The 251,069-nt window shown below is 37.3% G+C and overlaps 3 protein-coding genes and 1 pseudogene across 7 annotated transcripts in view; 3 read left to right on the forward strand and 1 right to left on the reverse strand.

Moving 5' to 3' along the window:
• The window catches only part of ADAM22 (ADAM metallopeptidase domain 22), a 232,614-nt gene extending 125,788 nt beyond the window's left edge, over window positions 1-106,826 (reverse strand). For 2 of the 3 annotated variants that reach the window (XM_024755073.1, XM_024755072.1), the window contains exons 1-3: window positions 106,606-106,826; window positions 105,991-106,148; window positions 72,552-72,628 (exon numbers count right to left, since the gene is read on the reverse strand). In XM_024755073.1, coding sequence (XP_024610841.1) covers window positions 72,552-72,628; window positions 105,991-106,148; window positions 106,606-106,690 — 320 coding nt within the window. In that variant the 5' untranslated portion in view covers window positions 106,691-106,826. Of the gene's footprint in view, window positions 85-72,551; window positions 72,629-105,990; window positions 106,149-106,605 lie in introns of all 3 variants that reach the window. The other variant, XM_024755071.1, reaches the window with a different exon arrangement.
• A 17,431-nt stretch (window positions 106,827-124,257) lies between these two features.
• On the forward strand, window positions 124,258-148,067 carry FAM221A (family with sequence similarity 221 member A). 3 transcript variants are annotated; one of them, XM_024755060.1, is made up of 7 exons: window positions 124,258-124,330; window positions 127,175-127,348; window positions 130,405-130,595; window positions 132,639-132,845; window positions 137,279-137,386; window positions 140,500-140,582; window positions 147,742-148,067. In XM_024755060.1, exons 1-7 carry the CDS (start codon window positions 124,266-124,268, stop codon window positions 147,808-147,810), a joined length of 897 nt encoding a protein of 298 aa, XP_024610828.1. In that variant the 5' UTR covers window positions 124,258-124,265; the 3' UTR covers window positions 147,811-148,067. The 3 variants fall into 3 exon arrangements, with proteins under 3 accessions (XP_024610828.1, XP_024610829.1, XP_024610830.1); XM_024755061.1 differs by lacking the exon at window positions 147,742-148,067 and adding an exon at window positions 147,459-147,733; XM_024755062.1 differs by lacking the exon at window positions 137,279-137,386.
• A 448-nt stretch (window positions 148,068-148,515) lies between these two features.
• STK31 (serine/threonine kinase 31) lies at window positions 148,516-236,016 on the forward strand. The gene is made up of 24 exons (XM_024755047.1): window positions 148,516-148,537; window positions 154,878-154,916; window positions 155,005-155,057; window positions 160,722-160,820; window positions 164,259-164,333; window positions 165,806-165,964; window positions 170,513-170,871; window positions 171,847-172,021; window positions 177,862-177,977; window positions 179,344-179,503; window positions 182,382-182,504; window positions 189,154-189,333; window positions 190,966-191,082; window positions 192,072-192,191; window positions 193,623-193,754; window positions 194,983-195,084; window positions 196,430-196,510; window positions 198,643-198,768; window positions 199,387-199,512; window positions 201,036-201,122; window positions 201,860-202,009; window positions 205,125-205,247; window positions 218,645-218,713; window positions 235,685-236,016. The coding sequence occupies exons 1-24, from the start codon at window positions 148,525-148,527 to the stop codon at window positions 235,844-235,846; spliced, it is 2,946 nt and encodes a 981-aa protein (XP_024610815.1). The 5' UTR covers window positions 148,516-148,524; the 3' UTR covers window positions 235,847-236,016.
• A 138-nt stretch (window positions 236,017-236,154) lies between these two features.
• Window positions 236,155-242,004, forward strand: LOC112406268 (tubulin alpha chain-like 3; annotated as a pseudogene).
• The last annotated feature ends 9,065 nt before the right edge of the window (window positions 242,005-251,069 follow it).

Genomic DNA, 251,069 nt, shown 5'->3' on the forward strand with positions numbered 1-251,069 from the left:
TGATTGCTGGTTTGGACTTGTAAGTACAGAGATCCCTCAGAATTGACACAGCATTGCTCCACTGTCTCCCAGCATCTAGTATTACTAATGAGAAATCGGGTGTTATTCTGATTCTGTTCCTTCCAATGTGACCTAGTTCTTGTTTAAAGAAGCTTTTTTGACCTTCTCTTTTATCTCCACTATCCTAAAACTTCAAAATTATATGACTTTATGTGGGTCTTCATTCATTCATTATTCTGGACACTTGAGACCTTTCAATCTGGAAATTCATGTCCTTCAGTTATGAAGAATAATCTTTGATAATTTCCTTTCTCTATTTTCTCTCTACTCTCTTTATGGGATTCTTACTAGTCAGATGTTTAATCTCCTGGATTAATCCTCTCACAATTTTTATCTTTTCTCTCCTATGTTCTATTTCTTCACCTTTAGTCCTGTTTTCTGAGAGACTTCTTTTCCCCTAACTTTATTATTCAACCCTTCTATTGATTTTTATTGTTTCTAATATTTTTTCTAATTGTTTTCTTTGTATTTTTAAATAGCACTTTCTTGTTTCATAGATGCAGTACTTATACCTCTGAATATGTTATTATTGAGTTAGTTTTTAAAGATTTTCTTCTGTTCCCTTCATTTGCTTTGTTTCAACTGAATTCTTTTCATCTGTTTGTTTTGATCGCCTCCTTTTTTGTTAGATATTCTCCTTAATTATCTGGTAATCCATATTATAAGCTTCGTGCATTTCAAACCTGCTTTTTTCTAACTACTGGAATTCCAACACTCAGCTTTAACAAGATAGGCTCTTCCAACTATTGGTGAAAGAAAGTTTGTCAAGATGAAAAGAAAACATTCCTTCTTCTAGAGCAGTAGGAAAGCAAATACTAATCTAAGTCATAAATAGTCTTAGAAAACATGATTTCCAACAATAGATTCTTATCCAGAATCCAGACGTGAAAACGTGTTGCTATGTCTTATAAAAGTAAGTATAGCCTTTAAAAAGTCTGTAATTAGGGCTTCCCTGGTGGCACAGTGGTTGAGAGTCTGCCTGCCGATGCAGGGGACACGGGTTCGTGCCCCGGTCTGGGGAGATCTCACATGTCGCGGAGCAGCTAGGCCCGTGAGCCATGGCCACTGAGCCTGCGCATCCGGAGCCTGTTCTCTGCAACGGGAGAGGCTACAACAGTGAGAGCCCCCAGTACTGCAAAAAAAAAAAAAAAAAAAAAAAAAAGTCTGTAATTCTTTTTTTTTTTTGAACATGAGACAGACTTTTATTTTAGAATCCCGGCCAGGAGCCCTGCTTCTGAGGGAATAACATCAGGCAGGAATTCCTTACTAGCCACACAAACTTCTTAGGGCAGGAGAGAGTTGTATTTCTTGTAAGCAGTGGGAAAAGCACTGCCATCTCAACTCATGCTTGTGCTGTGAGTTCAGAATTTGCCAATATCCAATATCTAGAATATTCTGTGAGAAACAAAAAGTCAGTAATTCTATTTAGTTGCTTTACTTAATAATCTGTTATCCTATTAAAATATTTAACAGACATATCTGTTTTCTGTAAAGCACAAATAATTGTTAAGCCAAAAGAATATCTCTGGCACTTCCATCTTCTTCCATATGTTTATAGATGTAAAACAAAATAAAAGTATGACTGTTGGACTTGCCATTATAAAACAAAGTTGTAGAGTTAATATCTTTTTAAGCTGGTAAACCTACCTTCTTCAGCCCCACACCACACCCCAGTTTTCTGAGATATCTGGAGCCTCCATCTCCAGAGTCTTTCCCAGGTTCTGCTTCCCATTGCAATTAGGAGTCAGCTTTTTCCACTTGGTTAAGTCAGTTACCACTTGTCCATTTTTGTTACATCTTCCAAAATTTTATTGATGTCTCTTGTCTGCTTTCTTCTTGTAAGCTTATTACACCCTCACTGTCATTATAACGGAGGAAAGATATATGTAAGGGTTGAATCTGCCAGATATATATGCAGGGCATTTGAAATGTTTCTTTTTCTGTCATGCTCATATAATTTTTATGATGGAAAATTATTAGAGTAAACCTGAGCTAAGGAAATCTAGGCCATATGGGTATGAAATTGACACCAAAGATAGAAAATTATATCTCTCCATGTCTCAAAACTCTAGCAATAAGTCCTTAAAAGGTACCCTTTCTGCTCTCACACATTTCATTCTATTCCATTAGCTGTCATTTCCTTACCTATCTTTCAATTCCAAGGGCCATTTCCATCTAATGTGCAAATGGTAATCACACCAAGTCAAACTACTTTATTTTGGTTCCACCAAAATGCCTTTTTTTCTTCACAATACCAGAATGCTACAATTAATAATGAGTGAGAGTGGTTTTTAAAAATTGTAGCAGAACTAAATAACCAGCTGAATGCTGTCACTTTCAAAACTGTCTTCTTGAGATCCTCTTCACTTATGCCAGTAATACTGCAATGGTTGAAAACTTTGTTAAACTTTCCCTTTTGGAATTGCCTTCAGAGATGATTTATGTGACACATGAGAAAACCAGTCTCATTATTTCCTAACCATATCTTCAAAATAATAAATAGGCCAATCACCCATCCTACTGAAGAGATGATTGTGAGTGGCTGTTGGCTACTTTGGAGATTCAAATTTTCCTGTACTTACTGATGTTATGTCACCACTAAAAAAGATTCCCAAAATGTACTATAGACTTTTATAGCAATCCTCCTCAAAAGATCTAACATTGCTTTGAGCAATAGAGCTGTTATTGTAATAAGTGCAATGCCTTCCTGTGGTGACAACTTTGAATGGGACAACTCACCTGACTGCACAAGTTTTGAAAAGCTTATTTAAAAAGAGCTTCATCATCTCATAGTCACTCCTCAAACTGGCTTAAATGAGCAATAAATGGAAAGAAAACTAATCAGGATCTTGACACTATGACCTGACCCAGAGTTAGTGTCTATATTCTAAGAGCTAATAATCAAAACACAAAACTGCGAACATAAAAGTTAAGGATGGGGACTTCCCTGGTGGTGCAGTGGTTAAGAATATGCCTGCCAATGCAGGGGACACGGGTTCGAGCCCTGGTCCAGGAAGATCCCACATGCTGCAGAATAACTAAGCCCATGTGCCACAACTACTGAACCTGCACTCTAGAGCCCGCATGCCACAACTACGGAAGCCCACGCACCTGGAGACCACGCTTCGCAACAAGAGAAGCCATCACGATGAGAAGCCCACACTCCACAACAAAAAGTAGCCCCCGCTCACCGTAACTAGAAAAAGCCTGCGCGCAGCAATGAAGACCCAGCGCAGCCAAAAATTAATTAATTTTTTAAAAAAAAGTTAAGGATGCTTTGGTCTCCTATTCTCTTAGATTTTAGAAAATAACCTCTAGGGAAACCTTTTAGGAGTGCATTATCTTGTGGAAAATTACTGAACTTTTTGCATTTGAAAATATGCAAAAGGAGATAAGAAAGCCAAGGAGAAAGTGTCATATATATCAGCTGTGCATGTCTATACTCCAAACACAGAGGGATTGATTATCGAAGGCCTTTGTATGTGGCACCTCTTTTCACAATTATCTGATGAACCATTGTATTCCTCTCAGTCTAAATTCAGCCACCAACCCAGGAAAAGGAAAAATAGTGTTTTCAGTGCTGCTTTTCATTCATAAATTTCAAATTATGTTTTTATAAAAGAGAAATCAATGCATAATGGTAGGCTTCATGTTCAGTTACTGGGGAATAAGCAGAGATCCTGAAACAAAATAATCTCTATTAATACCCACATGCAAATGAAAAAGACCAAACATATATCCACAAGGCTGACATATCTCCCACATGGCACTGTCTTGTTTTTGCTCTAATTTTAGGTTTCAGTATCAAATGAATTAGGCATTTGGAGGGAATGTTTTAATAAAACTTAAGCATTTCTCTTGCTTATTAAATAAAGAAGGTGGAGAAGAAAGAATCTATGAATATTCTATTCAGATCTACTAAGAAGTATAAAACTGTAACAATTAGCAGGGACTCCATAAATATTAAAAAAATGCAATTAAATGAAATTGAAGTGGGAACTAGAGGTTGCACAGGACATTTCTCAAAATGCTTGAGAGTCATGTGGGGTTTTTCTTATACATAGGGGCCATGAGGAATGATATCAGGGTTTGAAAGCCTGAAAAGATGACTAGCAATTCAAACAGTAGGTAAAACATTTGTCATGGCGAGAGGCTGGAGACTAAGAAAACTGGGTTATTACAGTTCAAGCAGAGAAAACCCAAAACACATACAAAAGGTATGGGCAAAAAAAAAAAAGAGCCATAACTAAACATGGGAAGTGGTTAAGAAAGATGTTGGGAGCCTCACTTTCCCTCCCATATTCCTCACTTTCATGTGAGGGCTCAGCACTGGGTTCTTTCCTGGATTCCTACCCTTCTCCCTGTCTTGAAGGAATGAGTTGACCTGGTTAGGTATACACTGGTCCACATTTCTGACTTGGGTAATGTTAACCTTGTAAAAGATTGTAAACACTGAGGACCTCCTCTCTTTTCTTTTCCTCTCTGCTCCAACCAATGTGAACACGGAGATTCTGAGAAACTGTGTCCACTCCACAGACCAAAATCTGTCCTAAATACCAGAGTCTAGACGTTACTGGAGGACATGGAGACAGGAAGCATTAATAGGATCATCTGGCCTTCTCACTAATGCATGATGTTTTTATCAGAAAAAAAACAGTGATTCTTTGCTCTCCAGCTTCCTGTCTATCTCTCAGTACTTCCAAACTTGGGTAGGTCCTAGGAAACTTGTTCCAAAAAAGGTCTGGAGAACAAAGGATAATTGAGCAATAAAAAAAATAGAAAGAAGCAAAAAATAGGTCTTTAATATTAGCTGAGTTTGAAGAAACAACAGCATATTTCATTATAAAAAACCCTCCACATCAAGGGCTGTAGTACTGGGGTACTGATTTGAACCCAGAGAAAAAGAGTCAGAGGCAAGTAAAAACCAACTGGCTTTAGTTCTTCCCTTAAAGAAAAGTAAAGCAATGAATTGCTGCTTTTGAATTTAGAACATTAAGATGAAAAACTTTGTTTTTCACTTTATAAAGTGAATGGGTTGGATGGATTAAATCACCAAGGTCCCAACTACTCACCAACTCTAACCTTAGATTTCTCAATTTATGATCAATGTCATGATAGACAAATCCCATTCACCCCAAACTTTAGTTATCCAAATGGCACATGGAAGAGTATACATGGAAAAGTTCTGTTCCAGAATAGATGATATGTCAGACCCTGGACAAGTAATCTACCTTCCGTGAACTTCGATTTAAGATGGGAAATAACCTAACTCCCTAAATTAAAATAAGAAAACTGAGAGTCAGAGAGGTTAAGGGATTTCCCAGAACTCGTAACCTGTTAGTAGCCATTAAAATGTCAAGAAGAGGGGGTTCCCTGGTGGTGCAGTGGTTAAGAATCCTCCTGCCAATTCAGGGGACACAGGTTCGAGCCCTGGTCCGGGAAAATCCCACAGGCCGCGGAGCAAATAAGCCCGTGCACCTCAACTACTGAGCCTGAGCTCTAGAGCCCATAAGCCGCAACTACTGAAGCCGGCACACCTAGAGCCTGAACTCCACAAGAGAAGCCACCGCAGTGAGAAGCCGTGCACCACAACGAAGAGTAGCCCTGGCTCGCCGCAGCTAGAGACAGCCCGCACGCAGCAATGAAGACCCAATGCGGCCTAAAGTTAATTAATTAATTAAAAAAAAAACTTCAAGAGGCCTCCAATGAGAACAATTGGCAGGCCTTTCCAAAGAGTAAAGCTGGAGACTTACTTCACACTAATACCTATATAAATTCTACATGGGTTAAACCGACAATTATTAAAAATAAAAACATAAAGTAGTAGGAGAAAACTTGAATGACTACTTCCTCAATTTCCTCAATGAAGAGGACCTTTCTAAAACCAAAACTGAAAATACATCTAATAGATTTTGCTACATAAAAATTTAAGTAGTCCTTTTGACAAGCTACACCAAACTCAGTTAATGATAAATGACACACTGGTGGGTAAAGAGTGAAAGGTGAATTCTTTGTAGAAGATATAGGATGGCCACAACATATGGAAACAAAGATAATATTATTTGATCATGAATTATAATATAATACCTATAAAAAATTCATCATATATTCTTCTGTGTTTCCAGACTTGGTGACAATCCTGTATATCAAACAAAGAGTTAATATTCTTAATGTGTAAGTCAGCAAGAAAAAGGTGAACATCCCAATAGAAAACAGGCAGATTACATGAAGAAGTGATTCATAAAATGCCTACAAATGGCCAATAAACATATCAAAAGATATGTTAAAACTTTTCCAGAATTAAAGAAAAGAATATTAAAAGAACAAAAAAAAGTAACCTATCATAGGCAAGGATTTTGAAAGATTAATGAAGTTATAGGAACACAGACTAATATTGAGAGAGTAAATTTTGTTTCTTTGGCCGTGCAGCATGGCATGTGGGATCCCAGTTCCCCAACCAGGGATCGAACCCACGCCCCCTGCATTGGAAGTGCAGAGTCTTAACCACTGGACCTTCAGGGAACATTTATAGATAGAAGTTTGACAATATGCATCATAAATAAAGGATGTATCTGAATAAAATAATTGGTCAAGAACACTAATATACATGAATAATGATATTCATATTATAATAGCAAAATATTAGAAACAATCAAAATATCCACTAATAGCTTAATTATTAAATAAATTATAGAACAATCATATATTGGCATACTATTTAACCACTAAAAATGATGAAATGAATCTACTTTTAATATGGAAATATTTATAAAATGAAGTTAGTAAAAAAAAAAGGCAACAGAACAGCACAAATACTGTCCTTTTTACGCATGTAACAAGGAACACCATTATTCTGTTTTAGCAGTTGGCAGCAGTCCAGAAAGAGGGCAGGCCATGAGGAGAAAACCGAGAAAACATAGCAGAAGAGGAATACCCGGAGGCAGAGATGTTCAAGGGACTTCCATTTTCACTTTTATTAAAATAAAATATCAAAAATAGAATATCAAAAATATATTCATGTTAACTGAAGCATTATTTTAAATTTCCAAGGCATGGAAACAACCTAGGTGTCCACTGACAGATGAATGGGTAAAGAAAATGTAAATGTATCCATGGAATATTATTGAGCCATAAAAAAGAAGGAAATCTTGCCATTTGCAACAACATGGATGGCCTTGAGGACATTACGCTAAGTGAAGTAAGTCAGATAGAGAAAGACAAATACTGCATGCTATCACTTTTATGTGGAATCTAAAATAAAACCCTAACCTTTCTTAGTCCCACTTTTATCTTTTACTTTTTAAAAAATGTATTTAGGGCTTCCCTGGTGGCGCAGTGGTTGAGAGTATTTTTTTCTTATGTATTACACATAATTTTATTTAAATGTATACATTTGATGTATTTATTTCATCCATTGATTTATTTATAAATACACAGTGCCCTACATATTCTACATGAATGTATACCAAACTCACATATTTAATAAAATTGTTAACAATTAAACTATTTAGTAGAATATTCAGTTTTCATTTGCAAATATATACAATTAATGGTAAATAACACAAAACTATTTTTTTTTAAGACAAAACACAGTTCAGCAACATGACTACATGTTCAGTTCTCAGGAAGATGTGAGAATTTAAAGGGCACCTGAACCCATGAAACTTCAAGTCTTATTATGGAAGCAAGAAAATACAAAGAACAGATCTCAGCACTATGTATTGAGAGTCACAGTAAATGGAACTGATGGTAGGCACATGGAATCCACAAAAAGAAAAGATCTCGGTGAATTAGAACAATCATTTCAGGATTCACCAAGGGGATAAGAGTTCATTCTTAGAATATAGACAGCATGTTAATAGGATGGAGAGAAGCAGAGAAAGACATTTCAAATGAGAGGAATAACAAAAGTGGAGTTGTGGGAAGGACAAGACTGCAAGTAACTCCAGAGGTAGTGAAAAGATAAGCCTGCCTAGACCTGAGGACTAGAGTTGAGGAAATAATACTAACAGCTGGTGTTTGTGGAGGGCTTACTGGGTGCCAGGTACTATGCTAGGTGCTTTACATTCATTAGTAGCTCACTGAAGTACATAATCCACCAATAAGGTAGGTATAAATATGATCCTTTTTGGTAGGTAAGAAGCAGAAGCCTAGAGAGGTCAAGTGGAAGCCCAAAGTTCCCCATTTGGTCAATGACAGCACCAGATTCATTTCCAGTAGGTCTTATTCCTGAGTCCACACTCTGAACAACCACATCCCTCTATTAATGGAAAAGGGTAAAAACAGGCTACTGGGGGTTTTATCCTCTAGCAACAAGATGGCCAATGAACATGAAAGGACTCTTCAAGATGAAAGTCCTATTAAAAATAACCTAACTGCAGTAGGTAGAGGGTTAGCAAAGGAGATTCATGATAAAAAAAAGTCTCTATTACATGCATTAGAATGAATTTCTCCAATTTAAGGTAGATTAGTGGAATTCCACATATTCATCTGTGTATTATCATTATGAGAACATCTAAAAGAGAAGATAACATGGTAGCTCATGAGCATTCTAAAAAATGCCATTATCATCATAGTCACAGATGATATGTGAATGCACTATCTATAATCTAAAAGGGAAGAATAACTTCTACATTAATTTTAAACCACTTTCTTTAAATAATGTAATTACCAATAGCTTAACTAAGAATGAAACTGCAGCTTAATATCTAAGAGTTATAAACAGCCATAATATGACTACAATTTTGACAAATATTTAAAATATTTACTTTTTAATAGGTTGCATATTGTTTCACTTCCCTATTCCAATTTCAAAAAGAAGTACTTCTCTTTGGTTTTAATATAAGCCATATTGTAGCGATGAAAAGAATGGCATATTTGATTTATATAATGCACATACATAAAAACAGATGAAAAGAAGTATCTTTGATGCTAAGGATGAAATTATTTTCCCTGGGATCTCTTGTACTTCTAAATTGTACACATACTGATGAAAAATTTTCCACAGTGTCCACCCACGTGTCGATATGTGTAGACGAGCACGGATAGATCTGAAATAATATAAATGCTCTCCTTAGTAGGTTGCGTATATCTTTATTCAAATAGAAAAGGAATGTACATTTCTAAGTGTACATTTTTTATAATATGGAATACTACAACCTTACCATGAAGAATAGAACGTTCCTTATCCATATTTTCATATATCTGTGCTAATGTACACATTTAATAAAATAATGACTGAATTACTCATGACTTTCCCAACAGTTACTTCCCTAATACGCATGTTTCAGATAAGAAATGGCACTATTGTTTGAAACTGCAGATTTGAAAAATGCAACCAGCACCAAACATTTACAAAGAGAAAAAACAAGTAAGCTACTTGAAAAGTGACCACTGCACCAAGAAGTGTGTTTCATCCACCTTCTTGCTACCAGTAGCAACAAATTCTCCCTTCTACAGCTGTGGTATATTCCATTCCTTAGAAGGCTATTAATATCCTCAAAATTAGATCTGGTACAACACCCAGAAAATAGGAAGAAATACCGATGAATGAACAAGGTAACCAGGGCCTAAAACACATCAAACACCTTGAGATTGGGTTAGAAACACATTTTAGTGACACTCAAGAACAAGACATTATCTTAAAATCATCAAGTCTTCCTTAATTGTGGCAAAATGTCAGCCTGACCTGAACAAGTTCAAGAAAGACTTGAATTTGAAGATGAATACAGTTACTGATGGAGCCATGAATCTTTCTTTTTTTTCTTCCCTAAGAGAGGGAAAATGCAAAACCAGTCAAGAGAAATGAGGACTGAATGTGTATGTGGGTAGAGATAAGCATATTAATTTCCAATTTCATTTTAAAAGCCTTCAGATCAAGTACAAAGTTAGAGGGACTACAGCAGAGTAATCTATGAATACATATGTAAAATAATGTTCCACATAATGGCCTTGATACCTATAGAAGCTCCAAATTAAACAAACAAAACAGGTCTTCAAGTATCAGTATTTAATTTCATTTCAGCAAAATACCTTATCAGCATAACCCACTGATTTGAAAATAAAACAAAGTTTACTTCTTCCTCTTTTTTCCTGCAAAATACTCTGGCTAATATACCATATTTGTAAAAAATCATATAAATTTTTGAAGCCCAGCCTCTGTAAAACAGAAGTTTGAATATCTCCTTATTCAGAGCCTATTGAATAAATAGCCAAAAATTGGCAACAGGCTCTGATTTATGCAAAATCAACAAAAAACAGTGGCTCCCCTAAAGAGGTACTTCTTCTTAGATTGGGGAAATGGTTTAGACAGCAGAGCAAAGGATACAAAATAGATATGACTCAAAGAAAGGCTCTACCACCAATTTCAGCAACACAAGCAAAAAATAAGTAACAACAAATTGCTATATTTATGTAGAAACAGATGTTATTTATAAATATATTTTGGGAAACCAGAGCAGAAACACTATTCTCTTTATTCAAATAAGAAATCTACATTTTTATTTCTTTTCTTAACAGATTTGTTGCTAAGAAAAAAACCATTTCAAATGTAGTTTGGCTCACACACATACATGCAAAACAACTGAAAATAAGAGGAATGTTTTTCCTCCAAAGGTCAGAGGGTGAAGTAGGATGAAAGCCACACTCTGCTTATTCACCAGAAGCAATTAGCCTTATCTGGAAGAATAGATGAAGACAGTCACCTCATACTTTACCCAGGTTAGCTAGGGAAAAAAACACGTATAATTTTCCAGAATTTTATAACAAAGAATAAGGGTGAAAAGTATTCACTTGTATCTCTCAATAAAAACATAATAATTCCAAAAGTAATCTTAAATTTCACATTCAAATACGGTTGAGTTGTGGGAAATGTGTACCAATAAGCATTAAAGACAGATTGAAGATAAAATTAGTACAGTATAATGTACGATGCATGAATATTAAAACATTTTCTAGGTATGTTTTTTAAAAATACATACCAATATGTATATATAAATAGTATAATTTTTCATAAACAGACACACACACACACAAATGAAATCTTAAACTGGTATTATATTGGCACCACCTATGTTAGTGTAACTACCTTAAGGTCATCATTTAAATAACTAATGATGGCAGTCATGACCATGCTTGCTTCCACCCATCCCGAGATAAGCAGAATTCTGTGTTGGCCCCCAGGATTCTTACCCCATGATGTGTGCACCCTGCATAATCCCTTCCCCCTGAGTATGGGTAGAAGTGCGAATAGGGTGGGCTATCACTCTCATGATTATGGTACGTTATATGGAAAAAGGGATTTTGCAGATGTAATTAAGGTTCTTTATCAGCTGACTCTGAGTTAATGAAAAGGGAGATAATATGCCTTGGGCCTGACTTAATCAGGTGAGCACCTAATCAGGTCGAGAAGCAGCAGCAGAAGGTCTCCTGCAGGCCAGGAAAGAACAACAGCCATGCTATGAACTGCCAATGAAACGGACTATGTAGCGAGCACCTGAGGGTGATGTCTAGGAGCTGAGAGAGGTCTCCAGACAACAGCTAGCAAGAAAACAGGGACCTTAGTCATATAATCTGAAGTTCATTCTGAATTCTGCCAATAACCTGAATGACCTCAGAAGAGAACCCTGAGCCTCAGATGCAATGACCTCCCCAGCCAGCACCTTTATTCCAACCTGAGCAGAAGACCCAGCTAATCTGAAAATGGTCTCCTGACCCACAGAAACGATGAGATAATAAATTGTGCTCTTTTAAGCCTCTACGTTTAATTTGTTACACAGCAATATAAATCTAACCCTAATCAAAATTCAAATTTTCTCTTTACCAAATCATCTGCAACAGATATCTAATAAGCCTGGATGTCTGGGGAAGTAGTAGAACCACGTACAGATATATGAAGATATTGAAAAAGACGATTTCAGCAACAAACATGTTGATCCAGAAATGATTACAGAAAACCTGGTCCGTTGAGAGGTAGCAATAAGAACTGGAGGTGTGGGGAGAAAACTCATGAAAGAGGTCAGGTTCAGGAAATATCCTCAGAAACATAAGTGGGAGAATAAAAAGGACATTGACTCAGGCTTGGATATGCCCACAGTTAGAGAAAGAAGTGATATTAAAGAAGTAGGAGAGAAGGAAGGATGAATTAGTATTTTTTTTAATTAATTAATTTATTTTTGGCTGCACTGAGTCTTCATTGCTACGCATGGGCTTCCTCTAGTTGCAGTGAGCGGGGGCTACTCTTCATTGCAGTGCACGGGCTTCTCACTGTGGTGGTTTCTCTTGTTGCAGAGCATGGGCTCTAGACACATGTGTTTCAGTAGCTGTGGCACATGGGCTCAGTAGTTGTGGTTCATGGGCTCAGTAGTTGTGGCACACGGGGCTGTAGAGAACACAGGCTTCAGTAGTTGCAGCACGTGGGCTCAGCAGTGGTGACTTGCAGGTTCTAGAGCGCAGGCTCAGTAGTTGTGGCACATGGGCTTACCTGCTCCGCGGCATGTGGCATCTTCGTGGACCAGGGATCGAACCCTTGTCCCCTGCATTGGCAGGTGGATTCTTAACCACTGCACCACTAGGGAAGTCCATGAATTAGTATTAAGAAGAGTTCTGAGGGTGAGAGAATCAACCTTTTCACGTACTTAAGAGAGAAGCCAAGGACAAAAACGGGCATCAAATTAGAAGACGAGTATGTTACTGGTAATGTGGGAGAGAGCAGATTCAGTAGAATAATACTGGCAGAAACCAGACAGAAAACGAAAAAGTGGTTCATTATTTTTTCTTTTTTAGAGCGGTAATAAATACTGGATAATAATCACCACAACCATTCTATAAATGAATATACACATATGTATGAAGAATGAAAAACATTTCAAGTATAATCCTATTATCTGTTCCTGTTCTTGAATTCTTCAATATTTGGAAAGATGTGGGATTATAGCTACCCTATGGGAAACTATTTGTTTTCTAATTTAGAATTCCTTCTCATAAAGTTGATTATGCTACCATCCTCTGCAGATCTATAGTCTTGGGAAAAAATTTGGAAATGGCCAGTTGGATTAAGAAATGTATGCATGCAATTACTGGGTAGAATAACAAAGACGTATATTTCTGTTCATGTAAATTTTTGGACCTTGCTTATAAATGGAGACTCTAGCTTATGTTTTTATCCAGTGACTTTGTAGTTGACAAGGCAATGAATATGTCTGACAACCATAAGCTAACATGTTCTGGAATTTATACTGTATATTAAAAATGTTGAGAGAATGAATTAATTTTTTAATAATTTTTTACCCTAAGTCAAAATAAGCCAATTGTTCATGGGACTTGTCCCTTTATAGTCTATATTCTCGCTCACAGAATGAGATGGAATATACTTATCTTTCTAAGAGATGTGGAGAATGCTAAAAGTCATACTTGCCAGGGACTGAGCTAAAATGAAATACAAGATGATATCTGATTTCCCAAGCCTCCAATCAGGTGGCTCACAACTCCTGAACATTTCCGTGTCAGATGAAGTATGTCACAACATCCAATGTCCACAGGGTGAAAAAAACTGCTAATGAGGTATAGTGTTCAGAATTAATCCATTATCTTGGTTTTCCAAGTTGTCCAACAGGCACTGAAGACTTCTCAATACTGGCACAATGTTTCCCACTGAAAGCCTTAGAGAGATGGAATACATGATTATACCACACACAAAAAATTTAAAATACCTAGTTTCATAAAAAATCCCAGAAGAGTGTGTATATGTATGGTAAGAATGAGAGGTAGGGTAATCATCCAAAAGCTTCTTTTAAAGAGAAAGATGGTGGGGAAATATTAAATCATCATTCTTCACTGACCAATGACTGGGTTGAAAGGTTAACACATAGATACAGTCATGAAATAAGCTCTTATCAATGGGCAAAAAAAGGATAAAAGAAATCAGGGCAGACCTAATGGAAATTAGACAGCAGGGTGAAAAGAAAAATTAATACACGGCCCCTCACCTTTCTCTCTCTTTTCTTTCTTTCACATGTGAATCTATGCTTTCGGTTTTCATTGTTTCCCCACATAATTAACAGAGTTAAAACAGGTAATTTGGTAGAACGTGTGGGATGGAGTCAATGAATAATAAAAACTACACTCACATGAACCTCAATTTAAAACACTGTAATGGTAGCTACATATTTCTAATTTTTAAAATATCTCAAATTCACTGTAAAATTACATTATAAAAAGTGCTATACTCCTTGATCCAGTAACCCCATTACTTAGAATTTTTCTTGAAGAAAAAATCCTCCAAAAGGCTCTAATACACAAATATGTTCATAATAGCATCATTTATAAGTTCAAGTCCAGAAATAATATACATGTCCAATAAAATGTTAATTCCTTTGCAAATTATGGAACATCAGCAAATTAGATCATATGTAGCCAAACTGGATGTGCAACATATGGAAACATTTACAACAAATGTTAAAGGAAGTGGGCAGAATACAAATTCTAACTAAATATGATGACAATGACATAAAATACCTGTGTATATATGTATACATATATATATTTATGTGTGTGTCTCTATATGTGTGTGTACACACACACACACACACACATGCACACACACACACACACAAACCCTCGCTGGAAAAGGACAAGAAACAAAGAAAGAGGGAAAAGCCAGTTGTTTTCTTTGGATAGTAAGATTGTATAAGAGGTCTTTTTTTCTTTTTATTTCTGTTGTCATAAATTGTAGGCATCTTTTATAAAACAATCATTCAAAAAAGGGTGACTATTAAGGACACGGGGAGGTGGAAGGGTAAGCTGGGACAAAGTGAGAGCGTAGCATTGACATATACACTACCAAAGGTAAAATAGATAGCTAGTGGGAAGCAGCTGCATAGCGCAGGGAGTTCAGTTCGGTGCTTTGTGACCACCTAGAGGGGTGGGATAGGGAGGGTGGGAGGGAGACGCCAAGAGGGAGAGGATATGGAGAGATATGTATACATATAGCTGATTCACTTTGTTATACAGCAGAAACTAACACAACATTCTAAAGCAATTATACTCCAATAAAGATGTTTTAAAAAAAAAAGGGTGACTAAATCAGAAGAATTTTTCATTTTATTGTAATTCACTTCTCATCATTCAGGTGGGAAGGAGGGATGACAAAGAACAATTATTAAAATCAAAAGAGACTAAGGATGGCCTCAGAGATTTTTACATCAAAGAAGAGGAAAAGATACAGTTTTGTTTGCTCCAATGAACTGTAAAATAGTGGCAAGAAAACTATCTCATAGCTTTAGTCCATGGTGGCTGTGTATATGGCTGGTTGTACTGTTAATGTATTGTTACTGTATCACAAGGATACTAAACTGTAATAAATATAATGAGGAAATGAATTAATATATTGAAACTGGGATTGTGAAACATATTTTGTACCTTTATTCCTTTTAGTGTCTGTGTCTAGCCCTAAGTAGAATGCTACACATAAGAAAGGTATTATTTTTTTCCATCAAAATACTTAAGGGAATGAAGACATTCACTCTAGAGGACTTCTGAACTTTGGGAGGGGCAATAAACCTTGCATCAATTATGACTCTTGATTCTTTTCATTCTTTAGTGAAGGTTTTTCTCAATTTTCAAAAATAAAAAAAGGAAGATTATACGGAAAAATGAGCAGTGAAGGCCTACTCTATTCAAAATACTCATGCAGGAATTATTTCCAAATGTGTTCAGAAGCATAAGACATAATGTGCTCCTTATTTTTCATTTGCATTCATATTTGATTTTACCAGCTAGTCAGTAACTTAAAAGCCTTCTGTGACAATGAAGATTATGTGGTGATTATATTTAAGTATTATCTACTTAACATTCTTCTACAGTAAGATCAACAACATGTGGAGATGAAACAGATCCTTATTTTCCCAGACTTTGTGCTTTTATACTTAAAACAGAACAAGCAATTTAATTCTTAGCTCACAGAGCCCAGAGGATGGCATTCTAGTTACTAATTCAGCAGCAGGCTTTTCTGACACATGTATATATTAACTCACTGGACATATGCTGGTTAGCTCAGTCCAGCAACCTTATTCCCTTACTCTGCTAATAGTATTCCTCCCCTTCCTTTGGGAACTGGCTCCACCATTCAGTGAATGGGCTACTAATCATGGGATAAGCTGCTGGCACTATCACTTGATCCAACAATTGGACATGTGACACATGCTAGGCTGATAAAGTTCTGTCCCTTGGATTTTTATATACACTTAAGTGAGGAAAGAAAAGTTTTCTTCCTACAATGTAGGAAGTTTTCTTCCTACATTGTTTGCTGGTCCCTGGAATGCTACAAGTCTGGATCTTTCTATAACCATGTCTTTCTCAGCATGAAGAAGAACTGTATTAAAAGAGAATGAGGCTGGGACTTCCCTGATGGTGCAGTGGTTAAGAATCTGCCTGCAAATCAAACCTGCTCGAACACAGGTTCGAGCCCTGGTCCAGGAAGATCCACATGCCGCGGAGCAACTAAGCCTGTGCGCCACAACTGCTGAGGCTGTGCTCTAGAGCCCGTGAGCCACAACTACTGAGCCCACGTGCCACAACTACTGAAGCCCACGTGCCTAGAACCCATGCTCTGCAACAAGAGAAGCCCTCAATGAGAAGCCCACGCACCGCAACGAAGAGTAGCCCCCTCTTGCTGCAACTAGAGAAAGCCCACACGCAGCAACAGAGACCCAACGCAACCAAAAATAAATAAATTTATTAAAAAAAAAAAAAAAAGAGAGAGTGAGAATGAGGCTGATACAGACAGAAGAAGAGCCAGGAAATAAAAAGGAAGAGACTTGATGAAACTGGGACTTTGGCTGTCGTGCCTGACTCCAGCTTGGCCTCCATTGCTCTGAATATAATTCCTGTAAATAAAGAGAAATTCCCTGTTTTGTTTAAGTTAGTAAGGTTTCAGACATCTGTAGTCTGAGTCCTAAGCAAATGAAAAGTGAAATAAGGAGAGGTAAAGGGTTGATACATCTAATCTAGTCTAACGATGTGCTACAGTGTAGTAGGAATTATATTGCTCCATTAATAGTTTCATCCCTTTAAATGCTGTTGGAAAATCATATCTTGAACTCACTCAGAGATTTTCAATATTAAATTAGAATTTTTCTTCTCAGAAAAATATTTGGCCAGAGGACAGAGTACATAAAGCAAGAATCCAAAATATGGCAAACCTTTGAAATCATTCAGAGAAAGCAACGATAATTTTATGATAAACATCTTAAATATGTTTAATTTATCAAGACTTTGTTGAATTTATCAAGTCTACATATGCATATGAAGAAAATGACAATTTTCACACAACAGAATATACTATAAAATTGCTAGACAATTTCATGTAGAAAAAAAATAGTATGTAACTTTTTCATTTATCTAAATCCTCTTTCCTATCACGTAAGCAAAACATTTTTCTCTGGGATAAATGCAAATGAAGTATTCTCACTGAACACAAATCATCTTGTAAACTGACCATAGTGGGATTTCTTGACCAAGATCACACTGTTTTATTTCAAGGACCATTCAGCACATAATTGATCACATTAGAGAATTTTACTTTGTAGGTTACTGAGAGCATTTGAATTTCCATGTCAAGAAACATCTAGGGAGGAGCTTCAAGATGGCAAAAGAGTAAGACGCGGAGATCACCTTCCTCCCCACAAATACTCAGAAATACATCTACATGTGGAACAACTCCTACAGAACACCTACCGAATGCTGGCCGAAGACCTCAGACCTCCCAAAAGGCAAAAAACTCCCCACGTACCTGGGCAGGGCAAAAGAAAAAAGAAAAAACAGAGACAAAAGAATAGGAACGGGACCTGCACCAGTGGGAGGGAGCTGTGAAGGAGGAAAGGTTTCCACACACTAGGAAGCCCCTTCGCGGGCGGAGGCTGCGGGTGGCGTAGGCGGGGAGCTTCGGACCCACGGAGGAGAGCGCAGCAACAGGGGTGCGGAGGGCAAAGCGGAAAGATTCTCGCACAGAGGATCGGGGCCGACCAGCACTCACCAGCCCAGGAGGCTTCTCTGCTCACCCGCCGGGGCGGGCGGGGGCTTGGAGCTGAAGCTCTGGCTTCGGAGGTCATATCCCAGGGAGAGGACTGGGGTTGGCTGTATGAACACTGCCTGAAGGGGGTTAGTGCGCCACAGCTAGCCAGGAGGGAGTCCGGGAAAAATTCTGGAGCTGCCGAAGAGACAAGAAACTTTTTCTTCCCTCTTTGTTTCCTGGTGCGCGAGAAGAGGGGATTAACAGCGCCGCTTAAAGGAGCTCCAGAGACGTGCACGAGCCGCGGCTATCAGCATGGACACCAGAGACGGGCATGAGTCGCTAAGGCTTCTGCTGCCGCCACCAAGAAGCCTGTGTGCGAGCACAGGTCACTCTCCACACCTCCCTTCTGGGGAGCCTGTGCAGCCCGCCACTGCCAGGGTCCAGGGATCCAGGGACAACTTCCCCGGGAGAATGCACGGCGCGACTCAGGCTGGTGCAATGTCACGTCAGCCTCTGCCGCCGCAGGCTCACCCCACACTCTGTACCCCTCCCTCCCCCCCGGCCTGAGTGAGCTAGAGCCCCTGAAGCAGTTGCTCCTTTAACCCCGTCCTGTCTGAGCAAAGAACAGATGCCCTCAGGCGACCTACACGCAGAGGCAGGTCCAAATCCAAAGGTGAACCCTGGGAGCTGTGCGAACAAAGAAGAGAAAGGGAAATCTCTCCCAGCAGCCTCAGGAGCAGCAGATTAAATCTCCACAGTCACCTTGATGTACCCTGCAACTGTGGAATACCTGAATAGACAACTAATCATCCCACATTGGAGGAGGTAGACTTTAGGAGCAACGACATATATATATATTTCCCCTTTTTCTCCTTTTGTGAGTGTGTATGTGTATGCTTCTGTGTGTGATTTTGTCTGTATACCTTTGCTTTTACCATTTGTCCTAGGGCTCTGTCTGTCCGTTTTTATTTTTTTTAGTATAGTTTTTAGTGCTTCTTATCATTGGTGGATTTATCTTTTGGTTTGGTTGCTCTCTTCTTTCCTTTTTTTTTTTGTTACTTAAAAATATTTAATAATTATTTTCTATTTTAATTATTTTATTTTATCTTCTTCTTTCTTTTTTTTCTCCCTTTTATTCTGAGCCGTGTGGATGGCAGGCTCTTGGTGCTCCAGCCAGGAATCAGGGTTGTGCCTCTGAGGTGGTAGAGCCAAGTTCAGGACACTGATCCACAAGAGACCTCCCACCTCCACATAATATCAAACAGTGAAAATCTCCCAGAGATCTCCAGCTCAAGGCCAAGACCCAGCCCCACTCAATGACCATCAAGCTCCAGTGCTGGACACCCTATGCCAAACAATTAGGAAGACAGGAACACAACCCCACCCATTAGCAGAGAGGCTGCCTAAAATCATAATAAGGTCACAGACACCCCAAAACACACCACCAGACATGGACCTGCCCACCAGAAAGACAAGATCCAGCCTCATCCACCAGAACACAGGCACTAGTCCCCTCCACCAGGAAGCCTACACAACACACTGAACCAACCTTAGCCACTGGGGGCAGACACCAAAACCAACGGAAACTACAAACCTGCAGCCTCTGCAAAGGAAACCCCAAACACAGTAAGTTAAGCAAAATGAGAAGACAGAAAAACACACAGCAGATGAAGGAGCAAGGTAAAAACCCAACAGACCTAACAAATGAAGAGGAAATAGGCAGTCTACCTGAAAAAGAATTCAGAATAATGATAGTAAAGGTGTTCCAAAATCTTGGAAATAGAATGGAGAAAATACAAGATAGGTTTAACAAGGACCTAGAAGAACCGAAGAGCAAACAAACATGATGAACAACACAATAAGTGAAATTAAAAATTCTCTAGAAGGGATCAATAACACAATAACTGAGGCAGAATAATGGACAAGTGACCTGGAAGATAAAATAGTGAAAATAACTACTGAAGAACAGAATAAAGAAAAAAAATGAAAAGATTTGAGGACAGTATCAGAGACCTCTGGGACAACATTAAATGCACCAACATTCGAATTATAGGGGTCCCAGAAGAAGAAGAGAAAAAGAAAGGGACTGAGAAAATATTTCAAGAGATTATAGTTGAAAACAGGAACATTCTTCAGGATAGATCATATCTTGGGTCACAAATAAAGCCTTGGTAAATTTAAGAAAATTGAAATTGTATCAAGTATCTTTTCCAACCACAACCCTATGGGACTAGATATCAACTACAGGAAAAAATCTGTAAAAAATCCAAACACATGGAGGCTAAACAATACACTACTTAATAACCAAGAGATCACTAAAGAAATCACAGAGGAAATCAAAGAATATCTAGAAACAAATGACAATGAAAACACAATGACACAAACCCTATGGGATGGAGCAAAAGCAGTTCTAAGAGGGAAGTTTATAGCAATACAATCCTACCTTAACAAACAAGAAACATATCAAATAAAATACCTAACCTTATACCTAAACCAATTAGAGAAAGAAGAACAAAAAAATCCCAAAGTTAGCAGAAGGAAAGAAATCATAAAGATCAGATCAGAAATAAATGGGAAATAAATGAAGGAAACTACAGCAAAGACCAATAAAACTAAAAGCTGGTTCATTGAAAAGATAAACATAATTGATAAACCATTAGCCAGACTCATCAAGAGAAAAAGAGAGAAGAATCAAATCAATAGAATTAGAAATGAAAAAGAAGTAACAACTGACACTGCAGAAATACAAATGATCATGAGAGATTACTACAAGCAACTCTATGCCAATAAAATGGACAACCTGGAGGAAACGGACAAATTCTTAGAAACGCACAATCTTCCGAGACTGAACCAGGAAGAAATAGAAAATATGAACAGACCAATCACAAGCATTGAAATTGAAACTGTGATTAAAAATCTTCCAACAGGGCCTTCCTTGGTGGCACAGCGGTTGAGAATCCTCCTGCTGATGCAGGGGTATACAGGTTCGTGCCCCAGCCCAGAAAGATCCCACATGCCGCGAAGCGGCTGGGCCCGTGAGCCATGGCCACTGAGCCTGCGCGACCAGAGCCTGTGCTCCGCAACGGGAGAGGCCAAAAGCCGAATTCTGTCAAACATTTAGAGAAGAGCTAACACCTATCTTTCCCAAACTCTTCCAAAATATAGCAGAGGGAGGAACACTCCCAAACTGATTCTACGAGGCCACCATCACCCTGATACCTAAACCAGATAAAGATGTCACAAAGAAAGAAAACTACAGGCCAGTATCACTGATGAACACAGATGCAAACATCCTCAAGAAAATACTAGCAAACAGAGTCCAACAGCACATTAAAAATATCATACACCATGATCAAGCGGGGTTTATCCCAGGAATGCAAGGATTCTTCAAAATATGCAAATCAACCAACGTAATACACCATATTAACAAACTGAAGGAGAAAACCCATATGATCATCTTAATAGATGCAGAGAACGCTTTCGACAAAATTCAACACCCATTTATGATAAAAACCCTCCAGGAAGTAGGCATAGAGGGAACTTTCCTCAACATAATAAAGGCCATATATGACAAACCCACAGCCAACATCGTCCTCAATGTTGAAAAACTGAAACCATTTCCACTAAGATCAGGAAATGCTCAACATCACTAATCATTAGAGAAATGCAAATCAAAACTACAATGAGATATCATCTCACAGTATTCAGAATGGCTGTCATCAAAAAATCTATAAACAATAAATGCTAGAGAGGGTATGGAGAAAAGGGAACCCTCTTGCACTGCTGGTGGGAATGTAAATTGATACAGCCACTATGGAGGACAGTATGGAAACACTACCAAATGTAAAACAGATAGCTCGTGGGAAGCAGCTGCATAGCACAGGGAGATCAGCTCGGTGCTTTGGGACCACATAGAGGGGTGGGATAGGGAGCGTGGGAGGGAGGGAGATGCCAGAGGTAAGAGATATGGGGATATATGTATAACTGATTCACTTTGTTATAAAGCAGAAACTAACACACCATTGTAAAGCAATTATACTCCAATAAAGATGTTAAAAAATAAATAAATTTTTTAAAAAAAAGAAAAAAAAAAAAAGAGAAACATCTGGTATCATTCACTTTGTCCAGGCTACTGAACCCCAAGAATGCAGAGGTCACATTAAAAATATGTAATAAGAGGAAGAAGAAATTCCAAATGAATCAAAACTTCCTTTAGATCAATGTTCTTAGTCTTTCATGACACAAAGTCCTCAGTGAGAATCTGATGAAAGCTGTGGCCCTGCTGTCCTGAATGTCACACGTTATATGTGATTTTAGGAGTTCCAGAAAGTCAGTGTCCATCTAAACAGCAGGTTATGAAACTGTGCTTTAGATCCATTAAAAAGTCTGTTTAAGAAAAAAATGCTATAACCACTTGTCTGAAAAGAGCCAATATATTTTTACATGTTTTATTTCTGAGCCAGATCACTAATAGGAAACATAAGGCAATAACACAAATCCTTAACCTATTTAGCATTTTTAAGGCCAAAATGGACCATTCAAAGCTCCCAGAACACAGGAACGGGATATGTGTCATATTGTCTTAAGTAACCCTCAGCAAACCTTTGGCACACATCAGGGGGTTCATTCCCAGCAATAAGGTTTGCTTTAGGCAAATTTTCAAATCTGTAAAAAGAACCTCCACCCCTCAGTTTACTTACAAAATACCAAGATTTAAGATCTCTGGAAGGTTTGGGTAAATGGTTGCTTTTGCACTGAGGAACTGGGCACCAGGGCAGGAGAGAGACTTTCCCCATATAGCTTGTGTGCTAGGTATCTTCTAATTGCTCCTTGAGATCCCACTTGCCACCGTGCTTGTGCCCCAGGAGGCTGACCTGCAGGGGTAGTATCAAGGGTTTCCTGCCCTCTGGATTCGGCTGGGTTGGACAATGGAAAGCAGGACAGAAGGTCAGTGGGAGGGAGTAGAGTAGGGACAGAGTATTTTTTCTGGGCTCTCCCACTCAAGTTTCCCTGAAGTTGGCCATCTCTCCACAGAAGGTTACAGCTCCTCAAGGGCTGACCACTCTACCATAGCATAGGACTTGCCCCCTTGGTGGGCTCTCCAACTACCAATGGGAAAGAAATTGACAATGAGAATGACAAGCTTGTTAGTATCTTTTCTCCTGGGGCCTCATTCAGGCCAGACCCATAGTGCGCTTTAAACGGAAGTTGGGACTTGCTGGCGAAAGCCTCATAAGTCTTTAAATGCTCAGCCCATGGTGTGCAGAGCATGTGTAACACTCATCCCCAACTAACGAGGTACTAACCAGGTTACTGCCAGGTTACTGCATCATCCCTTGAAGTTCCCTTACCCCTCTGCTTTTGTAAAATTTTTCATCATAAGTTAACCCTCCCAGAATAACCTATTTTGAATGCCATCTGTTTCCTGCTGGGACCCTGACTGATTCACTCTTTTTCATATTTTGAATTACATACTATGTGAAGACAAAATAAATAAATTAAATTTTTTTTTAAAATATGCTATCTTGGAGTAAAAAATCTGCAGGACTTGGTGACTACCTGGGCCTATTGCACTGGGAGGCAGACGAAGGAGTTAAAGATTTAATGAGAACTCACCTGGTAAAATTTCAGCAGTACTGCCAAGGTAGTTTGGAATAGGGAAGGATGGAGTGAGGCCAAGGTCCATACAAATTGGAGGAAACAAACCAGACAAGAAGACAAGAGTGTTGCTTCTGCTCTCCCAGTGACAGCTGGGAAGTACAATCACAAATCCACCCACTTGGCACAGAAGAACCCTCCTTTCTGAGTGAAGATGCATTGTGAGGTATAGCGCCCCCTGAAGAGTGTTACACATGCTCTGCACACCATGGGCTGAGCATTTAAAGACTTATGAGGCTTTCGCCAGCAAGTCCCAACTTCCGTTTAAAGCGCACTATGGGTCTGGCCTGAATGAGGCCCCAGGAGAAAAGATACTAACAAGCTTGTCATTCTCATTGTCAATTTCTTTCCCATTGGTAGTTGGAGAGCCCACCAAGGGTAATACTTAATGCTTGCTCTTAATACCACACCAGCTGTCATGAGAATGCAGTCAAGTCACAGGTATCACAGCACAGCCTTTTCTGATTAATCATTAGTATTCCCCAGAAAAAACTTACTATCCACATCAGAGATGGCTTTCAAAATTCTTTGTCAACTTCAGGAACTTAACATTTATTCCACTGTCATCAGTATTATGGAAGATGACAACACTAGTTTTTCATGGTTTAAGGTTTCCTCTTTTTAAGAACAAAATACATTTATTTATTTATTTAAAGGAAGGAAATTTTTTTTTAATTTTTATTTATTTTATTTTTGGCTGCGTTGGGTTTTCCTTGCTGCGCACGGGCTTTTCTCTAGTTGCGGCGAGCGGGGGCTACTCCTCGTTGTGGTACGCGGGCTTCTCATTGCAGTGGCTTCTCTTGCTGCAGAGCACGGGCTCTAGGCATGCGGGCTTCAGTACTTGTGGCACATGAGCTCAGTAGTTGTGGTTCGCAGGCTACAGAGTGCAGGCTCAGTAGTTGCGGTGCACAGGCTTAGTTGTTCCGTGGCATGTGGGATCTTCCCGGACCAAGGCTCCAACCCATGTCCCCTGCATTAGCAGGTGGATTCTTAACCACTGTGCCACCAGGGAAGCCCCAAGAACAAAATATAATTAAAAGTAAGTTTCCCCCATAAAAATTTTAAAATCAGCATGCTGAACTTTAAAAAGGGCTAATATATCTTGCCCTTAGCCCAATGCTAAATTGCCTGAGTTTTTTCCCACCATACAAAAATGGAATGCTAGTTAATGGAATAAAGTTAATGATTTTTTCTAGTTTAATTCTTTACACGTTTTTAATAGATTTCAGAAAAGGAAATCAATATGTATGATATATCATGGTATATAGTATACCTTGATATAAACCATGATATATATTGTGATATTATAAATAAACTCAATCTTTTTATATCAAAAAGTTTTAGAGCTCGTAAGCCATCTATCAAAGGGAATGTGCAATGATACCACCTTTGTCTAAAGCTTTATGCAAACATTATTATATATATCCAATCATTTGTTGCAAAGTAATTATGCAGTTTTCTTTCTAAGATTACTATGTAAGAATCAGAGCTATTTATTGCTAAGGAGCCATTATTCACTGCTAAGAAACCATTCAAATAACATTTGACCTCCAGGGGTTTTCATGTTCCAAGTTTGTGTGCCTGAAACAGGAAAACAGGAAGTGAACATACCATTGGGAGTCTCAGCTAGTTCAATTTGAAAATCTTTTTTTGGAAAGAGTGATTTCTTTCTTTACAATGTGCCTTATTGTCAATGCATGTTGCAAATAAGGAAAAAAGCAATACTTTGTATTTCTACCCAAATCCCAATCATATTGGTATTCTATTAGATTTGGCTTATTTATTTTTTCACGTTTTTCTGCTCTACTTAACGTGAATATGCAAATTTAGTAGAACAGTCTAGTGATGGGCAAAAAAAAAAAAACAATCTATAGATTACCTAATATAATTTATTGACAAAATAAAAGGTCCCTTATAGAGGACTCAAATAATGGCACTGCTCTGTAATGGTTCTCAACAATGTTTTAAGGAAGAAAAGCCACACAATAGACTGTGGGATCTAGAAAAAACTGAAACAACAGGTAATACGGTGGTTTCTGGATGCTACATCTGGATCTTTTATTTTCAGAGGACAAAAGTAAGCAAAACCACTTCTTTCTTGGCCACCTGACAAAAATATTGTTTGGATAATCTATGTATGAGATAGCACACAAACAAGATACACTGTGCTATTTCTTAAGTCCTTTTCATTGGCATGGGTAGTAAATGCTGACCCTGGACAACAACTCTTTGTAAAGTAAAGGTCTAGTTTAGAGATCTGAAACAAGAGAAGATCTACGAACAAAATGAACCATTAACTTAATGAGACCATCTCAGAATCTTTAGGGAGTTGAGAGAAACTGGTAGTTCACAAGGATTCTCCTTGATCTCCAGGATATATATGGAGGGGAAAATGTGAGGAAAAAAGCGCAGAGCAATAATTTGTACTTTTTGTAAAAAGGTATGAGAAACAAGCTTTATGTAAACATTATTATATATCTAATCATTTGTTGCAAAGTAATTATACGATTTTCTTCTTTATATATATATATATGCTTGCATTTTTAAAAAGAACTAATGAAAGGATAAGTGATAAATTAATAAAAAAATGGTAACCTATAAGAAGGGAAGAGGTGGAAACTGGATAGAAAAAACAGATGTAGATGAAACTGCTCTGAGTATACACTTTATATATTTTACCTAGTTTTTAACATGTATATGTCTTAGATATTTCAAAAACTAAATCAAAAGAGAAAATGTTGGCTGTATCCAAAAACAAACTGAAACAGATAACTTATGTATATGCCAAATTGGTAATATAACTAAACAGAGAAAATACGTATTTAAAGTATAGTACTTTGACTGTACTTCCTTACTGGGAAATCTAAAACCCAAAGAAGATACAAAGTAATCTTTAAACATAATTCAGCAGTTTATGATTAGCAAGAAGTAATTGGGTTACTTTTTTTTTAAGGAACTATGAATTTTAGTATATAAGAAAAAAGATGTACGATATAGAATTTAATACACTGTAAAGTACCTATTGATAATTCTAATTTTAAAATAACTCACAATTTTTAAATCTGTCCCATTGAAGAGCCTAGAAGTAATACCCCAATAGCAATAAACACATACAGGATCCAGATTTCAGTCTCCAGAGCCATTTTCCATTGCTCTACGAGGGGTGAACTTCCTATTCTGTCTTGTTTGTGTTAATATCATACATGAAAGCCATAATCTTTGTTAGGAAGGCCCCTACCCACATGACAACAGATAAGAAGACAGAAATAAAATCAGAAAACGTCACATCCCCTGGCAAAAATCAAGAAGCTTTAGGAAAGTGACTTTCAAACTTTAATTTGCATAAGGATCACTTTGAAGCTATTTAAAATACAGATGGCTGGGTCCCACAACCCAGCAAGTCTGACTTAGTAAGTCTGGAATGGGACTCCTCATTTTTAACAATCATCCCAGGTAATACTGATGACAGTGATCAGAGAACTGAGTTTGAAAAACACAGTTTTAGGGGAAAGCATAACAGACATTTTCTAGTTCTATCTTTCCTTCTATATTTATTATATATGAGGAAAAAGGAAGAATTGAAAGTGGTTGCCTCATGGGAAAGTGGACAACTATTAAATTCATTTTAAAGTGCATATATGTTGGGCAATTCCCTGGTGGTCCAGTGGTTAGGACTTGGGGTTTTTCACTTCAGAGGCCTAGGCTCGATCCCTGGTCGGGGAACTAAGATCATGCAAGCCATGTGGTGCCACGAAAAAATATGTGTGTGTGTGTGTGTGTGTGTGTGTGTGTGTACATAAACTTGATTAAAAATAAAAACTCCAAGGGAAAAAACAATAAATGCCTCTGCTCTACCCCACAAATTTCACCCCACAAAGTGCAAAATGAATCATAGAGATTTTTAGATTAGTAATAAAAGAACAATACATGAGAATATTAAACCTCATCATTTGCCGGGACATGTGCTCAAGGAAAAATCCAAACCGCCTAGCTTCAGAAGTCAAGCTCTTAATATTTCCTGGGCTTTGCTTGGCTTTGGTAAGAAGATTTAATGCACTAAGATGAAATGTGATGGTTGGAGTTGTGGTTCCATTTCCTCCTTAAGTTGCATCATTGCAGCTTTTTTAATTTGATCCAACGTATTCCTTTTACCATTTAGCTTCTCTGAACCTCTTTCCTGAAACCAAATGCTTGCAGCTATGCACGCCTGTGATGATTGATTCCAAATGTACAGAGAAGGGTGTCAGGGATGGCAGAGACAGCCGAGTTATATGGACAGAGCAAGAATCCACAGTTGCTTTACTTTGCTATGATATGGGGAAATTGTTTAGGTATTTTACTACTATCTTTCTAGCTCTTTAAAAGGAGATCAAGATGTTTCTACTTCATAGCTAATCACCATTTATTAAGGGCTTCCCAATGTCTTAGTCTGCCCAAACTGCTATAAAAAAAATACCAGAGCTTGAGTGGCTTAAACAATTTACTTCTCACAGTTTTGGAGGCTGGGAAGTCCAAGGTCAAGGTGCCCACAGATTCAGTGTCTGGTGAGCACAGCTCTTCCTAGCTTGCAGATGGTGGCCTTCTTGATTATCCTCTCATAGCTGAGAGAGAGAAAGCTTTGGTCTCTTCCTCTTCTTATGAGGGCACTAATCCCATCCAGGGGCTCCATCCTCATGACCTCGTCTAAACCCAATTATCTCCCAAAGGCCCCACTTACTAATGCCATCACACTGGAAGATAAGCATTCAACAAATGAATTTTGGGAGGACACATTCAGTCCATAATACCAATCTGCAGATAACATTTATTAGGGTTCAAATCAGCTCAACCAACTTTAACCCCCTAACTCCTTCTGAATGGTTTTTCAAGTTCTTTTGCTCTCCAGAAGAATGGTATATTCAGTACCCACAGTCGATTTCTTTTTCTTTTTAATTACATCCTTGGTACTTTATTTAGAATGAGAAGTCAAAAGTTTCACACTATATGTTGAACTATTAGATAATGTTTCTACCCCATACCAATGATCACTACATAGACCTGAGCATATATAGTCATGGATCTATATGGGGATCACCTGGGGAGCCCTACAAGCCAGCAGATTCCCAGGTCCTCCCCAACAGTTCTACTGAATCAGAACCTCTGTGGGTGGAACATGGTTTGGGAATCATTTCTCCAAAAGTCCCCCAAGTGATTCTGCTGCAGTCAGTCTGAGAATCAGCATTTGGAGGTCATTGGAATATCACATTTCTCAATAGAATGATGACTTGGGAAATGCTGGCTGAGAAATTTCCAAAATTAACATGACAGACACCAAACCACAGCTCTAGGAAGTTCAGAGACTATAAAGCTGGATAAATACCAATATATCTATGCTTGGGCATTTCATATTCAAACTACAGCAAATCAAAGACAAAGAGAAAATCTTGAAAGAAGCTACAGGGAAAAAAATCCACCTTATCTATAGAGAAACAAGGATGATAATTACAGTAGAATTTTCTACAGAAACCATGCAAGCAAAAAGAGAGTGGAATGAAATATCTAAAGCTGAAAGAAAAAAAAACACTAGCAAACTAGAATTCTATATCTAGCTAAATTATTCTTAAAAGTAGAGAAGAAATATAAAGACTTTCTCAGACAAATATTGAAGGAATTCCTCACCAGCACACCTGTCCTGCAAACAACGTTAAAAGAGATTTTTCAGAGAGAAGGAAAATGATATACACCAGAAACTCAGCTCTATGTAAAGATAGAGTGTCAGAGAAGGAATAAGTGAAGGTAAAATAAAATCTTCAATTTTTCTTATTTTAATTTATCTAACAGTAATAATGATAAAAATATATACCATATGGATAGATGAAATGAATGACAGCAACATTATAAGGGACAGGAAGTAGGAATTAGAAATACTCTAAGATATCTGTACTACTGGAGAAGTGGTATAGTTTTAGTTGAAAGTGAACTTAGACTGGTTGTAAAGATATACTGTAAGCTCTAGAGAAATACCAAAAAAAATTTTTGAATAAGTATAACTGATATGCTAACAGAGGAGAGAAAATGGAATTATACAAAAAGTTCAATTAAAACCAGAGATGACAAAAAAGAGGAGAGGGGAAGGAGAAAAAGGAACAAAGAATAAGTACAACAAATAGAACATTCCAAACATGATAGATATCAATCCAATTATGTCAGTAATCACTTTTAATGTGAATGGTCTAAATATATTGATTAAAAGACAGAAATCATCTGAGCTAACAAAAAAAAGTTGTTGTATACAAGAAACCCAATTTACATATAAAGACACAGATATTTATTTATTTATTTTTGGCTGTGTTGGGTCTTTGTTGCTGTGCACGGGCTTTCTCTAGTTGTGGCAAGCGGGGACTATTCTTCGTTGCAGTGCACGAACTTCTCATTGCGGTAGCTTCTCTTGCTGTGGAGCACGGGCTCTAGGCGCGTGGGCTTCAGGAGTTGTGGCAAACAGGCTTAGCAGCTCTGCGGCATGTGGGATCTTCATGGACCAGGGATCGAACTCATGTCCCCTCCATTGGCAGGCAGATTCTTAACCACTGAGCAACCAGGGAAGTCCCAAGACACAGATATTTTAAAAATAAAGGGAAAAAATTTAAAAATCCACCAATTTGTTTCGTTAATAGTCCTTTCCTGATGGCTGAAAAATAAATAAGAAGCAACTGTGCCTAAAAAACAGTGATTCTTACCCTCCAGAAATCCATTTTAAAATATAATCATTAATGGTGAATAAGAGAGAAATAAAAGCCTCAGTGCCTAGAAAAGCAAGGCATGTCAGGCTGGAATTAAGAAAAATTTAATCATCATCATTCTCCCACAAATCATACTTTGTGTCTAAACGCAAGAACGAAAAAAAGGATTCTTCTGAACAAAAACAAATGTTTATAATCTTTTGAAATAAATTTTTAACATAAACTTAAAATTTTTCAACCAAATTTTCTCAATTTTATTTTCTTTTAGCTAAAGAACTATCATTTCGACTCTTCCTTAGGAGGGTTTTGTTTTGGTCTTTGTCTTTTAAATATTGGTGAAGAATCTAATTAATTTCTCTACTGTAAAAAGTATCTGTACAAAAAGGACACACATGGAATGTTCTCTCACCCTCCTTCCCCACATGTAAGTTGTGGTGGTGTTTTTCTCATTGTACTTTTCTGAAGAACATCGCAGCAACCGTCAAGAACTTTTTTTTTTTTTAAACATTTATTTCTTGCATTGCTCTATTTAACCAACCGTTAATATTGCCCTGAAAGCCAGCTATTCTGCAGCTTATTTACTCCTTACGCGGGCCTCTCACTGTTGTGGCCTCTCCCGTTGCGGAGCACAGGCTCCGGACGCGCAGGCTCAGAGGCCATGGCTCACGGGCCCAGCCGCTCCGCGGCATTTGGGATCCTCCAGGACCAGGGCACGAACCCGTGTCCCCTGCATCGGCAGGCAAACTCTCAACCAATGCGCCACCAAGGAAGCCCCGTCAAGAACTTTTAAAACATTCCTACTCTTTAACCAGCAAACCTACATTTAAGAATGCATCCTGAGGAAACTTTTAGGGATGGCACAAATATTTACGTAGAAGGATATTCATCAGAGTTGTTCTTAACAGTGAAAAAAAAAAAAGAAAACTCAAATACTCAACAACAGAGAAGTAATTAACTATTTCAAAACAATATTTATTAATGATATTGTATAATAATTATATAATATATACCATATTATATATAGTAATGTTCATATTACAATAAGGCCAAAATTTAAATGTATTTTTTTAAATCTAGAAACAAGTATCTTTTTCATTCTAGATATTTCCAATGCATAGTTAAGAGCTCTGGAGCCAAGTTAATTGAGTTCAAAGACAGCTCCACCACTTACTAGTTGGGTGATGGGCAAATTTTTTAACCCCTCTGAGCCTCAATTTTTTCTTCTCCAAAATGGAGGTAATAATTGTACCTATTGCATTACATTGATTAACTAGGATATGTACATGTTAAACTATTAGAATAGGGCCTGACACATAGTAAAAGTTCAATAAATGCTGCCTATTATTAATTTTATTATGTCTTTCTAGTTAATAATACTCAACTTCTTTCATGACCCCTCCAAGGTCTATCCTGCTAAAACTGCTATTTCACAAACCCCTTTCTCTAAGTAAAATATAATAGCTCAAAAACATGTTTTCCCCCATAAGAGCAGTTATATTTTTTAATGTTAAGTATACAAATTGTCTATACACAGTGTTAAATATGCTTTTTCAAGATCAAATTTTGAAATTTTATATTCTATGTTGACAGTGCATAACACCCAGCAAAATCTAAATTATGTCACCTCATTGAAAGTTATGATACTGTTTCTCTTCTACTAGAATAAGACAATATCATTATAACATTCTACCACTGAGAATGTTTCTCACAAAGGTACTATCCAATGAATAATAGATTTCTTCCAGAACAAGAGTATGGATCCAATACATGAAGAATGAAGTTTAATTTATGTTATATTTTCATGAAGTTTATACATTGACCCTTGAACAATGGACGTTTGAATTCACTGGGTCCACTTATACAAGGATATTTTTCGATAGTAAATATTAGAGTACTACACCGTCTGCACTTGGTTGAATCCATGGGTATGGAGAAATTAAGGATACAGAAGGCCGACTATAAATTATACTCAGATTAACATCTGCATTGTTCAAACTCAACTGCACTTCTTTAAATGAATGTACGACCATGTTATTACTAAAGAATATCAAATAATTAAGAAATAATTATAAACTAATAATGTAAACAAATTATAATGCAGTCTAGCTTAAGTCATATTTGATATAGAAGGAAGGTTATTTTCAGGGATCACCTTCCATTCAAAGACAAATATTACCTAATAATGTTCCCTACCAGGTTGACTTAATAGAACAAAAATGCTGAGTCTATCATTTCAATATTCAATATCAGTTGTCTTATTTAATTAGTTTAAATCAATAATAATTTAATTTAAACACTCCATTTTTTAAATTTTTTAAAATTCTTTAATTTTATTTTTTTATACAGCACGTTCTTATTAGTTATCCATTTTATACACATTAATGTATATATGTCAATCCCAAACTCCCAATTCATTACACACCACCCCAGCCCCTGCTGCTTTCCCTCCTTGGTGACCATATGTTTGTTCTCTACATCTGTGTCTCAACTTCTGCCCTGCAAACCGGTTCATCTGTACCATTTTTCTAGGTTCCACATATATGCGTTAATATACGATATTTGTTCTTCTCTTTCTGACTTACTTCATTGTGTATAACAGTCTCTAGATTCATCCACATCCATACAAATGACCCAATTTCGTTCTTTTTTATGGCTGAGTAATATTCCATTGGATATATGTACCACATCTTCTGTATCCATTCATCTCTTGATGGGCATTTAGGTTGCTTCCGTGACCTGGCTATTGTGAATAGTGCTGCAATGAACATTGGGGTGCATGTGCCTTTTTGAACTATGGTTTTCCTTGGGTATAGGCCCAGTACTGGGATTGCTGGATCATATGGTAATTCTATTTTTAGTTTTTTAAGGAACCTCCATACTGTTCTCCATAGTGGCTGTATCAATTTACATTCCCACCAACAGTGCAAGAGGGTTCCCTTTTCTCCACACCCTCTACAGCATTTGCTGTTTGTACATTTTTTGATGATGCCCATTCTAAATGGTGTGAGATGATACTTCACTATACTTTTGATTTGCATTTCTCTAATAATTAGTGATGTTGAACAGCGTTTCATGTGCTTCTTGGCCATCTATCTGGATGTCTTCTTTGGAGAAATGTCTATTTAGGTCTTCTGACCTTTTTTGGATTGGGTTGTTTGTTTTTTTAATATTGAGCTACATGAGCTGTTTATATATTTTGGAGATTAATCCTTTGTCCGTTGATTCGTTTGCAAATATTTTCTCCCATTCTGAGGGTTGTCTTTTTGTCTTGTTTGTAGTTTCCTTTGCTGTGCAAAAGCTTTTAATTTTCATTAGGTCAGATTTGTTTATTTTTCTTTTTATTTCCATTACTCTAGGAGGTGGGTTAAAAACATCTTGCTGTGATTTATGTCAAAGAGTGTTCTTCCTATGTTTTCCTCTAAGAGTTTTATAGTGTCTGGTCCTACATTTAGGTCTTTAATCCATTTGGAGTTTATTTTTGTGTATGGTGTTAGGGAGTGTTCTAATTTCATACTTTTATATGTAGCTGTCCAGATTTCCCAGCACCACTTATTGAAGAGATGTCTTTTCTCCATTGTATATCCTTGCCTCCTTTGTCATAGATTAGTTAGCTGCAGGTGCGTGGGTTTATCTCTGGGCTTCCTATCCTGTTGCATTCATCTACGTTTCTGTTTTTCTGCCAGTACTATATTGTCTTGTTTACTGTAGCTTTGTAGTATAGTCTGAAATCAAGGAGACTGATTCCTCCAGCTCCATTTTTTTCCCTCAAGACTGCTTTGGGTATTCAAGGTCTTTTGTGTCTCCATACAAATTTTAAGATTTTTTGTTCTGGTTCTGTAAAATATGCCATTGGTAATTTCATAGGGATTGTATTGAATCTGTAGATTGCTTTGGGTAGTACAGTCATTTAGGTTTTACTTCTTCTTTTCCAATTTGTATTCCTTTTATTTCTTTTTCTTCTCTGATTGCCATAGCTAGGACTCCCAAAACTATGTTGAATAATAGTGGTGAGCGTGGACATCCTTGTCTTCTTCCAGATCTTAGTTTTTCATCAATGACAAGGATGTTTGCTTTGGGTTTGTCATATATGGCCTTTAATATGTTGAGGTAGGTTCCCTCTATGCCCACTTAAGTGTAGGAGTATTCTTTCCTCTGCAATTTTTTGGAAGAGTATGAGAAGGATGGGTGTTAGCTCTTCTCTATATGTTTGATAGAATTCACCTGTGAAGCCAATTGGTCCTGGACTTCTGTTTGCTGAAGATTTTTAATTGTAGTTTCAATTTCATTACTTGTGATTGGTCTGTTCATATTTTCTATTTCTTCCTGGTTCAGTTTTGGAAGGTTATACCTTTCTAAGAATTTGTCCATTTCTTCCAGGTTGTCCATTTTATTGGCATAGAGTTGCTTGTAGTAGTTTCTTAGGATGCTTTGTATTTCTGCGGTGTCTCTTGTAACTTCTCCTTTTTCATTTCTAATTTTATTGATTTGAGTCCTCTCCCTCTGTTTCTTGATGAGTCTGGGCAATGGTTTATCAATTTTGTTTATCTTCTCAAAGAACCAGCTTTCAGTTTTATTGATCTTTGTTATTGTTTTCTTTGTTTCTATTTCATTTATTTCTGCCCCAATTTTTACAATTTCTTTCCTTCTGCTAACTTTAGGTTTTGTTTCTTCTTCTTTCTCTAGTTCCTTTAGGTGTAAGGTTAGATTGTTTATTTGAGATTTTTCTTGTTTCTTGAGGTAAGTTTGTACTGCTATAAACTGCCCTCTTAGAACTGCTTTTGCTGCATTCTATAGGTTTTGGATCCTCGTGTTTTCATTGTCATTTGTCTCTGGGTATTTTTTGATTTCCTCTTTGATTTCCTCAGTGATCTCTTGGTTATTAAGTAGTGTATTGTTTAGCCTCCATGTGTTTGTGTTTTTTACATTTTTTTCCCTGTAATTCATTTGTAAACTCATAGCGTTGCGGTCATAAAACATGCTTGATATGATTTCAATTATCTTAAATTTACTGAGGCTTGATTTGTGACCCAAGATGTGATCTATCCTGGAGAATGTTCCATGCGCACTTGAGAAGGAAGTGTAATCTGCTGTTTTTGGACGTAATGTCCTATAAATATCAATTAAATCTATCTGGTCTATTGTGTCATTTAAAGCTTGTGTTTCCTCATTAATTTTCTGTTTGCATGATCTGTCCATTGGCTTACATGAGGTGTTAAAGTCTCCCACTATTATTGTGTTACTGTCGATTTCTTCTTTTATAGCTGTTAGCAGTTGCCTTATGTATTGATGTGCTCCTATGTTGGGTGTGTATATATTTATAATTGCTATATCTTCTTCTTGGAATGAACTCATCTTTGTTTGTTTGTTCTTTAATTCTTCTAGGTCTTTTTTAATCATTTTTGCATCTTCTCGATCTTTGCTTCCATTCTTTTCCTGAGGTCCTGGATCATCTTTACTATAATTATTCTGAATTCTTTTTCTGGAAGGTTGCCTATCTCCACTTCATTTAGTTGTTTTTCAGGGGTTTTATCTTGTTCCTTCATCTGTTACATAGCCCTCTGCCTTTTCATCCTGTCTATGTTTCTGTAAACACTCCATTTTTAACCATTTTAGTATAAATATTAACAATGCTGCTTCTAAAAGTCCCTTGGCCCTCCAATCTCTTTGTTTCCCAACTGCCAACCAAGCTGCTATATTCCAAATTATATGAGTTTGAGCCTTGAATCATTTTTAGAACTAATTTCGTCCCATTTTACCCATACATCAAGGAAAGGTTATATGAATTAACTCTTAAAACACTATGACACGCTTTAAAAGGCACACACCTAACAAACACAGAGAAGTCACTTTCTGAGAATTAGTGAATTTTGTGCCTAAATTTATCTTCAAAGTGGGGATAAGTTACAGTTCTACATGAGGAATGGCACACTCCACGCAGTGGGCTTCATCAGTTGTATGATTTCCATGCCCACCCCCACACCAAGACTCAGCCTGAGCTACTGCAGTGACAATTATGGTTTTGTCTGACCAAAATGGTACCCTGCTTCTATAGGAGACCTGCTCCTCCCTCCCAACTATCACTTGTCAATCACAATGCCCCACCCCTTGCTGCCTGCAATCATTTTTTAGAAAAATATCATTTTCAGGAGTGAAGAATAAAACTAACATAGAGAAACAGATTGGAAAAGAAAAAAAAAGACAGAATGAATAGATGTGAAGCTATTCAAATCACTATATCCAGATGACCCTTAAGCTAGCTCCAACCTGTGTACCTTTCAGTGTTCTGTTATCTTGCACAGTAAGTTCTTTCCACCAAAGCCATGACTAGTTAAAATTGGGTGTCTGTCACATGCAAACAAAAGAGGCTTGAGCCAAATTCATAAACATACAATTCAGACAAGAGATCTCTGATCATTTCACATGAGATATATTTGAAAGTAGGTCAGTTTCTGGCACCCTCGAGCCAGAGTGTCCCACTGGCTGTCCTTTCATGGTTACCCTAAACGATTTGTTCAAAGTGAAGTACAGCCAGAGGCAGGTTTATCCTGAATCTAAGAACCCCTTCCAAGCACAGTTTTCTTCCAAGTCCTACAGAAGACCTTAGCAATATGTTCACATGGTCTTATGTTTTTTTTGTATTTGCAAAAGATATTTAACCACAATGGGCTGGAATAGCTGTGGGCATTTTTGGCATCCAGATAAAGGGAAAGTAGAATTGGGAAAACACTTATGTGGTTCCCATCACTTTCGTGTAGGGTTAAGTTATTGCTAATCTTAGTGGTTATAGGGACGGCATCCAGGTACACTCCCACAGCCTTATGCCGACTCAGTCATCAATATGACAAGAAGGTGCAGGGCCAAAGTCATATCACTGAAAGGATGTGCCCTGTGACAGCTGACACTGAAGGATACCAGTGGTGGAGATGGAAGGTTTGAAATAAAAGCTAATCTGTGGGAAATTTTTCCAGTCACTGAGGTCTAAAATTACAAGCAGAGGATTCCATTATCACCGATGCCTAGTCAAAATTCAAAGTGCTCTCCTGTCAGAAATATATTCAACACAAATGCACTATTCTTTTTTCTTTTTTAACGGGAAATGGTATATTTTATAAAGTTTGAATACATCATTTTAACTGCAATTTGAAAGATATTTCAATAAAACTAGAGGAAATTATGATGCTTGATTTGGGTATATATACAAAGGGTACCTTCTTTTGTCGTTTTTAAATTTATTAAACAACTAAAGGAAAATTTAGATTAAAAAAATTAATGGGGCTTTCCTGGTGGCGCAGTGGTTGAGAGTCCGCCTGCCGATGCAGGGGACACGGGTTTGTGCCCCGGTCCAGGAAGATCCCACATGCCGTGGAGCGGCTAGGCCCGTAAGCCATGGCCGCTGAGCCTGCGCGTCCGGAGCCTGTGCTCTGCAACAGGAGAGGCCACAACAGTGAGAGGCCCACGTACCGCAAAAAAAAAATTAATGGAATCTGAAACAAAAGCGACCAAGAACAGCCATGTAACCAATTGAAATTATCTTGACACTGATAAGGAAATGTTATAAATTTTTCATATTGTAACAAAGGCAGCAATCCATCAAAAAGAAATAAAAATAATGAATAAGTTCTTGAGTTGTTTAAAAATTATAATTATGAAGAGGAGTTAATCATATGATCATACTAGAAAAAGATTTAAATACCTTACTAATTTGATACGAAATACTGACATGAGTGAAGATAATGCAAAACTCATAGTATGTCACTAAAAAAAGACACTGATGACAAACCATTTAATTAGGGTCATTAATTCAGAGTATTTAAGATAAGTCATGGTCGCCCCAGAACTTGAAATGCCATAAAATCTTGCTGCTTATTATGACAGAGGTTTTCCCAAATTTGGTCCAAAGTCCCCTAAATTTACAAGACATTATTAATGACAAGATGGAAAGCTGAAAGAAAATATTCTAAATTACCAATAATTGAAAGTCAATTTCAATCAACCTTGCTACTGGAAAGACTGAATTATCTCTAGATTCTCTCTATAGAAAATTATATTTCAAAATGATTATCATATGGAGAGAGATAATTAGAAAGTATGCAGCTACTGTACATAGAATTAAAATAAAGTAGTAAAGTGGTATGTCAGGCAATTAATTTTTTAATGTTATTTTTCCATATTTTGTGATGTTTCCTATATTTGTTGGCCTTTAAAAATATTAATTTCTTTTCTCATTCTATATAAATGTTCATATCCATACCTAACTTTGTATTTATCATTTTGTATCTTTTTTCTTTAAAAGATCATCAAAATTATGTAACTTTCAGGCCTTAGGAAACCTGGAACCAACCATGGATCCAGACCTGTATCATATTAATAAAATTCCAAGTTAAGCCTACATGAGTCAAGGTTAATGTGGCAGATTTAACATCTCTCTCTGCCTGATCCCTTCACCCACCTAATCTGGCATCTGTGTTTAATTAGGAGCTCTCTGGCTCCTATGATCTCATATCCATCCAGTCCAAGAATCAAGATCTGAGCCTGTTAATATTCTGATACAAACCTCCAAAAGCAAGTTAGGTCTGGAAAGAGTACTTTTCTAGTGCCTTCAAAGTTAAATTGTTCAAAGGCAATAGATCCCATGGTGAGGGCAACAGCATTGGGCCCACAGGCTCCAAAATCTCCCTCCTCAGTAGGAAACTTCTGCCCATTTAGACACCTTCTACACCCCCTGCAATGCCCAGAAGCTTCCCTGCTTCCCCAGGCCCCGACATGCAGAAGGTGGCAGCTTTGTATTCCTATACATTAAGGAGCTGCGCCCTTCCTGTATCTCCTTCCTCCAAGCCCCATTTCCTTGTCGCACTGTCACCAATAACTTCCTCATTAACACCAAGTCATCAGTTTAATCTGAGCCTACCATTCACAATCCCCAAAGCCTTGAATTATACACTATTGGTTAATGACTTTCAATTGAAGATGGGAATGATCCACCCAAATGTAGACTTGGCCTTCCCTCCAGAGTGGCCTTCTCTTCTGCTCTGGCATTTCCCCAGAACACGCTGATTCTTTTTCCTTCATTCAGAACAAAATGCAACACCAACCGGACAACCAGGCAATCTCCTATCCTTATAATATACAAATGCATTGGGAAGCGAGTGGGTAATTATTGCTTTATAGTAATAGAGCATAAAATTCCCACATTCAGTACTAAATTAACCAAAAGTCAATCTATGCTGATGCTTACGTGGGCTCTAGAAAGCAAGACACCCCCCCGCCATAGAGAAAAAAAATTTTTTACTAAAAATTCAACTTATGTTTGCAAAAGCATTGAAACTGTTAATCTAAGAAGCAGAATATATATTGCTTAAGAGCATAAACTCTGGCACTAAATTGTCTTGTTTTGAATCTCAGCTCTACCACCAACTTCATGGGTGGCCTTATAAAATTTACTTAATCTCTCTGTGCCTCGGTTTATTATTGTAAATTTTGAACACATTTATATACATGAAATGCTTAGAACAGTGCCTGGCACACAGTAAGTGGTAAGTGCTTTCATCATTTAGAAAATTAGAACTTTGTGGGACCTCCTTATTTTACAGCTTAGTGTTCTTTTATTTTAAATGACATTTTACATGGTCACCATCCTCTCTTCAGTGCCTCCGGCCTCAAAATTCATAATTTGATCCTAGATATCTTGGGCCTTTATTTCCCTAACTGTGGTCCAGAATATGTTAATAGGTGTTTTCACCACCTCTGCCCGCCCCTCCCAAAGTAACACATGACCAAGAAAGTTTGAGAAATGCTAAATTAAGCAAGTTTCTTTACCTCAGGGCTTCTCCTGCCTCACCCAGCTCATTGACTTTATCTGTCCTAGGAAGAAAAATCAGCTTCCCAGGCCCTCAAATCTCCAAGAAAGCCCCAGCTGCTGCAGTGCTGCTTAAATGGTGTAAGATTCATTTAGGTTTTCAAGTCTTTCTTATATTTTCTTCCCAGACCCTCCTAACTGTTGTGTCTCAGGCCTTGTGTCTGCCTACCAGAGAGATGCAAGCAACCAAAAACAATCCTGTACATTGCTGAGTGCTCATTTGAGACTCCCAGGTAGATCAAGGTCATTCCCCAGGCACCACACGCTCATCTGTATACAAATCCAAGAGGCAGACACAGTGCAGAGCATTTCCCAAATTTCTCTGACCATTGAAACTTTTCTTTAGGAACACTGAAAATCATCTCCAGAAATACCAGTTGCCCTTAAACAGTGATAAGATTTTTTTTCCAAAGTTTCTGAAAATACTTGTCTTTTGACTCAGAGTCTCCTCTTCTTAAAGAACAAGATTTCCCTACTTTGAACAAGATTTCTCTACCCTGAACAAGATTCCTCTGCTTTTGGACACGATAATCTGTCTTCTATTTGTTTCCCAAATTTAAAATAGTCAAATATTTTACAATATCTTATTTAATTCTGGCCTACAACTCTGTCTTGGAAAAATTTAAAGAATGATTTTCAGGATACATGTAATTTGAAGGAAAATCCAAATGAATGAAGTTCATTGTAATCCTTTGGAAGCTGCATAGAATATTTGAGCTACAGTGGTAGCACCACAGATCCACTTGATTCCCAGGTAAAGCCACATGTCTAACCTTGAGCAGCTGTAAATGTAATAATTCGTAGTTGTAATAACTGAGCAAGTTATTTAACTTCCCTAAGCTTGAGTTTCCCCATCTGTAAAAGAAAATGATCATGAGGTTTAAATGAGATGGTGTATATACATAAGTTTCTGGAACAAAGAAGGCCACTTTATTTATTTTTTAAATATTTGTTTGTTTGTTTGTTTGGCTGCAACAGGTCTTAGTTGCTGCATGCGGGATCTTTTAGTTGTGGCATGTGAACTCTTCAGTTGCGGCATGTGGGATCTAGTTACCTGACCAGGGATCAAACCCCGGCCCCCCGCATTGGGAACGTGGAGCCTTAGCCGCTGACCACCAGGGAAATCCACAAAGAAGACCACTTTAAATGGTCAGTTTCTTTCTTGAGTTATAGTTGTTTAATTTTCTGTCTCCCTACTGCTCCTTTAAATTTGTTTCTTCCAGATCTCCTAAGACTCCTTGTTCTCCACAGGGACAGCAACAGCATGCCTCCTGCAGCTGTTTGCCTTTCCCAAAGAAAATCTTATTCGTTTTCATAATTTCCTGCTACAACTCTTTTTCATTCTGACCCCACTTAGTCACAAAATCAGAATCAATTTTGCAATCCGCGTAGCTACTTTGCTGGCAATAACGTGTGCTTTTCTCACAAAGAATTACTAGTTCTAACTAAAGCTTCCAACACTTCACAAATTACATCCTCCTCTTATTTCAGCCAAGGGTGAAGTTTTCCTAATCCTACTCCTTTGGACTGAGCTCAACCTCCCTAAAAATGAATTGTTTCTTGGGTTAGGATCAAGAAGGAAGTGAAAACAGTCTCAAAAAATGGTCATCTACTAGGGTGGAGGTCAGTTTCTCTAGGTATGATGATTCACTTCTTCCAAGCTGCCTAAAGGAGAGGGTCCTGCCTCACCCAGCTCACTGACTTTATCTGTCCTCAATCATGTCTGGTCTTTATCCTCTCTGGTTTATCAAATAAAATTTCCCTTCGAAATTGTGTCCTTTCTTGGCTTTCATAAATGCACATGAACTATTTAGCTTTTCTTTTAAGCCATTAAATATTCTCTTCACAGAGACGAAAACAACAGTATCTTGTTCAGCCGAAAGTTGCTCTTGTGACAGAATTCCCTGACATTGGTAAAGTCCTTTGGGGAATCACACCTACCCCCACATTCAGTTCCTGTGGTTTGGGAAGGATCCCCAGCTCCAGGGGTAGGTCCAGACTAACCTCAGGCAATGGCTACATCCTATTTCCTGGTTTTGGTACCTGGTTCAGGGATGGGCATGTGAGTCAATCAAAGCCGTTGGCAGACAATGAGACTCACTGGGACAGAGGCAGGCAGTCCTCCCTACTGGACTAAACTTGAGGCACATCAGGGCTTGTGGCCAGAGGTATACATTGAGTTGGAAACTGAAGATGGAGAGGAGCAGAGCTCCTCTGTGGAGAGTGGAGAGTGACAGGGTCCCAAGACTTGAAAACCAGGCCTGCCCCTGGATTCAGTTGCATAAGCCAATAAATCTCATTTTCATTTACAGATTTGAGTTAAAGTTTTGTCACTTGCAAATGAAAGGTTCCCAACTGATACACATCACATTTGACTACACAACAAAGTTTACAAACATTTGCCTTTCACAACAACTATGCCAGGTCAAGTACAGTAAGAACATTTACCATTTTAAAGCCAAGGAACCTGATCTCCAGAGAGATTATACAGCATGGCCAAGGTTGCATCACTAGTAAGTTACAGATCTACAACTCAAACCTGGGTCTTCTGAGTCCCTGCTCTGTCATAATTTTTCTTATAGAAACTTCCAGTGTGCTTGTTCTCACCTGTCTCACCCTGCTTGCTCTCTCTCCAAGTGCTAGATCCTGTAATAATACTAACATGTTGGTAATTAAGAGAATCACAGACATTGTTAGGCACCATGGGAAACAAAGGGGAAATGATCACTGTTTTCTATACTATAAGCTGGACCTTGAAAATACAAAGTTATTAAGTGAAAGTACATGGTGTGCCACACATCAATTCCAGCGTTAAAGCTCAAAATGATATCTCCTCAGGCTTTGGAGTGAGCAGCAGACTCCCCAGGTATAAACACAAGACTATAAAACCAGGAAAACAGAGAGCCTCGGTCCTCTCTCTAAAGAGACAATGATATAATAGATCTCTAAAGAAGACGGAATTATTTATTCCTAAATATCTTAATCTTTGAGTTTCCGCTGTCTGTCATGCCATCTTGGCCCAAAGCTTATATATTATTTTTCTGCATATGTTTCTATACCTTGTCACTGAAAGATAAGCAGGTACCAGAGTAAAAATTGCCTTCCTTGGATGATATCGCATAAAATATAACCAATCTCAATTTGTCTGAGCCCAAAAAAGATAGAAGCAATTCCAAAATAATATAATCTTATTGCTTGACCTGCATTTTGTCTATAAAGCAAAAGCAAATTATAAACAACAAACAAAAGAAATGGAGAGCAACCTTCCTTAAGACCAGGATAAAAACAAAACCTAGTTGTCTCTTGTCAACTATTCCATTTCTTACCTTCCCAACATATCACAGTTAATTAAAATTGTATTTATTTTTACTGAAAGAAATACAAATTTTCCTAACCTTTAGTCTAAATGGACAAATATTCAAATAATCATATTCAGTATAGGCACCTATCACAAAGCTTCATTTGTAAAGTTATTTTTGTTAAGGAATCCATGTTATGTAAAATGAAATTTATTTTTTGAATCATAAAGTTGTTCCCTAACAGCCAAGATTTAAAATATTTTATCATAATAAATCATGCTAAGTTAGAATATTTTCTTTGTGGATATGAAAACAAAATAACAGGAACAGAATGAAGACACCAGAAAAATCTTTAGTCTTCATTTCACATTTATTTTTCAAAACAGCGCACAATCCTGAATATGCATGCCTATTCCAGCTTTTTTAATCCTGTGACAATTATAAAATGAAAAACAATAAGATTATTTTAGTAACAATTCGGAAGAAATTCCTATTCAGATACTTATTACAGCTGTGTTTCTCGAATCGTAGCTAAAATACTTCTCTTGAAAACTACACTGTGATTTGCTGTTCTAACTGATGCATATTTTTATCTCTGTACAGTTGCTTTCCGTCAACACTTTACTACACAGAGAAAACAGAGACCAAAACAGCAAGGAGGAAATGAAACAGAAATCAGCAGGGGAGCTGTTTACTTTTCAGAAGAGAATACTTTATGTCAAAGGAATAACAAACTGGATATCCAAGGAACAATAAGGGATTACTTAACAACAATGAATGTACAGAAATGTTCCAGTATTGGAACATTTAATAATGCTTCCAGCGTTTAATAATGGCTGCTAAATTGGTAAACTGTCTCATTTTAAGAGATGGCAATTTACAGCAAATCATTTTTAATAGAGAATTCATCCAGGAACAAAATATTCAATTGCAACTCTAATTTTAAGGTTTAACTGATAAAAAAAAATCCTTAAAAAAAGGAAATTTGTAATCCCACATAACTGATAATCCTAAATACAAATTAATTCTGGTAACAAACCAAGCATCATTAAATTGCCCCTGTAAGAAGTTTTAAAACGTTTTAAATATTTCAAAAAGCACTTGTAAATCAATAGTTATATATTAAAAACAACTACCTTAACAGGGTGAAGCAGGAGGCTAGAGTTTAAATCCCAGATCAGCTTCCAAATAGGAGCTTCTTTGACGAATGGAGGCTTTGAAGTCAGAACTAAGTTCAAATTCCAGTTCCACACCTACCAGCCATGTGACCCTGAGCAAGTTACTCACTTTCCCTGATTCTTAACTCCAGCACGTGTAAAATGAAAAACTAACAACACACACAGGTAGTAAACATTAAATCTCACACACACACACACACACACACACACACACACACACACACACACACACATTGTGTGAATGTACATAAAACCAATAGCATAGTGTTTATTAAATGTTATTTTCTTCCAACCTTTCCCTTCTTATCTACAATACTGATGTCCCCTTCTGAATCTTCAAAATAATGAGTCTGTCTTGAAAGTCCCTTCTAGTTCTCTAAGTATGAATCTGGAGAACACATTAATATCTGTTTTCTCAAGAAGTTAGTGTTACACAGGTACCATTTCACAGTAGTTTAAAATATAAATATAAATGCTTTAAAAAATATCTTTTACCTGTAACTTTTTACAACACATCCACAATCCCTTCAACAACCCTTGAGGCCAGATGTGTTTTGGAGTTTAGAAATGTTTTAATTTTAGAAAGGTAACAATGTGCATATATCCTATATTACATAATGCTCCCAGCAAGATGAAAGGATCAAAGACAACACCCTTTATCTAACATATTGATACAGGCATACCTCATTTTATTGTGCTTCCCAGATACTGTATTTTACAAATTGAACGCTTGTGGCAACCCTGTGTCAAGCAAGTCTATTGGTGCCATTTTTCCAACAGCATTATTTTAAAATTAAGATATATACATTGTTTTTTATACATAACGCTATTGCACACTTAACAGACTACAGTATAGTGTAAATATAACTTTTACAGGCACTGGGAAACCAAACAATTTGTATGACTTGCTTTATTTTGATATTCGCTCTACTGCAGTGGTCCAGAGCAAAACCCACAATATCTCTGAAGTATGCTTGTGATTCCTGTACCAAATGAGAGTCACACAAAGTGGGCTAAAGACTATTAAATAGCTTTCTGCATTGAGATAGGCACAGTTTTCAAGACATCCCCCCAGGATTCCCATTCTCTGATTAGTCTGTCGAATACAGTCATCCCTTGGTATCTACGGGGGATTTGGTTTCAGAAGCCCCCATGAGTACTAAGATCTACAGATGCTCAGGTCCCTTACATAAAAGTCATAGTACAATGAATACAGCTGGCCGTCCATATTCACAGGTTTCACATCCTCAGGTTCGACCAACTGTGGATGGAAATTTCAATTCGTGGTGGTTGGTTCCGCAGACGGGAAACCATAAATATAAAGGGCAGACTGCATATTTATTGGAAAAGAATCCGCCTTAAGTGGACCCGCCCAGTTCAATCCCTTGTTGTTCAAGGGTCAATGCTACTAATCTAGGTACTACATGAAGAGACTTTGCAGATGGAATTAAAGTTACTAATCAGCTGACTTTAAAATACGGAGATACCCTAGATTGTCCTAGATTATCCGGGTCGCTCAGTGTAATCACAAGAGTCCTTAAAAGAAGAAGAGGAAGGCTGAGAAGTCAGTCGAAGGGGGATGGTGGAAGAGAATGGCAAAGCAAGGCTGAAGCAGAAGGGGAGGACAGAGAGAGAGACTGGACCGGCCATTGTTGCTTTGGAAGGTGGAGGAAGGGGGGCACTGCCCAAGGAATGTGGACAGCCCTAGAAGAACAGTCCATGGCCAAAAGCCAGCAAGGAAGTGGGGACCTCAATCCTATAATCTCAAGGAACTGAATTTTGCCAACAATCTAAAAATGCCTGAAGTAGATTCTTCCCCAAAGCCTCCAGGAAGGAGCAGAGCCTGGATGACACCTTGACAGAGGCCTGTGAGACTCTAAGCAGGGGATCCAGCTGAGCCAGACTTCTGACTTTTGGAAACTGTGAGATAATCAATTTTGTTGGTTTTTTTTTTTTTTTTTTTTCCGTATGTGGGCCTCTCACTGTTGTGGCCTCTCCCGTTGTGGAGCACAGGCTCCGGACGCGCAGGCTCAGTGGCCATGGCTCACGGGACCAGCCGATCCACGGCATGTGGGATCTTCCCGGACCGGGGCACGAACCCGTGTCCCCTGCATCGGCAGGCGGACTCTCAACCACTGCGCCACCAGGGAAGCCCAATTTTGTTGTTTTAAGCTGCTAAATGTAGGGTAATTTGTCATGGCAGCAATACAAAACTAATATGTGTGTGTTCGAGTGAGATTTTTAAGTCCAAATGAGTTGCTGGAAATGTGCAAAACCTTTCCGTTTTCAGAGCTTCTGGGGTTTCAGAATTGCACAGAAGGGATTCAGAACTATTGACTTCTGTGATTTAAATATGTTCAGTGAGCTTACCAAGTTAATAAATACTAACTAGGCTTTGAAACTTTCAATAAAACCTTGTTCTATATGCATTAAAAAAAGAAAAACACTCCAATAATAATCTCAATACCTAAGTCCCTTTTAGTTGTAAAGCTTTCAATGTTAGCCAGTTCCTTCAAGACAGCTGGCCTCAGAGTAGCTCTTTAAAGGACAGTGCCTCTGTTAGCTAATAATAGCCAATACTTACTGAACACCTCCACAGCCAGGCACTGTTCTGGATTCTTCATATACATTCACCCACTGAACCTGTCGAGTACCCCATGAGAAAAGTACTGCTACCTTTCCTATGTTACAGGTGGAGAAGTCCAGGTACCGAGCAGCTGACTTGCCCAAGGTCACACAGCTAGGAAGCGGAACAGTTTCTAGACCCAGGCAGTCCAGCTGCAAAGGCTTTGCTGCTAACCACCTGGCTACATTGCCTCTGTGTTGGCACAGGCACCATTTAATCACACACCTACAGCTGGCACAGTAAGTACAAAGTACCTGCTGCCCTGGCATCTACAGGCTAAATCTTTCTCTACACAAACTTTCGCACTGACCCCTCAAGTCCTAATAATATTTCCTCTCGGAACCGCAGTACACTAACCAACCAACCAGCATAATCTGCTGCCTTTCCTCCTATCATAGTGTGAAAGTCTGCAAAGCCATGCCTACAACTGGATCGAAAATCCCAGATTCCCTTGTGTCACGGCTGTGTCCTTATTAATAATAGGGACATGCAAAATAAACTCATGGTGCCTGGCTGAGTTCACCACGGGAATCAATTCACAATCTTCCAGCTCAAGGATACAACACCTCAGGTCAAAGCAAGCTATACAAGGCCCAGCAGGAAGTCTTCTTCCACCTAATTTGGAATAACCAAGCATATTTTTTTTAAAAAATCAATCAACACGGGCTTCCCTGGTGGCACAGTGGTTGAGAGTCCGCCTGCCGATGCAGGGGACACGGGTTCGTGCCCCGGTCCGGGAAGATCCCACATGGCGTGGAGTGGCTGGGCCCGTGAGCCATGGTCACTGAGCCTGCACGTCCGGAGCCTGTGCCCCGCAACAGGAGAGGCCACAACAGTGAGAGGCCCGCGTACCGCAAAAAAAAATTTTTAAAAATCAGTCAACAGCAACAGCAAAAAATCTTCATAGGTTTCAACAGGATTTACCCACAAGACACTATGTTTATTATAATATGAGTGAGAACAGTTAAATTATTGAACCTTGAACAATAACAACGGAAAGTTCCTATTGAAATATACATAAGGAGATGGGTGGCACACAGATACAGGGTTGGGGTCTGGACTATATCAAGATCATGAGAAATAAAACTGATAGCTGGAGGTGAGTGTCAGAGGGAAAATGAACTAGATCAGTGGTTCTCAAATCTGAACACACATCAAAATCACTCAGAGGGCTTTTGTTAAAACACTGTTTCCTGAGTCCTACTCCACCAGAAGTTCTGATTCAGTAAGTCTGTGTAAGGATCTTGAATGTTCATCTCTAACAAGTTCCCAGATGATGTGGATGCTGCTATGCTGTTCGTCCAGGGACGAAACTGGGAAACCATCAGCTGGTCTAGAATAGGACCCAGGCATTGGTAGTTTTTACAATTCCCCAAGTAATTGTAATATGAAGCCAGAGTTGAGATCACTGGGCTAGGAAAACTGTTAATGAGGAAGACATTAATGTAGAAATTTTGCATGAATTTGCATGACTGGGAAAGATGAAAAAGCTAAGATGTCCCTGAGGGTGGGCTTGCAGGCTAGTTCACGGCCTGTGAGAAGAGTCCTTTTGGAATCAAAAGGAGAGCCCTTCTGGACATTGCCCAGTAGCAATCAGCAGTGTACTTCAGGGAAAACCCTAAGCCTCTCCATCCAGGCACTGGAATTTCCAAGATCAATTTTGCAGAGGGAGGAGTAAATTCACATCTGCTATTTCTCTAAAATCCTCTGGTATTCATATCCATGGCCATGTGTTACTAGTTAAATAAAAGACCTTTAAAAAACCACTACCAGAGGGCTGTTTCAAAGCCATTTCACCACTGTGAAGAACATTTATTCGCATGATAAATTTTAATTAGGAAGTTTATGTGATTATGCACTTTAAACGCAAGGTACGTAGCAAAGTGAGAAATGGGATTTTCTGTGACCTCTATTAAGCTTTGTTGTCTGTTACAATCTGAGCCACAAGCTTTAGAAGAGGAATTGGGGTGGGACCAGAGTGAGAAAAAAATATTTTTAAAAAAGAGATATGGATTACATCCACATCAAAATTAGATCCAGAGAGGCAGAAAGTACTGGGGGAAAGAATTACTCAAGCGACAGCAGGGTACCTGATCTCTGCAATGAAGTTTGGCTGAAGAATGACAATCAATCATTTTCATTGTGGAATTGACTTGAATTAATACAAAACTACTCAATATATATATATATTTTTTTGTGGTATGCGGGCCTCTCACTGTTGTGGCCTCTCCCGTTGCGGAGCACAGGCTCTGGACGCGCAGGCTCAGCGGCCATGGCTCACGGGACCAGCCGATCCACGGCATGTGGGATCTTCCCGGACCGGGGCACGAACCCGTGTCCCCTGCATCGGCAGACGGACTCTCAACCACTGCATGACCAGGGAAGCCCTCAAAATAATTTTTGTAAAAAGAGGAGAGGGGTTGTTTTTAGTATGTTATTTATATCAGAAAACTTAGAAGCTTTCATTATTAAGATGGTTTGATTTTGTTTTTTCTCTAAATGATTATTGCTTAAGTGTTCAGAATCTCTCAGTGAAGTCTAGTGTAAATCTGGGTTCATGGGCTCACATCATCCTTTGAATAGGGCAACTTCTATGCATACCATGCTTTTTGTGCAGTGAAAATTATGAGACATCACAGTGCTTAAGGTCCTTCTGTGTAGTCCTAGGTGGCCTGAAATACCACATTTTAGAGTCAATCCTTGGAGTCATTCCAAGAGGCTGAAAAGTCACATACATGGGCTAAGAAGGGGACTCGAACCAGGCAACACATCATCATGGAATAATTTATCAGAGAACAGGTTCTTAACAGGACCACGGTAGCTGGGTGATACCCAGCAGGGGACAAGACAGAGTGTACTTGATGGGTGAGGTAATGGAAAGGGTAAAGCAAGGGATGGAAAGGGTAAAGCAAGGGTTGGAAAGGCCTAAGGCATACTGACTTTCCTACAGAGGGAAGTGATGGGCTCTGGTGGGGTTCAGAGTCAGGCAGCCGCAAGGCTGAATTTCACAGCATTCGTACAGCTTTCCTGAGGAAACCTGACATTTGATACATCTAATCTGATCACTCACCTACTTACAGCAGAAGTTACTAAAATGAAAAAAAGTTAAAGCAATTTATTACAGGGTTTCAGTGGATATGAATAAGAAGAAGATGTACATGGGATTACAAAAGCCAATGAATAAAATTCAGTAAGAATTCCCAGGTTTTATTGTCACATGACTCGTTATTTTTGGTTAAGGCAGTCCCTCTCGGATCAAGGATAAAGGGATGTGCATTTGGCAGATCAGAGGGTTCTCATGTCAGCAAGTCTGTGGAATGAACTCAGCCTCAGTATTGCAATAGCGCTCCAATCTATTCTTTGAAGGTCACCTTTACCCAATGTTCTCTTTGGCAGACTCTGTTGGCTACCTCTCAATATCCACTCCATATGCCACTAGCTAAGAGAAGAACCCTGAATGGGTCAGAGATCCTCCCTTCTCCCATATGACAGGAGAAAGATGAACTCACCCATCTCCAGGGTAACCCTGATTATTATCAACTCATCACAGAGACAACTTTCCTTTTGCCAAGGAGTGGTTTAACAGCGGTTTGACTCAATTCTGGCCAACAAGACTTTGGAAGTTTCAGTAAAAAGGCTTTTCCTGGATCCCCAGAGTGAGACAGAGGGGGAGGAGGTCTTTTTGTCTCCTCTGGACATGAGAGTGGCAAAGCAGCAGAGCTGGAGCCACGCCTGGGGCTGCCCAACCTCTGGACTAACAGTTGTGTGAGATTAGAATCTCCTATTATGTAAGATTCTTTGAGTCAGACTTTTCCATCATTTTTAACCCAAAAAATCCCAACTAATTCATTATCAAAATGTGCTATAGGTAAACCATTTCATAATATGAATAAGTAAAATCACCGCCTACAGTAAACCTGAAAAGTTATACTACCTATGGGATTCAGGAATTATTTTTGAGAATCAAAGCCACTAATAAAAGAAGCTTCTTAATATGTAGCTCAAAACACACCAGGTTTTTGTTTTCACGATTAATCAGATTTCCATACTACTATCAAAGTTATCTTTCTGAATTTACAACTTAATCACTTAAAAACTTTGACAGTCCTCCATTGCCAACCAGATAAAGTCCAGATAGTATGGCAATCAAGAACTCACTTAGACATACCTGTCAGGCCCCCAACCTAATATAATAGCTTAATCTCCTAGTTCCCCAGCTGCCTGAACTTTATACAACTCTGCCCCAAGGCACCTTCACATGACCGCATCATTGTTCTCTTTTCTCTGCTTTAGATAAACCCTGTCCTAGTAAAGTCTTACACCGCTTAATACTCAGAATAAAACATCAATTTTTCTGTGAAGTTTTATCAAAAGCCCTTTAATGGGCAAGATCGTTCATTCCCTCGCTGGATTGATACCACTAGAATCAGCTTTGATCATCTTGCACTATAGATCACTGGATAGGTATTCGTTTCCTCCACACAGTCAAGAGTAACCTGAACACCAAGATCATTTCTCTGATCTGAGTTGAATCTGATTAGGGTTTACAGATTTCTAATCAAATCTCGTTTGGTTAGAAGAGAAAAAGACATGAAGAATTTCACTGGTGGGTAGAGAAACAAATGTAGCTCTTTTTTAATTGATTGTTTCAACCTTAAGGATATTAAGAACTTATTCCCTTAGAATTCTGATGTTGTTTTAAAATCCTGATTATCACCTCAAATCCTACTTATGGCTAACTATTATAATATTGTTAAAGCAGATATATCTGAGATCCTGTATTTCACCTAATTTAATTATTATGTGTAAGGCAATCCTCCCGAAAGACAAGTAACTGGAATGCTTTTGTTACTGATTCATGTGTTGGTTCAATATTTGATTAAAAATAAGAATAGGGCTTCCCTGGTGGCGCAGTGGTTGGGAGTCCGCCTGCATAAGTGACAGCTGTCAGTCCTTGGCTTTTTTATGTAATAAGGTGATGATGATATACAATTGAATTAGCAAAATGAAGATAAGGATCAGTCTATTAACAAATAGAAATCAGTTCTAAAGTAAAAAGTGAACCTGGTTGTCCCAGAAGGCACGAAGTCTTTCTTTTTTTTTTTTTTGCGGTACGCGGGCCCCTCACTGCTGTGGCCTCTCCCGTTGCGGAGCACAGGCTCCAGACGCGCAGGCTCAGTGGCCATGGCTTACGGGCCCAGCCGCTCCGTGGCATGTGGGATCCTCCTGGACCGGGACACGAACCCATGTCCCCTGCATCGGCAGGCGGACCCTCAACCACTGTGCCACTAGGGAAGCCCCAAGAAGTCTTTCTTGTTGGCCCAGAAGGCAAAGAAGCACTTAAACATTAATGGGTTCATGTCAAAAGGACACAGGAACCAAAATGAAAGGGTTCCCACTAGCCAACTTTGGGATAATTTGAGCATCACAAAGACTAATGACTGTGATCGAATGTAAACATTTCACAAATAAAAATGCACAAGTCTACCCTATGTTCAAATTTTTTAAAAGAGATAGAGATGTACCTTTGTGTTTAGGGATCCATATATAAGGGGTAAAACTATATAATGGTATAAATATGGACTTTATAAAAGGTTGTACCCAGTCTGTACTGGCCCTCTGGATACACAATAGATATTACCCTCTGCCTGAGAATAGTTAAGGTTAACACTCACGGGACAAGAGTATACAGCACAACCTGCCACATCAGATCTCACTGGCTGAGAACGTATGCCAACAGGTATTTTCACAGGGTGTGATAACAGATTCTTACATGTCTTTTGTATGTGTGAGAAAATATTTCAGAGACAAAGAGCAACAAGCAGGCTCTATGCAGATGGTGTCACCTGGGTAAGCATGTACCTTACACCTCACTCTACATACTCTTTACTATAAAACAAATATCGCTATTACAGAACAGGTGTCCCGTTACTCAAACTGCAAAGATTTTGTTCACTCAGTATTTTAACAATCGTATCATAAACTTAAATTATATTAAATAAATCTGGGGAATCCAATTTGCTGTACCTGCTGTCACAGTTCCCTGTGGTTGGGCTATACCACTATCACTGCTAGATAATTTAACAGAGTTCAGTAATTTGGCACCTGGGAGAAAAACAGCAGTGAGCTGATAATTTAATCTTCAACATGTCTCCTAATCACTATAAAAGCACAAAAGAGTTTCTATGCAATTATGCAAAAACATTACACGTTTCATTGTTGTACATTAAGACTATTTACTATATCTAGCAAATTACATTTTCAGCTCATCTAATAAATCTGTAACACAAAAATATACATTAATCATTTTAACTATAAAAATAGTATTTATATGGTATTTTCCTTGAAGAATTAACACCATAAATAGTCTTGGTTATATTGAATAATTCTGTAATTCTTTTATTTACAATTTAAATAATATGCTTACAAGTATGCTGAAATCTCCAGATTCCCCTATTAAAAGAGCAGATAATGCTAAAAACATCTCAAGGTCATATTTTAAAGACAATGTGTTTGCACTAAGGCTGTACTTTAAAAAGCCAGCCAGAAAGCAGAAAGCTTAAATAGACCAGTTTAATAAGAAGATGCACAGGGAGCTGACTCCACTACTCAGCTCCGATCTCTCCTTATAAAAGGGCTGACCTGAGCCTTGCAGTAGCTTCCTCCTCACCCATGAGCTTGGCCTTATAAACCCTATAAAAGGCTCCAGCCCCTAGGGTCCTATTGCCTCTAGGATTCCTTCCAGATGCCCCTTCCGAAACAACTTCCAGGTCTTAGCTTTAGGATTGGCTCTCTGCCTTGGGTCACTTTCTGGCTCTTTGTCAGACATACCCAATGGCCCTTCCAGTAACTTCCAACCCAGTTTCCCTTTACTCTGGGCTTCACAGCTGTCCCACTAACAACCGAGGCTACCCTGGGCTAAGCCCAGGAGACTTTCTGCCTGTGAGAGGAAGTTGTAAAGTCTAGTTTTAGGATTCCTAGATTAAAACTACCACTTTTCAATTCAGAATAAACAAGAAGAAATGAAATATGCTTTAGCTAAGGCCTAAGAGTTGAGGTCTACTTAAAGTTCCTTATTCTACCAATAGTGGAATCTACCAATAGTGGAATCCTACCCTTCAAAAAGTGTCAAAAGTTCAAGATATATTTCAAAGGTAGAGCTTTATTATGAACCAAAGAGCTTAAGATCATAATCACGAGAAGTATGAAACTCTTTCCAGATTTACCATGGACATGGAATGGAAAACCTGAAAGCTTAGCAACTGTTTATACTTGACACCACCCGCCTGTGAAATAGAGCTTACAGAAAAACAGCTGTTACTGCACTATTAAAAACTCAAAAGTCCACTCTGGAAACCAGTTTAGCATTTCTCAAACAATTAAACATAAGCCTACCACAGGACTCAAAAATTCCACTTCTAGGTATCTACCTAAGAGAAATGAAAACTTACATCCACACAGAGACTTACATGTGAATTTCACAGCAGCATTATTCATAATAGCCCCAAACTAGAAACAACAATGGAGAGATATAATGTGGTATATCTATACAATGAAGTAACACTCAACAATAAAAAGGATGAAGTACTGACACATGTACATCAGAGATGAACTTCAAAAACATGCCAAATAAAAGAAAAAAGACACAATGTACAGAAAAGGCAAATTTATAAAGATAAAAAGTAAATTAGTGATTGCCTGGGGCTAGAGATAGGAATGGGGATTAAGTTTAAATGGAAATGAGATGAAAATTGTTTTGGAGAGATGAAAAGTGGTTTTTTTGTTTTGTTTTGTTTTTTTGCGGTACTCGGGCCTCTCACCGCTGTGGCCTCTCCCGCCGCCGAGCACAGGCTCCGGACGCGTAGGCTCGGCGGCCATGGCTCACGGGCCCAGCCGCCCCGCAGCATGTGGGATCCTCCCCGACCGCGGCACGAACCCGTGTCCCCCGCATCAGCAGGTGGACTCTCAACCACCATGCCACCAGGGAAGCCCGAAGAGTGTTTTAAAACTGATATTATGGTAGGGCTTCCCTGGTGGCACAGTGGTTAAGAATCCACCTGCCAATGCAGGGGACACAGGTTAGAGCCGTGGTCTGGGAAGATCCCACATGCCATGTAGCAACTAAGCCCATGCACCACAACTACTGAACCTGCTTGCTAGAGCCCTCAAGCCACAACTACTGAAGCCTGCGCACCTAGAGCCGGTGCTCCACGACAAGAGAAGCCACCTCAATGAGAAGCCCGCGCACCACAATGAAGAGTAGCTCGCGCTCGCCGCAACTAGAGAAAGCCCGCGCACAGCAACGAAGACCCAGTGCAGCCATAAATAAATTAATTAAATTTAAATTAAAATAAACAGATAAATAAATAAAACTGATGTTACGGTAATGGTAATGGTTGCACCACTCAGTAAAGTTACTTTTAATGTGAAATGGATGAATTTTATGACAAGTAAAAATACCTCAATAAAAATTTTTTTAAGCTTTTTTTTAAAAATAAATTTATTTATTTATTTATTTTTGGCTGTGTTGGGTCTTCGTTGCTGTGCGCGTGCTTTCTCTAGTTGCAGCGAGCGCAAGCTACTCTTCATTGTGGTGCGCAGGCTTCTCATTGCGGTGGCTTCTCTTGCGGAGCACGGGCTCTAGGCGTGTGGGCTTCAGTAGCTGTGGCATGAGGGCTTCAGTAGTTGTGGCTCATGGGCTCTAGAGTGCAGCCTCAGTAGTTGTGGCGCACGGGCTTAGCTGTTCCGCAGCATGTGGGATCTTCCTGGACCAGGGCTCGAACCCGTGTCCCCTACATTGGCAGGCAGATTCTTAACCACTGAGCCACCAGCAAAGTCCCTCAATAAAAAATTTTAATGAAAAGTCTTTAATTTTATGCAATAAATGTTTCTAAAAGTTTGTGCATATCAGGTTATATTTGATAAGATAAGCACAAATAAAAGTAGCATTGGGAAAGAAGATATAATAATAGATACAGAAGACATTTTAGAAATTATTTTCTAGAAAGCATGTGTGTGGAATTCCCTGGCTTCCCAGTGGCTACTCCACACTTCCACTGCCAGGGGCCCAGGTTCAATCCCTGGTTGGGGAACTTAGATCCCACAAGCCGTGCTCAATGATGTGGACAATTCTTTGGGAAAATGCAATTTCCCAAAGTTGGCTTAACAAGAAGTAGATGAATACATCAATACCCATCAAAAAATAGCTTATCAATGTCTTATCTATTAAAAGTGTTACAGCACCAGTCAGGATAAAGATAAGGACTTTTAAACATTAAAATATATATGTATGAGTCCTATACACACAAGATAATGTTTCAGGGAATTTTTTGTAAGTGAAAAATACCATTTTTTACAGCTTTTTAACTCTGATACCAAAAAAATAAAAAAGACTAATGCCAATCTCATTTATGATTGTGGATGCAAAAATTCTAAATAATGTAACGGCAAAATTATTTTAGTAGTTAGTAATGTGGTACCTAAAGAGACTGGATCTTATAATTTTAAGCTATAAAACTCCTTAAAAATCAGTTGCAGCATTCTAAAATGAAAACTAGAATTTGTGATTGGGCAACCTTCCCTTTTTGGAGGGGCAGGTCCCCCTAGAAAACCCTCAGAGTTGTCTGAACTGTGGGGAAAGCTTGAACCAGCAGAGAAAAGCAATTACACTCACCTCAAGGTGTTAATTGCAGAGTTAAGCCACTACACGTCTGTTGCTTGTCAGACTGCTCCACTCCCAAAAACTGTCTGTCCTTGTCTAAGCACTGGATCAGAGGAAATTAGGAGCCCGAGTTAAAGTAGGAAGGCTGTGCAATCCTGATCTTTTCTTCACTTCATGCAGGAGGAACAACTGTGACAAGGAAATGTATTCGATGCTCTGAGCTATAGGCACCCCACATGGGATGTTGTTTAAAGTTAAATAAGCCATCCTTTGGGAAAGGTATTGTCAAGCCATGGGAGTCAAGTCAGATCATAACTCTGAAAGCAGGGGTTCAGTTTCACCTTCTGAGAGTGGATGTCCCCATTGCTTTTCACCTTGAAAGAAAATGTAAGGTGCCTTGGACCGGGAAAAGTAAGGACTTTCCCTTTTCTCTGCCTGGCTCTGAGCAGAGGATATGTCTGTGTGCTCCCAGTGGTATCAATGACCTCTACAAGAAGGCCTGTGGATGGGTTTGGACTTGTGGGTTCTTAGCGGGACCGCTCCTGGCAGATATAAGCAGTCATCACTGGTGGAGGACAGCTGTGCCCAGCAGCGCAGCTGTCATGAGGGTCAATGCCGGGGATCTAATGGAGGCAAGAATAGAGTGGCAAGGTAAAAGACTAGAGAACAAATCTCACAAACAGTTGAGGGAAAAAAACACTTGGAGATGGAGGTAATTTACAGAAGGAAGGCCAGCTGGGACTTGTGCCATAGTAATTTAGATAAAAACAGGAGGTGTGATTCCATTTTATAGTCACAAGGAGAGAGGCCAGGAACAACGAGTTATCCAACATAACAATGTAGAGTTTATCCTCTACAGTCAAGAATAATTTCTAATAACAGGAAACATTACTGTACTAAATCACAATAAGTCAAATAAGAAATTCCGTATGTTCACCTGCATTGATTAAAAAGGCATTCAATAAAATCTAATACCCATTCCTTTAAAAAAAAGAGAAAATTTAAACAAGATATAGGATGCTGGTTTAACTAGCTAAAGACTAGTTAAACTAGATAAACTAGATAAAGACTAGCTCTCAAAAATCAAGAATCGACATCCTACTTAACAACAAATTCTAGAGATTTTCCTATTACCAAAAGAACCAAGACAAAAATGCTATTATCATCAAATAATAGAGTTCAGGAACTTCTAGAAAAAGCACTAAGGTGCGCAATAGTAATAAGAAGTATCATCTTGAAAAGAAAAATAAAGCTCTCATGATTTTCCGGTCATGTTATTGTCAAACTAGAAAACCCAAAAGAAACAATGAAAAATCATTAGCAATATTAAGAATGACACCAATAATTAATTATAAAATATGATGGAAAAAATATCCACAGTAGCAACAAAAAAAATACAATTCCCATGAATATGTTCTACATAAAATGTGCAGGACCTACAAAAACCAAAGTACTAAATTTTATCGATAGACAGAAAAATGTTGCTTAAATTAAAAAAACCCAACAACAACCACAATGATACTGATGGAAGGACTTAGTACCATAAAAGGTGTACTTTTCTCAAATTAAATTATAGGTTTAGTGACAGTCCAATTAAAATTCCAAAAAGAAAGTGACAAAATTACCCTAAATTTCCACCTAAGAAAAGGCAAAAATACCTAAGAAATTTTGCAAAATGAAACTAAAATAACAAGAGAGTTTTCCATGCTAGATACTGAAACACCTATATAGCTACAATAAATAGTATGGTGGTACTAGGTCCAATAACTAATGAATAGACCTTTACAAGAGATTGCTTTGAGAAGACATTAAAATACACAATAAGTAAATACAATGAATAAAGGATCATAAGTCAGTGCAGAAAAGAATGAATAATGCAACTTATGGTGTAGAAAATACCAGTTACCTCTGCTTAGACTGTTATCCAAAGTCTTTCCTGTGGCCTAAGAGGATCCTTCTAACTTTCTACATGATTTGGGCCCTTCTACCTTTCCAACCTCATATAACCTCTTGGCTTCAGTTCCAACCTCCTAAGCCATCTTCCAGTGTCTCAAATATACTGTTTGCTCCTGCCTCAGGGCCTTGACACCTGCTGTTCTCTCTGCCCCTTCAGTCAAAAGTCATCTCCTCAGAGATGGCCTGTCCCTGACAACCACTGCTCAAATAGCACCCTCACCTCCATATCAGGCACTTGCTATTAATGGCACTATCACTCTGAAATTATTTGTTTACATGTTCATTGTTTTTCTGACTAGAATGCAAACTCCCTAAGAATAGGGTACTTATTTCCTTGTTTGTCCTGAGACCTCAGGGTGTAGAAGAACTCTTAGAAATTACTAGAGGCTTAAGAAATGAATATATATGTATACATATGTATGTATGTATGTACACGTGTGTCTGCATTCATATGCATCATGTACATACATGTGTGTGTTGTGTGTAAACATATGTGCACACGTTTATATACACATGTGTGTGCATAAAATGAAGATAAGGATGATTATTGATAATAACTATTTAACACAGATTTGTGCTCTACACAAAAATTTTGTATTAAACGTACGTATAAACAAATACCATAATGAATTTAAACAGCAAGATAGTTAGATTCATTAATAACAGTGAAAGATCTCATGCTTTTCATTATCATCACATAACATCATCATTTTTAATTATAATCTTATCCTCGTCACTTATTTTTATCTACACTGTAAGCATTCTATTTACCACATTGAAAATAGGGCATGGTTAAGTAAATGAGACTCTTCCAAACTTAACCTTCGATTCCAACTGAATTCATTCCCTGCCTTTTACCTATTGCAATTCCTACTTTCCTTGCAAATTCAAGAGTCTCAGTGGAAAGCAAGCGAAAGATGACTAATTGGCAGATGATTCCCTCATTTGAATAGATTTTGGGTGTTCCTTGTCTGACCTGGCTCCTGCTTCTCCTCCCATCCATCCTCATCTCCCACCCCTGGCTCTACATCACCTCCCATCTGCACGGGCAACCCATCTCCCAACAGCTGTCACGTTTGAGTCCCTGGATGCCCTCCCTACACCCCTGTGCCCCCGTGAAGTAGGAAGAAAAAAGAGACTGATATAAGAATCACAGAGTGAGAGGAACTATTTTTGTTGTTATTGAAATAAGATAAAAGTGAAAAAATCTATTTTTTAAAAAGCCAAAATTTAAGCATTGGATCATCTCAAGATCTGATAGCTGGACAGCAGAATCCCTTCCACATACACACAACTATATTTAAAATAGATAATCAACACTGTTAATCAACCATACTTCAATATAAAATAAATATTTTTATAAATTATTGACAAAAAAAGATGGGTTCTCTCTTTATCGTTATGTGTTTCACGTTCTAAAACAACCAACTACAGTCCACGTGGAGTATTTGCTTCTTTGCATGGTGTGTTGTGTGGGGTGTGTGTATGTGTATATGTGGTTTATTTCTGTCAGGTCACCAGTTGTAAAAAAATCAAGGAGTTCTGAAAAGAAATTTTTTCAATATTCTTGCATTACTTTGGGCAGTTTAATTATCCACTTCGTGAAGAAGACAGGAGAGAGTTACAGGAACAGACCTGGCCTGAATTACTTCAATAATAGAGTTAAATATCTTTATTGACCCTTATCTTTTGTTTTCTTTTCTTTTTTTTTATAGAGCAGGTTCTTATTAGTTATCTATTTTATACATATTAGTGTATATATGTAAATCCCAACCTCCCAATTCTTCCCACCACCACAACCCCCAACTTTCCCCCCTTGGTGTCCATACATTTGATCTCTACATCTGTGTCTCTATTTCTGCCTTGCAAAGTGGCTCATCTGTCCCATTTTTCTAGATTCCACATATAGGCATTAATATATTTGTTTTTCTCTTTCTTACTTCACTCTGTATGACAGTCTCTAGGTCCATCCACATCTCTACAAATGACCCAATTTCATTCCTTCTTATGGCTGAGTAATATTCCATTGTATATATGTACCCCATCGTCTTTATACATTTGTCTGTTGATGGGCATTTAGACTGCTTCCATGACTGGCTATTGTAAATAGTGCTGCAATGAACATTAGGGTGCATGCATCTTTTGGAATTATGGTTTTCTCTGAGTATATGCCCAGCAGTGGGATTGCTGGATCGTATGGTAATTCTATTTTTAGTTTTTTAAGGAACCTCCATACTGTTCTCCATAGTGGCTGTATCAATTTACATTCCCACCAACAATCCACACCCTCTTCAGCATTTGTTGTTTATAGATTTTCTGATGCCCATTCTAACCAGTGTGAGGTGATACCTCACTGTAGTTTTGATTTGCATTTCTCTAACAATTAGTGATGCTGAGCAGCTTTTCATGTGCCTCTTGGCCATCTGTATGTCTTCTTTTTTTTTTTTTTTTTTAAAGAAGATGTTGGGGGTAGGAGTTTTAAGTAATTTATTTATTTTGGGCTGTGTTGGGTCTTCGTTTCTGTGTGAGGGCTTTCTCTAGTTGTGGCAAGCGGGGGCCACTCTTCATCGCGGTGCACGGGCCTCTCACTATGGCGGCCTCTCTTGTTGCGGAGCACAGGCTCCAGACGCGCAGGCTCAGTAGTTGTGGCTCACGGAGCTAGTTGCTCCGCGGCATGTGGGATCCTCCCAGACCAGGGCTCGAACCCGTGTCCCCTGCATTAGCAGGCAGATTCTCAACCACTGTGCCACCAGGGAAGCCCTGTATGTCTTCTTTGGAGAAATGTCTATTTAGGTCTTCTGCCCATTTTTGGATGGGGTTGTTTGTTTTTTTAATATTGAGATGCATGAGCTGTTTATATATTTTGGAGATTAATCCTTAGTCCATTGATTCATTTGCAAATATTGTCTCCCATTCTGAGAGTTCTCTTTCCGTCTCGTTTATAGTTTCTTTTGCTGTGCAAAAGCTTTTAAGTTTCATTAGGTCAGATTTGTTTATTTTTCTTTCTATTTCCATTACTCTAGGAGGTGGGTCAAAAAGATCTTGCTGTAATTTATGTCAAAGAGTGTTCTTCCTATGTTTTCCTCTAAGAGTTTTATAGTGTCTGGTCTTACACTTAGGTCTTTAATCCATTTAGAGCTTATTTTTGTGTATGCTGTTAGGGAGTGTTCTAATTTCATTCTTTTAAATGTAGCTGTCTAGTTTTCCCAGCACCACTTATTGAAGAGACTGTCTTCTCCATTGTATATCCTTGCCTCCTTTGTCATAGATTAGTTGATCATAGGTGCATGGGTTTATCTCTGGGCTTTCTATCCGTTTCCATTGATCTATATTCAGGTTTTTGTGCCAGTACCATATTGTCTTGATTACTGTAGCTTTGTAGTATAGTTTAAAGTTGGGGAGTCTGATTCCTCCAGCTCTGTTTTTTTCCCTCAAGATTGCTTTGGCTCTTTGGGGTCTTTTGTGTCTCCATACAAATTTTAAGATTTTTTTGTTCTAGTTCTGTAAAAAATCTCATTGGTAATTTGATAGGGATTGCATTGAATGTGTAGATTGCTTTGGGTAGTATAGTCATTTTCACAATATTGATTCTTCCAATCCAAGAACATGGTATATCTCTCCATCTGTTTGTGTCATCTTTGATTTCTTTCACCAGTTTCTTATAGTTTTCTGAGTACAGGTCTTTTACCTCCTTAGCTAGGTTTATTCCTAGGTATTTTATTTTTTTGTTGCCATGGTGAATGGGATTGTTTCCTTAATTTCTCTTTCATATATTTCATTGTTAGTGTACAGGAATGCAAGAGATATCTGTGCATTAATTTTGTATCCTGCAACTTTACCAAATTCATTGATTAGCTCTAGTAGTTTTCCGGTGACATCTTTAGGGTTATCTATGAATAGTATCATGTCATCTGCAAACAGTGACAGTTTTATTTCTTTTCCAATTTATATTATTTTATTTCTTTTTCTTCCCTGATTGCCATGGCTAGGACTTCCAAAACTTTGTTGAATAATAGTGGTGAGAGTGGACATCCTTGTCTTGTTCCTGATCTTGGAGGAAATGCTTTCAGTTTTTCACCATTGAGAATGATGTTTGCTGTGGGTCTGTCGTATATGGCCTTTATTATGTTGAGGTAGGTTCCCTCTATTCCCACTTTCTGGAGAGTTTTTATCATAAATGGTGTTGAATTTTGTCAAAAGCTTTTTCTGCATCTATTGAGATGATCATATAGTTTTTGTTCTTCAATTTGTTAATATGGTGTATCACATTGATTGACTTGCATATATTGAAGAATCCTTGCATCACTGGGATAAATCCCACTGGATCATGGTGTATGATCCTTTTAATGTGTTGCTGGAATCTGTTTGGTAGTATTTTGTTGACGGTTTTTGCATCTATATTCATCAGTGATATTGGCCTGTAATTTTCTTTTTTTTGTAGTATCTTTGTCTGGTTTTGGTATCAGGGTGATGATGGTGGTCTCGTAGAATGAGTTTAGGAGTATTCCTTCCTCTGCAATTTTTTGAAAGTTTGAGAAGGACAGGTGTTAGCTCTTCTCGCCTGTGAAACCACCTGGTCCTGGACTTCTGTTTGTTGGAAGATTTTTTTTTTTTTTTTAAGAAGATGTTGGGCGTAGGAGTTTATTAATTAATTTATTTATTTTTGCTGTGTTGGGTCTTCATTTCTGTGCTAGGGCTTTCTCTAGTTGTGGCGAGCGGCGGCCACTCTTCATCACGGTGCACAGGCCTCTCACTATTGCGGACTCTCTTGTTGTGGAGCACAGGCTACAGATGCGCAGGCTCAGTAGTTGTGGCTCACGGGCCTAGTTCCTCCGTGGCATGTGGGATCCTCCCAGACCAGGGCTCAAACCCGTGTCCCCTGCATTAGCAGGCAGATTCTCAACCACTGTGCCACCAGGGAAGCCCTGTTGGAAGATTTTTAATCACAGTTTCACTTTCATTACTTGTGATCAGTCTGTTCATATTTTCTACTTCTTCCTGGTTCAGTCTTGGAAGGTTATACTTTTCTAAGAATTTGCCATTTCTTCCAGGTTGTCTATTTTATTGGCATAGAGTTGCTTGTAGTAATCTCTTAGGATGCTTTGTACTTCTGCGGTGTCTGTTGTAACTTCTTTTTCATTTCTAATTTTATTGATTTAAGTCCTCTCCCTCTTTTTCTTGATGAGTCTGGCTAATGGTTTATCAATTTTGTTTATCATCTCAAAGAACCAGCTTTTAGTTTTATTGATCTTTGCTATTGTTTTCTTGGTTTCTATTTCATTTATTTCTGCTCTGATCTTTATGATTTCTTTCCTTCTACTAACTTTGGGTTTTGTTTGTTCTTGTTTCTCTATTTCCTTTAGGTGTAAGGTTAGATCGTTTTTTGAGATTTTTCTTGTTTCTTCAGGTAGGCTTGTATTGCTATAAACTTCCCTCTTAGAACTGCTTTTGCTGCATCCCATAGGTCTTGGATCATCATATCTTTGTTGTCATTTGTCTCTAGGTGTTTTTTGACTTCCTCTTTGATTTCTTCAGTGATCTCTTGGTTATTTAGTAACGTATTAATTAGACTCCATGTGTTTGTGGTTTTTTACGGTTTTTTCCCTGTAATTGATTCCTAATCTCATAGCGTTGTGGTCAGAAAATATGCTTGATATGATTTCAGTTTTCTTAAATTTACCAAGGCTTGATTTGTGACCCAAGATGTAATCTATTCCAGAGAATGTTCCATGTGCACTTGAGAAGAAAGTGTAATCTGCTGTCTTCGGATGGAATGTCCTATAAATATCAATTAAATCTACCTGGTCCACTGTGTCACTTAAAGCTTGTGTTTACTTATTAATTTTCTGTTTGGATGATCTGTCCATTGGTGTAAGTGAGGTGTTAAAGTCCCCCACTATTATTGTGTTAGTGTTGATTTCCTCTATTATGGCTCTTAGCATTTGTCTTATGTGTTGAGGTGCTCCCATGTTGGGTGCATATATATTTATAATTGTTATACCTTCTACTTGGATTGATCCCTTGATCATTATGTAGTGTCCTTCCTTGTCTCTTGTAACATTCTTTATTTTAAAGTCTATTTTACCTGATACGAGTATGGCTACTCCAGCTTTCTTTTGATTTCCTTTGCATGGAATATCTTTTTCCATCCCCTCACTTTCAGTCTGTATGTGTCCCTAGGTCTGAAGTGGGTCTTTTGTAGACAGCATATATATGGGTCTTGTTTTTGTATCCATTCAGAGAGCCCGTGTCTTTTTGTTGGAGCATTTAATCCATTCATGTTTAAGGTAATTATCTATATGTATGTTCCTATGACCATTTTCTTAATTGTTTTGGGTTTGTTTTTGTAGATCCTTTTCTTCTCTGTGTTTCCCACTTAGAGTAGTTCCCTTAGCATTTGTTGTAGAGCTAGTTTGGTGGTGCTGAATTCTTTTAGCTTTTGCTTGTCTGTAAAGCTTTTGATTTCTCCAACGAATCTGAATGAGACCCTTGCTGGGTAGAGTAATCTTGGCTGTAGGTTCTTCCCTTTCATCACCTTAAATACATCGTGCCACTATCTCTGGCTTGTAGAATTTCTGCTGTTAACCTTATGGGAGTTCCCTTGTATGTTATTTGTCGTTTTTCCCTTGTTGTTTTTAATAATTTTTCTTAGTTTTTATTTTTTGTCAATTTGATTACTATGTGTCTCGGTGTGTTTCTCCTTGGGTTTTTCCTGCCTGGGATTCTCTGCACTTCCTGGACTTGGATGGATATTTCCTTTCCCATTTTAGGGAAGTTTTCAACTATAATCTCTTCAAAGATTTTCTCTGGTCCTTTCTCTCTCTATTCTCCTCTGGGACCCCTATAATGCAAATGTTGTTTTGTTTAATGTTGTCCGAGAGGTCTCTTAAGACTGTCTTCATTTCCTTTTTTTTTTTAATTCTCTTCCATGGCAGTGAATTCCACCATTCTGTCTTCCAGGTCACTTATCCATTCTTCTGCCTCAGTTATTCTGCTATTGATTCCTTCTAGTGTATTTTTCATTTCACTTATTGTATTGTTCATCTCTGTTTGTTTGTTCTTTAATTCTTCTTGGTGTTTGTTCTTTAATTCTTCTAGGTCTTTGTTAAACATTTCTTGCATCTTCTCGATCTTTGCCTCCATTCTTTTTCCAAGGTCCTTGATTATCTTCACTATCATTATTCTGAATTCTTTTTCTGGAAGATTGCCTATCTCCACTTCATTTAGTTGTTTTTCTGGGGTTTTATCTTGTTCCTTCATCTGGTCCACAGTCTGTTGTCTTTTCGTTTTGTCTATCTTTCTGTGAATGTGGTTTTCGTTCCACAGGCTGCAGGATTGTAGTTCTTCTCGCTCCTGCTGTCTGCCCTCTTGAGCCTTTTCCTTCTGAGGAATCTTTCACAATAAAGTATAACACCAGTTCTTGACCTCTAGAAAGATCCAATGTGGCCGCAGGACTAGTTTGACCAGGCCAGGCCATATGATTGGTTTTATTAACATATCTGTCCCAAAGAGTGAAATTTCACACCTGTGTGACCGCTTTAAGGAGTTGAGAACTGCTTCCCACCCTTCATAGTCTTAATAACACAGGAACTGGCTGTGCTTTTCATTTTTAATCATCCCATAGTCTTTATCTGCCTCCTGCACAAGTTACAACCTAAAGGTTGAATTACTATATAATTTCGTTACAGATAACCTTGTTTACTGAAGATTCAGAAGGAATATTATATAATGATACTTTTCCTTCCTTCCAATCTAAAAATATGTATTATTGGATCCATCCTGCAACTGGAATCCAGCTACACAAGGACTTACTTAATTTGTCTCCAGTTTCAAACAAGACAAAAAACTGTACCTGTTCCATAGCCCTATAAATTACTTCATAAGGAAAAAAGCTTAGGTTAAAGAGTTCCCGAGATGGTGGAGTAGGAAGACCCCACGCTCACCTTCTCTCAGGGTCTCTCACACCAAAATGACAACTGTTTACAAGAAACTGGGCTTCCCTGGTGGTGCAGTGTTTAAGAATCCACCTGCCAATGCAGGGGACGTGTTCGTGCCCTCATCCGGGAAGATCCCACAAGCCGTGGAGCAACTAAGCCCATGTGCCACAACTACTGAGCCTGTGTTCTAGAGCCCACAAGCCACAACTACTGAGCCTGTATGCCACAACTACTGAAGCGTGCACGCCTAGAGCCCATGCTCCACAACAAAGAGAAACCACTGCAATGAGAAGCCTGCGCACTGCAATGAAGAGTAGCTCCCACTTGCCGCAACTAGAGAAAGCCCGCACCTAGCAACAAAGACCCAATGCAGCCAAAAAATGAAAATAAATTTATATACAAGAAACTACCAATGTGAAATACCAGAGCCTATCAGAAAAGACCTTCTATGGCTGAAGATAGAAAGAAGGAACCACAGCGAGACAGGAGGGGCAAAATTGTGAAAGAGTCCAGACCCATACCAATGGGTGGGCGAGCCACAAACGGGAGAATAGCTATAACTGCAGGGATTCTTCCCAAGGGGTGGGGGGTTGGAGCCCTACATTGTACTCCCCAGCCCAAGGGTCCAGTGCCAGGAAAATGAGCCTCCAGAATGTTTGGCTTTAAAGGCCAGCAGGGATTACTTTTGGGGGAGCCAGAGGGCTGTGGGAAATAGAGACTCCACTCTTAAAGGGTACACACAAAATCTCACATACTCTAGGACTCAGGGCAAAAGTAGTCATTTGAAAGGAAGCTGTGGCAGACCCACCTGCTGATACTGGAAAGTGTTCCAGAGAGGCAGGAGGAAACTGGAGACCGAGACATCGGCAGCAGCCATTTTGGGGAGCTCGTTCTACCATGGAGACACTGGTGCTGGCGGGCACCATTCTGGAACCCTCCCTCTAGCTTATTAGCTCCAAGAACCAGCCCCGTCCCCACTCACCAGCCTGCAGACACCAGTACTGAGACATCTCAAGCCAAGCGACTAGCTGGGAGGGGACACAGACCCACCACCAGCAGGCCAGCTGCCTGAACACCTGCTGAGCCCATAGCCAATCCTGGATACAGCCCTATCCATCAGAGATTCCAGGACATGGCCCCACACACCAGGGTGCAAACACTAGATCTGGGACCCCCCAGGGTCCTTCAGCTAGAGACATGGGGAGCCTGCTCCACCTGCAGTGCACAGGCACCAATCCCAGAACCCCCTGGGCTATAGCCCTGCCCATCAGCCAGCCAGTTCTAGCCTTGGTACCAGCCTCACCCACCAGCAGGTGGACATCTGTCCCCAAACAACTGTAGCCCTGCAGCCTGCCATGGCAGGGCCCAGTCCTCTCACCAGCAGGCCAGCCCCAACCCTGAGACACCTCGGGGCCCTCAGCCAGTTGCCCCAGGATCTGACCCCATTCTTCAGCAGGGAGACACAACTTCGGGATACCCTGGACCCTGCAGCCAGCTGTGTCAGGAACTGGCCCCACCCAACAGTGATCCAACACCAGCTCTGGGAGCCCTGGACCCTGCAGCCAGAGACCCCAGGACTAGACCCTGCCCAGCAACAGGTCAACTCCAGATTTGGGACACCTTGGGCACCTAAGCCAGTGGCCCTGGGATCTAGCCCCACCCACTAGCTTTGGGACCCCTAGGGCCCTTCAGTCAGAGTCCCCAGGATCCAGCTCCACCCACCAGTGAGCCAGCACTAGCCCTGGGACTCGCTGGGGCTCCACAGCCAGCCTTGTCGTTATGCAGCCCTACCAACCAGTGGCCAGCAGCCTCCACACAAGGCAGGGCCTGACAACCAGCTGAACAGGGGGCCAGCCATGCCGACCAGCATGTCCACAGTAGTCCACCCACCACAACAGAAGGACCCACACAGCCCACATAGGGGGAACCCCTAGAGTACATAGCTCTGGTGAGCAGACCTGCTGGAACGTATAAGATATCTCCTACAAAAGGCCACTTCTCTAACACTGGGAAACATAACCAACCTACCAGATACAAAGGATGAAATTTTGCATTTTCCACAACATGGATGGACCTAGAGGGTATTATGCTTAGTGAAATAAGTCAGACAAAGACAAATGCTTTATGTTGTCATTTATATGTGGAACCAGAAAATAAAATAAATGAATCAATATGTCAAAACAGAAACAGACTCACAGATATACAGAACAGACTAGTGCTTTCCAGTGGGGCTAGGGAAGAAGCGGGGAGGGGCAACACAGGGGTAGAGGATTAAGAGGTAAAGATGACTATGTATAAAATTAATAATCTACAAGGATATACTGTACAGCACAAGGAGTGTAGTCATTATTTTATAATAACATTAAATGGAGTATAGTTTTGAATCACTATGTTGTACACCTGAAACGACTATAATATTGTAAATCAGCTATACCTCAATAAAAAAATCGTTTTAAGAAGAAAAAGTAAAAAAAAAACAATCAACAAGCTACATTAAATAAATGTTAGTAAGCATATGAGTGAGGAAAAAAAAGAAAGGAAGGAAGGAACAGAGGGAGGGAGGGAAGGAGCGAGGGAGGGAGGGAGGAAAGAAGGAAGGAAAACTTAAAGAGCATCATCGATTTTTCATCTTTCTGCTCCTTAACCAATATAACCACTAGACAATATATAAAGTGAAACCATGAAATAAAAACATTCTCCATAAAAATAAGAAAAAAAACCTTTGTATCAAATCATCCTAGACCATAAAGCATAAAGAAAACAGATACCTGACATCTATGTTTAATATAGATCCCAGGCCAAAAAACTTTGCATATTTCTCAGCCCAGGAAATCTCTATTTATGCTATTATTTTATCCTTTGTACTGCAATAAGAAGAATGGAGCTTCTTTGTACTGCAATAAGAAGAAGGGAGGTTCTTGCCAGTATCTAGAAAGAAATTTTGCTTCACCCTTAGTATTCTAAGCTTCATGCTCTGATAAGTATGGCCATATGTGTCTCCCCTTCAGGAACAGAAAACTATAGTGCTTGGATTCCTCCAGAGGAAGTGACATGGCTTGGGCAGAATGAATAAATATCCTTTCTTCTTTGGGGTACTGAAAGTCAAGGCATTACAAATGTCAGAAACCAGAAAACAAGGCAGCGGGTATCTAGCAGAACCATGATTTGAAGGAATGGAAAGGAGTCATTGAAATAGAGACCTAGGAACCTGACTTTCCAAATCATACCTAGATGTGTACGCTCAGCTTTTTTAGAAGCCAGCCCCAAACATTTGCCCTCTTTCTTTTTTGCTGCTTCACTCTTCCCCAGTTGACAGCCTCCACCTTCATCCATCATCTCCTCTGTCTCCTGGCCTATTCCAGCCTTTAGTTTCTAAGTCAATATGACTTCCCAACCTAGAATTTAGTGCCTATTCTGGGCTAAGGATACAACAATAAATGAAAAAACATCTCAGCCCTCAATGAGCTTAAATTCTAGATGGAGGAAAAAGATAAAAAAATAATAAATTAAAAAAAATTTTTAATAAATTAAAAATTAAAATACAGAGAATTAGTTGACCATATGACAATGATGGTCAACAAATTTTTGACCTGCAAAAATGGCAATTTCATGAGTCAACCTTTATATTAAATTGTGATAATATTTTAAAAATTAAGCAAGGGAGAATAGGTAGTAGGGTGTATGGGAAAGTGAGCACAGAGAGGGTTACAACTTAAAACAGGGCAATCAGTGTCTAAGTGGTAGAATTATATGAGATTGTTTTTCTACTCTTTCATTATTTTTCAAAGGAGCATGCATTCCTTCATAATGAGTTTTTTAAAACTTTATGACATTAAAATTGCTGAAAAACTGAAATGAGTCATACAAACATAAATTTTAGGGTATTTACATCAAGCAGGAATATAAAATACAGATCATATTAACACAATCTTATTCACGCCCTATGAAATTAGGGTAAAATACAGTGTGGTATAAAACATCTAATATTTATGTTCTAAGCCATAAATTTTAAAAGTAAGAAACTATTTTAATGAGTATTGTAGAAATACAACTTATGTTACATTTTTTAAATGTGCATGATCAAAGAACAAAACACTCCCATTGTTACATCACCCAAATAACAGACTGCCATCTAACACATGCTTTTCAGTATTTAAATTGTTTGTGAAACAAAAATGTGGGGAGAGGGAAGCACTACTTACAAAATGTACCTACCTACAAGGCAGCTTAATTAAAAAATAAACTAATATATAACTTAAACACTAAAACAATTAACTATGGTATGATGACAACTTTGTAAATAAATTCCAGAAAAATTAGGATACTAGTAAAATTAATTATTAAATTAATCTATTAAACATAGACTAAAATCTAAAAGGAAGAAGTGAATTCTCCTGAATACTGATTGACCTCGCTCAATAATCTCAATAGTGCACATGTGCCCTTTCCTCAAAGGAAATCTCTAAACCAGCACTGTGCAACAGGACTTTCTGCAATGTTGGAAATGTTCTGCCTTGTCCTATAAGGTAACCACTACCTACACATGGCTACTGAGCATTTGAAATGCGGTTCATGCAACTAAGAAACAGAATTTTTTATTTTATTTTAATTATTTAATTTTAATTTAAACAGCCGCAAGAGGCTAGTGGCTACCTACCCAGATAGTACAGCTCTAAGAACTGCCTCTTGCATCCTTTTTTTTATTAACTCAGAGTCTTCCACCTGGCTGATTCCCCACGGTAGACAAACTAGCCTCTAGTTCTCACTCTCGGTCTACCATACTGTCCTCCTGGCCTCAAACTTTCTTCCTAAGTTGTTGCATAGCTGATTTCAGCAAAGCTGTGGTCCAGTGCTGCTCAGCTCAGAAACACTGGCTGACAGAGCCCTGGTCTCTTCCTGCTTGCCCAGGATAAGAAGTGGGATACTAATGCTTTTTTTAAAAAGTAATAGACAACTAAATGTCCTGTAAGACTTCTTAGATACTAACCCAGAGGGAAGAGATTAAATCCAGTGATTTATCAAAAGCCACTCCCAAACTTAAAACTCTACTATCCCAAACCTAAAATTCTAGGTAATGACAATTTCCAAAATTATATAGTATTTACAGAATAATTCCAGTACCTTAAACCTTACAAAACTCAACTCCCAAATCAAAGCATCTAATGGCATCATTTGGAATCACACTATCATGCAACCAGTCCCCCGACTCACTGAGCAAAAAGGGTAACTTACCTTTTCTGCTGTTCTTAAGAAAGATGTTTTAATACTCAAAGTATTATTTTCATAATTTATTGTCATTCATAGGAACTTAGGTCATCTATATCTTTATGCAAAATATTGGAGTAAATCTTTCCCTCAATTTTACATTCTTAAAGCTGTTACAGTTGTTCAAGTTCAAGCGGATACCCATTTTCTGTTATTTACCAGACTTTATAACTTACAGTCAATAGATACAATAGTTTTAAATATAGTATTTAACTGATATTAGAAAACAAAGTAAAATATACTAAGAAAAAAAATTTTACAGCAGGATAAGAAACTGGATTCAATGTGTATCTGAAAACAGTGAGTGCAGCTCAAGAAAAACTTACTGATTTAACAGGACATCAAGAATAAACGATGTTCCAAAGGCACCCAGCAGGAAGCTTGCCTGGTCAACGTGAGTCAACTGCAATATCAGAAAGATAAAAGGTATTTATTATTCAGCCATAGAGATCAAATGATAAGCACTTCTCATGATCATTTGAAAGTTTTATAATAAATTAGAAAAACAGTTCAACATAGAAATTAAATAAAAACAGAGTAAAATTTGCACCTTCTTAGAAGCTATTCACTAATCTAAAGTAAAGTACCACTTAATCAAGAAGGGCAAGTACCCTCCCTTTCTGCTTTATCTCAAGTGGTTAAACATTTCATTTCCAAGAAGACTGAACTACATTTCATTCTGTTTTAGATGACTGACTCCTTTAAAATTAAGCTTTGTAGATTAAAAAAGAAATAGGGAAAATATGTTCAATACAAGAGTAAATTAAGATGATGAATGTGATCTATTTACAAGGAGGACATCTAAACTTCTAAAAAACCCTTTTCATCCTATCTCAAATACATACTTTCAAAGTAATAGTTCAGTTCTAATTTACCAAATGTAATTTCATAGAGGTTTCCACAATTTCCTAAGAGAAAAACTGAGCCTCTGCCCATCTACTGCAAACATCACCCATCTAAAGTTTATTGGGAAAAAAATCACTGTTTCCTATGCCAATCTAGGGACTCCCAGAGAAAATCACAAGGGACTCTAAAAAACATACAGTGTTACCAATAACATTAATATTAGCGTATTGAATAACCACATGTAATAACTGAAAAGAAAGGAGGAAGGAAGCAGAACTATTTATTTTGACTTCCCATATTAACAGTAGCTATACCTGAGCAGTAGAACTATAAATTTTTTGGTTCATATTTGTCTATAGTATCCAAAATTTCTACAATAAACATGTATAATTCCTGCAGTGAGAAAAGCAAACATACACTATTTTAGAGATATAAACCATCTGAGCAACTGTATTTATGTAGCAAGTGAGGCAGATGGTCGTGCTGCTCCCCGAGAACCAACGCATCTTAGGAAGGGACATTCTAGGATTCTGTGGGGCACAAAGGGCACCTCAATCATACCTAGGATTTTCACACTCATTAACCTATGGTATCAGGAGAAAGGAGAGTGCTTAATAATCATAAAGCTTTCTGGAAACAAAGGATAACCTTTCCATTTAAAAATCTTTGAAATAAGTGGGAGTGGGAGAATGCCACACCTCAGTTGCTAACACATTCCAATCCTCGTGAAACCGCAAGAATGAAGAACTATCTGGATACTTCTTAGCCTCATTAAACATCCAACCCTAACTCTTCACTCTTCCCAATTAACACCCAGGTTATCACCAGATTCTGGCTTCTTTTTTCTTTTTATGATGGTTCTTGGATCCACACTTTACTCTTTATTTCATATCTGCCACAGTTCATATCCTCCCTGATTTTCCTAAAACTGACTCCTTACCAAAACCCCAAATGTAAGTCCTATATTTTCTACTACATCAAATACAAACTTTCTCTCTCTGCATATCAAGATCCTCCACAATCACCTCCCCCCACCCCAGACATAACAGCACACAAGTTCCCAAGGACCCACCCATATCCCATTCACACTCAGTTCTCTCTTCTACTCTTTAATTCCACAAACTATGTGCATTCCAACTCTTTCTATAGCTTTCATTCATCACTTGTGCTTTTCCAAACCAGACCCTGGGGTAGTGATCTTCACCATGGCCATTTCCCAGAAATGGCCCTATTCATCCTTCAAGACTTAGATCAAGTTCCTTTTTGTATTAGTCTACCCGGGCTACCATAAGAAAGTACCACAGACCGGATGACGTAAACAACAGAAATTTGCTTTCTCACAGTTCGGTAGGCTGGAAGTCCAAGCTCAAGGTGTTGGCAGATTTGGTTTCTCCTGAGGCCTCTCTCCTTGGCTTGCAGATGGCCACATGGTTTCCTCTCTATGCATGTGTACCCCAGGTCTCTCTCTCTCTCTCTCTCTCTCTCTCTCTCTCTCTCTCTCCCCTAAGGATATCAGTCATATTGGATTAGCATCCACCCTTACAACTTCATTTAATCTAATTACCTCTTTAAAGACCCTGTCACCAAATACAGTCCCATTAGCATTAGGGCTTCAATATATAAATTCTGGAGGGGACACAATTCAATCCAAACTTTCCTCTCCCAGGAAGTCTTCCCAAACCCTTTTAGCTTCCTTCTCTCCTCTTCCTCAATACGGTTTATTTTGATATGAGGGCCTCAGTACTGACCAGCATCAGGTATTCAATAAGTATTTCCTGACTGACTGACTCATTTGAGGGTTTGTTTGATCAATCACCTGGATGCACACATGAACAACAATTACACAGCTATAAATTACCTGCTTACAGAAATGCCATCCTTCCATCAAGTTGTTCTTAATGCCACCTCAATGGATAATTTCTTTTCTCTAAAAGCTCTTTGAGTTTCCTGAAGTGCTAACAACCATGTTTGGGAACAGCCTGAGGAAAGCTCTGTCTCAATTAAAAAGAACCTCTCTCTCCTCCATTCTTTCTCAGCATTTATTGTGAACATGCCAGAGGACACATGTTATTCATCACGGCATCATGATTACAGCCTAGATCAAAAAACATTACTATTCTTTTTTAGCAAGATATTTACTGTTTGCATTAATTCTGTCTAATTCTTATATTTTCTTTTTCCTGCAGCTTCAGTTTACATCTGGTATTTTACTTTATTGATCTCATCCATTTCCCAAGGAGAAACCCATTATGTAAATTCAACAGAAAATCTATTGACAGCATGTTTAACTGCCGTTAGTGAAAAATGTTTGCATTATTGATAGTAATAGGAACGGGATTATATTAATATTGTTTTAATGTAAGGAAGGCTTCCTTAGACTGTATACAGATTGACTCATTCAACAAACATCTTCTGAGAGTCTACCAAGTGCTGGGAACTCTTCTGATCTGGGGGGCAAGATGAAGAAGACTGATCATGTTTCCGCTCTAGTGGGGCTTATCTTCTAGGGGAAGGAGATAGAAAGTGACAAATAAAATGACAGAAAATGAACAATTAGATAAAAAATAAACTTAGAATATAAATACATTATTCTCAGATTTAATAAAACAGGGTAAACAGGTAACCAGGGTAGACAGGGTTCTAGGTGGTATGGAGGCCTCTCTGAGGAGATGACATCTGGATGATTAGAAGGGATCTATGGCAGACAGACTGACGGCCCCAAAGATGACCACACTCTAATCTCTGGAACTTGTGAACATGTTACCTCACACAGCAAAAGGGACTTTGCAGATGTGATAAAGTTAGGGACCCTGAGATGGGGAGAGTATACTGGATTATCCAGGTGGACCCAATGTAGTCACCAGAGTCTTATAAGGATCAGAGTCACAGAAGGAGATGTGATGATGGAAGTAGAGATTAAAATGAGGTTAGGAAAAGGCCACATGCCAAGGAATGTTGGCAGCCCCCAGAAACTGGAAGAAACAAGGAACAATTTTCCCCTAAAGCCCCCAAAAGGAGCACAGCCCTGAGAACACCTTCATTCTAGCCTTTTAAGACCTAATTCAGGCTTCTGACCTCTAGAACTGTAAGAAAATTCATTTTAGTTGTTTTATGACATTAAGTTTGTGGTATAACGTGTTACAGCAGCAATGGGAAACTAATACAGCATCACTGGCAATGTCCCTGAACATTTAGAAAAGCAACTCCAATAACGAGTTGATTGCATCAGTGTTCAATGTCATTTTCCTCCGTGGCTGGGTTAAAACCAAGGCACCTGCACCAGTAGAACTGACACTCATGAAGGCAAAAGGATCAACTCCAAACATAGGACTTCCCAGCCAAAACAAATTTGCAGTAGTAATCACGAAAATACATGTTAGCTTGGTTTCCTTGCATTCTGGATGGTCATCTACCATTCAGGCACCTGCCATCCCCAAATGTCTGACTTAACAAGTCGGCTGAAGAGCAGAAACATATTTACTTCTTTAGGTTATCTTGGAGAAATTATAAATTAAGTAGAATTACACTGAACTCATGCAATTAACAATCCAGCTTATTATTCAACACCTTAATCTTAGACCTTACCTTCTTAGCTCAAAAGAAAAGAAAATGTTTAAGAAGAGAGAACTAGTCTAATCAGGATTTTCCTCTTTATTTTGGTGGGGGAGTGCCTAACATATACTGACCCGCCAAATTCTAATATCTATTAACTAATATTAGTTATTATTTATTAGATATCTAATATTTATTAAGAAGATTATTAAGAAGATTAAAAGGTAGTAATGGCTCTTAGAGACATTTGAAAATTATTTTGCACAAATGCATTTTTTCAAATTACTATATAAGAATGACTTGTGATTTTAAAATCTATTAACCAAATGCTTTGTTACCCTAGAATAACCTAGAGGTCATATAATACACATCCTTATTTTACAAATAAGGAAACTGAGGCATGTGGGTAAATGTCATTTCCAAATCACCCTGTTTGGTAGTAGGGCAGCATTTCACCTCCTGGCAGGCCTCTTCCATAATGCTTCATCTTTGCTATCATTCTGCAGTTTGGAGGTGCTTGCAGGTTTTACTGGGTTCTAAAGAGCACTTCTAGAGCAGTTAGAAGAAAATCAAACCATGAAAAACAATCTTTGGAACTCTGACTTCATCAGAAAAGTCAATAACATTATCACACCTGACACAAAGCACAACCTTAGAAATTAAGCATTATACTTTACAATACACATGGAAATCCATTTTTTAAGGAAAAAAATTAAACAGGTATGGTAAAGTGTGTGTGTTTTAAGCAGTGAGGCTGATTTTGATCATAGCTGTGAAAAAAGATTGAGGGAGAAAAAGGCAAAAATATAAAATAACTATCGAGATGGCAAGAAAACTTAATAAATCAATATAATTACATAAGGATAATTTAAATTTCAAAAATGAATCATAGAATTTTAGGACCAGAAGAACCTGATACAATCCCCAGATTGAGGCCTCTTTATTATCCATGGGCAATAGTTGAAATTTAAATGTGAAGTTAATATAACCCTCAAGCTCCTTATGCATTTTACTTCTTGACAACTTGTCTTTTTCTCCTCACATCTCCTAGAGCCATGAACTAGAGCAACCCTACATATTACAAAGAGCAGATATAAATGAATTTTTCAAGCTTGTCTTACTTACAACCTTTTTTTTTTTTTAAAAGATTTTGTTGTTGTTGATGTGGACCATTTTTAAAGTCTTCATTGAATTTGTTACAATGTTGCTTCTGTTTTACGTTTTTGGCTTTTTTTTTTTGGCTGCCAGGCATGTGGGATCTTAGCTCCCCGACCAAGTATCGAACCCGCACCCTGCATTGGAAGGCGAAGTCTTAACCACTGGACGGCCAGGGAAGTCCTTACAACCTTTTTTTAAAGCAAAGATGACACTAAAACTGTCATGGTAGAATCAGAACTTTGACACAAGGAGAAAGACAGGTAGTTTGGGTTTTTAATTAAGCCCAACCTGAATAATGAATCAATGAATATCAGTGGCGTGGGAGTATTGCCAAACAGTATTATACAATAGGATAATTCTGAAAATAATTTACATAATTAAAACGAAGTCTTCAATGTATGTAACAGAATATTTAGCTATTCTGCATCCTAAATTCTTCTTTGCCATTTGATTGCTTCTACTTAGTTTTTAAAAACTACAAGTGTAATTCCTGGTATCGAATACTTTGAGCTCAGTAAAAAACAAAATACCAATAATTACTTTTAACTATTTTCCCTGGTCTTCTACATCAGACAAGGCAACTGAAAAATCACCATAACCTGACTGTAATTACTCCATTGCCTTATGTGGACTTCTGACAAAACAGTTCAAACAGACTGATACTACAACCTATTAAGATTCCTCATTCTAGAATTTCCTGTAGCCACATCAACAATATTGTTTTCCCCTGTCTGTTACTTATGATATGGAACTTACTGAAGCAGAATTGTATAACAATGGCCTTTTTTAACAGAGGATTCTACCAAATAGATCTACCTAATACATAAATTAGCACAATACATATGTAAGAGCATTAGTGTTTTCTATTCATAATTGTATATATATGACTCTATGTTAAATGTCTCCCTCTTTTCATGTGGTCAACTCAATCATGTCCATAGTTGTCATAATCTGTAGCATATATTGAATTTAATTTACATATTACCTTTAACAAAAAGGCTCTTAAAATCCAACCTTCTATATTTAGTATTGCAAGAACCAAACAGTGTCCAGCAACAGGACATTTTTAAACAAAATGAAAGAAAACAAAAAAGCATAGCCTTTAAAGCCAGGCAGAACTGGGTTTGAATTCTGGGTCTTCCATTTATTAATGGAACAAACTAGGGCAAATTGTTTAATGTCTCTGAACTGAAAGTCCTTGTCTCTAAAAGACCAAAAATAATAATACACACTCTGTAGCTTTATTGTGAAAACTAAAGGATAAGTTACAATCCATTCAACCTTTATGGAGCACTGACCATACCTCAGGAAATACACCAGGCTCTGGGGATACCCAGAACAGTCACACATGGCCCCTACACCCAGGAAACTCACAGTCAAAAAGGGGAGCTGCTACACAAATTATTACAAAATATTTGAAAGTCCAATAATAGATATATGTACAAGGTATAACAGCAGCCATCTGACTACAGGATTACAGAGAGTTGGGGAAGTACTCCTCAGACCAAGAATGCAGGGGAAAGCACTCCTGGTAAAAGACCCTACAAAGGCACAAAAATGAGAAACTCAACACACTCAGGGATTGTAGGAAATGCTATATTCCTGAGACAGAAGATGTGAGGCATCTATTGTGGGAGAACAGGCTGGAACCCCAAATGCCATAGAACTTCCAAACCAGTGGTTCTCAATCCTGATTGCATATTAGCCTTGCTCAGGAAGCTTTTTTAAAAATACCACTGACTGGGCCCCAAACTCAGAGATTCTAATTCTTTTAGTCTGGGATGGATCCCGGGCATCAATATTTTTTAAAGAGCTACGCGTGATTCTGAGGGGTGGCCAAGGGTTCAGAACCACTAGTATAAAACCATGAAAGAAATGTACTCTTTAACCTGGAAACAATAAGAAATGGATGTAAAAAGCTTTGAGATGATAGATGTTCAATAAACAATAGCTCCTTTCCCTTATCTTCACAATTTACGACAAAATATGTTTAGCTTTGAAACTGATGATCTACTTATTGAATTCCCCTATATTTCTTGCAAGTAAAATATGTTCTTTTGACAATTTACTGCTTGAATTTTGTTGTTGTGTTCAACCAAAATAATAAAAGTCTTAAAAGTTAAAAAAAAACAGCACCACCAAACCAGCTTTACAACAAATGCTAAAGGATCTTCTCTAGGCAAGAAACGCAAGAGAAGGAAAAGACCTATAATAACAAACACAAAACAATTAAGAAAATGGGAATAGGAACATACATATCAATAATTACCTTAAATGTAAATGGATTAAATGCTCCCACCAAAACACACAGATTGGCTGAATGGATACAAAAACAAGACCCATATATATGCTGTCTACAAGAGACCCACGTCAGACCTAGAGAAACATACAGACTGAAAGTGAGGGGATGGAAAAAGATATTCCACGCAAATGGAAACCAAAAGAAAGTTGGAGTAGCAATTCTCATATCAGACAAAATAGACTTTAAAATAAAGACTATTAGAAGAGACAAAGAAGGACACTACATAATGATCAAGGGATCGATCCACGAGGAAAATAAAACAATTGTAAATATTTATGCACCGAACATAGGAGCACCTCAATACATGAGGCAAATACTGACAGCCATAAAAGGGAAAATCTACAGTAACACATTCATAGTAGGGGACTTTAACACCCATGTAAAGCAATTAATACCCCAATAAAGATGTAAAAAAAGAAAAAAAAGGTTTAAAAAAAATAGAGAGGGAGAGTAAGAGAAGGCCAAAAAAGGAGGTAAAAGGGATTCCATCTGGTGGCCTCCCTAGATAAATTAAGTGAGGGCCAAGAAACATCTCTACAAGCACCTTAGCACACTATTTTGCACACAGCAGACTCTCAACACACTATTAGAAAAAAAAGGAAGGACAAGGAGCAATAGATTGTAACTCCCACGGGAATTTTTAAAGAGCTAACCATGTCAGGCTAATGAGTAACCAATTCCCATGGAATTCCTCTCTAGTCACACTTGCTCTATAATTCAAATGCCGGTTCTTGCTATTATTTGAAGCAAAAATTTTTACAATTGATGTAAACGTGTTCCACTGTTGTGGACATGCGCCTGTTTGGGGATGTATTACCCAAGGACAGAGATTATGTCATATAGATCTCAGCAGCCAGGAGCCCTAGGTGAAGCCACATACACTGCCAAAAAAAAAAAGGCTTTTCTTAGGTGAGAGGCATTCTGTGAATTTGCCTTGCTGAGTTTCCACTTCTGACGTCACTGAAAGCCCTCGACTCTGTGATTCCTAGCGGCAGAGGACCCCTCTCTCCAGTGGCCCCTGCTCCAACAAAATGGAGGTGGAGGGGCTGGGCCAACACTGGCTTCAGCTCTGATTTCCTCCTCTCCATTCAGGAAGTCAGGCAGCCTCATTACCTATTTATGCTCTGCTATCTTCTGATACATCAGTCTCTCCATCATCCTGGCTATTAACCGCCCATTACTAGGCCTTCATTTTGGGCCTGAACAAGAAAACACTTTCTCTCAGAAGCCTGAAAGTTGGAGCAGACCTTTATGATCTTTAGCATCCTGAGAATAATACCATATGTAGTCATATTGAGCTGTAATTTAATCTGAGTGCAAGGAACTCCAACGTTTGGATGCAACAAAATCAGCAGACAAAACCCCTCAGATGAACCAGCCCTGGGAAACAGATACTCTACCTTAATGCAAGAAAGGCTTGGGAGAAAAATTACAGGTCTTCCCGGCCTCACTGCTGACTTGACATTTGATTTTTGGAGTTACTAAAACTTTCTATGCTTCATCCTGTTTTTCCCCAAAGGTGAACTGAAAATGGTATGAATTATAGAATGCTGTGAGAAAAACACCTTATATTTTTGTTTATGGTGAAAGAGTATATAAAATCTTGTTGCAAAGAATAATGTAACTACTGAGAGTTAAATAAAACACAGGTAAAAAGAACAGAGGAGGGGAAAAGCAGTTAAGCTATTATATTATCAAATGAATAACTAGTCAGTTCAGCTCTAAATCGGATGATTTTAAAAGCAGGTCTGGAACTTCCCTGGTGGTGCAGTCGTTAAGACTCCGCGCTTCCAGTGCAGGGGGCGTGGGTTCGATCCCTTGTCAGGGAATAAGATCCCACATGCTGCACGGCGCAGCCAAAAGATATAAAATGAATAAATAAAATTTGTTTAAAAAAATAAAAAGAAAAGCAGGCCTGGAAATAAGTGTCATCTCTGCCAGCTGGGTCACAGTCTTTCCTGGAGGCAACATCAGAAATAGGCCAAGTCTAAAGAAGAAAATTAAGAATGGTGAGTTCTTCACATCAACATTCACTTCACCCAGTTGTTAAGGCAATGGGTCTTTGTCTGCTTGCTTGCTTAATTTCACCTTCCTTATATAGATATTAGAGGCATCTGAGAGTTAAGGCTCACTTCCGTGAAAGGGCCAGCTCCCAGTGTTTGAAGAAAGAAAAATCATGGCTATCACTGACCAAAATGCCATGATAAATAGCTGACATGTAAGAATTCCACAGTATTTTCTTTAAGAAACAAATTTACATAGGGTAAGAAAGTTTTTTCTCTCCTAGAACTAAAACTACATAATTATAGAAGACTTTCTGCTCACACATATACATATATACACATGCATACTAAACCTTAGAAGGAGCAGATTCTTTCTTTAGTATCTCAACTGTCCAAGAGTTTTCCAAGAACACAGTCGAGAAATAATCTTAGTAAAATACTGCAAGAGCAAAGCTCCTGCTTAAAAGAAAAAGAAGAAAAAGGCAATAAGTCTCTTATATCAAGGATCTTCAAAAGATATTTTTTTATCTGTAACTTGACAGTCACCCACCAAAGGCTTTCTTTACTGGGACACAAAATGAGACACAAACCTTGCAAAAATATCTATTTATTTTTGGGGATTTCCCAAGTAGCTAGAATGAAGATTGGTTGGAAGAACACACCAGTTATCTCAATTACCACAATTATGAAATGAAGGAAGGAATGGATATGTGTGTGTGTGTGTGTGTGTGTGTGTGTGTGAGAGAGAGAGAGAGAGAGAGAGAGAGAGAGAGAGAGAGAGAACTTGACCAATTAAGAGCAAGCATGCAGATTACCAGCCATCCCTAAGGAAACCATGTCTCAGAAATATGGAATCTTTCAATGCATGCATAGGTTAGAACATAGCAAGAATCTGCTACAGAGATTTAGTATGACATGAATCTGCCCCCAAATTCTTAAATTGATGGGCTTCCGCATACTACCAGCTGGTGTCTCCAAGCTGCTTTGAAGGGTAACTCCTTGCCCTTTAATTATAGGGAAATTGAAAGAATCCATTCATGATGCATGTTTATTAGAAAGCGAATACCCAATGAGAAAATTTTTGTTAAATGTGCTGCATTACATGTATCAGATCTATAGTTTTTCTGGGATATGGACTTCAAAAGCATCTGAATCTAAAGAAATTAAAGAGTAAAAATTTTCAAACACGCTACTAGGAAATATCTAAGGGGTAGCAAAATAATGAAATTACTCTGTTGGACAAGAGTAATGAAAAAACTCTAGACATTACTTTTCCTTGCACTTCCATTATTTATTGGCACTAGTGACTACTGCCCCTTGCAATAAGTAGATCAATCATGTTACTTAATCCTTAGCACTAAACACTTTCCCTAGAAAAGTGAAATGCCTTTTAAAAATACATTGTAAATAATCTCTTAAAGCAGGAATTCTAAGAGATACTGCTATTGAGAGAGAGAGAAAACCTCACCAAACCAAGTCACTTTATCCATTGTACATCCAATAATGCTCGCACGTGCATGTGTGTGCATACCTGTGTATACATCATGGCAGGAATAGCTTGTAGTCAGCTGTAACCTAGAAAATAATTACTACTTAAAACAAGTAAACTCTGTAGTGCTGGTGAGTTCAACTCTAAAAAGATCTAATAGAAGGAATAACTGCTGCTCTAAAATGGAGACAGGATATAAATCCTCACTGGAGGGTCTCTAGACCTAGGACAAGGTAACAGTGTCTAGTGATGTAAAGTCAGAATCAAATGTAGACTATCCCTTAGGCCTGAAATATGTCTTCATTACAAGAAAAAACCAAGACAAAACTTCGGACATTTCTAACTATTGTTATGACTTTGTGTCTGAATAAAAAGAAAGAAAATCCAGGTCTGACCACTCTTTTCTTCACTGGCATGAACTCGGCTCTTGATAGGAACAGTATCATGTCAAAGGTTGATGGAACTTGACCTCCTCTGTGTTAGAAACAAAGGGCAGGGAATTCCCTGGTGTCCAGTGGTTAGGACTTGGTGCTTTCACTGCTGAGGGCCTGGGTGCAATCCCTGGTCGGGGAACTAAGATCTCACAACCCGTGTGGTGTGACCAAAACAACACCACCAAAAACAAAAGATCCAAAAAACAAAAAAGATTCACAGATAGGATCACAGGGAGCCACAACCTTGTGAAGGCGCGTCAGTGGAGCTTGGGAGCCAATAGCTTGATTAGAGCCATTCATACTTCCCTCTGTTTAAACTCTCTGCCTTAACAAAAGAGTAAGCATGCAGGGGCACTGAACTGTTTTCAATGTTCCATACATGACACAGGCTTCTATGCTGTTGATGTGTTTTGACATAAAGCTGAATAAACCAAACTCTATAGTTGCCTCTATCGGGGGCAAATTACGGCAGTTTAACGAGGCCTCTGTGCCTCTGACACACTGGGTTAAAGAAAGGATCCCTACAAGATATCCTGATTCTCTTTTATAAAGGAAAAATTCTGGGCACAGCCTTTCTTTCTGTTCGTTTTATAACAGCTTTTGTTTGTTTGTTTCTTTTTACTTCTTGTTGCTCTGAAGCAAATGAATACTTTGAAGTAACACAGAAGTCACTTTTCAATTCACTTATTAATTGAAATGTCTTTTTGGGAGAAAATGGGAGAATGTCTTTACTTCTGAGAAGTGTGTACGTCGTCACCCTGAACTACCCCACTGAGCTTCTGGGAAGCTGCCTCCTGGCAAAGCCTCCTGACCAAAATGTTCCCTAGATCAGCAAACTGCCGCCAAGCCATCCTTTCTGTCCTTCTCTGGCTTCCCCTGCAGGTCCCATCCCCTCCCTCACCACCATCACGTCCTGAACCCTACCTGTGCTCAGGACTCCATGAGGACCATAGCGGATGTTATGAAAGATACAACCCCTGCCCACAGATCTGTATGGTCTGGTAAAACATGTTACTCTTGTACAAGGCAGTGACATAATCCAGTAGTACTAAACTCTTTTGTCCTGAAGAGTATCCCCTCTCTTTTAGAACCGTGAGCAGTTACTTATGAAAAGCGGCAGAGGGTAGTGGCTAAGACTCCAGATTCCGCAGCCAAATTTCCTGTTTCAAATTTCACCCCTTCCCAAACTGAACAATCTTGCGCAAGTCATTTAAGCTCCCTGTGCCTCCGTTTCTCCATTTAGTAAATGGGAACAACAGTATCAACTTCTGAGGATTGCTGAGAAGACTGAATACCTATAAAGTATATAGAACAGTCTAGTTCCCTCAATGTTATTTATTATTACACCACATGAGCAGCCGAAGTCTGAGGGTGCGTGACGAGAATTCTGTGTTACGTCCTGAAGTCAGAATTACTCTTGCTTCCCCCTTGTCACTTCCAGATGACAGTTCCTCTATTCCTCTCTCCTGGAGGTCCACGCCTCACCAGCTACACCACCCTCCATTCTCAACTCTGGACCAAGTGCCTCTGTATTCCCAGCATTCAGTACCTCGTGTGACACAAAGCCCATGCTCACTTACAAATTTAAAACAAATCTGACAACTCTTATCTGACAATAAGATGGAGTTGCAAACTGTAAATTAGCCCAAAATGGGAAGTATTGCTAGTTCTCAGGAATATAACCCTAACAAAGGTTGCTTTCATACCGTCAGTTAAACCCATTATTTTATTGGGTTCTTTGTTAGTTCTCCAGTAGTTTATAGGCACTATCACTGTTACAGAGGGTAAAACCTTTACCAGCATATGCACTCTATTCCTTAAAAAGTTCTTACCTGTGTCCCTGTGCTCATTTTATTCAATCAACATTTGTTGGTGAGTTTGTAGCCACTTGGCTACATGACTTGAAATGTGTATTATCTATAGTTCAGAGGGAGAAGGATGGAACTTTGAGCTTTAGGGAACCTCAATGAGTTATGTGATTCAGTTCCCACCTATGAGAAAACATCTACTCAAAACCATCTTGAAAAAATGATTGCTGAGCCTGTTTTGCATGTTTTTGAGACAGTTCCTCAACCTCTAACTGTAGTTTGTCCCAATGCTGAATCATCTTCTTTCCCCTCTTCAATAGCTAACAGAACTCTCTTAGTGCAATTTAGACCTATTTCCTCCATTTGTGAAATAGGATACGTTCAAAGATGACTTGGAAGTATGCCTCTCGTCTACTAGGCACAGCAGAAACTATGTGTTACTTTGTAAGCTTTATGGCAGGCTAGCACTAAAAATATCTACCAACTACACAGGATAAAACATCCTGCAGAAAGAGTGATCCATAGCCATGCATGTATAAACATAAAAGAGAAGTACATTTAAGTGCACCAAAGTAATACCCTCTTGCAAAGAAGAGTCCAAGTGCAATACATTGGGGGAAATGTACACTGGGGGTGGTAGATGCATTACATTCAGCCACTCAACTGAAAATTTGTGCGGTCTTCTTTGGTGAGATAATACAATCCTTTGAGAACATATAATGAAACTGAAAATACCGCCAGAGATATGGACACTTTCAAATAACTTCACTGGGAAAGCCCCCAATACAGTTTTCACTGAGATCCTCCATCACCCACCTTCTTTGGAGTAGTCGTCTTGTTACTCAAACTTGACAGTCATGCTCTAGCCTTGGAGTCATTGTATCAACTGTTCTCTCCTCCAGAAAGGCTCTTCCACAGAAGAGCCTGGCTCACTTCCCACTGCCTTCAAGCTTTTCCCAATGTCACCTTCTCTGTGAGGCCTATTGGATCACCCTATTAAAAATTACAACCTATGTTCCCTACAACCCCGGCACTCCCAATGTCCATCACCATGCTATAATTTTTTCTTTTCTTTTCCATAGTACTTCCCACCTTCTAATATACTAAATAATTTATCCTTTATTATGTTTTTGTCTATCTACTAGAACATAAGCCCCATGAAGAAACAAATTTGTTTTTTTTTTTAATTCATTGATGTATCATAAGAAGTCAGATAGTGCCTGCCTGTAGTAGATCCTCAATAAATATTTGGGGAGTAAATTTTTTAAACGTCAGTTCAAAAACCAAATCACAGGAATTAATTCCATCTCTCTCTCTCTCTCTCTCTCTCTCTCTCACACACACACACACACACACACACACACACAATGTTAAAATTGCCCAAAACAGTTATTGAGCCTTAATCTGAAAAATAAAAGAACCAATGGAAAAATTTTAATTGCAAATCTGGCAAGTTTAAACTTTATCATAAAAGGAACAGGAATCTAAGTCTATTAAATATTTTCAGTCTTCTCAGTTCCCTCATTATTCAAAGATAGAACAAGGAAAAGAGAAATCAAGAATCTCTAGTTCTAGTGAAAACACGCTGCAGAGAACAGGAGCTATAAAAAGGCATGATTAATAGCTCAAACATAACTAAAATACCCAACTGCACAAGGGCCAGAAGGTGCAGAGACAAGTGTAGCTTTTTCTCTCATTGAGCGAAATGTGAGAACTAAAACAGACTCAATGGCCCTATGGAGATGGGCTATTCCACGAAGACTCTCCAGACAGACAGACAGACACACACACACACACACACACACACACACACCACTACCACCACCAGCAACAATAATATCTGCACTTGGAGCTGCTCTTGCTGAACACTTTCTGCAGTGAGCATATGATGCTAAAAGAAAAGCATATGGGCTTCTTCTAACCCAATTATTTCTTGAGAAAGAAATAACACAAACAATTAACTTTGGAATAACAGATTTTGGAAAGACTGTTGAAAACTGTTGGAAATTCAGGAACACATGGTTGATTGATTAAGTGTTAAAATATTTATTAAATATGGGAATCCACTACAAGAAAATGGAAGTTCTTCCATGGAGCTGAAGGCCACATCTAATGCTGGGCTGCGTCGGCTTAGCAAGAAGCTGAGCAAAGGAACTGATTATCATGACTGGTTTACAACGGGACCAAAAACAATAGAATGACAAAAGTAGAGAGCCAAAAGAGAAAGGGAAAACTGAGAACTGAGGATGACTAAAAGTTTCTTTAAAAGCTATATTAAAAACCACTGATCGTATGCTTTAAAAGGATGAATTTTATGGTACGTGAATTATATTTCAATAAAGCTGTTATTAAAAAACTATATTAAAAATTAAAGATTGTGGTCATAAATATAATTCAAATGCAGAAGAGGAATGGTCTTTGTTATAATAACTGCTACCTTTTGTAAAATTCTGGGAGCCCTTCTTCCTCAACTGTCTGTTCCCTTAGATTTTTGTCTTTTGAAGTTCTTAGATTTTTGTCTTTTTTTTTTTGGTGGTACGCGGGCCTATCACTGTTGTGGCCTCTCCCATTGCGGAGCACAGGCTCCGGATGCACAGGCCCAGCGGCCATGGCTCATGGGCCCAGCTGCTCCACGACATGTGGGATCTTCCCGGACCGGGGCACGAACCCGTGTCCCCTACATCAGCAGGCAGACTCTCAACCACTGCGCCACCAGGGAAGCCCGATTTTTGTCTTTTGAACATGTTTTTTTTAAATAAAATAAAACAAGCTATTAAATGGAGCATCCTATCCTCTACTAAAATTAAAAATATAGCTTCCAACACTCAGCCTAGTTTGGGAACTACGAGTCCAACCTTTATCTCACTGCCCGTTAATCTCTTCATGTTGTGCCCTCCCTTCCTTTCCTCACTTCCCAGCTGGGAGCAGCCCTATGAGGATACAGACTATTGAGGGCTCAACTAAGGCAGAGATGCTTCCCACCCCAAAGTAATGGGGCTGCATTGTTACTCATTTAATTAAAAAAAAAAATCCCACCTGATGTTTGAACAAATATTATATTGGGGGTTAACAAACCAAGATTAACTTGGTTTGTTAAATTCCTGGAAAAAATGCAGTGAGACCAAAGCTGGCACCCAGAATTAGAACGAGGGTCCAAATTGTTCTACCCTCCTGAAACATTTGATGCAAATCACAGCTCTTGTGAAAACAATCGAAGAAATCTAGTGATCTGTGTACACAAGAAACTGGGCAAACAGTTTTATACCAAGATATAATCATTATGGGAGCTAAAAAAACGACAACAAAAAAAAGAGCTAACATGTACGGAGCCCTTACCATAGACCAAATGCTCAGCTACAAACTTTATGCATTTTAGCTCCTTAATCCTCACAACATATAAGCTGGGCGCTATTCTTATTCCTATTTTATTGGTGTAAAAACTCAGGATTAGAGAAATTAAGTGCAGTTAGTGGCAAAGGTGGGCTTTGAATCCATGCACTCTAATTCCAAGTTCTTAAACTCTTAATCACCATCCTACAATACTTTCTTAGAAGAAAACTATATATCAGGGAGTTGTTTTACTAAAAATGAAGACTTATTCTAAAACTATAGTAGATTTGGCAGTAGTATAGTAATACAGAAACACAATCATGTAGAAAAGAATCGATATGGATAACACCAAGAAAATTTTTTTTAATCTGTTACAACAAAAGATACCATGAGAATGAATAGATAAGCCACAATTTTTAAAGTATTTGCAACAGAGATAAACAATAGGAGAGAATCCATAACATACTTAAAATGCCTGTAAATCAATAAGAAAAAGACACTTGAGAAATGGGGAAAGTATATAACTAGGCCATTCAAAGGAAGAAATACAGATTACCAAAGGTGCTCTACCTCATTAGTCATCAGGGAAATGGAAAGCAAAGTAATCAGACACTATTTCACAGCCATAATATTGTTAGAAATTTTAAAGTCTTATGATTCCAAATGATGATAAAGATGGGGATACACAGAAATTCTCATGCACCATGGGTGGAGTATAAATTGGTATATCGTTGTGTGATTTGTCAATATGTGGAGAAGTTGAGAAGGGACAAACCCTAAGAATCAACAATTTCACTTCTAAATATATGCCCCACAGAAACACACGCACATGTACGCATTAATGGCATACACTGCTTATAACATCAAAAAATCAGGGTCGGGCTTCCCTGGTGGTACAGTGGTTGAGAGTCCGCCTGCCGATGCAGGGGACACGGGTTCGTGCCCCGGTCTGGGAAGATCCCACATGCCGGGGAGCGGCTAGGCCCGTGAGCCATAGCCACTGAGCCTGCGCGTCCGGAGCCTGTGCTCTGCAACGGGAGAGGCCACAACAGTGAGAGGCCCACGTACCGCAAAAAAAAAAAAAGCAAAACAGGGTCAATCTATAAATGCCACTGATAGGAAAATAAATACATAGATGAGGGTAGGTTTATAAAATGGTAAGCCAGACAGCAATAAAAAGGAATGAATTCAATTACTTTACCTGTATCAAGATAAGAGACTGAAAATCAAAGTCTGTCACATTATTCTATGTACTTTTTGGTATATTTAAACTATTTCAAAACATAAACTTTTTAAAAGTAACAAAAGTTGTCTTGAAGAAATTTTCATATGCACCTTCACGTGCTTGATTTCACTGATGCCACACATAACAGCTCAGGGGTGAATAACACAGCCACAGAGATGTCTTTAATACTGTTGCCAAGAAAACTATAAGAAACAAAAATTAACAGCTGGAAGCTGCCAGGAGGCACATGACTCAATCTTTAAAACCTTAGCCAGAGCTGCCTCACAGGTACTGCTAGGCTCCCCTGTAAGGAATCCTGTAGGACAGTTTTTTAAACTGTGGATCAGATCATGACCCATTAGAAGGCTCTGAGATCACTTTAATGAACCATGCCAGGATTTTTTAGAAAATGTCAAAGAACAGAGTAGAATGAAAAGCATACACTGCATGCTTCAAGGATAAGTATTGTTTCACAACACACTTGTTTTGATCTTTGGTGTATGTGTGTGTTTTCACTTGTTCATACGAAAACTTTAACACAAACATTCATAGCAGTATTATGCGTGATTCCCCCAAAGTGGAAACAACCCAAATCTCCATCAAAGTGAATGGATAAATAACGGATGTTATTCATCAATAAAAAGGAATGAGGGGACTTCCGTGGTGGTACAGTGGTTAAGAATCTGCCTGCCAACGCAGGGGACACAGGTTCGAGCCCTGGTCCAGGAAGATTCCCACATGCCGCGGAGCAACTGAGCCCCTGCGCCTCAACTACTGAGCCGGCATTCTAGAGCCTGCGAGCCACAACTACTGAGACCGCATGCCACAACTACTGAAGCCCACATGCCTAGAGCCTGCGCTCCACAACAAAGAGAAGCCACTACAATGAGAAGCCCACACACCACAACAAAGAGTAGCCCCCACTCGCCACAACTAGAGAAAGCCTGGGCACAGCAACGAAGACCCAACGCAGACAAAAATAAATAAATAAAATAACTTTTTTTAAAAAAGGAATGAGGTAAAAACGCATGCTACAACATGGATAAACCTTGAAATCATTATGCTAAGTAACAAAAGCTAGTCACAAAAGACCAGATAGTCTATGATTCCATTTTATGAAATGTCTAGAATAGGCAAAGCTATAAAGACAGAAAGTAGATTAGTGGTTGCCCAGGGCTGGGGGTGCAGCTAGGCAGGGCGGGAGAGAGTCTGGGGAATGTGTATGGGATTTCTTTTTAAGGTGAGGAAAATGTTTAAAACTGACTATGGTGATGCTTGCACAATTGCTTGAATATACTAATAAACTTTGAATTGTACACTAATGTTAAATGGGTGAATTCTATGGTATGCAAATTATACTTCAATAGTGGCCTTATAACTATATATAATGAAAATATGAATTATTTTGTTCCTGAGATTATACTAAATCAGCTGAAGTCATGTTAAAGAGTTCATTTTTGTGGGCCAGTTACTTAATCTTAACATTTTGACATGGGACCCCCTTCCTGACACAAGCCCTTACTTTCTTTTCTCATCATAAACCTACTTTCAGATCAATCCTTCATTCACACTAAGATATTAATGCTTGAAAACAGCTCAGAGGGCCATCCCTCTCTAGGGTCTCTGCTTATACCAAAGTGGCTATTCTCAAGTAGTGTGTTTTCTGATTTAAATCAAATGTGCATATCTTTTAGAGCATGGAGGTTTCATAGAGTAATAGTTCTATAAGAGTAGTATCTACCACCTAAGAAATAAAGGAAGCAAATATTTTTTACTCAGCATAATTCCCTGGAGTTTTGTTTGTTTGTTTTTTGCCACTTGGCATGTGGGATCTTGGTTCCCCAACCTGGGATTGAACCCGTGCCCCCTGCAGTGGAAGTGCGGAGTCTTAACCACTGGATGGCCAGGGAAGTTCCAGAAAGTAAATATTTTATATTAACTTGTTAGTCCACAATAGGGAGGTAAAGATTGAGAAAAAAATAAAAATAAAACAAAATATTAGACAAGAAAGTATTGGAGGCTTAGTTACAGGGAGAAAAAGAGGATGCTGTCCCTGGTTCAAAAAAAAAATCAAAACTCCACGAACAAATATCAGAAAAACTCCTTAGCTAAATATGTCATACGAGTTCAGAACTATCAGAAATACTATATGTCACTTTCCCAGAAGACAGACATCATTGTCTTAAAGAAAATGCAGCTCCAGGCAGCAAATGGCAAAGTCTGATGAATAAAGTCACACACAAAGGTTAAATAGCTTGGATTTATTTGTGTTGGGAGAGACAGGGCTAGAAACTGACATGAATGATTTTGTCACAGTGATTAAAGCAGCCGGGAGATAGCAAGGTGGCTTTAGATGGTAGAATATCAGTCTGCCAATCATCGTCCAAGTTCCCACTGCTTTCTCCAGTCTTCTCTCTCCTATCCTCATGGCCCTGCCTCACACGTGAAGCAAGGGGGACAGCTACTGCAGTTCAGGTGCTCACTGTGATGGGATCCTCACAGAACCTGGGCGTTCTATATAGATAGGGTGGCTCTGTCAGGCCGGCAAGAATGTACGCGGAGGGAAAAAAAAATTTTTTTTAATAATAATAAAAAAAGAATGTACGCCAAGGGAAGGGGAAGAAAGAGGTCAGGGATAAGGTATAAATGTGGAAGGAGGCCCGTGCTCCTCTCAAACCCATCCCAACAAAAGATTTTAACAATCCGGAGGAAAGAAATACTGTGATGGTTGGAAATACATCAGAAGAACATAAATGGTCACAGAACACTTTTTCTGCATCTTTGAGATTGAAAATTGAAACAAAGGCGGACCATAAATATTGGCTGAGTACCACCTATCCCTCAGGCAGAGTGTTAAGCAGTGAACAAATAATGGTGAAAACGAATGACAAAGCTCCAGCCCAACATTAGGGTCCATCTCATGGGGGCACCTTCTATTAACCCACCCAAACGATCAGTGCACCAATACCCCTGCACCAACACACACACACGAGCAGGAATAATTTTATGCCAAGCCTGTGAGGCAAGTTGAACTATTAGTATACCTGTAAAAGTGCCTCGTCATTGCTCAATGCTGAGTCTGAATCCTGCAGCAATGGAGCAATGGACCCCTCTGGAAGACTCTGAGAAGTGACACGCTCAGAAATTGTGCAGGATGGACCAGACACATAACTCAGAGTTTAAGTCCAGGGGATTATGAGCAGAGAGAACAAGGAGAATGATTTTCGGAAGGCAACTATTCCAACAGCAAAGAGCAGAAGTGAAACTCACTGCAATCCACACCCAAAGAAGGGAATGAATGAGGGACAATTTAAGGGGAATAAAAGAAACAACAAATGAAAAAGAAAAACCACATTAAAAACAGGTTTAAAGGTAAGTAGTAGAGTGGGAAGCTTGTTGAACTATAACACATTTTGCAAATCCCAAAATAAGTCAGTCTAGCAACAGGCAACAGGGATGGTTCCCAACACTGAATATAAATAACCTTTCAGAGACTTGTCTTTACTTTAGTTGCTAAGAGAAAAAGAGGCATTTGACAGAAAGAGAGTAGGGGAAAAAATACAAAATAAACCAAGGGTCATAGGGAAAGTGAACAGAGCAAGGCTATGTTCACAGGAAAACGATAAATGGAAAGAGGCAACAGGAACGTGACAGAGCCTGAACTGAGAAAAGAGAAAAGAAAGAGATGAGAGAAAAGAAAAAAAATAATCGACCAGGGAAAACCTGATATAACAACAGGGGTCTAGAGGCATAAGAACGGAACAGGGCTCTCTAAGTCATGGCATCAATGATGTCATCCAGTTCTCATTTGCTTTTTGAGCACTTGCTATGTACAAGGCTCTGAGCTCAACGCTGGGAAGAAATAAAAATGTGTATTTTTTTATTTATGCCCTCACACCATGTTTTTCCCTAAATTAAAATGAAATAATTCTTACCCCGTCACCCTGGGACAACTGCAAACTTCAGGATTTCATAATCAGAACATTTTAAAAAAGTCCTAAAAAACTCATTAGTCAATGACCTCAAGTAGATTTCATATTAAATTGGTTAAGTTATGAATGAATAGTACCTTCCCTTCATTAATTATGAGAGAACATTGTCCATGCAAGATCATTAAGAACTATAAGGACATCATGCTAAACTTACCTCAGAAATTAAATTAAATGAAAAATTCATAGTATCTCAGCACCTCTTTTTACCCTGGAGGATGCTGAGGACCAACAAAAGTTGCTACACACCATGGTGAAATAGCCTCGTCTCTAGTCACTCATCCAGTCAGAAATGGCTTCACCTTTGGTGATAGCAATGAACACAACTTGAATTTTGCCCACCTTCTTATCAATCAATCTGTCCAAGCTTTCAGGTACTTTTATGAGGAAATTAGTTTGAAAAAAAGCAATGTGCTATTTATAGCTAAACAAGCTGTATACTTTTGTAACACATAAGAACGATTTTCCTGTCCTGCATCAAAACTTCCATTACCTTCAAAGGTGTTTAAGTTTCTATCATAGTCAATAAAACTCTTTCTAAGAAATGATGGCTTGATTACTTAACACAATGGTAAATTTGTTAATGTATCTGTAAAAAAAAATTTCCCATTCTTCTTCTTAAACACTTCCCTAAAGTTTTCTTGAAAAGCACATCAAAGTACTCCTAACTATTGCTAAACTGCAGGTGATACCAAACTAATCTTGAAAATAACCCACTATTTATAACAAATGGACACTGACACCAAAATTATCCATCTCAATAAGAACAAATTTTCCAAACTCCCACTTACAAACACTCTTCCATTATTAACATACATTTTTTTTTAAACACGTACCACATGCCATGTAAAATGAGCTTGTTGCCCATTTTGCACAAGCTAAGTGTGATTTTTCAGAGCATCAGCTGTCACATGAGTTAGGAAATCAATCTTTATGTAAGTGTCATCTCCTGATCCAGGGCAGGCACAGTCTGCAATCTGAACTACGTTAGTGGGGAAAACAGCGGGCCCCTGAAAGCCCCCTCCCACTAGCCTGCAGAGCCTTAGACAAGACCAGTGAAGAAAGAATATGATCTTGGGGGAGGAAGGAAGGAGGGAAAATAAGGAATAAAGAAGAAGAATAGGAAGGAGGAGAAGAAGAGGAGGAAGAGGAGGCAGAGAAGAGAATGAAGTGGAGGAAGAGGGAGTGGGACAGGAGTAGGGGGGCAGAAGGAGGAGAAAGTGGTCCCTCCCTCTGAACCAAACACTTAAAGCTCCTGAGGGCGTGGAAACAATCCCAAGGGCCATTAGAGCGAGTCTGGCTAAAACACACACGGTTCTCTTTAAAAACACGAGACCTGAGTCAAGAGTGGAGCCAATCCCTGAAACCTCAATGGGCTGAGATCAAAAACTCAGAAAGTTTCTCAGAATTTTTCAGGTTACTCTCTCTAGTTGAGCCAGGAGGATACTGGACTGAGCTGGCACAGTGGACCCAGTGGACCCTCTCCAGACCTGATTTTTTTTTTTTTTACTTCCCTGACCCTCGCCTTCCACTACCCTTTTACCCATAGCCTGCTCCTGCCCCATGGCCTGATGACCCAAGATTACTCTTCTGCAAACTGCTACGACTCCAGCCTACCCTAGGTTAATACTACCCTGCATAACCTTGACTGCTATGGATCCACAGCTAGGTTCCAGGCCAGACTCCTGACAGGATAGTCCAAAGGCATTAAAAATCCACCAGGGAATTCATGGACACCAGGTCTATGAAGTGGCAGCTCTCTGTGCAGCATCCTGCTATCTAATCCAAAAAAAGAGAAACCACTGAGAGCAAAGCTTGAGCTCTGACCAGGAGTAGCAACTGGTGTGTACCAGCCTGACCCCAAAATCCTCACCTCACTAGAGGAGGAAATGAAGGCAATTTCTCCCAAAGAGCCTTGCTTAAAAGGCAAATTAAAAAAAAAATACATAAGAATAGAAATTGACCAGCTAGAGGCATGATTCAGTGCCAAACAGAATAAGAGGTCGAAGAAAACTGTCAACCGGTTCTACTGCCTTGGGTAGAAAATTTTAAAACGACTTGCAAAATGTGAGCTCTTGAGGTCTAGCTTCAGGGAAGTATCATCGATTTCCCATCTTCAAAGACTCATCTAATGTTCCTTACTTGGGACAAAAAAAAAAAAAAAAAAATGCAGCAAAAGGGCAACTACTGCTAAGTGCTAAAATCCCCTCATACAAAATTGATTTTTAAAAAGGAGAATAAAAATGTTGATTTATCCTTACAGATGAATATGATTCTGAAACATCGTTTCAATACAAACAACAAATAGATTGTGAGACAGGATGGGGCAGGGGGAGGGAAGGATTAAAGCTCCTTACTCTTTCTCTGTCTAGCTTTAGAACTGCTGATATTTCTGAATCATGGTACAACATTTAAAATTTTATCTTCAAACTCAAGTTACATATAATACTCTGCTCTAGGGAAAACAGATTTCTGTCTTAAAAGCAACTCAGAAGGTAAAATCAAAAAGTAAAGGACACTGGGCTTCCCTGGTGGTGCAGTGGCTGAGAGTCCGCCTGCCGATGCAGGGGACGCGGGTTTGTGCCCCGGTCCGGGAGGATCCCACATGCCGCGGAGCGGCTGGGCCCGTGAGCCCTGGCCGCTGAGCCTGCACGTCCAGAGCCTGTGCTCCGCAAAGGGAGAGGCCACAACAGTGAGAAGCCCGTGTACCGCAAAAAAAAAAGTAAAGGACACCTAGAAGTTTAAAATCAGTTTTTCTATATGATGTTTTCATATTTTTTAAAATACAGCATATTGAACTCCATTTCTGTGTCAAATAATTGTAATTATCAAAGGGGTTGTAAATTCAATATTTGAAAAGACTAAAATTATTCATGCATTTATTCATATGGAGCCCAACCTTATTCCAAAAAAGATTTCAGCTTGTTTTATGTGGACAATTACAAGATAAAATAAAATTTTTAAGTAGATGAGGAACCCAGGGGAGACGGAAAACTCTTTAATTCAATAAATATTTATTAAGCACCAACTCTGTGCAGTGGAGATGTGTGGTGACGGAACAGACACGATCACTATTCTCATGTAGTTTACCGTCCAGTGATGGCATACTGAAAGAAGGACAATAAACAAGTCAATCGTTAAAAAGAATGTCAGGGGCTTCCCTGGTGGCGCAGTGGTTGAGAGTCCGCCTGCCGATGCAGGTGACACGGGTTCGTAAAAAAAAAAAAAAAAGAATGTCAAGTGCTAGGAAGAAAAAAGACTAATGGTGACAAGGAGGGGAGTGGAACGGGAATACTTTAGAAAAGTGGACAGAGAAAACCTGTTGAGATCACTTTTTTTTAAGCCTAATATTAATTTAGTCTAACGTGCGCTTGAAAACGTGCACAGTTATGACTTCCCAGATTGATAAATTATCACTAGTTGAGAGAGATTTCAGATGACTTTTGCATTGAAATAGGGATGATGAGAAGGAACAGGACAATGAGCTAGTAATGAAGCTGCTATGAAAACTTATGCTGGGACTTCCGCTTTGGAGGAGGACACAATTCGCCTTGAAACTTTTGGCATCCAAGTCAAGGAAGGAAACACAGTTACAAGATAGATCTCTCCTCTTGGTCATGCTGAGACACCATGTGTAATGTTCTCCAAGACTTCAATGAATAATGTAACTGGTTTCTCAGGAATATTTCTTACAATGTCCTTCAAAATATCCTTTAGAAAAGCCTGGAAGGTGATTGAAGAGGTCAGGGAAGTGACTGAGAAAACTGATACCAATTCAGATACCAAACTCCCTTGTGACTAACTGAAATCCAAGGAGATTTAAGAAAAAATATCTTAAACCTTGAGAATACAAAGAGTTCCTAGACCCTGGGTACAAACTGGAATCCCCGGAGAGACTTTTTAAAATACTCCCACCCCAGAATGCACTATGGAGGAATAGATGATAATTCTCCATAAATAGTTTCTGTTAAGTGAATTTCTGGCAGATTAAACTCCAACAAGTATTCAGAGTGCAGATGTTCTCTGCTGCCATTTAGAAGATTCAGATATTTCCATGTGGTTAAAAGAATATCTGAGGTAGAGGTAGAAATTATACCCATTTCTAGAAATGAAGACATATAACAAGTGTGAAACAGGACATCAATTCACCCCTGAATGAAGCTAGTGAGGGAGGAGACCAGGGCAGGGCCAAGAGTTTCAGAGAAATGTTAGGTCTGTTCCAATACATAGATGACACAGTAACCACATGTTAAATAAGAAAGATTACAAGAGGCTTATTTTATGTGGATCTCTAACATTTTCTTTGAGAACTCTTAACCCAATTCTACTACTTGTCAGTTGTATGACCTTGGGCTGGTTAATTAGCTTCCTTAAGCCTCAGTTTCCTCATCTATAAAATGGGTATAATAATATCTACCCCATAATGCGAGATAACACATGTAAATCGCTCAGCACAGTGTCTAACACATGGTAAATATTCAGTAAGTATTAATTCTTATTTTCAACTCTTTCCCTCAATATTTGCTTTCTAATTCTTTTATTACCAAAGTAAACACATCCAGCTAGATGTTCACAGAAGCTATCATTTTGGTTATTATTATTACATATGTCTTTGACCTGAATGCTTTGACATCTGGGACTCTAGAGCTACTTGTTCTATGAAGACACAAAAGATATTTTGTATCTTTTCATTTGGAGAAGGATACGCAAACATGGATTCCTTTTTAACATTTCATGTTTCTGCTTTATGAAACTTAAAGCAGAAGAAGAGCATGTATAATTTTGGTACTGACAACTGGATCCTGAAATCTTTGATTTACGAAGAAAGATTATAACAATCAATGTTCACATGCAGTTCCAAAACAAAACACACATCCTTTGAGAGGTGTTTCTAACCTTTTAAATGTTAAATATCTTTATATATTCCATTCTCATTCTCAAGGTAGTAGAAATGAAGCATTCCTACTGTGTTCCGCAAGCTTCTTCACTACTATACAACTTTTAAAAACATTTTCAAGTGCTGCAAGAAATATATAGTTCCAATGGGACAGATGTAAGACATCTTTTACCCCCAGTGCCATTGAAAGATATCTAAGGAAATGTTGGTGACCTCCTGTGCTAAGGCTAGGTTAGCCTAGTGCTTCAGCACATAGGCAGTGCAGTGGAGCTGAAGTGTCTGGGTTCAAATACCCTCTCTGCTACCTACCAGCTTTGTGATTTTGCAGCTAAATATTACCTGTCACGTGATTCTTGTGAGGATGTAATGAGACTGTACAGATCAAAAGTACTCAGAAAACTGTTCAGCACATAAAAAGTAACCACATGAGTTACCGTTTATTAAATATTATTAAATATTTTAGTGTATACTATAACATGCTAACACTATTATAAGTATTTCTCTTTTCCTGGTTTTCTCTTTCCTTCCTTCTTCTTGCCATTCTCCTCAAGGTCTCTTCCTCTTCTTCTGCCCTCCCCCACTCTTTTTAATAACATCCTTTTTCCCTTTGGGGCTTATGCATAATCCTCAATGACAAATGTGGCAATATCTGGGCCCCACTGGAGTTATAGAGTACTACTAACCCTATATGACAAGAAAGCAGACCTCCCTCCATGTACTTTTAGAAGGGGCTTTAATCATTAAAAATGATAGAACACTTGGCATTCTTTGAAATAAGAGGAAAGCAATAAAACTTAAGGACAATTTGTATCATCCCATAAGCTTTTAGAGTCATTCATAGTTTTCCATGTGTAGCTGTAAAGAAGCAATGAAAGACAAGATTCTTCTGTGCACGGAATGCATGGTAAAACCACTGGGCAGAATTTCAAAGATGCCCAAAAGAAATATATACAAATTGGGATCTCATAGACTAAAAGCAAGATGTAAGGAAAACTACAATTCTAAATTTTATTTTCCTTTAACTATTTAACTGTAAGAGAAGGTTGACAGGAGAATAAAAATGTGCTGGGAAATGTCTCCTTCCTATTTATGTCAGTGGAACAAAGTTTTGATTGGTGGCAAACTTTATCAATATTGAGCTACTTAGGTTTAACAAATGCACATTAAGGAAAAAAGAAGATGTTTGTGCTATCCTTGCAAAATACTTCTAAAGCTGTAATTCCTAGGAGTCCTTTTCCGCCAGGGAAGCAGTACTGCAGACAACTTATGGTTAAGCTGACTCAGTGCTCCCAAGTGAAACAACCCAATTTTAAGTACAGCTCATCCATGCTTAGGCATATGGATAATTATATTCATAAGAACAGAGCACAGGCACTTCCCTGGTGGCACAGTGGTTAAGAATCTGCCTGCTGAAGCAGGGGACATGGGTTCAAGCCCTGGTCCAGGAAGATCCTACAGGCTGCAGAGCAACTAAGCCCATGCACAACAACTACTGAGCCTGCGCTCTAGAGCCCGTGAACCACAACTACTGAGCCTGTGTGCCACAACTACTGAAGCCCCCCGCCTAGAGCCCATGCTCTGCAACAAAAGCCACCGCGATGAGAAGCCCACGCACTGCAACAAAGAGCAGCCCCCGCTCGCCGCAACTAGAGAAAAGCCTGCGCACAGCAACGAAGACCCAACGCAGCCAAAAATTAATTAATTAATTATTTTAAAAACGAATGGAGCACAGCTACTGCTTGCCATCCTGCGACCATCTTGCATTTCCCCATTCACTACTGATTATCAAAACTATAATAAATGGTAGATCTATGTTCTTGGCACTTGACTACTTGAGAAGCTTACAACACTTTCCAGGGAATGAGATAGAAAACTAAGTACCCCCTCTATTCACCGGCAATAAAGACTTCTGACAAAAAGAAATTCTGCTACTTGTAGAGAAAAGCAATTACTGGCTGCAAAACAAATTATTGAAAATGTATGGGGTGACCACACAGCAAAGTAAACCACCAAATAACCTCTGATGCTACAGTAAAACTATCATGCCTGGCTAGCAAAGAAGGAGTAACCATTAAGGTGCTCATCCTTAGAAACAGAAATTATGTGATCATCAGTATCAAACCAACAGTAGGACTCAGTAGGTGATATCTTGCCCACACGGGTGTCCAATTAAAAATATATTTTATCCTATTATCGGCAACATACAATTTTTTCAGCACAAAACATTTCAAGCCAGAGGAAAGGAAGACTGAAATACTTTGAATAGTCTAGTTCTGAGTGCTATTTTACAGGGCTGAAATTACTTCAGACTAGGCAGACGATCTTTAGGACAACAAGGTTACCCACAATCAAATATAATTTCTTTGACTACCATTTCTAGACCTTCATGGCACAATAAGCTTTCAGTATGGGCTGATCATCTGATTCAGGATAAAAATAAAGTATGCGTTCAAGTAACTGGCCAGATAGTACAGAAATCTTTTACAATATGGACTCATACAAACAGAATGATTATTTCACACCAATCAAACTGCCAGTATTTCCACAGAAAATATTAAAATTTTTTCCAAAAATATAACTGTGCAGTTCCATTTAGTGATGAAAACTGAAGTAAGGACACATTAAAAGTAAAATTAAGGTGTCTTATACCATCACAGTTCTTGTGAGCTTTCTGAAACATTAAGTAAAACATTGCTGGTTTCCTTACTCTAGGTTAATGGCTCTATCTTACCTGGTGAGAAGTGCTTCTTGAACGAGATTAGATGACTTATAACATTTCTTCCATCTCTACAACTGTTAAGATGCCACTTACGTAAATTCGAGTAATTTGTAACTTCTGGGAATGTGTTAAATTCAGGTAATTAGGGCACCATTTTGCATTAAGGCAATGTCATAAAATTTCTAAACAGTGCTCAAGCAGCCTGGGGGAGTTAATGTTATTTAACAAAAACTCATATAGTGCTTACAGAATATGCAGCACTGTTCTAAGTGCTTTATAAATATTAACTCATTTATACTAAGCAGCTCAGTATACTTAGTAACTAAGTTCTTACAAGCTTAATGAGTATGTGAATTGGCATTTAACAATGAATTAACGTGAACAACCACTTTCACTCAGCCTTTGAAATTAAGATAATTCATTTCTAGGACTTCCCTGGTGGCACAGTGGTTAAGAATCTGCCTGCCAATTCAGGGGACATGGGTTCGATCCCTGGTCTGGGAAGATCCCACATGCCGTGGAGCAACTAAGCACCCGCGCCACAACTACTAAGCCTGTGCTCTAGAGCCCGCAAGCCACAACTACTGAGCCCGCGTGCCACAACTACTGAAGCCCACACGCCTATAGCCTGTGCTCTGCAATGAGAAGCCACCACAATGAGAAGCCCATGCACCGCAATGAAGAGTAGCCCCCGCTTGCCGCAACTAGAGAAAGCACACGCACAACAACGAAGACCCAATGCAGCAAAACAAAAAGATTATTCATTTCTAACAATTAGGGTTATTCCACGACAACATGAATCTGGTCAGTAACTCTCCTTACTGAAATCCTTGAATCGCTTTCAGGACAAGTCCAAATTCCTCAGCAAGTCATGAAGGTGCTGCAGCATCTATTTTCTGGTTTCCTGTTTTGTTTCATCTGTCCCTTAAATCCTAACTATTTGCAGTTTAAAATGTGTCTTGATGTCACATGCCCATGTACCTCCTGCCCCTTCTGTTTGATATGCCCACCCCTTCCCTTTAATTTGGCCACTTCCTACTCACCCTCAAAACACAGCTCAGGTAACACCTCTCTCTGAGAGCCCTGACTGCTCATGTGTGTTAAGCACTGTCTTCTCTCTTCCACAGCTCTCTGTGATCACCTCCAGAAAATCACACACAAGTACAGAGTGTAATTGCCTATCCACTCATCCATCTTCCTACCTGTCTGTAAATTCCTTAAAGGCTAGAACTGGGTCTTTTATCTCTTAATCCCCAGGGTCTTGCAAAAAATTGGTACACAGTATGAGCTCAAGTATATAAATGTCTTTTTAATAAACAAATAAACAAATCAATATATACCTTTGTGAGCTGATAGAAAAACATCCTAATTTTTTTTCTGAAGTAGAAAGGAAGTTGCTAAACATATTTATGAGTATAAATTATGTCTATTTTAATCATCAAAGAAATAACAAGGTCCATACAGAATTAACTTATGTTTTGGGGTTCAATGACAGCTCTCAACGAAACAAGAAATGACAAATTGCAGGACCACTCCTTAGTTTCCTAACTGTAGGAAGTGTTGGCTTATGACAACTAAGTCTTTACAACTCTAACTGCCAGATTCAGTCCTACTAGTCAGTAATCACTAACTGTAGTTGAGGAGCATGGTAAACTGCTACAGCTCCCAGGTGATCCAGGCATCCAACCAGATGCACTATGTATACCTCACCATGTGAGATAATTGCTTGTCATAATTACTTTGATGATAAGACAGGATCTTCACTGTCATTTCTGACTTGAATGAATAATCTACTCACACTGTTTAACCTAAATCCTACCGATTCATTCACACCTCACCAAAAGCCAGAGTCATTCTTCTCAATAGTGAGGTTTATTCTTATAGGAAGTAGAAGAAGCTGCACAGGCCCCAAGTATCTTCTGCCCCAAGTAGAGAGGCCTAGGAACCAAAAAATCTACAGAAGTGGTATTTCAGAAATGGGGAGAAAAAGGAGGACTGACCAGTGCCTGTTGTCCAAGAGTGGTGGTCTTTACCAACACAGAGAAGGGCAGAGGGTACCTAAAGACATCACCAGCATGAGACAGAGACTCCAGAGTTTAGAGGTGCAATCCTGCAGCATTTTCTGCATCTCTACTTTCTTCCTCTCTGAGAAACTCCTTCTGACTTGTTTTAAAGCACTGTCTATATCAGTAAAAATTCAGATTGTGAAAGAGTCTACTGGATAAAAGACCCCACATCTTCAATGAATAAATTGCATGGAAAAAAGCAAGGAAATGGAGGGGGAAACCATGCATTAAAGAGACTTTAAAAAAAAACCTAATTGCAGTTTATAGACATTATCTGGGTCCCGGATCAAACAAACTTAAATATACATATAATATTTATATATCTATTTTATATATTTACATATATTTAACACATTTATATATTTAATACATATTAGCTATGACAATATCATGGTTACATTTTCTAAAAAATCTTCATCTTTTAGAGGTGCATAGTGAAATTTTATAACTGAAATGATATGATTTGCTTCAAAATAATACAGAAAGGGAGAAAAAATAGGTAGGATGTAGATAAAACGAGATTGGCTATGAGATGCTAATGGTTGAAGCTGGGAGTCCATTATAATAGTCTGTCTACTTTTGTGTGTGTGTTTGAAATTTTTTATAATCAAAAGTTGTAACTGAGCATGAGAATATTCCTCTACAGAAATAATTCTAATGTATTGAAAAATAAGACAGTGTCCTATGCTTTTTCAGTCTTACTATGGAAAAAAGTCAAAATGGAAAAGGCTAATTCAAACATTAATTCAAATAAGTAAATAAAATTCAAATAAAAAATAAATAAAATAGGTATTTACCAAACAATTCAAATGATGGGATTCTTCATTAATGCTTGGCATATTAGATTTTCTACTATATTAATGTAACTAATGGATATTACTATAGCCCTTTAAATTAATTTCTATCTCGTTAAAATGTTAACAGTACTAAGTACTTGGCTACAAATACAGATTTAAGTAGTATTTTTCTATTTTTACTTATTTTACACTTACAGATAAATTACTGAGTATCACAACATCAAGATACATCTTAAAGTATTAAGAATATATTTATACATGTGAAAATGTTCAGCCTGCCTTTGCTTCAGTGAAGTGTGCAAAATTTTCAACTACATGAACAAGTTCTACCTTAATATGTACTTACAGGTGGGTGAACTGGTTGCCAGGTTGATACATGTAAATACAAAAAATGCTTACATAGCCCCCAAATATTTCCTTAAATTAACCAGTAAATTCAAAATAATTTTCAAGTATATCTGTGGATGTGTGATATTGACCTAAATATGGGTAAACGGCAGTTAGATTTTTATTTAAAAACATACTTTATAAATGCCCAATAAGCAACAGGGCCCTAATTACACCCACAGGACTGTTACCAATGAAGAAAGGGGGGAGCCGGACACCTTTTCTGGAAGGTGGAGGTGAATGGGTACATCTCTGATGTCCACAAATTGAGTGAGCTGAGAACGTTGCAGTTCAGCTTAATTTTAAGGTTTGAGTTTAGTTAGGGATGTCTAGGCTTGTTTTTCCAATTTTCCTACAGTACCAATCTTGGCTTAAATCACATAAAGTCTTCTCTTTGAAAATTAAAACCACCACAACAACAATAATGATGATGCAAATCCTGCTCAAATATTATATCCCTTCTTGCCTATGCATGGCTTTTGCCTGGCAGAGGTGAGAGGGTCTCTGCCCTTTCGCTCAGGTTGCCACACAACTGGAGGCAACCCGCACAGACTCCTCTCCAGCAAAGCCCCCGGCCTGTGGCTCTTTTGGGGTTTGTTGCCCCTTTCTCTTCTTTTTTGCACAGGGAGCGCCACGCATGACTCGCATTAGAATTGCACTGGTTTCACCCAAGACATTGCATCTCCAGGGCAACGGAGAGCAAACGCGGGGTCGGGGTGGGCCGGGCCGCGCGGAGGACCACCCCCAGCACCACGCCTCTCACCTGCCCGCCGCCGGGGTCGCCCCGCACCCGCGTATCGAGCGCGTCGTGCCCAGTTTCGTCTTCGCCCGAGCTGTAGATGAGCCGGAGTGGCACGATGCTCTGGCGCTCCAAGAAGCGGTTTTCTTCCCTCCTCTCCAGCTCCGTCAACGAGGCGTCTCCTCCAGGCAGGAAAGGGGGAAGGAGGAATTGGGGAGAAAAGGCGAAAATAATTACCCTGACCCACAATCGTCCATCCTGCGGTCCAACGTCTCCCTTATGAAGATCCCACCTCCCCCTCCCTCCCGGACCCCATCTGGTAAGGATGCAGAGACACAAGACGCAGAGCCTTGGACCAGCTAATCTGAGAGCATCCAGGATCGGGGCCCAGAAGCAGAGCACCCCTCTCCCATCCTCCGTATTCCTCTTTTACTTCAGAAGAAAAACAGGCATTTGACCTAAAGCTTCTAATGCATCCACACCGTATTTTTGCTTCACTTCTCTCCACCCTTCTAAAAAAACAAAAAAATCTCCCTGCGCACTCGGGAAATGGAGATGCCTCTTTACAAATGCGCTTGAGGGCTGCAAAGATGCCCGGAAAATGGTACGTCCTGGAGCCACAGAGGGCGGCGAACTTACCTGCCCGGCCGCAGCCCGCCGGGGGACAGGTCCCCAGGGCGCAGAGCAGCAAGAAGGGCACGGATACAGCCGCCGCCGCCTGCATGGTGCAGCCGTCAGCCCTCCTCGCCCGAGACGCTCAGCTCCTCATGCCCGGGCAGCCGCGTCCGGGTCCCGCGCCCCGCAGCCCCGGCTCGCCTGGGCCGCCCCCTCCCAGCCCCTGCCGGTGTTGCGGCGACCGCGGCGCTGCAGCCTCCACCGCGGCGCTGCCTCAGTGCTGCATTGTGCTCCGCGGGCGCTTCCGCTGGCGGGGGGAGCGAGCGAGTGCTGCATTGGGCGGTTGGCTGTAGCTAAGTGGTTTCTAGCGCCACCCACCTCATCCCCTGGCAGAGGTTCCGGAGGGCGACGAGAGCTCGGCGGGGAGCGAGCGCCGGGTGCACTTTCCTCCGTGCGCGGGCAGGGGCGCGCGCACGAGAGTCAGCTGGGAAATGTAGTTCTCTCTCCACTTCCCGCTCATCTCCAAGACGGCGCGGACTGTCGCGACCTCGTGAGCACAGGGTCATTTACAAACTGGACACGGGAGGGCGGAAAAGGTCGAAAGAAAGAAAGGTCATCCATGGCAAGGCCTCCGGGCACCAAGCATGCCCGAATGCGCCGACGCGGGAGCCGGGATTCAGGCACTGCGTCGCCAAAGAACTGTAATAATGTTTCCTGCAGATTTAGTAGTTAATTTAAATTATTACCAGGCAATCATGCCCTCAAGAGTACGTGGTAAGTTAATCATTCAACAAACATTGTTTGAGCACCTACTATGTGCATGGCAGTTGACAAGAGCAAGGGACACAACAGTGAAGGACACGGGTATGAGGCAACTGCTGTCAGATATATTGAGTGAATACCGTTTTGTACAGTACAGAGATGTTTTCCTCCTTCCCTGGAAGAATTTTTTTTTTAGTCTCTGCCTCTATTGACATGGTTTCAAGTCCATGCACCATCATGGTGATTTGAAAATACTCTCCGGTGTGTCAGTGTCCCAGCCCAATTGTGTTATCCAGAATTAAATACAACTTAGACATGGTTTCCCAAGCAAACAGTAGAGAGGGACTCTTTTTTCTGTTATCCTAAATTCTTGCCTAAGAGAAAAATCTATCATATTTCAGTAACCACATCTCACTAAGCTTATTGTCACTTCAAAAAATTTCCCCCAAATCTTCAACTAATGAGACCCTTAGGAATTCTATATATGACATGCAACTGAAGCCTGAATAAGGACTACGAAATTTCAATAGTGCACTTTAGACCTTGATGCAGAAGTTTCCGTAATAGTTACAGTAAAATAAAACTAGAACCCAAGGGCCTGGAAAAGCCCTTTACCTTCATTCCCTGCATTATGGACCCAAATCCTTACCCCAGTTCTCTCAGTTGGGAAAATTAATTTTACAGGTTTTGTAACTATTCTGCTTCTCTAAGTATACCCCACAATTTTTAAATTTAAATATATTGCTGTTATGAACAATGCCTCCCTGCGCATGTGTTGTGAGCATTTCTCTAAGGCAGATACCAAAACAAGAAATTGCTTGGTTCACAGGGTTTGCGCGTTTTTTAAATGTAATAAATACATGCCTTTAAACCATTCCATCTCCCTGGGACAGAATGGACCTCCTAAGAGGCAAGGTAAGTGAGAAGATTCCTCTGGCACTAAGCTACAGTTTCCCAAGCAATGTGTTATGGGGGCAGAGGAGTGGGAATAAGCTTGTCTCAGTAGCACTTCAAAACACAGCATCCCATCCTATAGGGACACAATCTCCTTTGAATCTCTTGGAAGGTAGTGCATTTCGGGCAACATCTTTCCTATTTCATATATATATCTACATATTTGTGGGAATTTTGCTGTTTTTTCTTCTTTCATTTGATTCCCACTAGCTAGTTCATTAACACATTTCTCACCTCGCATATTTCTCTTTTTTTTTGATGAGAACATTTAAGTTCTATGCTTAGCAAATCTCTATTTAATACCGTTTTTATCAACTGTAGTCACCATTTTTTACATTAGATCTCAGATATTATTCGTCTTATAGCTGAAAGTTGGCATGCTTTTACCAACCTCTGTTTCCCCCATTCCCAGCCTCTGGTACCCATGTTTCTACTCTCTATTTCTATAAGTTTTACTTTTTTTTTATTCCACATATAAGTGATATGCAGTATGTCTTTCTCTGACTTATTTTACTTATAATGTCTTCAGGTCCATCCATGTTGCCACAAGTAGCAGGATTTCCTTCTTTCTTATGGCTGAATAATAATTTCATTTTCATGAAGAACTTTATTGAACAACGTATTCCCTAACTGAACGAACTTTTTGGCCAACCCAATATATATACACACACCACTATTCCTTTATCCATTCATTTGTTGATGGACATTTCAGTTGTTTCCACATCTTGGATAGTGTGAATATGCTGCAATGAACATGGGGCTGCAGCAGTTTGGGGGGAAGCTTCCACTCCAGCCCCGCCACACCAAGAGTTAGGAGTTACAGGTTTGGAGAGAAACTAAAGCCATAGTTTTTGACCCCCTGAGGCTAACCCTGATTCATAAGGCTACCTGCACCTCTGGATTTTGGATTCACAAATCAAGTCCAAGCCCATTCTTATGTCACCATCAAGGCCCCCAAAAGACATTCTCACTACTTCTGTTTGTTTTTGTACATTTTATTAGAAAGAACTATAAAATAGCCATTTAGACACTTTACCTCTTCAGTATGCAAATATAAATAAGATGTAATATAGGAAACCTTTGTTTTCATATAAGAATACGTCTGTCCAGTTTCTGCTATACATTATTAAGGTTTCATTCACAGAGCCAAAAAAAGTATGTCTTCTTTGCAAAAATGTCTGTTTAGTTCCTCTGCCCATTTTTAATTGGATTATTTGTGGAGTTTTATTTTTGTTTGTTTTGTGGAGTTTTTTGTTATTTTTTGTGTTTTGTTTTATTTTGGTTTTTTGCTATTGCATTGTATGAGTTCTTTATATATTTTGGATATTAATCCCTTATCAGATACATGATTTGCAAATATTTTCTCCCATTCAGAAGGCTGGCTTTTCGTTTTGTTGATGGGTTCCTTTTCTGTACAGAAGCTTTTTAGTTTAATGTGTCCCACTTATTTATTTTTGCTTTTGTTGCCTATGCGTTTGGTGTCAATTCCAAAAAGTCATCACCAAGACCAATATTAAGGAGCTTATCCCATATGTTTCTTAGTTTCAGGTCTTAGGCTTAAGTGTTATGAGTTTCCAGTCTTACATTTAAGTCTTTAAGCCATTTTAAATTGATTTTTGTGTATGGTATAGAATAGGGGTCTAGTATCATTCTTTTGCATGTGGCTGTCCAGTTTTCCCAACACCATTTACTGAAGAGACTGTCCTTTCTCTATTGTATATTTTTGGCTCCTTTGTTATAAATTAATTGACCATATATGCATGGGTTTATTTCTGGGCTCTCTATTCTGTTCCTTTGATAGATGTGTCTGTTTTTATGCCAATACTCTACTGTTTTGATTACTATTGCTTTGTAATATTGTTTAAAATCAGGAAGTATGATGCCTCCAGCCTTGTTTTTCTTTCTCCATGTTGCTTTGGCTATTTGGGCTTTTTGTGGTCCAATACAAATTTTAGGATTTTTTTGTTTATTTCTGTGAAAAATGTCTTTGGAATTTTGATACAGATTGCATTGAATCTGTAGTATGGACATTTTAACAATATTAATTCTTCCAATCCATGAACAAAGGATACCTTTCCATTTACTCGTGTCTTCTTTGATTTCTTCCATCAATGTTTTATAGTTTTCAGTGTACCCATTTTTTACCTCCTTGGTTAAACTTATTCCTAGTTATTTTATTCTTTTTAATGCAATAGTAAGTGGGATTGTTTTCTCCATTTCTCTTTCTGAGAGTTAATTATTAATGTAAAGAAATGAAATTGATTTTTGTATTTGATTTTGTATCAGGTTTGGCTTGCAGGTGATGCTGCCATAAGCCATCAGAAACCCATAAGATGTCAGATTGAAAAGAGTGCAGTGTTAGGAACCCAACAATCTTGTCAGTATGAAGTCCTCCAAGATGCAGGCCATAAAACACTTAAAGAAGTAAAGGTATTTTACAACCCAAACAACATTGCAATATGTTGATACTGATTGAGACTTGTCTGGAAGGCTGCTTTCCACTTGCCTCCTTGTTATAAGAGGTTATAAGCACCCTGCTCCAGGGAGCTGGTTCAGAAGATCAGAGGTCAGTGGGATCCAATAACTCATGGGTAGACCAGTCTGTGACTCTACTGTGGCCACAGATACAAATCAAAGAGGAAATCTAAAAATACCTAAAGACAATGAAAATGAAAACACAATGATCCAAAATCTGTGGGTGCACCAAAAGCAGTTCTAAGAGGGAAGATTATAGCAATACAAGACTATCTCAGGAAACAAGAAAAATCTCAGGTAAATAACCTAACCTTATGCCTAAGGCAACTAGAGAAAAAGGACAAACAAAACCCAAAGTTACTAAAAAGAAAGAAATCATAAAGATCAGAGCAGAATTAAATGAAATAGAGACTAAAAAAAAAGAAAGTAAAGAAAAGATCAATGAAACTAAAAGCTGGTTCTTTGAAAAGGTAAACAAAATTGATAAACCCTTAGCCAGACTTATCAAGAAAAAGAGGGAGAGGGCCCAAATCAATAAAATCTGAAATGAAAAAGGAGAAGTTACGACCGACACCACAGAAATACAAATGATCATAAGAGACTACTGCCAGCAACTATATGCCAATAAAATGGGCAACCTAGAAGAAATGGACAAATTCTTAGAAAGGTACCAATCTCCCAACACTGAACCAGGAAGAAATAGAAAATATGAATAAACCAATTACCAGTACTGAAATTGAATCAGTAATTTAAAAACTCCCAATAAACAAAAGTCCAGGACCAAATGGCTTCTCAGGTGAATTCTACCAAACACTTAGAAAAGAGTTAACACCTATTCTTCTAAAACTGTTCCCAAAAAAATTGCAGAGGAAGGAACACTTCCAAACTCACTCTGTGTGACCACCATCATGCTGATACCAAAACCGGACAAAGATACCACAAAAAAACGAAAGTTACAGGCCAATATCACTGATGAACATAGATGCAAAACTCCTGAACAAAATACTAGCAAACAGAATCCAACAACACATTAAAAGGGTCATACATCATGATCAAGTGGGATTTAACCCAGGGATGCAAGGATTTTTCAATATCTGCAAATCAGTCAATGTGATACACCACATTAACAAATTGAAGAATAAAAACCATATGATCATCTCAATAGATTCAGAAAAAGCTTTTGACAAAATTCAACACCCATTTATGATAAAAACTCTTCAGAAAGTAGGCATAGAAGGAATCTACCTCAACATAATAAAGGCCATATATGACAAACCCACAGCTAACACCATACTCAAAGGTGAAAAGCTGAAAACATTTCCTCTAAGATCAGGAATAGGACAAGTATACTGACTCTCACCACTTTTATTCAACATAGTTTTAGAAGTCCTAGCCACAGCAATCAGAGAAGAAAAAGAAATAAAAGGAATCCAAATTGTAAAAGAAGTAAAACTGTCACTGTTTGCAGATGACATGATGCTACATAGAAAATCCTAAAGATGCTATCAGAAAACTGCCAGAGCACATAGGTAAAGTTGCTGATTACAAAATTAATATACCAAAATCTGTTGCATTTCTATATGCCAACAATGAAATATCAGAAAGAGAAGTTGAGGAAACAATCCCATTTACCATCGCATCACAAAGAATAAAATACCTAGGAATAAACCTACCTAAGGTGACAAAAGACCTGTACTCCAAAAACTATAAGACTCTGATGAAAGAAATTGAAGATGACACTAACAAGTGTAAAGACATACCTTGTTCTTGGATTGGAAGAATCAATATCATTAAAATGACTATACTACCCAAGGCAATCTACAGATTCAATGCAACCCCTATCAAATTGCCAATGGCATTTTCCACATAACTAGAATGAGTAACTTAAAATTTTTTATGGAAACACAAAAAGCCCCAAATAGCCAAAACCATCTGGAGAAAGAAGAATGAAGCTAGAGGAATCATGCTTTCTGACTTCAGACTATACTACAAATTACAGTAATCAAAATGGTATGGGGCTTCCCTGGTGGCGCAGTGGTTGACAGTCTGCCTGCCGATGCAGGGGACGTGGGCTCGTGCCCTGGTCTGGGAAGGTCCCATGTGCCACGGAGCGGCTGGGCCCATGAGCCATGGCCACTGAGCCTGCGCGTCCAGAGCCTGTGCTCTGCAACGGGAGAGGCCACAACAGTGAGAGGCCTGCGTACCGCAAAAAACAAACAAACAAACAAAAAACAACAAAATGGTATGGTACTGGCACAGAAACAGACATATAGATCAATTGAACAGGATACAAAGCCCAGAAATAAACCCACGTACCTATGATCAATAACTCTATGAGAAAGGAAGTAAGAATATACAATGGAGAAAAGACAGTCTCTTTAATAAGTGGTTCTGGGAAAACTGTACAGCTACATGTAAAAGAATAAAATTAGAATATTCTCTAACACCGTATACAAAAATGAACTCAAAATGGATTAAAGACCTAAATGTAATACTCAATACTCTAAAACTCCTAAGGAAAACATAGGGAGAACAACACTCTTTGACATAAATCGCAGCAATATCTTTTTGGATCCCCCTCCTAGAGTAATGAAAATAAAAACAAACAAACGAGAAACAAATGGGACCTAATTAAACTCAAAAGCTTTTGCACAGCAAAGGAAACCATAAACAAAATAAAAAGACAACCTACAGAATGGGAGAAAATATTTGCACATGATGCAACCAACAAGGGATTAATGTCCAAAATATACAAACAGCTCATACGACTCAAAGCAAAAAAACAAATAATGCAATCAAAAAATGGGCAGAAGATCTAAGTAGACACTTCTCCAAAGAAGACATACAGATGGCCAATAGGCACATGAAGAAATGCTCACCATCACTAATTATTAGAGAAATGCAAATCAAAACTACAATAAGGTATCACCTCACTCCGGTGAGAATGGCCATCATCAAGAAGTCTACAAAGAATAACGCTGGAGAGGGTGTGAAGAAAAGGGAACTCTCCTACACTGTCAGTGGGAATGTAAATTGGTATAGCCACTATGAAAAACAGTACGGAGATTCCATAGAAAACTGAAAATAGAACTACCATACGATCCAGCAATCCCATTCCTGTGTGTATGTCGGAAGAAAACTCTAATCTGAAAAGATACATGCACCCCAACGTTCATAGCAGCACTATTTACAATAGTCAAGACATGGAAGCAACCTAAATGTCCATCAACAGATGAACGGATAAAGAAGATGTGGTACATATATACAATGGAATATTACTCAGCCATAAAAAATAGAATGAAATAATGCCATTTGCATCAACATGGATGTACCTAGAGACTATTATAATAAGTGAAGTCAGACAAAGACGAATATTATATGGTATCGCTTGTATGTTGAAAACTTATACAAATGAACTTATTTACAAAACAGAAACAGAGTCACAGATGTAGGAAACAAACTTATGGTTACCATGGGGGAAGGGGAGGAGGGATAAATGGGGAGACTGAGATTGACATATACACACTACTATATATAAAATAGGTAACTAATACGGACCTACTGTATGGCACAGGGAACTCTACTCAATACTCTGTGATGGCCTATATGGGAAAAGAATCTAAGGAGTGTATATGTATATGTATAACTGATGCACTGTGCTGTACAGCAGCAACTAACACAACATTTTAAGTCAACTATACTCCAATAAAAATTTTAAAAAAAGAAAAGAAGATATGGTGTATGTATATACACACACACACACACACGCACGCACACACACACTGGAATATTACTGAGCTGTAAAAACGAATGAAATAATGCCATTTGCAGCGACATGGATGGATCTAGAGATTATCATACTAAGTGAAGTAAGCCAGGCAGAGAAAGAGAAATATCATATGATATCACTTTTATGTGGAAGCTAAAGAAAAATGATATAAATGAACTTATTTACAAAACAGAAATAGACTCACAGGCATAGGAAACAAACTTATGGTTACCAAAGGGGATGGAGGGTTGGGAGGGAATAAATTAGGAGTTTGGGATTAACATATACACACTACTTGGTATAAAATAGTTAAACAACATGAACCTACTCTATGACACAGGGAACTGTATTTAATATCTTGCAATAACCTACAATGGAAAAGTTATATATATATAACCATCACTTTGCTATACACCTGAAACTAATAAAAAATTGTAAATAATACTTCAATTTTGAAATGGTTTTTAAAAATCATGGAAGACATCATAGAAGACTGAATGTTCATCCTGAATTTTAGAGGTGAGGAGGAGTTTGTATGATGGACAAGGGAAGTAAAAGGTGGGTGTTCCAGAAATATTGCCAGCACAAGCAGTAGGACCTAGAAATTTGAAAATTCTAAACATTAGTGAAAACTTTTCATATGCTTAGCTATCTCTATGTTTTTAAAGGTCCTAATACTGCAGGGTGGGGAAATAGAGTTACCTCCTTTCCAGAGGAGGGGAAATTTGAGCTGAGTCCTGAGGATGGGAGTTGGATAAGTAGAGATGTCAGGAAGGAGGGCTGATGCTGCATTAGCCATCGTGTGATGGTGAAGGAAAGGCCAGACACTGCACAGATGTCAGCAATGACATCATTTAGCTGCTGAACCAGCTGAATTTGTTTCAGCTACTTCAGTTGAGTTTTCTATTATTTTTAATAAAATGCATTCCTAACTCTAGAGAATCCAATACCACAACGGAGTACTAAAAGCAAGAGGCTTTAAAATACGGAACTGGTTGGGTAGAGGGGTTAGGATAGTGGGCAGTGAGGACCTACAACTTTCCTAGGCTGCTGATAACAGTGGAAAAATTGGTCAAATTATCATCTGCTGTGTTTGGGGACTAAGAAAATGTAACAGGAACAAGGCTATAGTTTTAGGAGAAATGTTTGGAAAATCTCAGGTTTTTCATGTGTGTTGAGTACTTCTTGTTGTTGAAAATAAAAGGATGGAAAAAAATATACAATCAAAATAAAGTTGGTGTAGCTTTATTAATGTCAAGTAAAATAGACTTTGAACCCAAAAAAAAAAAACTCACTAGAAATGGATTTACTTCATATGGATATATAGCTTAATGCACCAATTGTAACAATTATAACAATTCTAAACTCGTATTGCCTAATACTTGCCTAAAACAAGTTTAGTATTCAAAATGTATAAAGCAGAAAGTGAAGGAAATGATTAGGTGAAAAGTGGAAGGGGAATATTATGGGTCAGGCTGGCAAGAACTGAACTCAGTGATCAATGTTAACATTACAGAGACAACCAAACCGCATCTGTACATTGCACATGGAAGTGTACACCACCACGTATGAGGTATTCTTGCTAAAAATTTGAACCTCAATCTGATCAAGGCTCTAGATCATGGGAAATACAGAGTACAGAGGAACAGATAAAGCCTAACCACAGGAAGGTAATCAGTGAAATGTGGAAATGTGGAAAAACACAGGACAAATGGGCCCAGTGTCTTCAATAAATACATTTAAAGGGGAGAAAAGGATAAATGTATACATTAAAATAGATTTAGGACACTGTCTTAGCCTGGGTCCTCCTGAAAGTGAATATTTTACGTGGGAGTGTGAACCCAGAGATTAAGGAAGTAAAACAGAGAAAGAAAAAGAGTAAAGACAGGTTACTGATCAGGAAATCTTTCAATCCCATGGGATCTTCTGAGGCCCCATATGAAACACATTTCTGAAACATCGTAGGGGAGAAAGAGGGAAAAATTTATCGGCTCACATTCCCCACTGGTCAAAGTTTGCTCCCAGGGCATTAACTTGCCCTTCTGGGTTTTGCCCGTACATGAAGAACAAGCAGTTTCCTACGCTAGTAAAAGAGTCCTGAGAACATTAGCCGTTCCAGGCAAACTTGCACTTTGTTTTTTGGTTTTTTTAAAGATTTTTTTAAATAGTTAATTTATTTTCCCTACAGTTCAATTCTTTTATTATTATTTTATTTATTTTTGGCTGCATTGGGTCTTCGTTGCTGTGCACAGGCTTTCTCTAGTTGTGGCGAGCAGGGGCTACTCTTTGTTGTGGTGCACGGGCTTCTCATTGCGGTGGCTTCTCTTGTTGCAGAGCATGTGCTCTAGGCGTGCAGGCTTCATTAGTTGTGGCACGCATGCTCAGTAGTTGTGGCTCACGGGCTCTAGAGCATAGGCTCGCTCAGTAGTTGTGGCACACGGGCTTAGTTGCTCTGCAGCATGTGGGATCTTCCCGGACCAGGGCTCGAACCCGTGTCCCCTGCATTGGCAGGCGGATTCTTAACCACTGCACCACCAGAGAAGTCACTTTCTTTCTTTCTTTCTTTTTTTTTTTTTGATGCCGACCATCTCTAAAGTCTTTATTGAATTTGCCACAATACTGCCTCTGCTTCATGCCTTGGCTTTTTGGCTGCAAGGCATGTGGGATCCCAGCTCCCCAACCAGGGCTCGAACCCTCACCCCCACATTGGAAGGCGAAGTCCCAAACATTGGACCACCAGAGAAGTCCCGGAACTTTGGATTTGATGGCTTAGCTCAGTGAGGGGGACTGAGGTCAAAGCCCAAGAGGAGAAGTCTAATAGGAGACCCTCTCCACATTAACCTGGGACACCAAAGGGCCCAGAGTAAGGGTGAATGACGTATATCCAAAATCTCCCCCTCATCCACAGAGGACTACAGAGAAAATGGCCTTGGCACTGAGCTGGGTTGAGGGATGGGGAAAGGAGGGAAACTGGTTCCTAAGTATACAGCACCATCTTATGTGGGCCTTATGGGAATTTGCAGGCAAGCCTGTCCCCAAAAGTCATGAATTCAGGACACAGCATCATCAGTGAAGTACTCCTTTGAAAAGAACTTCTGAATTTAATACCCAGTGAAGTCTTCAGATTTACGTATGAATGTATAGGAGATAAGGGCTAGAAGAATATATTAAATGACACTTTTTGGTAAACAATCCAATCCAGAAAGATATTCTACAAGAAAAATGACCCAGTTTTTTTCAACAAATAGATGGTACAAAAAGTCAGAGTGGGAAACAGGGAACTGTTTAAGATAACAAAAGACTTGTTATATATTAAGCACATATAAACCAAATGCAAAGTGTAGACCTTACTTGGATTCTAATAAGAAAAAAATCAGGGAAATTTGAATAAGGACTGGCTGTTAGGTGATATCAAGGAATTATTGCTTAATTTATTAGGTATCATAATTGTAAGGAACTGCACCAAGAAACGGAGGAGAGCTTAAACAAGCTTTATTTGGGAACGCCCCTGGGCGAGGTTCACGGGTCCGAGAGAAAGGGGCCAGAGAAGTCGCGCCCGGGCGAGGGTTTGGGCAGAATTTATAGGGGAAGAAGGGAAAGGGGTGTGGTGAATCCAGGCGGGCGCAGGGTATTCCTTATTTGGTGGTCTTTTCGGGTATCGTGGCAATATCTGGTGCCGGTCGCATCAGTCTTGGGACCGTTAGTCCTGCCCCTCGAAAGGCGGGAAGGCTGGGCCAGGTGGAAAGTCCCCAGGTCAGTTCCTGGAACTGGGTGGTCCGGAAAGTCTCCAGGTCAGTTTCAACCTGTGAGTCTGATTGCGTTCTCCTGCCTCGGGCCAGTTGGCCTTACAATAATGATATTGTGGATTTTTTAAAAAGTCATTTGTTAAAGATACATGCCGACGTATAATATTTATGAGTAAAAATGTATGACATCTGGCATTTTGCTCTAAAACACTTAAAAATATATTAGGAGGAGCATAGGTAAATTGTTTACTCACAAACTGGCCCCCATACACAGAGGGCAAGGAGAGACTAAAGAAAGAGGCAGACCACTCCAGATTGCAGGTGGCAGGTTTAATAAGCAAGGGAACTTCCTTACAAGGCTTGTCTTGAGTGGCCACAAGACAGGTAGATCTCCGCACCAGCCTTATAGAATCTTAACGTTTACATAGAGGCCTTAAGTAGGTTCAGTCACATATACTATCCAGAAGGTCTCAACAACTCTCTCAAGGCTGCAGCCCTGAAACAGCTCCCACTGCAGGAACGGAGGGTAGAACTGTACATTCCAAGAACAGGGTGTAACTGAGCAGGAACCTACGGGGCTTCCCAGGATGGGCCCTTCCCTCATATCCTCCGCTTTATCTCCTCTCTGAAGTACCTAGATAACAGTATCTAATGCACATTCCTGAGTTGTTTTTACAAATGTGGAAACCCCCCACCAGGTGGAAGATGTTAACTACTTGACGATCATATGAGCATGTAGCCCCCAGACCTACTGACACCTAAAGATTGATAATGTTAACCCCTGTGACACCGCCCTGTTACCTCGCCATCAGCCAATCAGAGAATTGTACACAAGCTGATCACATACTCTGCAGACTGCCCTCCACCACCACCTGGCCTTTTTAAATGCTTTGCTGAAACCCTTCAGGGAGTTCAGGTTTTGGAGGGGCATGAGCCACCTGTCTCCTTGCATGGCCCTGCAGCAAACCTTTCTCTGCTCCAAACTCTGACATTTCCGTTTGTTTGGCCTCACTGTGTGTCAGGTGCACAAACTTGTACTAACAAGGGGAGGGGGCAAGGGGCCCCCAATTGCCTGCATCCAGCTCCAGGGTCAACTGGTGGTTATCTCTTTTCAATTACCTCTCTGACAATAAGAATGGCAAAATGTTGATAATTTTTGGACCTCGGTGACAAGTCCACTTTACTATTTTCTCTACTTTTGCAGGTTTTAAAATTTCTATTATAATTTTTTTCTTTTTTTTTTTTTTCGGTACGCGGGCCTCTCACTGCTGTGGCCTCTCCCGTTGTGGAGCACAGGCTCTGGACGCGCAGGCTCAGCGGCCATGGCTCACGGGCCCAGCCGCTCCGCGGATCCTCCCAGACTAGGGCACAAACTCGTGTCCCCTGCATCGGCAGGCGGACTCTCAACCACTGCGCCACTAGGGAAGCTCTCTATTATAAAATTTTGTAAGAAACAAAATGGTTCCAGACTAGTAGTTCCTTTGAGCACCTGGCAGAAGCAAATGCAAAACATCTCTGGAAGAAAGCAACTTCAAACTAGGCCTTTAAGAATCCTCAAAAATTGTTTTTAAGGAGCAATGGTACATGAATGAGAATCAGCAGAAATTATTTAGCAGAAACATACCTGCTAGGTCCTTAACTTTACACCATACACGAAAGTCAATTCTAGGTGGATTAACACTCTAAATGTCAACCTTTTAGAAAACAGTGTAGAAAGCTATATTTATGACCTTTGGTTAGAGAATGATTTTTGAAAGAGGACACAAACCATAAACAAAAAGGTGGATAAATTTGACAACATTAAATAATTTTTGTTCATTTATGCTAGAACCTGGAGAAGATATTTATAGCATGTACAACCAACAAAAGATTATTATACAGAATGTGTAAAGAACTCCTATAAATCAATGGAAGAAACAATCAAAATGGGAGAAATTGGTGAATAGGCATTTCACAGAAGAGAAAATAGAAATACTTAATAAAGATGAAGAAGTGCTCAATGTCATTAATTATTGGGGAGGTACAAATTAATACAATGATGTTGGTATGCATGAATAAAAGGTCTGACAATTTCAAATGCTGGAGAGGATACAGAGCAATCTGAATGTTTTTATACTGCTGCTTGGAGCACAATCACTTTGGAAAACAATTTGACATTATCTAGAAAGGAGTGCACTCACATATCATATGACTAAACAATTCCACACCTCTATAGATACCATAGAGGAGTCTCCAGACCAGCAGAACAAGCATTAGAAATAAAAATTCTCAGTCCTACCCCAGACTTTCTAAATCAGAAGCTCTGAGGATGGGGCCAATAATCTAGTTTAACAAGCCCTCCAGGTGATTTTAATGTACACTAAAATTCAAAAACGATTGTCCTAGAGATACTTTTTAAGACAATATATATGTATATATATACATATATATCTATATTTATATTTGCAAATTTATTGAGGTATAATTTACATATCATAAAATTGTTTTAAGCGCCCCCTAGAGAAACACTTGCACCAGGAGAGGTGTACTTTGGACATTCATAATAGCAATGTTTATAAAAAGTGGAAGGGGCCCATATGTACATTACAGTAGAATGGATGAGTAAATTTTATATAATTGCTTAATTACTATTCATAAATGAAGGACAATCTAATACAGACATCAATGTTTATGAATCTCAAAAACATAAAGATGATTTCAACAACGATTTTCAGAAGAACAAATCCTATGAAATTCAAAAACGTGCAAAATTAAACATATGACTTAGTGATAAATTTTCTGTAAAAAAGAAAGGAAACATTAGTAAAAAAAAGACTGGTATTGGTCTATTTCTTAAGCTTGTTGATGACTACTTGGGTGTTATTATTGAAAAACTAAACTGTGCATATATGTTTATATGTGCTTTTGTATGAATAATATAGTTAAATAAAAAGAAGAAACATTGATTTTGTCTAAACAGGTGTTTGGTTGTGGACACTCATACAAAAAAGTTGATCAAAAGAAAGAAAAACACTTGAAAGCTACTAAATTTGGGGGGAAAATTGTCTCAAAAATCTTAAGCTTGCCTGGAAAACTTGAGATTCTTCAACACTTACTGTCCCCTGGATTCTGTATTTGCACCAACCGGGAGTGGCTTGTGAAAGTTGTGCCTATCCCCCAAAAAAGACATTTTCCCCAAAGCCCACAAGAGATGCTGCCATACGTGGCTTTGGAATAAGAACTTCTTCAAAAGAGGTACACCAAGAGCTGGGAGGGGATAGGTAAGGGAGATCCTTCCAGATAACAGAATCAGAGGCTGCCTAATCTCGCTGGCCCTGCAAGGAACTTTCTCCACTGTTGGAAGTGGGAGTCATTACCACCTGCCCAGCAGTATTTGGTATGTGCCATGGACTCTTGTCTTCTATGTATTTCCCATTCTTTCCTTTTCGGAGACCTTTGTATTGTAATTATCCTATTCTACCCTCGTTACTATAATTTAGGTATTTTGTGATGGGGGAGAAGCGACTTTCTTGTCCTTTAGCTCTCAACTGCCAAACCGTTAAGAGTGAATGATAGTGGGACTTCCCTGGTGGTCCAGTGGTTAGGACTCCGCACTTCCACTGCAGGGGGCACTGGTTCAATCCCTGGTCGGGGAACTAAATTCCCGCATGCTGCGTGGAGTGGCCAAAAAGAAAAAAAAAAAAATTGAATGACAGAGAAGACTTCAAACCAGTTTCAGTAGCTGGCTGAGACTTTGGGGTTGCCTTCCTTAGGGGTCTGACGACTACATTTAATGTAAAATGCCTACATTGGGGAGAAGGGTGTGCATGGGTATTAACAGTTCAAGGGGTGAGCTGGGCAGACTAACGAAACACACATTTCTAACTCTCTTCTTGACCACCTCCATCATAGAACCTGGGAAACATTAGTCCTGTATTTGCTTTCCCAGTCTCCTTTGTACAACCAGGGATGGCCATGTGACATAGTTCTGGTCAATGATACATAAGTGAAAATTTTTTAGAGGGGCTTCTAGGAAAACTCTTTCGTACTTGATAAAAGGAATAGCTGATATTGGTTGCCCCATTTCTTTCTTCTTTGAATTTGGATATAATTTCAGGGGTTCTTGAAACTATGGGGAAAATGCCATGAACCAACTCCAGCAACCACCTACCCCAACACTTCTTTAGAGTAACAACAACAAAAACCCAGTGTTTAATTAAGCCACTGTTAGATTATTCTGTCATTTGCAGAAGAAAGCATTCCTAACCTATACATCACTGCAAAATGCTGATATTTCCAATCTCATTTTATGAGGACTTACTATGTAAAATGTCTAATACTTGCCAAGGCAAGTGTCCCTCTTTCATGTCCCTCTGTCCGTCATATATCCTAGATCAATTTAGATACCTTTGGGAATAAATTACAGTTCAATTATACTTAAAAAAAATTAAAGCAGAGGTCAAAAACATATACAATATTCTAATTAGAAAAGTTGTCAGTTTTCTCCAAGGTTAGGATAACATTTTCCTGAACTCTTATTTGTCATTCCTAATATTTTTCTTGACTCTTTTGGTCAGAAGAGTTTTCTGCTCTAGAATCTTCCTGGAAGAGTCCACAACTGCACTAAGCCTATTTTAATTATTTTTCTCTAGATTCATTAACTTGTACTTCCCTGCATAGCCATTCCCCTGCCGCCTTTCTATAAGCTCACATAGCCTGGCACTTTATGCTATTTAATCTTTGTTAGTTTAGCTGCTGCCTAAAAGCAGGGCTAGGTGTTCATAAAGAGATAAAAGCTGGCAGCAGCAGCCCATAGGTGTGATTGGAGAGAGTACTGAGCAGGGCTCCTTCCCCTAAAATAACCCTAATTTCAGGATCACTCCTTGACCCAACTGTTGAAAGCCTTTTAACCTTAAAACGTCTCTATAAAAATGCAAATACGGCTGGGAGGCTTCAAAGTTTATTAGTTAAGGTTGAGTTAGGAGGTAACGCTTTGGGTAGAGAGTAATTAACAAAAAGTAGTAAGGGTGTCAAAGGTGGGAACGAGACCTGCCTGACTGCCTATGGAGGAGGACCGACTCTAGAACGGAAGAAAGGGCAGTGAAAAGGAAGGGGGGCACTTAAGCAATCTGTCTATATCATATTTTGCCTTTGGGACCTGAACTATCCAGGGAAGTATTTTTGAAATAAAGTATTGGAGCTCAACGAATTATTTGTCTTATTGTTTGTGGATTCTCCCTCCCAGATAATTTATAGAGGGCGCTTAAGCGGACCCCTAGGGAGCCTCAGAGTTTGACTCAATAATGATGGATTCCCTACCTCTTTTCCAGGTTACTAAACCAGATTCTGTGCAAATTACCAATCGCATTGTAATTCAACCTTGAAAAGAATTTTGTGGAGAATATTTCCAAAGGTTTAAAAAAAATCTTAACTGAATTGTTTCTCTTTGTTTCCGCTTAAACCGCTACTCAATTTCTTTGAAGAACATGTTGCTTTAGCGACAACCAAACTGGACGCAGACACTCAGGACTACTGATTTTACATCACAGTTTTTTAAACGCCAAATTTGAAAACACGGCTGGGCATTATGGAGAGGTGGGCCTCACACGTTCCAGAACCTTCTCACAACCAGAGAAAAACGCTGCACAAAGAAATAACCCATGTTCTGTGCATCCATTACATGCAAGGCGTTGCACTCCCTCGTCCCTCGTTATTTTACAAGGACACCTGCCAGACCAGGGAAAACGAGAGGGACAAGGTTTGCGGAGGCCGGTAAACAGCATCCCCAGCGCGGAGGGGTTGAGCGTGGAGGCCAAGTTTCTCGTGGGCAGCCAGGTGGAAGCGCGCGCCCTGCGGTTTTCCTGCGGGCCAATCGGGAGGCGGGTGGGAGGGGGCGCGGCCGGCCGGGGCAGGACCGGTTTTGGCTCCTCAGGGTTCTGCTCACGTGCGCGGGGCGGGCTGGGGCCCCAGAGCCGGCGCCTCCCGGTTCCCCGACCGCCATGGAGCGGCTGACGTTGCCCGCCGGCAGCGCGGCGGCCGTGGACGAGTACCTGGAGTACCGGAGGTGAGGCGGTGGCTCCGCGGGGCCAGGAGGCCCCGGTCAGGCCCGGTCCCTCTCGCTGGAGGAGCTCTGGAGGCGCGGGCGGGCCCGGCCCCCGTCGCGGGAGGAGCGCTGGAGGCGCAGGCAGGGGCCCAGCGCTGGCTCGCGGGGGCTCCCGGAATCCCTCACCGGGCTGGTGGGGGAAGCTTACATTGACTGCAGGTTTTCTCTTTCTGTAATTAAATATTGTACTGACACGCAGTTCTATTCTAATAAGTTTCTTCCGAGGCAATTTAAAAGGCCTCCCGCTCTGACCTCTTTGAGGAAGGATTATTAACTAGATTTATGCAAAGATCCTTTTTTTGGTGTGTTCTTCTAAACTGCCAGTGTAGATTACACATTGAGTACTCGGGGCCTGTAAAAGCAGACATCAAGTTTGCATGTTAACTTAGTAATAGGGTAAGTTGTGAACTTCTAAACGTGCTCCCAACCCTGAGGGGCAGGTTTTAAGAGAAAGACACTGGTGTAGTGTTGGTGGTTCTGGAGAAACTCTTCTCTGGAAACTGGAAGTGCAGCCGCTCCTAGGGATTTAGGGAGTGATTCACTGTCTGGGGCCCTGACAAAGACCGATGCACCTGTAGCGATGTGTTTTTCCGGTCTACCAAGAAAGTTTTTTTTTTTTTTTAATGTCTTTATTGGAGTATAATTGCTTTACAGTGGTGTGTTAGTTTCTGCTTTATGACAAAGTGAATCAGTTATACATATACATATGTTCCCATATCTCTTCCATCTTGCATCTCCCTCCCTCCCACTCTTCTAGGTGGTCACAAACCACCTAGCTGATCTCCCTGTGCTATGCCACTGCTTCCCACTAGCTATCTATTTTACGTTTGGTAGTGTATATATGTCCATGCCACTCTCTCACTTTGTCCTAGCTTACCCTTCCCCCTCCCCATATCCTCAAGTCCATGCTCTAGTAGGTCTGCATCTTTATTCCTGTCTTATCCCTAGGTTCTTCATGACCTTTTTATTTTTTCTTCTTAGATTCCATATATATGTGTTAGCATACGGTATTTGTTTTTGACAGTTGGGAAACTGGGTGAGTGGGAATTACTGGAGAGGGACAGGCAGGAGGAAGGGGAGTTGAGGCGTGTGTGTGTGTGTGTGTGTGTGTGTGTGTGTGTGTGTGTATAAGGGGGAAGTGAGACGATCGTATCCTCACCTGGGAAGCTTGAGCGGCCTGAAACCCAAGCCAGAGGAGTTGCTCTGCTTAAAGGTGGTCGCCCCACATTACTTGGGCAAATGAGTTCCTATCTGACTGCACTTCCCTCTGGCTGTCTAGGTGACATACTTTTGGGTAATGCCTAGAAATGCCTTGGTAATTCTGAGCCAGAAAAAGTGAGGGTGAGAAGCTTGATGGGTCAGGCCTCATTCCTGGTTCGGGTAACGCAAGGAGACTTGTGCCCAGAACAGCTTCCACCCAGCCCTCATGTAGGGCAGAGCGGGCTCTTTGAGGCTCCAAGTCTTACATTTCCTTGGGAGCAAGTTGCTGGGTCCTGATGTTGACTGATAACTTAGATATTTAGATATTCAGGTATGTGGAATGTGGGCTTTCAGTTGTAGTCTCTTGCCTGGCCCAGAAAATGTTAGGGCCTGGGAGGAAATTATTTTTCAAACATAAACTGCCTGGAATAATTCTCTAAAAGTTAGGGGCTTGCTGCTCAAAGTGTAGCAGTCAAGGCATCACCAGGGAGCATCACCAGGCCCTCTTCAGGCATTTTAATCTTAATCTGCATTTGAACTAGATTTCTTCGGGATTCTGTAAATAAAGTTTGAGCTACACTGGTTTAGAACTTAAAATCAAATGATCTCTTTCTTTAAAGATCTGCATTGATCTTAAGGTCTTTTTAGTACCTGTTGGTATACTTCTTGGTAGCTATAATAAAGTAAAGTGGCCCAAAACTTATCTCAGAATAAAATGCCCTTTGTTTTTATTTTTTTTACTATTGTGTATCTAAATTATTTAAGTAAGGAAGAAGCTTGTAATGGTTTCATAGCCTCTGAGTTGGTTTTATTTATCTACCTCAGGTAAAGGCTTGAAAGTATGGAAAAGAGTATGGATTGCACCAAAAATTATGTAGCATTCTGCAAACAACATTTTTCATGACTTTTAAAGGAGGTATTTTCAAGGATATATTTCTTCAATTTTAATTGTGCTTCCTTTTCCTCCAGGGAGTCCAATTCTTAATTTCCTAAGAAATTAAGAAATAGTGTTGGCTTAATTTTTCCCATAAAATTTTGAGGTCGGTCTTCTGGAATTAAACAATGTTGCACCTGATTACTCAATGCATATGTTGGGTTTGAGCTGGTGCAGATCCAAGGGTGTTTGTGGGTCCCATCTTAGTTTAAACTCCTGGCCAGGGTTTGGAGTCAGGTGTGGGCATTAGTTATGTTGTCTTCAGCGTCGATGTTTTTTGTACCATTTGTTTTTTGGGGGGGGCTATTGTTTAAGGAGGAAAATATTAGAATTTTTTAGCAGTTTGGGCTCCGGCTTTTAATGGGAAAAATGAGCATGTTTGCTTCAGAATCAAAGGAGAAACTGAGATGAATATGTGGTAATTCTCTAGTGGTAAACCTGGATCATTGAAGTCAGATGTTATGAATTCATTGACTTCCTTATTCATAATTCTCTTTTATATGGGAAGCAAAAGCTTTATTACTATTGTGTATAATTTTGCTATTAACATGAGCCTAAGTAAAAAAGCCGAAGCAGCGTTTCCTTTGACTATACAAGTATAGCTTAATTTTAGTATTTTTAACCTGGAAAATAAATCCACAAGGCTTAAGAGAAGTATTTTTTTGTTGTAGAATTGTTGGTGAGGATGATGGAGGGAAACTTTTTACTCCTGAAGAATATGAAGAATACAAAAGAAAAGTCTTACCTATGCGTTTACAGAACAGATTATTTGTGAGCTGGCGATCACCAACTGGAATGGATTGTAAACTTGTGGGTCCAGAGACACTGTGTTTTTGTACCCATAGGTAAGATATTTTATTGCTAAGGTTTCTGGTGATTAGGAAGTATAAAACTGTAGCAGAGCATATCTTCCTTCTATAAATACCATTATTGGTGATCATTGGAAAACATTTGAAAACAGGCTTTTATATACCAATAATATGCCAGAAATTATTTAAGGTTTTGGGGGGCTATATTTTAAAAATTTCTGTTGTATCAGATTAGAACTCATTATGGAGTTTATCACCTTAAGCATCTTTTGTCTTACCATTGGTTAGAAAGATATTGGTGCCCCTGTGGCTTTGCCAGGGATCTTTCAGTTAGGCTGGGGAACAGAGTCTGCCTCTCCCACCACTGGACAAGGTAGTAGAGGATGGGTCATCAGACTGCAGAGCTGATTTTATTTTTTTCTCTGCAGAAAGAGTTTATTTTATTTATTCATTTTCACCTTTCATTATGAACATTTTCAGACACACTCAATATTGGAGAGTATGGTGTAATCGACCCCCACATAGCCATTCTTCAGCTTACATAAGTTATGCAGAACTGATTTTAGAGTTGCTTGAGTTGAGCTACACTGAACAGGTTACCAATCTACAAATAGAAGCATTTCTCCTCACATTTACTAATCTCCCTTTACACTTTAAGAAGTGTGTTGTATGACTACCTTTCTCTTTTATTTACACACACACACACACACACACACACACTCACGCTTGTGAAGGATTGGTTCCAGAACCCACTGCGGACACCAAAATCTGGGGATGCTCGAGTCCCATAGCTGGGCCCTCCTGTCTGCAGATGTGGATTCAGCCACCCTCAGATCATAAACATAGTAGGAACACAATACGTGGCTGGTTTAATGCCCAGATGAGGAAGCCATGGATACTGAGGGCCTACTGCATATTTACTGAAAAAAAAAATCCGCAGTTTAAACCTGTATTGTTCAGGGGTCAACTGTGTGTGTGTGTGTGTGTGTGTGTGTATCTTTCTTTAAACAAAAATATAAGCACACAGCTTTTTATTATAAGTGGTCCTCTTCTGAGAAAAGCGCATGGAGGAAAGGAAATACATGAGGCTCCAACCATTGATGTATGTTACCTATACCTGAGGTTTGCATTTTGCTGTGTTTATCCTGTTCTACTTTAAATTTTGTGACTGTCACAGGTCTTAGTTGTAAAGCTCAAAAGGACAAAGCTGCTTCAAGGAAAAATCACAGAAACTATTACGTGGTTTTAGGTAACGACTTCAACTTTCTGTTCCAAAGGAACCATGGGAGAGCCACCCTGTTCTGATAGTTTCTGGGGCTCTTTCCTGAGGTACTCTGTGTAGTTGCTGTTTACAGACTTGCAGTTTGCTGGAGGTTGTTAGGCAGTTGCTAGGATAAGTCATGTTGTGTATAGATTGACTTGAAATTTATTTAGCAACCCCAAATAAAAACACTGTGGAGGAATGGAGGATGAGGGTTATGTTGATATCTTTCAGAAATGAAGAGGACTTTGGTAAATTTATGTTAGTTTTATCATTTATCCTTGTAAAAATTTAGTGCCAGTCTCATATCTATGTATAATTGTACAGCATGGAATTAACCTTCAAAAGTGACCCAACCCCACTTGGATGGAAAAGTTCTTTAGTACCAGTCACTCAGTGAGATCTCTGTCTGAATTAATATTTCCCTATTATGGATGTGAAACATTGGTTATTTAAGGAAAATGAGGGATATATAGAAACATAGGAAGAAGACTCACCACCTAAAGCCAGCTGCTGTTAATATGTTTTACTATGTTCATGTACTTTTTTCTTTACATAGTTCATTTAGTTGTTAATTATATGTATGTATAAATGTTGAACCAGTTTTTCATTACAGAATCATGGAAATGTTTCCACATGGTTCGTAGTAATTGCAAACAAGATTTTTAATACCTGCTTATATTCCAGCTAGTCCAGTGGTGTTCACTGTGTTTTCCCCAGAGCTATGACGGAGTCTCAGGGGCGTACCAGGTGGAAGGGCAAGTTAGGGGGAGGACAGACTCCAATTATGGCTCTTCGCCTTGCTTTAACCAATTCTGCTTCAATCTATTTTGTATAGTATTATGGTTCTGTAAAAGATTTTATTTAAAGAAAAGTTTTCACTGGTAAAAGAGTTTGAAAACTGTCTTCTAGTAATATACTTATCCATTCCCTTATTATGAGTATGCTTTATATATATTGCTATTGTAAGTACTGTTGCTAATGCTATCCTTATGCACAAAGCTCTTTATATACATGGAATAATTTTCTTAGGGTATATTCTTCAAAAATGAACCATCTAGGTTAAAGGATGCATCTTTTTATGTTTCTTGAAACCCTATTAAATGGGATTGGTTCTTTTGTAACACTCTTGACAGCACTGTGAAATATGTACAGTTAAGAAAACTTTGGCTCTCTTTGCTAAGTGAAAAATGGTATCTCGTTATTTTAACTTCTGTTACCTAGGATAATATTGAGAATAATAAATTTAATATTATTTTACTGAGTATCACTTAATGAGAAGGAAGCCAGTGGCCTGAGAAAATTAGGTACAGCATTTTAACAAAGAGCTTTGGCTTTGAAAGGTGTTGATAATTTATTTTGAAGTTTAAAGTTAAAAATTAAATTATATTAAAATAAATAGCATTATTATACGTTTATTGAACTTATTTCAATTTTAAGTAGCAAACCTGTGAAAATAAATGTAAATAATGCACTTTGATAAAAAGAATTTTCATGAAGAAGTTTTTTCATGCTCTTGGGTTGTGCTTCTTTATTAAAGAATCTGTAGTGGTATTTTAAGATAATTATTTGCTATTTCTTTGTATATTGTTGTGAAAATTCTTCTTAAATAATTAAAAGTAAAAATCTAGATGGGTGAAGATTTTTCTGACCAAAGCAACATAGCTGACAAATACTGCATGCAGGGGAGTGTATTTTCAACCTTACTGATAAGAACAATGAAAGAAAAATAAAAATGAAAAAGAATCATTTTGCATTTAACAGAACAGCAGTTGTCATTTCTGGCAGTACCTGCATTGTGCTTTTATTTCTTCTCTTTTATTTTTTTTAGGTATAAGCAACATAAAACTGACTTTGAAACGATTCCTCAGCAGCGCCCCATCAGTCTGCCTTGTCAAGTGACGGGCTGCCCATGCAGGGCTTACCTCTACGTGCCTCTGAATGGCATGCAGCCCATTCGCTGCAGGTGCAAGCACTTTGCTGATCAGCATAGTGCTGGGCCTGGCTTTATGTGCAATGCCTGTGAGTTACATTATGATAAACACACAAACAGAATGCTTTTATCTCCTTATTGAATGTTTAATGTGTCTCTGTGCCAGTTTCATTCAGCTACAGCGACATTAAACAACTAGGATGATGGATATCTACTCTAAAATTTTATTTTTGTGGAAAATCTCAGTTATTTATATGCTTTGCAGTCATCAACCTTAATCTCTAATCTCAACCTTAATCTCATGTAATTCAAATAAGTAATAGTAATAGATTTTAAAGAATCACTAGATGTGATCTGATTCAAATTTTTGAATTGTGGACGTTTTACCAACTGAATTCTATTTACAGAATAATAATCCTTAAAAAGGATTTTATAAGTCTAAAAAATTTGTATAATTTGCTGGCAGATTATTATGTTATTGCCTAAGACATAGATTGATGGGAAAAGCAAAATGTAACATGATGCTTTTAACACTTTGTAGGCAATAGCACCCGTATCTCGATACCTATACCCAAATCCCAGCCACCATCCCATATACCCTTCCTCTTCATCATCCTTTTAAAAACCCTTTGAAATAGATAGGATATATTTTTTTAATTCTTTTAAAAATTTTATTTTATTTTTACTTATTTATTTTTGGCTGCATTGGGTCTTCATGGCTGCGCACTGGCTTTCTCTAGTTTTGGCTAGCCGGGGCTATTCTTTATTGCGGTGTGCTGGCTTCTCATTGTGGTGGCTTCTCTTGTTTCAGAGCATAGGCTCTAGACACGCGGGCTTCAGTAGTTGTGGCACACGGGCTCAGTAGTTGTGGTTCACGGGCTCTAGAGTGCAGGCTCAGTAGTTGTGGCACATGGGCTTAGTTGCTCTGCGGCATGTGGGATCTTCCCAGACCAAGTCTCGAACCCGTGTCCCCTGCATTGGCAGGCGGATTCTTAACCACTGTGCAACCAAGGAAGCCCTAGGTAGGATTTTTTAAAAAATGGGTAAAATATTTTTCTTCAGGAGATAGTTTTTCCAGTTCTTTTTGTAGTATCTTGAATTGAAATCTTATGATGAAATATGTTATAAAACATTTTTAATGACAGTGGCAGAAATAAATATGTTTCACTGATGAAGTATGGAAGTATTTGAATAAAACTTATTTATTGTGTGCCTTGGTTCCCTTACACATTTGTCAGAAGTGTGAGTGTGTAAAGATTTTGTTAATGGTGTATTCTGGACTCCATTTCAATGTGGCTTGTTATTTTTTTTCTTTACAAACAGTAATTTTATTGATATGATTCACATACTATATAATTCATCCATTTTGAGGGTACAACCTAATGGGTTTTAATATATTCACAAAGTTGTGCAGTCATCACCACAGTAAGTTTTAGAATATTTTCATCACTCCAAAAAGAAATTCCGTATCAGTTAGCAGTCATTCCTATTTCTTCCTCCCCTCAGCTCTAGATGACCAATAATCTACTTTCTGTCTCTGTGGATTTGCCTGTTCTAGACATTTCATATAAGTGGAATCATGGAGTATGTGGTCTTTTCTGATTAGCATCTTTCACTTAGTGTAATGTTTTTATGATTCATCCATGCTGTAACATGCGTCAGTACTTCTTTCCTTTTTGTTGTTAAACAGTATTCTGTTGCATCTTTCTATGTCTTTGGATTGGCCTTCCAATATGGCTTTTATGGGGAATTGACCCACAGAGACGTTTCCACATTATTTCTTCACCACTGGGTTGTCCCCCCCCATACCTGCTTTTAACTCAGTATTTGAGGAGAGGGCCTGTATTTCCTGGCTCTCCAATGTTTAGCTCAGTTTCCTTTAGTCCTGATTGGTTTTTCCAATTTTTTCTTTTTTGCTATGGACTCTCTTACCATTTTAGCATCTTTTAAAAGTAAGAGCAGTGGCTGGGAGGGAGTGAGTTCAGGGGCTAGGGGTAAGAGGTACAGGGGCCAGAGCACAGTGTATGAGGGATCCAGATTCAGGTGATTTTGGCCAAGCTAAGTGGTTTATAGGGCATACAGCTCATTACCTATATTTTAAAATGTTTAACTTGGTTTACATCTTGATTCAGGTTCTCAGTGTTCAGGATTCCATAGCTGCTTCACTTGTGCTTGTGGTCAGCCTGCATATGCCCATTACACAGTAGTGGAAACTAAGGAAGAAAGACTGGCTCAGAGAAAACCGGTGGGACGGGACGTTCCTTATGCAGCAATGGGAGGATTAACTGGCTTTAGCTCGCTGGCAGAAGACTACATGCGATTAGATGACAGTGGAATTGGTAAGTGACGATATATGAACTGTGAGCTTGTCATATTGTGCTAACACAATATGTGTTATGTGTGCTAACAATAATGAAGCCTTGTATTTGTTTTGCACTTTAAGTTCTTCATGTTATTTTCAAAAAATATTCTCTCATTTGATTTTTATTTTTTTAAAAAGATTTTATTGTCACTATCCGATGTATGATTATTACAGAAAAATTAGAAAACATAAAAGATCACTCCTACCCCAATACTCATACCGAAATCCCAACTCACAACCCCATTGTTTGTAATAGCGGAATAATAATTTGTTTTATTTGATATGATACAGTTTACCTGTTATCCTATTGTATGTAATTTTTGCCATTATAACCATCTCATTTTGGAAACATAGGCTTTTGTCCATGTGTGTATATACATACATGTGTGTACATGTTATCACATCTGTAGTAATATATGATCATATGCATGTATGTCTACATGTATGCACACAAATATATCCACTTGCATATATAAAAACTTAAAGTAATATACAGAGAAGTTTAATTGGATATATCTCAAACTATTGAAGGTAGCTGGATCCTTCTGGGAAAAAGAACTATGGTTCCTATCTACTTTAAATACTTCTATGTGTGTGGATTTTTTTTTTCATAAAAAGCATGTATTACTTTTATTTTTTTCATTACAAAGATTACAAAAACATAAATCAATATTTTCTTGTTAAAACAGATTCCAACAAGTCCCCCTTGAACACTTTTCTTAACCCCAGATGCTTTCCTAGAGGGTAATTTGCTGTCATCAATTGATTTGTATTTCTCTTTTTAACGTACATTTTTATAATGTAAACGTACATTTACTTTTTTTAAACTTAGAATAATTTTTGAAGGCCTATTATATCAGGATATACAAATCTACTTATATTTTAACTGCTTCGTAGTATTCCACACTATAGATATATATCAGTTTTCTGAACCATTTCCTTGTTCATGGCATTTAGATTGTTTCCATTTTATTTTTTTGCCTTTACAAACATCGTGCCCGCCAAATCCTTGAACTTGCTTCCTTGTGTACTATGTGAATTTGACTCTAAGGCAGATGGAGAGAAGTAGAATTGTTGGGTTGAAGAGTATGCATGTGTGAAATTGTAATACGTTCTGTCGAATTGCCCTCCAAAAATGCTGTACTTGTTTATACTTCCTTTAGTGATGTTTTAGCTTACCTATTTCCAAACATTTATGCTGATCATTGATGTCATTAAACTTAGTTTTTTTGCCAGTCTAATGTGTGAAAATGTTATCATTGTTTCAGTTCAGTTGATTTCCCTCATTATTAGTGAGATGAGAGTATTCTTATATTTAGTGTCCATTTTACTTTCTGTGAATTGTCTGTCCATATACTTTGCTTATTTTTATGTTTTTCTATTTTCTCATTGGTTTATAAGAAGTCTTCTTATATATTCTGTATACTAACCCTTTGTATTTATTTTGCAGATATTTTCTTCCAATATGTCATTTGTCTTTTGGGTTTTTTACTTCTTCTTGTTGTTGTTTTACAGTTTTTAAATGTAGGAAACAGGCCTTCCCTACTCTAATTTTATAAATATGTTCTCCTTCATTTTACTTTAATGCTTAATTTTTTTGCTTTTATGTTTAGCTTTCTTATGTATCTGGAATTTACTTTTTGTGAAAGTATGAGGTGTATATAACTTTGGTTTTTGTCCAGATCAATGGCAAGTTATACAAGTTATACAAACACCATTTTTCCCAAATAATTTGAAACTTTACCTTTACCATATTCTATTGTACTTTCTATTTTGTGCCATTGGCCTTAATTGCATATTTTTAATTATTGTTCTTCATAGTGTGCTTTGATAATTGATATGGTAAATTCTTCCTGTTTGTGTTCATTTTTCAGGATTGCCTTGATATATTTGTGCATTTTCTCTTCTAGGTTATTTTATAACTAGCTTGTTAAATTCCATAAATAAATCCTTTTTCAATTTTTATGGATACATGATTGTATTAGGCTCATGCAACAGTTACAGAAAACCCAGTTATCAGTGGCAAACAAAAAATGATGGTAATGATGTTGTTGATGATAATTACGACTTTGTACTGCGAGGCTTGTTCCAGCCTCTTTGTATCTATTACCTCATTTAATCCTCACAACAGCTCTGAGTTAGGTGCTATTATTAATCCTTTTTGCAGACGAGGAAACTCAGCACAGAGTAGTAAAACATCTTGTTCTGTGTTATTCAGCTAGTAAGTGGTAGGACTGGGTTCAACCCCAAAATTGTTCTGGGCTCATTAGTCAGACTCATTATTGTCTATTTCTGTGCGACTACCTTATTGTTTTCATTACTACAGCTTTATAATAAATTAATATGTATGACTTCATTTTTTTACTTTAGAATTTTCCTGACCTATTCTTCCCTTTTAATTCTTTCAGACCTTTGGCATTGTTTTTTAAAAACATTCTATTATTACAAAACTTTCTATTATTTTAGTTGAATATGTAGATTAATATAGGAAGATTTGCTGTTTTAAAATATTGAGTCTCTTCATTTCTTTGTCTTCCTCTGTGTAGCTTAGTGGAATTCTGAAGTTACCTTCATGGAAGTCCTGCACAATTCTTAATTTTATTTCTAGATATTTCATCGTTTTTATAGCTATCATATATGGATTTTTCCCTTCCTTTATATTTTCTAGCTGATTATTGTTTGCTTATGGAAAAGGAAATGTTGTATGCTGCTTTTGTTACCAGTCATTATTACTTAATCTTAAGATTTTAAATGTATATCTTTAGTTGATTTTGCATATACAGTTGACCCTTGAGCAACAGGGCTTTGAACTGCAAGGGTCCATTTATACATGGATTTTTTTTCAGTAGCAAACACTATGATACTATACAATCTGTAGTTGGTTGAATCTGCAGATATGGAACCGTGGATAACGGAAGGCTGACGGTAAAGTTATATGTGGATTTTGACTGCGTGAAGGGTCGGCACCCTTAACCCCTGCACAGTTCAAAGGTCAACTGTAATGATAGTTTTGCTTCTTCCTTTCCAATGTTTATGACTCTTCTTACTCTTTGACCAATCAGAATGACTGGTACTTTCAGAACAATGCTAAGTAATAGTGTTAGTAGCCGGCATCTTTGCCTTTTTGTGACTTCTGGTATTTTATCACTTAAGTATCTTTATCATAGAAAGAAAAAAAAACTTTTCCTTCTGGCCTCTGCTGGAAGGTGGGGTGAGGAAAGATGAGAACGAGGAGAGGAAACATAAGATGTTTTTGTCTTGATTTTAGATGTAGGGGAGCCCGGAGCAGAGGGACGTCTGCTCCATTAGCCATGTAGAGTCCTGGACAGAGATGATCTTTTGCTGGAATTTGTTCCTTTGTGATACTGAAGGAGCCTGTAGTAATTCCCAGCTCCTGTGGGGTGCTTGGAAGGCAGGTGAGCTGTGAGGCAGTGGGCCTGCCATAGCATCTGTCATAGCAAGGGGCCAAAGGTGACTGCAGAGCAGAGCTAGATGTGGTTCCCCTGAGCTCTGGGGGATTCGGTAGAAAAAGTGGCAGGCAGCTGAGAGGTCTGTACTTCTAGTGAGAGCGTGTGAGGCTACCAGGCCCTACCAAGCTGAGAGACTAAATTGCAACTTTTCCCAGCCTTTAGCGTTTGAGATCAGTAGCACACACGGCCACCAGAGAACACACAAGGACCTGGCTGGACCTGAGCCCCTTTCTCTGATCTTCCCACAGGTCACAAGAGGGAGGAGCTGGGGAAGGAGGGGTGCAGGAATCTGAAAGGCTGAGCAATTGTCCCACACTATTCACTTTATAGGAAAGGACTAAGAGTTTATTTCCTTCTCTCTACCCGTGGATGGGGATAGGCATGTGGGGGAGGGGTGGTTTGTGAAGAAGTAGAGGACTTATTAATTTTTTCTGCAGCTTCCTTCCTTTCGGTCCAAAAGTGAATGTAGCAGTTGGTCTTTGTAGTTTGTGGTTTAGGATTATGTTTGTTTCCCCATTTCATTGAAGGAGTTTTCTTTATTTTTTCATATTTTGTTTTTAGATGGTTTCCCAGTAAGGAATAGAGGAAAAATACACTTATTCTATCCTCTTTAACTAGAGGTTTTTAAATTCTGAATGTCTTGCTTTTGATAATGTTTTGTGATTATGTTAAGGTCTTATACTTCTTTGCTGACATACAATTACATTCGTGCATTTTTTTTTTTCTGTGAGAAAGTTCTCTGAGAAATGCAGAAGTACTTTTATCCATTTACCTTTACCTTATATGGCAAAAATTTATATAAACAAAAATTTTCATTGTACAGAAAGGATTTTTATAATGATTCTGCTTGGGGCTCTAATTTATTTCACATTTGAAATAACTTCTTTGTATCCTAACAAATAAAGGTTTAATTTTCATTCTTCACATATTTTATTCTCAGGTGCACCTTCAGGTGAATTTTTAGACTCTCCAGTTACAGCCATGGACCACCCATTTCTAAAAGCATTTCAAGCATCATCTAGCTCTTCTCCAGAAACACTAACAGATGGTAATGAAATTAAATCGAGAAATATTTTTGGATGTAGTAAAGAATATAGATTGATACATTTTCCAGATTACTCTTTTTTTCCAGTATTACCACAATTTGATTACCATTTCACTTTTATATTGTCCAGACACTGAGAAAAAGCAATAATCTTCATTTTAATTGGGAAAAAATTGTTAAATCTTGGAATTATGAGGATTCTGATAATACAAAAATTTGGAGTTTTAAAACCTTATTCTGGGACATGTTATTGCTTTGATCTGAATAAGAGAGCCCTCTAGTGGACTAATTGCCTTGATCCTTTAGGCTCTCCCAAACAAGGTGTAATCCCTTGATAATTATAGATTAGCAAGGTTTTACCATTTATAAATTGCACATAAAAATGAATAAAGTTCATTTTTATACATTTTTAAGTATTCTATTTCCTTTATTGAAAACAAGAATAAAAACGAAGAAGGAATTTGTATGATTTATGAGGTATTTAATATTTTAAAATATTCTGAAATGAGAATTTTCTTTGATTTATTTGTGTTTTCATACAACCTTTTCATGTACACTGACTTTTTGCGCAAGGGATTTGCACAATGAAGTAATTATAAGATGTAGATAGAAGTAAGAAATCAAAACAAAAGAAAAGGACACAATTGTGTCACTTTTTTTTAGTGAGGTATAGTCGATTTACAGTATTATATTCCTTTCAGGTATACAACATAGTGATTCAGAATTTGTATAGATTATACTCTATTTAAAGTTGTTATAAAATATTGGCTATATTTCCTATGCTGTACGATATATCCTTGTAGCTTATTTATATGTAGTAGTTTCTGTCTCTTAATCCCCTTCCCCTATCTTGCCCCTCCCCAATTTCCCTCTTCCCACTGCTGACCACTAGTTCATTCTTGATATCTGTGAGTTGTGTCAACTTTCAAAGTTGATGTAACTATTACATTAAGCTGCAGTTTTGACTGAGTTGTAGTGGTAGCCAAGGTACAAAAAGGAAGGTGAGATCAGTTAAATACTTTTCCTTATTAGAAAGGAGGAGCCATGAATTCCTCGGTGCACAAGAAAGTTGTACCAGTGCTGGATTTTTTTTTAAATAAATTTATTTATTTGTTTTTATTTTTGGCTGCGTTGGGTCTTCGTTGCTGCGCGCGGGCTTTCTCTAGTTGTGGAGAGTGGGGGCTACTCTTCGTTGTGGTGTGAGGGCTTCTCATTGCAGTGGCTTCTCTTGTTAGGAGCACGAGCTCTAGGCACATGGGCTTCAGTAGCTGTGGTACGCGGGCTCAGTAGTTGTGGCTCATTGGCTCTAGAGCGCAGGCTCAGTAGTTGTGGCACATGGGGTTTCTTGCTCCATGGCATGTGGAATTTTCTGGGGCCAGGGATCGAACCCGTGTCCCCTACGTTGGCAGGTGGATTCTTAACCACTGCGCTACCAGGGAAGCCCCCCAATGCTGGATTTTAAAGAAATTTATGTAGTGACCCTCAATGATGCAGTAGCCCAAGGTTTTCAAAAACTTTTTTTCAGCAAATGCAGCCTCTGGTTGGTTAATTCTGATACTTACCTTTGATAAAGTGGTAATATCCCATTTTACCAGATAAATGGTAACATACCATTTATTAAAATGTAACTCAGTGAAGGTAATTCTGCAAGAAGCTTAGGTCAGATGGTCCAGTGTGATCCAGGGAAATACCCAGGGTTTACAGACAAATGGATAGAGAGCATATATTCTAAGCAATTTTTCTTGTTTTTCTCAACAAGGTTTGTATTAGGTAGTTGTTGGCAGTGTGGTTATACTCTGTGGTGATCATCTGGAGTCATATGATTTTTGTGTTGCTGGTTGAGGGTGAATTCATATGCTTTAAAAAGAAGAACAGGTGTTCAGGTTAATATTCTATTTTGGATGTGAAGGGACCCAACCAAGACATTCACCTGAAATGAAGGTGAACTTTTCCATGGAATTAGGTGCTTGGCTTACCTACAAGGAAAACCAGATTTTCCTTCCTGAAGCGATTTTAAGTTCCTTTCAGCACATAAACTAGTTCTTGACAAGGTATAAAAAAAGTAAATACCATGGAAATGGTTAAAATTATTTTAGTTTTGAAAAATTTCAAAGCAGGAAGTAGCATCACTTTTGGTTGCCTACACAAACTCTCTTAGTCTGTTCAGATGGCTGTAACAAAATACCATAGACTGGGTTGCTTATAAACAGCAGAAACTTATTTCTCACAGTTCTGGAGGTGGGGAAGTCCCAGATAAAGTTGCCAGCATGGTTGTGTTCTGGTGACAGTGCTCTTCCTGATTCATAGCCAGTGCCTTCTCCTTGTGTCCTCACATGGTAGAAGGGTCTCTTTTATAAGAACACTAATCCCATTCATGAGCGCTCCACCCTCATGATCTAAGTACCTCCCAAAGGCCCCACCTCCTAGGACCATCACATTGAGCATTAGGATTTCAACATATGAATTTTGGGTGGTGGGGGGAGGGGGCAGGAACACAAACATTCAGACCTTAGTGCAAACCTTCAGTAGTTACTTCTGCGCATTATCTGTTACAGTGTTACATGAATTTCTAGCTATAAAATTTAAAAAGTAGTTGAACAAAGCTAAATGAGCTCTGATGTGAAATAGCTATATGGTGTAATTTAATATGAACCACTGGAATATTTGGAGAATGTTTACCAATGAACATTACTTTTGTCTTATGATGCCCTGCTTTCTGAAAAAGAGGGAGTAGGATCAATGATTCATTTAGATCATTTCTGGTTTGAAAAACACAAAATAATCACTCAGAAGGAGGAAAGTTTTTTTTCTGTTTTTTATTTCAGAAGAATTTATAATTATATGAGTACAGTTGACTCTTGAACAACACAGCTGGGTTAGGGACCCCCCACCCCTGTGCAGTTGAAAAATCCTCGTATAAGTTTACAGCTGGGCCTCTGTATCCACAGTTCCTCTGTATCCACGGTTCCTCCACATCTGCAGATTCAACCAACCCAGGAGCATGCAGTAGTGTAGTAGGTATTTTTTGAAAAAAATCTGAGTATAAATGGATACACAGTGCAAACCCATGTTGTTCAAGGGTCAACTGTACTTAGATTTTTCTTTTTCCTTACTAGTAGGTACAAGCAGTCAAGTTTCTTCCTTAAGGAAACCTGAAGAGGACGATATGGCTTTCTTTGAAAGACGATACCAGGAAAGGGTAAGTCTGTAGGAAAACCTGCTTACATTAAGCATTTACTTATAACAGAGGTACTGTAGAACAACTATATATTGATTGTGGATCATCATTAAAAATAATTTATAACGTCTGCTTATAGCTAGTGTTAGGCCTTGAGGCTTATTTAGAACAATTCAGAGAGAAACAGGACTAATGAATATGATAATTTATGGAGGTCATAAAGATTGACTAAATATACACATAAAACTGTCAATAAAAAAAAAAAAAAACTGTCAATAATAAAGATCAACCTGAGCAGATTTGTAAATTATATATATGTTGAATTCTTTTTTTAAAATTAAGTAATTTATTTATCTTTGGCTACGTTGGGTCTTCATTGCTGTGCGCAGGCTTTCTGTGGTTGTAGTGAGTGGGGCCTACTCTGTTGTGGTGTGCGAGCTTCTCATTGCAGTGGCTTCTCTTGTTGCAGAGCACAGGCTCTAGGCACGCGGGCTTCAGTATTTATGGCACGTGGGCTTACTAGTTGTGGCTTGTGGGCTCTAGAGCGCAGGCTCAGTAGTTGTGGTGCATGGGCTTAGTTGTTCCATGACATGTGGGATCTTCCTGGACCAGGGATCGAACCCATGTCCCCTGCATTGGCAGGCGGATTCCTAACCACTGGGCCACCAGGGAAGTCCTTGTATATTGAATTCTTAATGTATAGTATTTCTTCTCCTTAGTGGCTTCTAGGTATAGGCAGACTCAAGTTAGAATTACCCAATAGCCTTTAAGAAGCAGAACACTAAACATAAACATATTTTAACAATTTTCAGGGCCCAACAACTAGTGTTGATGTGTTCCCTGCTTTCAGTAATGATAATTTTCATCAGTTCACCACCACACCATAAACTCCTTGGGGATAAGTATAGTATTTTTTATTATTTGTATTTTCCCCAGAACTAAGTACAGTGCCTTGTACATAACATGTTTTCAATAAATATTTATGGAAAATTGAAAAGATAAATACAGGTGTAATTGATATTTGCTTTCACACGTCATTTACTTACACATGTGATGTGTTTCATGTCAGTGTTCATATTTGAAAGTTTTGTTTTGTTCTTGTTTATTGCCAGGTGAGGGGATGCTGGCTTGATGAGGCATGGGGGATTGTATCTAGCCATATGGTACATTCCCCAAAGTGCTTTCCTTAGGATTATTTCATAGTTGCTTTGTGGGCATTCATTGTCTCTCTGACTAGGTAGTAAGTGCCATGAAAGTAAAGACACTCATCACTTTTTGTTGTATTCTCTACAACTCTTAAACAAGAGCTTGTTGAGTAACTAAAGGTGTGGAAAAAGGAGACCATTAAATAAATACACCATCCAAGGGCAGAGGAAGTGAGTAGGGGACAGAGAGATTAGCATATCTTTCCTAATGAAGAACTTTAAAGTAAAGGGGGACAGTCCTTGGTATGACTTAAGGCAGTGATAAATATTGTCTGTACTATAGCCATTCATCATATGTGGCTATATATGTCTAAATTTAAATAAATTAAAAATTATTTCCTCAGTCACACTAGCCACGTTTCAGGGGCTCAGTAGCCACATGTGGCTAGTGGCTACCTTGTTGGGCAGTGCAGAAAGTTCTTATGGAAAGCTCTGATCTAAGAGAAAGAGGTGGTGGTAGAATTTCAGGGGGGAGGATGAAATAGAGTGAGGAAAGAAGAGGCTATGTTTGCAGCATCATCAAGGATAGACTTTTTTTGTGTGTGTGTGTGGTACGCGGGCCTCTCACTGTTGTGGCCTCTCCCGTTGCGGAGCACAGGCTCCGGACATGCAGGCTCAGCAGCCATGGCTCACGGACCCAACTGCTCCGCAGCATATGGGATCATCCCAGACCAGGGCACGAACCCGTGTCCGCTGCATCGGCAGGTGGACTCTCAACCACTGCGCCACCAGGGAAGTCCAAGGATAGACGTTTAATCAGATCAATCTGTGTTCTTAGAACACACACATTAACAGCTGAACTTTAGTTTTTCCTCATAGGCTTATGAGGGACAGGGTTCTAGAACTCCTTCCTTCCCTCCTCCAGGAGCTTGGGTAGTGTTGACTGCCTTGAAAAACATGCTGATGGTATTTGCTTGTGGCAAAGTAAAGGGGGTAGTTCTTATCTGTGAATGTTTTAGGGGATATACCTGGCCCATCCAGACTGCTTATTATAAATAGACCTACAATTTATGGATTTATGGGATGTGGTTTATAACTCTTCAGCCTGTGTGATTTATGGATTTATGAGATACAGCTTATAACCTCTCCAGCCTTTGTTATGGAGTATAAAAACTAAGAAACTCAAACCTAAACAACTTCCTCTGAGCTGACATGTATCATACACATTGTTAGTACTCATCTTTTACTCCAAAAAACTATGACAAGCACCACTGAGGGAAAAAGGATGATTAGGAAACTAAATCTGATGGGTTCAGGGCCCCATTAGAAAGCAGTGCTACATCTGAATCTGGTTTTGCTTGTATCCTTTACTACTCATTGGTATCATTGGGTGTGGGGAAGAATCTATGATTAGTGTGAATTGGTTTTGATAATTGAAGCCTTTGTGGTAACATAGTTTACTTTTACATATTATTAAAGAGTTGCTTCTTAGCTTCTGTAATATATCGGGTCAAATTATTTTCTTCCATTGTGGATGGCCTTTGGTCTCTTTTCCTCAATAAAGGAGAATTTTATTAAGGAAACAATTATTAAAGGTCAGCTAGGTGCAAGACGCTATGTTAATGCCAGGAAATTTAAAACAATATTTAAGGAGAGGGCAGACAGCAGAAGCAAGAACTACAGTCCTGCAGCCTGTGGAACAAAAACCACATTCACGGAAAGACAGACAAGATGAAAAGGCAGAGGGCTATGTACCAGATGAAGGAACAAAATAAAACTCCAGAAAATCAGCTAAATGAAGCAGACACAGGCAAACTTCCAGAAAAAGAATTCAGAATAATGATAGTGAAGATGATCCAGGACCTCGGAAAAAGAATGGAGGCAAAGATCGAGAAGATGCAAGAGATGTTTAACAAAGACCTAGAAGAATTAAAGAACAAACAAACAGAAATGAACAATACAATAACTGAAATGAAAACTACACTACAAGGAATCAATAGCAGAATAATGGAGGCAGAAGAACAGATAAGTGACCTGGAAGACAGAATGGTGGAACTCGCTGCTGCGGAACAGAATAAAGAAAAAAGAATGAAAAGGAATGAAGACAGCCTAAGAGACCTCTGAGACAACATTAAATGCAACAACATTTGCATTATAGGGGTCCCAGAAGGAGAAGAGAGAGAGAAAGGACCAGAGAAAATATTTGAAGAGATTATAGTCAAAAACTTCCCTAACATGGGAAAGGAAATAGCCACCCAAGTCCAGGAAGCACAGAGAGTCCCATACAGGATAAACCCAAGGAGAAACACGCCGAGACACATAGTAATCAAATTGGCAAAAATTAAAGACGCAGAAAAATTATTGAAAGCAACAAGGGAAAAACAACAAATAACATACAAGGGAACTCCCATAAGGTTAACAGCTGATTTCTCAGCAGAAATTCTACAAGCCAGAAGGGAGTGGCATGATATACTGAAAGTGATGAAAGGGAAGAACCTACAACCAAGATTACTCTACCCCACAAGGATATCATTCAGATTTGATGGAGAAAACAAAAGCTTTACAAACAAGCAAAAGCTAAGAGAATTCAGCACCACCAAACCAGCTCTACAACAAACGCTAAAGGAACTTCTCTAAGTGGGAAACACAAGAGAAGAAAAGGACCTACAAAAACAAACCCAAAACAATTAAGAAAATGGTCATAGGAACATACATATAGATAATTACCTTAAACATGAATGGATTAAGTGCTCCAACCAAAAGACACAGGCTTGCTGAATGGATACAAAAATAAGACCCATATATATGCTGTCTACAAGAGACCCACTTCAGACCTAGGGACACATACAGACTGAGACAAAGGATTAATCTCCAAAATATATAAACAGCTCATGCAGCTCAATATTAAAAAAAGAAACAACCCAATCCAAAAATGGTCAAAAGACCTAAATAGACATTTCTCCAGAGAAGACATACAGATGGCCCAGAAGCACATAAAAAGCTGCTCAGCATCGCTGATTATTAGAGAAATGCAAATCAAAAGTACAATGAGGTATCACCTCACACCACTTAGAATGAGCATCATCAGAAAATCTACAAATAAATGGTGGAGAGGGTGTGGAGAAAAGGGAACCGTCTTGCACTGTTGGTGGGAATGTAAATTGATACAGCCACTATGGAGAACAGTATGGAGGTTCCTTAAAAAACTAAAAATAGAATTACCATATGATCCAGCAATCCCACTACTGGTCATATACCCAGAGAAAACCATAATTCAAAAAGACACATGCACCCCAGTGTTCATTGCAGCACTATTTACAGTAGCCAGGTCCTGGAAGCAACCTAAATGCCCATGGACAGATGAATGGATACAGAAGATGTGGTACATATATACAATGGAATATTACTCAGCCATAAAAAGGCACGAAATTGGGTCATTTGTTGAGAGGTGGATGGGTCTAGAGACTGTCATACACAGTGAAGTAAGTCAGAAAGAGAAAAACAAATATCGTATATTAACTCATATATGTGGAACCTAGAAAAATGGTACAGATGAAGCAGTTTGCAGGGCAGAAATTGAGACACGGATGTAGAGAACAAATGTATGGCCACCAAGCGGGGAAAGCTACGGGGGTGTGGGGGTGGTGGTGTGATGAATTGGGCAATTGGAATTGACATGTATACACTGATGTATATAAAATTGATGACTAATAAGGACCTGCTGTATAAAAGAATTAAAAAAATTAGGGAGGAGAAAGAGGAGGTGTTTTTGCTCTTTGGATAATGTATTAGGTGGATGTATTTGCTAAGTACTATTTAAAATGAGTAAATGCTGCTTTGGCTTTTGTTGTTTGTTTAGCACATTTGATCTTTTTTGATGTTATTGCAAATGTAACACTTGGCCCTAAATGAGAGGGGTAAGGGGATTAGCATTTGAGTCCTTATTAGGTACCTAGATTTATATATATATATATATATATATATATATACACACACACATACATATATACATATATATGTATGTGTGTGTATATATATATGTATATATATATAAAATCTTATTTAAACCTTTAGAACAACCCTATTACATAGTGCCTATTACTATGACCTTTTTTACAAAGAACAAAACTGTTGGTTAGTAGTTTGCCTCAGATGGTTAATCAACAGTAGAGGTAGGATTCAGGTATTCTTCTGACTCCGAGGCCCATAATCTTTGCCTCAGAACAGAGTGTTCTTTGGGGGTCCTTCAGATGGCCTGTTGACCTTTACAGTGTACAAGAGTGATATGAGTGAACGATTTTTATTTATTTAATTTTTTGGCTGTGCTGCGCAGCATGGAGTATCTTAGTTCCCTGACCAGGGATCGAACTCGTGCACCCTGCAGGTAAGTGTGGAATCTTAACCACTGGACTGCAAGGGAAATCCCGAGTGTATGATTTTTGAATGAGGTTCCCAGCCAACTCAAAGAGGAGAGAGAGAGGGAGAAAATGGGGAAGAGACAGAGGTGAGATTCATTCACTTTTATTTTTAGGAGGTTACTTGCAGTTTGGTGAGATTGGGTAGACTGGTTTTGCCAGGCCTCTTCTGGTTTCCTTGTATTATTCCCATCATATTAGGAAGTAAGAGGCCTTGCCTCCACCCACCATGCCCCATATTTTCTCTCTCCTTCTTTTGCAGGGGTAAGGCAGTGGTGCTGCCTTGGAATTGGTGTGTGTGAGTGTGAGTGGCAGTAAAAGGAACGTGGGTTTTTTGTTCTATGGAGTCTTTTTTTTTTTTCCCAAGAAAAGGATTTATATGTTTCTAAAAGATCAGAAGGCTGCTGCTTAGGGTATGCAAGCTTCTTCTTTGTTTCAGTTACAGTGGAGAAAGACAACCTTCAGGAAGGTAACTGTTGAAATGTAGAAATCAGAATTAAAGGTAACTGTCCTTTAAGCAGTATGTGTTCCAGAGATAATCCAACTGGATTAGGTGTATCCTGTAACGCTGTAGGGAATGTGCATAGGCTGGATGTAAGGTTAGGCATTTAAGCTTTTCTTTTTTTTAACTTTAGTGGCAATTAAAATTAATTTAATCATTTTCCAAAGCAATATTCATTATATGTTATTTTTGTTAAAATGCTTTTGTAAAGTTGAAATCAAACAGTACTAGATGACTTTTTTAAAAAAATTTATTATTTTTGGCTGCGTTGGGTCTTCGTTGCTGTGTGCAGGCTTTCTCTAGTTGTGGCGGCTCTTCTTGTTGCGGAGCACGGGCTCTAGGCACGTGGGCTTCAGTAATTGCAGTACTTGGGCTCAGTAGTTGTGGCTCGTGGGCTCTAGAGCGCAGACTCAGTAGTTGTGGCACACAGGCTTAGTTGTTTCACAGCATGTGGGATCTTCCTGGAGCAGGGCTCGAACCCGTGTCCCTGCATTGGCAGGTGGATTCTTAACCACTGCGCCACCAGGGAAGTCCCTGATTACGTTTTTAATTAAAAAATTTTGTCATTCTTTGACTGTGTTTGAGATACACACACACATACACACACATATACACACACACATACTCACACACTGCGATAGAGACAGAGCCTTTGACAAGACCCCTCTCTGCAGGGTTCTCGCTTTTGTGCTCATTCTCTGAGTCCTCTGTTCAGTCAGCACTCCTCAAATCTCTCCCGTGTGCTGGGCTGTGTGTGTGAAGGGGTGTGTGTGTGTGTAAGTGAGACTCTCTATCTCTTCCCCCTCCTTCTGACCCATTCTCTCTCTGTCTCTAGGGTGTTAATGAAGTCTGCCCTGTCTCTGAGAGAGAAGAAGAGAGGAAACACAGGAGGGAGAGGAGTTGAGAGCTTGCATACCCCAACAAACCATATTTTAAAAATGCAGTTAGGTCCCTTCAACAATCAGATTGTGGCTTTAGTATTTAGCAGCTTAATAACCGCTAGGTGTGTAAAATGGCTGTGATAAATAAGACATGAACCCAAATGAGGTATGTGCAACTTTATTTTTCTTTAGGATGTTTTACAAATTATTATATCAACAAATATTTTAAATTTTCAGATAAAAATGGAAAAGGCTGCTAAGCAGAAAGGAAAAGCACCATTGCCATCAACTACAAAATCTTCATGAAGACTACTGGGGAAATTAAAACCAGCATCCAAATATGTCTTTTGTGTGTTAATTATTTAAGTATAATAATACAATTTATTTTTCCTCAAATAATTTACTTCTTTTTCTGTGTAAAAATATCTTTTTGAATGTTTCCTTAATTTATTTAAGTGAAAATACCTTATACTACTTTTGTCAAAATTCATGATTTATTACTTTATATAAACTTTTTATCTCTCCTAACAAATGAGGTTATTTTTATATTAGCCAAAAGCTTAAAGTACGGTAAATATTTTTAGTTTATAATAGTTTAACTTTTTCAGGCTATTTTAAAAATTAAAGATATTATTGAGCGTTTTGAACAAATATATTTCATTCAAAATAGTTACATGAATATCCTTAATTTTTATTTTTCAAACTTCATAATGTTGATTTGTTTTAAAATAAAAAAGTGTATTTTAAAATTATGTAATCATTTTCTGGTGGTATCTAATGATTTTTAAGTTGTTTTGTTAACTATGCATTGTTTATAACTGTATTGATGCCTCCCGTGTGCCACTTCAAATTCTCTTGGTGCACCTCTAACTCCAGTACTGCTGTGAGACACTTCCAAGCAGGCTTCTGACAGCTTCACGTGGAAGCCATCTGATGGCACTTTGTCTTGCTGTCTTCTCTAAAGATCCTCTGACACTGTGGCTTGGGATGCCCACTGGAACCCTTCTGCATCATACATGTATGAAATACACGGGTGGGTTAATGACCTTGGGACCAAACTTGACTAATGGGAGGTGGAAGCCAATAGATAGATAAATAGTTCCCCTTCCTTCTGCTGGGAAGACAGTTCTGAGATGCCTTTCATAATCTTTCTCAGAAAATAGGATTGAGCACTAGTCACCCATAGCAATGGTCAACCCCACATCCTTATGTTAGCTTTCTCTTTTCCCCTTTTCCACTCCCTGACTCCTTCCTCTGGTTCCCTCAGATAACTTCCCAAATATACTTACCTGTATCTGAACATTTGTCTTAGGCTTTGCTTTTTTGTGAGGGGTAAACCCAGCCTATGACAGGTATCAGGAATGGCCTTAAAAAGCAAACCCTCAGGATGGGATTCTGTGACTGCAATATTCATTGAATAGATGACAATAAAGACCCATAGCTGGTGATAAGTGGGGTAGTGATAACTCCTGGCATGTAGATGCATCACAGTTACTGTAGTGGATTTGCGTGAATAGCAGGTGGAAGGTGAAGTGTTAGGTTATACCGTAGCAGTGACATTACTGTGGAATGGGACTAACGGAAATTATAAAGATGGAGCTGTACTTTAGCCATTGTTAACTGCTTTGGAAACCTTGAAAAAAGAAAATGGCATCGGTTCATGTTAGCTACTTAAGGCATGCTGTGGAAACCAGAGTGCCTCAATAGCACCTTTCAAGAAAAATCTCATCTCATGCGGATGTAGGCCATCTGTGCTGACATTCCAGCCCAAATTTAATAGTAGAGGTGGCAAGGCTGCAAAGGAAACTGAATGCACAGGCTTGATCATTTCCTCCACCAAAGTTAGCATGCCTACAGGAAAAGGAACCCTGAAACATGAAATGGGGACATGTGTGTTGGTGAGCCTGAGAAATATTGAACCCTCAGGTTTTCCTGAACCTTTGAGCTGGCCTAAGCAGTCTCCTCCACGTTGCTAGAGAGCAGTCTGCCCTTGCCTGGAGATCCTGCAAAGACTATTTGAGGCACTTGCATTGCAAGATAATACTTGTTCTCCTTAAGACCCATCCCTGCTATGCCTCATTGACTCTGAACTGGTAACTAGGATCAGATCTCAGCATACCCTTAGAGCAGATATACAGTCCTTCCTATAGGAGGATAGGTTACAATTTGCATGAACTGCAGGTTCTGGTCTAGATGTACTGGAAGAAACCTAGGAAACATGTTTGGGAATAGATCTTGAGGGTGTTGGATCAGGGAGTGGAATATAAGGCTTGACAGGAAAGAGTGACATAGTAGCACTTACTCATGACTCAGGCTTTAATGTCCTGGCAAGGGTATCTGGAGTTGGTCCTAATGCATTGCTAGGATAGCATATGGAAGATATGGTAGAAATGCCAGAAGTTATTTGGCATAGTATTGAGGAGGGGGTCAGAAAGTTCAAGAAAACAGCAATGTTAGAATGGATTTGTTGTTTAAAACTGGAGAAGCTACCACTTGACTGTTTTCTTTGGGAAGGCTCAGATGATGCTTGTAACTAAGGCAATAAGAAATGTAATGGTGAAGAATATACTGGCAACACAGAAGTTCGGCAGTGGCTAACCTCTGCAGGGTAGAGTTGATGGTAGAAGATGCTGCCATGATACTGGGCTCCTTTATATAAGTGTAGATGATGGGATGCAGAAATGTCAAAGGCCAGGTTGTGGAACTTAACTGTCAGAGGCCCAATGGACATAATTAATAGGTACAAAGGCATGGATTGGTGAAGAAGGTTAAGATCATGATGTTCCAAGGGGAAAGATAGAAGCACGGCTGATTAGGATGTTATTTGACTTGTATAACCATGGTTCCTCACTCAATTTCTGAATCTAAGGCAGTTCAGATCTAGAGCCCATTGATGGAAGGGAAAGCCCAGATCCCTTTGAGGAAGGATTCTCAAGTATATATGATTAACATCGCCTTGATGCTTCCCCAAAGGGTCAGTCATTTAACACCATTTACCAGGGTGACTATGCAGTAGAGAAAGAGGAATATTAAGATTTTAAACCAAGGACTATTGGACAGGATCTGAGCTGATATGGATCCCAAAGGACCCAAAACACCATTATGGTCCTCTGGTTTTATGGAAGCCCAATGATAAATGAAGTCCTGGCCGAAGTCCATCTCAGTGGGTACAGTGGGTCTGGCCACACTCTTTGTTTATTTCTACAGTCCTTAAATATATATAATTGGGATAGAAGCTGATAATTCTTGCTTTTTGCCCTAGATGCTTCTCAGGTGCTGCAGGCTTGAGTCAGAGTTAATGACCTAAGGGCCTCCCTGACCAATGGGTTATGTATATATAAAGTCAGTAGGGATATAGAAGACCTGAACAACTATTAACCAACTTGATTTAAGTGACATTTATAGAACACTCAGCCTAATGACAGCAGAATACAGTAGTCCCCCCTTACCCCTGGTCAATATGTTCCAAGACTCCTAGTGGATTCTTGAAACCGTAGATGGTACCAAACCCTATAAATATTACATTTTTTCTATACATACATACTTATGATAAAGTTTAATGTATAAATTCGGCACAGTAAGAGATTAACAATAACTAACAAAATAGAACAATTACAACAATATACTGTAAAAAATTATGTGATAAAAATTTTCTCTCACAATCTGTTGTACTGTAGCCACATTTCTTCTTGTGATGATGTGAGATGATACAGTGGCTACATGATTAGATGAAGTGAAGTGAATGGCATAGGCATTGTGATGTAGCATTGGGCTATTACTGACTTCCTGAAGATATGTCAGAAGGAAGGTCATCTACTTTGCTGTGTATCAGAACCAAAGACATTACAAGAAAAGAAAATTTCGGACCAATATCCCTCTTGAACATAGATGCAAAAATTCTTAACATTTTAGCAAATCTAATACAAGAATATATAAAAAGGATAATACATCATGACCAAGTGGGTTTTATCCAAGGGATGCAAGGTTGGTTTAACATTTGAAAATTAGCCAGTGTAATTCATCGTATTAACTAATTAAATTAAATTAATTAACTAATCAATTAACTAATTAAAAAAGAACCACATGATCATCACAATAGATGGAGTATTCGACAAAATTGAACATACATTCATGATAAAAGCTCTCAGCAAACTAAGAATAGAAGGTAATTTCTTCAATCTGATAAAGGGTATCTACTAAAACCCCACAGCTGGTATCAGTGGAATAGTACTTAGCAATAAGGAGCAACGAACTATTGATACATGTGAAAAAATGGATGAATCTCAAAATAATTATGCTGAATGAAAGAGAACAGAGAAAATGGACATACTGTATGATTTCATTAACATCCAATTCTAGAAAATGCAAACTTACATATGGTGACAGAAAGCAGAATCTGTTCTTTGGGGTAGACATGGGGAGCCAAGTACTATAAAGAGGCATGAGGAAACTTTTGGGAGGGGGTAAAGGAAATGACTGTTATCTTTGTTAACAGTGAGGATGACTGCAACAGTATATAATATGTTCAGCCATCTAAATATGTACTTTTAATACCTGCAGCTTATTGTATATTAATTATACTTCAATCAAGCAGTTAAAAATTAATGGAGGGGGGCTTCCCTGGTGGTGCAGTGGTTGAGAGTCCACCTGCCGATGCAGGGGACGCGGGTTCGTGCCCCGGTCCAGGAGGATCCCACATGCAGCGGAGAGGCTGGGCCCGTGAGCCGTGGCCGCTGGGCCTGCGCGTCCGGAGCCTGTGCTTCGCAACGGGAGAGGCCGCGGCAGTGAGAGGCCCGCGTACTGCCAAAAAAAAAAAAATTAATGGAGATATTCCCAATGCTCTGCAACGGGAGGGGCCACAACAGTGAAAGGCCCGCGTACCAGAAAAAAAAAAAAAAAAGAATGCAGATAATTTTCTACTGTTATGAAAGGTTTGCCACAAAAGGTAATATCTGCTTATAACCGGATAGATAAGCTATATTAGTTTTCCCCCCTTAATGTGAAAAACGCTGCAATACAAGAGAGGGATCTGACGCTAGGCTGGACCGAGAAATGCTTGCAAAGCTACCAATCTGAAAACCACATTTTCATTAACTAAAGTCATTTTCTCCTTTCCACCTGTAAAAAAGAATGCCGGGATTCTTCTAACTTGGCTGCTTTAAAATTTTAATCACCGCGTACAAATTAGGAAAGGCCACAAAATCCAAACCACCACCTTATATCATTATTTGAAGGCTTGTTAAAGAAGCAGCCATTAGCCCGCAGGTGCTGGGAATACCCGCCCATAAATCTTGCAGGCGCAGTCTCTGCGCCCTGCCCGCCGGGTGCCTGGCCTCAGCCAGCACGCCCCGCCCTAGGCCCCCAGGCCTTGGTGGTCACGTGAGCGAGGCACTGGCTCGCGCTGAGCCAGTATGAAGGCGCAGCAAAGATCGCGCAAGCGCAGTGTGGGGCCAGAGGGGCAGGGGCACGCGAGGTAAGCCTCTGCACTTGCGTCACGTCCGGCTGACGGCGAGCTGACGGCGAGCTGACTGCGAGCCACGGCCTAGGGACGGGAGGCTGAGGGCCCAGCGTGTGGGGCCGGGGCACTTTTCTAGAACTTCTCTGGCGAAAAGTGCGAGGTCAGTAGGAGTTTTTTTGGTAGGTTCGATGGTGGCTGCTTCAGGGACCGTATTTTCACCTCTGGTGGTCTTTAGGGCTGAGCAGTATGGGCACGGCCCGTTTCCTGGCCTTCTTGGTGTCCGAGCCGCTGGCGCACTTCTGAGCGTGACAGGCACTCCAGTTGCTGAGTGTGGTGCCGGGAGGCGAAGCCGGCCTGCAAATAACAGGCCTGCGTATTCTGGGACCTGCAGGCCTGTTGTCGGGTGGAATTTTCTCTTCCCGCAAACTACTTGCCGTTTAAGCTTCGAAATCCCTCCTGAAATAGGTGTTAAGGAGCGACCTGGACTTAACTTATTCGAAACTCTCGATGTGAATTGGAAGTGCCGTTTGGTAATCCAGGTTTGCAGAAAGTGGGTGCAGCATCACTTCCTTCATAACCATGTGGAAAAGTCTTTTTTGACCCCTTTAAAAGTAACATTTAAACATTATTCTAGCAGTGGCTTTTTAGATCGTGTGGTGCGATTCCCAAAGTAAACATTTCATTTTTACTAAGTTTAAGCCAGTGTCTTCCAGTGAAATATAGTTTCCCTGAACAGATTCCAACTTGGTTTTACAAGTTTTTGCTCAATTTAAAAATTACTTTTGGCCAGTATTTGAGGAAGAATCCTTCTTTTAAAGATGTGTTAGTGTATGCGAAAATTTTTTTTTAAAGTTGTAACGAAAATAAGAAGTTTAAAAAATTTTTACGACCTTCCCCCCTGCCCCCCCCCATAGGGTTAACTTTTACCCCATAGTTGGGAGAGTATTTGGAGCTTTGGTGTAGTGATGTTTAGTTAACTCTTCAATTTCTTTAAAAAAATTTATTGTTTTCCATTTCCTTCAAAAAACCAACATTTATGCATGTAAAGTGCAATCTTCTGGTGTTTTAAGGATAAAATTATAAACTAGTAGACATTTATCTTGAAATATTTTGGGAAAGCAAATTATTTAATGAAAATTATTTTTGAAGGTATGTGTAAAGTTTGATTCATTTTGCAGTTTTTAAATGCAGGGTATCTTCAAAAGCAGAAACAACTATGCCTTTTATTTTATTTTATTTTATTTTTTTTTTGGGTAAGCGCGCCTCTCACTGCTGTGGCCTCCCCCATTGCGGAGCACAGGCTCCGGACGCGCAGGCCCAGCGGCCATGGCTCACGGGCCCAGCCGCTCCGCGGCACGTGGGATCCTCCCGGACCGGGGCACGAACCCGCGCCCCCTGCGTCGGCAGGCGGACCCCCAACCACTGCGCCACCAGGGAAGCCCCAACTATGCCTTTTAAATAAAATGGATATGTTTATTTAAAAATTAAATACCAGTCGGAAGCATTTGTTTTACATATGTTTGTAGTGTTTCTTTTTGTTTAAATTATGGAAGTCCTATTCATGTTTGGGGAGGGCATCAATTATTTTAGAAGAGTATGCACATTGTTCTGAAGTATTTATTTAACTGATCAAAGTGTGCATGAATTATACACTTCAAGGTAAATTTGTAAAGGTTTGGCTAAAGAGATAATTTCAAAGATAGAAATTGCGTATGATGAAATTGCAAAATACAATATACTGAAAACAATTATTGAAGAAACTATCTTTGGGGTTGTTTTTAATATAGAGTTTAAATTTTGATAACTTAGGACAAAACGTATTTGGAGGAATTCGGACATTATATGGTTTAGTCTTTATTCAGTGTTAATGGACAGATTAATGGAACCTAATTCAAAGTATTGAATTGTTTTTCAGGAATTGTCCAAATGGATGAAGAAGTACATTACAGTAAAGGTACTGACACTAAAAATTATTTTTGGTTGTAAGAGCTAGATGATCTTGATTAATTTCTAATTTTCTTTGCATTGTGATTTGGTTTTAGTTGAAGATGTGATTGGAAGTCATGTAGAAGATGCAGTAACGTTTTGGGCCCAGGTAAATAGTAGCCTGGTTGATTTCCTCTCCCACCCTTTCCTCCACCAATCCAGGTCCTCCCCAACAAAAACAAAAATAAAAACCCTGTAATGTATATATATATCATTGTTATTCTCAATGCTTAATTTTTATTGAACATTATTTAACACAGGGCATTATTAGAAGACAAATGGTTACAGCTGGAACTTAATACCAGAATTAGGAGTAGTATGCTCATAATACACTGAGTTAAAAAAGAAAACAGCAAAATTGTAGTTGTGGTTTTAGAAGTACATTCAATTTAACACATCTAGGCTGCATAAATTACTGAAGATGCTGAAAAACTGTTGTATTTCTGAAGTTACAGCCCCATCTAGAGGTCTCTGATAAGATTGTTTCTTAAGTGATACTAAGTTTTAAAATTTCAGTCATTTTTTTCTATTGGCTTAATTTTGAATTTGAGGTACAATGTTTTTCTCATCATATAACTGGAAGTACTAATGGAACATTTATAATTTTACATTGGCATGCTTCAGGACAGATAAGTTTACTCAGTTTTAAATACAAAGCAAGGCACCAAAGTGCTTATGTTCCAGAATTTAAAAGGTGAATCCCTCAGAGGTACACAATTACTCACTAATTTTTAATTTTGTGAACTACATGATATAGGAGGGAAGGGAATAACATTTCTCTGTACTTCTACAGCCTGAGAACTCCTTTTTGTACAGGTAGAGTGAATTGGCAATGTGGGAAATAGGATTTATGAGAAGAAAGGTTATAGAAGACATATGATTAACTCAGTGTTCCTAAATCTATATAGAAAACATTATAGAAGGGTGATAGTCATAGAAAAATTTTGGCAAATTTGTATCTCTGCTTATGAACATATTTTCTAAAGGTTCCCCACAATGTTCTGGTTCAATGCCCATTGTCTCTGCATTAATAGCACCTGTGACCCTCTCAACAGTGTTCCAGGTTGGATGATAAATGATATTTTTAAGCTCATTATATAGGAAAAACATTTATTATCTTAAATAAGATTTTCAGACCAGCACTGTCTGGTAGAAATACAATGTCAGCCATATAAGTAATTTAAAATTTAGTAGACACATAAAAAAGTAAAAAGAAATGGGCAAAATTGATTTTAATAAATATATTTTATGTAACTCAGCATATCCAAAATATCATTTCAAAATATAATAAATACAAATGTTACCAAGATAGTTTATTTTCCTTTTTTTCCTATCCAGTGTATATTTTAGATTTCCAGCACAACTTAAATCAGACTAGCCATATTTCAAGTAAGAATTGGCTATTGTATTGGTCATTGCACCTCTAGACTTTGATTTTTATTAACTTTTATGTGAAGCTGTTGCTTGAATTTGGAACTATCATTTAAACCAGGAGTCAGCAAACTTTTTCTGTGAAATATTAGATAGTAAATATTTTAAGGTTTGTGGGTCTCTTTTGCAACTGTTCAGCAATACAAAAGCTGCCATTGTAGTGCAAAGGCAGCCATAGACAATACATAAATATGTATAGCTGTGATCTATTAAAGTTTTATTTACCAAAAGAGGTAGGAGAGCCCGTAATTTGCCAACCTTGATTTCAACCATGAAGTTGAGGCCCCTGTAGAAATTTAAACATATTTCAAAAAGTGAGGAAAAATATCTTAATTGGATGAAAAGATTAAGTGAAAACTGATAAGGCGTCCATATGAATCGAATGATTTTTTTCGAGAAGCAAATTGTTTGTGCACACATGTGCGAATCCATACCGGAGACACGCCCTGTATGTGCCCCTTCGACGGTTGTAATAAGAAGTTTGCTCAGTCGACTAACCTGAAATCTCACATCTTAACACATGCTAAGGCCAAAAACAACCAGTGAGAAAAAGAGAGAAGACCCTTCTCAACCTTGAGAAGCATCTTTCAGGAGTGTGATTGGGAGTAAATATGCTTCTCCTTTGTATATTGTTTCTAAGCAAGACTTTAAAAAATGAATCCTATATATCTAAGGAACATTTTTTGATGTTTGATAAAGTTTTGATATATTTTGATAAAGTAGTAAAAATCAAAGAAAAAAACTTTAGTAAGGTGACATTGCTAAGATGCTCTATCTTGCTCTGTAATCTCATTTCAAAAACATGGTATTTTTGTAAAGTGTGGTCCCAACAGGAGGACAATTCATGAATTTCACATCAAAAGATAGTTCTTTATACAACAGTGCTAAAAATGGGAGGACTTCTTTTCACATTCTTATAAATATGCAGCTCACCTGTTGCTTACAGTTGTTTTAATTTTGTATTTTTTAAGTGTGCATTTTGTACACTTTGTGGGGATAGGCTTACTGTGTGTGATTTTTCTGGAGGTTGATAATTTTGCTTTAAGTAGGTTTTCTTTAAAAGGATGGGTAGTTACATGCAGGTTTCAAGAGTATTTTCTGTTAAAAAAAGTTATATAGGCTTTGTTTGCTATCTTAATTTTGGTTGTGTTCTTTGATGTTAACACATTTTATGTAATTGTATGGCTGTATTGAATCATATAATATGAAATATTAGAAGTGATTTAATAGTGTTAATCAATTTAAACCCACTTTAGACACTTTTTTTTTCTGAAAAATACTGCCAGATGCTGATGTTCAGTATAATTTCTTTGCCTGTTCAGTTACAGAAAGTGGTGCTCAGCTGTAGAATGTATTGTACTTTTTAACACCAGTTGTGTACATCCTGTGTAACAGGAAGGGCGAGAATAAAATAGTAATCCTACAGAAAGAATATGGCAGGAGAAAAAAGGTGCAAATTTTAACATTTAATTAGGTTGGGGTAGGGTGTGTATGAAGAGTAAATAGAGATTTAGAAACATGTGGAGGCAGGTCAAGTTGAAGGTTTGCTCACACATAGTCTCTGTTTTTCTACCACTATGGATTTCTGCCATTTAAGCCATTTACATGAAAACACTTCAGAAATTTTGGTAGGCCTAGTTTGATGAGTGGCAGTTGAAGGAATCTTAAGTGTTTGACCTTTGAAAAAAAAGGGCTTCCATTTATGCTAGTCCATATACCTACAAAATCTAATTATGTAAAATACTTTGGTGTATTTTGAACTTTGAGAGCTCATTCCAGGAGTTTATTTACAAAGGCTGCTTCAAGTGTGTCTTGGGGTCAGTTTAAATTCACTTCCCATTTTTACTGTTTATCAGTACTTATATTCATCATGATGTCATTTGAACTGCTCTTTCAGAGTTTATTTTGTTACAGAGATAATCATGTTCTTTCTAGCCTTATTGAATATGTTATTGATATATATATATATTTTTTTGTTTTTTTGAATTTTATTTACTTTTTTTTGTACAGTAGGTTCTTATTGTCTATTTTACATAGCCTTGCAAACTGGTTCATCTGTACCATTTTTCTAGATTCCACATATATGCGTTAATATACAATATTTTTCTCTTTCTGACTTCACGTTATTGATATATTTTTAAAGAACATATATATATATTTAACAGTTTACTTTGAAATAACTTTAGACTTACAGGAAAGTTGTAAAATTAATTTCTTTATACCCTTCACCTAGCTTTCCTTGTTGCTAACATTTTACATAACCGAAGTACAAGGGTCAAAGTCAGGAAATTAACATTGGTACAATGCTGTTAAATCTTAACTACAACCCTTATTCAAATTCCACCAGTTCCCCACTCCCGCCTCGCCTTTTTTTTTGTTTCTATTCCAGGATCTAATTCAGGATCCCACATTATATTTAGTTGTCATGTATCCTTAGTCTTGTCCAACCTTTGATAGTTCCTTTATTTATACTTATTTTTCATGATTTTGACATTCTTAATGAATTCTGGTCAGTTTTTATTTGTTTATGATTTCTCATAAATAGATTGGCAGTAATACTACAGAAGTGATGTGTACTGAAAGTACGTCATATTGGGGATTTATGATGTTGTTATATTTCACTATTGATGATGTTAACCTTGATCCATTTGGTTAAGGTGGTAACTGCTGGGTTTCTTAATTGTAAAGTTACTGTGTTTCCTTTTGTAAGTAATAAGTGTTTTAGAGGGAGATGCATTGAGACTATCTAATCTTGTTTCTCTTAAACTTTTTTTTTTTTTTTTTTGTGGTACGCGGGCCTCTCACTGTTGTGGCCTCTCCCGTTGCGGAGCACGGGCTCCGGACGCGCAGGCTCAGCGGCCATAGCTCACGGGCCCAGCCACTCCGCGGCATGTGGGATCTTCCCGGACCGGGGCACGAACCCGCGTCCCCTGCATCGGCAGGCGGACTCTTAACCACTGTACCACCAGGGAAGCCCTCTCTTAAACTTTTTAAGTTTAAGAGAATTTTTAATTTATTGCTATGGCCTTTGCCTCATGATGGTTTTCTATTTTCCTCATTCCTTCTACATTTATTAATTGGAATTCCTCTTTAAGGAAGAGGTATTTCCTCTCCAGCATTTAATGTATTTATTTATTCAATTACTTACATTAATATAAATCCATGGATTTAATATATTTCTATTTAATATAATCCATGGATTATAATCCCATACTATCATCATTTATTTTGTTGTTTAAATTGTTCCAGCTTTGGCCAATAGGAGATTGTTTACATTAGCTACTGTATCCTTTAAAATGCACCCATTCTTTTTTTGAATATTACTTTACTTTCTGGCATCACCAGATGTTCCAGGATCATCTTTTATTTCCCTGTCCTAGCCCTGGATTCAACCACTCTCCAAAGAACTCTTGTTCCTTTTATTGGAGAATGGTGTTTAAAAATCAAGATCTGGGCACTAGGTGTGCTTATTGCTACTTGAGTGTCATTGCTTCTAGGCTCTCTCAGTGGACAGAGATAGGAACTATATATATATTTATAAATATACTATATAAATACAAATATATATATAACTAACACATATACACATCTGTATCTCTGTGTGTCTCTTTCATATATGCATATATTCACACACAAACATGTATACACATGCACACATATATGTGTGTTTGTGTATATGTGTGTGTGTGTATACACACACACACACACACACACACGAGTTCATACTGATACTTTCCAATTGTAATCTAACACAGCAGGTTCATTCTAGCCTTCTTTTTTGTAATTTCTCTCTCCCTGCTTTCATTATCTAGAACATATTTACTTACTTGTTCAGTCCTAGTACACACCTAAAGTAGTTTCAAAATTGTTAACCCATGCCCCTGTGAGAAATAAATTTACTAACTAGATTACAGTATTTATATAGAGAACCTGTACATTTTGAAATTGTTTTTACATCTGTTTCCTTTACACAACAACAAATATGTGAGAAGATCCATGTCATTTGACCAAAATATGGTATCTATTTTGAGCAATTAGAGCTAAAGTAAAACCCAGAGACAATTGTTTAAAGTTACCTCTTAATATGATATTAATAATATTTGGTATCTTAGTTTGAATTCCAAGTAATTTGAACTCATTGAGAAGTAAAAATTTTCTATAGCCTAGTTCCATTTCTTACAAAGAACTTTTCTGAATTATGAAAAAATAATGACATGAGAATTGATTTAATTTCTAATGCTCCAAAACCTTTTAAGTATTATGCATAGTAGAACCCTCATTTGCATAACACTGTCAAATAATATTTTACTGAATCTTATACTATATCTGTTCTTCCTTCTAGAGTATTAGTAGAAATAAGGATATTATGAAGATTGGTTGTTCACTGTCTGAAGTCTGTCCCCATGCCAGTTCAGTTTTTGGGAAACTTGATCCAAAGAAGGTGAGCCATATTCTTGGGTATAATTATTCTATCTTTCTTATTAGCTTTCCTGTGTCTCAGATTTTATAGTTTTTGGAATTTTTAATATATTTGAAAGGAAGAGGCAAGTTTTTAGAATTTGTATAAACTACAGTCATAATAAGTTTACTTTTTCAAAAATACTTATGAACTATCTGCTAGGTACTGGGCACTGTGTTAGGCATTAAGTATACAGTGGTGAACAAAATAGAATCCTTGCCCTTGACACTGATTCATAAAAATTTGTAAGAGACATACTTATGGAGAACAGTTGGACAATATATATATGTACATATATTTTTTAATTGACATATAACTTACAGTGAAGAGTGTATCTCTTAATCTCTTGATGAATTTTTCATATCTATGCATCTGTGTGATCACCACCCAGATCAAGATACAATTTTATCACCCTAGAAAATTCCCTTAGGCCCCTTCTCAGTCAATTCTTGGTCAGTAGTCCCCTAACAAAGGTAATCATTATTCTGACTTCTATCACCATAGGTTCATTTGCCTGTTCTTGAGTTATACAATATGTACTCTTTTGTATATGTCTGCCTTGTTCAACATAATTTCTGAGATTTATCCATATTATTGTGTGCATCTATGTTATTGTGTGTTTGTTCTTTTTCAAGCTATGCAGTATTTCACTGTATAAATATACCAAAATTTATCTGTTCTCCTTTGATGGGCGTTTGGAGTGTTTGTAGTTTTTGGCTACTGTGAATGAAACTGCTGTGAAATCCTTACACAAACCTTCTAATGGATATTTTAACTTATTTCTTTTTTGTATATACCTAGGAGTAAAATTGCCAAGTCATAGGGTAGGCATGTTTCACTATAGTAGGTACTGGCCAATCAGTTTGGAAAAGTATTGAACCAGTTTGCATCCTTACCAGCAAAGTACGAGAGTTCAGTTCCTCAGTGTCCTCAACAACCCTTCTCATTGTCAGTGTTTCTAATTTTAGCCATTTTGGTGGTGTGTATTGTTATTTTGTGATTTTAATTTCATTTTCCTGATGAGTACTAAGCTTAAGCATGCTTTTCAGGTTTTATTACCCATTTGGATATCCTGTTTTGTGAAGTACCTATTTAGATCTTTTCCCAGTTTTCAAGGTTGTTTGTCTAGATTGATTTGTAGGAAGTTCTGTACAGTTGGCCCTCCATATCCATGGGTTCCACATCCATGGATTCATCCAATTGTGGATCAAAAACATTCCAAAAAATTTTTAGGAAGTGGAAGAGTATTGGGAAGGAAGTCTTACTCTTTACCTCTTTGGGTATACTTTGATTTTCTTTTAATAATGTGCCTTTATTTAGTTTTATTTAAAAATAATTTAAAACCCCAATGACATATATAAAAAGGTATAAAAAGAAATTTAGAAGGAAGAAATGATTGTAGCTTGGAGCTGAGCATCAGAATGGATAAGATAATGCAATTTGTAAAGATTTTATGGTTTTTTTTAAACATCCTTGTAGTCTGTGACTGTGTTTAATAGTATTATGAGTAAAGACATATCCGTTTTTCCTCTGTTGAATGCAAAATAAATTACTTACTTTACAAAAAATTCAACCTATTGTCAGTAATAGACTTCTCATTATAAATGATTACTTAGCCACCTCTGATTATCTGTGAATGGATTATACTGTGTAAATTTTCTTTAGTGATTGAGTAGTTCTCTTCCTCTTACCATGTAGTCAGGACATGGGGTGTGAATTGTGGAGTCATGAGAGAAGATTGGGACTAGGCACAGTGGGAATGACTATATAGTTCTGACTGTGCTCTCAAGACAAACCTGTTTGGGATAGATTTGTATTTATGATGGTGATTGATTATTCACACTAACAGAGACAAGGACCTTAGATTGCTCAGTTTGGTTGGGTTCGAGCTCTATTTCTAGAGGTATCCCCACCCCTACCTAGACTGGGTTACAATGCTACACCATTTCTGTCACTTGCCTTGTATTGAATTGTTAATTTTATTGGTATATATTACAAAATCGTAACTAACGGTAATGTGATCTTTTGCAAGGTTTGAAATTGGATAGGACGGTTGATGATCAGGTATTTCTGCTACTAAACCTGTTTGCTTGCTGAAAAATGAAGTAAGATGGCTAGGAGAGGGTACCATGCCACTTGTGCTCTCTCTTGCCCTTCAGTTGTTGAGTGTTAGCTGAGTTGATTTGTACTTTGTTGCTTTGAGGAGTTGAGGATTTTTACATTTCACCCTCTGTATTCCTTTTGCTTTAAAATCTGTGAATTTGTCCTAGTTCAGAGTGATAAATTAATTTTATACTCCATTACTTAAAGCCATGCTCCTCAACCTTTTTTTCATTATGCCCTTCTAAGGCATTTTTTTCCCTAATGGGTCTCCTCTCTGCAAGACATTTTAACACCACAGATACACTGGATATCTGTTTATGTTGTCAGATAGGGTTGAACTTTGGAGGACTACAAACCACTGTAATATCTAAGATTCTCCTCCATGCTCCAAGAACCAGTTTTTACTCCCATGGGGATATTTCTCCCATTGAGAATGTATGATTTAAAGTGGTTATCAACCTGGGGTTACTTTGTATCTTCCACTCCCACCCCTGGGAGACATTTGGCAATGCGTGGAGACATTTTTGGTTGTCGCAACTGGAGGGAGTGTTATTGGCATCTTGTACATAGAGGCCAGGGGGTGAAGCTGCTAAACATCCTACAACGCATATGACAGAAGACAGCCTCCGTCCCCCCACCAAGGAATTATCCTGTCTCTAATGTCAGTAGTGCTGAGGTTGAGACACTGACTTAAAGTATGTAAATTTTTCTCTTTGTTCTCTATTAAACTTAATTAAATTAAAATATAAATTTAAAATATATGAAGGTTCAGTATTAAGGATATTATCTAATGTAATTTATTTACTTATATTTACAATAACACTGAAGTCTTTCTGTATAAAGTAAAAAGTGTAAGAATCTTTCTTGTCTGGTTGGACATAGGGATCCTACCATGGTTGAGAATTAGACTTAAGTGGCATGTACTTGGCATGTTTGTGTTTTAAGAACAATTAATTGTACCAATTATGTCTTCAGACATCAAAACAGCATGACTTTAAGTCTTTGATGCTTGGGCCTTTTTTTGAGTTTTCTCTTTTTATGTCTTTCGTCTTCTCTCTCCTGTTTTTTGGAGAGGCAGAAAAACATAATGAACTCTGAAGTCAGTTGCCTGAATTTGAATCCTGGTTCTGCTGCTTACTAGTTTATGACTTTGGGCATATAATGGTGAAAACAAAGTACCTGCCTCATAGGGTTGTTATCTATACATGCTTACTTATGTATAGTAAGTCCTTAATAAATGCTAATTATTATTCTGATATACTTAGCATTAAATTCATTAAAATGCCAAATAATTTTACTTTCTTTTTCTCTTTGTAGATTTATGGAGGATTATTTTCTGAAGATAAATGTTGGTACAGATGCAAAGTACTGAAAATAATCAGTGATGAAAAGGCAGGAACAAGTGTTCAATTTTTTTGCTCTGAGGAATATTTATTTTGGTTCCAAAATTTGATGCTTATTTAGTCCTTCATTGCTTATTCACAGTAGTAATAAAATATGGTTGAATGAACTTATAAACTGATTAAAACATAAATTTTTCCCCGTAGAGAACACAAAAGAAATGAATTGCTTAAAAAAATACAAGTCAGATTCAGGAATATTCTTCTGATTTTAAGTTGTTGTATAGCCACCCCAGATTATCCAAGTATAGATTACATAATTTGTGATTATTTTTGGTGACCAATTGGTTCTTTGTACCTCAGTTCTTAATAATTATGTTTGATTCTTGCTGAGTAACTTAAAAGTTCATTCTATTAAGATTGAGTAGGAAGAGAATATTTGATTGATCCTGAAGTTATGGTTATCTTTTACTTAGTTGATGTGCATATTGTTAATAATGAAGATTGGCTTGCCACTTTCTCACACCTTGGTTAAATGTGATGAATTTTCTTTGCATTTAGCTATTTTGTTTTTTACGTTGTGAAATTGTGGGAGATTTTTAAGGGAATTTGTGGAGATAGGATTCTGAATAGCTGTTTGGTGGCAATTGCACATTGCAGGCTATGTAAAAGCATCTCTGTAGGGTTTCTTTTACTGTTTTTTTCTGTGTCTACTTTCCTGGACTTAAAATATTTTATAATATATATGTTTTGTAAATATTGTTCTTGATGTAATAAGAAGGTAAGGTGAAACACCTTGAGTAATGTTCCAAATATCTTTAAAAAATCTCGTGATTTTTTTACTGTCATGGGTAGTGGTTTATCTTAGTGAAATAGACCTTTTCTCCACAGTTTGACAGCTGGAGATGATATTTTGTGTTTGCTTTTGGTTTGGCTTTAACTTTTTTAAATTAAAGGATGAGATGGCTTTTGACCTTGTAATAAACTATTTTTCTTTTTTACCTTTTATACAGATATAGAACTGGAGGTAAGGGTGAATTTGATTCATTTCCAAGATCTAACAGTTGGAGTAGGCTTAAGTTTATCAAAGAAAGTTTCATAACTTTGCCTTTATTTTCAGATTTTATTGTTTCCAACTTGAATTTAAGAAGGTTGATTGATTTTGAAGGTTGATTGATTTTAACATTTGAGATAGGAGAGAGTCATAAGTTTCATAGATTTATGTTTTATTTAAATACTATTGTTTAAAAAAAATCAAAATGAGAAATGGTACTGTTGGAAATAGTAGTTTGGTACTGGTTGAACTAGTAGTACCAAATATAGAAATCCTCGGGATCTCATGGACTATGGATTTTCTATATTTTGAGGATATTGCTGGAGCTTTCATTTCTGAATGCATTTTGTCAGTTTCAGGTAAAATGCTATCATGATTTACAGGTAGTTAACAGAAAGCAGCAAATGGGTAGTTTCTTTGGAGATATTTAATCTAAGTTCTGTATTAGCATTTCTCTCATTTTTTTCCAGTGTCTGGTGAGATATATTGACTATGGAAATAGTGAAATTCTAAGTCGATCTGATATAGCTGAGATTCCTTTGGATCTGCAGTTTTCTAGTGTTGCCAAAAAGTATAGACTTTGGGGACTACAGATTCCTTCTGGCCAAGAAGTTACCCAGTTTGATCAGGCAAGTCAAAGATTGTAAATATTTTTGCTAATGGAAGTAAAACTATGTGCTGGAAACGCAGTATAAGCGTGCTAAAAATCCATTAATTTTCTTTGATGTAAAAGCTTGTATAAATTAATGAAAAATATCAAATTATAGAATAATTCACAGACATTTATTTGTGCTCATCTTTGCTAGGTAAACATTCTTGATCAGATAAGACTGATGTGTGTGTGTGTGTGTGTGTGTGTGTGTGTGTATGTATGTATATGTGCACACATATAATAAATGTAAGTAAGTAGTTTCTTCTGATGTGAAAGCTTCAAAGGATAGTCTCTTTTATGATGGAGAGAATGATGAATCTAATTATTTTGTTTTTTGCTTTTGCGAAAGTATTAAAAGTGCTCTTTAATCTAGCTCTGGCGTTAAATATCATAAATTTGAAATTAGTGGAGTTGTAAATTAATTAGATTGTATCTTTTTGGCAGAGGCTCATACTGTTCGATATAGTAATTGGCAGTGATGTTCTGCTAATCTAGACTACTGTTTGTATTCGTTTCCATTACATTTTGGGTTAGCGACCTAATTCTGGAAGACCTCTAATAATTTCAGCGGTAGTCTTAACAAGAATCCTACCTCCTTTTAAATCTGTACAACAGTGATGTTCTTTTGGTAGCTGATACTGCCATTGATGGAATATCACTTTGCAAAGTAATCAGATTTGTATTGTATATTTAGCAGCTCAAATGACTTATTTGGAAATAATTTAATCAGTACTAGAAGGAACAGTAAAATTTTTTTTTTTTTGTGTGTGTGGTACGCGGGCCTATCACTGTTGTGGCCTCTCCCGTTGCGGAGCACAGGCTCCGGACGCGCAGGCTCAGCGGCCATGGCTCACGGGCCCAGCCGCTCCGTGGCATGTGGGATCTTCCCGGACTGGGGCACAAACCCGTGTTCCCTGCATCGGCAGGTGGACTCTCAACCACTGCACCACCAGGGAAGCCCAGGAACAGTAAAATTTGAAAACCTTCTCTTTTTGTTGTTTTTAGAATCTTTTAGGCCATTGGGTGTAGTTTTGTCTGCACTATAGTTACTTATAAGAAATGTTTCTGTACTTTAGACTCTCATAAATAGAGTAAAGCATAGATATTATTGTAAAATTACACCCTAAATTTTTGGTTTAAAATCTAAAATTTATTACTTTTTTAAAAATATAAATGTTTGACCAAGGTAGAGGCTTGTTTTGAATTTCTTGCATGCCTAGAACCTTGGAATCTTAAATTTACAGACCTTAGAATTCATCTGCTCTCATCTTATTGTTTTGCAAATAAAGAAATTGGGTCTACAACAATTAAATAAGTTATTTAAAGTCATAAAGCTAATTAAGGCTGAGCTAGGGCTAGAACTCAAGTCCATTGCTCTTCTCGTAGTAAGATGATATAAAATTTATGTAGATTGAAACAAACATGAATCAAAGAAAATGTCATTTTCAAAATTTATTTTTGGAACTGAAGAAATAAACTTCAGTATTGAGAATGTTTTATATGCTTCATAGATTCTTAATAGATGGTATTATTTGTATTTGCATGCTTACATTCAATAAAAAGACTGTTCATTGGAGTTGAACTAATTAGTAAACTGAATGTTTTCTGGAAAGAAATGGTTATTTTTGAGTGCCTCTGCTTAGAAAGTCCATGTTTAGCCATTAATTCTCAGCTGAAGGTTCAAGTGTAATTTCTTATAAGAAGTCTTTGCTGATACCCACCATTCATTCTCCTGCAGCTGTTTTAGTTCAATGTATGGGCATGTAGAGGTGTAATTTTTTTCCTCCCCCCACAAGATGGTGAGCTTGGTAGAGACAAGACTGTCTTGGTAGAGACAAGTATTTTATTCATTTTTTAATGCCTAATCTCCCTGCTTCTGCCTGTTAGGTGTTAGATGAGCATCCAGTTTATCTAGCATTTGAATGGATGAATGGATAAGAAGGGATTCAGTTAAAATAAAAAAAATTTTTTAAAAAGATGCTTCCAGAGGGTGTCCTGGGCACTGAAATACTTTAAACACATTTTAAACCAACACTTTCACACCTATGCTGAAGCACAGTTGAAACTGTAACTCAAAATGGTGCTAAAAATTGCTGAAGATCAAAGAAGATTAAATTATGTCCTAAATGCCTTTCTTACTTTGAAAATTTTTATGTAGAATCATGCAGTGAGAGGTAGAGATTGGAATATGGGTTTAACAGTTTAAAGGTCTTTTAACCTGTTTTCTAATATATCCAGACAAGGTTGGGTAGACTAAGAAAGCAAGTGATGCTTTCCTATTTCTGAATAAAGCTTTTTGTTAGAATTTAGGAGAACTCAGATTTTATTCCAAATTCAGGGTTCTACCTGTAATTATATATGATTCAGGGAGAATCTGGTTGAACAGTTTTGTACTAATTGTGATTAATGACCATAACTAAAAAGAATTTGACTTCAGAGAAAAGTCTGAAAATCAGGTTTATGTGTAAACATTTCTAAATAAACAGTATACCTTTAGAACATTCAGCTTTAGGTAATTGGAACTTTTGTAAAAAGTAGATTTATTTCCACTTAAATTCATATGTTGCCCGAGGACAGAGTTTCTTGAAGTGTTAAGTATTAAGAATTTCACATATTGCAGAAATAATTTTCAGACACTGTCACTTCCATTAAGATTGGTTAGGGGTGGAAGTTATACTTGAATTTTAGATAGACTTTCAACATTGAGGGTTGAAATTAAGGTTTTTTTATGAAAGAGGTTAACTAAAAACTATATTCTGATTGATCAAAATCTTAGATATATTTCAGTGAATTATATTTTGAGTTTGTTAGCTTTGCCTGCTTGATCTCATTTTTTGGTGATACATTCTGGACCGTCTTTGCTTTCTGTATTGGTGTTCTTGGTGAATTCAAGTATCTCAATATGTGTGTATTTAAAATTTTTATGATTTGAAAAATTTATTAAACCTGTGTTTTTGGTAACTTAGAATACTTTGTCATTTTGGTTTGCGGATTAAAAAAATTCTTTTTTCTTTTTGGTAGTGATGGTTGGTGATCCTTGAGCCTATGTAGTTTGAATCTCCTGTACCCTTTCAGATGCATCCTTTTAGGCTCAGGAGTTCTTAACCTGCGCTTAAAATATATCATGGTAAAATAATTTTCTTTGTAGTTCTCCTTATGTTTATGTTATACATTTAAAAACATTTTTCCAAGAAGGATTCCAAAGGGTTCACCAGATCAATAAAGGAGCCCATGGCATGGAAAAAGTTAAGAACGCCTACATAGATCTCCCTTCTACCTGCTATACTACCATATAGTTAAAAAGGAAATAGTTACTCCCTATCAATATTATTTAGTTTCTTGTACCTTGAAAATTTTTTTCTTTTTTTTTTTTAAATGTGACTAGCTTGTATTTTCTGGTTTTTAATTTGTTCTTATGCTCGTGTTGCCTGGATTATTATTGGTATGATTACCTATTCGGTTTTATTTGCATAAGCTTTATTGTTTGTCATATTTACCTAGTGAGAATATAGCTAAAAATAAAGCTTCTCCCTAAGAGAGTTATGGCCCATAAGATTAATTACATCAGGGATTCCAAGGAAGATATGAAACAAGATATTTTTGTCTCAAATTTATACTTTATATATTCTGAGAAATGATTCATCTCCTCTATAGGATGAAAGTTAGGTAAGGAATTTAGAGAAATTTGGGAAGAGAGGAATAATTATCAAATTGGATCATATCAAAGTAATTTTAGGAGTTCAGATTTCTGGAGATGTAAGCAAGTTCTTATTAAAATTAAATCTCAATATATCTTCAATTCTAAATATGTTTTAGGTATGTCTTTGCTCAGTGCTGTGGATCAATAATCTATAACTAAATGTTATCAAGTACCTAATTACTCACATGTCTTCTCATATGCCAGTTATACAGGTATTGCTCCCTCAGACAAAATTCTATTTAAGAGAGTTTTAATTTAGGAATTTCTAACATCTCATATTCCATAATTGCAGTTTGTTGATTTTTTTAAAAAATTGTTGATGTTTTATGCCTTGAGTTTCTGTTTTCTGCTTCTGCTCTTGTCTTACTTTGAAATGAGAGTACCTGATTAGGCCTTTAAAATGATTTTTAAAGTTTTGTTGAATTTGAGCATTTTTTCTAGATACCAAAATTCATTTTTATGTGGTGTAGCTCCTCAGGGCACCATTATATGTAGTTAGGGCCAAAATGTCAACAGAATCTGCTTGGTTTAAAAAAATTATTCTGGGGTATTTAATTGGTACACATTTAACAATGTATAAATATGGCTGCCTATACTGGTCTCAGCTCTACTTCTGGAAAGGATTTTAGCAAGTGTGTAATTGGAATATAGTCATACACATGCAGAAGTATATTTGCATTTAGCCAACAACAAGGTAAGACCACTTTTACAGAGATTTCAGAATGAGGAAATACGATCTTTGGAAAAACTAGGTAGAAACAAAATAAGTGGTGAAAAACATGTTGGTGTAGCTGGTTTATGTCTTCTTTTTTTTATCTTTCTTAGGGCAGAATCTTTTTGGGGAGCTTGATTTTTGAAAAGCAAATAAAAATGAGAATTAAAGCAACCTATCAAGATGGAACAGTTATTGCTCAGGCTGAGTATGGCAGTGTGGATATAGGGGAAGAGGTGGCTAAGAAAGGATTTGCAGAAAAATGCAAACTTACTTCCAGCACTAACATCTGTGAGGAAAAAAAATCGGATCCTGGTCATCTTGTCCTCAGGAACCTCAAAAGCCCCATTCCTTTCTGGGGGCATAGCTCAAACCAGTCACTTTTCATCAGGCCAAAGGACCACTTAAGTGGGAGGCTGTCTCTTGACTTGAAGAGTGAAAATGATGCAGGAAATCATGTGACATATCCAAAGTAAGACTACGTTGGGATTTTTAGTCTTAACTAATTTCTGATGTATGGTGTAAGCCCTTGTCGTAGTAGAAGTCAAGGCTTACGTTTTTGGAGTCCTCAACTATGTCAGTGATTCTGAGGGATGATACTGATTATTTCTGTTTTTCTCAAGCAGGTATTCCTCTCCTCTTTAGCAGGAATATTTTAATTAAAAGCCATTTTGAAAGAAAAATCATTCCTGAATTGTTTGAAGTTCACATACCAACTCTTCATTCCAACTCTTTCGAATACATTTATTAAAAATAAAAATCTACCCCTAAATCTAAACGATTCAGCCAAGAGCCAGAATTTCAGATAAACTTGAAGTTTTTCCTTTGGCTTTAAGAATATTTTAATGAGTTTTAGGGAATTGCCTTTCCTTTTTAACAAAAGAGAGGCTCTTTGTTCTTCCTGTGAAAATGTACTGTGATAGAATTTGATTATTACCAAAGGTGTTCACTTTTTAGATAATTTTGAAATATAAACTTGAAGCAAAAAGCCAGGTTTGATGTTTACCAAACCATTCTTATACTTCTGTATCATGATCTAGGCCATGATGCCATGTCTTGGGTAATATAGCTGTTTTTTGGGACCTTATCAGTGCTCTAGGAACTAAAGTGTCAGATGGAGTGGAGGTGATGGGGAGGAGGGATTGGAAGAAACTGATACAGAAATGCTTTTTACTGTATTTCCTGGAGTTGATATTGCTATGAAGAAGTTGGAATATGTATTCTTTGAGATTTGGAGGCATTGTTTTTGAAGTGTTTCTTCAGTTATAAAATCTAGTTTGCATTAAAAATATTTTTTAATGTTGAATTAGGTAAAGGTTTTAGATTAGTTTCCAAAATTAACTTTAAGGTATATCATGCTAAAAAAAACGCAAGAGAATTTTAGGGTTTGATCCCTGTAACACTTACACAGTTTGTTTTTTACAATGAGTGAATTTGTTTTTAATAGGGAAAATTTGGCTGTTGGTGGCTTTAATTTTGGGTTGAATGTCAGCCTGGCAAAAATTAAGCAGGACCAGAAACTGATTGAAGAAAATGAAAGGCTTAAAACAGAGAAGGAGGTTCTTCTTGAAAGGTATAAGGCATTAGAATTGAAAGTAGAACAGACTGTCCAGGAGCTGCAGGTATGGTATGTTCAATGGCGTAAGGTAAAGAATGATGAACTGGGAAATCCTTATATTCATTTGCTCTTATTTTTTGTTTAATTTTCTGTCTCCTTTCCTTTCCTTCCCTTCATCTCCCCACTCTATTCTCTCCTTTTTTTAAATATTTGTTTATAGATATTTTTCTTATGCTACAAGCTAATCATCTTTGGATTTCATTGGATGTTTGAGAGATTAATAATTTCTCAGTTACATTTCCTCTTATGTTCTTTAAAATTTTTAACTATGGAAATTTTCAAACATTTTATTTATTTAATCTATTATTTATTTTTGGCTGCGTTGGGTCTTTGTTGCTGTGTGCGGGCTTTCCCTAGTTGCGACGAGTGGGGGCTACTCTTCGTTGTGGTGCGCAGGCTTCTCATTGCGGTGGCTTCTTTTGTTGAGGAGCATGGGCTCTAGGCACGTGGGCTTCAGTAGTTGTGGCTCGCGGGCTCTAGAGCGCAGGCTCAGTAGTTGTGGTGCACCGGCATAGTTGCTCTGTGGCATGTGGGATCTTCCTGGACCAGGGATCGAACCTGTGTCCCCTGCATTGGCAGGCAGATTCTTAACCACTGAGCCACCAGGGAAGTCCCTCAAACATTTTAAAAAGAGAGAATTGAATAATTAATTCTTATGTATCCATCACCCAGTTTTTACAATTATTAAATACACAGCAGTTTTTTTTTAAATCTACTAATTTTAAAACAAATCCCGTTCATAATATTTTAATGTATGTGCTTTTGTATGTATCTCTAATAGAAAAGAACTTCAAAAAAGACATAACCAGGGCTTCCCTGGTGGCGCAGTGGTTGAGAGTCTGCCTGCCGATGCAGGGGACACGGGTTTGTGCCCCGGTCTGGGAAGATCCCACATGCTGTGGAGCGGCTGGGCCCGTGAGCCATGGCCACTGAGCCTGCACGTCCGGAGCCTGTGCTCCGCAACGGGAGAGGCCACAACAGTGAGAGGCCTGCATACCGCAAAAAAAAAAAAAAAAAAAAAAAAGACATAACCATAATACTGACTTAAAAATTAACAATAATTCCTTAATATCATTTAATATCCAGTCAGTGTTCAGGTTTCCCATATTTGCTCCATGAATGTCCTTTTACGGTTGGTTTCTTCTAATCAGAATTCCTATTAGGCCCATACATTGCATTTTGGTTGATAGATCTCTTAAATTGCTTAATCTGCATCCTTGTGTTGCTTAACAGGCTCCTGTATCTCCATGTGTTTCCTTTTATGGTAGTTAGGTCTCGAGGTTTGCTCAGATTCGGGGCAGTTTCCCCCCCCCCGCCAAGAATACTGTGGTTTTCAAATGTGTAGCTTTTTCTGATTCTAAATATGTTATCCCAACACTATTTTCCAATTCTCTAACACCAACTGGATGTCCATCAATTCATTTTTGACACTAAATACCAGGAGTTATCTCAGACTCCACAAGGTAAGGACTCAGTCCCTCAAGATTTAGCCCAGTTCAGGTACCAGCCACAAATCACGTCCCAGGCTACCCACACTTCTGTCTGGCTGAGTATAAATTTGAGGGTTCCTATGACCCCACCCCCACCCCCTGCCCTCAATTCAGTAATTCTCTAAAACAACTCATAGGACTCAGGGAAGTGCTATGCTTATGCTTACAGTTTTATTATAAAGGATAAAAGTCAGGAACAGCCAAGTAGAAGGAAGAGATGCATAGGGGAAGTTATGAAGGGGGTTGGGGGGGTCTCTGGGCCTGCCACTCTCCCAGCACATGGATTTGTTCACCAGTCTGGAAGCTCCCCCAAAGCTCATCATTCTGAACTTTTAAATTTTTTTCTGAGTTTTTTTTAAATCAAGGTTTTATTACATAGGCCTGGTTAAGTCATTGACCATTGGTGATTGAACTCAATCTCCAGCCCCTAGATTCATATGTGGCATTCTTCAGGGAACTCTGACTCATAAATCCATAAATTGTGGGTTTTATCCTTTATAACTAATCCTATAGCCAGCAACATCTTGCTAAGTGCATTTCAGAGATAAGTTCTCTTCCTCTTAGAAAACAGTCTGTTTTCTTTTTAAAGGTTTAGTTGACAAGGAGATTAGACTAGTCACCTGCCTTTTATTTTCTCTATGGGTGTCCTGGTCCCCTTCCATGAAGAGAGTAAATGGATTATAAGCCAATGGCGTTGCCTGTTGGAGATATAAAGCCTTTCTTTCAACCCTGGAAAGTTCCTTGGTATCTCTTTCTGGCCTATCCTCTCTTCCTCCCACTCAGGGCAACCATTCTTCTGATTTATATATAACCACAGTTTCGTTTTCCTGGTCCTATACTTCATATAAATGGAATAATCCTCTGATACATATTCTATTATGTTTGGCTTCATTCGCTTAAAGAATAATGTCTGTGAGATTTATTGAGGTTGTGTTTATCAGTAGTTTGTTCATTTTTATTGCAAAGTAGTGTTCCATTCTATGAATATACTGCAGTTTATTTACTCATTTTCTTATTCATGGGCATTTAGGTTGTTTTCAGTTTTGGGCCATTATAAATAAAGCCACTGTGAATATTCTTCTACAGGTCTTTTTGTGGATATATGGATTTACGTATTTTGGATTATATTCTTTCCTCAGCCATATCTACTCTACTGATAAGCCCATCAAAAGCATTTTTCATTTCTGTCTACAGTGTTTTTGATTTCTGGCATATTCTGTTTGTTTGTTTCTTAGAATTTCCATCTCTCTGCTTACATTGCCTGTATGTTCTTGCATGCTGTCTACTTTATCTGTTAGAGCCCTTAGCATATTTATCCTACCATGTTTGAAGTTCCTGTCTGATAATCCCAATATTCCTGCCGGATCTGAATTTGATGCTGATGTTTGCTTTGTCTCTTCCAACTGTGTTTTTGTCTTTTAACATGTCTTACAAGCTTTTTTTTTTGATAGCCAGGCATGATGTATTTGGTGAAAGGAACTTCTATAAATAGGAATTTAGTAAATGTGATGATTAGGTGTGGGGGAAGGAGAAGCGTTTTATAGTCTGAAAAGACTAAGAAGGTCTTTTAGTGAGCCTGTGCCTCTGGACTGTGAATTTCGCACTTGCAACTGGTTTTCTCCCCCACTCCCTTTAGAAAGGAGGATGGCTAGAGTGGGCTGGATTTGGGTATTTCCCTTCCCCCAGGTTAATTAGGCTTGGATAAAATCCTAGCAGGTAGGCTCTGTTTAAATGGTTTCCACTGAGGGCAGATCTTGTTAAGTACAGAATATTCTAACATATTTCAAAATGGTTCCTTTTCCCCTCCTCCTGCTGGAAGCTTGAGGGGATTTACTGTGAGAACCTGCTGGAGATCGAGGAGGTAAAACTCAAAAAAATGTGGGGGCATCCTGATGATGGGGTCCCCCTGGTGTTTTTAACTTTCAGTTGTTCATACTGAGCCTTTAGCAATATGTCAGTTACAGTTGCAGCTTCCCTACTCCAGACTTCTTCCCTGGGCGGTGGGGATTGCTGCTCCAGAAAGTTTTGAGTTTCCTTTATTAGCCTGTCTTGTCTTTCCAGTTGTGCCTTGTGACCTTACCTCTGTGACAAATCTAAGAAAAATTGTTGATTTTTCAGTTGCTCAACTTTTTACTTGTTAGAATGGACTGGTGACTTTTCTTCTTACATGCTGGACTGGAAACTGGAAGTCCTTAACATTTTTCAAGAACTAATTTTTGCTTCTGTTGATTTTTTTTTCTTTATTGTTTGTCTCTATTCTACTTTATTGATTTCTTTACTTATTGTTATTATTTCCTTCCTTCAGTTTGTTCTTCTAGCTTCTTTAGATGGAAATTTGTATCATTGTTTTATTTTTTATTCATATAATTGTTTTTAATCTTTTGTTCTTTTATAATGTTTAAAGATTTCCCTTTAAGCATCACTTTACTTGTAGTCCACAAATTTTGATATGTTTTTTTATTATTTAATCAAACATTTTAAAACTTCCCATTATTTATTTTTTTTTTAATCATGAGCTATTTAGAAGTGTGTTGCCTAATTTCCACAGATTTGGAGATTTCCCTCCAGTATATTTTTGTTACTGATATTTTATTTTCTTAGCATCAGAGAGCATACTCAGTATGGTTTCAGTCCTTTCACATTTATTGATATTTGTTTTATTATCCAGCATATTGTTTGTCCTTGGAAATGTTCCATATGCTTTTAAAAATTATGTGTATTCTACAGTTGTGTGGTGGAGTGTTTTATAAATGTTAGTTAGGTCGAATTGGTTGATAGTATTGTTTAAGATTTTTGTATCATGACTGATCTTCTGTTTACTTGTTCCTTCAGTTACAGAGAGAGGAGTGTTAAAATATCCAGATATTATTGTGGTTTTGTGTATTTCTTCCTTTTGTTCCGTCAGGTTTTACTTTGTGGTTTTGAAGCTTTGTTATTAGGTGCATTCACAGTTAGAATTGTTGTGTCTTCTTGATGAATTAATTCATTTGTCTTTATGAAATATCCCAGTTTATTGCTGGGAGTGCTCCCGGTACTGAAGTCCACATTGCCTGATATTAATATAGCAATGTTTGCCTTGTATATAGTTTCCATCCTTTAATTTTTATCTGTCTCTTTATATCTAATAAGTGTTTTAATAAGCAGCTTATATGGTTGAGTCTGAGCTGTTTTTGTCCAGATTGATAATCTCACATCTTTTAATTGGAGTGTTTAGCTAATTTTCATTTAATGTAATTATTAATGTGGTTGGGTTTAAGTTTGGCATCTTTTCTATTTGTTTTATTTGTTGTTTGTCTTAAAAACCATACTAATTATTTGTCATCTGAGCTCTGGTTCTTTTTTTTTTTACAGGTGGATTAACAGTAAGTTTAAGACAGTTGAGAAGTAAACTGAGTTGACATTTCTTTTAGATTTAAATGATTCTTCAGAATTTTATAGTTCTCATCCACATGTATTTCATTAGCAATTTGTACTAAAAATTTGCTTTTATCGAGTCTTTGTAAAGCATTAAACACATTTTCAAAGATTCAACAACTTTTTATTTTCCCACTTCTGTTTCTTAGATTTATGTGATTTTTGGAGTAATTATCATAGCAATTACAGTGGATATAAACAGATTTAAGAACAAACATAACTGCTTCTTCATGGTCATCCTCCTCAGCAAATGGGAGCAGATGGGCATGAGCATTCCCAAATGTTAACTTACTATTAATCAGCATTCAGTATTGGCTCTCTTTTTATTTAACTGAAGCATTGGAGAGAATGTGAACACCAGAGAACATGGTGTTTAAAGATTGAGTAAAAGTTCTGTGTTTAACTGTGTAATACCTGGTTTGTAGTATAATTGGAATAAAATTGCAGGTCTTTATCCATATTACTGCTCTACACATTATTTTGAATAATTATATTAAACATATTGTTAAGGTACCACTCAGAATCAAGGAGTTTAATGTAGCTTGGGTCAAGGAAATTATGTTTTTGATTCTTTTAAAATGCAGAATGATATCAGACTTCATCAGAAAACAAATTGTCATTGATTATCATTTGGTTTTTAAGGGTATCTTTTATTTTTCTTTTTAAAATCTAAGTATTAAGACATATAATATGTGAAATTTTGTTTTTATTTGGTTTCTTATTAGGATGCAATATAAGAGTGTCTCTGTGTGAAGGCAGAAGACTGGAATAGTTTATCTTTTTCAGATCCTAGCTAGTAGGGAAATCAGTGTTTGTTATCCTGTCGCCTAGTATTTTTTAGCCTTTAAAATTTTAATTACGCCTAAAAATCATTTAAATAACAGTAAAAATACAGTTTCCTATTTGGGTCTAACTAAGATGTATTTGTTCTTTGCTTCAGCAAGAGAAAGCAACTACCATGGATTTGACTAAACATTTAGAAAGTACTCTTAAGACTTGTGTAGGTACCAGAATGAAAAATCTAGCAGCTAAGGTTGAAATATTGAAAGAAATTAGGTAGGTAAAAGCATATTTTTAAGAAGGATAGTTTAAAACAAATGCTAATTAATTGGTGCTTTGTTTTGTATGCCTGCCATTTTTGCTTTGTAACTTAATCTTTGTATTTTTATTACTTTAAAGAAGGAAACTAAAAATAGTTACTCCTGAGACAAATTTTATATTGTTTTTGTTAGTGTTCTGTTGACACCGTGTGGCATGATAGTGTCCTAAAAGTCATCTATGAGAATGAAATTAAAAAGTCAACACAACTTCTAAGTGGTAGTTTGATGAGAAACCACTATGTCCTCTTGTTTTGCTTGGGGTTATTTTCAGTCCTATACTGAAACTAGATTTCAGTAATCTAACTTAATAATACTCTGTCTAAAGAAAGAAGAAAGTAGTGTTCATGGAGTTAGAAGAAATTGGTTAGCAAGTTTTGTGCAGAGTTTATTCAGCATATCTCAGACTCTATATATGAATTATATAGGTATTTTACTTTATAGAGGATTGCTTTATTATTGGTTAGGGATAATTTTTTACCCTTTTCTGCACTGTGGAAAAAATAGTTCTCAAAACAACCTAGTTCTCTTTTTGTGCTATACATACAACTTAAATCAGTAATTCATTTTCTCATGTACTTTGAAACACTAAGAAGATGTTGCCCTGAATTAATCCTGCACATTCGTCTTTTGTCCAGTGGGAATTTATGTTCTCCAGTATAAATCCATCAATCGGTATCTGGTTTATAAGTTTCTAAATAGTTTGAGTAAGTCTCTCTAGAGCTTAATCAACTTTTAATGCACAACCAAAAATTCAGGTGACTACACTTGCAAAGCTGTGAGATAGACTTTGGACCAAAACAGTTCAAAATATTTTAACCCGTGTTTGAGGAAATAATGTGCTGTTAGAATGGTGGCAGTCTAACTGGAAGCGAGAAAAAAGAAAATGATGGGCCTTGTTGGTTTTGCTATTTGGTCTTTCTCATTGCTTTTTCTTTTTGGATATTTTAAAAAACTCTGCAAATGCTAGTCTGCTTATTAAGGTCAAAGGACTATGTGCCTGTCATCTTGGTAAGCAAGATTGGCTTAAGTATAAAATTTTACAGAATTATTTATAAATCTAATTTAATATCATTTAAAATCTGCAGACTTTTGAAGTTGTCTTTTTATATAAAGCTTTTTGAAAAAGATATTTAAATTTTTTCTCAATCAATTATGTTTTTAATTGTATCAAAGTTATTTATGATTTTATATGATTTTAAAAAGTACCTCTTCATAGCCAGTGTTATAAATGGTAACTTTAGACCATTAGTATTTAAGTGTAATTTTTTTTCTCACAGCACCTTAAAAATTTTTTGATCTTTTCCTTTTTGCTGTTTTAATAGATGTGTCAATATCAATGCTCATTTTGGAAATGACCTGTCAGATGCTATACAAGTGTTGGATGAAGGCTGCTTTACTCTCCCAGCTTCTCTGAATGAATTAGAGATAATTTGGGCAGAATACTGTCTGGCTCAGGAGAAGATTCAAACTTGTCAGAATATGGTGGGTTAAGAATTTTTCTCTATGATGATTTTTATCTGTTGAACATAAGATAATGTCTTTCACGAAAGCAGAAGGACTGCAGATATTGGAATGATACTTTATGTGAAATCTTTAACTTTTACATATCTTCATATTAATAATTTGATTTCTTTTCTTTTAGGATAGATAAGTAGTGATTGTGGAAAAAGGGTTAGTTAACCCTTTTGCAGTCCCTTTTGCATGAGAATTTACCTCTCTCTGTTCCCTTGGTAATTTGATGAAATGGTATTTCAGTCATGTTACTGGCAACATTGTTTAGGTAAAAATAAAACCCCTGATTGGTAAATTGTATCTGGACTGGGAGGAACTGTAAACTACAAATACTTGCAACTGGGCATACCCCTTGAGGGACCCTGGCAGCTATACCTGTAAGAGATGGTGGCTTTTGAGGGGCATGAGGCTTGTAAGCCAGAGTGGCTCCCACAACTGCTAATGTAGATCTTGTCTTCTGGTCTGAGTGGCGTGTTTTATGCTGCATTATAGGACTCTGCTTTACTGTTAAATGCTATCTAAGCCATCCATGTGTGGGTAGGGGAGGGATATGAAGAATGGAATATTTCATGTGACTCCTTCATTAGTGTAGGTAAAAATATATTTATTTCCTCTTGGAATTTTCTTTAGTTTATTATATTGAGCTGAATGGAACTCCTTCTTTTTCATATAAAGATATTTGGTACAACAAGCATAGTTTTCCATAGTACCTATGAGCCCTAAACTTGTATTTGGAGTTGTCCTATCTTAAGTATCGGTGGTTTCTGCCTCTGGGGATTGTACCCTGAAAGTCTTATTTCCTATTCATTCTATGTTGGCCAGTTGGCAGCGTAACTGGCTCTGAATGAGAAAAGTAAACAGAATAACTAGGCCTTTGAAAATGCCAGGAATGTTTAATTTGGATAAAGGATTCGATTTGGGTTATTTTACATATTAGACCTGGTTACTGGTTACTTCTGATTATGGAAGAAAAAAAGTGACAGAAGTAATAATTTTTGAATCTCTATGAAACACAGGCAGTGTTATAGATACTTTATAAACTTTTCGTACACTAACTTTTAAAAATGGGCACTTTTTGGGCTTCCCTGGTGGCGCAGTGGTTCGCCTGTCAATGCAGGGGATGCTGGTTCGTGCCCCGGTCCGGGAAGATCCCACATGCCATGGAGCACGTCTGGAGCCTGTGCTCCGCAATGGGAGAGGCCACAACAGTGAGAGGCCCGCGTACTGAGAAAAAAAAAAAAAAAAAGGGCACTTGGCACTTTTGCTCCTCAGGAAACTGAGGCCCACAGGGTTTAACGAAATTGCTCAAGATTACGTAGTTCTAAATGTTAATATGGAATTTGAACCCAGGTATGTCTGATTACAAAGTGTATTCTAGTTCCATTTAAACCATATTGCCAGTATTAAAATACTTCATCATGTATTTTCATGTAGTAAGATGAAAAGATGAAAAAGGACTGCTTTTTAATTTTTGTTTTGTTTTGTTTTTGTCATTTGAGCATAGGAAAGTGATTTATCACAGGGAGGGAGAGGGCTTAGTATATACCTAGGACTTGGTATATGATTTTTTTTTTTGAAGCAATTTATTTCCACTACTGCTGATGCTTCAGGACTGACTTTTAGGCTTTATTACCCTAAAGTTCATTTGACTGACTGAAGAGTAGATTATTGGATAAATAGAGAGTCATAATTGTCCCTCAGATAAAGTTGTCATTTTATTTCCCTACTTGTACTTAATTTGGGTCAGTATTGTTATTTTCATTTATATATTTCGCACAGTTCCTTAACTTGATTGCCATGTGTACTTTTTTTTTAAAAATAAATTTACTTATTTATTTATTTTTGGCTGTGTTGGGTCTTCATTGCTGCTAGTGGGCTTTCTCTAATTGCGGTGAGCAGGGGCTACTCTTCGTTGCTGTGTGCGGGCTTCTCATTATGGTGGTTTCTCTTGTTGCGGAGCACGGGCTCTAGGCACGCAGGCTTCAGTAGTTGTGGCTCGTGGGCTCGGTAGTTGTGGCGCACGGGCTTAGTTGCTCCGTGGCATGTGGGACCTTCCTAGACCAGGGATGGAACCTGTGTCCCCTGCATTGGCAGGCGGATTCTTAACCACTGTGCCACCAGGGAAGCCCACCAGGTGTATTTTTGATGAAAGAGATTCTTTTCTTTTGTCTTTATAATTAGTTATATAATGGTCTGGTTGAGCTTACACAAAAAAGAGTATTCTAACATTCAGGCTTTTAAGTGTATGTGCCAGACACTGTTACAGGTAGTAGACACATGCATTTGTTTAAGACGTGGTCCTATCCCTCTATCTACCTTGGGTATTGGCCGGATATATAAATAGATAGTTTTAATATAGTTTGGTAAGTACTATAACAGAGGTAATTCACAGCATTCTTGGATATCTCTCATATCTATTTGCAAACATAGCCTTTTGGGTGAATTGGAGGTTTTATCATGGTGGAGATTAACTGAATCTTGAAAGATAAGTAGATGAAGGAATTGAGGGTGGGCTGAGAGTAGGAAGGAGACAGTGTGTAATTAGCCATAGATACTTGTATAATTTTCTTAAGAAAAGCAAAAATTTTATTGTTGCAGAAATGATAGGAAAAGATGAAGATTAACAGAGCAGAATTGTTGAACGTAAATCTTATTTCTAATTAAGGGAGAGAAAACTGTCATTTTGGTTATCTAAGGAGACAGGTGTTTGTCTGAAGTGTTACTATGTTTGGAGAATGTAATGTTAAATTTTACTAACTTTAAGAGATCAGTTTTTTTCATAGAGCTCAGTGTGTAAAAAAAACACCTGATATATTAATGATGGTTATTCGTTTTTTCCTTCCTCCAGAATGAAGGGAATATTTTGATAGCCGAAAGAAATGAAGTACAACAGAAGCTGCATATGGCAGTAGAAGTTTTTATTCTGGAAGTTGATGAGTTACCTCTTAATAAACGCTTGAAAACATTACAGGTTGGAATTTTAAAAGATACTAAAAATACATTAAATATACATTAAAATATGTTTATCGTTTGAGAGGTGAAATTAGCATTTACCTTTAGACTTAAGATACTACTGATGGCTGCAAAAGTTTTTCTTTGATAAATCCTAGTTTCTTTTTAATGGTGTTAAAATTTTATATTGATATATTTAACGTGTTTATGTATGTATATGTATTTATCCTGCAAATAAGGTGAAATGATCAGGCATGTCAGGCTTGCTAGAGCAGCATTCTTTGGGAAAACTCACAGAGACAGGAGCAGTAGCAGGCAGGTGAGTCCCTGTTACCCACTGAATTCTAGCAGAAAATCTAGTAAAGCCATATGTTAGAGTTAGGGAGAGGGATCCTGATCCTTGAGTTATAGGGCTTTTAAGATCTGTGATAGGGGATGGAGTACAGTAGCTGTATGATGTTGTGGAACCTTGTCTTTAGTCCTATCCTTTCAGCTCAGAAATGACTAATTTGGAATGAATGAGTGTGACAGTGTTGTCATTCCGCCTGTTAACATAGTCTTTCTACTTATTCACATCTTTTATTATGTTTTTTAATGATGTTTAAAAGTTTTCTCCATAGCGCCTCATGCATTTTCTTCATTTAACTCCAAGACATTTATACTTTTGATTGCTTTTGTGAATGTTATCTTATTTTCCATTTCCTAGTTATTTTTGATGGTGTAGAGGGATACTATTGATTTTTATATATTGTCTCTCTGGCAACTCTGCTGAACTCTCCTTTAGTTTTTGTCAGTTGATGCTCTGAGCTTTCTGTGTGGTCATATCATTTGAACACAATAACCCTCTTCTACTCCTTCTACCTTTTATGTATCTTAGAATTTTTACTGTATGTCAGTATCTTTAATACCAAGTTGAATAATAGCTGTCTTGTTTTATACTGTAGGGAATAAGCTTGCTGGAGAATTGGAGAAAAGGATATTCAGGGACATCTGGGCACTGTCTCTTTTTTTTTTAAACATCTTTATTGGAGTATAATTGCTTTACAATGGTGTGTTAGTTTCTGCTTTATAACAAAGTGAATCAGTTATACATATACATATGTTCCCATATCTCTTCCCTCTTGGATCTCCTTCCCTCCCACCCTCCCTATCCCACCGCTGTAGGTGGTCACAAACGACTGAGCTGATCTCCCTGTGCTATGCGGCTGCTTCCCACTAGCTATCTATTTTACGTTTGGTAGTGTATATATGTCCATGCAACTCTCTCACTTTGTCACAGCTTACCCTTCCCCCTCCTTGTATCCTCAAGTCCATTCTCTAGTAGGTCTGTGTCTTTTTTTCCATCTTACCCCTAGGTTCTTCATGACCTTTTTTTTTTTTCCCTTAGATTCCATATATATGTGTTAGCATACGGTATTTGTTTTTCTCTTTCTGACTTACTTCACTCTGTATGACAGACTGGAATAACCTATACTATTTATGCAATTCCATTTAAGAAAACGGAATTTTCTTAGGTCCATCCACCTCACTACAAATATCTCAATTTCGTTTCTTTTTATGGCTGAGTAATATTCCATTGTATATATGTGCCACATCTTCTTTATCCATTCATCCGATGATGGACACATAGTCATTTCTCCAAAGAAGATATACAGATTGCCAACAAACACATGAAAGAAAGCTCAACATCATATTAGAGAAATGCAAATCAAAACTACAATGAGATATCATCTCATACTGGTCAGAATGGCCATCATCAAAAAATCTAGAAACAATAAATGCTGGAGAGGGTGTGGAGAAAAGGGAACACTCTTGCACTGTTGGTGGGAATGTAAATTGATACAGCCACTATGGAGAACAGTATGGAGGTTCCTTAAAAAACTAAAAATAGAACTACCATATGACCCAGCAATCCCACTACTGGGCATATACCCTGAGAAAACCATAATTCAAAAAGAGTCATGTACCAAAGTGTTCACTGCAGCTCTTTTTACAATAGCCAGGACAAGGGCATGGTCTCTTTTTGTCCACGTAGATGAAGGTGTAGTTTTCGTATTACTGTGTATGGTTCAGGAGCCATTGGAGCCCTGGTTTGAAACATTTTCTTAAATGGAATTGCATAAATAGTACAGGTTATTCCAGAATGGTGAAGTGAGATTTTCATATAAAAGGATAGTGTTGAAAGAATTCACCTCTCTGCATTGCAGCTTCTACTTTACCCTGTAAAGGTTTATTTCTTCTCATTAACTGTTAGAAAACAGAGGTGAAGGATTGGCAAACAAGGTCATTTTTAAAGCTCTTTTCTTTTTAAAGTTTAATCTTAAAAGAAGTTTTGCCAAATCTGGTTTGTCTCTCTTTCTACTATTCTCCTCGGTGACCAGTTTATTCTTTTTTTTAAATTTTTACTGGAGTATAGTTGATTTACAATGTTGTGTTAGTTTCAGGTGTACAGCAAAGTGAATAAGTTACATATATACACTCTCTTTTAGATTCTTTTCCTATGTAGGCCATTGCAGAGTATTGAGTAGAGTTACCTGTGCTATACAGTAGGTTCTTATGAGTTATCTATCTTATATATAGTAGTGTGTATATTTCCCCCCACCCGGAATCATATTTTTCTACATCTGTAACTCTGTTTCTGTTTTGTAGATAAGTTCATTTGTACCCTTTTTTTAGATTCCACATATAAGCAATATCATATGATATTTGTCTTTCTCTGACTTCACTCAGTATGACAATCTCTGGGTCCATCCATGTTGCTGCAGATGGCATTATTTCATTCTTTTTTTATGGCTGAGTAATATTCCACTGTATATATGTACCACATCTTCTTTATCCATTCCTCTGTTGATGGACGTTTAGGTTGCTTCCATGTCCTGGCTATTGTAAACAGTGCTACAGTGAACATTAGGGTGCGTGTATCTTTTTGAATTATGGCTTTCTCCAGAGCTACATGTAAATGAATGAAATTAGAACACTCCCTAACACCATACACAAAAATAAACTCAAAATGGATTGAAGACCTAAATGTAAGGCTGGATACTATAAACCTCTTAGAGGAAAACATAGGCAGAACACTTCTTGACATAAATCACAGCAAGATCTTTTTCAGTCCACCTCCTAGAGTAATGAAAATAAAAGCAAAAATAAACAAATGGGACCTGATTAAATTTAAAAGCTTTTGCACAGCAAAGGAAACCATAAACAAAATGAAAAGACAACTTACAGAATGGTAGAAAATATTTGCAAATAAAGCATCTGACAAGGGATTAATCTCCAAAATATACAAATGGCTCATGCCGCTCAATATCAATAAAACAAACAACCCAGTCAGAAAACGGGTGGAAGATCTAAATAGACATTTCTCCAGAGAAGACATACAGATGGCTAAAAAGCACATGAAAAGATGCTCAACATCACTAATTATTAGAGAAATGCAAATCAAAACTACAGTGAGATATCACCTCACACTGGCCAGAATGGCCGTCATCAAAAAGTCTACAAATAATACATGCTGGAGAGGGTGTGGAGAAAAGGGAACCCGCTTACTCTGTTGGTGGGAATGTAAATTGGTATAGCCACTATGGAGAACAGTATGGAGGTTCCTTATAAAACTAAAAATAGATTTACCATGTGATCCAGGAATCCCACTCCTGGGCACCAGATTATTCTTTAAGCTTCTGTTTAGTTTGCTGAAAAATAGTTAGATTTTTATTTATATTCTTCAAGTAAATACTTAAGAAATATAACTTATACTTTGATAATGAGGGTCAAAGAAGTGAAATGTCATGATTTTGATTTCCTCAGCATTTATTGAGATTTTTTTTGTGGCCTACAATACACGGTTAATTTTTCATGACCGTTCCTTTTAAGTTCAAAAAGAAAGTATATTCTAGGTTTTCTTTGTGTGCAGTTTCTGACCTATAGCTATTATTTTAAGCTTTAATCTTCTGTATCTTTGCTTAGTTTTTTATCTGATCAGTTTGGGGATATTTTTGTTATATATTCTAGTTAATATATTGTTATATATTCTGCTTCTTTAAATTGTTCAAAATATTTCATTGCTGTATTGTTGAGTGTTAATGAATTTGTGATTGTTATGTATTTTTAGCTGTTATGTAACATTATTTTTCCCTTATGATGTTTTGGGATAAAATTTTATTTTTGTTTTCTTTTAAAATTCTTATCCCACCTGTCTTTCTGGTTAATATTTGCTTTATATATATTTTCTTTTTTTCTCCCTTTATTTTAAATGTCTCTCTTAGACAACACACTAACAGATCATTTTTAAAAAGAATCCAATGTGTAAATCTGCCTTTTGATGAGTAGCAATTACTGTTTTATTAGAACTTATTTCTGTGATTATTTTTGTGTTTCTGTTTATCATGGTTTCTTTTTTTTCCTCCCTTTTTTTTCACCTTCTACCCCTGATATCTTAGAACATTTTCACTTGCCTCTGGTGTGTCTTTTTGTCTGTCTGTATCTCCTTCCCATGAATCTAACAACCACAATTGTTGTCTAGGATTTTACTCAGAGATTGTTACAGATACTGTATATGATATCTCAAGTAACAGACTTTAGAGTTATTTTCTCACTCTTATTTATTTTGTAAATTATTGGATATCTTTTGGTTTACTCTGTATTGGAATACTTTCTTTGAGAGTACTTTCAAGGAGGGCTTTGAGTGGTTGATTTTGTGATGTATTGAATGTCTCAGGATATTGTATTTAAACAATTTAAATATTTAAACAATTGCTTACATTTAAGTTCTTTAAATAATTGTTTAGTGAGCTACAAAATATTAGGTCCATTTTCTCTTCAGACCTTTGACAATAATAATCCATTGTTTTCTTATTTCAGTAGTTGATATGAGTCTGATTTTTGTTCTTCTGTTACCTTTTTTCCTCCTGGAGCTTGATCATTTTATCTTGACTTATTTCCTAAATTGCACTGAAACATATGTAAGTTTAGATTTAACCTAGGGCAATTCAGTTTGAGGCTTTTCTTTAACTCTAGGAAATATTTGATAATTATTTCTTAAAATACTGTCCCCTCCCCCGCTCCCTCCCACCTCATTTATATTTTCTTTCATTCTGAGACTTCTGTTAGATGGATGTTTAAACTTCTGTTCTTTACATATTTTAATTAAAATTCATTCATTTTTTTCTATCTTTTTATCCCTTTCTGTGTCTTTTTGGAAGGATCCTTGACTTAACAACCTAGTCACTAATTGGTTCTTTTGCTGCATTTCTTCTGCCACTTAACCAATCCCTTGTGTTCTTTATTTCAAAGATTATTTCTTTCATACTTAATAATTTCAGTTGTTATTCATAGCTACTTGGTTTTGCTTTATGTTTCCAATTTTCTTTCTTTGAGAATATTTGTTATGTTTATTTTGAGTTCTTACTATTATCTGGGCTACTGATTTTGCTTCCTTTTTATAAGGTGGCTTAGTTTATTATATTTCTTTCAGAATGCTTGTATTATTCACACATTTCATCCTCCCCTGTACTTCCCCTCAGGACCTCATATTCTCTTGAAGAATTATAAACTGCCTTAGTGTGCTGTTGTATACATATGTGATAGTGTGGTAATGGGACCTAGGGAGGGGTGAAAGCTTGGACCGTAACTTCAGATGGGTTTAGGGAATAGGATGGGTTTGTTACACAGAACTTCTAGGGTTGCAGTCTGGGCTCAACTACTTCTTATTGGCTTTTCTTCTAGATGATCTTACTCTTCAGAGGACCTCCCAGTCCTGGGAGGAAAAGAGCCACTGCTCTTTTCCAGGGGCTGCTACCCATGGGTGTAAATGCTACCAGGTATTCAGGGCAAAAGGGAAGAAAAGAGAGTGCTTGGCCAATCCTTTTTTATTGGTTATCAGTTTCTGCCTCATCTAGATTCCTATACTGTACTTGTATAAATCCTTGCCTCTTGCTTGTGCTGCTGGTTTCCTGCCCAGTGTGAGGGAGAAAGAAGGGCGTATGAAGACAGTTCTTGTCCCACAGGATATTCTCTGCTGTGGTACAGGCCTTCTCCCACTTGGTATGACCGTATTCATTCAGTGCCAAGCACCAGCCATCCTCTCTCTTTCCAAGGGTTTCTCAGAGTTTTGTGATAAAAATTTCTGGGGTCTATTAAGTTTTCCTCTTGTCTCTGTGACATTTCTAGAGTCTGATTCCTAGAGAGAGCCATCAAGCTCTTTTGTCTCTTCTAAGCCTTTCTAAAAATGCTTTTAAGTGCATACACACACACACACACACACACACACACACACATGCTTAATGTCTTTCCTTAATTGGAATTATTTGAATATTTTGATGTGTTTATTTTTACTTAGCAGTAGCTCTTAGAAACTTCCATATCAGGACAAAATAGTAGTGATTCTTATGTAAAGTCAGAGAAAAAAGGATAATTTCTACTTGATTAAAAACCTAAGAATATGAAACTTTCTATTTATAACCTTAATTCACTTAACGTTTACTCTTACAGTCCAAATAAATCACCTTATAGGTAGTTTTATGCTTTTATGTCTAATTATTCTAAGTTTTATTTATAAAATGCTCAAAGATAGGGATTCAACATACTACTTTTCTCTCAGATTCTAATATGGTGCTTGAATCCTAATATAAAATTAATAAACTTTAAAAAACAGAAGTATCTCTCTGCAGGATTTGTCAGCCTCTTTAGAAGCAGTATATGGACAGGCCAAAGAAGGGACAAACTCTGAAGAAATACTGAAGAAATTTTATGACTGGAAGTGTAATAAAAGAGAGAAGTTCACCAGCGTTAGAAGTGAAACAGAGGTTTCTCTACAACATCTTGTAACATGGTTTCAGAATACCTTAAAGGTAACAATAGCTGTTGCCGAGTGGTGTCATAGCATAAACCAGGGAATGTTTTATTTTTAAATTGTCCACATGTAATTTACTTCTTTCTGGGAGAGAGAGTGAGGGAGGGAGGGAGAGAGAGATAAAAAAGAGAAAAAATATTAATGAGAATATGAATGAGAATGCTGGGATAGAAGAGTGAGGGATTTACACATTTGCATTCTCTGTTTAGGACATATATGAAAACATCTTCAGTCAAGTTACAGGTGTAAGATAATATCAGTGGAGTTTATTACAAGTGTAGTGTATATTTTACAGCTACGGTGTAGAGATAAGGGTGTGTGCTTTGAGGGTAGTAGAGCTTTCCTCTTTTTGGTTTCTTTTTTTAGCAGGACATATGTGTTTTAACATTAGTTGGCTAACTAGCCATGATTACAATGTTGTTTAGCAGTGTAAATCTTTTAAGTTTTAGTTATCTTAAATATCCTAAAGATATCTAAAATAAATGGGGAATATTAGTCTCTTTTGATATTAGATATTAGAAAAGGTATCTTGCATATATTTTTGTTTTTTTAGTTCTTAATTATTATTGTGAAAACACCATGTAATTTTCTAAAAGGCTTGGAGGCATGTGGCTTTGTGTAGTGTACTCAGAATCCTAATTAAATTTTGGCCTAATTTTGTTATTGATTCTTTGTTCTTCTGTGTGCTTTACATCCTCCTGAGCAAAGGGAAAGACACCTATAGTGTCATTTATCTCTCTGTGTGAATGATTTCCAAATATGCAGTTCTAGCTTTGTCTGGGGAAAAAAAAATCTTTAATCTCCTGCTACTTCTAGAACTCTTCATTTTTGGTACTTTCTTATGGATACATTAATGTAACTAAGTTATTTCTTTGTCTTCTTTTGTTATTGATCATAATTGTCTTTCCATTTAGGTTAATTATCTGTTATCCTTTTCTTTCATTTCCATATCTGTTTCCCAAATCTAGACCTCCATAAACACAAATCTGAACCTCTGAAAGCCGAGTGACTGCTTATGACATTTATGTTCTATATTATAGTTTGGGCCCCTGATGTCTATTCTATTTAACACCTTATTATAAAGTCTGTTTCCTGATAGAAAGCACCTTAGTTTTCCTAATGAGATGGAAACTATCAGGGTTTAATTTTTAACTTTGAATCTTCATATTCCTTAATGCTAGTGGGTCCTCATTAAGTACCAGGTATAATCATACCCCTTCTTTGTATAAACGCTGATATTGTCTGCCCACTACCTGTCAGATTTAAACTTGCTGCCTGAGCAGTCAAGGTTCTTTACCAGTATTTAGTCAGACTGCCTCTTTTACTGTTCCCCCAAAACATCTTGGTCTTGTCCCTGTTTTTTTTCATAATTTTCCTCTGTATTGTCCTCTCATCTCTCTTAATCACTAATTACCTAAACAAAAATCTGTGTTTTCTTTAGGCATGTGAGGTGTATATACCTTTTCTTTCTGGTGCATAAGTTTTGTGAGGGTAGTACTTTATGTTTCTTGTGTTTATTTCCCCCTCCTTGCCCAGTACATAGGTTAATGTTCTGCTCCAGGTATAGGGACACAATACTAATTGAAATAATTAAATGAGATACTTCATGTTTTTTATTTTTGCACACGAGGCCTTTGATCTGTCTGTGGAAGAATCACTGACTTCTGAAGACACAATTGGTAATATTGATGAAATCCTAGAGAAGGCAGGGTCAAGTGTCTGCAAAGAGCTGGAGATATCTCTGATTGTGAGTATTGATAATCTTTATTACTGCTTCCTTTGAAGCAAAGTGGTTTCCTTACTAGGTAGAGTGTTAAGACTAGTCTTAGCTTTCCTCGTAAAGGCCTATTTGAGATAGTAACACCGTCAAGTTCTAATCCAAATACAGTGTGAAGTCTTATTCTTCCACAGGGTGGTTGGTATTTTGATTTTAGTAGGATATTTCACATGAAGAAAAATCTAATGTTTAATTCCAGGAAAACAACTCTTAATCTGAGTGTGTCAGCTTTCGTTAGCACTTGATTTTTGAGTCCGTCATACCCAGTGACTGTAAGTGTAAGATAAGACTCTTTAGAGTTTGTGAAAACTTGAAATAAAATCTGAAACAGCTCTTGGAAGTGGATACACAAGTTTGATTAATAGCTCCCTTTCCCTACTGTGTATACTCTCTTTTGCTGTGTAAAGTTAAAAATTAGTGTATTTTGTAATGTTAATATTGATCACTGGAACTCTTAACCAGTTTCTCAGGCTGCTTACCAAAGTCTCATTGGTTATGTTCTTTATTTTGCTTGTTTCTCTTTACCTTTTGTGATTTTATAAAGATTGGCATTAAAAAATACGCATTACTATATTTCCCTATTGTCAAATTGTCCTTATTTAGATGGTTTTGTCAGGCTTGATTTTAGAAGTGGTTGTTAACAGATAACTAAAAATAAAGTGTTGAAGTTCTATATATTGTTTAGTTCTTACATTTAGCATAACAGTATCCCTGATTTCCTTTAACACTACTTCAGACAGCTTTAAGTATAATAGCGTTATGGGAATAAAATTTCCTATATGAACATCTTTGATATCAATCTCTCTTCTCCCTAGAAAAATATCTATGTTTAAGAAATATTTTGAAATAGATATAGAAGTTCGTTAAGGATATCATTTTAAAGTGTATCCATTGTTATCGAAGGTTTTAACTATTTTGTATTCCTTTGTATATAAATCTGTGTGTATGATTTCATTTAGGAGCAAGGTGATGCAGACAAGGAGATCACTTTAAATGCATATAGTCAAATAGTACAAAAGATCCGTTCAGAGGAAAGGCTTATTGCCACAGTACAATCCAAGTACAAGGACAGTGTTGAGGTTGGATTATGCTTTATATTATTGGTCTTATATACTGATGCTTTGAAATTTTTAATACTTAAACTTTTCTCAAGTAGTTTAATACCCAGTGTGTAGATAAATTATTTACTATTGCTAGAAAAACACTATAGCCATTGTTAGCTGGTATATAATTAAATTCATCCTGTAGTGGAAATGGCATTTCACTGATATAAATATATTGAGATTTTTTTATTGTCTTAAATCTTTGATTTTCTTATGTCCTTTAAAACATAACTTTTATCATTTTCTTTTTTTTTTTTTTTTTTTTTTTTTTTTTTTTAGATCTTCCCGGACCAGGGCACAAACCCGTGTCCCCTGCATCGGCAGGCGGACTGTCAACCACTGCGCCACCAGGGAAGCCCTCATTTTCTTTTTGCCTATACAAGTTTACAGTAGAAAACTTGCTATATACAGAAAGATAAGAAATAAAAACATTGATTATAGTCCCCTTTGCTTAAGAGGTACTTACTGCTAGTTTCAGAGTATTTCCTTTGTGAATGGTGACATATATATGTATGAATATTATATACACTGCATCATTTTGTAAACTGTTTTGAAAATGTTTTCTTCATTTAATTGTGTATTATAAACTTTGCCCATATGATTAATAATTCTTGTATACTGTCATTTTGAGTGATTAAAACATCATCTCTTGCATAGATGTACAGTGTTATTTAACCTTTCATCTATCAGATGTTAAGGTTACTTCCTTTTTTTTTTTTACCATAAATAACACTGTACATAATCTTTTTATTTTTATTTTTCGGTACGCGGGCCTCTCACTGTTGTGGCCTCTCCCGTTGCGGAGCACAGGCTCTGGACGCGCAGGCTCAGCGGCCATGGCTCACGGGCCCAGCCGCTCCACAGCATGTGGGATCTTCCTGGACCGGGGCACGAACCCATGTCCCCTGGATCAGCAGGCGGACTCTCAACCACTGCGCCACCAGGGAAGCCCTATACATAATCTCTGTACATAATTTTGTGTGTATTTCCTCAAATAGATTCCTAAAAATTGTTAATTACTAAGTCAAAAGGAATGAACATTCTTAAAACTTGATACATACTGTCAAGCTACTTTTGGGAGGGTAATTTCAGTTTACATCCTCACTAGAAATTCAATTTGCATTTTCTGTAGCAAAGTGTGTCTCACTGTGTGTCTCAGCTTGAAATATTTTTTCCCTTTGTTTCTTTGATTGCTAGAATGATACTGTTCTAAATAGATATGTGGATAATTAAGAAATCAGTGGGTAGAATTGTCTTGTTGAAAATTGAAGAATTTCTTATTTCAATCTGAACTCAGTAAATACTAGTTGAATCTTAATAGAGAATTAATGAGTGGTCAGGAAGCGACTGTTCGATTAATATTGTTGTCTGTGTGTTGAAAATGTAACAACTCTTTCTCTCACTTAGTTTAAGAAACAGATTATTGAATGTTTAAATAAGAGCCCCAATGTGGATCACTTGCTGTCCATTAAAAAGACACTGAAAAGCTTAAAGGCTCGACTGAGATGGAAATTGGTTGAAAAGAATAATTTGGAAGAAGTAAGGAAACAGTTGGTTCTTACTGAACTCTGTGTGTACCTCATTTTATTTATGCGTAAGAGTAATGCATAAATACACTCTTTAAAATTATTCACATTTTGTTTTATTTTTCCCTTCTGTGTTTGTGTTTAAATAAAATTACTACATTAATAGTGTAAACATTTTCCCATGTCATGAAGTGCTTTAAAAAAACATTTTACATGGTTGCCTTGGTTGTTAGTAAGATAAGCATTTTCGAATAATTTAAAAAACTGTTGATGATGGACTGTTATAATATCTATTAAAAACCAGCCTACTACATGCTGCAAGGCAATGGGGTACTCCCCCAAAGGCAGAATTTTGTCGTAAAGATCAGGATGTCTTTTGTTAGCTCTCTTTTTAATGGCTGGACATACTATTTCTTGCAAATAGTTTAAGTTGTTTTCATATTATAATAGAACTGGAAGAATTAGGACACTTTAAACTGGACTAAACCTCCTTCTTTAGGCTTGAAACTGTGAAAAAACTGGCATTCTTTGTTTCCTTGAACAAAGAATTTACTTGTCAAAGGGATTTACATTATATCTTAATCCAACTTGAGTTAGCTTTCTTCCTCATTGGAGCATTTAAGCATTGAGTAGAGCTAATTTAATAGTTTAAAATTTTTCTAGTTTTATCCTATTTTGGGCTGTGGGGAATGGGGTCTTCTTTAGTTTAATTTTTTAACTTTTATAGAAACATCTAACTTTGAAAACATGTACCTTTTAAAGAGGCTTGTTAATTATCTTAGAGTTTTATGGAGTCTTTGTGAGTCCTACATTGTCTTTCCTGTAGTAGACATGCCACATGTTTACTAATTTTTTAAAAATCAAATCTTACATAGAAAAAGGTTCCAGGGAGTTTAATTGTATTCTGGTTCCTATTCTTGACATTTACTTATGGTGGCAGTTGGTCATCTTAGAGAAAATGTACAGCAAATTAAGAGATAAGAAAAATCTATGTAATTAATTTTATGACTTTATTTTTGTAATTCCTTTTTGTAGGTTTTGGAAAAGTCAGGATTAGAATAAACTAATAAATATTAATTCGACAAGTGTTTTGAGAGATTGTTATGTGCTAGGTATAGAAGGATACATAGAAATCAGACAGAGTGATTTGCTGTAGAAGTTGCATTAATTCTTACTAGGAAGACTTGTTTTGAGTCTACTTTCATAAGTCTATAAGGTCACTTTTTTCTTTCTGATTAAAGTCCGATGACCATGATGGATCTGAGATTGAGGAAATAAAACAAGAAATAACTCAGTTGCAGAATAGTGTCTTTCAGGAAATTTATCATGAGCGGGAAGAATATGTAAGTATTTGATGCTTTGAAATTTTGAATTAGTTTTTACTGTAAAAATTGAATTCAAATATCCATTTTTATGAAGTGTACTATAATCAAAAGATCAGAGATTATATTGGCATAGTTAAGTTGGTATAGTAATGTTTGTGAATTTAGAAATTAATTTCTGATGACAAAATAATTCATAACCATTGTGCCAAATGTGAAAATTACAGAAAAGTATAAGGAAGAAGAAACATCATCTGTAATGTTCTCACTCAGTGGTAACAGTAGTATAATCACATTTAACTTTTGAGTTTACTTCCTTTTATTTGCTTTCTGCTTGTTTTTACAAGAATCGAGATCGTAACAGACACTTTTGCATATTGCTTGTTTTCTGTTGAAGATAAAGCCTAAAGACTTTTTCCTTTATTAAAATCTGTATGAACATCATTTTAGCTTAAAACTGCAATGAAAACACTAATAGGGCATCATAATTTAGTTGAAGAATATAGCAAAATAAAACTACTGGGTTGGGGGAAAGTTCTACCATGAATTTTTGTGACTTTGGAAGAGTTAGTCAGCATATTTTGTCTTTAAAATGGAGAGAATATTGTATTTTATGTTTCAGGGATGTTATGGGAAAGAAGATAAGAAACAGTGGCCTCTGAAAAATAAAAATACTATGAAAATAATAGGCATTTTAAGTGTTATGCATTATTTAGCAAACTTATCTGACAGTGTGTGCTTCATTGTTCACCTTATGAACCTTGGCTAAAATAGCTATCTCCCAGGAACTTGATAAGTATCTAGAAGTTTTACTGAATAAACATGTGATGTGACTTTTCTAAGGATTCTCAATTTACACATTTGCTTCAAAGTAGCTTTTGTAGAGCTACATGTTAATTTTTTCTTTCAAGGCTTTTATGATTTTTTTCTTCCTAACATGAAATAGCCATTATTTTAAAATGTTACTGTGTTGTTTTGTTCTGTGTTTGTACTGTGTTCTACTATTTTGAGAAATAGTGACAATTTTATGACTCAAATTGGTTTTTCATGACACTTTTTCATTTTAGCTTGTGAATGAGTATGGACTTTTGACCTTAGGCAAGGTTTTGTGCCTGTATATGTATATTAAGCTTAAAATTGGTAATTAAGTTTTTCTTCTGTTAGTAAGATGGTAATTTAGAACCAAATGACTCTTGGTTTTCATTTAATATTTCTTGTAGTAGAAGGCAAAATCAGTGATTATATATTTTATGAGGTTATATATATTATTAGATTATATATCTTGTTAGATATATAATAAGGGAGATACCAACATGTCACAATTAAATATATGTTGATCTATAATAAAAATATTTTTTAAATTTAGGAGAAGCTGAATAGCTTGGTACAGAAATGGTTCCCTGAGCTTCCTCTACTTTATCCTGAAATAGGATTACTTAAGTACATGGTAAGCTTTGTTTCTCCTGAGAATTACTATTCTGCAGAGAGTGTTGAAAAGTGATGACGTTAAAATTATGTGTTAGTGTTAAATTTATAATATCCTTACTTTATGAAAATGTTCCTGAGGAGTGGTTTTTAGGTATTATTAGATCTTTTCTCAAGACTGTCTTTAATACTTGCATACTATATTTATATCAATTTGCATGTTTTTTATGTCAATTTTTATATCAATTTGCATGTTTTTATTTGTTTTCTCTTTTACTCATACCCACTCAATACATTGCATGGCACTTATTTGAATTACAGGTGTTTATTTTTTGAAATGATGAAGCAGTTTAGCTTCTGTTCCAGGTTAGAATAAAAGCAGGACACTGGGCTTCCCTGGTGGCGCAGTGGTTGAGAGTCCCCCTGCCGATGCAGGGGACGCGGGTTCGTGCCCTGGTCCGGGAAGATCTCATGTGCCACGGAGCAGCTGGGCCTGTGAGCCATGGCCTCTGGGCCTGCGTGTCCGGAGCCTATGCTCCACGGCGGGAGAGGCCACAGCAGTGAGAGGCCCGCGTACCACCAAAAAAAAAAAAAAAGCAGGACACTGATAGTCATGGGGAATTTAAACAGAATTTATCTTTTAAGTTAAAGCAGGCAGGATTCAAAGTCTGGGAGATCAGTGTATTAGAAGGACTCTGTGGAGCAGGATTGGTAAACTTCGGCTCTCAGAGCAGAATCTGTTAGCTCTGTGTTTTATGTTGTCTGCTAGGGATGAGGGACTAGATGAGATGTTTATTCTTTTTTTTTTTTTAATTTTATTTATTTATTTTTGGCTGCATTGGGTGTTCATTGCTACGCATGGGACTTTGTCTAGTTGCAGCGAGTGGGGGCTACTCTTTGTTGCGGTGTGCAGGCTTCTCATTGTGGTGGCTTCTCTTGTTGCGGAGCACAGGCTCTAGGCACACAGGCTTCAGTAGTTGTGGCTCGCAGGCTCTAGAGCACAGTCTCAGTAGTTGTGGCTCACGGGCTGAGTGCTCCGCGGCATGTGGGATCTTCCCGGACCAGGGCTCGAACCCGTGTCCCCTGCATTGGCAGGTGGATTCTTAACCACTGCGCCACCAGGGAAGCCCAAGATGTGTATTCTTTAAGATTGTCATTAAGTCCATGATAATAGCTTAAATACAGTACATGAAGGGATGTTCACATAGACTTATGAACTCATAAATATGTAAGATTAATAAGTCCCATAAATTGTTAAAGCAATTACTGTATAATCTTTTCAGACTAAACTTTAAAATAATGTAGTGTTTTCCTTGCAATTATTTAACTCTTGCTTAGAGACTCTCTCTTATAGGCTGGGTGAGTGAATATGTGGTGCTATATAGGACTTGAAAATTAATTTTAAAAATATGCTAATCTGTTTTATCGTGGAAGATTATAAAAGGTTCGAATTGTGGCTTATGGATGCCTTTAATTATTTTAAGATGTTTTCCTGTGATGTATCCTTAGGAAACCCCTGTAGATTATGTATTGTGACTTACTTAAATATGCTGACAACACTTAAAAAAAAACCAGAAAATAATTTCACAACCCCTCTTACTAAAACTCTACCATAGTAAAACTCAGCTTGATTTAAAATGTTGATAGTCATGTTTTAGTGCAAAAAAATATTCCTTTTAAAAAGTAGCAGAAATACCTAGTAGAGTTAAATTATTTAAAAGCCATTTTCACTTTTGAGGATTCCACTTCAGAGGCAGGGGTGTTAGAGTTCACAGTAGTCAAAATTTTTAGACATCTCATTCCCGTTGTACAGTCTCCTTTTTATTTGTCATCATTTTAATATTTTTTAGGAAACACATGAAGTTTTCCAAGTAAACATCAGGGTCCCTTGGAAGCACGTCTGGTTCATCCCAGTCATCTTCAGAATCTGTTAGAGAGCTGTTGCAATGATTAAATGTATGGTCATTACATTTTGGGTGGGAGTTCAAGAGCCAGGAAATAGAAAAAATATGAAACTTTAAATATTTTTATTTATTGGTGTCTCCAGTAGGGTTCATGTCCAGTCCATCTAATAGTATGTAACTAATTTTGTTGATTATTTAAAAGTGCTGGGATTATTTGGATTCTTCAACTGTAACGAAAACTTGTGCCTAGAACTCTGGTGGTCTTCTTACAATGAGCTTGGAAAGGGACCTTCTTGATGCTGAGCCCATGAAGGAACTTAGCGGGAAGCGTCCTTTGGTATGTTCTGAGGTTAACGGGCAGATAATTCTTTTAAAGGTAAGTTCTTTGGACTTGTGGGAGATTCCGAAGTACAAAGGGGGAGTGGTGGTGGTACTTTTCAGGAAAGTAAAGACCCACTGTTTATTTTCTAAACTATGTGAATTGACTGGTATGATGATTATGCTTCCAGTGTGGTTGCCGGAACTAATTTTGAATTTAAAGTTTCTCTCATTTCCCTAAATAATGTATGTCTTTAATAGAATGTACTTACATTCCTTTTCTCGGGTGAACTTATTACATTCTAGCCAAGAGCCTTTTAAAATTCTTGTTTTTCTTACATTTCTCTTTGAAATCTCAACTATTTTGCCAACACAGTCTTCTGTTCTTTGATTTCTTCTCTTCATTGACCTGGAAAACTGTTAATCATGATAGTAGGATAATTACTTTGGCTTTAGTGAGTGCATATTGTAGAGTGTATATTAAGCTACTGGTAGAAATGTTCTTTTTTTCTATATCATACCATTTAAAGCAGATAGAAAAAGTATTAAAAAATAAATTTAGTTATATTTTAACTTATATAAAAATCTAATTTAAGCTGGAATGATATATAATTAGAGTGACATTTTTAATCTTGGAATTGCCAATCCCTCTTTTTTTTTTTTTTTTTGGTACAAGGGCTATTCTGTGGATGTCGACACAGAAGCCAGGGTAATTCAGAGAGCAGCCGCGTATCACAGAGCTTGGAGAGAAGCTAAAGAAGAGTCTGGGTTGCTACCATTGATATTCCTATTTTTGTGTAAGGTAAAGTTTTTATGCTAATCTCTTGCAGAAAACATTTTATTTAAAGTACGTTTTAGCTCCAAGCTTTAGAGAAGTAATTAATTCCTTTTAACTTTTTTAAAATTGAAGTATATAGTTGATTTACAATATTGTGTTAGTTTCAAGTGTACAGCATAGTGATTCAGTATATTTGCAGATTATATTCCATTACATGATAATGGGTATAATTCCCTGTGCTAAACAGTAAATCCTTGTTGCTTATCTATTTTATATATAATAGTTTGTATTTGTTAATCCCATACCCCTAATTTGTCCCTCCCACTTTCCCTCTCCCCTTTGGTAACCACAAGTTTGTTTTCTATGTCTGTGAGTTTGTTTCTGTTTTGTATATACATTCATTTGTATTATTTTTTAGATTCTACATATGTGATATCATATAGTATTTGTCTTTCTCTGACTTATTTCACTAAGCATGATATTCTCTATCCACGTTATTGCAAATGGCAGTATTTCATTCTTTTAAATGGCTAATATCACATTGTATATCTACCACATCTTCTTAATCCAGTCATCTGTTGATGGGCATTTGGGTTGCTTCCATGTCGTGGCTATTGTAAATAGTGCTGTTATGAACATTGCAGTGCATGTATCTTTTAGAATAAGTTTGTTTTGATTTTTCCAGATATATACCCAGGAGTGGAACTGCTGGATCATATGGTAGTTCTATTTTTAGTTTTTTGAGGAACCTCCATACTGTTTTCCATAGTGGCAACACCAATTTACATTCCTACTGACAATGTATGAGGGCTCCCTTTTCTCCACATCTTCTCCAGAATTTGTTATTTGTAGATTTTTTGATGATAGCCGTTATGACAGGTGTGAGGTGATACCTCATTGTGGTTTTGATTTGCATTTCTCTAATAACTAGTGATATTGAGCATCTTTTCATGTACCTGTTAGCCATCTGTATGCCTTCTTTGGAAAAATGTCTATTCAAGTCTTCTGCCCATCTTTTGATTGTTTGGTGTTTTTTGATATTGAGTTGTATGAGCTCTTTGTATATTCTGGATATTAACCCCTTGTTAGTCGCATCATTTGTGAATATTTTCTCTCATTTCGTAGGTTGTCTTCATTTTGTTGATAGTTTCCTTTGCTGTGCAAAAGCTTTTAAGTTTAATTAGACAGTCTTTTCAAAAGGTGTTGCTGGGCATGTAAAACAATGAAATTAGAGCATTCCCTTACATCATATATAAAAATAAACTCAAAATAGTTTGAAGACCTAAATGTAAGACACGAGACCATAGAACTCCTGGAAGAGAACGTAGAAGAAACAGTCTGACATAAATTGTAGCAATATTTTCTCCTATCAGTCTCCCAAGGCAAAAGAAATAAAAGCAAAACTAAACAAACAGGGCCTAATTAAAAGCTTTTGCATAGCACAGAAGTAATTCTTTCCAGAAAAGTTATTTTGTACAGTCATTGTATACTAAAAATATATTGAAGAATTTTTCACTTAGATTCTCATTCTCTGTTTTGCTTCTCAGTCTGATCCTATGGCTTATCTGATGGTCCCATACTATCCTAGGGCAAACCTGAGTGCTGTTCAATCCAGCATGCCTTTAACTTTAGAAGTAAGTAAAAAACCTTATTTCCATGGATGTATTAAGTGAGAAAAATAACATCTAAAGTTTATTGAGGATATACTACATGCTTTATACAGTGTACAGTTTTGACTCATTCTGTTTAATTGTCATATCAGCCCTGTGATATGAGTTATCCTATTATATACAGATTAGAAAAATGAGGCTCACAGAGATTAATGTGACTTGCACAGGGTCCCTCATCCAGTGGCTGAGTTGGGACTTGGAATTGGGTCTTTTTGGCACCAAAGCCTATCCTTATAACTATTAAGTTGTACTGTATGTAAATTGTGTAGTATAGCACTTGGTATTTTAAGTTTTAAGCAATAGCTTTAATTTCTATCGTAAATTTGAATTAGTAATAATAAAGGATGCCTAGATTCTTGCTACCCAGTAACACTTTTTCAGTCTCTTTTTCTTTTTTAGATGTCTTCTGCTCATTATTTGTAATCCAAGTCTTCTTAGAGACTGTAGTCTCTAAGTCACACACACACACACACACACACACACACACACACACACACACACACAGAGACACCACATGGTATTACCAGTTATGTAATCAGGACTTCTGTCCTTTAATTCTTTCTCTATTGCTGTATTCTTTTTAAAGGTTCATTTGGAGGAAGCTTAGTCACTTCTGGAAAAGTCTTTTAATTAGAGAAAATGTTCAGCTATTAAAATGATTTGTCTACTTCCTGACTTCTTTTGTATGTACTTGTCTGTAGGAAGCTTTAAAGGTCATGAAAGGTGTTGCCCAGGGCCTGCATACATTGCACAAGGCTGACATAATTCATGGATCACTTCATCAGAACAATGTATTTGCTTTAAACCGTCAACAGGGAATTGTTGGAGATTTTGACTTCACCAAATCTGTGGTAAAATATAGTGGTTTTGTAAATAAGTTCTAGACTTCATTTAGTATTATTTAGTATTATTAGGCAGTAGTTCAGCACTTTATATCATATGGTAATTTATTATAAGACCTTTGCCTTCAGTTAAGGTGTGTCATATAATGCAAGCAACTATGTGTTATCAGGTGGGTGCTGGAACAAGAGTTTCTAAAGTTGTGCATTATATTTTTTAACCGTAAGTCTTAGGAGCAACCTGAAATTACAGTCAGTGGCATTGACAACATTAGCATTAATCAGTTAATTCATCAAGAAACATTTAGTTGCTGGAAGTACACAAGGAAAACTAGGTGCCATCTCCTGTCTCCCAGTCTACTGGTGCCCTCCCCCTCGATAGATTAAATTTAGATATACATACTTTGCTATTTTTTGATTAATGGGCATTTTTAGAAACTTGGGAACCTTGGACTTTTCCACTTAATTCAAGTTCGAGTTTGATGACATTGCCTGTGAATTTTGGTGTCATGTTACCTCAGAAGAGGCAGTTTGTGGGATAACAAAATCAGACAATTAAAGAGCATATTGTGATCTTTTTTTTTTTTCTTTTTGGTAGAATGGGCAATTTCAAAATACAATCACGAGGGGCTTCCCTGGTGGCGCAGTGGTTGAGAGTCCGCCTGCCGATGCAGGGGACACGGGTTCATGCCCCGGTCCGGGAAGATCCCACATGCCGCGGAGTGGCTAGGTCCATGAGCCTGCACATCTGGAGCCTGTGCTCCGCAACAGGAGAGGCCACAACAGTGAGAGGCCCATGTACCACACACACACACAAAAAAAATACAATCACGAGGGAGCAGTTCTCTTTGTTAAAATAACAGCTTTATTGAGATATAATTCACATACCATAATGTGTATAATTCACTACTAATCTTAATATGGTCAAAAAGTTCTGCATCAATCACCACTGTCTAATTCCAGAACATTTTTTATCACCCTCAAAAAGAAACCCCATACCGGTTTGCAGTTACTCCCTCTTTCTTTCTCTACTCAGCCTCTTGGAAACCGCTAATCCATTTTCTGTCCCTATGGATTTGCCTATTCTGGACATTTCCTATAAATGGAATCATGTGTGGCCTTTTGTGATTGACTTATTTCACTCTGCGTAATGTTTTAAAAGTTCATCCATGTTGTAGCATGTGTCTAAACTTCATTCCCTTTTAAAAATGCCCAAATAATATTTCGTTGTATGCATATGCCATATTTTGTTTTTACCTTCGTCAGTTTGTGGGCATTTGGGTTTCCACTTTTTGATTATTATGAATGATGCTGCTATGAAAATCAGTATACAAGTTTTTGTGTGGAGATATGTTTTCTTGGGAGTGGAATTGTTGGGTTATATGGTAACTCTTCTGTGTTTCACCGTTTAATGAACAAAACTGTTTTCCAAAGTGGCTGCACTGTTTTTCATTCTCATCAGCGATGTATGAGGATTCCAGTTTTTCAACATCCTTGCCAATATTTTATTGTCTGAGGAGTTCCCTTTTGACTAGTAAAAGTCATAATGCTTTTTAATTTTTTTTAAAGAGTTTTTTTGATGTGGACCATGTTTTTAAAGTCTTGATTGAATTTGTTACAGTTATTGCTTCTGTTTTATGTTTTGGTTTCTTTGGCCGTGAGGCCTGTGGGATCTTAGCTCCCTGACCAGGGATCGAACCTGCACCCCCTGCATTGGAAGGCAAAGTCTTAACCACTGGACTGCCAGGGAAGTCCCCATAATGCTTTATTTGTTGGTCGTCTGCAAGTTATAGGATAATGCCACCTGTCTGTATACAGTTTCAGTGGTGTTCATGTGGTACCTCAAAAAGAAGAGAAAATAAAAATGTAAAACTATAATGAAATGCTGGATTATAGAGGATTTATACATAGTAGATTTGCTGAAATGTTTATTTTATGTTTATATGAAAATTAGGATAACATCTTAAGAAAAATAACTGAACTGTGAGTTTTAAAAAGTTCTCAATTCATAGGGATCCTGTTTAGTTTACTTTTTGAACATGCCATTTGCACAACTATAGATATGACTCCAAAGAATTCTTCCTGTTTTATACTGATTTGTCAGCTGTTATTATCCAACAAAACATTGTTTTTAATCTGTATTTAAAATTATTTACTTTGAAACATTGATTAAACTCACCTTTTGCTGCATTTTTCACCCTACTCTCAGATTGAAGTATTAATCAGGAAGGGTAATTTGAAAAGCAGACTGTAGTAAAGAACATTGCTTTTCATACATCATACTGCATGTGAATCTCCTGGGGATCTTGTTAAAATGCAATTTTTAGAAATTGAGGTAAAACTAGTATATGATACTATATGTTTCAGGTGTACATAAAATGCAGATTTTTATTCAGCATTTCTGGGATGGAGATTTTGTATTTCTAACAAGCTCCCGGGTGATACTCTAGCTGCTGGTCTTTGGACCACACTCTGAGAAGCAAGGATAATGATGGTAGTGACATGTGCTAGGTAATTATTGTGCTGATTACCTTTACCTTTACAATAACTCTGTAAAGTAGTTACAAATTAATTAATTTCCTTTTTACAAATTAATTAATTTAGGCTCAAAGTGGTTAAAGCCCAAGGTCACATAGCAAATAAATGGCAGAGTGGGAATTGCAGTCAAGGTTTGTCTGAATCCAGGGTTCATGTTCTTGTCATTCATCATCCTTTGACACATCGGAAATGGTGTACTTAGAAAATGGTCAGTAAGGAAGTACTTTGTAGACTTGTGGTTTTTAAAAGTTATTTAGAATTTTCAGAATTAGAAAATAACACTGCCTCTAGCCCTTATGAAGTGTGTTTTTTTACAAAAGAGTACCAAATTCTTAAAGAATCACTAGTTCTTAGTTTTTAATCTGCTGGAGTCTACAATGTGAAATGTAACCATAGTCTCACTGTTAATTTCATGAGACTGATTTTAAGAGCAATTTATAATAGTGGAAATTAGGTAAAAATATTTGAAAGCAAGAGAGAATAAAATATTTCAAATGAATATTTTTTGTGTTGATTAAATGCAGATTACTTCACAGAACGCTGCCTCAACTGTGTTGCCTTTAAAATATTTAACCTACTGTTTTTCTAGAGTCAGCGAGCCTCAGTGAACATGATGATTGGTGACTTGAGTTTGCTATCACCTGAATTGAAAATGGGAAAACCTGCTTCTCCAAGTTCTGACTTATATGCTTATGGCTGCCTTTTATTGTGGGTATGTTATTTTTTTATTGAAACAGATAAGTCATTTATTTATATATATATTTCAGTATAGAAAGTGATGGTTTGAAGTGGCTTTCCTCAGTATATTACTCTGAATAAAAAATAGTGGTAGATTTTTAGTAGAAAAAATTTCTTCCCACTTGTTTTTAAAAGGTTGTCATAAACTGTTGCTCTGCAGTTGATATTTGAACAACATGGGTTTGAACTCCCTGGGTCCACTTAAGTGCAGTTTCATTTTCAGTAGTATATACTATAGCACCACTCCATCCATGGTTGAGCGCATACAGAGGAACCAGGGATATGGAGGGCCAACCATAAATTCTATGTGGGTTTTCAACTGTGCCAAGCTTCGGCACCTCTAACCTCCATGTTGTTCAAGAGTCAGCTGTACTTCTTATCATCTGTTGTGTACTTTCTAAAAATTGGCTTGATAATATGTTTTACATAGCATGCTACTGTCTTAGTTTTATTGAAGTCAAGATTAACAGTGAGGATGGTTTTGTCCTATATTAATCTGGAAGTAATTTATGCATATATGGAAAATAAATATTAAATGATATTAAATGAGCCTTGAGTAAAAGTTCCTGCTTTGAGTGTAAACCAAATAGCTATTTCTAATCCATGGTTTAAACCCATTCTTCCTGTGAAATATGAGGGATTAAGTGTTAACAGGGAAGGATGTCTGTTCTCACTTCTTCTGTTTAACATTGTACTGGAGGTTCTAGCCCAGGGGTCAGCAAAATTTTCCATAAGCGGCCAGATGGTAAATAGTTCAGGCTTTGTGGGACATATGGTTTCTGCTGCTTTAGCCTGAAAGCAGCTATAGACAGTACATAAATGAGTGAGGGCCTCTGTTCCAATAAAACTTTATTTATGGATATTGAAATTTGAATTTCATATAATTTTCATATGTCATGAAATAGTATTCTTTGATTTTCTTTTAAACATTTTAAAATGTGAAAACCATTCTTGGCTTGCACGCTGCATGAAAACAAGCAGTGGGATGGATTTGGCATACAGGCTGTAGTTTGCTAATCCTGGTTCTAGTCAGTCAAATAAGGCAACCAAACAAAATAAAAAGCATACAGTTTGAAAATGAAGAAGTAAAGCCATCTTTATTTGCAGGTGACATGATTAATTATGTAGAAAATCTTTATGAATGTTACATACATTAATGCTACTAAAACCAACAAATTTAGCAAGGTTGCAGGATACAAAGTCAGTATAATAATTAATTGGGTTTCTTTATACTAGGAAATTGAAATTAAACAGTCATTTACAGAAGTATAAAAAATATGGAACTTTCAGAGCTAAATTGACAAAAGATTTGCAAGATCTATATACTGAAAACTACAAAAGTATTGTTGACAGGAACTAAAGAAGGTGTAAATAAATGGGGAGATGCGCCATGTTCATGGACTGGAAGAATCAGTGTTGTATGGATGTGAGTTCTTCTCAAATTGGTCATAGTTTTGATACAATTTCAACAAAACTCCTTCTAGGCTTACTTTTTTTTTTTTTGACAGTAATTGACAATCAGATTCTGTAGTTTATATGAAAATACATGGGATCTGGGATAGCTAAAACAATTTTGAAAAAGAATACAAGTGGAGGATTTTAACTGATTTTAAGACTTAATAAAATTACAGTAAATCAAGGCAGTGTGATATTGATGTAAAGTTAGACATAGATCAATGGAACAGAATAGAGACAGTAGAAATAACACCCACTAAAATATGGTCAGTTGATTTTTGACCAAGGTGCCAGGACAGTTCTATGAGGGAAGAGATAGTCTTCAACAAATGGTATTGTAACAATTGGATATCTGTACATAAAAAATAAACTTTGACTTATTCATTGCACAATGTATAAAAATTAACTCTAAATGTATATTAGACCAAAATGTAAAACCTAAGTCTCTAAAACTCAAGAATAAAATACAGGAGAAAATCTTACTGAGTTTGGCAAAGATTTTTTTGTAATAGGACACAAAAAACATCAAGTATAAAAGAAAATAATTTGGATTTCATCAAAATTTAAAATTGTGCTCTTCACAAGACACTGTTACAAAAATGAAAGGCAAGTCATACACAAACTTGGAGGAAATATTTGCAAAACATGTATCTGACAGAAGACTTCTATACAGCTTACAGTGAACTCTTACAACTGAATAATAAGAAGACAACTCAAAAATGGGCAAAATATTTAAATAGGCACTTACCAAATAAAATGTCCAGATGGTAAATAAGCATGTGAAAACACGCTCTCAATATCATTATTCATTGGGGATATACAAATTAAAACCAAAATGAAATACTACCACACGCCCACTATAATGTCTAAAATTAAAAATACTAACCACATCAAGTGTTGGCTAAGATGTATAGCAACTAGAACTCTGATATACTGCTGAGGGGAATGTAAATGTAACAACCACTTTGGAAAACAACTTGGCAGTTGTTAAAAGGTTAAACATATACCTATTATATGACCCAGCTGTTTTACTCCTAGGTATTTAGCCAAGAGAAATAAAAGCATATGTCCACACAAAGACTTGAACAAAAATATTCAAAGACATTTTATTTGTAAGAGCCAAAAAATGGGAACAACCCGAATGTCTATAAACAGATGAATGGAGAAACAGTCTGCTATATATTCATTGGAATACTACTCAGCAATAAAAAGGAATGAACTATTAATACAGGCATGCCTTGTTTTATTGTGCTTCACTTTATTGCACTTCGCATATATTGTGTTTTTTTATATATTGAAGATTTGTGGCAACCCTGCATGTCAGATGATGGTTAACATTTTTTAGCAATAAAATATATTCTTAAATTAAGGGATGTACATTGTTTTTTATTCTTTTATTTTTTAACAGCTTTATTGGAGTATTAATTGCTTCACAGTGTTGTAAAGTTTCTGCTGTATAACACAGTGAATCAGCTATATGTATACATATATCCCGATATACCCTGCCTGTTGCGTCTCCCTCCCCCCGCAATCCCACCCTTCTAGGTGGTCACAAAGCACCAAGCTGATCTCCCTGTGCTATGCAGCTGCTTCCCACTAGCTATCTGTTTTACATTTGGTAGTGTATATGTCAATGCTACTCTCTCACTTCGTCCCAGCTTACCCTTCCCCCTCCCTGTGTCCTCAAGGCCATTCTCTGTGTCTGTGTCTTTATTCCTGTCCTGCCCCTAGGTTTATTAGATTTGGATTCCTTTTATTTCTTTTTTGTCGCTGAGTGCTGTGGCTAAAGCTTCCAAAACTATGTTGAATAATAGTGGTGAGAGCGGGCAATCTTGTCTTTCTCCTGATCTTAGAGGAAATGGTTTCAGTTTTTCACCATTGAGAGGGTCCCTAGGTCTGAAGTGGGTCTCTTGTTGACAGTATATATACGGGTGCTGTTTCGGTGTCCATTCATCCAGTCTGTGTCTTTTGCTTGGAGCATTTAATCCATTTACATATAAGGTAATTATCGATATGTATGTTCCTATTACCATTTTCTTAATTATCCGGAAGTGCTTGGGATTTGTCTGTTTATGTTTTCTATTTCTTCCTGGTTCAGTCTCAGAAGGTTGTGTTTTTCTAAGGATTTGTCCATTTCTTTCAGGTTGTCTGTTTTACTGGCATATATAGTTGCTTGTAGTAATCTCTCCTGATCCTTTGTATTTCTGCAGTGTCCCTTTGTATTTCTGCCTTTTTCATTTCTAATTCTATTGATTTGAGTCTTCTCCCTTTTTGTCTTGATGAGTCTGCCTAATGGTTTATCAATTTTGTTTATCCTCTGAAAGAACCAGCTTTTAGTTCTATTGATCACCTAGAGACGTTCCTTTAGCATTTGTTGTAAAGCTGGTTAGGTGGTGCTGAATTCTCTTAACTTTTGCTGCCTGTAAAGGTTTTAATTTCTCTGTCAAATGTGAATGAAATCCATGCTGGGTAGAGTAATCTTGGTTGTAGGTTTGTCCCTTCTATCACTTTAAATATGTCCTGCCACTCCCTTCTGGATTTTCATTTATTTCTTATCTGCACTTTATGATTTCTTTCCTTCTGCTAACTTTGTTTTTTTTAATTTTTTCTCTAATTGCTTTAGGTGTGGTGAGGTTGTTTGAGATGTTTCTTGTTTCTTGAGGTAGGATTGTAGTGCTATAAACTTCCCTCTTAGAACTGTTGCTGCATCTCATAGGTTTTGGGTTGTCGTGTTTTCATTGTCATTTGTTTCTAGGTATTTTTTTGATTTCCTCTGACTTCTTCGGTGGTCTCTTAGTTATTTAGCCACTCCCTTCTGGCTTGCAGAGTTTCTGCTGAAAGATCAGCTGTTAACCTTATGGGGCATTCTGTTGTATGTTATTTGTTTCTTTTCCCTCGCTGCTTTTAATATTTTCTCTTTGTCTGTAATTTTTTTTTTTTTTTTTTGCTGTACACGGGCTTCTCTCTGTCGTGGCCTCTCCCGTTGAGGAGCACAGGCTCCGGATGCGCAGGCTCAGCGGCCATGCCTCAGGGGCCAGCCGCTCCACTTCTTCGGTGGTCTCTTAGTTATTTAGTAGCATATTTAGCCTCTATGCGTTGGTATTTTTTACAGTTTTTTCCTGTAATTGATATCTGGTCTCATAGCGTTGTGGTCAGAAAAGATAGTTGATACGATTTCAGTTTTCTTAAATTTACCAAGGCTTGATTTGTGATCCAAGAAAGTTTTCAAGTATCATCTCTTCAAATATTTTCTCAGACCCTTTCTTTTTCTCTTCTTCTTTTGGGACCCCTATAATTCGAATGTTTGTGCGTTTAATGTTGTCCCAGCGGTCTCTGAGACTGTCCTCAATTCTTTTCATTCTTTTTTCTTTATACTGCTGTGTGGTAGTTATTTCCACTATTTTATCTTCCAGGTCACTTATCTGTTCTTCTGCCTCAGTTATTCTGCTATTGATTCCTTCTAGAGAATTTTAAATTTCATTTCTTGTGTTGTTCATCATTGTTTTGTTGATCTTTTGTTCTTTTAGTTCTTTGTTAAATGTTTCTTGCATTTTCTCCATTCTGTTTCCAAGATTTTGGATCATCTTTACTATCATTACTCTGAATTCTTTTTCAGGTAGATTGCCTATTTCCTCTTCATTTGTTTGGTCTGCTAGGTTTTTACCTTGTTCCTTCCATCTGCTGCATATTTCTCTGTCTTCTCATTTTGTTGAACTTACTGTGTTTGGGGTCTCCTGCAGGATGCAGGTTCATTGTTCCCGTTGTTTTTGGTGTCTGCCTCCAGTGGGTAAGGTTGGTTCAGTGGATTGTGTAGACTTCCTGGTGGAGGGGACTGGTGCCTGTGTTTTGGTGGGTGGGGATGGATCTTGTCTTTCTGGTGGGCAGAACCGCGTGCGGTGGTGTGCTTTGTAGTGTCTGTGAACTTAGTATGATTTTAGGTAGCCTGTCTGCTAATGGGTGCAGTTATGTTCCTGTCTTGATAGTTTTTTGGCATGGGGTGTCCAGCACTGGAGTTTGCTGGCTGTTGGGTGGAGCTGGGTCTTAGCGATGAGGCACAGATCTCTGGGAGAGCTCTAGCCAATTGATATTATGTGGGGCTGGGAGGTCTGTGGTGGTCCAGTGTCCTGAGCTCGGCTTTCCCACCTCAGAGGCTCAGGCCTGACACCAGGCCGGAGCACCAAGACCCTCTCATCCACACAGCTCAGAAGAAAAGGGAGAAAAAAAGAAAGAAAAAACCCCAGTAAATAATGAAAATTAAAAAAATTATGAAAATAAAAAAATTTAAAAACAACTATTAATAATAAAAAAAAGAAAAAGAAGAGAGCAATCAAATCAATAAATCCACCAGTGATAACAAGCACTAGAAACTATACTAAGATAAACATAAAAGTCAGAAAGAAGTCAGTTGCAGAGAGCAAACCCCAAGTCTACAGTTGATCCCAATGTCCACAACCTCTTTTTGGGATGAGTCGTTTTCTATTCAGGTATTCCACAGATTCAGGGTACTTCAAGTTGATTTTGGGGATTTAATCCGCTGCTCCTGAGGCTGCACGGAGAAATTTCCCTTTCTCTTCTTGTTTGCACAGCTCTTGGGGTTCAGCTTTGGTTTTGACCCCGCCTCTGTATGTAGGTTGTCTTCAGGCCTCTGTTCCCACCCAGACAGGACAGGGTTAAAACAGCGGCTGATTAGGGCAGTCTGGCTCACTCAGGTCGGGAAGAGGGAGGGGTACAGTAGTTGTAATTGGAATGCAGGGCGAGCCCGCAGTGGCAGAGGCTGGCGTGACGTTGCAACAGCCTGAGGCGTGCCGTATGTTCTCCCGGGGAAGTTGTCCCTGCATCACGGGAGCCTGGTAGTGGCGGGCTGCACAGGCTCCTGGGATGGGGATGTGGTTAGTGACCTGTGCTTGCACACAGGCTTCTTGGTGGCTGCAGCAGCAGTTAGTGTTTCATGCCCGTCTCTGATGTCCGAGGTGATACCCGCGGCTCGCATCCATCTCTGGAGCTCGTTTAGGTTTTGCTCTGCTTTCTGTGGACAGACAGGGAAAGAATCCCCTCTCCTCACACACCCCGAAATAATAATCTCTTGCCTCTTAGGAAGGTCCAGACTTTTTCCCGGACTCCCTCCCCACTAGCTGTGGTGCAGTTGTCCCCTTCAAGATGTCTTCACGCAGCCAACCCTAGTCCTCTCCTTGGGATCTGACCTCCAAAGCCTGAGCCTCAACTCCCAGCCCCCACTTGCCCCAGCGGGTGAGCAGACAAGCCTCTCAGGCTGGTGAGTGCAGGTCAGCACCGATCCTCTGTGTGGGAATCTCTCCAATTTGCCCTCTGCACCCCTGTTGCTGCGCTCTCCTCCGTGGCTCTGAAGCTTCCCCCTTGCCCACCTCCCGTCTCTGCCAGTGAGGGGGCTTCCTAGTATGTGGAAACTTTTCCTCTTTCACAGCTCCATCCCAGAAGTGCAGATCCCGTCCCTATTCTTTTGTCTCTGTTTTTTCTTCTGCCCTCTCCGGGTACATGAGGATTTTCTTGCCTATTGGGAAGACGGAGGTCTTCTGCCAGCATTCAGTAGTTTTTCTGTAGGAATTGTTCCACATGTAGATGTATTTTTGATGTATTTGTGGGGAGGAAGGTGATCTCCATGTCTTATTCCTCTGCCATCTTGAAGGTCCCACCCCTTACGTTGTTTTTTAGACATAATGCTATTGCATACTTAATAGGTTACAGTATAGTGTAAACATAACTGTTATGTTACGGGAAACCAAAAAAAATTGCATGACTCACTTTATTTCAGTATTCACTTTATTGCAGTGGTCTGGAACTGAATCCTCAGTATCTCTCAGGTTATGCCTCTACACCCAGTAATATGGAGGAATCTCAAAATAATTCTGCCAAGCTAAAAAAAGCCAAAGGAAAGAAAGTACATATTTTATGTTTCTATTTATATAGAATTCTAAAAAATGCAAACTTATCTATGGTGATAGAAAGGAGTGCTCTGGAGTTTGAGGGCAGAGAGGAAGGGAGCGATAGATTACAAAGGGGCATGAGGAAATTTTTTTGGCATGATCACCATGTTCACCAGATTGATTGTGGTGATGAATTTGTAGCAGGATACATATATCAAAATATTGATAATTATATACTTTAAATACATGTAGTTTATTGTACATCAACTATACCTCAATAAAACTGTTATAAAAAGAGTATTTATACCTACCCAAGTGGTAATCAGTGGGAATCCCATTCAACAATTAATTATTCACAAGTTTTAGCCTTATGCTGGCATATGTATTTAAATTTGTGTGGTTTCATAGAACCATCATAGCCATAGAAATGATTGTACTGGCATCATTTTTGTCATTGCTTTAGTAATCTCTTTATTCTTTACGTCAGGACGAAAGTGAGTGTCTTAAATGTTCTTATGTTCCTGAGAGCTATCATAAAATATCACTTAAGTATGGTAATAGCAGTCTTTATTCCACCAATTTCCTTTCTGCATTAACTCTTTATGAGTAAAGTCACTATTGTGCTGAATTCCTGCTCTTCTTTAATGTTGACTGAGTTCTTTTAAAAATTTTATTTTTAAATTACCATGTAGTACAGTTGATTGGTTTTTGGTGTTCAGTCCTATGAATTTTAACATATGTATAGATTAGTATACCCATCACCACAGCTGGGATACAGAGCAGTTCTCTAACTCTAAAAAAAAAAAATCCTATGTGCTGTCCCTTTGTAGTCATACCCTCTCCCTAACCCTTAACCCTTGGCAACCGCTGATCTTTTCTATACCACTACAGCTTTGTCTTTTTAAGAATGTCATATAAATGTTATCTTACAGTATGTAACCTTTTGAGACTAGCTTCTTCACTCAGCATAATGCCTTTGAAATTCATCCAAGTTGTTTAGTATATCAATAGTTCATTCCATTTTTGTGGCTGAGTAGTACTCTATTATATGGATGTACCAACTTTGTTTATCTGTTGAAGGACATTTGGGTTTCCAGTTTTTGGCTATTACAAATAAAGATGCTAGGAACATTTGTGTATAGGTTTTTGTGTGAACATAGTTTTACTTCTCTAGAATAAATAGGAGGATGATTATTGAGTAGACTGTAATTGTATATATAACTTTATAAGGGGGTGCCAAAGTTTTCCAGAGTGGCTGTACCATTTTGCATTCTCAGAACCAGCACTGTATGAGAGTTTCAGACTCTCACGATTGTTAATACCTCCTATTGCCATTGTTTTCTGTTTTAGCCATTCTCTCAGGTCTGCGTTTTTTGGACCTCCTTAACAATTTGAGACCCATACCTTCATGCAGTTTCAGTTACCTTCCGAAACCAGGATTTTGTGATTCCCTATAGTTTTTCTTTTACAAAAGTAAAGAATCCAATCCAGTATATTTTTATCTGGACAGGACTTCCTATCCTCTCATTTTAATGTAACTGCTCTTAAATTTCCAATATGTTTTGTCCACTGTCTTCCCTTTCTCCGTAGTCTATCAGCAACTCCTAGCTTCTCTCCCTTTCTTCTTCAGCGTTGGACCCCATCATATAACATCTAGGCTACCCTGTATCCCCTTTGACTCCTATTCATCTCTTTAGCCTGTTTAGACAAACCTCGTTTCTAGATATGTTTTGTGGTCTGCTATATATGATTTTAAAAATATTCTATTTTTTTAAGGTTTTATTTGTTTGTGAGACTAATTTTTATAAAAGAGACATATATTTGATTTTTCTCCAGAGTATGACCAAACATTATATTTATTAATTTAAGGACATTATTATGTGTATTTATAACATGGTGATAACATCCTCCCTTGCTGGGAACACATAGTGCATGTTTGGAACTTAGTTAATAAGTGCTTTATGAACTTCATCTCATTGCATCCTCCTAAACAACCATGTGAGGGAGCACATCATCATCCTAAGTGTAGACGTGAGGCATGTGAAAGTCAGAGAAGGACATCACTTCTTAAGTAACGTCCCATCTCAGAATTCCAGTGTCTTGAGGCTGTGTTCAAGACCACCTTCTGCATTCACATCACATATTAAGCCTTGAAGGTGCAGTCTTCACTGAAGCCAATGATGAACAATTGCTGTAGGGGCCCAGGCTTTGGAAATAGGTTACTAATGTGTCATTGCACTGATTACAATGAAGTCCCTTATATTTTAAAATGCCCTATTAAGGCATCTCTAACCTTGTCTTCTGTGAGCTCTTTGGTGAGAAGTCCTCCTTTTAGAAAGCCTTGCATGGATGTGAGTAACACTTCTGTTTAGAGGTCAGGTGTACTTTTTATACATTATGCTTCGTTTTGATGTTTAATCCCCAACTAAGAGACAAGGGGAAAAGTAATATTCTATATCTGTCATTCCTTTAGATACAGCTAATGTGACCTATGATGAGTGCCTTTCACAAATATTCCAATTAAGAGAAATCTCAAGAGAAGGAAAATGGGTGGCAGCCCCCTAAAATCTGGAAGTGATGCTAATATCATAATTAAGCAGACTGAGTGGAATGGATCTCATTATTATAGAATTGTATGTAGGAGGATTAAGGCTTCCAGGCTGGATGGAGCCACTAACATCTCTAATGCCTTCCTCTGTGCAGGAATTTCATGTGTTTCTGGACCTGCTTTGAGACCCAACCAAGAACCTCAGACTCATTATTGCTTTCTTATTGGATCCAAGTGCAGAGAGCTTGGAGTTCACTTCTCAAAGTGTGTTATTTATGAGGATCATCTATAACATCTACCCATATTTTTACTCTTTTCAGTTCTTTTTTCATTCCTGATGTTTCAGTATTTATTCTTTTATCATTTCCTTTCTATTTTAAGAACTTACTTTAGCCATTCGGTTAGTCTGCTGGTGACAAATTGTTAGTTTCCCTTCATCTGAGAGCATCTTAATTGCGCCTTCATTTCTGAAGGATGTTTTTTGCTGCATACAGAATTCTGGGTTTATAGTTCTTTTCTTTCAGTGCTTCAGAAATGCTGTGCCACTTTCATTGGGCCTTCATGGTTTCTCATGAGAACTCCACTGTCATTTGAATCATTATTCCTCTTATAGGTAATGTGGTTTCTCTCCACCTGTTTTTAAGGCTTTGCTTTGTTTTTAGTTTTCTGAAGTTTGATTATGATGTGTCTTAGCAAGGATTTCTTTGGGTTACTCTCTTTGGGGTTTGCTCAGTTTCTTCAATTTGTGTTTTTTAGCAAATTTGTGAAATTTTGGTTCAGCTGTTATTCATATAACTATTTTGTTAGTCCTATACTCTTTCTCCTTTTTTTCTGAGACTGATGATACAAATTTTGGATCTTTTGTTATTGTCCCACAGGTTCCTGAGGCTGTGTTCATTTTCTTTCTGTTGCTCAATCCAGATATTTTCTGTTTTTCTATCTTCAGTTTCATCAGTGCTTTCCTCTGTCTTATTCATTCTATTGTTGAGCCAATCCAGTGAGTTATTTCTGTTCTGTTGTTTTTCATTTCTAAAATTTCTATTTGGTTTTCTCTATATCTTCTGTCTTCTTTGCTGAAGCTTTCTATTTTTTTTTCTTTCATGCATGTTTCTAATTGATCTCTAAGCATTGTTATGATGGCTCCTTTAAAATCCTTGTCAGATAATCCTTGCATCTGTGTCCTCTTGATGTCTTCTGTTGATTGTCTTTTTGTCATTTAAGATTTTGTTGGTTTTAAACTTGACATGTGATTTTTGATTGTAGCCTGAACATTTGGGGTATTATGTTCTGAGACTCTGCATCCTATTTAATCTTCCTTTTTTGCAGACAGTTACCTTGTTTAGGTGTAGTGTACAGTTTCAGATGACTTTAGATCTTCAGCTCCCCATTGAGCTCTGCTGACACCACCTCAGCAAAAGTGGAATGCTGATTTGTACTACTTTGCCTCTTCTTGTTCCTGATTGTTGGGAGTGGAAATTCATCTCTCTGTTAACAGAGTGCAGGGAGCAGGAGGAGCAGAGTGTTAAACTGTTACTGCTTCACCACTGCCTTATTCCACCTCCGTGTACCTGTTGCTACCTGGTGAGGGTATAAGTTTCCTTTCCCACGGGGTCCTCCTGTCACTTGGGGAGTGGAGAGGGAAAAATAGAGTGCTGGCTAACACTGCCTCACACTGCTTTTTCCACTTTGTTGCTGTTGAGTGGTAGTAGAAGATAGCTCTCCACTGGGTCCCACTGACAGTACCCCTTGGAGTAGATTGCCAACTAGTGCCATCACATACAACCTTGTTCTGCCTTTTTGCTGATGAGTACGGGTGGGAGTTCAGCTCCCCAGTCAGCCCCGCTGACAGTTTTTCCTTTGGTGTTTGGCTGGAGTAGAGGCTGTTACCAAAAAGGTTTTCTGTTCTGCTGGACTACCCTATTCACAGTCCTTTAGCTAGATGGAGCAGGCTTTTCTTGGGGCTCTTTTGGTCTGTGGCTCTTGCCATTTCTGGGTTGCAAGCTTCTCTAGCATCCATTGTGGGATATAGGAGAGTCAGAAATAAAACCCAGGGAATTCACCATTGTGTCATTTCTTAAAATCCCAAGGTTCCTAGCCACTTCACTTTCTTCTTTCCTTTTTAGCTTCTTATTTCCACTTTCCAGAGTCTTCTTAGGTTTGTTGGTTATGTTTCATTCAGATTTTATTTTAAGAGGGAAGACTGGTATGGAATGGGACCCCTTGAACACCTTGGGAACTGAATACTTTTGCAGAATGTCAGCACCATATCAGTCTTACTTCTGTTAGGTCCTCAGTGCTTTCTTTTAGTCCTTTTACCTGCCCACAGTCAGTTCATTCTCATATTTCCCTCAACGATTACTTTAAACCTTTTACTGCTTTCCTCAAGCCCCTACCTAAATCTTATACCCGTTCTTCTCAGTAGACCTTGCCTCTTAATTTTATTTTTTTAAACTGAGATCATGATATGTGCTTTCCATAAAATTTCAGTGCTTCTGTCTACAAACTGGTCACCTCTTTACCTGGTCTTCTGTCTTCTACTCCTATCTCAGAGAATTAAAGTGCTCCTTCTCCAGTGTAAGCCATCTGCATGTGACCTTGACCCCATTCTCTCTCCTGTTCTAATACCTCACTTTTACCATTCTTCTGTCTTCACTGTATCTTTAGTCTATTTCTTTTCTTTTTATTCTTCACCTTTCCTTTAGCCTAAAAATATAGTTAAGTCTGATCTATCAGGAAAAAAATATCCACAGTAATTACTTTACCCATTGTTTTCTGTGACACAGTACCTTCTAAGTTCTTCTTTTGCCTCTGTGACTGGGCATTTCTTTTACTCCTCTTTACTGCCTGTCTGTTAAATGTTAGTGTTCCGAAGGATTTAGCCCACATCCTACTAAAGTTTTCACTGTACAGCCCTTCCTTGGGTGTTGTTGTTTACTCTCATAGCTTCTGGTACCACCTATTTGTTGCAGTTCTTACACTTATGAGAGTAATCTAGTCCTCTTGCTAGAGTTTCAGCCTTGTGTATATATGCCTTCCTTTTGGCTGACTTTACCTTAATTTTACCTTTACCTTATCTTGTTCCAGAAAGGATATAAGGCAGTTCGCAGGGGTACTTGAAAACAGAGCAAGATATTATAAATTGAAGATGAGAAGAAAGAAGAAAATGGTTGTGGACATAAAGTAGAACCATGAATGGGGGTGCTACAAAATTTTAATATATTTGTTTATAAAGTGAGGAAGTATTAAAAGTGCTTATAGTGTGTACATCAACTCTGCTTGATATGTTAGGAGCCCCAGGGACTGTTTAGTAGTTGTTATTATGAAAGTTTTTTTATCCTGCAAGAACTAATGTGCTTTCTTTGAGCTCTGCTCTTCTCTCTAGAACCTAAAAAGTTCCAGATTTGCCTCTGCTATAGGATCAGTATTTTGGTACATTGGGAACTTATTCATTCTCATTCTCTTTAACAGCTCTCTGTTCAAAATCAGAAATTTGAGACAAATGAGGATGGAATCCCGAAGGTGGATCAGTTTCATTTGGTATGTTACCTTTTTGTCATTTACTGGTTGGAAACCTGTGATATAGGTGTGTAACGGTAATATAAGCTTAAATATTTGACTGAAGATGTCCTCTTATTTTTGTAAGAATACAAAATAGCATTCACAGTAAAGAAGTATTGAAAAAATTTAAGTGCAGTACTTAAACTATTGCCAGAAAACTACTGCTAGAGAGTACTACTGGATTGTATGTTTGTCACACAAATTGTATATGTAATCTGTGTAATAATTAAGGAAAAACAGTCTTTGCTATATCTTCAAAGATCACATTATATTAAAATTAGTGTTTTACTACTTTTTGTAAGTACCTGGTTGTATCTTTTCTTGGTCGTACATCTGTGTCATTCATACTGCTTTGATATATATATAGATATAGATATAGATAGATAGATAGATAGATATAGATATACAGACAACCTATTTTGAGTATCTTCTGTATCAGGAATTGAACTAGGTGCTGCTTTATAGGATTACAGCATTGAAGGAGTTAATAATTTAGAAATGTGAACAAGTAAACAACCAATATTTATATATAGAATATTAAGAAAGTACTCTGGAGGGAGCTGATCTTTAATTTGGCAGAAAAAAGGGGAGGGAAGAGGCTGTTCAAAAATGCCACCAAATAGTTATTTGAGGTGAATCTTCAACGTTGATCTTTTGAAATGGAATAGTCCCCAGTGTGACTAGATATTAAGGAGTTAAATATGGCAGCAACATGTCTATAAAAGTATAATGATACTGAGCTGCATGAGCTGCTTGTATATTTTGGAGATTAACCCTTAGTCAGTTGCTTCATTTGCAGATATTTTCTCCCATTCTGAGGATTGTCTTTTCGTCTTGTTTATGGTTTCCTTTGCTGTGCAAAAGCTTTGAAGTTTCATTAGGTCCCATTTGTTTATTTTTGTTTTTATTTCCATTTCTCTAGGAGGTGGGTCAAAAAAGATCTTGCTATGATTTATGTCATAGAGTGTTCTTCCTGTGTTTTCCTCTAAGAGTTTTATAGTGTCCGGTCTTACATTTAGGTCTTTAATCCATTTTCAGTTTATTTTTTGTGTATGGTGTTAGGGAGTGTTCTAATTTCATCCTTTTACATGTAGCTATCCGGTTTTCCCGGCACCACTTACTGAAGAGTCTGTCTTTTCTCCATTGTATACCCTTGCCTCCTTTATCAAAGATAAGGTGACCATATGTGCACGGGTTTATCTCTGGGCTTTCTATCCTGTTCCATTGATCTATATTTCCTGTTTTTGTGCCATATTGTCTTGATTACTATAGCTTTGTAGTGTAGTCTGAAGTAAGGGAGCCTGATTCTTCCAGCTCCGTTTTTCTTTCTCAAGATTGCTTTGGCTATTCAGGGTCTTTTGTGTTTCTAAAGGATTAATCTTCAAAATATACATGCAGCTCAATATCAATAAAACAAACAACCCAATCCAAAAATGGGCAGAAGACTTAAATAGACGTTTCTCCAAAGAAGATATGCAGATTGCCAACAAACACATGAAAGGATGCTCAACTTTACTAATCATTAGAGAAATGCAAATCAAAACTACAGTGAGGTATCACCTCACACCGGTCAGAATGGCCATCATCAAAAAAATCTACAAACAATAAATGCTGGAGAGGGTGTGGAGAAAAGGGAACCCTCTTGCATTGTTGGTGGGAATATAAATTGATATAGCCACTTTGGAGAATAGTATGGAGGTTCCTTATAAAACTAAAAATAGAACTACCATATGACCCAGCAATCTCACTATTGGACATATACCCTGAGAAAACCATAATTCAAAAGGAGTCATGTCCCACAATGTTCATTGCAGCACTATTTACAATAGCCAGGACATGGAAACAACCTAAGTGTCCATCAACAGATGAATAGATAAAGAAGATGTGGCACATATATATACAATGGAATATTACTCAACCATAAAAAGAAATGAAATTGAGTTATTTGTACTGAGGTGGATGGACCTAGAGTCTGTTATACAGAGTGAAGTAAGTCAGAAAGAGAAAAACAAATACCATATGCTAACACATATATATGGAATCTAAAAAAATAAAATGGTTCTGATGAACCTAGGGGAAGGGCAGGAATAAACACAGACGTAGAGAATGGACTTGAGGACTGGGGGAGCGGGAAGGGCAAGCTGGGACAAAGTGAGAGAGTAGCATTGACATATACACACTACCAAATGTAAAATAGATAGCTAGTGGGAAGCACCTGCATAGCCCAGGGAGCTCAGCTCCGTGCTTTGTGACCACCTAGAGGGGTGGGTTAGGGAGGTCGGGAGGGAGACGCAAGAGGAAAGGGATATGGGGACATATGTATATGTATAGCTGATTCACTTTGTTATACAGCAGAAACTAACACAATATTGTAAAGCAATTATACTCCAATAAAGATGTTAAAAAAATCATAATGATCAGGCTGTAAAAGTTCTCTTGCCATTTTTTTTTAAAAGAGCCTATTTTATGTTCTACAACTGCTTTTATGGCTTTATTTTCTTAAGAGCAGTTTTAGATTCACAGCAAAAAGGAGAAGGTAGAGATTTCCCATAGGTTTCCTTCCTCCACATATGCACTATATCCATTATCAACATCCCCTACCAGAGTTATACATTTGTTGCAACTGATACCTACATTGATACATCATTATTTCCTAAAGTCCATAGCTTAAATTAGGGTTCACTCTTGGTGTTGTACATTCTTACAGGTTTGAACACATGTATGATGCCATGTATCTACCATTATAATACCATGCAGAGTATTTTCATTGCCCTAAAAATCCTCTGTGCTCTATCTTTTCATCTCTACTTTCTCCAAATACCTGGAGACTGATCTTTTTCCTGGCTTCATAATTTTGCCTTTTCCAGAATGTCATATAGTTGGAATCATACAGTATGTAGCCTCTTCATGTTGGCTTTTTCCACTTAATCATATGCACGTAAGTTTCCTCTATGTCTTTTCGTGGCTTGATAGCTCATTTCTTTTTAGCCTTGATCCATTGTCTGAATGTTCCACTATTTATCTCTTCACCTACTGAAGGACAACTTGGTTGTTTCCAGGTTTTGACAATTATGAATAAAGCTTCAATAAACATCCATGTGCAGGTTTTTGTGTGGACCTAAGTTTTTTATTTCCTTGGGTGAGTACCAAGGAGTGCAGTTGCTGGATTGTATGGTAATAATATATTTAAATAGTTTAGTTTTTAAAGAAATTGCCAAACTGTCTTCTAAGCTGTACTATTTTTGATTGCCGCTAGCAATGAGTAAGTGCTCCTGTTGCTCCACAGCCTTACTAGCATTCAGTCAGTGTTTTGAATTGTGGCCATTCTTATAGATGTGTACTAGTATCTCATTGTTTGAATTTACTTTTCCCTGGTGCCATGTGATGTGGAGCATCTTTTCATATGCTTATTTGCCACCTGTATATCTTCTTTGGTGAAGTATTTGGCAAGGTCTTTGGCACATTTTTTAATCATGTTTTCTTGTTGAATTTTAAGAGTTCTCTGTATATTTTGAATAACAGTATTTTATCAGATACGTCTTTTGCAGATATTTTCTCACAATCTTTGGTTGTCTTCTACTTTTCTTGAATGTGTCTTTTGCAGAACAAATTTTTAATTTTAATGCAGTCCAGTTTATTCTTTCCTTTCATGGATTGTGCTTTTGGTGTTGTATTTTGAAAATCGTTGCCAAACCCAGCTTCATCTATATTTTCTCCTATGTTTTCTAGGAGTTTTATAGTTTTGCTTTTGACATTTAGGTCTGTGATCCTTTTTGAGTTAATTATTGTGACAGGTATAAGATCTGTGTCGATTCATTTTTTTGCATGTGGATGTCCAGTTGTTCCAGTACCATTTGTTGAAAAGACTATCTTCTTCGTTGTATTGCCTTTTCTCCTTTGTCAAAGATCAAAGATCAGTCTATATTTATGTGGGTCTGTTTTGTTCCACTGATCTATTTGCTTATTCTTTTACTAATACCACATAGTCTTGACTACTCTAGCTTTACAGTGAGTTTTGAAGTTGGATAGTAACAGTCCTTTAACTTTATTCTTTTCCTTTAATTTTGTATTGGCTATTATGGGGCTTTTGCCTCTCAATGTAAACATTAGAATCATTTTGTTGATATCCACAAAGTGACTTGCTGGGATTTTGATTGAGATTGCATTGAATCTATAGATGAAGTTGGGAAGAATTGATATCTTGACAACGTTGTGTTTTTTTCCATGAGCATGGAATATCCATTTATTTAGTTCTTTAATGTCTTTCATTGGAGTTTTATAATTTTTTTCTCAAATAGATCCTGTACATATTTTGTTAGATTTCTACTCAAGTATTTAATATTGGAGGGTATAAATATAAATGGTATTGTGTTTTTAAATTCAAATTCTACTTGTTCATTGCTGGTATATGATTGAATTTTGTATATTAACCTTATGCCTACAAATTTTCTATAGTCACTCAACTAGTTCTAGGAGTTTTTTATTGGATGCTTTCATATTTTCTACATAGACAGTCATGTCATCTATGAACGAAGACAGTTTTATTTCTTCCTTCCAGCTGACATGACCTCATATTCTTTTGGTAGTTTGAACTGCAATGAAGGAACACACATAGTTTTGTTTAACTCTGTATGGTCCCTTATTTGACCAAAAAGTTTTTGTTTTGTAGTACCTACTATTATCCCATGAAATTAATTTTTTAAATAAATTTATCTATTTATTTTTTTTACTTTATTTTTGGCTGCATTGGGTCTTCATTGCTGCACGCGGGCTTTCTCTAGTTGCGGTGAGCAGGGGCTACTCTTCATTGTGGTGCACAGGCTCTAGGTGCGCCGACTTCAGTAATTGTGGCTCACAGACTCTAGAATGCAAGCTCAGTAGTTGTGGCACACGGGCTTAGTTGCTCTGTGGCATGGGGGATCTTTCCGGATCAGGGCTCAAATCCGTGACCCCTGCCCTGGCAGGAGGATTCTTAACCACTGCGCCACCAGGGAAGCCCATGAAATTAATTTTTAAGCACACATTAGGAATAATTATTAAGGAGTTTTGCCCCACTTCTTGGGCAGTAGTAAAAAACATTGGAGACAACTTTTGGGAGATTATGAAACTATTCATTACACCTACTGGCCATCTCTATAGAATGGGATAACGAAGAAGGTTGATAATGTTTTACATTTTTGAAAAGCGTATGATACAGAGTTTTTGCCATTAAAAAACTAGCAGTTACAGGTTACAGCTTCACCCAAAGCGAACACTTGAAACTCACGTTCTTTCAGGTTTGATAGAAAAATTACCGTGTAACAAATTATCCAGAAACGTAGTGATTTAACACACATTTATTGTCTTAAAAGTTTGTGAGCCAGGAGTGCAGCTTATTTGGATCCTCTACTTCATGTCCTTTCACAGGCTGCAGTCAAGTTGTTGGGTGGGCTATAGTCATCTTAAAGGTCGACTGAGGAAGGATCTGTTTCCAGGCTCACATAGTTGTTGGCAGAATTAGTTTCTCTCTAGTTGTTGACCAGAGCTTGCTGTATTTCCATCATGGCAACTTTTCTCATCAAAATGCATAAGCAGAGAAAGCAGTAGAAAAGAGTCTGTTAGTTAGACATAAGTGACAGTTTTTCATAACCAGCTCATGGATGTGATATCCATCACTTTTCCTCTTTGTTAGAGGCATTTCACTAGGTCAAGCCTATACTCAAAGGGATGGGATAATGTAACAAAATGAATACTGGGAAGTAGGGCTGACTGGAGGACATCTTAGAGGTCTGCCTACAACAGGTTGTAATCTGTCAGCCATGTGCTAGACACTCTGCTAGGTGTATGTGTAAGGAAGATGAATAAACACAAGAAGTCTCTCTTTAATGTGGGTAGCTATGTGTGGACATTAAATTAGAAGAATACTTGGCATGTGCAGTATTTGCTTCTATCTGAGGCAGCCGTTAGTGCTGGGAATGGTGTTGTCTTTACCCACATTTGTGATCCCGCATAGTTATCAAACAAATGAGGGAGCTCTTGTCTGGACATTGCAGGGCCCATGTCACAAATGGAGAGAAATCATGGAATTATGCAATGAAAGAGGTATGAGAGGATAATTAATTCACTTGTCCCCAGCCTCCTGGGAGAACTTCTTCAATAATATCCCTAACAGATGGCCTTCATTCTCTGCTTAAATACCTTTAAGTTTGGAGCAACCCATTTCACTATTGTACAACTCTTATATTTATTATAAGGTTAGTTCCTTCAAATAGTTTTTCCTTCACATAACGTGTATGATGCAAAATTCAAGAGTTACAAGAGGAAGCACATGCTGTTAGAAATCTCTCTGTTTGTATTCCGTCAACTATCCAAGTCCCTTCCCTAGAAACACTTGTTATTGCTAGTTTCTTGTGAATCTTTCTATAAAAGTCTGTGTATGTATCCTTTTAAAAATAGATAATTGTTTCATTAAGTTTTAAAAAAATTTATATTTGGTCTGTAAGCTCAATAAAGCAGGGACTTTGTGTTATGCATCATTGTATCCCCAGTGTCTGTAGCACTGCTTTACACATAGTAGGACCTTAATAAATATTTTTGAATGAATGAATCTTGCTTTATTATATTTTTTCTGGTTAAATGATCTTCATCTGTTATTTCTTGGACCTGCCTTTTCCCTCCATTTCCCGTTTATATTTTTAATCCTTCTCAGATCAATTTTTGTGTATGATATGAAGTTAAGGATCAAATTTTATCTTATTATATGTGGACAAATAGTTGACCCAGCACCATTTATTCAATAATCAGTCATTTCCCACTGATTAATAATGCCAGTCTATGCTGTATCAAATTTCCATGTATTCATGAATCTATTTTGGGCCTATTCTGTTCTTTGACTATTGATCCCTGTGCTGGCACTACACTATTTTAAATGTTGTATCTTTGTAGAGGGCTTTGGCTTTCCTTCCTCACATTTTTCTTTAACATTGCCTTGGCTATTCTTGTCACTTTATTTTTCCATATGAATTTTGGCACCAGCTTGTTAATAAGTCTTCTGAAAAACACTGTTGAGACTTTGAAAGTATATTGAATTTATAGGTTAATTTGAAGGAGAATTGCTATCTTAATGATACACTATTTTTGTGATTGGGAAAATAATAGCTCTCCATTTGTTTAGGACATTATTATTTTACTTTTATTGTATTGATTGTAAGATAGGTTTTATTATTACTAATATTTTTTCTAAATAATTTCATAAGTAGTTTTAATTATATTCAAAGGTACATATATCATGTAGCAAAAATTGATTCTTTTTTTCATTTTTTAAAATTGGGGTATAATTAACATATAACATTATATTAGCTTTAAGCATTCAACATAATGGTTCAATATTTATATACATTGCGAAAATGCTCACCACGGTAAGTCTAGTTAACATCTATGACCATAACAGTTACAAAATTTTTTGTGTGTGTGTGATGAGAACTTTTAAGATCTACTCTTCTAGGAACTTTCAAATATAAATACAATATTATTATTATTAAAGAAACGTTTATTTATTTATTTATTTTGGCTGCATTGGGTCTTCTATGCTGTGCTTTGGCTTTCTTTAGTTGCAACGAGCAGGGGCTACTCTTCATCGTGGTGCGTGCGTTTCTCATTGCAGTGGCTTCTCCTGTTGCGGAGCATGGGCTCTAGGCTGTGGGCTTCAGTAGTTGTGGCTTGCGGGCTCTAGGAGCACAGGCTCAGTAGTTGTGGCACATGGGCTTAGTTGCTTCGCAGCATATGGGATCTTCCTGGACCAGGTCTCGAACCCGTGTCCCCTGCATTGGCAGATGGATTCTTAACCACAGCGCCACCAGGGAAGTCCCAGTATTACTATTTTTTAAAACAATTTATTATCTCTGAAGTTAGGCTATTTCTCATAATCGAAGTCTTTTTATCATGGTTCATAGTTTTATTGGGAATATTTTAATTCCTTAGTGTTTTAATGTCCCTTATGTTAAATGAAATATGGCATGTCTTTCAGTGAAGTTTTATAATCATTTTTAAATAGCTTTATTGAGAAATAACTTAAACACCTTACAGTTCACCCATTTAAAGTTTACAACTCAGTGATTTTTAGTATATTCAAAGATGCATGCAAACTATCACCACAGTCAGTTTTAGAACATTTCATTACCTCAAAAAGAAATTCCATATTCCTTAGTTATGGACACTCTGTGTCACTATCCAGCCACACAAGTCCTAAATGACCACTAATGTACTATTTGTCTCTCTAGATTTTTTCTATTCTGGACATACATATGAATGGAATCATATGATATGTAAACTTTTATGATTGGCTTCGTTAATTTAGCATAATGTTTTCAAGGTTTATTCAAGTTTTAATGTGTATCGGTACTTACTCCTTTTAGTGGCTGAATAATATTCCATTATGTGGGTTTACCACATTTTATTTATCCTTTTGTCTGTTAATAGACATTTGGGTTGTTTCTACCTTTTGGCTATTACGAATAATGCTGCTGTAAACATTGGTATACAGGTTTCTCTGCGGACATATGTTTTCATTTCTCTTGGGTATGTACCTCAGAGTGGAATTTCTGGGTCAAGCTGTAACTCTGTGTTTAGTTGTTTGAGGAACTGCCAGACTGTTTCCCAAAGTGGCTGCAACCATTTTAAATTTCCATCAGCAATGTATCAGGCAAGGTTCCAAGTTTTCATCCTCCCCAACACTTGTTTTTTACCTGACTTTTTGCTTCTAGCCATCTTCGTAGGTGTGAAGTAGCATCTCGTTGTAGTTTCAATTTGCATTTCCCTGACGATTAACGATGTTGAGCATCTTTTCATTTCGTTATTGGCCGTTTGCATATATATATTTCTTGGTGAAATGTCTATCAGAACCTTTGATCATTTTTAAATTGGGTTATCTTTATATTACTGAGTTGTAAGAGTTCCTTATATTGTAGATACAAGTCGTTTATTAGATATATGATTTGCAAATATTTTCTCCCATTCTGTGGGTTGCATTTTCACTTTATTTTTTTATTGAGGTATATTTGATGTACAGTATTATGAGTTTTCAGGTGTACAGCATAGTGATTCACAATTTTAAAGGTTATGTTCCATGTATAGCTATTATAAAATATTGGCCATATTTCCTGTGTTGTACAATATACCTTGTAGTTTATGTATTTTATACATAGTAGTTTGTAACTCTGAGTTCCCTACCAATATCTTGCCTCTCCTCCCTCCCCTCTCCAATAAACTGGTAACTACTAGTTTATTCTCTATATGTGTGATGCTGTTTCTTTTTCTTATATTCACTAATTTGCTTTATTTTTTTAGATTCCACAAATAAGTGATATCATACAGTATTTGTCTTTCTCTGTCTGACTTGTTACACTTAGCATAATACCCTCCAAATCCATCCATGTTATTGCAAATGGCAAAATTTCATTATTTTTTATGGCTGAGTAATATTCCATTGAATATATATACCACATCTTCTTTATCCATTCATATGTTAGTGGGCACTTACGTTGCTTCCATATATTGGCAATTGTAAATAATGCTGCTACGAACATTGGGGTGTGTGTATCTTTTTGAATTGTTTTCATTTTTTTTGTATATATACACAGGAATGGAATTACTAGATCATATGGTAGTTCTGTTTTTAGTTTTCCGAGGAACCTCCATACTGTTTTGCACAGTAGCTGTGCCAATTTACACTCCCACCAACAGTGTAGGAGGGTTCCCTTTTCTCTACACCCTCTCCAGCATTTGTTATTTGTGCTCTTTTTGATGATGGCCATTCTGATGGGTGTGAGGTGATGTCTCATTTTCATTTGCATTACTCTGATGGTTAGTGATGTTGAGCAGCTTTTCATGGGCCTCTTGGCCATCTGTATGTCTTCTCTGGAAAAATGTCTTTTCAGGTCTTCTGCCCATTTTTAAAATGGGTTTGTTTTTTTGATGTTGAGATGTATGAGCTGTTTATTTATTTTGGATGTTAACTCCTTATCTGTCATATCATTTGTAAATATTTTCTCTCATTAAGTAGGTTGTCTTTTTATTTTGTCAATGATTTCCTCTGCTGTGCAAAAGCTTTTAAGTTTAATTAGGTCCTGTTTGCTTATTTTTGCTTTTATCTCCTTTGCTTTAGGAGATAGACCCAAAAAATATATTGCTGGGGTTTATGTCACAGAATGTTCTGCCTATGTTTTCCCCTAGGAGTTTAATGATTTCAGGTCTTACATTTAGGTCTTTAATCTATTTTGAATTTATTTTTGTATATGGTGTTAGAGAATGTTCTAATTTCATTCTTTTACATGTAACTGACCAGTTTTCCAGCACCACTTATTGAAGAGACTGTCTTTTCTCCATTGTATTTTTTTTTTTTGCCTCCTTTGTAGATTAATTGATCATAGGTGCATAGGTTTATTTCTGGGCTCTCTATTCTGTTCCATTGACCTATGTCTTTGTTTTATGTGCCATTACCATGCTGTTTTGATTACTGTGGCTTTGTAGTATAGTCTGAAGTCAGGGAGTGTGATACCTCCAGCTTTGTTCTTTTTTCACAAGATTGCTTTGGCAATTTGGGTTATTCTCTGGTTCCACATAAATTTTAGGATTATTTGTTATATTTCTGTGAAATACATCATAGGTGTTTTGATAGGGATTACATTTAATCTCTAGATTGCTTTAGGTAGTATGGTCATTTTAACAATATTAATTCTTACAGTCCAAAAACATAGTATATCTTTCCACTTCTTTGTATTATTTTCAGATTCCTTTATCAGAGTTTTATAGTTTTCAGAGTATAGGTCTTTCACCTCCTTGGTTAAGGTTATTTCAAGGTATTTCATTCTTTTTGATGTAGTTTTATTTATTTATTTTTAAAAGATTTATTATTTTATTATTTTTGGCTGCATCAGGTCTTAGTTGCAGCACGTGGGATCTTTGTTGAGGCATGCGAGATCTTTTGTTGTGACGTGCTGCCTTCTCTCTTGTTGTGGTGTGTGGGTTCCAGAGTGCATGGGCTCTGTAGTTTGCGTCATGCAGGCTCTCTAGTTGAGGTGCACAAGCTCAGTAGTTGTGGCGCGTGGGCTTAGTTGCCCCGTGGCATGTGGGATCCTAGTTCCCTGACCCTCATCCCCTGCTTTGTAAGGCGATTCTTTACTACTGGACCACCAGGGAAGTCCCTGATGTGATTTTAAATGGGATTGTTCTCTTGCTTTATCTTTCTGATACTTCGTTACTAGTGTGTAGAAAATAAACAGATTTCTATATATTAATCCTGCATTTTTCAACTTTAATGAATTCCTTTATTAGTTCTAATAGTTTCTTGGTGGAGACTTTAGGGTTTTGTATATATAGTATTATGTCATTTGCAAATAGTGACAGTTTTATTTCTTCCCTTCCAATTTATGTCTTTTATTTCTTTTTCTTGTCTGATTACTATGGATAGGATTCCCAATACTATTGTAAATAGAAGTGGTGAGAGTGGTCATCCTTGTCTTGTTCCTGATTTTAGAAGAAAGGCTTTCAGCTTTTCACTATTGAGTATGATGTTAGCTGTGGATTTGTCATAAATGGCATTTATTACATTGAGATATGCTCCCTCTGTACAAACTCTGATGAGAGTTTATATCCTGAATGGATGTTGAATTTTTGTCAGATGCTTTATCTGTGTCTGAGACGATCATGTGATTTTTATCCTTCCTTTTGTTAATCTGGTGTATCATAATGATTGATTTGTAAATATTGAACCACCCTTCCATACCTGGAAAAAATCCATCTTGATTACAGTATATGATCCTTTTTATATATTGTTGGATTTGGTTTGCTAGTATTTTATTGAGGATATTTGCATCTCTATTCATCAGAAATATTGGCCTGTAATTTTCTTTTTTCATAGAGTGTTTGTCTGGTTTTGGTATCAAGGCAGTGGTGGCCTTGTAGAATGAATTTGGAAGTGTTCCATCCTCTTCAAGTTTTTGGAATAGTTTGAGAAGGACAGGTATTACCTCTTCTTTGTATGTTTGGTGGAATTCACCTGTGAAGCTGTCTGCTCCTGGATTTTTGTATATGGGGAGTTTTTTAAATTACAGTTTCACTCCTGGTGATTAGTCTGTTTGGATTATCTATTTCTTCCCAACTCAGTCTTCCTAGGTTTTATGTTTCTAGATATTTGTCCATTCTTCTAGTTGTCCAATTTACTGGCATAAAACTGTTTGTAGTATTCTGTTGTTTTTGTGTCTCTATGGTATTGGTTGTTATTTCTCCTCTTTCACTTCTCATTTTGTTTATTTGGGGCCTCTCTCTTTTCTTCTTCATGTACCTGGCTTAAGGTTTGTCAGTTTTGTTTATCTTTTCAAAAAACCATCTCTTGGTTTCATTAATTATTTTTAAATTTTATTTATTTCCTCTCCGATATTTATTATTTCCTTCCTCTACTGACTTTGAGCTTCATTTGTTCTTTTTCTAATTCCTTTAGATTGTAGGTTAGGTTGTTTGAGATTTTTCTTGTTACTTGAGATAGGTCTTCATTGCCATAAGTGTCACTCTTAGAACTGCTTTTGTTACATCCCATAGATTTTGGAAAGTTTTGTTTCCATTTTCATTTCTCGAGTTATTCTTTGATTTCCTCTTTTATTCCTTGGTTTTTTAGTAGCATGTTGTTTAGTCTGCATATATTTGTACTTTTCCCATTTTTTTTTTTCTGTAATTTTTTTCTAGTTTCTTTTGTGATTGGAAGAAATGCTAGATATAATTTCTGTCCTCTTAAATTTGTTGAGACTTGTTTTGTGGCCTAGCATGTGATCTGTCCTGGAGAATGTTCCATGTGCATTTGAAAAGCATGTATTTTGGTGATTTTGGATGGAATGTTCTGGAGATATTTTGTAAGTCTAACTGATATATTGTATCATGTAAGACCACTGTGGCCTTCTTGGTTTTCTGTTTGGATGATCTGTCTGTCCATTGATGTAAGTGGGGTGTTAAAGTACCCTACTGTATTGTTGTCAGTTTCTCCCGCCTTATATATTTAGGTGCTCCTGTGTGAAGTGCAAATATGTTAATGAGTGTAATATCCTCTTTTTGTATTTATCCCTTTATCATTATATAATGCCTTTGTCTTTTGTTACAGAGTTTGTTTTAAAGTCTATTTTGTCTGATATGAGAGTTACTACCACCAGTTTTTTGTTGTTTCCATTTGCACGAAATACCATTTTTCCATCCACTTACTTTCAGTCTGTGTGCTTCTTTAGCTCTGAAGTGAGTTCTGTGTAAGCAGTATACAGATGGGCCTTAATTTTTATCCAATCAGCTACTCTGTGTCTTTTGATTGGAGCATTTAGTCCATTGACACTTCAAGTAATTATTGATAGGTATGTACTTATTGCCATTTTGTTACTTTTTTTTCTGGTTACTTTTGAAGTTCTTTTCTGTTTATTTCTTCTCTTTTTGTTTCTTCCCTTATGGTTTGATGATTTTCTTTAGTAGTTTGCTTGTGTTTCTTTCTTTCTAGTTTTTGTGTATCTGTTGAAGGTTTCTGATTTGTGGTTACCATGGCGTACATATATGCTGACCTGTAACTATATCTACTTGTTTTAAACTGGTGGTTATTTAAGTTCAAACAGGTTCTAAAAGATCTATATTTTTACTTCCCTCCCCCACATTTTGTATGTTTTACGTCATATTTTACATCTTTGTGTTTATCCCTTAACTCTTTGTAGTCACAGTTGCTTTTATAATTTTTTGTCTTTTAATCTTTTTACTAGCTTAAGTGGTTTATCCCCAGCCTTTACTATATATTTGCCTTTACTAATGGGATTTTTCCTTTCCTGTAGATTCTTTCTTCTTGTTACAGCCTTTTCTTTTCCATTTAGAGAAAACTCTTCAAGCTATGAGCTGTTAGCTTTTCTTATCTGAGAAGTTCCTTATCTCTTATCTCAATTCTAAATGATAATCTTGCTGGGTAGAGTATCCTAGGTTCAAGGTTTTCCCCTTTCATTACTCTGAATATGCTATTGCACTCCCTCCTGGCCTGAAAAATTTCTGCAGAAAAATAAGCTGATAGTCTTATGTGGGTTCCCTCATATGTGATGCTTTGTTTTTCTCTTGTTGCCTTTATAATTCTTTCTCTTTCTCTTTTGACATTTTAATTATGATACCTCTTGGTATGAGTCTGTTTGGGTTCATTTTGTTTAGGACCCTCTGTGTTTCCTGTACCTGTATATCTGTTTCCTTCTTTAGGTTTGAGAAGTGTTCAGCCATAATTTCATCAAATACATTTTCAACTCAACTCATTTCACTTTCTCTTTTTTTTCTGAGACTCCTATAATGCAAATGTTGGTATGCTTCATAGTATCTCAAAGATCTCTTAAACTGTTCCATTCATTATCTCTTAAACTGTTCCATTCATTATTTAATTTTTCCATTCACTGCCTAGTGATTTTAGCATCATTTAGTGATGGTCCTCTAGATACTTCGTTTTGTTGAATACTGGTGATTTTCCAGTTCTGTTATTGCATCTGTGTTTATTAATTGAAATGTTTGGATAAACTTTGTCTCAACAATTATTGGGTTACCCTACATTTTAGTTCGTTCGGGGAAAGAAATTTTAAGAAAAATTAGTTGGTGTCTTGGCAACCTCTAAAAGGTATCAATCAAATTTAAAAATTTTGTTTTAATGGTATGATTATAGTCTTGTGGATTTAAACATATTTTAATGTGTCTCAATTTGTTGAAGTCATTTAAAAAAGTATTTTGCTCAAATTCTAATTTGTTGAGAACCCTATTCAAGATGGATCCTGTGACCTTTGTCACAAATTGAATTGTCTTTTATAACTTGCTTTTTGCATAAGATGTCCCTTATTATCTTGTACATTCTTTGCCCAATGACTGGAATTAGCCATTTTCCCAAGGAAGCTGGTATCCTTTTAGCAGGAAATTTAGAGACAAAAATATGGGTTGCAAAGGTTGTTCATTGTTATTGGAAGTTCATTTTTGTTTTAGAACATATTTTGTATAGGTATTTCCAAATAAAATTCAAGATTATAGGCTTTTTACTTAATTTTAATTACAATTTCCCTCTTTCCTTTTATACTAATATTCATTTTTATGATATTAACAATTACATAATTGCTTCATCTTGAAATAAATTTGATAGTTTTAAAATAGCAGTGATATTATTAGAAACAGTAAGGTTATTGAGTACACTTTAATATTTCTTTGAAGATCTTTCTTTAGGATGTATCTCACTAGATCCTTATCCCACTATGATTGTATAGCCAAAATACTTGTTTTAAAGTCAGTTAAAATAATTTTCTGTGTGATTATGTTACCTGATACATAGTTCATTTGTTTAATTTTGGTTTTGACATTTAGAGATTGCTTTTGTTTTTGTTCTTTAGCTGTGTTTTATAATTTTACAATATTTTATAACTTGCGAGAGGGATAACCTTAAGGTAGAAATTTTTTGTCTATAGTTACTTTTGGGAATTCAGAAAACTTTTTTCCTAGTAATCAGATAATTTTATTTTATACATTTAGATTTTTGATACATTTGTAATTATCCTGGTGTTTGGTGTGAGGAATAGATCTGATTTTATTTTTTTCCATTGGGTCCATTTGTCCCAGTACCTTTTATTAAAAAGTTATCCCCTTCTTCCATTAGAAATGTCATATTTCTTATAATAAAATTTTATTTGTACAAGAGTGTATTTTTAGTTTTTCTGTTTTGTTCCATTGGTGTGTTTATTCGTATTCTTTTGCCATATTCCTTTAATTTACAGACTGTATGATATCTTTTAATACTTGGAAAGGCTAGTTTCTTCCTTATTGATACTTTTTATCAGAACTTTCATGTCTGTTCTCACTTACCATTCTTACAAAAGATCTATACAGTTAACTAATCTAGTTCTAAGGGGGAGAAACTGATTGTATGTTATTGGAATCAGGTAAAGCTTATAAATTAACTTAAAAATTGGCTCATTACTGATGAGATCCTTTTTGTCCAAGAACATGATATGATTTTCTACTTGTTCTAAATCTATTTTTGTGGCTTTCAAGAGTGTGTGCTAGTTTTTTTCATTTAGATTTTGTAATTTTTAGTCAAGTTTATACTTACTAAAGGTATTATCTTTAAATATGTTTAAAAACATATTCTGTAGAATTCAGTATGGGCGTTGGCATTCATTCAGTTAGCAAATGTATACTGAATACCTGCTATATCCCTGACACTGTGCTTGTTGTTGGGGATGAGGTGAGAAACTAAGGTTTCTGGTCTTATGCATCTTAGAGTCTAATGAGGACACTACCAATAAATAGGTGACTTTTATTCAGTGTGAAATGTGCTCTGATTGGATTCATCATAGGGAGCAGGAAAAAAAGCATACCTTGGGAGGTGAAACTAGTGGAAGAGGAACATTATAATGTTATTTACAAGTGATAACACGAATAACATTCTTCGAAGTTGTGGTACCTAATAAAATCTGGCCTCTGTAATAATGATGATAATGTGTTAGGGGTGGTAGAAATGTTTCAAGAGGAGATCATTTCACAAATGAAACCAGAAGCAGTTGACAAAGTAGAGAGGAGCTTCAGTGTAAAATTTTCATAGTGTCAAATTCTGAATAGTGCCCTAAAAAAGAAGGGAAATATACAGTTTTTTAAAAAAATTTCACTTGTTTTTGATCAATTTCAGTTGTGATTCTTTTCTTTTTCCTTTTATATTATTTCCCTGTAATTTGATTCCATTGTTTTAATACTGGATTAATCCCTTTCCAATAAAAGCTAGTTGAGTTTGGTAAAAATTTTTTAAAAACCTAAACAGGAAAAATTGATTTTAGCTCTGTATCATTGATTAAAAGTATTTTTGAATTGGATAATCCTTACTTATTACAAGTTTGTCCTTTCATTCATTTGGTTTGATTTTATTTTTGTTTTGTAACATCTTTTTTCTTACAGGATGATAATGTCAAATCCCTCCTCTGTAGCTTGATCTATTGTAGAAGTTCAGTGACTGCTGAGCAAGTTTTCAATGCTGAATGTTTCTTGCTACCAAAGGGGAAATCAACTCCAAACTCAGAAAAAGATACTGAATACACCCCCAAAAAAGAGGAAGAATAATTAAAGATGGAGAACTTGGATAAAGATAAGGAAAAGACAAGATATGGTGAAGCCAGCTTTGATTGATTAATATTCTTTTGTTGTTGCAGATGTTCCTTTTTAAAAGTTTGTTTAGTTTGGTTAAATAAACAGAAAAAAATCTGGGAGTGTTCTGGGGCTAGTTGGGTGTGTCTTTGGTATTCCAGTTGTGAAAATAAAAGATGTTTGGTTATGCAAAAAAATTGTATACTTTGAAATTTCATTTAACTAGAGTTGTTAAGGAAGGATTTTCTGTCTGTAGTTACTTTTTGAAATTGTATAGTACGACTATGTTACTTGTAATAGAAAAGGTTATTAGATTGTTGGACAGCTCCTACACAGATTTTCAGTATGTAGGCCAGCTCATTATGAAGGGTAATACTTTTGTTTAACAGATGATAGTTGGCATATGCTTTGTACCCAGTTTGGGGAATATAAAGATAAGTTAAATGTGGTCCTTACACTTAAAAAGCACATAAATCTATTGAGAAAGTTAGAGATCTAAACAGATCTTCATAATACAGTATAGAATATCTAATGATAGTTCTGGACAGAGCTTTTATGTGATTACACAGGAGGGATACTCATTTTATGGAAGAGGGGTGTCATGGAAAGCTTTCTGGAGGAGATACTACCTTAGTTAAATCATAAAGGATGAGTAGTGAAGGTGAAGGACGATCAAGAGTATCTTACTAGCAGAGAAAGCATGATGAAAGCACTGAAGGGAGAAACAGTTTGTGTGTTTAATAGGGAATAGTCATATAGGTAGATGAGGGCGTTATATGAAGTAATAAAATGCTCATACCTTATAATTTTATAGGAAATGTGGAGCCATTGAAGAATTTTAAACAGCTTTAGCTCCCTCAAAATCTGTCTTATACCTACTACCAGGTTAAAAGGTAGAGAGACTGATCAGAAGGATATTATGATAAAGTAGGTGAGCAGCGATGAAAATAAGATCTACAGAGGAGAAAGAAACAGTGATGAAACATACGGATCCAATTTATGAAATAGTTAGACAGTTCTGTCAGACTTGGTGATTGAAGCGTATGTAGACTAAAGTAATATGTTAGAGTCTCTAGATGCCTATTCAAAATCTAGTCTTTCTTTCTTCCTTAGTAGTAGATAGCAGTTTTATTCGGGGTGGCAGTGTACTTGGTTAAAAGACTACATTTAGCATCTTCTCTATTAGTTGAAGCTTTTTGACTAAATTTTTGCAAATAAGACTCCTTAAAAGGAGCTGAGTTAGCTTGGAGATGTGCCCTTTCACCCTTACCCCTTTCCTATTGCCTAGAAGTTAACGTGGTGGTTAGAATTTGAGCAGTCTTCTTGGATCATGAGGTGACTTTGAGGAAACTCATGAAACTAGGATGATGGAGCAGCAAGTTAGAAGGAGCTGATGTTCCTAATAATTCTGGAGCCTTTGTACTAGTTTCAAGATTTCATGTTATTTGAGAGAATAAACCCTTACATCAGAGTGTGGTCCCTATATCAGCAGCCTCAGTATCACCTGGAGGCTTATTTGAAATGCAGATTCTCAGCTCCACTCCAGATTTTTTAAATGAGAATCTCTGGGGTTGGGTGGAGCCTGGCAATCTGTGTTTTAACAAGCACTGTTAAGTCATTGTAATACATACTAAAGTAACTGTTGCCACACATTCAAGCTATTGTTCCATTTTGGGTTTCTTGTTTTATAGCAGAACTCAATTCTACCTGATTAAGTAATAAAGACACAGCAGTTAGGTTTAAAACAAACTTGGATAATTTAAAAGGGCAAAGAATAGATCACTTTACTTATACTCACTATTTTAAATAAAGAATTAGATTATCATTTTCCAAATGTGTTCTGCTGAATGAACACTAGTCCCTTGGGATGTTCATTACAAAAAGAATTCTGTGATTAGTTGTTTGGAAAATAATGAATGCTAAATTGGAGATTGATCATGCATATTAGAGGGTAAAGGTTCTAAAATGTTTTCCAGAAAGGAAACCTGTTTAGTTTTATTTAGCCAGCATATACCAAAATTGACAATGAGACCTCCGTTTTTTCACATAATACCTAGCAACTTCTCTCTTGTGAAACTAGAGTTTCAGATTTTGTGGCATACCAAGTTAGATAGTACTTATTTTTATTTCTTGTTTTAAAATGGCAAGTATTAATGTGTGGCGGAAAGACAAATTCATGTGTCTCTTCAATGCCACAGATGTTTCTTGAGATATGTGTATATATGTGTAAGGGCAATACAGAGGCAAAAAAATGTGTTCACGGCCCTGTGCACAGTCTGAGAATAATGCAGTATGTAATAAGCTACAAGAATGAAATGTATGTCTTCACAAAGAAGAGGAAGGGAAGAGTGGAATATGAGGTTGGGGGATAGCTGTTTGACTCATTTTAGAGGTGCAGTAGTATTCTGCTTACTTAGAACTGGAAAAAGGTATTCCATACAAAGGAAATTAAGAAAGCTCAAAGGGTAGATTTGGGAAAGGGCAAGAATTTGGCTGGAGTATAGGATATTCATGGGGTAGCTGAGAAAAAAAGCTTAAGAAGGTATTTTGGGGGCAGATCATAGAGGGTCATGAGTTGCTTATAAGAGATGGGACTCTATTATAAATTTATGAGCAGCTGAATCACACAGTCATGTTTATTTTAGAATAAAATAGCTAACTAGGAGAGAATGATTTGGGAAATAATGGAAATAAAGAAAAGTCAAGGATGGCATATTTCATTAAAGTAATTGAGGCAAAGAAAACATCTTGTTTTAGATCAAAGTATTGAAAAGGAGAGAATTAAGAGTATAAACTGTTCCTCAAAAGAAATTTATGGGGAACCTCTGGTCCATTTCATAGATTTCATAGTATCAGTGCTAAGTCATTTCAGTGTATATTTAAATGTCAGTATTTGTTAAGTTTCCTTTTAGCATCTCTCTTTTAACTCAACAAATGACTTGCTTTATCATTTGTTAGTTGTTAGTATAACCATATCTTCTGCCATCAAAACTACATGTGGAAGCAGTTCTGGAATGTAAGGACCTCTGAAGATCTACTCCTCCATAAAAGCAACAAGAACACTGGCAAAAATTGTCAAATGAAGCTAAGTTGCACATGAAAAGAATACAGACTTCACAGAATTAGTCCAGGAAAGTCACTAAGCAAACATCGTCATCGTCATCAATAACAACTAGCAATAACAATCTCTGTGTTGGTGTGTGGGGGGGAATATGATTTTCAAAGTTGGAGATTGCTATGTTTAAAATGTCCAGTTTTGTGCAAAAAAAAAAAGGTGAGGCATGAAACAGGAAAGTATGGTCTGTATGCAAGGAAAAAAAGCAACCAATAAAAACTGTCCTAGAGGAAGTTAGATGTCAGACTTTATGTTCATAAAGACTTTATATCAACTATTAAAATATGTTCAAAGAACTAAAGGAAATCATTTCTAAGAATTAAAGGAAAGTGTGAGAATAATGTTTAACCAAATAGAGAATGCCAATAGAGAGAAATTATAAGAAAGAACCAAATATAAATTAGGGAGCTGAAAAGTACAACAACCAGAATAAAAAAATCATGAAAGGGGCTCAACAGAAGATTTGAGTTAACAAAAGAAAAGATCTGTGAACTTAAAGGTAGGTCAATTTAAGTCATCTGGACTGAGGAACAGAAAGAAAAAAGAATGAAGAAAAATGAAGAGACTAAGAGGCCTATGAGACACCATCAAACATACCAACAGCATAATGTGAGTCTTAGAAGGAGAGAAGAAAAAGGGACAGAAAGAATATTGAAGAAATAATGGCTGAAAAATTTCCAAATTTGACAAAAAACATAAATCTACATAATCAAGAAGCTCATCAAATTCCAAGTAGGATAAACTCAAAGAGACTCACAACTAGACACATCATAATCAATCTACTGAAAGCTAAAACCAAGGACAGAATCTTGGAAGTAGCAAGAGAGAAATGATTTACTGACTACAAGGCATCCTCAATAAGAGCAACATCTGATTTTTCATCAGAAATAAATGGAGGCTAGAATTCAGTTGGATGATGTATTCAAAGCATTAAAAGAAAGAAAGCCTTGTCAAACAAGAATTGTATATCCAGCAAAAATGAAGGAGTTATTAAGATTTAGATTTATGATGTTAAGCCATTCCTAGATAAACAGAATTTGTTACTAGAATATCTGCCCTACAAAAACAAAAAAGGGGTCTTTCAGGCTGAAATGAAAGCACACTAGATGGTAACTTCAGTTCACACACAAAAACAGAGCACTGGTTAAGGAAAATGCATGGGTAAATATAAAACACAGTATTAATGTATTTTTGTTTGTAACTCTTTGCTTCTATCTGATTTAAAAGAAAACTGCATAAAGCATTAATTATAAGACTGTGTTAATGACCTTATAATGTGGAAAGATGTAATTTTTCTGACAAAGGAGAGGGGAGAAAATGGAGGATATTGGAGCAAAGTTTTTGTTTGCTATTGAAATTAAGTTGGTATTAATCCAAACTAGATTGATTTAAGTTAAGATCTTAATTGTAATAACTGGTGCAACCATTAAGAAAATCAGAAGTATGGTTCATTAAGAAAATCAGAAGTATGGTAGAGGAAACAACAAAGGAATGGTACACTAGAAATACCTAACAATAAAGAAGACAGTGGTGGAGATACAGAGAAAGAAGATACAAGACATACAGAAAACAAACAGCAAAATGAAAGCTGTAAATCTGCTATAGTAATTACATTAAGTACAAGTGTATAAAATTTTCCAGTCAAAAGATAGAAACTGGAAAAATATATTTAAAAATATCGAATTATGTGCTGTCTATAAGAGATGCAGTTTTAATGTCATAACCACAGAGTGGTGTTGACACCTTCAGATCAGCATGAGGGAGTGAGTGCCTTTGCATTCATATTGGCCAAGCTGACATCTAGACTGAGGGCACGTGCTGGAAACTGTTGCCTAGAGTATGGAATTCAGCCAGATGGCGTCATTCTTGCCAGTAAAAAGGATCAGTAGGAAAATGCTAAAATAGAACATATGAATGCATCTTTTGTGAGACAAAAGCTGGGAATCATGTGCCCAGAGCACTCTTCCCAACCTAGAACCAACTGTTAGAGATGGGATTCATACAGGGAAGTACCAGTCACTCTTTTACCCAGAGCAGCATGTTAGCAGAAAGGAAGGTAGTGGGAACAACTATGTCTGAGGTCACTATGGGGTCAGAGATTGTCTGCCTTTGACTAGAGAGCGTCAGAAAGCTGGCAGAACAGTTTCTGACTTTCTGAAGCTTTGGAGGAAGCATTGAATCAGGATTTACATCTCTCTTAATAGAGTGGCTCATGATAGAATGTAGCAGGAAGACTAAATTGAGTTATCTGTATATTCAGCCTTCAGTATCTTTACTGCTGTAGAGTCTTACAGCTCTAAGAGCACACAGACTGTAGCTGCATGGTGGACAATGAAGCCATCTGTGACATATGCCATCATATGCTTGGTGTATAATGCTACCTCTTCTGTTAGCGTTAATAAGCTGACGGGTCTTCTGTTACTGCTTGCTTCTGGTTTGAAGGGCCTTTGAATGGGTACCTAATTGAATTCCAGAACAAATTAGTGCCTTATCTGAGAATATATTTCCCCATGACAACCCTTTCCCCCATCATGTCTGCTGACAGAACCTACCAGGAGCAGCTCTTCATTTCAGACGTCACTACTGCTTGCTTTGAGTTCTCCAACCAGCTGGTTAAGTGTGATCCTCAACTTGGGAAGTACATGGCCTGCTACCTGCTATACAAAGGGGATGTTGTTCCCAAAGGTGTGAATGCAACAGCTGCAGCCATAAAGTCAAGGAGCTCTGTTCAGTTTATAGATTGGCTTCCAAATGGTTTCAAGGTGGCCATCAACAATCAGCCATCCGTGGTGATGCCAGGAGTTAACCTGGCTGAAGTCCAGAAGGCTATCTGCATGCTGAGCAACAGCACAGCAGTTGTGAAGGCCTTAACCCTACTAGACCACAGGTTTGACTGCATGTATGCCAAGAGGGCGTTTCTACATCGGTATATCAGAAGAGGTGTGGGAGTTCTCAGACACCAGGGGAAGATTTGGCAACCTTAGAGAAGGATTGTAAGCAAGTGGGGTAAAGTTTCTGATGCAAATATGATTGGTTAAAAAAATGAATAAGCTGAAGTGTTATGCTTTCTTTTTAAGACATCATACAGTTAGTAGGTAGAGCTTCCTTGATTAGAAGAAAAAATAAATTAGGCAAGACTCTAAATTTCACACTATATCAGATGGCTCAATATTAACAATGAGCACATATTTCCTTGTCTATCAGTGATATTCAGCACTACTACCTGTGACCCTTCTAAGGTTTGGAGTCCTTTGAACTACTGGATCACTTTGTGTGTGTGTGAGAAGGAGAGAGAGAGAATGGAAACCTGGCTTTATCCTTTGCTTTTTAAACAGACTGAAATCCTGTGCAACGTTTATACATTTCCTTTCCTGTACATGAGGTAGAAAACTGCACATATAGTTTATTAATGTCATTTCCATATATATATAAAATATATACAGTATATATTACATTGATTAAAGAATTAGAATTTTTTAAAAAGACCCAATTTAGTTTCAAAGATACAAATAGATTAATAAGAGTAGAGAGATGGAAAAGATATACCATGCAAACAGTACCCAAAAGAACTGTAGTGCCTACACTAATATCAGACAAAATAATCTTTGGCAAAAATTATTACTAAAGATAAAAAATATTTTGTAATGGAAAAAAGTCAATACATCACAAAGATGTGTGCATATATACATCTAACAACAGAGTCCTAAATATATAAAGCAAAACTTGACAGAATTGAAGAGAGAAATAGACAATTCAACAATAACAATTGGAGATTTTGTTACCTCCGGTTTAATAGTGGATTGAATAACTAGGCAGAAGATAAACAAATGGAAGAAATGAACAGCACTGTAAATTAAAGGCCAACTTTAAAACACTGTACCCCAAAAGAGCAGAATGCATGTTCTTCTCAGGTCTACATGGAACATTCTACAGGATGGACTATATATGAAATCATAAAACAAGTCTCAAAACAGTTTAAAAGGATTTAAATCATAAGTTTGTTTTCTAATCACAGTGGAAATCAGAAATCAATAACAAGGAAATTTAGAAAATTCACAACTATATGGAAATTAAAAAGAAAAACCACTTCTAAATAACCAATGGATCAAAGAAAGAAATAGCATAAATTAGAAAATACTTTGAGGTGAAGGAAAATGAAAACACAACATACCAAATCTTACAGGATGTAGCTAAAGCAGAGCTTAGAAATGTATAGCTGTAAATGCTTATATTAATAAAGGAATAAGATGTCAATCACTAATCTAACAGCCTTAGTTTCTCTCTAGTTAAGAAATGATAAAATGGTGAGCAAACTAAACCAAAAGCAAGCAGAAGAAAGGAAATAATGAAGATTAAAACAAATAAATGAAATAAAGAACAGAAAAACAATAGAGAAAATTGAGACCAAAAGTCAGTTCTCTGAAAACATCAACAAAATTGAGAAAAACTTCAGCTAGATGGACCAAGAAAAAAAAAAAGACTCCAGTTATGAAAATCAGTAATTAAAGAAGGGACTTCACTATAGACCTTAGAGAAGTAAAAGAGATTGTAAGGAAGCACTTATACCAACAAATAGATAACCCTGAAAAACTGGCACAAGAAGAAGAAAATCTGAATAGACCTATAAGGAGAAAGAATTAGTAAATCAGAAAATTCTTACCAAGGAAAGCCCAAGCTAAGTGACTGAATGGTGAATTCTACCAGACAAAGATCTCACACACACACAAAAACTATAGATCAATATCTTATGAATATCGATGCAAAATTTCTCAATAAAATACTAGCAAACTAAATCTAGCAACATACACACAATGAACAACAGGGATTTATCTCAAGAATGCAAGGCCAGTTTAATATTTGAAAATCAATGTAATATATTAATAGAATAAAAACAAAAAGCTTATCTTAATAGATGCAGAAAAAGCATTTGACAATATCCAATACCCCTTTTATGATAAAAACAAACTAATAATGAACAGTTTGCTCAACCTGATAAATAGTATCATTAATAACTCATAGCTAGGGCTTCCCTGGTGGTGCAGTGGTTAAGAATCCACCTGCCAATGCAGAGGACATAGGTTGGAGCCTTGGGTTGGGAAGATCATACGTGCTGCGGAACAACTAAGCCCCTACGCCACAACTACTGAGCCTGTCCTCTAGAGCCCGTGAGCCACGACTACTGAAGCTGGCGTGCTTAGAGCCTGTGCGCCGCAACAAGAGAAGCCACCGCAATGAAAAGCCTGCACACTGCAACAAAGAGTAGTCCCCACTCACCACAACTAGAGAAAGCCTGCCTGCAGCGACAAAGATGCAGTGCAGCCAAAACAAAAAACAAAAAAACCGCTCATAGCTAACATCATACTTAATGGTAAAAGACTGGATGATTTCTCCTAAGATAAGGAACAAGTCAAGGCCTCCACTCCTGCCACTTCTCTTCGACATTGTACTATTGGTTTTAGCTAGGACAATTAGACAAGAAAAAGAAATAAAAGGCATCCAGATGGAAAGAATGGTGTAATACTATTTCTGTTCTCAGATGACTTGATCTTGTCCACAGAGAATCTTAAGAAATCTATTTTAAAACTTTTAGAAGTAATCAGTTCATCATGGTTGCAGATACAAGGTCATTACATAAAAATAAGTTACATTTCTATAACCTATAAACTTTTATAACAATTTCGTATACAATATCATAAAAAATAATTAGGAGTAAATTTAACAAAAGAAGTGTAAAACTTGTATACTAAAACTACAAAACATTGGTGAAAGAAAGTAAAGAAAACCTAAATAAACTCCAAGATATATTAATGCATCAGAAGACAATATTGTTAAGTTTGTAATACTTAATTATTTAGAGATTCAACATAGTCTCTATCAAAATCTTTACTTCTGTTTTTACAGAAATTAACAAGCTGATCCTAAAATTCATGTGGAAATGGAATGGACCCAGAATAGCCAAAACAATACTGAAAGAGGAGAACAAATAGGAGGAATCACACTCCTAATTTCCAACTTACTATAAAGCAGTGATAATCAAGACAGTGGGTGCTGGCGTAAGGGTAGATATGTAGATCCATGGAATAGGATTGAGAGTTTCTATTTATTATTTTATTTATTTATTTATTTATTTGTGGCTGCATTGGGTCTTCATTGCTGCACAAGGCCTTTCCCTAGTTGCAGTGAGTGGGGGCCACTCCTTGTTGCGGTACGTGGGCTTCTCACTGCGTTGGCCTCCCCCGCTGTGGAGCACAGGCTCTAGGCACGCGGGCTTCCTCAGTTGTGGCATGTGGGCTCAGCAGTTGTAGCCTGCGGGCTCTAGAGTGCAGGCTCAGCAACTGTGGCACATGGGCTTAGCTGCTCTGCAGCATGTGGGATCCTCCCGGACCAGGGGTTGAACCCACGTCCCCTGCACTGGCAGACGTATTCTCAACCACTGTGCCACCAGGGAAGCCCAGGAGAGTTTCCATTAAATTACAATATTTTGTGCTTCAAAAGACACTATCAAGAAAGTGAAACGACAACCCACAAAATGGGGGAAATATTTTCAAATCATGTATCTGCTAGAGCACTTGTAGTTAGTGTGAGAACTCCTACAACTGAATAATAAGACAAACCAATTAAAAATGGGCAAAGGCTCTGAACGGATATTTCTCCTAAGAAGATATACAAATGGCCAATAAGCACATGAGAAAATGTTCAACATCATTAGTCATTAAGGAAATGCAAATCAAACTATGAGATACAACTTCATACCCACTAGGATGGCTACGATTAAAAAGTCAGATAATGACAAATGTTGGGGAGGATGAGGAGAAAGTGGAACTGCTGGTAGAAGTGTATAGAGGTACAACTGCTTTGGAAAACAGTTTGGCAGTTCCTCAAAATGTTAAACATGGAATTGCCATACAACCTGGGAATTTAACGCCTAGCTAATTACTCATTAGTCATGAAAACCTGTGTTTACACAGAAACCTTGTTCTTGAGCAATTATTGCAGCATATTCATGGTAGCCAAAAAGTGGAAATAATCCAAATATCCATCTGTTGATGAATGGATAAACATAATGTGGTATATTCATACAATGGAATGTTATTCAACAATAAAAAGGAATAAAGTATTAATACATGCTACAACATGGACAAACCTTGAAAACATAAGTGAAAAACAGTCATAGAAGACTGCATACATTCATCTGAACATTTCATATCTGGGCATTATGGAATGTTCCAAATAGGTAAATCTATAAAGACAGAAATTAGATTAGTAATTGCCTGGGAATGGAGGTAGAGGGTAGAGGGTATGACTGCTAATGGGTGTATGACCTTTTTTGGTGTGATAGAAATAATCTCTAATTAGATAGTGACGATGGTTTCACAACTCTGAATATACTAAAACCACCGAATTGTTTACTTTTTTTAAAGGGTAAATTTTATGGTACACGAATTATACCTCAAAAAGCTATTATATAAGAAAAAATACACATATATGTTCATTCAATAAATATTTGGGGGATTCCTGAATGTCAGTCATCTTATGTTGCTTTGTTATCTTCTACTAATCCAACTGTGTGTGAGTCACCTACTTTTTCTCCTGGTTTGTGACTTTCAAGCCTAAATCTGCATAAGAATCATCTGATAATCTTTTTTAAAAATTCAAGTTTCCCAATGTCCGTACCCAGAGATTCTGCCTCAGTATGTCAGAGGTGGGACTTCGGAATCTATATTTATAACAAGTACCCATAATTATGTCTGATGTAGCTACTCTGGGAGGACCACATTTAGAAAAAGTGCTCTAGGAGAATTTTACCAGCCACATTTTATTCATTTATTTTCCTAGTCCCTTCTTAAAGGGACCTTTACTCTCTGCATTGAATGTGTATAGATTAAAACAAAAAAAATTAGAATATTTGTGGAGAAATAATGTATCTCCTAGTTCTAAATTGATTGAAGAAATCATGAAGGTTGAGACTGACGGATGAGAATATATAAAAATCAACATAGTAAAAATACAGGATGAGAGCGGTCCAGAAAAATCTGCATGAGTTTAGAAGACAGTGGGTTAATAGTTACAACGCATAAAGTGATTATTCAAATTTATAAGAAAATTAAGATTCCAGTAGATAAATGCAGAAATAAATATGTAAATTTTTTGAGTTTAGAAGACAGTGGGTTAATAGTTACAACGCATAAAGTGATTATTCAAATTTATAAGAAAATTAAGATTCCAGTAGATAAATGCAGAAATAAATATGTAAATTTTTTTTCAAAAATCAAAGAAGTGTACATTGACCTCCGAATAAAAGCAAATTTCATGCTTAGTAAAGCAGCAAAATATTAAAATGGCAAGGTCCTATGATATTAGCTAAATTGGTGCTGGTTTTCATTTACGAAAGCAGTGTGAAGTTGGTAGATGGTAGTTTGATCCTATGTCTCATGAGCCATGAAAATGATTCTCTCCTTTGATCCTAATGATACTAGTCTTAAAATTTTGTCTTAGGAACATGATTTAACAGAAATAAAGTTGCACATAAATAAATGGTCAATTGGAAATTGAATAAATATTCAACAAGTGAATTGTTTCATAATTCATTGTACATCAGTATAATAGACTGCTACACAAGCATAAATTATGAAGGCACACACATAATGCTCATACATATGGGAAACAATACCTAAAAATGTGCTTGTGAGAAATATAAGGGTAATGAAACATTTTTTTAAATTCTTCATTTTTTCAACATTTTATTATGAACATTTCCCAACATACTGCAAAGTTAAAAGAATTTTACAGTGACTATTCATATATTATCATTTAAGGTATATCATTAACATGTAGTTATACTTTACCGTATAATTTTTCTTTACCTACCTTAATATTTTTATATTTGTTTCTTATTGAGTTTAAAATTTCCCCCAGTATATTGAGTTCCCTGTGCTATACAGTAGGTCCTTATTCGTTATCTATCTCAATATTCTATAACAACCTAAACCGGAAAAGAATTTGAAAAAGAACAGAAAAGAGTAAATAAATAAAATTTTAAAAATTCCCCTCAATTTTCAAGTAATAATATGACATTTCCTGAGAAACGCTTATTTTTGATTAACAGAAGAGTAACTTAAATTTCACTGAAAGGCTTAGAACTCTTGTAAGTATGTATATGGCCACAAGGTGTAGCTCTGGACCTATCACATCCTGGGATACGCATCTGTAAGGAAGGTTGTAGTAAAGGTAACTTCTGAATGCAATCAGACTTGTTTTGTTTTTTTGAGTGAGGGTACAGTAAATTTCTCCTCCATTAAGATGTAAAGTAATTTAGGTTATATATTTATTTCATTGTTCAAAATGTCTTTGCCACAATTTCTCTTACCTGGAACTTGACTTTCTTACTCCACAGCCTCTGAGTCAGAAGTTTTGGGTTATGCAGCAAATATGTTTGTTACTAGCTGTTTGAAATGATAATTTTAAGAAGATTTAAATTAGTCATGGAAATAGAAATTCTCAGACTTTTTTGTACAGTGAAAACTCATCAAAGCTATAATTTTTCTTTAGTGTGATTATTTGATTAATGTATGTATTTCTTTAAACTCTATAAGGTTTGGGACTGTACCTAGCACAATGACAGACATTCAAAAAATATCAGTTGAATGATAAATTTAAAGAGTGATTTGAAACTTTTACTGAAGGTTATTTTGTAGGACTTGGTAAATCTACTCTTTAAGAAGTATGCTTATTCATTTTAATTTTAACGATAAAATGATTACCTTTAGATATACTTCATAGTTTAAAAATAGCTCCCAGATGAAAATATTTTTGTTTTTAGTTGCAAAACAGAATATAGTCATTTTAAAAAGAAAGTAGAGCCTAATTTGTTGAAGTCCATTTTAACCAAAATTGCTTTCTCTTCTTCCCCTTCAAGGAATCCTCAGTTTCTCTCTACATTAGATGTCATCAAATGTCAATTTGTTTCTTCATACCAGAGAATAAAATCATGGAGGCAAGAATCCAATTGTATGATCAAGTAAATCAAACTGTCTACTGGAATAACCAGGGGAAGGGTTTTCCAATTTAAAGTCTTTTTTTTTTTTAAAGGAGAGAATATTTGACAAGGAGTCTATGAGACATAGTAGTCTTTTCCATAAAATAAAGCTATTCAGAGTTAAAGGTCTTGGGGAAATTTTAGTTTGAGTAGAGATGTTCTCAAAGAATTTAATGTCATTCTTTTGAATTTCAGCTAAGATGGTAAAAAAAATTCATCAAGGGAGAAGATAAGAACAAACATTTAGAAGGACTCTTATTTTACAGAAAGAAGAGAAATACCAGAGAAACAAGACCACAAAATTACTTAGCTCAAGAATTGAACTATTGACAAACTTTTTGTATTATCCTTGTATACTGCTTTTACATGTGTTCTTTCAACTGTACTTGACAAGGGAGAAGAGTCATTATATACATATAGCCTGAGGGGCTTGGACTTTGAAGGTCTTTACTATTCTTCATTTCCTTAAAAGGTAAGTAATGTTTATATTGCATACCTGTCTTGTATACCCTCTCCCTCCTCCTTTCTCTCCTATCTCCTCTTTCCCCTTTTTTCTTCTCCCTGCACCTTTTTTTTTTAACATTACTGGTTCATTTAGAGGAAGATTAATAGCTGCTGAAAGAATTAAATTGGAAACATAAAATATTTCTTGAACAACTTCTACTAAGGTACAGACTTGTTATTACCATCGTGTTTCTGTAACTGCCCCAAAGTATTATGCATATCAATATTTTAACACTTACTTGCTTTTCCTTGAATATCATGATTTATTTTTATCTGATATCAGCTCCATTTATGGCAACTAACTGGTAACTGCAAATTACAGTTGCTGTGACAAACTGTATACGAATAATGCAAGCATAATTTTGGTCATGATTATTGTACTTGCCTGAGTCATGGCTTGCATCATCTCCTGCAATTCTATTTATGATTCACAAAATTTTATTTCCATATATCCTTTTCAAGTTCGCATAAGCCATAGCATATAAATTTGTGATAACAATTTGCTTTAGTAGGAAAGCCCAGATAATTTCTTTCGGCTTCTGTAAGAATTTTCAGCCTTTTCTTTAAAGCAAATAATAAACTTTATGCCCCATTAAATGACCTTTGTTCCTGTATGGTAGTGTTTAAAGTCATGCTTAGAGGTTATTTTAAATTTGATTCTTTACTAGTTAATGTGCTTGACAAAATTATGTCATTGTATTTTTGCAGGTTGAGAAGGGATGTGGTTTGTTCTAACACGATGATAGCATATTCAGAGTAAAAATCTGAGGCAGGGTAGTCATAGATGACTTTAATGAAATTAACTACATTAGACCCTGATATAACAGTTGATTTTAAAACATATTTTGGTTGTTAGTTTAATCTACTGCTTTGTATTCTCCCCTCCTTTTGTGTTAAAAATTTCTGAAGTCTGGAAATATTTCATTTGTTTCCTATTTTGTTTCATAATTAAAAGCTATGGAGCTCCCCTATGTTCACAGCAGCACTATTCACAATAGCCAAGACATGGAAACAACCTAAATGTCCATCGACAGATGAATGGGTAAAGAAGATGTGGTACATACATGCAATGGAATACTACTCAGCCATTAAAAAGAATGAAACAATACCATTTGCAGTGACGTGGATGGAATTAGAGATTATCATACTAAGTGAAGTAAGTCAGAAAGAGAAATACCATATGATATCACTTATATGTGGAATTTAAAATATGACACAAATGAACCTATCTATGAAACAGAAACAGACTCACACATAGAGAACAGACTTGTGGTTGCCAAGGAAAAGGAAAAGGAGTGGGGGAGGGATGGACTGGGAGTTTCTTCTTACATTAAGAAATGTAAGGTATTAAGTTATACTTTATGTTATTTTATTGCTTCTTAAAAGTTATATTTTTTCAGATGCAAACTATTACACATAGAACAGATAAACAGCAAGGTCCTACTATATAGTATGGGGAACTATACTCAATATCCTGAGATAAACCATAATGGAAAAGAATATAAAAAAGAATGTATGTGTATGTATATATATATATATATATA

Source organism: Neophocaena asiaeorientalis, unplaced genomic scaffold (genome assembly GCF_003031525.2).
Source record: "Neophocaena asiaeorientalis asiaeorientalis breed wild unplaced genomic scaffold, Neophocaena_asiaeorientalis_V1.1 scaffold36, whole genome shotgun sequence".
NCBI classification, from domain to species: domain Eukaryota; kingdom Metazoa; phylum Chordata; class Mammalia; order Artiodactyla; family Phocoenidae; genus Neophocaena; species Neophocaena asiaeorientalis.

Excerpts from the sequence above, each read along its gene's own strand:
- FAM221A (XM_024755060.1), top strand. The coding sequence starts at position 124,266 with ATGGAGCGGCTGACGTTGCCCGCCGGCAGCGCGGCGGCCGTGGACGAG. Across the intron at positions 124,331-127,174 it reads GAGTACCTGGAGTACCGGAG|AATTGTTGGTGAGGATGATG; the intron begins GTGAGGCGGTGG and ends TTTTTGTTGTAG. Across the intron at positions 127,349-130,404 it reads CTGTGTTTTTGTACCCATAG|GTATAAGCAACATAAAACTG; the intron begins GTAAGATATTTT and ends TATTTTTTTTAG.
- STK31 (XM_024755047.1), top strand. Across the intron at positions 160,821-164,258 it reads GGAAACTTGATCCAAAGAAG|ATTTATGGAGGATTATTTTC; the intron begins GTGAGCCATATT and ends TTCTCTTTGTAG. Across the intron at positions 179,504-182,381 it reads TTCAAACTTGTCAGAATATG|AATGAAGGGAATATTTTGAT; the intron begins GTGGGTTAAGAA and ends TCCTTCCTCCAG.